Genomic DNA, 288,358 nt, shown 5'->3' with positions numbered 1-288,358 from the left:
AAAGAAGTCCAGACGCTTTTCTTTGCAAGCTCCTTTGACCACGATGACCTGGATGACTGAGAACCTTCACAGACACTTAAAATAGCAAGATGAGGAAAGTATTGAGCGTGTCTTTAAAGAGACACAACAAAATCTTGATTTGGTTAAAACTGTTTTAAATTAGCTATAAAATCTTGACTGGAGTATAACAATATTCATTAGACTCTTACCATCTTGATCAGGCGATACACACAACAGTTCAAAACGTACATCAACCCAACCAGCCGCGACAGATGGCTGCCCCTCCCTGAGCCTGGTTCTGTCGGAGGTTTCTTCCTATTAAAAGGGAGTTTTTCCTTCCCACCGTCGCCAAAGTGCTTGCTCACAGGGGATTGTTAAACCCTTTTTGGGTTTATCTCTCAAATACTGCAGGGTCCTTCCCTTACAGTACACAGAGATTTGGGATGACTGTTGTGATTTATGGGTGGATGACTGGATGTGTTCAGCGCTTTGGGGTCCTTAGGGACTAATAAAGCGCTATACAAATACAGGCCATTTACCATTTTTTACCATTTATTGCCTTACAAATAAACTTTAATTGTAAATAAAAATGTCAAATTTAAAAAGTAATGGTTTGTGTGTACTTTTAAGTGATGTATGTCAAAGTCAGCGCAACAAGTCAGTGTTTCTTGATATTTATTTATAATCACCTCTGCTAATTCTTGATATTTATTATTGAGTGAGCTGTATATATATATATATATATATATATATATATATATATATATATATATAGGGAGCTTCAAATGAAAACTCAGAAATCCTGCCTCTTTCTTTTTATATTTTTTATTGTCAATCAATCAATTAATTATTTAAAAGAATCCTTTCACGAGACATTTAAGAGAGAAACATTGCTGTGTAATTTTAGAGTTGTTTGTTTTAGATTGAGTGGTGATCCAGTTCAGTTCAGTTCTGTTCAAGTCCTTCAAAACCTGCAACTAAACACTGAAATGATCAAATTTCCCCCATATTTTCTATTATTCTGATGCCAAAAACGACAACAGACAAATGAGTGTTAGTGCTTTGCAACAGAAAAGATGATTTTGAAAAAGCTGAACAATACACATTACATTTCATCTATGAAATTTCACTTTTATTCACTCACTAAAAAGTGTTTCATCTAATTTTCAGCCATTTCCTTTTAATATTCAATCATTGTTATCCAGTTATATATAATATTATTTATAAAGTGAAATAAGACTTTATGAACCCAGTGTTTTCTGGCTCCCACAGGTTGGCTGTGTGTCCATATGGCATACATATTACAAACAATCGATTACAGATACTCATATGCTTAACTCCTTATGTGTGTAAAGCACACTTGATCTCTAACAGGCTGCGTATACTGAAGAAACACCCCAGTCTATCTAAAGCAGGGGGAAATCGTCATCACGCAGCTAAATGTTCAGCTTTTTCTCGATCCTCGCTTTAATATATCTGCTAATACATCACTTACAAAATGTGCTTAAAAGAGCGGTGACTCTTGTTTCCCCACAGACTGCATGCATTTGTGGCTGAAACTGGAGTCCTGGAATCCCAGTAATGTACCAGGTTGCGCGTAAAAAGTTAATTTTATGCACGTCTCATGCACGAGACTCGGACCTTTAAAACACCAACTTCGTCAAATAATAAATTCCTCTAGTTTTGGTGACAAAACGTCCACTCTGAGTCAAAAGTCCTGATGGACTGTGTCCATGATGCTGATAGAAGCCTTCAACATTTGGCGTATAATATTGCTGTAGCGAAATATTAACATGCGATAATCCTTTATGACTACGCCGCATGATACAATCTGTACATTAATATATGTGATTTTCTATATATGATACAGTGATTTTTAAAGACAACACCCATATTTTTGTGCATCAACTGAAGCACTAACTGAGAAATAAGCAGCTTCAATGTAAAGACAATAAAAAATGAAGACTGTTGCCATGGTAGCAGGAATGTTACCGTAACACAGAAGCTAAAACTATGACATCACCTTGACGTCATGGCTGTTCCTTTGATCGTTTTTTTTAACTGTCAGTTGCTTTGATCTGTTTCCCTTAAATACAAGTTATCCCGCTTACACGCAGCACCTTGACAATACGTCGGACAAACTTCTTTTTTGCAGGATTAGTAAAACTAAACGAAGGATCGTACTAGACAGTTTCTGTAATCTCCACTGAACTACCTTTATAGCAAGCATGCCTCTCTTGCTTTTGACTCATGTGATTCCTTGGGCTTTTAAAACGGCTCGACAGCTCGTGAATTCTGCTCTGGCACAACCTCAGGCAGAGTGTTGTCCACCTAATACTGAGACAGGCTTGGAGTGCCTGAGTGAAAATCAGCAGAACACAGCTGAACAGCACACGTCTGTCATCAGCAGAGATAATTTACTCAACAATACTTGTTCTACACATGTGGATACACCATGTGATGAATCCTGTGAGCAACTTCACAGAGGTTCAGAAGGATCTCGTCTATCCATAGTTCCAAAAGCTCTTCTTTGCATACCCAGAGCTGCTGTTCTTATCACAAAGCCCATAATTAACTTCACTAAAGCAACCGTGACAACTTTTCTCAACATGACGGTACATGGCCTTTCGAAAATCAGACGAATGCTTCGAATTTTATTCCCTTTGACGGAAGAAGATTTTGATTATTCTAACAAAGTCGCCATTGAAATAGGGTCAATAGGAGGACCACTTATAATTATCACCTGTTTCTTCACTCTAATTTGTCTCGTTTTCTTTAGATTTTTGGGAAACTGTGTGTTTAGACTCAAGAAAAAAGTTTCACAAGCTTTGAGCTGGGTCCAGAAGAAAGCTTTCGGCTCGAAGTGCCAGAGTGAAACTCAGCAGTACTCATATGAAGAGTTCGGGTTTTTGATTGGCAGAGATATTTTACTCAACAATACTTGTTCTACAGATGTGGATAAACCATGTGATGAATCCTGTGAGCAACTTCACATCGATTCACAAGGTTACATTTTTCTTGATTTGGACTGAAATTCATGAATCTCAGTCACATCTTAGAGAAGAAAGCATCAGTGAGACTGACAGGACAGGAATCTGTCAGACAGACTGATTCCTTAAAATAGCAAGATGAGGAAAGTATTGAGCGTGTCTTTAAAGAGACACAACAAAATCTTGATTTGGTTAAAACTGTTTTAAATTGGCTATAAAATCTTGACTGGAGTATAACAATATTCATTAGACTCTTACCATCTTGATCAGGCGATACACACAACAGTTCAAAACGTTCATCAACCCAACCAGCCGCGACAGATGGCTGCCCCTCCCTGAGCCTGGTTCTGTCGGAGGTTTCTTCCTATTAAAAGGGAGTTTTTCCTTCCCACCGTCGCCAAAGTGCTTGCTCACAGGGGATTGTTAAACCCTTTTTGGGTTTATCTCTCAAATACTGCAGGGTCCTTCCCTTACAGTACACAGAGATTTGGGATGACTGTTGTGATTTATGGGTGGATGACTGGATGTGTAAAGCGCTTTGGGGTCCTTAGGGACTAATAAAGCGCTATACAAATACAGGCCATTTACCATTGTTTACCATTTATTGCCTTACAAATAAACTTTAATTGTAAATAAAAATGTCAAATTTAAAAAGTAATGGTTTGTGTGTACTTTTAAGTGATGTATGTCAAAGTCAACGCAACAAGTCAGTGTTTCTTGATATTTATTTATAATCACCTCTGCTAATTCTTGATATTTATTATTGAGTGAGCTGTGTATATATATATATATATATATATATATATATATATATATATATATATATATATATATATATATATATATATATATATATATATATATATATATATAGTGGGAGCTTCAAATGAAAACTCAGAAATCCTGCCTCTTTCTTTTTATATTTTTTATTGTCAATCAATTAATTAATTATTTAAAAGAATCCTTTCACGAGACATTTAAGAGAGAAACATTGCTGTGTAATTTTAGAGTTGTTTGTTTTAGATTGAGTGGTGATCCAGTTCAGTTCAGTTCTGTTCAAGTCCTTCAAAACCTGCAACTAAACACTGAAATGATCAAATTTCCCCCATATTTTCTATTATTCTGATGCCAAAAACGACAACAGACAAATGAGTGTTAGTGCTTTGCAACAGAAAAGATGATTTTGAAAAAGCTGAACAATACACATTACATTTCATCTATGAAATTTCACTTTTATTCACTCACTAAAAAGTGTTTCATCTAATTTTCAGCCATTTCCTTTTAATATTCAATCATTGTTATCCAGTTATATATAATATTATTTATAAAGTGAAATAAGACTTTATGAACCCAGTGTTTTCTGGCTCCCACAGGTTGGCTGTGTGTCCATATGGCATACATATTACAAACAATCGATTACAGATACTCATATGCTTAACTCCTTATGTGTGTAAAGCACACTTGATCTCTAACAGGCTGCGTATACTGAAGAAACACCCCAGTCTATCTAAAGCAGGGGGAAAATCGTCATCACGCAGCTAAATGTTCAGCTTTTTCTCGATCCTCGCTTTAATATATCTGTTAGAACTAATACATCACGTACAAAATGTGCTTAAAAGAGCGGTGACTCTCGTTTCCCCACAGACTGCATGCATTTGTGGCTGAAACTGGAGTCCTGGAATCCCAGTAATGTACCAAGTTGCGCGTAAAAAGTTAATTTTATGCACGTCTCATGCACGAGACTCGGACCTTTAAAACACCAACTTCGTCAAATAATAAATTCCTCTAGTTTTGGTGACAAAACGTCCACTCTGAGTCAAAAGTCCTGATGGACTGTGTCCATGATGCTGATAGAAGCCTTCAACATTTGACGTATAATATTGCTGTAGCGAAATATTAACATGCGATAATCCTTTATGACTACGCCGCATGATTCAATCTGTACATTAATATATGTGATTTTCTATATATGATACAGTGATTTTTAAAGACAACACCCATATTTTTGTGCATCAACTGAAGCACTAACTGAGAAATAAGCAGCTTCAATGTAAAGACAATAAAAAATGAAGACTGTTGCCATGGTAGCAGGAATGTTACCGTAACACAGAAGCTAAAACTATGACATCACCTTGACGTCATGGCTGTTCCTTTGATCGTTTTTTTTAACTGTCAGTTGCTTTGATCTGTTTCCCTTAAATACAAGTTATCCCGCTTACACGCAGCACCTCGACAATACGTCGGACAAACTTCTGTTTTGCAGGATTATAAAACTAAACGAAGGATCGTACTAGACAGTTTCTGTAATCTCCACTGAACTACCTTTATAGCAAGCATGCCTCTCTTGCTTTTGACTCATCATGTGATTCCTTGGGCTTTTAAAACGGCTCGACAGCTCGTGAGATCTGCTCTGGCACAACCTCAGGCAGAGTGTTGTCCACCTAATACTGAGACAGGCTTGGAGTGCCTGAGTGAAAATCAGCAGAACACAGCTGAACAGCACACGTCTGTCATCAGCAGAGATAATTTACTCAACAATACTTGTTCTACACATGTGGATACACCATGTGATGAATCCTGTGAGCAACTTCACAGAGGTTCAGAAGGATCTCGTCTATCCATAGTTCCAAAAGCTCTTCTTTGCATACCCAGAGCTGCTGTTCTTATCACAAAGCCCATAATTAACTTCACTAAAGCAACCGTGACAACTTTTCTCAACATGACGGTACATGGCCTTTCGAAAATCAGACGAATGCTTCGAATTTTATTCCCTTTGACGGCAAAAGATTTTGATTATTCTAACAAAGTCGCCATTGAAATAGGGTCAATAGGAGGACCACTTATAGTTATCACCTGTTTCTTCACTCTAATTTGTCTCGTTTTCTTTAGATTTTTGGGAAACTGTGTGTTTAGACTCAAGAAAAAAGTTTCACAAGCTTTGAGCTGGGTCCAGAAGAAAGCTTTCGGCTCGAAGTGCCAGAGTGAAACTCAGCAGTACTCATATGAAGAGTTCGGGTTTTGATTGGCAGAGATATTTTACTCAACAATACTTGTTCTACAGATGTGGATAAACCATGTGATGAATCCTGTGAGCAACTTCACATCGATTCACAAGGTTACATTTTTCTTGATTTGGACTGAAATTCATGAATCTCAGTCACATCTTAGAGAAGAAAGCATCAGTGAGACTGACAGGACAGGAATCTGTCAGACAGACTGATTCCTTAAAATAGCAAGATGAGGAAAGTATTGAGCGTGTCTTTAAAGAGGCACAACAAAATCTTGATTTGGTTAAAACTGTTTTAAATTAGCTATAAAATCTTGACTGGAGTATAACAATATTCATTAGACTCTTACCATCTTGATCAGGCGATACACACAACAGTTCAAAACGTTCATCAACCCAACCAGCCGCGACAGATGGCTGCCCCTCCCTGAGCCTGGTTCTGTCGGAGGTTTCTTCCTATTAAAAGGGAGTTTTTCCTTCCCACCGTCGCCAAAGTGCTTGCTCACAGGGGATTGTTAAACCCTTTTTGGGTTTATCTCTCAAATACTGCAGGGTCCTTCCCTTACAGTACACAGAGATTTGGGATGACTGTTGTGATTTATGGGTGGATGACTGGATGTGTTCAGCGCTTTGGGGTCCTTAGGGACTAATAAAGCGCTATACAAATACAGGCCATTTACCATTGTTTACCATTTATTGCCTTACAAATAAACTTTAATTGTAAATAAAAATGTCAAATTTAAAAAGTAATGGTTTGTGTGTACTTTTAAGTGATGTATGTCAAAGTCAACGCAACAAGTCAGTGTTTCTTGATATTTATTTATAATCACCTCTGCTAATTCTTGATATTTATTATTGAGTGAGCTGTATATATATATATATATATATATATATATATATATATATATATATATATATATATATATATATATAGTGGGAGCTTCAAATGAAAACTCAGAAATCCTGCCTCTTTCTTTTTATATTTTTTATTGTCAATCAATTAATTTATTATTTAAAAGAATCCTTTCACGAGACATTTATGAGAGAAACATTGCTGTGTAATTTTAGAGTTGTTTGTTTTAGATTGAGTGGTGATCCAGTTCAGTTCAGTTCTGTTCAAGTCCTTAAAAACCTGCAACTAAACACTGAAATGATCAAATTTCCCCCATATTTTCTATTATTCTGATGCCAAAAACGACAACAGACAAATGAGTGTTAGTGCTTTGCAACAGAAAAGATGATTTTGAAAAAGCTGAACAATACACATTACATTTCATCTATGAAATTTCACTTTTATTCACTCACTAAAAAGTGTTTCATCTAATTTTCAGCCATTTCCTTTTAATATTCAATCATTGTTATCCAGTTATATATAATATTATTTATAAAGTGAAATAAGACTTTATGAACCCAGTGTTTTCTGGCTCCCACAGGTTGGCTGTGTGTCCATATGGCATACATATTACAAACAATCGATTACAGATACTCCTATGCTTAACTCCTTATGTGTGTAAAGCACACTTGATCTCCACAGGCTGCGTATACTGAAGAAACACCCCAGTCTATCTAAAGCAGGGGGAAAATCGTCATCACGCAGCTAAATGTTCAGCTTTTTCTAGCTCGATCCTCGCTTTAATATATCTGTAACTAATACATCACGTACAAAATGTGCTTAAAAGAGCGGTGACTCTTGTTTCCCCACAGACTGCATGCATTTGTGGCTGAAACTGGAGTCCTGGAATCCCAGTAATGTACCAAGGTTGCGCGTAAAAAGTTAATTTTATGCACGTCTCATGCACGAGACTCGGACCTTTAAAACACCAACTTCGTCAAATAATAAATTCCTCTAGTTTTGGTGACAAAACGTCCACTCTGAGTCAAAAGTCCTGATGGACTGTGTCCATGATGCTGATAGAAGCCTTCAACATTTGACGTATAATATTGCTGTAGCGAAATATTAACATGCGATAATCCTTTATGACTACGCCGCATGATACAATCTGTACATTAATATATGTGATTTTCTATATATGATACAGTGATTTTTAAAGACAACACCCATATTTTTGTGCATCAACTGAAGCACTAACTGAGAAATAAGCAGCTTCAATGTAAAGACAATAAAAAATGAGGACTGTTGCCATGGTAGCAGGAATGTTACCGTAACACAGAAGCTAAAACTATGACATCACATTGACGTCATGGCTGTTCCTTTGATCGTTTTTTTTAACTGTCAGTTGCTTTGATCTGTTTCCCTTAAATACAAGTTATCCCGCTTACACGCAGCACCTTGACAATACGTCGGACAAACTTCTGTTTTGCAGGATTATAAAACTAAACGAAGGATCGTACTAGACAGTTTCTGTAATCTCCACTGAACTACCTTTATAGCAAGCATGCCTCTCTTGCTTTTGACTCATCATGTGATTCCTTGGGCTTTTAAAACGGCTCGACAGCTCGTGAGATCTGCTCTGGCACAACCTCAGGCAGAGTGTTGTCCACCTAATACTGAGACAGGCTTGGAGTGCCTGAGTGAAAATCAGCAGAACACAGCTGAACAGCACACGTCTGTCATCAGCAGAGATAATTTACTCAACAATACTTGTTCTACACATGTGGATACACCATGTGATGAATCCTGTGAGCAACTTCACAGAGGTTCAGAAGGATCTCGTCTATCCATAGTTCCAAAAGCTCTTCTTTGCATACCCAGAGCTGCTGTTCTTATCACAAAGCCCATAATTAACTTCACTAAAGCAACCGTGACAACTTTTCTCAACATGACGGTACATGGCCTTTCGAAAATCAGACGAATGCTTCGAATTTTATTCCCTTTGACGGAAGAAGATTTTGATTATTCTAACAAAGTCGCCATTGAAATAGGGTCAATAGGAGGACCACTTATAGTTATCACCTGTTTCTTCACTCTAATTTGTCTCGTTTTCTTTAGATTTTTGGGAAACTGTGTGTTTAGACTCAAGAAAAAAGTTTCACAAGCTTTGAGCTGGGTCCAGAAGAAAGCTTTCGGCTCGAAGTGCCAGAGTGAAACTCAGCAGTACTCATATGAAGAGTTCGGGTTTTTGATTGGCAGAGATATTTTACTCAACAATACTTGTTCTACAGATGTGGATAAACCATGTGATGAATCCTGTGAGCAACTTCACATCGATTCACAAGGTTACATTTTTCTTGATTTGGACTGAAATTCATGAATCTCAGTCACATCTTAGAGAAGAAACCATCAGTGAGACTGACAGGACAGGAATCTGTCAGACAGACTGATTCCTTAAAATAGCAAGATGAGGAAAGTATTGAGCGTGTCTTTAAAGAGACACAACAAAATCTTGATTTGGTTAAAACTGTTTTAAATTGGCTATAAAATCTTGACTGGAGTATAACAATATTCATTAGACTCTTACCATCTTGATCAGGCGATACACACAACAGTTCAAAACGTTCATCAACCCAACCAGCCGCGACAGATGGCTGCCCCTCCCTGAGCCTGGTTCTGTCGGAGGTTTCTTCCTATTAAAAGGGAGTTTTTCCTTCCCACCGTCGCCAAAGTGCTTGCTCACAGGGGATTGTTAAACCCTTTTTGGGTTTATCTCTCAAATACTGCAGGGTCCTTCCCTTACAGTACACAGAGATTTGGGATGACTGTTGTGATTTATGGGTGGATGACTGGATGTGTAAAGCGCTTTGGGGTCCTTAGGGACTAATAAAGCGCTATACAAATACAGGCCATTTACCATTGTTTACCATTTATTGCCTTACAAATAAACTTTAATTGTAAATAAAAATGTCAAATTTAAAAAGTAATGGTTTGTGTGTACTTTTAAGTGATGTATGTCAAAGTCAACGCAACAAGTCAGTGTTTCTTGATATTTATTTATAATCACCTCTGCTAATTCTTGATATTTATTATTGAGTGAGCTGTGTATATATATATATATATATATATATATATATATATATATATATATATATATATATATATATATAGGGAGCTTCAAATGAAAACTCAGAAATCCTGCCTCTTTCTTTTTATATTTTTTATTGTCAATCAATTAATTAATTATTTAAAAGAATCCTTTCACGAGACATTTAAGAGAGAAACATTGCTGTGTAATTTTAGAGTTGTTTGTTTTAGATTGAGTGGTGATCCAGTTCAGTTCAGTTCTGTTCAAGTCCTTCAAAACCTGCAACTAAACACTGAAATGATCAAATTTCCCCCATATTTTCTATTATTCTGATGCCAAAAACGACAACAGACAAATGAGTGTTAGTGCTTTGCAACAGAAAAGATGATTTTGAAAAAGCTGAACAATACACATTACATTTCATCTATGAAATTTCACTTTTATTCACTCACTAAAAAGTGTTTCATCTAATTTTCAGCCATTTCCTTTTAATATTCAATCATTGTTATCCAGTTATATATAATATTATTTATAAAGTGAAATAAGACTTTATGAACCCAGTGTTTTCTGGCTCCCACAGGTTGGCTGTGTGTCCATATGGCATACATATTACAAACAATCGATTACAGATACTCCTATGCTTAACTCCTTATGTGTGTAAAGCACACTTGATCTCTAACAGGCTGCGTATACTGAAGAAACACCCCAGTCTATCTAAAGCAGGGGGAAATCGTCATCACGCAGCTAAATGTTCAGCTTTTTCTCGATCCTCGCTTTAATATATCTGTTAGAACTAATACATCACGTACAAAATGTGCTTAAAAAAGCGGTGACTCTTGTTTCCCCACAGACTGCATGCATTTGTGGCTGAAACTGGAGTCCTGGAATCTCAGTAATGTGCCAAGTTGCGCGTAAAAAGTTAATTTTATGCACGTCTCATGCACGAGACTCGGACCTTTAAAACACCAACTTCGTCAAATAATAAATTCCTCTAGTTTTGGTGACAAAACGTCCACTCTGAGTCAAAAGTCCTGATGGACTGTGTCCATGATGCTGATAGAAGCCTTCAACATTTGACGTATAATATTGCTGTAGCGAAATATTAACATGCGATAATCCTTTATGACTACGCCGCATGATACAATCTGTACATTAATATATGTGATTTTCTATATATGATACAGTGATTTTTAAAGACAACACCCATATTTTTGTGCATCAACTGAAGCACTAACTGAGAAATAAGCAGCTTCAATGTAAAGACAATAAAAAATGAAGACTGTTGCCATGGTAGCAGGAATGTTACCGTAACACAGAAGCTAAAACTATGACATCACCTTGACGTCATGGCTGTTCCTTTGATCGTTTTTTTTAACTGTCAGTTGCTTTGATCTGTTTCCCTTAAATACAAGTTATCCCGCTTACACGCAGCACCTTGACAATACGTCGGACAAACTTCTGTTTTGCAGGATTATAAAACTAAACGAAGGATCGTACTAGACAGTTTCTGTAATCTCCACTGAACTACCTTTATAGCAAGCATGCCTCTCTTGCTTTTGACTCATGTGATTCCTTGGGCTTTTAAAACGGCTCGACAGCTCGTGAATTCTGCTCTGGCACAACCTCAGGCAGAGTGTTGTCCACCTAATACTGAGACAGGCTTGGAGTGCCTGAGTGAAAATCAGCAGAACACAGCTGAACAGCACACGTCTGTCATCAGCAGAGATAATTTACTCAACAATACTTGTTCTACACATGTGGATACACCATGTGATGAATCCTGTGAGCAACTTCACAGAGGTTCAGAAGGATCTCGTCTATCCATAGTTCCAAAAGCTCTTCTTTGCATACCCAGAGCTGCTGTTCTTATCACAAAGCCCATAATTAACTTCACTAAAGCAACCGTGACAACTTTTCTCAACATGACGGTAGATGGCCTTTCGAAAATCAGACAAATGCTTCGAATTTTATTCCCTTTGACGGCAAAAGATTTTGATTATTCTACCAAAGTCGCCATCGAGATAGGGCCAATAGGAGGACTACTTATAGTTATCACCTGTTTCTTCACTGTAATTTGTCTCATTTTCTTTAGATTTTTGGGAAACTGTCTGTTTAGACTCAAGAAAAAAGTTACACAAGCTTTGAGCTGGGTCCAGAAGAAAGCTTTCGGCTCGAAGTGCCGGCGTGAAACTCAGCAGTACTCATATGAAGAGTTCATGTTTTTGATTGGCAGAGATATTTTACTCAACAATACTTCTTCTACATATGTGGATAAACCATGTGATGAATCCTGTGAGCAACTTCACATCGATTCACAAGGTTACATTTTTCTCTGAGATGTGACTGAAATTCATGAATCTCAGTCACATCTTAGAGAAGAAAGCATCAGTGAGACTGACAGGACAGGAATCTGTCAGACAGACTGATTCCTTAAAATAGCAAGATGAGGAAAGTATTGAGCGTGTCTTTAAAGAGACACAACAAAATCTTGATTTGGTTAAAACTGTTTTAAATTAGCTATAAAATCTTGACTGGAGTATAACAATATTCATTAGACTCTTACCATCTTGATCAGGCGATACACACAACAGTTCAAAACGTTCATCAACCCAACCAGCCGCGACAGATGGCTGCCCCTCCCTGAGCCTGGTTCTGTCGGAGGTTTCTTCCTATTAAAAGGGAGTTTTTCCTTCCCACCGTCGCCAAAGTGCTTGCTCACAGGGGATTGTGTAAACCCTTTTTGGGTTTATCTCTCAAATACTGCAGGGTCCTTCCCTTACAGTACACAGAGATTTGGGATGACTGTTGTGATTTATGGGTGGATGACTGGATGTGTTCAGCGCTTTGGGGTCCTTAGGGACTAATAAAGCGCTATACAAATACAGGCCATTTACCATTGTTTACCATTTATTGCCTTACAAATAAACTTTAATTGTAAATAAAAATGTCAAATTTAAAAAGTAATGGTTTGTGTGTACTTTTAAGTGATGTATGTCAAAGTCAACGCAACAAGTCAGTGTTTCTTGATATTTATTTATAATCACCTCTGCTAATTCTTGATATTTATTATTGAGTGAGCTGTATATATATATATATATATATATATATATATATATATATATATATATAGTGGGAGCTTCAAATGAAAACTCAGAAATCCTGCCTCTTTCTTTTTATATTTTTTATTGTCAATCAATTAATTTATTATTTAAAAGAATCCTTTCACGAGACATTTATGAGAGAAACATTGCTGTGTAATTTTAGAGTTGTTTGTTTTAGATTGAGTGGTGATCCAGTTCAGTTCAGTTCTGTTCAAGTCCTTAAAAACCTGCAACTAAACACTGAAATGATCAAATTTCCCCCATATTTTCGATTATTCTGATGCCAAAAACAACAACAGACAAATGAGTGTTAGTGCTTTGCAACAGAAAAGATGATTTTGAAAAAGCTGAACAATACACATTACATTTCATCTATGAAATTTCACTTTTATTCACTCACTAAAAAGTGTTTCATCTAATTTTCAGCCATTTCCTTTTAATATTCAATCATTGTTATCCAGTTATATATAATATTATTTATAAAGTTAAATAAGACTTTATGAACCCAGTGTTTTCTGGCTCCCACAGGTTGGCTGTGTGTCCATATGGCATACATATTACAAACAATCGATTACAGATACTCCTATGCTTAACTCCTTATGTGTGTAAAGCACACTTGATCTCCCACAGGCTGCGTATACTGAAGAAACACCCCAGTCTATCTAAAGCAGGGGGAAAATCGTCATCACGCAGCTAAATGTTCAGCTTTTTCTAGGAGGCTCGATCCTCGCTTTAATATATCTGCTAATACATCACTTACAAAATGTGCTTAAAAGAGCGGTGACTCTTGTTTCCCCACAGACTGCATGCATTTGTGGCTGAAACTGGAGTCCTGGAATCCCAGTAATGTACCAGGTTGCGCGTAAAAAGTTAATTTTATGCACGTCTCATGCACGAGACTCGGACCTTTAAAACACCAACTTCGTCAAATAATAAATTCCTCTAGTTTTGGTGACAAAACGTCCACTCTGAGTCAAAAGTCCTGATGGACTGTGTCCATGATGCTGATAGAAGCTTTCAACATTTGACGTATAATATTGCTGTAGCGAAATATTAACATGCGATAATCCTTTATGACTACGCCGCATGATACAATCTGTACATTAATATATGTGATTTTCTATATATGATACAGTGATTTTTAAAGACAACACCCATATTTTTGTGCATCAACTGAAGCACTAACTGAGAAATAAGCAGCTTCAATGTAAAGACAATAAAAAATGAGGACTGTTGCCATGGTAGCAGGAATGTTACCGTAACACAGAAGCTAAAACTATGACATCACATTGACGTCATGGCTGTTCCTTTGATCGTTTTTTTTAACTGTCAGTTGCTTTGATCTGTTTCCCTTAAATACAAGTCATCCCGCTTACACGCAGCACCTCGACAATACGTCGGACAAACTTCTGTTTTGCAGGATTATAAAACTAAACGAAGGATCGTACTAGACAGTTTCTGTAATCTCCACTGAACTACCTTTATAGCAAGCATGCCTCTCTTGCTTTTGACTCATGTGATTCCTTGGGCTTTTAAAACGGCTCGACAGCTCGTGAAATCTGCTCTGGCACAACCTCAGGCAGAGTGTTGTCCACCTAATACTGAGACAGGCTTGGAGTGCCTGAGTGAAAATCAGCAGAACACAGCTGAACAGCACACGTCTGTCATCAGCAGAGATAATTTACTCAACAATACTTGTTCTACACATGTGGATACACCATGTGATGAATCCTGTGAGCAACTTCACAGAGGTTCAGAAGGATCTCGTCTATCCATAGTTCCAAAAGCTCTTCTTTGCATACCCAGAGCTGCTGTTCTTATCACAAAGCCCATAATTAACTTCACTAAAGCAACCGTGACAACTTTTCTCAACATGACGGTACATGGCCTTTCGAAAATCAGACGAATGCTTCGAATTTTATTCCCTTTGACGGAAGAAGATTTTGATTATTCTAACAAAGTCGCCATTGAGATAGGGCCAATAGGAGGACCACTTATAATTATCACCTGTTTCTTCACTCTAATTTGTCTCGTTTTCTTTAGATTTTTGGGAAACTGTGTGTTTAGACTCAAGAAAAAAGTTTCACAAGCTTTGAGCTGGGTCCAGAAGAAAGCTTTCGGCTCGAAGTGCCAGAGTGAAACTCAGCAGTACTCATATGAAGAGTTCGGGTTTTTGATTGGCAGAGATATTTTACTCAACAATACTTGTTCTACAGATGTGGATAAACCATGTGATGAATCCTGTGAGCAACTTCACATCGATTCACAAGGTTACATTTTTCTTGATTTGGACTGAAATTCATGAATCTCAGTCACATCTTAGAGAAGAAAGCATCAGTGAGACTGACAGGACAGGAATCTGTCAGACAGACTGATTCCTTAAAATAGCAAGATGAGGAAAGTATTGAGCGTGTCTTTAAAGAGACACAACAAAATCTTGATTTGGTTAAAACTGTTTTAAATTGGCTATAAAATCTTGACTGGAGTATAACAATATTCATTAGACTCTTACCATCTTGATCAGGCAATACACACAACAGTTCAAAACGTTCATCAACCCAACCAGCCGCGACAGATGGCTGCCCCTCCCTGAGCCTGGTTCTGTCGGAGGTTTCTTCCTATTAAAAGGGAGTTTTTCCTTCCCACCGTCGCCAAAGTGCTTGCTCACAGGGGATTGTTAAACCCTTTTTGGGTTTATCTCTCAAATACTGCAGGGTCCTTCCCTTACAGTACACAGAGATTTGGGATGACTGTTGTGATTTATGGGTGGATGACTGGATGTGTTAAGCGCTTTGGGGTCCTCAGGGACTAATAAAGTGCTATACAAATACAGACCATTTACCATTTATTGCCTTATAAATAAACTTTAATTGTAAATAAAAATGTCAAATTTAAAAAGTAATGGTTTGTGTGTACTTTTAAGTGATGTATGTCAGAGTCAGCGCAACAAGTCAGTGTTTCTTGATATTTATTTATAATCACCTCTGCTAATTCTTGATATTAATTATTGAGTGAGCTGTATATATTAGTGCTATTTCTTAAATGTGTCAAATCTGTAACATATTGTATTGTTGAAATTGTTTAGTCTGTTACTGTTACTGTCTTGGAGCAGCAGTAACCCACATCATTCCCTTAGGGATTAATAAAGTATTCTGATTCTGATATGTGTAGTATTTAATGATTCAGTAATGAATGAAGCTTGACCTTCTGGGAAAGCCTTTCGCTTCATGGGAAAAGCAGTGTTGTGTTAAGCTGCCTTGTTGGCCAAAACAGTTTACAGATAAAGCATGTCCTCTCTTGTCCTGTGCCTTTCATTCTCATTCCCTCTGCTTTACTGCTTCCATGATGTTAAGCTGATTTAAATACTGATCTGATTCTTCCTGGAGGTTTTTATTGAAGAAAAACTCTTTCTGATGAAACATCAGCTGAACTTCTGCTGAAAGGAAAAGGTATAACATCTTTTCTGACATGCAGTGGAGCCCCGAATGTCTGAGACCAAGAGTGAGAATCCTCCGCTTGCTTGTGAATTTAGTTTTGACAAAGTTTATTCTGAAATGATAATATTGACTTAAAAATGCGATGGAAAAATGTAATCTATTTTTTTTTCTCAAAGATTTATTTATTGCTTTTCCCCAACAACATTTTAACCAACAGGAAGAGAGAGTTCAAATAAAATAAAGGAGAAAATTAATTAAAAAATTTAAAAAATAATTTGAGTGTATAATAGTAATGTATGTACATTATATATGAATAGTGTTAGGGGAACATATAGATATAGTTATTCATACTCTCCCATGTAGATCAGTCAGATATTATTACAGGAAGAAAAAAAAAATATATATATATATATATATATATATATATATATATATCTATACACACACACATATACACACACACACATATATATATATATACATATGCACACATATATATGTACATGCATACAGATAAATAGAACAAAACAAAACAAACCTCCCCCCCTCAAAAAAAAAAACAAAAAACACAAACAACAACAACAAAAAAACAAACAAACAAACAAACAAACAAAAAAACACAAGGGTTAACAGATAGTGCTCCAGAAAAGTATAAAACAAGTATAACATAGTGAGACATAGGTTTAAGTGCATTATTCCAGGACTTCAGGCTGAAGTTTAGTCCAAGGGTGTCAAATTAATTAGAGAGGCATCTCAACTAACGGTTGCAGTGATAAACTGTGTCCTCTTCAGTTCCAGTCCATTTAATTTCACTTCTCTTCTCCTGTCCTATTGAGCAGTCCAGCACTCGCAGGCCCCCCAGGTTCTCTTTAACAGCTGCAACACTACTTCTCCCATACAGGTTGAATGGATATAGTCATTTCTATTCACTATCGATCGTCTCCTCACTTTCCAAAAATAACAAAAAATTTCCCCACATTTTTTTAAAGGAAGCATGTTTACCCTTTATCATAGACGTAAGTTTCTCCAAAGCAAGGGATTTTGACAGTGTCGACAACCAAGTTCTCAAGTGTGGTCTACTAATGGATCTCCATGATTTGGCTATGCTATATCTCGCCTGTAACAGGCAGAAGATTGTGGTTTTTTGGTTAACCTTACTCAGCTGGATTTCAGCGGGGAAAATTCCTAGAATGCATAGTTTAGGACACAGTTTCAGCTTGACACTTGTAATATGCGCAATTACATCTAAAACTTCTTTCCAAAACTTTTGGATTTTTGAGCATTCCCATAGGCAATGCATCAGTGTGCCTTTTCCCCCACATTTAACACATATGTCTGGGGTTTTGGGGTTAAATTTGTTTAATAATGTTGGGGTGATATATGTTCTCATTAACCATTTATACTGAATTAGTTTAAATTGGGTGTTTATAGATTGTGTTTGGGCTTTCAAGCAGGCTTTTTGCCATTCCTCTGTAGTTATTCTACACTCTAAGTCTTGACACCATGCAAGTCTTTCTTTTTCTGAGGATGTTTGAGAGCCGTCTCTGAGGTTGCTGTAAAAACGGGATATTAAACCCTTCTTCAACTGATGGTTTATTGCTATGTCCTCTAATGAGTTTAGAGTGGGCAATGTTAGGGATTTTTGAGTTTTTGAAATGAAGCTTCTGTTTTAGTTGTGTTTAGTGTTTAGTTGGAATGCCAAATTTCTCTGTCAAGCCATGAAAACATAGTAGGGTGTCCTTGTCAAATAGGTCTGCAACTTTGCACAGGCCTCTGACGGCCCACATTTTAAAGCCCAAATCTTTCCAGCCGGGTTTAAAGGCCCTATTGCCCCAGATAGGTGAGAATTGGGATAGTGCTGGCGTTTCATCTTTAAACTTGAGTGCGTCGAACCAGACACGGATAGTATTTTTAACAAAGAGGTTTGGTGTATCTTTCATCAGATCTTTATACTTTGCGGAGTACAAGTAAGTGCTGAGCGGTAAGGGGGTAGTGCTTGTCCTTTCTAGATTTACCCAGGGTAAGGTTGTTGTTGAAAACCAGCATGAGGCCACACAAAGCTGGGCAGCCCAGTAGTACCATTTGAGGTTTGGAACACACAGACCTCCCCTGTCATACGGGAGATATAGTAGCGAGAAGCGCAGTCTGGCTCGTCTGTTATTCCAAATGAATTTAATGAATATTGTTTTTGCCTTTGTGAAGAAGTCATCTGGAAGGCTGAGAGGAATGACTTGGAAGAGATATAGAAATTTTGGAAGAACGTTCATCTTGAGAATATTTACACGTCCAATCAAAGAGATTGGCAGCATAGACCATCTATTGATTAAGTCAACAACAGAGTTGATAGTAGGAATGTAATTTGCATGTACCAAATCGTTAATTTTTGGTGTGATTTTTATACCTAGATAGGTAAGACTGTCTCTGGCAACTTGAAACATTGTTTGAATAGGTGGTTTAATTCTTTCAGAATGTTTAAAGAAGAGGATGGCCGACTTAGATTCATTAATCTATTAATTGGCTTTTCTGTGTTAAAGACAACCCCTCTGCATGGATGTGTGTTTACATACTGCTTTGCTTTTATTCAGTTATTATTAAATTCTCTCTTCCACAGACTTCCACACACTTCCCACTTTTGTCCTCTCTCCCTCCCCTCACCCTCATAGATGTCTGTCTCTCCCTGAATTTGGTTCTGTTTGAGGTTTTTCTCTGTTAAAGAGGGATTTTCCTTTCACCTTTTGCCCATTACTTGCTCATAGGAGTTTATCTGATTGTGGTGGTTTTCTCTGTGCAACTGTAGGATCTTTACAATTTAATAATCCAGATGTTGGTACTTGGTACCCCAGGTGATGTTTATGCAACGTTTCATCGAGATTTGTTTACTTGTCTAAAACAGGCCGTTCGTGCTATTAAGAAAAGAAAAAAACCCTCAAATGTTGCTGATTTAAAATAGTTCAACAGAGAAGATTGAGCCAAAATGTCTCCACAGAAATTTGAAAGATTGCCATTCAGTTTTAGATCTTCATGCAAAGATAAATGTATTCCCACAGAGGAGTTTACTTGTAAAGGCTAAAAACAACATTACAAAAACTGAAGAGTGTCAGTACTGCCCATCTTGTCCACACTGCTGAATACATGCATATGCATATTTTCCATTAAATATGTTTTACTTCTCACAGTTGGGCTTCATTTGGAATTCCCTTTGGAAGTACGAGTGCTTTAGAAAGATTGGAAAGTGAGAAGTGTGCATGGATCACATCACGGTCTTCCTCACCTCTCAGTCAAAGGTCCTGATGAACTCTGTTGCTCTGTCCATGGTGCTGATGTAAGCATGTATATGACAACACATGTTCAGTGGATTTTTAACAAAACACCCACATTTCTGTTTTGTACCCGAGATCCAAGCAGCTTTAATTTGAAAAAACAAACACAAACAAACCACTAAAGGCTGTTGCTAAGGTAACTAGAATGTTACCACTGCTTAACATTTACGTCGTACCTCGTGACTTCCCTAGAACAGCCGTAAAACAATTGTCGCGTTGATGCTCGAATTCTTTCATATTTATCCCTGTAAAGTAAGGAGACCGTAACCCTTTATTCGATTTATTTAATTAAACCCTTTATTAATATTCTGGCGCGTGCGGCTCCCGTTACAAGTTTGAAAGACACGTGCAGATGAGAGGCGTCATCAGCTCCTGTGAGACAAATTTGACAAAGATCTGTGACAAAAATGAGCGATAAAGTAATAAATTGGAGGTGTAAAAACATATTTTTTTACTGTTCTTTGAGGTAAATCCCAACATTTATGATTTTCTGCAGCCTGTAGCTGCCATTCATGAGGATTATTTCTGCAGAAAAAGAATCACATGACGGATTAAATGCCCCCTTTCATGTGCTCGAGCACAAAGCTTGACGCAGAAGTTAACTACCGATGTGATAGCCATCTCTGTCATAGCCATCTCTGACGGAGGTTTTAGAAACCCCTAATGGAAAAAAAAACCCAGTCTGTGCTGATCTTCCTATATATGCAAAAACTTTATTCTGAGTATGTTTCACAGTAAGAGTAAACAGTTGACTCTTCATAAGAAGTTTACGGTCTATAGACACGTTTGTGTTTATTTGTGTGTAAATGAATAAAAGTGTGTAAATACATAAAGTGTTAAATACCGTTTTCACCGCTCCATTTTGACAGAAAAGAGTTCGGTAAGGGGATCCCACTCTAAATCAGCAATGAAAGTGTGAAAGTGCGCATATGCTCCACATCCAGCCACAAGCAGCTTGAGCTTTTGTTCTGTTTTATATCATCTACACGGGATTTCATTTTATTTCACATTTTAGTCTGAATTATTAAAATGCGATGTTTGATTTCTTGTATAATGATTCTCAAAAGAAACTTTGATATGCGTAAAATCCATGGTTTTACGCGCGACTCCTCACATCGCCATGTATGGTTACATGATCACAACAAAATAACAGCTTGTTTTGGACCCGTGTGACGACCTCTCACGTGTGTGAGGTATCAGGTTTAACAAGTAATAAAGCGAAGATTGAGCCTGCTGCTCCGCGACCGCACGACCAGAGAGAAGAGCTGAAGCACACGCTCCCACTTAAGCAACATTTGTCTGCACGCTGCCGTGTGTTTAGAGGGACAAACGCAGGTCTACTAAACTTCGTTTATTTATTATGACGGTGTTTGGAAAACGCGGTAACATTTGCTTTAAAAATGTCGAAATCTTTAAAGACTTTAAGCTCAACTTTGATATATAAGCAGATCCTTCTGCAACCGTGAGAAAAGCACGCAGATTTGACTAAAATTACATTTAATACGCCGTGAAACATTGCTTCTTCACACAGAATTCGTCGCAAATAAATAAATACAGTCTAAATAAATGAATACAAATAAATAAATCCAAATTTGATGAAAACATATTTTAAATGAGAAATAGTGGACTATTTCTGTGAGGAACACAAAACTCCGATTCTATTAAGAATAAAAGCCTGAAAGCACCCATTTGTTTCTACTTTGTGATTCAGCAGGTATTACTCTTTCATTTCTGTGGGGTTGTCATGATCCAAGCAGCCAGGAACACACAGGCACAAATGTAATCTTTAAAAAAAAAGGGTTTTATTATACCCCCAAAAACGACAAGATGATTACAAAAATTCAAAATAACAAAAATAACGTTTTTAAGAACCAAGTGGGCCCATAAAAGAGGTTAACTTAACAGAACGCTACTCAAAAGTCACTTAACAAAAACATAACTCAACAAACTGACCTGACCAAATGAGAAACAGCTCCAGTTATATAGCAAATGAGTAAACCATTATATACACCAAAGGTGAAAACTAAAGAGATAACATTCCCCCTGCATGATCACAATAGATGGTCCAGTCCACTTTATTGGCTTCTGCATTTAAACCAGCTCCACCCTCAGCCTCCTCTTTCAGCAAAACCAAGAAGGACTGGAGCAGAGGTCAGGTAACTCAGAAAGAGCAGAAATATAATCAATATAACATATACCTATATAAAATAACAAACAATGCAAAGCAAAGTCTATGCCACCATTTGGGCTATAGCTTAGTGCTGTCATGCATTACAGGTAAACTCAAAATATCAAATTAGTTAACTTATGATCACAGAAGCTTTAGAGCATAACGTAAACATAAGACAAAAGACCAAATGAATATTTGGTATCTCAATTGTGTGGTTGCATGCAGCCATCACAGGGGTTAAATTATTTTTTGTGTGGTGCAGGATTGATCAAAATCGCTGTCTCCTCCATTATATACTTTTTTGTCAAACAAAATAACAATTACAGCACTTATTTTACATATCAACAAAAAGTTATATACAGATATAAGTAGTTAAGAACAAAGCAGTCGTCGAACAAAGAACATTTAAAGAACAGTGTAGGTCAGAGATACCATAAAACAGCATACAAGCAGTGTTGGGAAGGTTACTTTTAAAATGTATTCCATTACAGATTACAGAATACATGCCCCAAAATGTATTGAGTAACGTATTCTGAATACTTTGGATTACTTAATATATTATCATGCTGTTTACAACTACATGAATGTACTATTGCTGTGATTTATTACTGTACCGCCGTGTAATCCATTTATTTCAACAAAGTAACTGTATTGTAAATACCACCTTTTAAAACTGTAACTGTAACGGAATACAGTTACTCATATTTTGTATTTTAAATACTTAACGGCGGTACATGTATTCCGTTACTCCCCAACACTGCATACAAGTACAGTAAGGTGACCTATCATATAAAAGTAAAAACAAAAAACAAAAGTACGCACATGCAATCTAGCTACATCAATTGAAAAGCTGCATCAAAAATTCAAGTAAGGTGTGAGCTAAGTTACACTTATCCAATGAAGCCTTCCACAGCAGGACTTCATTTTTAAAGCCAGCAAAACACGGAGTAATTTTCAAGAAGAGCCATTTGTGAATGAAAAATTTGGCAACTATAAATAAGTTGTTAATCCCAAAGTCTACTTTTTTTATTTTCTGTTTGTAGGCCAAATCTAATTACTTGAAAGGTTAGAGAAGGGCAGTCAACATTTTTAGAGGTTAAAAAGTACTGATAATCATCCCAAAAACATCTGGAACTAAAAAATATGCTCTGTAGTTTCAACATCAGTACTGCAGAAAGTGCATGGGTCGTATCTATATTGAATTTCTTGTGAAGATAATCATTGGACGGATATATGGCATTTAAACTTTTAAAGTGATTTTCTTTTCCTCCCTTATATACTTTGTGAAGAAATTGCGCTTCTCACAACCGGATGTTGCTACAGCTTGTCACAAACCAGGAAAAGAACCCGCAGATTCTATTGGTGAAACTCGGTCAGGAGGCGGGGCTTGTGTAGGATACAGGAACAGGTATTTTTTGTCTTGTAGCGGGTGTGAATGTTAAAAACACAAACTTTTTCCATGTAAGTTGAAGTATTAGCATATAAGACAAATGCACCGTTGTTACACAAACTGCGTCGTGACTGTGCGCAGTAACGTGAGCGTTCATGTTAGGAGTGAAGAGGCTGGAGAAACGGTTCGTGTGGGGACGCTATTTTAAAGCCTAGGCAATAACTAACTTTTAGACTTCACTGGTTTGAGCGTGTTATTGAAAGAGCCAGCTGCTGTTTCCTAACCTGTTCCCCGTTTCAGAGCTTCGAATTTAAATCAGCAAGTCGTAAAACAACGCGAGAGAAAGCGAGCGAGCTTTATTTCCGCGTTTAGCGTCAACTGAATGTAACGCCATAGTTTGTCTGTATACGAGCTATCATTCAGTCTTTCTGCAGCAGGTTTTTGTTCATAAAATGACAATTTTAAAGGCGTTTTAACATTTTAATATTCTTAAAAGTTATTTAGTAGCAGGCTGCTGAAATATGAGGTGGTTTGAAATTAATCTAAACAATTTAAAAGTCGTTCGGTAGGGGATGTAGGGTGTCTGCTGTCGCCTCATTATTGCTTATCGTGATTTCATTACAGTGTAACTCTGTCCATAGCCTTTTTGATAGTTTGAATAACCTTTAATTAAATTCACAACATGTGAAAAACTCTACCCTTCCCCCCCTTAATCTCACACATAGTTTGATCATGAAGTTAAAAATCTTAAATAACTGAAGCAAAGTATGAATCCAAACATTTTATCTGTAGATTCTTCCTCCTGCAGTGGTTTGTATATTCCACCTTTTCTCCTTTTATACTTTTCTTTTAAATACTCAGGCTAGATCTCTGCATTCGTGATTATGGTGCTCTGTCAAAGGCTCCTCCCTTTTCCAGATCTATTTCAGCAATTGAGACATTGTTCAGTATAGCAAAAAATGAACTGCAAATTAGAGAAATGAGAGGATGATTAGTCAGTGTGCAAAAATCATGGAATTTTTAATGCAAACAGGTTTCGTCTGTGTGGAAATGACACTTCAGGAGACTCAGATTTAAGTTTTATCACTTGGCTTACTTGATAGGAGAGGACAGCTAAGGAATGAAATAGAGACTGATGTTTGAGTGTGTTTTATTAACTCTCACGAAGCATCCTGACCTAAATAGCTTCATTTGCACTGTACTTTGTAGTTTGTCCACTTAAATCCTCTGTGTTTCAAGACAAGAAGCTTCCAGAAGCTCTGAGATCGAGGGTTGTGCAACTATGACGGTACTTTCATACATTCACTCACGTTTCTTTCATAAATTTTTTAAATATGTATTTGTTCATATATGTGGTGTTACACAATGTAAAATCTGCGCTTATTTAATTGATTGTCTTCTGCAGCAGCATTCCAGCAACTGGACTAAACTTGAGCCTGAGGTGAACACTACAGATGCAGACAAGGCTCCAACTTACAGGTGAATTACAGGAAATCAACAGTTATTCAGATTTGGGTTTTTTTGCCAGAAGAAGACCCAGTTTTGCAAAATGTTAATTCTGCATTTGACATAAAATGAAGTGTTAAAAATGACGCTGATGCGTTCCTTTTTTATTTTTTCACTTTAGCCTTCAGTCTGAAGCGGGAGACTTTGAATGCAGCGTCTCTGGCTTGCGCTGGGTTTGTAAGGAAAAGATCAGCATTCAGTACCACTTTTGCTCTTGGGGAGGACACATGGAGAGAGTGGAAAGCACACAGTACATGCCTGCAGGTCCTGTAATTGATGTTGCAGTCACTGCTGGGCAGTTAAGTGAAATGCACCTGCCACACTGGGTTTGTATAGGTAAGAGGACATGAAGAAGTTGCTAATATATTAAAAACCTTTTGCATTTCTGATCCAAACTTTCTTCTTCCTCTTTGTGCTTTCTGTGCATTTTTGTGCAGATGACATCGCCGACAAGTTTGCAGTCCTGCATCTAGATGACTGTGGAGATTTTGTAGAAGAAGCGCGTGAGGTCACAGCATCACATGTCAAGTTAAACGAGTTAACTTACTTTCCGAAAGCAGTCGTGATGAAGATGGGCTCCCCTGTTAAAATCAGCTGTAACGTGTTGCTATACTACAAACCCAACACCCCATTCCTCAAACTCCACGTCTTTGTGATTCCAAATGATCCTGCTCTACAACAGGTAACTGAATCTGTATTTGTCACAGAAAAAATAACAGACTCAGACTGACCCCAATAGAGTATTAGACATATGCTGTAGTTGAATGATGGCTTTAACTTGCAGGGCTGAAAAGTGGAGCCAATGCTGAATATGCATTCTTTCTAATTACTAGAAAGGGAAGACTCCTCTGGTCTACTCTAGGGAAATTGCGATTGTGGTTCAGGGACTTCACAAACTATGAAAGGTGGCAATCCTACTTATATGGTCCGTTTCATTAGAAGATAGATGTTCAAATTTGGAGAATAGTATTTCATAAGAAAAGTTATTTTAAGATTATTTTAAAAAAAATTAAGGGATAAAAGTGAATATTATGGGAAGGAGGTCATTTTACTTTAAGATATAATGTAGACATTTGTAAAAAATATTTCAGTTTTGTTTTTATAAGCTGGCTGTAAACACTTGTTTTGGTAACCCATGGATTAATGATGTGAATGCAGATGCAGTGACAACAGAAAACGGTTCATCTTCATGTACGAGTCAAGAGATCTGTCTGTCAGATAATGTTACATTATACCGACTTAAGTAAAATATAATCTCACTGATTTATAGCCACAGCAGATAATAACATTATAAAATTGATAATGAAAAGATGTATATAAATTATATATAAGATATAAACCTAGAGTTCTGGAAACAAACAGGATACAAAAGTAGAGTGTTATAAATATTATTTTAATTTTTTATTCTCGCGACAGCACTTTTTCTTCAAATGTATTTACACTAATTTAGAGTAAACTCAGTACATTGTTTTTAAACTGTATTTAAAGACAACAGATGAAAATGCTGAGGCAATCCTGAAGGACTTTTGGACTTGACGTATATTTTTTTAGGGTCTTTACCTCACAACAGAAAGCACCTTGAGGCACCTGGTGTTGTGATTGGATAATACTGAGATGAATATTTTCTTTTTTCCTCACAGAAAGTGGACAAGCAAGAATTGTGTTATGGATATGAAAAAATTACCAAGCCACGCCCAGATGAGTACCTCAAAATGCATCATGGTTTCTCCCTCATAGCCGACACCGACTCGGCAGAAATTCAACCAAACGTACGCTTTTTAAACTCTGTCAACAACTGTGGTGCTTTAGGATCAGAGCATTTTTACGAGGGGTTGTAAATAGTGTGACCAGTATGGGTGGGAATCACAGAGGAATCTGCAGTAAGATATTGTCACATTTCTTCACGACTCTATGAATAGATAAATGCATTTGAATATACTGACCTGTGAGCAAGAGTCAGGAAGATTTCTGGTTTCCATTTGTAGTCCACTAATAGTTCTTTCAATCGGTTACTTAGAGGTTTTGCATTTGCTGGAATGCAATCTGGAAACCATCGGCTGTCACCCAAAGATGGTTTAGCTTTTTATTTACCTCGTTAAACATCTCTGTTCCTCAATAAAGAACGTGTGGACATAATTGAAACACTGGCCTGAGAATCCACTGTGTGGGCCAGAAACACTGAAAAATTGGTGACTTTCACCAGAAGCTTTGTCATCAGACTTGCTGATAGATTTCCAGGTTTCCATATTCAGTTGACTCTTTCCAGTCTTTTATTTTTAATCCTGAAATTTCTTTGTTTTTGCTTCTGATGGAACTGGACTAACTCCTCTCCCTTCTGTTATATTTTTAACTAGAAAATAACCCTCAGATATGATGGCCATGACCCAAACTTCTACGAAGTGTACATTGAAAATCCCAAAGGATGCTTCAATCTAAAACTTCAGTATGCTTTGTCAAAAAAATATGAACCGGTGTTTGAACCTGTCTGGACCTGTAAACTCCAAAAAGGTCAGTAATTGAAATTAAACAGATCAAATTTGTATTTCCTAATGCACACCCAAAGGGTTAGATACTGTTATTTTTAATATACTATTGTCAGAAAACATGATATTCTCAAAGAATGTTTTTAATATATTTTTACTTAAAGATGGAGATCATAGCTTTGATATATAGATATATAGATAGAGATATCTCTATCTATCTATATATCTCTCTATCTATATATCTCTCTATCTATATATCTCTCTATCTATATATCTATCTCTATCTATATATCTATCTCTATATCTATCTCTATCTCTATATCTCTCTCTATCTCTATATCTCTCTCTATCTCTATATCTCTCTATCTCTATATCTCTCTATCTCTATATCTCTCTATCTCTCTCGAGATATATACATCTCCCAACCCACTGACCAAAGCTTTCAGGGTCCTTTTTATTTGGCTGGAGCCATTTAAATTTTGCTCACTTGTCGATTATTATTTCAAAGACATTGGAATATATCACATTTAACTATTAAATATAATACTCCAGATAGCACGTAGCTTTTTGTATAAAATCTTTATGGTGACTGTAAAATAACATTTACTGTTTAGAGTTTTATTTGCTTTGTATTTTATTTCAGACGATCATCCGAAGTCTGGTTATGGGGAAGGTGAGATCCAAACAGCTTTTGCTGATCTATCAAGTAGAAAAGTGTTCAGTGTTGTGTTCTTGTTATTAATCTTTTGCATCTAGAAGAATGCATGTTGTGCAGTTTCACTTATAAACGCTTCATGTTAGAAACACATCTGAAGTGATAAATGTAGACTTTCAGGCAATCAGTGATTCAAAGGTAGAAAGGTTGTGAGGGCATAAGGGGGAGACAGTTCAGGACAAATTCGAAAAAAGAATACATTTCAGACATTTTGGGGACAAAGCGGTTAGATTATTTAGTGCCAGTGACTTATAACAAGTGTGAAGTCATTTTAATATTTTCTGTACAGGTCCAAGATCCTCGAGGGGACCAACTGGTGTCACTACTGTTGGTAAGTTCACAAATATTAACTCTGCTCTCTTCTCAGTAAATGATTTTCACATTTCTGGACTAAAATTACTCAGCACCTCACTGCAAACACATCTAAGACTATAAGACAAGTTTAAAACTGAACTGAACTTTTAATCAAGGATGGAAACCGGGGAAAATAAACTAATACCAATATCCTAGAAGAAAACAACAAACAGGAGGAGGGTGAAGGACTTTGAATGAGGGGAGAACAGATTCAAGAACCATGACGGGGGGCAGGTGAACTCAGTTGAGCCAAAAAAAACACTGGTTTGGGGTTGGCATCAAAGGCTACAGAGGGTATTAATTAAACAAAACTTTCCACTCTTTATACCCAGTAATACTCGTTCTGCTTCATCCACACTTACTGTGTACTCGGTGAAACAATAATTGTTGACCGTCACAACGCTTAAAGCCAGGAAATATTCGGATAAAGTTTTTGTGGCTCTAATCTGGATTCGAGTCGTTTGATAGTGAATATCTGTTGATGCAGAGTCTGATTCATATATTGACATGCAGTATCAGCATGTGATGTGAATATTTGCTGTAAAAAATATTCGTGCAGACAACCTCGAGACAAATATTTCCATCCCTCCCTCCCTTTATCCGGGGCCGGGTCGCGGGGGCAGCAGCCTAAGCAGAGAAGCCCACACCTCCCTCTCCCCAGCCACCTCCTCTAGCTTATCCGGGGGAACACCAAGGCGTTCCCAGGCCAGCTGAGAGATATAATCTCTCCAGCCTGTCCTGGGTCTGCCCCGGGGCCTCCTCCCGGTGGGACATGCCCGGAACACTTCACCCAGGAGGCATCCTTGTCAGATGCCGAACCACCTCAGCTGGCTGATTTCGATGTGGAGGAGCAGCGGCTCTACTCTGAGCCCCTCACGGATGACTGAACTTCTCACCCTATCTCTAAGGGAGAGGCCAGCCACCCTTTGGGCGAAGGTCATTTCTGCCGCTTGTATCCGCGATCTCGTTCTTTCGGTCACTACCCACAGCTCGTTCCCATAGGTGAGGGTAGGGACGTAGATCGACCAGTAAATTGAGAGCTTCACTTTTACGCTAAGCTCCCTCTTCACCACGACAGACCGGTGCAGCAGCCGCAGCACCAATCCGTCTGTCGATCTCCGGCTCCCATCACTCGCGAACAAGACCCCGAGATACTTGAACTCCTCCACTTGGGGCAGGAACTCATCCCCGACCCGGAGTGGGCACTCCACCCTTTTCCGGCTGAGAACCATGGTCTCAGATTTGGAGGTGCTGATCCTCATTCCCGCTGCTTCACACTCTGCTACAAACCATTCCAGTGCGAGCTGGAGGCCCTCACCTGATGAAGCCAACAGAACCACATCAAAATATTTCTTCATTAGGTTTTATTCTTAATTTATGATGCATAAATGATTTAATACTGACAGTAAAGATAACAGAAAACCTGCAAGTTTAATTCTTACAACCTGCAGCAGTGATTTTTATTATTTTAATTATTAATTTGTTATTAATAATTCCTTTTGTATTCTAAATATTTATAAAATACTTATGAAAGCATCCTGTAATTTATCATTTTCCTCCTCCTAGACAAACACTGTGAATAAGCTGCCTGCAGTGATGCAGAAAGTAAGTAACATCAGTTTACTCTGACTTCATGCTGCAAATCTTAATTTGATAGGATGCAAGTTAATGATTTATAGTTTTAAAATTGTGTTAATAAGCTTGTGATTGAACTGGATGTGCAGCTTGTCATCAGTTATCCGCCAGTTAAGTTATGGTCAAGTATACCCCTTTGTTTGTTTGACTTGACTTCATCAGGGACCAACGGCAGCATCAGATGGAGAGAGGCTTTAGGAGGGAGAAGCTCAATGAATTTAAGGAAACATCGTTACTGAACTTTCTCACATCCCAGATGACAAACTGGAGAACAGACCAGTCAGGCCTGTTCGATCTCTTGCGTAGACTTACACTTAGCAGTCTGTGGACGTGACCAAAGATTTTTTTCAAGAAATGTAAAAACCAAGACCTGGTATATATGCCATCAGACATCATGATCCAAAGTTTCTTTTAAAAACTCACTGTTTATCTAATAAAATGTTTTGCCTTTTGATTGCACAGAATGTGGTCCATCCATCCATCCTTTATTTATTTATTGTCACTTGTTTGGAAGCAGGTAGTGGGGAAATGTCTTCACAGACATTCAGGAAGAATCCTTATCAGATGCACATGAGTCAAATAACAGGGGTTGGTGTTATATATACATGTACATTATATATAATATACAAGTATAATGGTGCTGACTGAGCCATAAAGCAGTAAAACTCTGTCAAGAAGTTACTACAGTTATTTTCTTCAGAAGAATGAAATTAATGGAGAAAAGGTTTTGTCGGGGGAAGTTGCCGATAACGAGCTGCAGGGCCGGAAGTGATGAGGCATTCAGGGTCCATAAATCGCACTTCATATAAAATGTGTATGAGAACTATAAGGATCAACACGTTCTCACTCCCAAAGCGTAACATTTTACGCTAGGTGACAAATCGTCAACATATTACGTTTTCGGCTACCCACCACGTTCCTAAATGACGACCTCAGAAAAATGAGGAAGTATGAGAACCGCATGGACTCAATCTACACATGTTCGCTCTTTTTCTTCAAATCGCTTAGAAACACGCTATTTAACATAATTAAAGTCTTGGTTAAGGTCAGGAAAAAGGTTATGGTTAGGGCTAGGGATAAGGTTAGGTTTAGGGCTGGAATACAGGGCTGGAACATCTATTACCGCGGGAGCGTCATTGCACTGGATTTCGCCCATAACCCGCCGCGTACCATAAGAACGCCGAAGGTCTCCTTTCGCGTTCCTCAGGAACGCCGCGGGACGTGACAAAACGTCGGCATGTTACGCCTCGGGAGTGAGAACGGGCTCTAAGGATTCAAGGAGCTTTATTTGTCATTCGCATCACATGTTTGCATGAGGTGGAACGAAATTATGTACACACAGTCCGGGAGCGAAAAGAAACAGAATAATGAAGAAAACGAATTTTAGAAAACAGAATTTAAAAAGTATTAAATAAATAGTTTGGGGTTTTTTGTTTTTTTTACAAAATAGAATAACAAGTAATAAAATAATACAATAAATAGAGTACCAACCTGAGTACAAGTATGGTGTATGCATATAGAATATAGGTATAAATACTTTAGCAGCAAAAGGGCATTGAGACGGTGTCACTTTATCAATGCTGGTGTCACATAAAGCCTACGTTTCAAACTAACGGTGACGATAGGGGGAGGGGAGGGGGGGGGGGAAATGCCACTGATTCTTACGGGGTTAAGACACGTTTTGCTCCCTGGGACCTGACACCACACACGTGTGGAAAACAAATGACCTCTGAGCAGCTGGGGGCGATGCTGGTGACAGGATAGACGCTGAATACAAAGGAAACAAACGCAGACGTGAGCTGTGTGTTAATTATGTGGAATGATCTTGACTTTAATGGATCCTGCTATTCTAAATGTTTAAAGGCAAATGTGAGAAATGAAACTGGATGATGCAGAAAAAAGTGGATGTAGTTATTAATATTATTATTATTGAGTTATCTTAAATTATCTGAACTATATTAACTAATCTTAATCCAAAAGTCTTTCAGTGCCAGTAAATAAAGCGCGACAATGGCTATCTGTGATGTCTTTGAAGTGAGAGCTGCTGCTGAGCTCTTTCATTTCATGACCAGACTTCACACCTGGAGGATGTAACTCTGCAGGAGGTCGAGCTTCACACCTCTGCCTCGGACTAAAAAGAGCTGAAAGGGTAAAAGGCCTCCGGGTTTCCTTTAATCTTGAGACAATCATGTGACATGTTTTTAAAGATTTATTTGGTTGTTTTATCTTTGAAGAGTACAGCTCGCCATAGGGAGAAATTCAGAATAAATTATTGTGCAAAAACCGACCAGAAATATCTTCAGATTGAATACATGTGATGTTGTACACAGAGACACAGATGTCGCTCGTTCCAGCAGAGAGGTGAATATGAAGGTCTGCGTGGGTCTCCCAGCCTCGAAAACCCTGAGCTTCCACACCTGGAAATGTGATGGATGGACACTCAGTCATAAATCCACTACCGCAGCATGCTCTTTAATCATGACGGCACATTTTAGTAGTGCATCAAAGAGGACAAAATCTCCTCGGCTTCGTGAAACTCACCTCTTCACTCGCTCTTCAGCGCAGCAATCCCAGCTGGACCGCTCGGCTGATCCAGCTCACCTGTGTCGCAGCCTGAGAGAGTCCCCGTTCCCCTGAGCCACTTACATGGCTGACTGAGCTCATTGAAAAGTATTTAAAACAGTGAATCAACCATATTACACATACAGATCCAGTCATACTCGGGTATTTACAATATTTACAGGACCTGAAGTTATGCGTCTTCATAAGACTACAGTTTTTAAAAAGAAGTTGTGTGTTTTTGCTGAATAGTTTATAGTCATTGGTAGCTCTGATGTCACTGCCTGGTGATCAGGGCCAAGGTCTCCACAAAGTGTGGCTGGACGGGGAGCTCTGGGCTGAGCTCTGTTTGGTCGCTCCTCTCTCCGCTCTGATCTCGGACTCTCTTTGTTTCTGAGGCTGTTTGGGGACTCTGGGAAACCTTTGTTGGAGTGGGAGTGGGTAAGGTCGGATCAAACGTTTCTCCCCTGAGGCACGTGCCGGGAGTCTGAGCTTGGACTTCTGCCTCAGCACCCGCAGAATAAACTTTGCGTGCGGCAAAAAGTTTCTGCTTTGGAGACCTTCGGGCTGTGAGTGTGAACGGGCCAAACGAGCGGCAAAAGCTGCATCCAGCGCCGATCCGAGCTCCGACCCTTTCCTCTCGGAGCCCAGAAACCCCGCAGCTGTCTGCAGGCAAGTGGAGAAACCGTCCTGGAAGGAGCGTTTCTGGTCCCCACGTCCACCTGTAGTCTTGTCTCCTTTGGCAGTGTTCTGGAGGAAGAGGACTGTGTGCTCCAGTATCTCAGCTTTTTCCACTCGGTGCTGAGTGGACCCCTGCATGAGAGCAGCAAGTTAACCTTCATGTTTCATAATAATAAATTAATAAAAACCACAAGTATGAACCACATCGATTTATTTCTATAAAATTCATAGATAATTAAAAACTTCTTACTTCTTGTGGCTCCCGCAGCAACATGGTCCTCAGACACTCCAAACTGCGGTTCATCCTCTCCCTCCGACGTTTCTCCACCTGAGATTTTATTAACTATTGCAAAAAAAGAAAACCAAAGTCTAAAAGTGGTTTCCTGATTTTGTTTAATTATACACCGCGTAAAAAGAAAAACTACCAAAGAAAAGCAAAAAAAAGGAGCAAATGGAAATGACTAAATGATTAGAAGGAATTCAGCTCACTAAATTATACAAAATATTTCATATCTCCAAATTACTGAAATTTTGACAAAGCTGATGCTTTAATCCTCAATGAATCTGATTGTTATTGTGATAATAACAGAGAATCTCTATATGAAATGAAATCACGTCACTTGACAGGTATCTGGACTTTACCTTTCTGTTATTTGTTGCTTCCTCCGCTTCATGTAACAGCTTCCTACCAACCGATGGTCCCATGTTCTGCTCTGGTCTACTGGTAACAGCTTCCTTTGCAGTCTGTTACTGATCTGGAAATGAGGCTCTGGTTTCCTGCCACTTATTTTTACTGTGGTCCTGACAGTAAAAATCTCTCAGACTCCTCCTACTTCCCTACCCCTCCTCCAGGTCCCTTGGTCTCACCGTTTGGTAACACTGCAAATGAAAAAATCCCAGATTTGTTTTTATTTTTGAACTTGTCTAATCTCGATCTGATGTCAAGAGTATAAAACAAGAAAATGAATCGTATGCGCAGCCGCGTGCGTAAAGTTAAAAAAAAGTCTTGCGTCAAAACGTTTGAAAATTTAACTTAAAATAAACATAATTTTACTCCAGATGCTGTTCTGTTTTTTCCTGCTCTTGTGCTTCATTTGAAAAAGCTGGTAACCAATTTTGCTTTGGGAGGGGGGGGGGGGGGGGGGCTATTCGCGCATGCAAAGCTGACACGTGCCTTAATCAAGGAAAGCTTGCTTTTTAGGAGCGACGGTGTGATCCTATTACCACTTTTCATTTCAGGACTATTTTAAGTTGAATAGAAAACAATCACTTATAGGAGGAGAAAGATTTTCAGATTTTTCGCCGAGCCAATAGACTTAATTCAGAATTGTTTTTAATTTGTACAGAGAAAGCAGCATCGAAATGATCGAGATATTTCTCGTGGGAAAGGAGGAATTAGCGCTGCATTTACAGCTACCTGTTAAAATTGACACAACTCTGAAAACGAGAGGCGACACTTCCCACGTTCGCACGCGTATTTTCCACTTTTTACAGTCCAGACGCTTTTCTTTCCAAGTTCCTTAGAATTCCCAGCGACATTCATGCAAATAAGATACAGACAGAAATAATTCTTCCAAGATATGAACAGATCTTTAAATTAATGCAGTTAAATGCCAGAGAACAACTAAAAAACGGTCTTCATGTAGTCAAAGTTGATTCGTCAGTTTTAAATCTATAGATACAAACATTTAGTCACTAAAACAGCAACACATAAATGCCAGCTCGTTTATCACAGACTCACTGTCACTTTGAAAATAGACCTTTTGTCGCACAGTATCATGCAAATAATTATTCCTGACCACCGATAAAGGTTATGTGAGGTTTGTGAATCACCTCAGGGTGACTTCGATATTCGCCTTCAGAGTGTGGCAACATGAGGCAACAGACACGTGCCAAAATACAACGACTATTCAGTAGATCTTTATTATTATTCACGTAAGTATGATAGATTATTAGTAATGACAAATACGCCGTGATTAGAATTAATTGTTAAAAGTTTTTCAGAAGCTCACTAAAACCTACTACAGGTAGGATTACATCAATAAATGTGACTTTTAAATTCATCCCTCCACAACTGGTCGCTGATATAAGATGTAACAAATATAAACATGTATGCATATATTTAATTATTTATTAAGGCATCGAATTCCCTTTAAACGTTTTACTTTTAATACATTTGTAGTAATTTTGGAGATACATGCAGACTGAATGGCGCGTCGCTTGGAGTTTTCCCTAATCCTCTGGCGCGTGCAGCTCCCATACAATTGGGGAGGCACGAGCCTTTGAAATGTGTTATCAGCCCGTCTGAGACTTTCCTTGCATATGCGACAAAAGAGCCGCCCACACAGCGTGAAGCTCAGGTAAATCACTCCGACCTTTTAGGCCATTATCGTGCACAGAGAAATGAGATGTGTCCTTATAAAACAGGCTCTGGGGTAAAATGGTTATGGAGACAAAGCCGAGGCATCTTTCAAGTGTCGAAGTTTTTAGCAGTGAGCAAAAATCTGCAGTCTCATGTTGTTCCTATATTTTTTTCATTAACATTTCTATATTCCTTTCTGTGGATATTTGTCTTTTAATCATGACTGTATAACAACAACTTTGTGCACAACATGTTTCGCCGACTAAGAGTCAGGAAAGTGTATTCTGAATTTGAGGGAGTGCGTAAATTTTTTTTTAGGTGCATCCTTGAAAACGTGTGAAAAAGGGGACTGATATCAAAAGGTAACAGTAGCCTGTTTGTGTGTTTAATGTAAATATGTAATTTTCTTGTTTTCCGTCTCCTCTCCCAAAGACTTCTTTAGGATGTATCACTTCTAACACGTAATAAAGTGAGAAACTCTTCTACAGTTCGATTCCCATGAGAGAGAGTTTGGTGAGGTATCCCACAGTAAACGATGGCGATAAAAGTGTGAATATCCATTACATATTCAGCCAAACTCAATCAACATCAGCTTTTATCTGTTGTTAGATAATCTAAAAGGGATTTAATGTTTATACAACTTTTCAGTCTGGATTTATGAATCGTTATGAGAGGTCTGCAAAGGGATCTTCAAAAGAAACCGTGACGCTAAATTCCATATTTTTACGCGGGACTCTTTAAATGGTTAAGTTTGGTTAAATGATCACAAAAATGAGAACCTATTTGGGGATCTTGTGACAAGGTCTAACGTGTGCTGTGCGTGGGAATCCAAGAGTCACCTTTCCTCCAAGCACACTTTGTAAATGAAGTATCAGTTTTAACAGGTAATAAAGTGAAGATTGAGCCTGCTGCTCCACATTCCCACGGCCAGAAAGAGCTGCAAGAAGCAGTTTCCCACTGTCACACTTTTCCAACATTTGTCTGCTTAGTGCTGTGTGCCACGACAAATGTGCATCCACCAAATTAAAAGCATGTTTTGTCACATGGTTTGGAAAACACCGGAACACTTGCTTTACGCACCTCTAAGTCTCACCATTGATATGTAATCAGTTGCAAATAAAACACATTAGTACTAAATACATCCAAAGTAAAAAATATTTTTTATATACACTGGCATTAGTAATAGGGTGTATGAGTATATTTGCTAGTAGTAGATGAGCTACCTGCTTCCGGTAGACAGCTTTTCGGGATGACCAGATATATCTGAGTTCTGATGACACAAAGAAATACACAAAGAAATTTAAATAAATCCAAAAATTTTCTTTCACAGCAATAAAACAATAAACTTAAATAAATTTACCTAAATATACAAATTTATGTTGTGACTGTCATGTAACTTAGTGCAGAAATAATACCACATTTTGTGGTGTGCGTAAAAGTGCTTTAACGCTCACTGATTACATTTAATTCCACCTGTTTACAGACCTGCCTTCGCCACGATTCTTTTATCATGCAAGTCATTTACACCTCTGCAGCTGGCAAATGCGCCTGGGAACCCAAATGCAGACGTGTAAGTGGCGTGCACACCTTGTGCTATTTTTCGGGATGTATCAATTTTAACACTTAGCTGTCAGCGCAACTCTGATTCAGTCTTCCCACAAATACGCTCCTTCATCTGAAGAAAGACATTTATAAAAAAAAAAAAAAAAAAAGAAGAAGAAGAGGAAAACAAACTTGATTTAATTAAAACAACTTTTAAAACAACAACTTGATTTGAATTAAACTGATTTAATTCAAATAGTAGAAAAAAGTCAAGAATGAAAATGACGATTTTTGTCTTTTTGTCAGTAGAAATTTTCCAGTTGTAGCCAGACAACGGAAACGGAGAATTTCGAGTATAACAACAATAATTAATAAATAAATGGAATCTGTGCTGAGAACCATTCATCTGATAATTATTTAACTTAAAATAAAACTTAAAATAATGAGACCAGAATATCTGCAGGACGTTTCCTCGGAGCAGTAGCTGCTGGCCTTGGACGTCACCAGAAAGAGGCCAGTGTTTTACGCATCACTGCCTGAGTGCAAAAGTGAAAAGCTCGCACATCTCATCATAACTCATTTCTGCAGTCCCAAAAGCAGAATCTGACTGTTAATAAAAACGTGCGTCATCAAAGGCGATTCAGTTTTTATGGTATAGTGATCCTGGGAGCGGGGGAGGGGGAGGGGGGCGATGGAGGTTTTAAAATATTATTTTGGAACAAAATCGGCAAACATTTTAAGCAGTTTTAATCTCATTTTTATTGCTGACTCTATGCACGAAGTTTCATTTAATTAAAGTTATTTTAGATTTCAGTTTTTAAGTCCCCGGGTAAGTACCAAGAGTTGTTTGAGTGCTGCTGCACAGTTGCAGGACTTGCTTCTACAAAGACTTTGGTTTTATCATTAATTCTTGATGATCGTGAGTTGAAAAAATACGATAGATAAAGAACTTATGATAACTTAAGAATGCGCAGACTGTGGATGTAAATTAACGAGAAAAAAATCCACAACATGTCAACAAAAAGTCACTTTATTGCATGCCTCCCTGACATCTCTGTGCAGCTACGCATGTGTCATTCATTTATTTTTCCTTGAACATTTCTTCAATGAATACCATCTGTTGCATATTTGAGTAGAATTCATCTGAGACGTTCAATTTTATTATTTACAAAATCTGAACATGCCATATAAGAGAACATTTACAACAGTATCCCTCAATCTTAACAAAACAAGAAAACAATTATTTACATGAGGCTGATTAAAAAAAATAATTAAAAAAGAGGTAATAAGGGAAGGAATATCTCTCTATGCTGTTGTGTACTAGTCTGACACCAATCCACTTAAGAAGCAAAGAAACGCTGGATACAAACAATTAAAGTCCAGCTTAGGGCTTTGCACCGAATGACAAACTAAAACTGGGTGTCTCTAAAGGAAGCTGAATTTCCTCTCCTTTCCTACAGGGCTGTTTGTGTGGAGTCAGTCATGTTGTTTAACCTCTCACTTCTGGACTTCTGCTCCGAGTTTGTTGAACTCCGTGCTGCTTGCTCTACTCTAATAACACTGTCTCCGTTTGCAGCTGGCTGGTGTTCTGGTGGGGTGGCAGCATCGGTGGGAGGGGAAACAACTACTCTCTCTATGGGCTCATTGGGTGCTCTGTCTGACACTATAAGGTAATTGGGTTCTGGCTGGTGGGCGCTAGAGCGGCGCTGCAGTGCGTGCTGGGTGCAGGAAAAGGAACGCTGCCGAGGGGCAGGCTGGGGGGACAGGAAGTAAGGCGTGGCAGCTCTGGGGACTTCCTGATGCCTGTCACGGTCCTCGTCTTCTGATGTTACCTCTTGTAAGGTGCTGATTGGCCGAGGGGAGCGGCCCATGACCCGTGGAGGAACGAGAGCTGTTGCTGACTGGTTGAGCTGGGGTCGCCAGTTCTGAGGAGGAGGGTACTGCACTCGGCCCATGGACCAATCACTGGCAAGACAAGAAGGTCATCATAACATTAGACAGCATAAAAACAAACAAAAAAAACCTAAAGAGGTCTTTGGGAGTGAATCCTTAAAACTGGAAATAACTGGTATTTTTGCAGTTCTGGGTATGGACATCAAAGACTTCACGTTTTTGGTGTAAAAGCCTGAAATAAGGTCTTGGTTAACACAAGCTTATGTCCAAATGAATGTCTAGATCTTCATTTTTTCTTCTGCAAATTCATAAATTACATAAAATAATGTCCCACTCATTAAATTTGAAGCTTTTACATTAATAAAATATTAATTTAAATATTAATGTGCCAGTTTCGGCAACTGAAACAGCAATATATTATCTCTATTTTACTCAGTGCTAATTTCTAGGTGTCTCTGTTGGTGCAAAGAACTTATACATACACATGCAGCCACGGATGCACCTGGCTAAACCAAGCTAGCAGGTGTTAGCTGATAACTTAGCATTTCACCCATGTTGTCATTTCTTACCCCAAGAAAACAAAGATGGCAACAGCCAAAACATTCACACTGACGCACAGTGGCCATATTTTATGTACAGTCTATGTTAACAATATCTTGGATGAAAAATCAGCTAAAAACTTTAATTTTGTGACTTCAGCGTATCATCGAAAGAAGTTCAACTATAACTATAGGAGATATTCACATTTGTTTTTATTTTCTTTGTTTTTTATGTGTTAAAATCATTATCTTTTTTATTTTATGACATATTATCTCACATTACCAGGCCCTTACTATGCACATGTGGGAATATTTGCTAAAAGGTAGGTTTTATTCCCACTGCCGTCAAGTGCTTGCTCAAATGGGGTCGTTTGATTGTTGGTGTTTTGTATTATTATAGGGTCTCTACTAGAGATGGACCAATCCGATATTATGTATCAGTATCGGTCTGATACTGACCTAAATTACTGGATCGGATATCGGAGAAAAATAAAAAATGTAATCGATCCATTAAATATCACGAAAGCACCTCACAAAACTTGCGACATGGTGTAACTCAGCTCATAACCGTAGCACGTCGGAGCAGTGTGCTCACGTGATAGAGCGGCTGTGGCGTGTGAGACCTGTCGGTGGTCTGGTTGAGTATTTGGAGCCTCGCTACCAAACCGGCATTTCATCTCCGAGAAATTGATCCCAGAGAGAAGTAAAGCAAGTGTGTAAGTTCATCTCTGAATGTTTGTAAAGCTTTCCCACGTTAAGCTTAACAACCAATACCTGGAGCGACTGCCTCTCCTGTTGCTACTTCACCCATGAAACTGATCAATGATCAGCTGATCGGCTTTTCTGTCGCGAGTCCGTCTCTCTTGTTAGTTTATCGCCCACTTTGCACCAGAAAGAGAAAACCAGCGGCTGAACAACAGCAGCACGTTTAACCTTGATAGGCTGTTGTTAGAATTTATTTAATATTACTTTCTACACCAGGATCTTTTTCTACGTAGCTGACGGCTGGTAACTGTGCAGGGGCGGATCTAGCAAAGTTTAGCCAGGGGGGCCGATAGGGCATTAACAGGGAAAAGGGGACACAAAGACATACTTTTCTTTCTTATTCTCATTTAAAATGTCTAACTTTTAATAAATAATTATCTGAATCTTACACCCAAAGTTTTAATGATGTAAAATGTATAGAAGTCCAGTAACTGTGTATATAGTAACTGTTAAGTCTAATATACCCTAGTAAGCTATACTACTTTTTCCTTTGGGAAGGTACCATCTGTGCAGTCTTCAATTCTTTTGAAGAAAGATGTTGAATCTATTTAATTATTGTGGAAAAATAAAAAATTTAATGTGAATTTTCTTTACACATACATTAAATTAAAGTTGATTGCGTCGATTAAGCATCATGAGGCAGAGGGGGGTGGTTCCCTATTTTTTTCTGCTGTTAGTTGACAACCCTATTAGTTAACCTGCTTAATATTTCCGCTAAGCACTCTTTAAAACACCAGAATAGGGAGGATGGAGTAGGTTTACGTTTATTAGATTGATCAGTATTGCTGAACTACAGCGTCCTGTAATCGGTGGCCGCGTTACAGGACGCACTCGACGACGCAGACTGGGACATGTTCAGAAACAGCTCCGACGATGATGTCAACGTGTTTACGGAAGCGGTTGTGGGATTCATCGGGAAACTAGCGGATGATACCGTGGAGACAAAGACTATCACAACGTTTCCCAACCAGAAGCCGTGGGTGGATAAAACCATCCGCGACGCTCCGAGATCCCGCACCGCTGCCTACAACACGGGACTCACGACGGGGGACATGGACCCGTACAAAGCCGCGTCATATAACGTGCGGAAGGCGGTGAAAGAGGCGAAGTAGCGCTACGGGAGGAAACTAGAGTCACAACTCCAACAGAGTGACTCTAGGAGCCTGTGGCGGGGACTAAGGACAATAACGGATTATAAAGCACCAACAACCGGTATGACGAACACGGCCGTGACTCTGGCAGATGAGCTGAACACTTTCTATGCTCGCTTCGAGGCTGCAGCTAAGGACTCCAACGATGCTAGTGCTAGCGGCGCTAACGGCTGCAGACAGGAAGATACTGCCAGCACCGGAAACGTGCTCGTCATCTCCGAGCATGAAGTAAGGAGAGCCTTCAAGAGAGTGAACACCAGGAAAGCAGCAGGACCAGACGGCATCCCAGGTCGTATCCTCAGAGACTGCGCATACCAGCTAGCTCCTGTGTTCACTGAGATATTCAACATCTCTTTATCTCAGTCGGTGATCCCCACATGCTTCAAAGAGTCCATCATTGTTCCTGTCCCAAAGAAACCCCACCCTGCTTCTCTCAATGACTATCGCCCTGTAGCCCTCACCTCAGTAGTGATGAAGTGCTTTGAACGCCTGGTCAGAGACTTCATCATTTCTTCACTACCAGACACACTGGACCCACTACAGTTCGCTTACCGTCCAAATCGTTCCACAGACGATGCCATCTCTCATCTCCTCCACACATCACTTACTCACTTGGACACTAGAAGGGGGAATTATGTTAAAATGCTCTTCATAGACTACAGCTCTGCATTTAATACCATAATTCCCTCCACACTCACCACCAAGCTGGAGCATCTGGGACTCAGCTCATCTATGTGTCAGTGGATCTCCAACTTCCTAACTGGCAGACCACAGGCAGTAAGGATGGGCGGACATGTCTCAGCCTCCACCACTCTCAGCACTGGAGCCCCCCAGGGGTGTGTTCTGAGCCCTCTGCTGTACTCCCTGTACACATATGACTGTGTGGCCACTACCAGCTCCACCACCATCATCAAGTTTGCTGACGACACCGTCGTGGTGGGCCTGATCTCTGACAACAACGAGACGCCCTACCTGAAGGAGATTAGGAATCTGGAGAACTGGTGCCAGAGGAACAACCTCCTTCTAAACGTCAGTAAGACAAAGGAGTTGATAGTGGACTTCAGCACTAAGCAGGAGAGGAACTACCAGACCCCCGTCATCAACAAGTGCCCAGTGGAGAGAGTGGACAGCTTCAAATACCTTGGAGTTCACATCACACAGGACCTGTCATGGTCCTGTCACATCAACACCGTGGTGAAAAAGGCCTGTCAGCGTCTCTACCACCTCAGACGCTTGAGAGACTTCCAACTGCCCCCCAAGGTGCTCAGGAACTTTTACTCCTGCACCATAGAGAGCATCCTGACGGGAAACATCTTAACCTGGTTCGGGAACAGCACCATGCAGGACAGACGAGCTCTACAGAGGGTTGTGCGTTCAGCTGAGCGCACCATCCGCTCAGAGCTCCCTGACCTGCACTCAATCTACAGCAGGCAGTGCTGGACCAAGGCCAGGAAGATCGTGAAGGACCTCAGCCATCCCAACAACGGACTGTTCTCTCTGCTGAGGTCAGGAAAGCGATTCCGCTCCCTGAAGACCAACACAGAGAGACTGAGGAGGAGCTTCTTCCCGCAGGCGATACGGTCTCTCAATCACACCACCACATAGTACTGACCCACACATATAGTTCTTACACACACACTGGACATTCTGGACATTGTTTTCACTTCATCACTTTAAGCATATTTGCACTGCACAAGACACTATATAATGTGGATTGCACAACACTGGACATTATATTCCTCATTTCCAGTTAATACTTGTACAGCTGCTGTTATTGTGTGTATATATATATTTATATTTATATTTCTTCATACATTCTTATATATTTCTATACTGTGTATTTTGTTGTACAGTTATTTTATTTTCAACTTTAATTTATATATTTTATCTTATTCTTTCCCAGTTAAATTTACCCTTCATTCTAATTTGTGTTGTACAGTTATCTCATTCTTAACATAATTTTTATATTTTATTTTATTTTTTTCCTTCCTGGTTAAATTTACCCTTTTTAATTTTCATATTTATTTCCTATCTTATTCATAGCCTTTTCTTTTTTTCTTTAGCAGTTGTCTAAGCATTTCACTGCATATCGTACTGTGTATGACTGTGTATGTGACAAATAAAAAATTTGAATTTGAATTTGAACTATGAAATATCTTGGGTGCAGTGTATTTTTTGCATACAAATATAACAGAATAGCTTTAGTGTTTTTGTTTTTTAACTTTAGTATGAACTTATACAAAATGCAGCGAGATATTTAAAAAAAAGTTTTATTGATTAAAAAATACACTATATCGGATTCATATCGGTATCGACAGATATCCAAATTTATGATATTGGTATCGGACATAAAAAAGTGGTATCGTGCCATCTCTAGTCTCTACCTTGGAGTATAAAGCGCCCTGAGGCGACTGCTGTTATGGTTTGGTGTATATGAATAAAACTGACTCGAATACGTTACCCTGTTGCCATAACACAAAAATTTCCCCTTTAGAGCCAATAGAGTATCGATCCATCCATCCATCTATCTAGCTAAACCTGTTGATTTAGCTATAAGGATCGGCCTTATAATTCCAAAATCTTACTTTTGTACTGGTGGGGTCATATCCCGATGCCCTATGATACCAGAGAAGGAGGCACTTCTTCCAGGCAGGCCTTGTGAGCCCACCCACGGTGAGTACATCAGAGTGCGCTCCTCCCACATCATGTCGCTTCCCGTGTCCACAGGGATGGGTCCTCTCTGGATCTCATGAGCCAACAGGAGTTCCAGCACTTGGTGACGCATTCCCTCTCTGGCCACGTCAATAGGCCGGCGTCCCCTCCGGTCATGCAGCTCAAGATTGGCACCATGAAGAAGAAGAAGTCTGGCAGTGTCATAGCAGCCATGGAGGGCAGAGAGGAAGAGTGCTGTTTCGCCCTAGCAAAGAAATAATCAGGAATGCCACACATTACTTATATTTACGAACACTTAATGCTTCAGAAATTCAAACATAAATGTTACTTCTGTTTGCAATTCAAAACTCTAAACAACAGAAGTGATGCTAAATAAATGTCAGGATTAAAAGTCTTCACTTAAAACTAGAGAAAATCCATCAGAGCTTACCTTATTGTCTTGTAGGTCCACAGCAGCACCGTAGCGAATGAGGGTCCTTGCTAGTGAGAGGTGGTTTACTGAGCATGCCCAGTGCAGGGCTGATCTCCCTGAGAGAGACAGTGTGAGTGGAGGGGGAGGTTGACAGGGGAAGAAGGGAGGGAGTAAGTCAGCCAGTGAACAACTATTACACAACGAGCCCAGAGGATGAGGAGAGGGAGGATGAAGGCAGGGGATGACCTGCCTCAGCCAAACTGGAAAAGAGATGATGGGATATACAGGTGGAAGATTAAGAGCTGCAGAAGGAGATAGATAGAGACACAGAGGCACAAAGGAAAGTAAAAGTAAAAAAAAAGGAAGCATGAACACCAAAGCTAATATCTCCATCGACTTGAGTTTAAGTACTAGAGCACATTAACTTTGTTCTGAGTCAGAGGAGGGCAGCAGGGGAGCTGGAGAAGGAGAGAGAGGAAGTGATGGAGGTCACAGACAGCAGAGGACAGGACAGGAGGGACACAAAAAGAGGACGTGAGAGAGATGGGGTAAGTTACAAGTTACTCAACCCCTCCGTGTACAGGTGTCAGAAAAAAATGACTTACTCATGAGCTGTACATGTTTGGGTTCAGGAGGCAGACATCCTCTCTCTTAGTTATTCTGCTACAGGCTCAGACTGCTCATACTCCACATTCCTCTCTTTCAGCCACTGTGCATCGATACACCACTACTGCATGTCTTGTGTATCTCTCTGTACCTTTCTTCCATCTATCTCTGGGTCAGAGATTTTGGTCTGTAACTGCTGCCTCACCACTGGGCAGGTGTTTAAGATTTGCATTGTGTGTTATTTGTGTGCTGTTGCACCCCAGCTATGTCAGGGGAGATTGGCTCTGCTTCTGTCATTGGCTTAATCCTGTTAAAAGGTAGTTTTAGGTACTAGGTTTGTTTTTTGTAACAGATATCAGAACATTTACTTTGCCAAGTGCCTAAAGATAACATGTTTGACTATATCTCTGAGGAAGGTTCTGTCAGAGGTCTCTTCCTGTTGAACAGAAGTTCTGACTGTCTGGTCATTGAGGGTCTCTCTCTGTTTTGAACTGGTGCTATATAAACTAAATTTAAACTTCAATCCACTCTCGTCTAAACAGATATTGCATTTAGACGTGTTCTTTTTTTAAATTTTAGTGGCATCACCCTGTACTGCACACTGTGAGGTGTGGGGCCACTGCATGGTAGGGGTGGGGGAAAAAATCAATACTGTGTAGTATGGTGATATTTTGTTTGCTAATAATGTATCGATACAGGGACAGCAGAAATCGATATTTTGTTACAAAAAAGGTTTTTGTGCTCTAACTTCAGAGCATGTTGATCCTTTTTCTGAGCAAGAATCCTGACATTCCTTCACTGTCTTTTTTTTTGGCAGCAATAAACATGACAGTTTACTTATTTTAATTTAAGACATGTTTTATTTTAATTAAGTTTAAAACGTTTTTTATTTAATGTAAAATTATATTTTGTTTTAATTTACTTTCAAATTCTTCAGTTGCTGAAGGGGCTGCATAGTTTTCATAAACTGCATAGTTCAGAATAGCTATAATTGTACCAGATGGTTGATTCAGTTAAGTTGGACTAGACTGTAATACAAACCGTTCAGTTTGTCAACAATAAAACTGAAATGAGAGAAAGACTGAGTGTGAGACTTTGATATTAGATAAAATGAATATTGATAAAGTTTACCTTTATGTACAGAATCTGAATATCGCAAAATATTTTAAAAATTGCAATAATATCGTATCGTGGGATGTATGGTTATTCCCACCTCTACTGCATGGGTGCATAGACAACCAGGTAAAAACTGTGAAATGAAACTAATGTGAAGAATTGTTTGTGTTGTTTACTGAACAAACAAAAGTTTGCTGATGCCACTGTGCCGACGATGTGCACGTTTAGTTAAGTAAAAATTAATATGGGTTGTGGGGAATGAACTTTGGCCTCTAAAGTGAGGCATGGCAGGAATTTAAGAAGCACTGCTCTAAACAATGTAAGTTGGTGGTCCAACTCTGAAGAGTTGTTTGAAATATACAAACGTTGGTGATGACGTGAACCAACAGACAGTCAACAGTTCTGGTTTGGAGAGACATCACAAAAGGTATCGGCTGTGACGCCATTAAATTTCAAAGAGAGACCTTTTGAGGAACCGTTGTCTACCGGGTACCTTTTAATCTTTCCATCGTTTTTGTTTCTAAACATATAGTTAAAGAACTTTAGACTCATTAGCTTTAATATTTGTCATTTTGACCATGTTGTGTGTGTGTGCTGGAATGGCTTGGATTTTGTTCATTGTTACAACTTTTTCTTAAACCAAAAGATTAAAGAAATAAACATTTAGATTGAAATTCTATTTTAGGTTTATTAGGTTTGGTGTTGAGCCATGTTTTTGTGATAGTAACTGGGACCAGGAAGCATTACCAGTATGATCTGTATTGTTGACTGGCACTCCTGCTCGCAGAAGCTCCAAGACCACTCTGTCCAGCCCACTACGCACTGCTCGGATCAGAACCACAGACCCATCTGGGCCGCACCACTCTGCAGACTGCCAACACAACCAAACCACAATGATGAGACACATAATCAATACAAACTCTGTCATAATGCCCTTTTTTAATTTATTTTAAAGAAAAGTTTAAACCATTATACATTAGGGAAGCCAGGGGGAAATTTATTCAATACAAAATTCTCAACAGATATTATTATACTCCTTCAGGGCTGTATAGAATGGGGATTGGTAGAGATGACTTGTGTTGGAAATGCCAACAAGCCAAAGGTACTCTGATACATGCCCTCTGGGAATGCCCGCTGGTTTTCCCAGTTTGGAACACTGTACTGAATTATTTGCAGGGGTGGACACGTAACCTACCCAGATCACGTAAATTATGTCTATTAGGAGACAAAGGAGAGGTGCCGCAATTAAATAAACACCAGTTTAGAGTGTTAAGTACGGCATTGGTAACATGTCCCGTATCATTTTGGAACACTGGACGGACTCCCATATTCCAACGCTTAAAATGTGGAAAGACAGAATGATTGGGAATGTTGCGTGCAAAAAGATGCTGGGAAAGATACATCATGTGACGGAAGCTGCGGTGGAACAGTGGGACAATTTTTGCACCTACATGTCTACCTGACTTGGACTTTTGAGCTTAATACAACATATGTTAAAACCTCACTGTTTTTGTTTTGTTTTGTTTGTTTGTTTTTTTTTGTTTGTTTTTTTAGCTTTTTTTTGTTTTGTTTTTGTTTTGTTTTTTTTGTTTGTTTGCTTCTTGCTTTTGGTTGCTGCATCTTTGTATTTGCTGTTATAAAATGAAAAATCTAATAAATGCTTGAATTATAAAAAAAAAAAGAAAAAAAAAGAAAAGTTTAAACCTCTTTTTCTAAAATCTTGTTCTAAAGTCAAAACATATAAAAATCTTCTTATGTAAAACATGAAACTAAATACACCATCAGAATCTCTCTGCAGTCACAGGGCAAAAACTGTTTAAATTCCTGGCATATAATGGCTTCTCAAAACATCGACATAATGAAACTGACCTGCTGAGGAGGACTGAGCAGAGGAGGAGGCATGGCATTCCTCTCCCAACCTCTAGGTGGAGCTGAGGGAAAGCAAGCAACATTTCAGGGTTAAGGACATTATAAAAACAGGAAATGTATAGCTGAACATTTTATGTCCCAAAATGCAATTTCGTGCTGCAAAGTGTGTTTGTATGAATCCTGCTTTACTATAAACTTTATTACTTTACTTTATTAATCACTTTATTCACTTTACAACAATAGTCTGTGAGTTTAGCTGTGAGATACCAAAGATACTAAATAGAGTGATTCTGGGTCTGACAGTGAATACAGTTTGAATTTCAGCTTTGTATGTGTGACATCTGTGGTGAGCCTATAGGTGCAACAAATTATTATCTTTAATAATCATCTGGATAAAAATAGCTTAAAGCTCCCAAGTTTACTTTAATATTTTACTTTGAGCAACTACCAAAGCAATCAAATGCAAAAATATCAAATAAAAAACATTTTGGAGAAACTGGAAACACAGATTTGCTCTTTGAACCATAACAGTGATATTTTCTGCTGCTGGGGCCAATCAGAAACCAGCATTTTGTGACTACAGTTGAATAATGACAGATTTGATTACAATACCTGCCATACTCTTTACAGCAATAGAATTTGTGGTATATAGAGATTACTAAGCCAGATAGTCAAGCAACTGAGACAAAATACTGATGTTTCCTTACACTGTATAGCTCTGCGGGGCTGAGCGGCTCCAGCACGGTAGTGTTTCTGCTCCTGGGTCCTGTGGTCACAGATGGAGGCATCGTCCTGACGTCTGGAGCATCTCACACTGAGGTCCTCCATTGAACTCTGGGTAAAGTCTGTGTCACTTCCTATATCCTGGTCCCTCTTAAGAGGCCTGAAAACCAAAGCACAGTTTTGATACGGCACACTGAAAACTGCAGTGATTTTCATGTGGGCACATTGTGTTTTCATGTCCTTTGCTTTACTTTCTTATTTTTCAGCACAGTTAAGAACAATAATATATTATGTAAAGATCGGCTGATATGAAACAAAGGTACTCATGCAGAAATGAAGAGGATATCACTGGGATGTCTGTTCCTGTTTTCACCATAAGCCCAGTACTATATCTTAACTATGGGTACAGTTATTGATTATATGCTGTTTCACCTAAGCTTTTGATTATATTTTGAGGTTAATCAAGACTTAAGTAGAAAATATATAAGTTAAAACATATTTAAAAATGCCCTCTATAATTTTCTACATCAAATACAATGTTTAACTTGACTAAAAACCAGAAATTGATTTTATTGATTTGATTTTATTGATTAGCATTCAACTATCTCAGTGAAGACAGAATAAAGATTACCACAATGCAAGAAAGCATGAGACAAGGCTAATCAAAAGGTATTGGCTGAAGCATTTGCTTATTACGCCAACCCTTTTAACAAAAGATCTTTTTGCATGCAGATCCTGTACACAGGGCTTGAAGCAAAGAATAAAACAAAGCAAAAACAAAACAAACAAACAAGCAAACAAACAAACAAACAAAAAAACTTTCCACCTTAGATAAGTAACTACATCAAAGCAAAAGAATCAAGAGGTTTTTTTTGGGGTTTTTTGCTCTTTTCATTCTTGATATATATATTTTTCTAATACTCTATTTTTAAACATATTTTTAAACAAGGAAAATGAACTACACCTTTTTAAATCACTGTCATAACTATTCCACAGGTTAACTCCAACAGAAACACATCTCTGCTTTATATTTGTCCTTATCTTGTTTTTTTTAAAGAAATCTGTTCCCCTTAAGTCACATTGACTCTCTCTGACTTTGAACAGCTTCTGAGTACTGGGGCAAAGCAAGTTATTTTGTGCTTTATACATTATCTGTGCCGTTTTATATTCAACTAAATCATAAAATTTCAGGGTATTCAGATTAATAAACAGAATCCTCAAACTAGCTAATACAGAATGATAATATTTATATATATATGTATGTTACGTGCCTGTGTTGGTGGGTTATCTGTTTCCTAACGTATGTATGCTAATTCACCTGTGCAGGGGCTCGGCTGTGATTGGTGGACCTAAGGAACGGCCTGATGTAACTGGTTCCTGCTGTGGACACGGACTATAAAAGGGCGACCGAACAGCTGCGGTGGAGGGGTGTGGCAGACTTCCCGTGCACTTGCCTCAGGTCCAGACGGAGCAGCCGTAGAAATAGTTATTTGGTTATATGGTCGGGCGTGTGTGTAAAGTGCGGAGCAAGTAGGGGTGAGCTGCCGATTATTTTGGGAAGCCTTCTTTTCTCCTGTGTTTTTAGACCAGGGAGGTCAGACTGTGTCATTCCTTTCTTTTCTTTTTCGTGAACAGGTCAGAGGAGAACCGAAGCCTAGGTTGTGTTTTGTTTGTTGTGTTGGCCTTAGCTCACCCCGAAATCATTCACTCCCACTACCGTGAGTGCCGTTTCTGTCAATAAATCATTGTTAAAAGTCCGATGCTGTGGCTGTGTCTGCTTGGGCGTGGGAAGTCACGGGACACCCCGCTCTTGTTACGGTCATCTCGAGCCGGGTCGTAACAATGTATATAAAGCCCACTGTTACGCAGATGATACATGTTCACAGCTGAATTATAATTAGTCATAGATGGGAATCATTTAAGCGTTGATGTTCACCACTATTATGTAATGAAGGTAAAATCACTGCGGTCATGGACAAAATTTGTTTTCTGCAAGGAACAAAGTTCTTTGTAAAACTTTGTCACTTGTGCATGCATAAATGCATAAATAACTGGTGTGTCTGCGTGTGTGTGTGTGTGCCTAGGATGTTTTTTAACTTTATGTATGTTTTACTGTTTATCAAATATTTCCGTACCTCACCTAACAAAGTATTTCCTTTTTTTGCCTGCTATTTTGATCCAAAACGTAGTAAGCATCTAAATCGGCTTTTTATCTGTTGTACAGGAAAAAAAATGTTAATTCACAAAGGGGAAAATCAAAATATCATAAATAATAAAATTAAAAAAGCAGTTGTCTGATTCTATGAATTCTTTTCTATATTTAGAAAAAAACATCTTAAACACTTGTTATTTACATATCAGACACACACAGACAATTTTTTAAATTAAATCTTGTAAACAGTTACCGAAACTTAACTGGCAGCTCTTTTCAAAACTCCTGACTCCTTTAGCAGCTCTTTTATTAAAAATTCTGCTTGCTGCAATCCTACAGCAATTCCTGTAAGAACAACATGGTCTAGTTTTACTCTTCACCAACCACTGGTTACCTGCCTTTAAGAAACTGGGAATTGTGTTTCAGGGCAGGATTAGATGAAGTGAAGTGACATTCAGCCTTTGTAATAATTATACAGGATGAGCTCTCTCTTGTTACTGAATGCAATGACATCATTCCGGAGATTGGCAGACAAAACATCCTCTCAAATGAGCTCCACTCACCGCATTCGCATGGCATCCTCCCCTAGCGGTTCCCTCCTTCTCTTTTTTTCTGCTTCCTTGGCCTTTTTCTTTTTCTTCAAGCTGATCTTATCCTTCTCTCTGCTGGTTCTGACCCGTTGCTCTTGGTGTGTAGCATGCTGTATCCAGGCCTTGGCTTTGCTGTCACTGTCGGTGACTTTAGACCGGTGCTGCACCCTGTCAGTACTGTTCCTCTTTGCCCGCTGCTGCCTCACCCTCCTCACCACCAGGATTACCACGAGAGGCAGCAGCAGCAGAAGCCCAATAGCTATGGCAACTACGGCCCAAAGCCATGCGGGAGTCGGCTCTTTAAATGAAAAAATTCAAACAATAAAAGAAGGCACAAAGACAAAAATAAACTTGAAAAAGATTCATTTTTATCTTTTTGCTTGTATCTATTTATATCTGAAATATGAAACACATCAACAAAACTGAAAATCTGCACAAAATGTACACACTGGAAACACAAAGGTGTTTTATAGTGTTTTGTTTGGATGAAATTCAAAGCTGGAAATGTGCGTGTGTGGGAGACAGGACATGTGAGCCTACCTTCAACTTCCTTTTCCTCCTCTCTGCTTCCTATTTCCTCTCGGACACCTCTAATGCTGATGACGGCATCCAGCTCTGAGAGGTTGGGGAAAGAGGTAGGTTTTAGTTCCTTTACAGCACGCAGGAAATTTGCGGCCTCGGTTGCATAAGGGAAACAGGTAGAGGGTGAACGGGAGCATGGCCTGTTGTCCACTTGGAGGAAAAGGAGGGAGCTAGGAAAAAGAGAGTAAGAAATGATTGGAAAAAACATGTATGTCATCTTTGAGCATTGTTTTATATGTATTTTCACTTGGGTAAAATTACCTTTGCAAAAAGTTATACTCTTTTAACAAAATAAATTAAAGAAAGAAAACAAAACAGAAAGATAATTTCAAAACAAATAAAGCTACAAAGCTCAATTATGACTGGCTTATTGTAATTAATGGAGTTCCCCAAGGTTTGATGTGTGGCCCACTTTTTTTTGGTCTTAATTGTGTTAAAGCACAATGATCCAAAACTTTTATGGAGAATATGGAATTTCACATTTCTGTGAATCTTCTTTCCCAGTTATTTTATTTGCCTTAAATATGTTCAAGTCTTAACTATACAGATTAAGGGCCAGATTTACTAACACACTATACCCCAAAACCTGGGCATTTACAAAGAAAGTGTAGTGACAAGATTGCATCTAAGAAGTGGGAACACAGACTTACTCTGTTGTATATATATTTTTAGGAGTTAACATTTAGGGAGGAGAATATTTAAACCAAGCATGTGAACGGATTTACTAACTACTCCAATATTTAAAGCAGAAAACAAGCATGTCTTATTTTTTGCACTTGATACTGAAATGAATTAACCGTGCCTGTGTTTAGAAAACAGTATAACTGTAAATCACCTAAAAGACTAACCACAGCTATTTGGGGAATGGGATATGCTATTTTGTCCTATTTAGCTAAGACCTAACACTTTATTTTTTGAATGCAAACAAATTTAAAGTTACAGATTTTTCTACATCTCTAACACATAGCCTAATCTCTAACTGAAACCAAATGGATAATTCATTAATTCTACTCTAAACTCTAAGCTCATTTGTATATTTTTGTATTTTTACACAGATATTCCTAAATAATTGTACTTGTAATCTTATTTTACACAAATAAGGTTATGTGAAATCACAAGAGGAAAAATAGCCTCAATTTCTTCAGCTTCAGGCTCTTGGCTGGTCTACAGGACAAATTTAAACAGAGTGATATCTATGGCAAAGGTAAGAGTGAGAAAAATATAATATTGCTTTCTTTTATAATACAGTTATCGATACTCTGGTGCCAAATATCAACATTTTAATTAGAACAGGACTTGACAGGGACACTTACTCCTTGTGGTGGTGCTGATTTGCATATTTTTAGAGTTATTATTGTGTTGCTTTGTCTTACATTTTTTATGTTGCCAGGCCAAAATGCCTCTTGTACGGAAGAGGATTAGGGACACTGGGAAAAAAAAAGAATTCTGACTTTAATCTCAGAATTCTGAGATTAAAGTCAGAATTCTAAGGAAAAAAGTCAGAATTCTGACTTTAATCTCAGAATTCTGACTTTAATCTCAGAATTCTAATTTTTTTCTCAGAATTCTGACTTTAATCTCAGAATTCTAACTTTAATCTCAGAATTCTGACTTTTTTCTCAGAATTCTGACTTTAATCTCAGAATTCTGACTTTAATCTCAGAATTCTGACTTTTTTCTCTGAATTCTGACTTTAATCTCAGAATTCTAACTTTAATCTCAGAATTCTGACTTTTTTCTCAGAATTATGACTTTAATCTCAGAATTATGACTTTAATCTCAGAATTATGACTTTAATCTCAGAATTATGACTTTTTTTCTCAGAATTCTGACTTTAATCTCAGAATTCTGACTTTAATCTCAGAATTCTGAGATTAAAGTCAGAATTCTTTTTTTCTTCTTCCAGTGTCCCTAATCCTCTTCTGTACTCTTGTTACATAAAGGTTAAACAAAGAACATGCACTGTTTTTGAAACTCCTAATCACAATGCCAGAAACATTTGTCTCAGTACCCACCCATCTGAGTCTGCTGGTGACGCCTGCGCCAGCATGTTAGCAAGCTCCTGAGCATTAAAGTCAAACAAATTCCTGGTGGTGGCGAGGGGCACGGAGTCTCTCAGCTTGAGCGGTGACAGGAGGAGGACGCTGAGTGCCCAGAGCACGGAGCTGTTGAAGGAGGCGCCACGCTGATGTGGGATTCGAGTGTGTAGGATCAGGGTGCCTTTAGCCCACAGGGGGCTCTGGTGTTTGAAGCATTCGCTGCTGTCCCATCCACAGGCCGCGCTATCACACCCCTGATCACAGAGGGAGTTGGCAAAATGATCACGGCAGTAGTGAATGTGGCCCGGGCTGAGAGTCACGATGAGAGCGGAGAAAAACAAAACAAAAAAAGAATAGGTGATCTAAGAAATAATCTCAACTCCAGGTATACTGAACAGTACCAGATAACAGACTACTTGTACTAAGGTTACTTAATGTTTTCATTTATTCTACTTTTATAGACACTCTTTAGTTTTGTAGTTTGTATTAGTGGTTTTTTATAGTTTCATTTTTTTTAAAGACTGAACACTAAACTTCCATAAATGATTATAAAAGTAATAATCAACAGGTTTTACTCTTAGATTACATTGATTGTTTGTATTTCTTGGCCCAGTTTCTTTTCCATAAGGTTTTCTTTAACATAAAAATAAAAGGTAACGTATTACCGCAATAAAATGAGGAAAAGATGAAGAAGAACAGGTGATATTACCTCAGTTTAAAAAGCAGAGCCACAAACTACATCTTAGTTGATCAAATATTTATAAGAAGCATTAGAATACAGTGCATAAATAAGCTGTTATGACTGTTTAGTGCGTCACTATCTTATTACCTTTTTGTTTCATGATATATGGTTAATCTATCTGTTCCTACACCCAAACATTTTGAAAAAAATTATATTTATATATATGTCAAAGTTGTTTTGAATTTATCACTAAGTTAAAAAATATTCGTAAGGGCTCTGAAAGTCGGAGGGCTGTAATGAAAAGAAGAACAAAAGTATTTTACTTGCAGGGAACCCTGTCCTTCAGGCAGTCAAAGCCGTCTCTAAGACACTCGGGGTCCGTGCACTCTCTGTTACACGACCCATCTGCGAACTTTTCCTTACATTTTCGGTTCACTGGGCAGTGGCCCCATGGATCACCAGATGCAGCTGTGGAGACAGATGCATGTTAGACGTTAGAAACAAACAAACAAACAACAACAACAACAAGAAACTGCACTACACCACACAGCGTGAATATAGTATTCCTCACTAAGTTAAAGAGTATTTGCAGATGTAGTATCTGTAGATCTACTTTTTAATTAATATTTTGTCCTCGAATGAAGCACACATGGGTATTTTAAATGGCTTTTATCAGCAGTGAGATATGTCACAGGTAAATAAACTTCCACAGCTCTCCAGTTTACTATTTTCTGGTACAGCAAAATAGATCCGAGGTCCTTAATTTCAGCTTATCTAACCAGACATTATGCACAGCTGCAGAAAATAAAACGACTGTACAAGCAGTTTTCTCTAACTGTTTTTATCTCCAGACACAAATTCAATCCACTCATTGTTTCAGACCCATTAGCAGCTTTTCATAACAATGCAGGTCAAGCCATAAAAGGTGGCTCCTGATTCGTACCGTTAAAGGGAACAGGAAATGAGCCTGACACAAACAGGAAGTTTCCAGGAGAAACGAATAGAAACAGGAAATGGAGTGGGTCGGGAACTTGATAAAGGTCGAAGGTTGTTACTCTGGCAATGAAGAATGCGATGGAGTTGGACAATGGGTTTGGCAGGTGTGTGCGGGACCATAAAGTCATGGTAGAAAAAAAAAAGGATAGACAATAGAGCTGTAATTAGACACGTTCACTCGGCCAGCAAAGGGAGTCTTTTGGATACGAGTAATTTTACAAAACTGAGCCAGGAAAGATTAAAAAATATGTATATATACTGCTGACATAAAAAAAATAAAACTTTTCATTTTGTCTTTAACAAAACAGAAGAAATAACTGTGAACTACATTTTGACACAAGTGTGTTTGTAAACCATGTAAACTTATAAATATTTTACACATTGAAAGAAATATAAATATGTTTGTAACTGAATGCATTTTAAGCCACTCTTCTTTCAGAGTGAACTTTCTGATCATGACATATAGCCACAGGGTTGAGTTTGGACACTCACTGAGCAGGTGGTGTTTCATGTAGGTTCAAAAGAAAAAGGAATTCTTTGAATGGGGAAGGGGGGTAACTCACCTTGACATGTCAAGCTCAGCGCCAGAAGAACAAACGTCCTCAGAGCTATCATCTTCAGGCCGTCCCGGTCACCAGGTGCTGGCCCCTTCTTCTCAAAAAGCCGTCCTCCAGTCCAGCTGTGCGGTATTACTCCACTACAAACTGCTTCTGATGTGCCAAAGCTCAGCTCTATTTCACGTACTGAAAAGACGCTGTAGCTCTTCCGTAGCTGCAGCCCGGCTGCTCAGAATGAATAGTTAACTGTGAGTGAAGTCACCAAATCCCCATCACCGCTGCCACCGACACCTTCCAACTCCACCACCCAGCCCACTTTGTTCACTCGCTCTTTTTTTCAGAGGGCCCTGCGGATATCTGGACAACTTCCTGCCACTGTGTGGAGAAGAAAAGGAAGGGCGATAACCATGTGTGCATGTATTTGTGTGTATGCGTGTGTTTGTAATTCTTACTGTGACTCAGGGAGCTGCTGGGAGAGCCGTTACTTCATCTTGTGTAAAAAGCAGCAGGGCGTGACGAGACGGATTGGTTTGAATTTGATGATTTCACACATACACACATCTGCGGACTGTGACTGCTCTGCCTTTGAAAGAATTCTGTAAATACTTCTGGTAGCTGTTAATATTTAATTCACAAGGGAAAATATCAACTTTGACACTTGAGTTGACTTTGACCTTTTATATCACACATATCGAAACGATAAAATAGCAGTTTTGTTGTGCTCTAACAAAATGATGCTCCAAATAACACCAACCACTCGGAGGCCTCAAAATGAACGTAGTGCTTAAAGTGTTTCAGCTACATCGAGACAACTACACTGCTTCAAGAAGTGCAAATATAAAAGAAGGATCCACCATCAAGTCTCAAACAAACGGTGTGTAATACAAAGTTGGTATTAACATGGCAACAAACACCAACATTGGTCTACGCCGTAGACCAATGTTGGTGTTCTGGACATGCTGACGTTGTTGACGGGCGCATTATTTCGGTGACTTTAACGAGGCCGTGTTTTATGAGGTCTCCATCTGAAAAAGGCTTGCCATGTCTTGCGATGAGTTGGGCGACCTCATAGCTGGCTATTGTAGCCTTTTCCTGGACCTTTTGAGCACGAAAAAATTACTGTTGCTGACCCCGCAGGAGAGCTACCCTTTGCTTTAATTTCTGCTCTCGCTCAGCACCAGTTTATGATGCATAGGCCTGATGTTTGGTTTCATAATGACGTCGGTCATTATACTCTTTCATAACTGCCATAATTTCAGTGCAGATCAAACAGACACACTTCCCCTTGAATTCTTTGAAGAAATATTCACTCTCCCACCATGTCTGAAATTTTCTGCATTCACTTTCTACCTTTCGCTTCTTTGGTTCTGCCATGTTTAGTAACTTGGGCTAAATTTCTTCTGTGATTGTCCTTTTTGGTGGAGCAACTGCCTTGATCGACAGTAGCTCCCCCTGGTGTTAAAACTAAGAAGTGCAATACACTCAAGCAAAAGTTGAAGTGCGGGCCATATTCGATTCTATTTGTAAAATTACTTCGGGCCAATTAAAAATGGACCGCGGGCTGCAGTTGGCCCGCGGGCCGGAGTTTGGACACCCCTGGTCTACGGGTCACCGACTCTCTCAGGTTGTTGCCCTGGAGCTCCTCTTTCCAAGCAGTATTCCTCCCAAAGCTCATTAAACAAGTTTCCAGTTCCACCAAAAGAACAACACTGGTCCTTTTTGGAGTCGCACAATCTTAAATTCATTTTTTTAAACACAGCACAGAAAACCTGGCGTGAAAGCGGCGCCGTCTTCTGATCTACGCAGTGGCTGTAGTAGCACCTGTAGACCTCGGACATGTTTGAGAAGACTGGCTCCAGACAGAGCTTAGAGATGGACGTTCCACCACAGGAAGATGACACTTTTGGTAAACGCTCTAGAAACTCCTTCAGGACTATATGCTCGGAAGCTTTACGGGATTTCCTCTGCATTTGCTTCTTACTGTTCTCCTCCGAATCGTCTAGCTGGGAGCCATTCTGGGCCCAGTTAAGCACTGACCACTCTCCAATCCCCAAAGTGGAGAGGAACATTTTTTTGCAAACTTGTTTTTTATCGCCATCTGCTATCAAATGATATCTCATTGAGACTGATCTTCTAGACTGAGTCCACGGTGCACGAGTTCTTTCCACCGGATCACAGTCCACAAGCTCGGCCACATAGACCTTCCTCTGAGTCCAGTTCATACACTGCCAGAAAGCAGTGAACAGCCCACTCCGCGTTTCGTCACTAAAGTCAGCACAAAAGCGGTTCGATGCCCTTTTGCAGGCACCGGATGTGCATCTTGGCCCCATTGACCTTTGAGCTTTAGTAATAGCGGCGCCATCTTTTTTTCTCTTGCTGGTGTACGGTTTTCCCTCCATCCTGAGTTGCTTCTGACGATTTTGCTTCCATGTTAGTGGTTTAGCAACTCTGGATTTCTTCCGGATTGCCCCCTCTTTTTCTGGTGGCCTGTTTTTATCTTTGTCAGTTGTGTTCATGTGTTCTGTAAAAACACGGGAACTTTATTAACATGCACGTATCATTATTGAGATATACCTCATTGCTTCTGCCGAAACTTGTGTAAATCAGGTCTACGAGTTTATAAAGTAACTGATAAACAGTCAAAGAAAAAACACTCACCTTGAGTAGCTACTGCAGTGTTGCTGTCTACAGGAGGGGCAGTCACAACTGGCTTTTTTTCTGACTTGCTCTTGTTTGATTCAGTCTTTTCTGTTGCCCAGTTGAGCACAGACCACTCTCCAATCCCAAGCGTGGACAGGAACATGTTCTTACATACTTGTGTCCGTTTTCCATCCACCATCAAATGATAACGAAGTGACACCGATCTCCTTGAAGGCAACCCCGCAGCCCGAGATCTTTCCACAGGGTCACGGTCGACTTGTCCTGCTACATAGAGCTTTCTCTGAGCCCAGTTCATGTGCTGCCAAAATTCATTGAACACCTTCTTCCTTGTTTCTTCAGTAATTTCACTACATAACCGATTTGTCGCTTTTTTGCATGCATCCGAGGTGCATCTTGGTCCTATGGCTCTTGGGTGTTTGGTTACAATCTCACCATCTTTCTTGCGTTTGCTTACATATGATTTTCCCTCCATCCTCAGCTGTTTCTGCTTGTTTTGCTTCCACTTTAATGGATCTGCAACTTTGGCTTTGGTGATTTTTCTGACAGCGCCTGCTTTATCCAAATTGGTGTTTCCATTTTGGGCAACCGTATGTGCTGTACAAACAGATCAAAAAACAGAAAAACATTTTTGTTGTTATTTTTCATTGCTAGCACTGGAGGTCTGGGATTTTTCAGACTTCCAAAAAAATATTTCAGCAGTGTTTAAATATCAGCATTTTACAGCTTTTTAAAAATGTCTGCAGAAAAATAACAAAAATGCACTTGAACATATTTAAGGACATTTAGTAACAGTATAAAATCTATAAAATATCTTATCTCCAAATTACAATCATTCAAGTTTAAACCCTCAAAATCTTTTCTCAGAAATATTGGGGATGTTTATTGGTCTTATTATTATTCTGAAAGCACTCAAGCATTTCAGTTGAATGTTCACGGCAAAGAGACCAATTCTGAATACATTAAGAGAGGGAGACGGAGGGCAATGTACTCATCCCTAGTGAAAATTGGGTAAAAATGTGTCAACTGCAGCGGACCACAACAGTCTCCAATACATGACGAGAGTTTGGATGCAGAAACTTAGTGAGATATTTTATTACACCAATTCAAAAAAGGCACAGAGGAGGTGGCGACTCATGTTGGAGGCTTTGTGGGACCTCTGGAGCTAATCATTATATCTTCATCATATCTTCTGGGGATGTAATGTAATTTTGGTCCTGTAAGTGTAATCATATAAATTATGTTTATGGAGCTAAAATCCCCTGTTCATTTCTGTGTATATATTTGGGAGATGTAAACACGCAAAATTGGAAGAAGTCTGATATGAGACTGTTGGCAATTCTATTGATTGCTAGCAAAAAAGCCATTACAAGGAAATGGTTAAAGGTTGAACCACCGTCACAGGAGGACTGGATCAATATAGTCAACGAAATCTACATTATGGAAAAACTATCATTCACTTTCAGGATTCACAGCGACAAGTTCTATGAGCAACGGTCAAAATGGACCGAATATGTTAAACCAATAAGATCTGACTTTTTGTAAGGTTCTGGAAGTACGAGTGGATGGATTTCAGGGGGACCGAAAAGCAGCTGACTTTTCTGTTGACCCAAATTAATTTAACTATATACGTAAAAGTATATATATTAAATAATAATTGATAAATGGATAATAATAATAATAACATGAATAATTATAAAAATATTATTATAATAAATAATTCATCCTGTAAAGTGGCAAATAAGGATCCTCGGAAGAGTCTGGCAGCTCAGCGTTGCTGAAAAACTGTACTCAAGTGCAGTTGTCTAAATCTGGGGTACACCTGGGGACTTCCAGATCCGGTCTTTTTTGGACCCATGACATACTCATATATGCCATATTTACCCTATTCTTTTATTCTCCCCCTCCTTTCTGGAACTCTTCCCATATATGTGGCCTTTTTTTTTCTCTTGTGTGTGTCTGTTTGTTTGTTTGTTTCTTTACGCTGCACCGGTGTTACTGAAAATTAAAAAAAATATATATAAAAATATCAATTGAATGTTCACAAAAGTAACTTTTTATAATACTTGCATGCACACTTATACATCCAAGTAAAGGTGGATGTACATTAACTCTTATCTGTACTTACTAGTGTCAGCACCCACAGGTGCTTGGTGATGTACAGGAAATTGGGAGATCATCTGCTGCTCAGATATTGTCATTGAGTGGGACCGTTTTTTACCCACTCCATCTTTGTCCATGTCAGATTTCCTGCTTGCATCACCGACATGCAGGTGGTCTGTGTAGAGAAGCATACATTGTAACAAGCAGCAATGAGTTGACTGTCCAGAATTCTGTCAGCAGTAACTCTCCCCATAGTCTCCACGTGTAATTGTGCACACATCAACAGCCTATTTTACATTGTTGTAGCCCACATTCATGTTCAGTAAATATGTCTGTTTGCATGAAGCTTTGTTTTGTTCTGTTTGCTTGTATCGATGGCTCTGTGGATTATTGAGTCATTTATAGGCTCAAACTCAGGAGGCAGGAATTGAACTCAAAATGAGCTTTAATGTTGATTTCCCAGGTGATAAACAGTCCAGAATCCACAAGACAAGTTACAGAAAATAGGACATCTATACATCTACACAGTCAATACAAGAGCTACAAAGACAAGGAACAGGTAGCTGGAGGGACGAATCAATAAAGGATAAAAACACAAGACTATACAGAAATAACCCTAAAAAAATCAAATAATCAAATAGACACTGACATTGACCCTTAAATGAATAAAAATAATCATTTAAAAGTGTAAAACATGCAAACACGTTTTTTTGTGCCTTACCTTGTGTATTTGTGTGCTCTGTGACTGGTAAATAGTCACTCGTGCCCCACAGGAATATTTGAATATGAAATATTGATATCATGTTGGTAACACAAACTGTGTACTAAAGATAATTCTTCTCTTTGTATGGCTTTGGCATACTTGGCATACAAACCCTTTTCACTTCCCAGCACTCACATTTGAAATGTAACATCCTTGCTAAACAAAAATATACCACTAACACTATACTTCTTATTTGAAGTTGCTTTAAACGTTCCAGTAATATCATTAAAGTCTTTAGCAGTGACCAGAGTGGCCTGGGATTAAACATTGCATGAGCTCATATACCCACCTGGTGGGATGTGATGCTGCCCAAAAGTCTCAGGGACTGTGGGTCTGTGGACTGGAGTTTCGGGGGTGGGTTTGGGAAGAAGACCAATATCCTCCATTGCTGCAATAGCTAAAACATGAAAAAGAAAATTAATAATTATTATTGTATTTTACGATTGATTTTAAAATCGCATCAGCTATCTTTCTTTCCCCTCGTAAGTCATCACTAAAAGCAGCCCGAAACCCCGTCAGTGCAGCTGTTTACTGTGCACAACAAAGCCATGTGGCCAAATCCAGATGTTTTAGCTTACGTAGAAGTAGGCGTTGCTGGGCCTGAGAGTCACGGAAAAACTGCAGATCGAGAAGCTGTTCGTAACGCGGTATATCTGGCTAAGCTCTTAACCCTTCATGCAGGCTGAACCCTTTAAAACGACACATTTCTGGCGTTCGTGTTTGCTTACACAGCGTTATACATTTGAAAACGTCTCGTAAACCCGTCGCTTCCATCCAGACCAGCTGACAAATGTCCCCGCTGCCAACTGTTTACTCCATCGTGGCTCTGGCAGCGAAACTCCGCAGCAGTCAAATCAGTTAACTCGACTTTTATTTGGCTAAATGTTCATAACTGTATGCTCTGAGGGGCTTCTCACAGGCAGCTGCCATGTCTGAGCATGCGCATCCAGGCTTTCCAGGGTACATATACAAGTGACTTTGGTGTGACAGTTTATAACAGAGATGGGAGCTCAGTTTCACAAATGTATGAATCACATATGTGTAAAGTTACGCCTTAATTTCAGCCAAAGGGAAACAAAAACGAATATTATTGTAGCAAATCCCATAAGGTCTTCTGACAGTATTCTGATGCAGGCCATCTATGCAAGTCTGACTGCAAGAATTATTTATATAATTCAATTCTGTGGTTACAAAGAGATTAATTGCTTTAGTTTGCACTAGAAGAACAATAACAACAAAGTGCCTTACTACTTAAATGATTATTACTTTTTCAATTTTTAAATGTGGTGTCCCGTATTAATTTTTAAATTAAAACTCAACCCACTGGCAGATATGTATAACGTTCCTGTTTTCAGTGCTCACAATGTATTTGTTTGTGCATTGAATTTAAAATGAGTGAAATCTAACAACATGTAAATATGCTTTTATATACTGAAAACTGCTATGAAAAAAGGCATCATTCTCCATAATAATAGGGCTAATGGGTCAACATAAGGGTTCAAATTAGAATTATTCAATGGCTGCTCTCAGTTCAATATTTACCATACTAGCCTATTTTATTTACCAGCTGTGGTTTGCACCATTGCCTCACAGCAAGAAAACCCTTTGTTCAAATCCATCACAAGGCTGGAGCTTTCCTGCATGGACTTTGCATGTTCACAACCCTAAATTGGATAAAGAGAAGAAAATGAATTGATGGACTTTGCTTGATTTTTTTCATTTAGTAAAGCATTCTACTTTTGAACAGATTACTGTGGATTTAATTAACAGTTATGATTACTAGGTACTAAAAACGCTTAATTTTCTCCAAAGTTAACCTCAGTGAACTACAGTATAAACATGCTGCATACATTTTAAAGAAATTATTATCCCAAAAGTATGTTTTATACTGCTGCAGTAGAAATTTCAAAAAATATTTCCCAACATAGAAACTAGAATACAGTAAAAACACAAAAAGGGATATTGTATTGGCTGAATCCAGTTTGAATTAGTTTAAAATTCTACATTTTAAACTCAGTTTTTTTTTTTAAATGCAATAAAGGACTATAAATCTGTTGTTTTTTAAGTGCTGAAGTGTAAGAAATTGACCAAAGATGTATTTTATTGCTTTTTTTTTTTTTTCAAAATAAACAGCAAAGCAAACACATGCTTTGTGATTTACAGGGGTTTACAAAGAGGGTTCCTAAAATAGTAGGAACACTTTTAGCTTTGCTTTTTCCAGCCATCAAACCGGAAAGAAGGGAAAGGAAGGAAACTGTCAGGGAGTTCAAAGATTCTGTTGGGGATTTCAGTGTCCAAGACCAGGCAAGAGTCAACATGTGACTGTCAGCCAGGCAAATCAGGCAACAAATATGGAGCCGCAAGGCAGGATGAAAAGAGGAATACCTCAAGGGAGGTTCATGTGGCTATTTTGGGTGGGTTTACACTCAATGTGAACCAATAAAGATAATTAAACAATATATATCAAAACTACACCACAAAACAATATACATAGCTATTTAGTCTACTATTGCTTCTGGGACCAGAATGCATGGATGAATGAATAAATGAAGAAATATATGAAAGTATAAAAATATATATCCAAGCGATTTATGTAATTACTGTGATTCTAGCTGTTGTTCATTTAAAACGCTAGAGTAAAAAGCTCATGCAATTGTACCTCCTCGCCACACGGGGTCGCTGTTGGACTGATTTTCATATCAGGCACATCCTATCAACTTTGCAGTGTTGGTGGCAGCAGGCACTCCACACACTGAAGTTATTCTCCAAAAACAAGTTTTCTGAGTAATAATGTTGGAATAAAAACGTGACGGTTTAAATAAAGGTAAGTTTTGTTTGTCGCTGGTCTTCGGTAGGAGGACGTATGTGGGACTTTCCATTCCAAAAGCTCTATAAATAGTTAGTTTCGGTTTCAGTTTACCAGTCAGTGGTTGTCGGTTCGTGACTGAACAGGCTGCCGGTTTGTAGATATTAAATTAACGTTATTTACTTGGTCTGAGGTTATATTCGAGTTTTTCAAAGGTTTGGGACGTTCGTCGAAGCAAACAGGTCGTGTCAAGGAAACCGAGTAAGTAGGTTGGATTTGAGGGTAATTATAACAGTTACTATCCCCTGTAAACTCATGTAGTATACGCTATCAATGCTGTTTATGATAGTAGGTGTCAACATTTGCCATAATTGTTTGTGTTTGTGTGTGATGTTTGGTTTATTCACGGAGCCATTTCAAAGAAATCATCAGGGCAGCAGAAAATGAAAGTAAACGCAATCGGCAACAAAGTGAAAGTAAATAGGGACCATTGTCCTTATAGTGCATTCAAAATGTAGGCCTGGTGTTTGATGTTTGATCATGTTTGATCCGTCAGTCCCATCCACCCAACACTTATAGACGTAATGTCACTCTTCCAGGGGGAAAAGGAAATACTCTAGTGTACAAAGACTAGTGCATGGTGCGTTATAACGTTAATATGAGTATAAGTTGAAAAAGTTTGCCCACTGGTGACACATAGATCATGCTTATTTTATGTTTTTGCATGTTTGCATATTGTGCTGATATTAATACTCAGCCGTCTCTGTCATTTGTTTTTGCAGAGTGTGTGCGTAATGCAGAAGATGAGCTACTTTTTCCCGGTGCTTTGCGTGTGCCTGGATGTGTGTGTGGTGCACACCATCCGCCTGGCCCAACTCTCGCCTCTCCTACTCTCTCATCCGTTCGTCACCCTATGGGTAGGAGCCCTGACCAGAGCCTCCCTCCTTGCCTTCCTGGCCTTCACCTACCCTGGAAGCCTACCATGGACTAAAAGCTTCGAGGGGATCCAGAGCTTAGGGGTCCTTTGCTTCCACTTCCCAGTGTACGCTAGTCTTCTCTGGGCGCTGGGGCAGTCCACCATGGAGGAACTGTGGGGGTGGCACTCCTGGGAGAGGGTGAGTGTATGTGTTTTGTTGTCTACCACGCTACAATATGTGCAACCTTGGTGAGCAGCAAGAAGGAAAATATGAATTCATTACCTAATGCACTTTGAGGGGACATATCTCAATAAGAAATGTGCTTTTCTTTACGTGCAATAGCTATCTGTGAACTGCAGGATTCTTACCAGCTACTTTGAAGTGTAAAATGCATCACACAAATCTTATGATAAGAGTTGAAGTTTATTGTTCTATATCAGTAACTTCTCCTGCAGCAGAAAGTTGTCAAAGTGCCAGTTAAAACTGCAGTATCAGTAAGAACAATCAAATATATTAGATAATGAAAATATCAGGAGCATTTAGCTGAAATAAGAAGTATGAATACAAGTATTTGTTAATGTATCTATAATCTACATTTTCTATGCTTTTTTACTTGGAATCTTTTTAAATTGTGTTACTGCCACCCTGGAGGTCTTCAGTTCTTCTTCTTTTGTTTCATGACAGAAACCACTTAACAACTTTGTGATTGCTGCCAGCATGGATGGGATACATAAATTGTTGCTTTCATGTCTTAAGTCTGATCAGCAGACAAAACACACATTTACACATTAATATAATGAAAAAGTGAATAATGTTTTTCTCTATATGTGTTTATTAGATTTCTAGTAGTAGATCTCTCAGATAATTGAACAGTTTCCAGTGTAATTGAACTTTTTTTGAGCAGAAAATAAAAATAATGCATAAAAGATACTCAGCCTGGAACAAGATCTGAAACCAAAACCAATTTATTTCATCTAAGCTAACTAAACACACGTGCAATGGTTATATTAAACCTGTCCTTTGTCCTGCAGGTGTTACAGGGTTATATCGTGACACTAGTGGCCTGGCTCTACTGGAGTCGGTATGTGTCATCTCTTTTGATCTCCTGGGGCCAGTACATTTCATCTTTTATTAAGAGGACACCATCTCAGAAGCCAAAAGAGGAGACCGGGGCCTCTCTGAAGAGACTGATGGGATACATGCAGCCCTTTTTCTGGCGCTTTGTTGCTGTGCTGATACTTGTCTTTCTCTCGTCTTATGGTATGTGAAATAACACCTTTGAAGTGGGGTCTGTTGCGCATGTTTCTTTCATTCCATCGTATTTATAGTATTACAATTGTGTATTCTCATATTAAACATCATCAGAGTGGCAAATAATGAGGTTAGCATACGTGAAAGTAAACCCTGTGTGCAGAATGTCATGCTTCAGACTCGGTTTCAGATAGTTTTTTAAAGAGAGGGGGAAGGGTGATAAATGTGCCCGTTCCAGACTAGAGGTGGGAATCACCATACATCCCACGATACGATATTATCACAATACTTAACGCACGATACGATATTATTGCAATTTTTAAAAATATTTTGCAATATTCAGATTCTGTACATAAAGGTAAACTTTATCAATATTCATTTTATCTAATATCAAAGTCTCACACTCAGTCTTTCTCTCATTTCAGTTTTATTGTTGACAAACTGAACGGTTTGTATTACAGTCTAGTCCAACTTAACTGAATCAACCATCTGGTACAATTATAGCTATTCTGAACTATGCAGTTTATGAAAACTATGCAGCCCCTTCAGCAACTGAAGAATTTGACAGTAAATTAAAACAAAATATAATTTTACATTAAATAAAAAAGTTTTAAACTTAATTAAAATAAAACATGTCTTAAATTAAAATAAGTAAACTGTCATGTTTATTGCTGCCAAAAACAAGTTAAACACATTTGGACAGTGAAGGAATGTCAGGATTCTTGCTCAGAAAAAGGATCAACATGCTCTGAAGTCAGAGCACAAAAACCTTTTTTGTAACAAAATATCAATTTCTGCTGTCCCTGTATCGATACATTATTAGCAAACAAAATATCACCATACTACACAGTATCGATTTTTCCCCCCACCCCTATTCCAGACAGTGAATTACCTAGAGGGTTGCATTAAGGCCCAGTATAAGATAAATAAGGATTATTTTGAACTTTGAATCATGTGTGGAGCTCCTTTAGTTTAAGCTCCTTTTCGTTTAAATTAAAGCGTGCATGTCCTTCTTGCCACTACAGTGTTTTGAAATTATATCCTGTAGTTATCATTGTGTTCATGTCATTGTCCTCATGCTGTTAATTTAAGTATAGGAAGAAAGGTCTTGTTTTCTGCAGCACTAGCTGCATATCTGTAAACTGTAATTGTAGGCAAATAAGGAAATGTAATCACAGTCCACTGACGCTGCTGAATGTAAACGTTAACCTGGCAGTTGGGCTTTGCCAAAGATCAGTATGGTGATAATGTTAACACCTGCTTTCAGGTGAGATGGCTATTCCTCAGTACACTGGACGCATGGCTGACTGGATCATGAACGAAGAAGCACCTGACGCCTTCACAGAGGCCATTACAATCATGACACTAATGACCATTGCCAGGTAATACAACCTTTGTCTTCTTTGGTTATTAAAGTTGGTTTTTGAAGGTTCTCTCCGTTTACTAACGCAGAACGATTTAATTAGAATAAATAAAAAACATGTGACCTGTTTGCTAAAAATTTCAGGGATTTTTTTAAATACTCAGAAATGAACTGAAAGAGTGTTGTGAGGATGGTCAGCATTAACCTAGGATGCTTTTTACACCCGAGCTCCTGCTCCAACCCATGTAGTGTCGTTTCAGTCACTTCTGAGGATATGTGTACAACAGAAGCTTAACAAAAGCTTAAAGATATGGCTGTAATAATATTTTATGTACTTTTAGTGTAACTCTTCCTCTGCTTTATGTCTCAGTGCTGTGCTCGAGTTTATATGTGACCTCACGTACAATATCACCATGAGCCGCATACACACCTCGGTGCAGGGAGTCGTCTTCCAGGCCGTGCTGAAACAGGAGATCGCTTTCTTTGATGCCACTTCAACAGGTAAATTATGTACAAACCGTATACAAGATTAATGTTTCGTTAATTAATAACTAAAACCCTAAAGGCCAATCTCAGTTTCCTCTTAAAAAGTTTTGTGAACTTGTTACAAATAATCCAGAAAAATGAAGTATATATATACACTTAAAATGCGATCCCTTTAAGACGACTCCTGCTGTACTGTTAGGTGAACTGGTGTCACGGATTACCACTGATACCAACAGCGTGAGTGAAGCTCTGAGCGAGGAGCTGAGTCTTCTGATGTGGTACACGGCTCGTTTCGGCTTCCTCTTGTTCTACATGGTGAGCCAGTCATGGAAAATGACGCTGCTCACATGCATGGGGCTGCCCATCATCTGGGTCATACCCAAGCTCACCGGACGCTTCCACCAGGTGATGTGAAAAATTTAGCTTTAATTACTTGTTGATCAGTTACAATAGTGACGAATCAATAAAATATGTCTTGTTTTACTGAATCAAACTGTGTAGTTTAATTTTTCATTATATTTCAGACTATTGCTGTGCAAGTTCAAGAGTCACTGGCAAAGGCTAACCAGGTGGCCACAGAGACCTTCTCAAACATGAAGACAGTGAGGAGTTTTGCCAATGAGGACGGTGAGACAGAGAAGTACAGACTGCGCCTGGAGGACACTTACGCCCTTAATAAAAAGGAGGCAGCTGCCTATGCGGCTTCTACCTGGGCTAACAGTGTGAGTTGAACACTGATCTCTGCTACAGAGTATTTGCCGTTTTTGTTTAGCCTGACTAGTGCGAATATGTGGCAGTGGGAGTGTCTAAAGGCAGCTAACGAGACATTTAAACACCTTTTATTTGTTGTTTTTATAGCTAGAAATTGTAACTGAGATAAATACACAAGGTGAAATCTGATTATAAATTTCAAAGAGGATCTGTTGTGCTTTTCGGTGCATGCGAAAACATAAATGCAATCAGATCTGACCTTTAACCTGCCGACTCCTGCTGTTGTGCTGTAAGTTCAGACCTCTGGTGGTGTCTTTGTTGACAGAGGATGTTAAGCAGTGCATTTCTTGCACCTATGAATATATATAGGCCTTGTTATTAAGAGGCCAAACCCATCATTATATCACACAATAAGCAGTTAAGGAGTGTAGCAGATACCAAACATTTGTCCAGCTGCAATCTTTGGTGCTTATTATATTCTCTTGTTTCAAAGTGAAGTGCATAAAGGGCTCGTTTTAACTTTAAATCACACAAAGCAATTTTCAATGAATCTAAAAGAGGGTACACCGAGGTGGTACACTGTAAATGTAGACTTCAGCATCACGGTCAATTACTCATTAATACTTAATGTAACTCATTTTACAGTTGATCACTCTGTAAGCTGTTGTTCTTGTTTCTCCAGATGACTACCCTAGCTTTGAAGGTATGCATTCTGTACTACGGGGGCACACTTGTGACCAGGGGGGCCGTCAGCAGTGGAGATCTTGTGTCGTTTGTCCTTTATGAGCTGCAGTTTGCTTCTGCTGTTGAGGTGAGCCATCGGCCAAGAAGAAGCATAAATGGATGCTCACTTTTTCCTCTTATTCATGACTACTTCTCTTTCAGGCTGTCATGCGATATTACCCACAAGTGAAGAAAGCAATTGGAGCCTCTGAGAAGATCTTTGAATATTTGGATAGAAAACCTCAAGTACCCCCAGATGGTACTTTGGCCCCTGAAAATCTTCAGGGACACATTCAATTCAAAAACGTTACATTTTCATATAATGGAAAACTAAATGAAGAAAATCTCGTCCTTAAGGTATGTACTAATTTGTCCTGTGTAGAGCAGGGCGATATGACCAAAAATATTTATCACGATATACATTTGAAATTTTGCGATAACGATATAATTGACACTAGACAAAATGCTTTACAACTCCACAACTTTATTAGTGCAAAAAACCCCATCAATGTATTTTCAATTAAACAAGCAGCTGTTTTTTATGTGCATTAAAGTTATATAAAAATGTAACAGTGCAAATTCTTTGCTGACAGTTTAACCAAAATGCATTTCCAGTGGAAATTGGCCGACATATCCTCAGCATAATCATGTATAATATCCACAACACTTAAAAAGAGGTTATACACACACAATACGGTAATATTATGTTGAAGCACAGTACGTATCCCTCCGCGGGGCGCCTAACTACGACAGCCGTAATGCTCCGACAATCCATCAAGCGGTGCGGCTTCGTAGCTTAGCAAAGTCGTACTAAAACATTTGACAGATTTTCCAGCGCCGTGTACATAAAATCGTTTCGAGGTCAGTAAACACAACCAGAATTCATACATAAGGCACACGGGATTATAAGGGGCTCTGTCAATTTTCAGTAAAATTAAAGGATTGATTTTAAGTGTGCCGTATTTTCCAAACAACACGGTAATAACAACGGCCCGCTAGCATGCGCTACCAAAAATAGTGCTTTGTTGTGTATCTGACGGACGAAAGCTAAACCAGTTCCACACCACTGAAGTTGCAGCATTTTTACAAATCAATTCTGGTTCATTCGTTTCATTTAACGATCCACTTTCGCTCTTCTCATTCTGCGTCGCCGCCATGTGCGTATGTAAACATAGGCATTGCGCATGCGCGTTTTACCCATATTCTATCGCGATATTTCATTTTCCTATCGTTGCCCAAAATTACACCGGTATTACTGTGAACGGTATGATATAGCCCAGCCCTAGTCCTGTGCATGTTTTACTTCAAGTTAAAGCATTCCTTAAAATATACCTCTTTCACCAGAATATATCTCTGGAGGTCAAGCCAGGCCGAATCACTGCCCTCGTGGGTCTTAATAGATCAGGGAAGTCCACCTGCGTGAAGCTGCTGGAGAGGTTTTACCAGCCTATAGAAGGGGAGATTCTCCTGGATGGCAAACCGCTGAAAAGCTACAAAGACCAGTACCTACATGACAAGGTTTGTGAATATCAGATATTTAATTCCATTTATCTTTGTATTTATAATCTTTGTGCTTAACGGTGCCATGGGAAACACTCAACGCAAACATTTCTTTGGTTTGTTTACAAGAAAATTCCAGAGTGCACCTTTAAAGCTGCATTAAGTGGGGTCTTTTTTTGGCCACTGGGGGAAAACAGCTTATAAGCTGTTAAGCTGTTGCTCTAAAATGATTAAGTGTGATGCAAGTTCTGCATGCAGTATTTTCAAAAGATCGATTGAATGCCTAAACATTTCTTCTTTAAAAAGATGAAAGGTCAATAACATCGTATTTTAGCTTTAAAGGACCTGATCACAGTGGAAGAACAACAGTAAACACTTTTAGCCTGTTGGGACCCACTGATGATAGTTTTCAGGCCTTATTTTTCTGTATATTATTATCTTTTATGTTTTTTACTGGGATCAAATTTTACTATATCTTTTTTAGAAGAAATAAATGCAGAGGTGTTATTGTTTTGCATTTTCTAACTAGTATTTTTCTTCATGTTATTTTTTTCAATTTAGTTTAATCTCATTTAAAGACAGATTTACTCATACGTTGTGCCAATTGATTTAAAATAAAGTACTGTTGGTATTTACAAAGCGACTGCGAGTAAGAGGTAAGAAGTGAGAGATGTTTGTGACTGACCCTGTTCTGTATGTCTTTCTGGGAGTCCCCTACTGAAGGAACAAAACATAGGGAGAAGAAATTTTTAATCAAGCACGTAAAGTTATCTTTTTTTTTGTGCTTGATATTTAAATGAACTGACTGCATCCAAATTTAGAAATCAACGCAACTTTTGTACATCGCTCAGAAAAAGTAACTACTCCTACGAATACTGTTTTACTATTTGGGGACTGCGTTCACACGCTATTTTGCCCAGTTTAGTAAATCTGGCCCTTAGTTCCCAGAGTGGATTTTTAATATAAATATAATTACAATTAAAGTTGATCAGTTTCATTGCTAGGTTTTTGTTATTTTGAAAGTGACTCGCAGTCACCGGGACACCAACCATCCCAGTAACTGTTAGAGGTGGGAATCACCATACATCCCACGATACGATATTATCACAATACTTAACTCACGATACGATATTATTGCAATTTTTTTAAATATTTTGCGATATTCAAATTCTGTACATAAAGGTAAACTTTATCAATATTCGTTTTATCTAATATCAAAGTCTCGCACTCAGTCTTTCTCTCATTTCAGTTTTATTGTTGACAAACTGAACGGTTTGTATTACAGTCTAGTCCAACTTAACTGAACGCAACCATCTGGTACAATTATAGCTATTCTGAATTATGAAATTTATAAAAACTATGCAGCCCCTTCAGCAACTGAAGAATTCGAAAGTAAATTAAAACAAAATAAGTAAACTGTCATGTTTATTGCTGCCAAAAAAAAGTTAAACACATTTGGACAGTGAAGGAATGTCAGGATTGTTGCTCAGAAAAAGGATCAACATGCTCTGAAGTCAGAGCAAAAAACCTTTTTTGTAACAAAATATCGATTTCTGCTGTCCCTGTATCGATTATTAGCAAACAAAATATCACGATACTACATAGTATCGTTTTTTTCCCCCACCCCTAGTAACTGTATGCATCAAACCCTCATCAGACTCACTGTTAGGACAAGTTTGACCAAAGGCTAAAACAAAATACATTTTGTGTATATTTTCCTTTTTTTTCAAGTGTCTAATATTATTTCAGTTCTTTCATTTTTATATAAGTGTATATATATATTTTTTTTTAAATTTTAGCTAAGTATTTTCTTTTTTTTAGCTAAGTATTTTCTACACCTAGTTTTAGTTTAGTTTTAGCTAACAGTAAACTTCAGCTGGGAACAAAGACCTCATCAACATCAACCTCTGTGGCTATTCACACCTAGGGGTTTATCAAGTCCTCATGACACAAATTTAACTGCTAAACTGAAGTTAAAGATACTAAATAAATCCTGTGAATTCTGTATAAAATGGAAATGGAATGAAATTATCCCCTGAGCTTCAGCTAATGATGACAGGGAAGCATTTTCACAGTTTACTAAACGTTTTTCCTCCAAATTCCTGTTTAAATTCACTCCTTTGTCACCTGTCTTATCTTGTTATAAGGATACTTATTTGTGCTTTTTCTTAGCTTTAATCTGCAGCTGATTTCTTTGAAGGCCCTGCTTAGAGTCTGCTGTGAATATTACACAGTCACTAATATCCTGTCTTCGTTCTGTTTGCTCATAGATTGCTGTGGTGAGCCAGGAATGTGTGCTGTTTGCTCGCTCTGTTCGAGAGAACATCAAATATGGCTACGAGCATGTCTCTGATGACGAAATGTATAAGGCTGCAAATCTGGCCAGCGCCCACAAATTCATCATGGAACTGCCGAATAAATATGACACAGGTTCGACCCAGAATCTCAGCGTTTAACGGCACCACAACATTTCATATTTTCTAAGGCTCTACCTAAGCAAAATTTTGTTGGTACGTCCCTCTGTTTCATAGATGCCGGGGAGAAGGGTGGCCAGGTGTCTGGAGGCCAAAAGCAGCGTATTGCTATTGCTCGAGCTTTAATCAGACGTCCTAAAGTCCTGATTCTGGACAATGCCACAAGTGATTTGGACACAGAGAACGAATATCAAGTAGGAAATTCTTCATCTTTAGTGATTTTGCATATTTCTTAAAGCTGTTTTTCCTTTAAAACCATAATGATTGTGCTCTACAGGTCCACCAGGCGTTGATGGATCAAGAAAAAGACTGCTCCGTGCTGTTGATATCCAACAAGATGAGTGTTGTTAAGAAGGCCAGTCACATAATTGTCATCGATAGAGGGATGGTGAAGGAAGAGGGCCACCACGAGGAGCTGATGAATAACAAAGGCCTTTATGCTAGCCTGGTGGAAAAGCAAAATAATAGCCGTTTCCGAAATGAGGAAGAATTGAATTGAGATGCAGTGAGAAGTGTGAGCAGCACTCCAGGAACAGACTTGCTGGTTTTAAGACTTAGATCTGATTTATGCTTCAGCGGGAAATCTACACCTTAACCTGCGATGTAGCCACAAACCCCTGCTAACCCTGCAACCTAACCTGACATGCACCTCCCAAATGTAACTACACATTGGGTGGATGCAACCCGAAGTTACTGTGATCGGCTTGTTCAGCATCATCGATTCCTCATGTATATTTTGAGTGCTAGTTTTTTGCAGCAGTTTTTAAAGTTACGAGTGAAGGAATAACAGTGGTCACTTCAGTATAAGGAATAATAATCATAGCATCAATGTAAGGATTCACAAATGTCAGTAAACTCCTGGAGTGCTGAAACTGTCAGAATAGACATGAGAGAAAGAGTACAAAGAAGTGAAAAACTAGAAGGACAAATATGTCTGACTGCGAAAAAAACTGACCGAAAAAAGTCCCCAAATTACATTTTTTTCTATCAGCTGGCACCATATGAAACATCAGGACTTGACCACACAGTAATTAACACATAATGCACCAGCAAAGGCATAAATGCCGGCAATGACGTCGGCCACTTACGCAGGTTACATGTGGGCTCTACAAAGATTCCCGCAGAAGTCTAAACCAGGCCTAAAAGAGGCAAAACTCAGGCTACATTTATATTGTAAATATTTTTTTGCTGTGAGACCACCCCTCGTATTACAAAGGTTTGCTGGAGTTTACCCAGTAAGACTGTTGCACCTTAAAGTCATTGAAGCTGTTATCTACCTACTCAGCAGTCCCTGAGAGTTGCATCCTGTCCCAAAGATGCAACCAGCAGACCGGTCCAGATAAAAATCCTCCGTCATAATAAAATAATGCATTTTCAATTAGGAAATATAAATGAGTAAAGCAACTATAAACAATAATGTCTAGTTTTGGTTAAAAAAAACAAACATCAAATTTTCAAAAAAGAAAATCTGTATTATAAACCTTCAAGCCATGATTGATTTGCAGCTTTCCCTCCAATGCTGTAATACATCCAGACATACAGTTTTAAAAGAAAAGGCACAGTACCATAAGCAGTTTAGCAAAATCAGTGGTAGTGGGTAGATGAATGTTTCTTTATTATTGTCACATCACCCAAACCCACATCCCTCTGGTGAGCTTTTATATGCCTTTGGGTGTGATTGCGAGAGCTCATGGTCACTCTTTTGCTTCATACACTGTAGATGTAGAGATCAAGCAGCTAGATTCACTTTACTTTATATTGCACTATTTAAAACTGTGTTTCTAAATGTGCTGGATGGGTTTATGTGTGTTTGTTTTATTTTTCTGTACTTTTCCCTTTATGGATGATTCTTTACAACTCAATGTTCAAACTTGTTTGCTTCCGCAGAAAAATATTTACACAAATCATGACTTGCTGCATTGTTTTTAATATTCAACTTTTCATTAGTAAATCTTTTAAACAGAGCTGCTCTGTGGTGCGTGTGATTTATTAATGTAAAAAAAACATTTTCTCATAAAGGTGTTTTCTTTGTAATAGCGTTAAGTTGTTGCGGAAGGTTCTGAGTGCTTATGCTTTCCGCTTTTGTTGTATAGTAATACATCACAATAAATTATTACTGTTAAATAACATGTGGATTCAGTAGTAAGTGTTAATAAAGCAAAAGTAGGTTTTGCATTTTAATTCAATTCAATTCAATTTTATTTATATAGCGCCAAATCACAACAAATGTCGCCTCAAGGCGCTTCATAGATACAGAGAAAAGCCCAACAATCATATGACCCCCTATGAGCAAGCACTTTGGCGACAGTGGGAAGGAAAAACTCCCTTTTAACAGGAAGAAACCTCCGGCAGAACCAGGCTCAGGGAGGGGCGGCCATCTGCTGCGACCGGTTGGGGTGAGAGAAGGAAGACAGGATAAAAGACATGCTGTGGAAGAGAGACAGAGGTTAATAACAGATACGATTCAATACAGAGAGGTCTGTTAACACATAGTGAGTGAGAAAGGTGACTGGAAAGGAAAAACTCAATGCATCATGGGAATCCCCCGGCAGCCTACATCTATTGCAGCATAACTAAGGGAGGATTCAGGGTCACCTGGTCCAGCCCTAACTATATGCTTTAGCAAAAAGGAAAGTTTTAAGCCTAATCTTAAAAGTAGAGATAGTGTCTGTCTCCCGAATCCAAACTGGAAGCTGGTTCCACAGAAGAGGGGCCTGAAAACTGAAGGCTCTCCCTCCCATTCTACTTTTAAATACTCTAGGAACAACAAGTAGGCCTGCAGAGCGAGAGCGAAGTGCTCTAATAGGGTGATATGGTACTACAAGGTCATTAAGATAAGATGGGGCCTGATTATTTAAGACCTTGTATGTGAGGAGCAGGATTTTGAATTCAATTCTGGATTTTAAATTCCTCGAAGTTGCCACCTCTTGCTTTGTTAACAGCTTTACATACTCTTTCTGTATACAGCATTCTTAACACTCTTGTAGAAGTTCCCTCATAAACCGAGCACAACTTGTTGGCTGCTTTTCAACTATTCCCAAATTAACTCAACTGGATTTAAGTCGTGACTGTGGTCTTAATGTCCCCTGTGCCTCACAGTGAGGGCCACACATGGAAATCCAATCTCTTTTCCTTTATTTTACAAAGATAATGTGTCTGGTACCAAAAATAGCACAGTTAAACTCATGAGGCTGAAGTCTGGATTCACATTGGTCAGTTGTCAAGTCATATTTTTCCAGGCTGAAGCAGTTCTCTTCTTCATACTGGTCTCCTTCAGTACTGGCTCCACCTTCGAGGCCTGATTCACTCAGTCTCCCTCCAACAGCTGATGAAATGTGTCTGCTATTTGAACTTCTGGAGGCTTTGATGTGGGCTCTAATCTGAGGCGCTGTTAATGGACGAGGATGGTAAAGCAGACGGAACTTCTCTGTAACTGGGAATTTCTAGTTTTTCTTTTTTTTGGTTTGACCTACATGAGAGCCAATTTCATCAAGTGGAATAGACTTGGAGATGATTTAACACTTTTTGCACTTTTTTAGTTACTTGGAGGCAAACTTTTATTTATTCAACTTACGTCTGTCTGCTGATCAGCCATGCCACATTAAGATGAATACTTATGGTGTCTTAATTTGAATTTAAGAAGTCAGATGCCCTCGGCTTCCATAGGACGACAGGTTGGGTACATGCTGGACAGGTTGCCAGCCTGTTGCACGGCCAAACTAAGTTGTTATGTGTAGCTAAAACACTGGCTCATGCCTTAGGTACATCTTTTATGCTAAGATGGCTTTACAAAGAAACAAGAAAATATTCCTCTGAAAATGATCAGGTAGGTCTGGACTGAAAAAGCAGCCAGTGTCCAAAGAAAACTTTGAAACTCCACCAGAAAGCCTGAAGAACTATTGCTTAAGGCCACTTTAGAAAAATTTAAAGAATGTCTGACTCCTTGAAAGCAAAGAAGAAATGAGTTGTGACCTGAGACTTTTGCACAGTACTGTAGTTATTGGGTTGTTTTTTTTTTCTTAGATTTTTATCTCACTGTGGTGAAGCTGAACAGCAACGTGTGTTTTGATCAGCAGGACTCTCTTTGTTTTTAATAGGAAAATATATGAGGGTGGTCTTCTTCTTTAAGGCAACAGGGGTGAAAATCAGCTGGCCATTTTAAGATGAAAACTTCAAATCCAACAACAGATCTGGTTAATTTGATACTTTTGTTTATCACCAGCCTCCTATGAACAGTTAATTATGAAAAAATACAATAAATCCAGGGGTATACAGCCTGTGTGTGTGACTGTGAATGCATCGTGCCACATTTCACTTCAACGGTGCAAAGTGAGTCCAAATTAGAATTTCCATCAAATATCTGCCCTTGTTTTGTGTTTTAGCCATCACAGCATACTACACTGTGTAACATTAACAAGTACAGGATAAAATAAAGTGTAGGTTTCCACCATATCATTCAACTGAACAGAACTTCAAGCAGCTAGACACAGTAAGGTTAACTTGTAGGTACATTTGGACTGATTTTATATAAAATGCTGCGATTGTAGAACAAAATGCAGCTGATGAAACAATGCTATTATCAAGTTGTTTCAATAAATACCGAAGTGATCAAATTGTTAAAGGTCTAACAGCTGATCGGTGATTCACAGCTGAACTCACAGCTGAACTGTACAAGACATTTACAGCTGATAGCTGGTTTGTTTTGCACCCTTTGCATAACGACGTTTACTTTCTTTCTGCTGGATGGAAGTTTCTGGCCTCAGAGTGCAGAGCAATAAGGTTTAAAAACAGCTTTGTTTCACCAACTATTAGTCAGATGAACAAATCATAGCTTTGTAATGATGCTATGCGAATTTTAATGGTTGACATACTGCAAACCAAGTCTATCCAGTTACAAATAACATAACCCTGCATATGTTAAAACTCTCCAGGTTAGGGAAACAGTCGATCCTTTTTACTCCAAAGGTTTTGAAAATTTAGCTCGAGGCAACAAAAATGGCAAAATAGCTTAAATATTATAGAATATAAATGTCATTATTTTGGCTTATATACAACATGGCAAAACAAATATTATTATTACGTAATAATAACAATATGTTAAAGAAAAATATCTCAATTTAAAATATATGTTAAATATCTATTTAACACAGCAAAAATAAAACTTAATTTAAAATACTTACTAATGAATACGTTTACGTAAAAACTTTACAGTGTATATTGTAATGAAAGTCGTGAGCACAGTACAGAAATAAACTGTTGAAGCACAGATGATTCATCGCTATACAGATGTGTTGCATTGTAGAGATACTGCACGAGGCATAAAAGATTTATTGTATCTGTCCTTGTGGTATTGAATCAGTCTGCTGGAGAATGTGCTCTATGGTGCAGCAGTGACGAAAAAACCTGTTGCCACTGCTTGTCAACAATCCCAGCCTCCTCTTATTTTATTTTTATTTTTTGGGAAACTGCACATGTATCTGTCTTTCTATCTATCTAGACTGCAGGATACTGTTAAATATAGCTTCTTTAAAGCGGTTAGTCACGGAGTTGGGAAAAAAGATATCCAATTATCTGAGGGCATCAATCACAAAGCAGCTAGGGAGGGTTTATTTCATGAATGTGCCGCTTTAAATGGAAACATCTCACCGAAAAAAAAAAAAAAAAAATACAGTTGCTACCCAGGTATTCCGCAGTGGGTTTAATAAAACGGAGATCACCTGCATGACAATCCAAACTCTCTTGAGGACAAAACATACTAATCCTTATAGACAGAGAGGCGTTAGCCTGAAAATTACAGCAATTATTAACGCAGTGCGACGCCAGATAGCTAATTACTGTATAAAAATCTGAAACATGCAATATTTTTAGAGTACAAGATGTACAGACGGTGCTGTTTGACTGACACCTGCTTACAGCCAATTACAGCGCAGAATCATCGTCCACGTGACAGGAACGACGCGGCACTGCCACGAGAGGGGTTTATATAGGGTCAAGCGGAAGCGCTTAGTCGCCATTTCATTGCGGAGTTGGTCGCTGAGCGTTTAGTGGAAGTGCAGCGTCAACAGCGGCGAAAAATTGGATTGTAACAACACTCCGCCCTCATCCCAATGGAAGCCGCCGTCAACCCACCTCACGACAGGTAATGTCCGCAGTGTTTCGGGTCAAGCTGAGGACATTTGCTGGGCTTTGTAGTCCGCGTGAGAATGGGAATTATATAATAAAAACCACATTGTTGCTACGGTGACGTTACCGTTAGCCTCCGAGTAGCAAAACAGCGCTACCTCGTCAGCCAGTCTTATGATACAGCCCGATTACGCTAGCTTACACAGGAGACTGTCAACTCTGCACATATTTCTGAAGTCCTCTGAATCTTAATATTTGCACACTGGTTTTGTGGAGCCTATATTTCCGTTTTCTTTAGCGTTTAGCTTCTAATTAGCAGGCAAATGACAGCTGCATCTCCATCGGCTAGGTCAGCCGGGTGCTCCCCGCCGGCTGTCTGTCTGTCGTGTCATTCATTGCTCATGCAACCTGCTTTCGCTAATGTAAAACAATATCACATAATAAAATTAGTTATAAATAACCCGTCCACTGTTCCCCTCTTCACCCCCACACACAACATCTGCTTAACTGCAACTTGGCAGTCCCAGGTGTATTGTTATATTTATAAAGCGCTGTTGCAGTCTGTCGCCGCTAGCTCGCAAGCTTAGCTTCCAGCTCGCAGCTTCTGTGCTGGTGAACAAACGGCCTGAGACTGTGGCAAAATGGCTGAAATTGCCTGATGGCCCGAGGGTTTTATCAAATTTTTAAAATTTCTTTTCCGAGCAGTGCTCTTTAATAAATGTGGCGTTTGTGTCTTTTTGGACCCCTTATGCTCGTCAGATATTGGCTTCTGTCGTTGTGAAGTGGTGTTTACAAACAGCGAGGGCGGGGCGTCCAACCACGCGATCAGCAGCTGGTGGACTGAGAGTCTTTGATCGGTTTGACTAAATAATAACGACGGGTTGTTTAACCTCTGTTTAGTAAAAACAGAAGCTGGTTAAATGCAGGTTCAAACACTAAAGCCATAATAGTCACATGGAGCCAAGTTGATAATTAAACGGTGTTTGCGTTTTTGCGACTTTAGTTATATTTTCTTTCACATAGTCTTGTGTTCAGAACTAATTTGTAGAAAAGCACGTTAAGTTTTAAAATGCTTTCAGTAAAACAGGCATTCTGAATGTTTTTGTTCTGTGTGTGTTATTGGATGTATATTTGGATGTTTCCCCCCCCCCCCCCCCCCCCCCCCATTTAATTGTTAAATGCTTCAAACCACTAAAGTAAGTAGAGCTTAAAAACATTTGCCTGGAAATAGTTGTTATGTTTACTACTCTGCATATTCCTCTTTTTTTCGGCACCCTTAATGCTGTTTAGTAGTTATTTGTGCTGCTTGTATTCTGTTTGATGTAGAAAACCGGCTCATAGGCTTAGCCATTGTTTGTGTGTCAGTAGGGCATGTGTGTATTAAGCTGTGGTGCTCAGATGGAGGTGAGAAAGGACCGACTTTCTGTGTCCTTTAACAACATGAACTAGGCGACCTCTGTCATCGCATGGTGCATTGAAAAGTGCTCTTTGTGGAACATGGTGTTGTTGGACTACATCCAAACTGGAGATCATAACTTGCAGAGATGCTGATATCTCCAAAAGATTGCTTTCTTTTTAATTAACTCTCTTAAGGCCCATGGGGCCCTGTTTATTATGGTGCATCTCCAGGGGAGACCACAGTAATTGTGTAAGGCATTGATTGGCGTATCCTCCATTTATTCTTTTGTGTGTGGGGAAAACCAGAGGAAACATTTTATCTGGAAAAGATAATCATGTTTATAAGTACTTATCTAGTGTGTCACTGTTGTTTGACTTTGAGGCTATTGTTTATAAGATTTATCTAGCTAAGTACAACTCTATACTTTTTAGTAGATTCTCTGTCACAACTTGATAATGTGCAACAGTGAAACGGTCAAAACAGTGTTCAAAGAAACTGAACCCAAACTTCTGAAGATTATCCAGACTGCCTGTATGTTTCTTGCTGAATTGCATATCACATGACATTGACTTTATTGCCTTATCAGCAGCATTCTTATAGGACAGTGTTGGCTGGAGATGAGATGAGCCATGCAGTCATGGCTCCCATGACAGTGCTAAAAGTTGCAACCTATTGATGAAATCCTGGTTTCCTAGATAACCATTTGGGGGGGGTCTTTTCTTATTTTTTCCTCCTTTTTTTTTTTTTTTTTCTTCTTTATCCTCTCCCACCTTAAAAGTTTATTTACAGCCAGCCAGCTTTTTCCACATGACGTATTAAGGTAGCATTTCTTTCCTTCTTTTCCTAGTAATGTGAATGCAGGGTCTTTTTTTATTTTTTATTTTTATTTAAATCATTGTCATTAATTCTTCTCCTGTGCTTTTACATCTTCCTCACTCCAGCTCTCTGGTTGGGTTGTCCGGTGGTATGATGGACCAACACACAAGCTCGGGCAAACGCATTCGTAAGCCCTCCCTGCTGTACGAGGACTTTGAGAGCCCCTCCCTACCCCACACAATGCCCCAGGGTCCCCCTGCCCCTCCACAGCCCCCAGTGAAGGATCCCACCCGACCAGGCCGCATGACAAACCAGCTGCAGTACCTCCAGAAGACCCTGATGAAGTCTCTTTGGAGGCACCACTTTGCCTGGCCTTTTCAGGAGCCCGTGGATGCCTACAAGCTTAACCTGCCGGTGGGTGAAATCCAAGTGCTTTGATAAACCTCTCGGAGTTTGAATGTGTCTACTTCCAGATGCTGTGATAAATATCCAATATTCTGTATTATTTTTTTGGCTATTATAAATGATCCTTTCTGGTTTGTTAATAGATGATTGAATCTCAGGTTTTTTGGTTTTTTTAAAAACATATTTTTAACATCTTGGGACCATTATGGAAAAGGTGTCCACACTTTAAACAGTAAACAAGTAGGATTGGTATTTCTGTAGAGCCATAAATTAAAAAGTTATTAATTTAAAAAAAATCATTTTTTTTTCCCCAAGGATTACCATAAAATTATCAAACAACCCATGGACATGGGGACCATTAAGAAACGCTTGGAAAATAACTTCTACCGTAGTGCAAGTGAGTGCATACAGGACTTCAACACAATGTTCACCAACTGCTACATCTACAACAAGGTAGGTCAAAAGGTAAAAAACACATTTTTATCCATGCTATTTATTCCATTTTAATTGATATTTGTTCCTTTCTCTCAAGCTAGCATTCCCTTTGGATTGCATTTAGCAACACACTGATCTTACACTGAGCAGGCGTAGAACTGTGTTTTGTCAGCTCAGAGTGAAAAAATAAGTGTTAAAGTACAGTGTTTAATGATTTCTAGCAAACCAGTGGGGAAATCTAGCAAGATTTGCGGTTTGTTTTTTTTAAATGACTTGACCAAAGTTGTGTGTATTTTTGTTAATGATCCAAGCAGAGGGACAGAAATTTTAGAGGCAATTTTTTTTAAACCCTTCACCATTTCCCTTAACTTTACACAAAATGCCCTGTGATTTCTCTGCTATCCTTCATAGCAAGAGAACATGTACTACATGTGCTCCTCAGCATAACGTAAGGGAAGCAAGGGAAAATTTTAAAGTGAAAGACAAAAGGCCTAATGACTGCAGAAATGTGCTACATGTAAATAATTTTGCAAAGCAGACTCAACTCAACCTAGATATGTAAATTAAGCAATGTGTGTAACAGATTATTTCAGTGCTTATACAAACTTACATTTTATGTGGGAAAACAGTGGTTTAGTTTATATTATTATTTATGAAATGTAAGCACTAATCTTAGGAAATTCAAAAGGGATGTTTTTAAAATTGTATGAATGTTCCTGTCAGTCTGTTAACAAATATACAAAAAATACAAAACCTTTATTGTTAAACTGAAATGACATTTATGCAAAAATTAGTACTTCTTATATTTTATTTGTGCTCATGTGTTGCTTTTTTATTTATTTGGTTAGCCAACAGATGACATTGTGCTGATGGCCCAATCCCTAGAGAAGATTTTTCTTCAGAAGGTGGCCCAGATGCCCGAAGAGGAAGTTGAACTTCCTCCTCCAGCTCCTCGGAACAAAAACAGCAGGGGAAGAGGTCGTAAATCTTCTGGTAAGTAGGGATGGAAGTCGAGAACCGGTTCTATCAAGAACTGGTTCCTGGTAGTCGGATTCTTCAGAATAGTTAGTCTGCTTGCTTATCGGTTCTTCTACTTGCGCTACAATTAGCTGATTTCAGTTGTCGGAGGTGGAGAATAGCTGGGCAGTTTACTGGAAATATGCTGGTGTGAGTGACTGTAGCCTCAGGTTTATATTGTTCAAGGGTAATTATGAGACGGTGCGTTTAGGGTCATTTTACAGAGTAGGATGAAAGTAATGTTATGAGTAGCATAATGAATTATTTTCTCTGTGAGTAATTTAGGTAACAAATTCTTATCCAAAATTCCCATTTCTGCCTGTAAGTGTGAAAATCATGATACAGGCTTCTAGAGTTTCATATTGTCTTTATTCCAATTTACTGCTAAAAACTGGAGCATTTTGTTTTAGATATGCAAATTTGTTTGAGCCATATTTTGGCAATTAAAGATGTTAAGATGTATTTATTTACAAGCAGGAAGGCATTATGAAAGCAACATTTATGATTGAGGTGGTGTTGCTGTGTAGCTGAATTGCAACTCTTAAATTTAATCTTTATCTACCAGCATCAAGGGCTCAGCAGGTGCCAGCAGTGTCCCAGTCAGCCTACTCCCCCTCATCCTCAGACACGGGGGATTCCATGCTGGCCAACTCTCCCCAGACTGTGCTAACTAAAAGCCTGCCACCAGCTAACATTATGGGTTTGCCTCCTACACAGCCCACAACCAAGGTATGTAAGACAGAATGCTGATTAGAATAATTTGCATATCTAGAATTTAGCATGCAAAATCGATGTTGAAACACTTAAGTTCCTTTTTAACAGTACTAAATGTGAAAATAAACTGTCCTTTGTTAAAGATTTAGTATTTCAGTTGTTCAGTTGTGAGGATTATAAGCCGTGTAACAAAGCCATAATAAAGTGATCACAACAATTTCCAACTTTTTCTTTCTATAGAAGAAAGGTGTAAAACGCAAAGCAGATACCACCACACCCTCTACCATGGGCTTCACTACTGTGGGCATGTCAGGAACGCCGCACATGGTGGGCTTGGGGAAAGGGGGACACGGGGGTCAAATCCATGACACGTCCATGCACACGGTCTCCTCAATGGGAAGCATAAGCTTGGAGACCCCACCTGGGATTGGGCTCGTCAGGAGTCCTGGAGGCCCTGTTCTGCTCCAGCCGATGATGGCTGGCACTGGACGCAGAGTTGGCAGCGGACGCCCCATCAAACCCCCCAAGAAGGACTTGCCCGATTCTGTTCAACCTCAGCCCTCAAGGAAGGGAAAACTCAGCCCGCAGCTGAGGTACTGCAGTGGGCTGCTGAAGGACATGTTATCAAAGAAACATGCTGCGTACGCATGGCCTTTCTACACACCTGTGGATGCAGCTGCACTCGGACTCCATGACTATCACGATATCATCAAGTGTCCTATGGACCTCAGCACCATCAAGGTGACTTTGAATGCGTGAAAGTGTGCTCGCAGTACTATAATAGTAATATTTATTTTTACTAAACATACCATGTTGAAATGATAAAACACAGAAGGGAGAATGGGGAAGGATTTTAAATGTGAATGTAAAATGCAGTGGGGGAAAAAAAATCTATTAAAATCGAATAAAAATGTCCATTTCCTGTTTTTTACAATCAGAGGAAGATGGACTGTCGTGAGTACAGAGATGCTCAACAGTTTGCCAGTGATGTAAGACTGATGTTCTCCAACTGCTACAAGTACAATCCACCTGATCACGATGTTGTGGGGATGGCACGGAAGCTACAGGTGAGCAGCAGTTACATGGACCAGGCGCCCTCACACAGGCTTCTTCAGTTATATTTGCTACTTTATTACTCACCTTCCTCCTTTCTTACCATTTAACTTTTTATTTATTTTTTTCCCCCCATGCCTCAGGATGTCTTTGAGTTCCGTTTCGCCAAGATGCCAGATGAACCACACATGGAGCACACAGCCATGTCCATGAGTGGGCATCAGACATCCTCTTCATCATCTTCCTCCTCCTCATCCTCCTCATCTTCCTCCACCTCTGAGAGTGAGCCTAGCAGCGAGAGTGAGGAGAGTGAGAGCAGCCCAAGCTCAGACAGCGAGGAGGAGCGAGCACATCGCTTGGCTGAATTACAGGACCAGGTGTGCACACAAGTAAGATATTGAGTAGCTACTATTGAGGTATTGGAGGGTGTTTGTTGCATCGAACTAAACGTGGAAACAAAAACGGCTTTAATTTGTATATTTTTCTCAGCTCCGAGCCGTGCACGAGCAGCTAGCTGCTCTCTCCCAAGGCCCCATCGTCAAGCCCAAGAAGAAAAAGGAGAAAAAAGACAAAAAGGAGAAGAAGAAAAAGAAAAAGCTGGAGAAGCGAAATCGAGGAGTCCGAAGCAGAGCAGGCTCTGAGGAATGGAAGATGCCCAGCAAGTTGAAGAGCAAATCTGCCAAAGCAGGTGGCTCCCAGGCCAAGAAAAGCCAGGGGAAGAAGAGTAACAAGAACAGCAAGTTAGTATAAATGAACCACCACACCAGTTTTTTCTTTTTTCTGTTTTTTTTTAACTTGATCTCATCTTCATCATCCTTCCTTTTTGGGGTTTAGTGGAACAAATAATTATACTGTTCAACCAGTTAAATGTTTTGAATGCAAAACAGCTGATAGCTGTGCTCTTCTTCTGTTATTTCAGGACTTCAAAGAAGCCTTTCTACCCTCCACTTGCCACTTCCATGTTACCACACTATGACTCGGAGGAAGAGGAAGAGATCGTGCCCATGTCATACGACGAGAAGCGCCAGCTAAGCCTCGACATCAACAAGTTACCAGGCGAGAAGCTGGGTCGTGTGGTCCACATCATACAGTCCAGGGAGCCCTCACTGAGGGACACCAACCCTGAGGAGATTGAGATTGACTTTGAAACACTCAAACCATCCACACTGAAAGAGCTCGAGCGCTACGTGATGACATGTCTGAGGAAGAAGCCCCGTAAGCCGTATGCTGAACAAGGTAGATAAAATGACCACCAAGACAACGCCAGCATATTCCTGTTTAGCAATATCTTGGATGTTTTTGTAATTGACAAGTTCTTGAGTGTCAGAACATACAGTACCTAACATGTGGCATATGTTAAAGTCTGTAATGGCTAAGTACATCTTAGCATGTAGGAAAAAATACTGTTAAACTTGGAGAGTAAAGTTGATGCTGAAGAAAGAATCTGTAGTTTTGACTCATGCAGCCACACACGGAGGGCAATTATATATTCTTGTTAAGGGCTGATAGCCACGTCTGCGTCCAAATGCCCCTTCAGTTCCCAAAGTCAAACAACCTGATCCAGTGTTGAGGTTAAATGGCACAAATGCTTTTGATTCCTGAAAGTTAACAGTATCGTTGCTCTCACAGTTGATATAATCAAATTCTTGGAAAGAGGCTTTACAAGGCTGAGTGGATACTTTCTGCCTCTGCATTTCTAAACCCAGTATGTAACTAAACAAGTTTGCAATTAGTATTACATTTATTTGACATCAAAAACAAGAACCTAGTAGTTTTCTCTCCCTTATTTATACAGATAAATCTCATTAATGGTAAATGGCTTGTATTTATATAGCGCTTTACCAGTCCCTAAGGACCCCAAAGCGCTTTACATATCCAGTCATCCACCCATTCACACACACACACTCACACATTGGTGATGGCAAGCTACATTGTAGCCACAGCCACCCTGGGGCGCACTGACAGAGGCGAGGCTGCCGGACACTGGCGCCACCGGGCCCTCTGACCAATCAATAGGACACATCATTAGGACATCATTAAGACACGGGGTCTCATTTTCAAGAGTGGCCTGTTTTTAAATATCCGTTCAACACTACAGCACATTAAAGTTATTACACACTATAGTCATTACACTTGATATAACCAATTAACTGTTAAAATACAACTTAAAAAAACAACAACAACAGTAGCAATAAAACATAAGAACAGGAGCAGCCATGATGGTTTCTCCATTATCCTTGGAATTTGTTTAAAACCCCTCAGTTCAGTTAAGTTGCACAGCTTCAGATCGTGTTGTAATTTGTTCCAAGTATAAGGATCATTTTAAGAAAATGCCTTTTTCCCAACGTCTGTGCGTACTGAAGGAATAGTGAATGTAATAAAAGCTTGTGAGCGGAGGCTCTAGATTCTGTTCAGGTGACACATAGTAAGTTAGATACACTTGTAGTAAACAAATTACTGATTTATGACTGAAAATGTACTAATGCAACAGTCTGTGGGTGGACAGTGAACGCCAGTTAACCAAAGAGTATGAAGTACAATGGTTGGTAAGAGTTTTACATCCTGTGATGAATCTCAGTGCTCCATGAACAGCATCCAACATCTGTAAAGAGCTAACAGGAATGTTCATAGTGGTTTGTGCTTAACAACAAATGATACATAAGTAGATATATAGAAAAATTATGTATATTAAAAAAAATTAAGAACCTTAATCAGTGCCATCTAAGTTTGGACTTGGAAACAATGGTACACTAGTTTTAATGCAGTAAAAATAACAGTTTTCCTGCACAAAAATATCTGGTTTTCATGACAATAGTGTGTAATATTTCCCTGACTAGACTGACAAGAGAAATAAAACTGTAGCAGAGGATTACGCCTATCTGACAGGCATGTAGTTTAGTTTAACCACATCACCTTGGTGCTGCACTCAAATCTTTCTATCTAGCGCCCTCCTTCATGTCTGTCAGTGACAGAGAGGCTAGGTTTCCTCTTGACATTAAGTTCTGAGTTGATGTGTATTTGATTAGCTCTTTGGCTACACAGAATGAAAACCTGACGGGTAAAGGCCAGAGTCTATGGAGACAGACTTGAGACTGCAAGTCTTAATTTCACTACAAATCATTTCTTTGTATGTTATAACTTCTCTCTGCAGCAGATGCTAAGCTAAAGCACCAACAAAGTGAATAGAAGTAGCTAAAGTTGATGGTTTCTTCAAATATTTGACGCTGCCCCCTGGTGACTGGTCACAACTACAGCATGTAGATATGACTGCAGAGCTCAGCGTAGCACTGACTCATTACCAGAGCACTGCTAAGCTGCTACTTAAAATTAGTAAAGAGAGCAATAAATTTAATCTCTGTATTTAACTTGATACTACTCAGTACTGATTTATTAATGGTGTGACACAGTACACTTGCCACTGTATTTCTGTATGGTCCCCAGCTCTGTAACAACCTTTTTATCATCTTATATTGCAGCAGCGAAGAAAGGCAGCATTGGCAAGTCTAAAGAGGAGCTGACCTTGGAGAAGAGGAGGGAGCTAGAGAGGAGGCTGCAAGATGTCAGCGGACAACTCAATTCAGTCAAGAAACCCACGAAACCTAAAGGTAAGCTCTCACGTCATCACATTTCTGTGTGGATGCAAACATGTCTTGTTTTCAGAGCAACTTACAGTTTGTCTAAGTTACTCAAATACTGTGCACTTCAATAATTCAGCGAAGATGGCACAGCGTTTCAAGTGTAGAGTTTGCTCCCTGTGCGAGTTCCTCAAGTACTCCAGACATGCATGTTCGGTTAAATAGTGATTCTAAATTGGGAGAGACAGAACGGTTGGACTATAGTTTGTATAGTCGGGAAAGACAGTCTATTCATATAATGCTATATGTTGTGGCCATTTTTGTTGAATGTTTATAAAACGCAATTTGTATTCATTTTTGTTTTTTCTTTAAAGTTGTAAGAATATGCTGACCTAGTTTTGTTATGTAAATTTGTAATTCATTTTATTGGAAAAGGTTTTGGAAGGTGATTGGTTTATTGGCTTATGGACCCTCCTATTAATCACGGGATTAAGAGCACCCTGGAGGGGTGTGGTAAGGAGGGTTTTTTGTTTGCCAAATGTCTAATGGGAAGACGGGAGGGTTAGAAAATGATTTTATTTTATTTTTTTATCACTTTTGAAGTTGTTAAAGCAAATTAAGTTAACTTTCGTTTAATTTTAAGTTGTAAGAAGTTATTTGGTTGATTTTTGTTTATGATTTTGCACGAAATAAACACCATATGATTTTTAAACAATGGAGTCAGAAGTGTGTTCCAAAAACAAACCTCCTGTTGCCACCCACGGCCTTTTCTTGGACTTTTTTGGTGTTTGTAACATAAAAGGCCGTGACACTATACTTAGTAACAAACTACCTTAAAAATCCCTCTGAGATGTGTTTTGGTTGTGTAAATCTACAGTAAGCCATCATAATAATATGGAATGCCTCATGTGTGTGAAGGTGTCTGAGACTTTTGCTGATCATTAGAAAACCAGTTTGTTTATTTCTTTAAAGTGTGGACGGGGCTTTTGTTTCGCTTATCTGCATACCATAATGGGCTTTTATTTGAGAAACACTCGTAGGGGTTTTCTTTGTATTATTTTAGGGTCTTAACCTTACAATAACAGGCAACTGTTTTTGTAATTTGGCGCTATATAAATACAATTGAATTGGAAAATAGAATTTCATTAAAGTATCTTCTTCTCTCCTGCTGCTTAAAGATTGTACGAAGAGTAAGAACATTCATCGTCCTGCAAATGCATTAGTAGCAGGGATGGATTAAACCGGGAGCGTAGATCAGAATGAGCGAGAAAAATGGCAAAGTATTTAAACACCATGATTGTGTGCTGAAGCGGGATGCATAGTATTAGACATGTGTGCGCCTGTACCCCCACACAAGCAGGAATTTAGAAAGTGTTGAGCTAAAACATACCTTTTTAAACCGCGTGCACACACTTTCTAGAGCGATTCAAGCCTGTCATGGTGACGTTTAGACTATATTTAAGGCTGTACATCTTAAGGTTTTTCCTCTTTTGATTTGCAAAAGAAGACTATGTGTACAGCTGGCTTTAGATGGAAAGAAGATACTATTTCTGTGTTTACACAGATTAAGTTGTGAATCGAGAGTTTTATGCATCAGGCCCCTGGAGTTTATCCGTCTTTCTACCCTGTGTGTATTTGAGTTACAGCTTTAACTTCTGTTTACATGTTTCCCCTGGCCATTATATCACATCTGGCTATAAATGAGCTATTCTTTTGTTTTAGGAAACTTTGGTTCCAGTGGTTCGCACTCTCCATCACTAGACTGTTTGTAGAAGCAGAATTGTCTGTAAAAACCAGATGAAATGTGAGGTTTTGCACGTATGGGCTGTTTTGGCAAAGAAGCTGAGAGAAACACTTCAGTGCTTTCTTCCTTTTCGTACGGGTGCATCCATTAAACATTGTTCTCTTTGCTATTTTCTCCTCAGTGGAAAAGCCGAGTGCAGTGGAGACTCACGCCCAGCCATCACGCCTCAGCGGAAGCAGCTCCAGCTCAGACTCGTCCTCCTCCTCCTCGTCATCCTCTTCCTCAGACAGCAGTGATTCAGACTCGAGTTGAGATTGTTAGCAAAAAACGAAGAAGTCAAACGCTAATGTCTCAGGGACTTGGGCTGGCCCAGGACACATCACGCCCTGAAGCGATAGTTGGCTGAGATTGAACACTACAACAAAAACACTCCAAATGGACTCCTGTAATCCTGTAATGTTTTGAATGTTGGACTGAGGGATGTGGAACAATGTCTTTGTGGATTATTGTAGAACCCAAACACTAAATGCCTTGTTCTCCCCTTCCTTCCCTTTGTAAATACTTGTACAAATTTATGTTTCTTTTATAAAGAAGATTTTTATGGGGATCCCTGAAGAGGGAGGTGGAGTAATAATTTAAAAAATTGATGTGGAAAGACGGGCCTGACTGAAAAATCTGTTTGGCTGGCCTTACACTGTCTCCTTTTTGGTGAAAGAATGGAAGAGCGTCATATTTTATTTGTTTTCTCCTCCCACCCACATTTCCTCAGATGTTACTGGAATTGAAACCAGCAACCTTTTGGTCTCAAGCCTTGCTTTTCTAACAATTTTAGATGAACCCCTAGACTCAGCCTTAATGATTGTTCATAACGGTTACAATATTTGGAGAAATCCAGTACTTTTGACAGATCTGGCAGCCTCTGAGCTGCGTTTCAAAGCATGCTTATGGGATCTTCCATATTCAGGTCAGAATTTAAAGTTTGAGATTTAGATTTCTCTGTTATGTTTACATAAGTTCTCAGTTTAACAATAACATTTATGCTGCAGTCTGTTTTAGTACAGTATAGAGTAACAGTTTAATGTACTATAAATACAAAGTTTAGCAGCTAAGATAGATATTCATTCAATTTGTACAGAGTTTTGTGGCTGCACTGTTCTCCTAAAAAGCCACCAGCTATTTTAAGACCGACAAGTCTTATAAACACGTCTCAAGCTGAACTCATTTCTTACAACTTACTTTGACGTTTTCATCCTTCATTACATCAAACAGTAACTCGAGTGTCCGTCTATTTCTGAGCTGAAAGCAAGCTGCTGAATGTTATCATGTTACAGTTTCTAATTTCCATATTAATTTCCCGAACATCTGAAGTATTGCATTACCATTTCTTGCAGACCTCTGTAGCACTTGAAAACACTGGCTGCTCAGCGCTGACTGGAACAAATAGCGACGACTGATTAAACTCAAGCTGAAAACAACACGTTTCCTGTAAACCGATAGGAGAGCCCTCATTGTACATGCATAGTTGAAGCTGTTGATGAATGTTCAGTAAAGATATGCTTGTATATAATTCAGCTGTATTTGCTGTTGCACAAACTAATGTATTTCTGCTGTTTGGTCTCCTTTTTTTCCCCCCTTCCAGTTACCCTTTTTGCTTTTTTTTATTTTTAAGAAAATAACATGTTATCTCTCATTCCAGTTAGTTGTCTTGGTTGTTTTCTGAAGAGGATTCACATGCTGCCTCTCAGAAGCAAACCTTTCATTTGACAGGTGTTTATTAAAAATAACTTCTGTAGAACAAATGTGAGATGTGGGAGTTTTGCTTTGAAGCTTGTTAGCTGCGCAGCTGCAATAACTGCATATGGATGAAGTTGATCAGACAAACCAAAAAACTTTGGGAAAGCTTTATTTTTTATTATTTATTATATTGTATTAATTTTTATTAATAATATAAATATTAATTTATTAATCATAATAAATATTTTATTATTTATTTTGTTAAGCGATGCGACAATCAGCGAGCAGCAGTGTGGCTTCATGTTTTGAGAGCATTGGTTTGGGTGATGAACAGGTTAAGAGCATATTTGTGTGACAACATAACAGGATTAATGGCCCCATGTGGGCTATGAACTATAAAGTTAGATAGCGGTTTGCCTTTTATCCCCTTTCTACTAATATATTCTGACATTTAGAAGCTCAGCATTAATAACAAGGAAATTGCTCCAGCAGGTGGCAGCAGTTATTCATATTAAAATCTCAGTGAAAACCAACAACTGGTTCATGTTAAGACGGTCATCTCCGAATCCACTGGTACCCAGTTTGATATTAGGGAGGGACGACCTTGAAAAGGTGAAACCTGCTCTGTTGGTTATTTTGAAGCTCAAAAATACCAGAAGGTGTTTAATGTGTTGCCAGTGATGCTGATTAACTGCCACCCATAACGGTGCTGCAGCAACTTTTTATATCAGAAACCTTTAAAAAAAAAAAAGAAGAAGAAGCAAAAACAACACAGTCGTGTTTTTGCTGAAATGGAGTATGCTGTAAAAAAGTGAATACATCCTGTGATCAGTTAAAATTTACCAGCAGGGGCATTTGCATCAGTATTATAACTAGTGTTCAAGAGACTTTTTGAATGCCTCTTGTTCTAAAATGTTACTATTTTTATCCATTTGAATATTTTTCCAGCCAGGCTACATCTGAACAACAGAAAGCATCATGGTTGGTTACCTGCCAGTGTCTAATGGAGCCAAAAAGCATGGCTGCTAACACTTTTTGGAGCAGCTTGGCTGGTGTTAATAAGTAATGCTCCACATTATTTGAATTCTCAGCCCATATTTAGCTCATGCACAGACACTGTATTGCTCACAAAAGCTGCTTTAAACGGCTCGACTGCACACAAAAATATGTAATATTATCATGTAATATCGTAGGTGGTGGTTAGCACTGTCACCTCACAGCAAGGAGGTCCTCGGTTGGAGTCCAGTGATCAGTTATTTTATGTTGATCCTACCACCTGTAGGAAGTTGTATGTCCTGAAACCTTGCAAGGCAATGGATGTGTCACTGCAGACTGGCAAAGACTCATATGTGAGGAGAGAAAAGACTTCATTTGGCATCTTCACTCATCTCTTTTCACTCTCTGTGTGTTTATAGATCAGTTTGCATTTAATCTTTAATAATTAGTTATTATTAATCTCTGTCTCTCTTTCATAGTGCTTGTCTAATCTTCCTGTCTGCCTCCCCTAACCCCCCAAACAGTCACGGCAGATGGCCACCCCACCCCGAGCCTGGTTATCTGGAGGTTTCTTCATGGGATGTTTTTTCCTTCGTATTGTCGCCAAGTGCTTGCTCAAAGAGAGTCACTTAATTGTTGTGTGTTTCTCTGTGCCTTTTTCCAGTCACTTCAAGCACCTTGAAGTGACTGATCAAATAATTTAACTTTTAAATAGAGATTTTGTTTTTCTTTGGCAAAAATAAAATAAAAAATAAAAAAATGTTGAATGAAGCAACAGAAAATGTACTATAGGCATCAAAAGTAGAGGTGTTCCACCTTTATAATAATGGCATATTCTGTGTTATCATATTGTTGTGAGTAAACAATGATTCTAATGTCTAGACAATTGTTGGAAATGGGCCACTATTAATTTAAAAAATCAGTTTTCTACCAAATTAAAGTGTAGCAGTATGAAGGGAGCAAAAGAGTGCAGTGTTGTTATTGAAAGGATTGATTAAGGAGCATTCTGATGTTTGATAGAAAAGCAGGTATGAGCAAAAATCCCCAAGCTGCAGGTAATCCTCCTGTAATCGTACTTATATTATGAGTGCAAGTTAAAGTGAAACCCACTGTTTTGAATTATCTTGCATGCTTCTTTTGGTGTGAACACAGATTAAACTAAAATCATTATGCTTAAAAATCTATGTGTCGACTCTTTTGCCTATTGACTCTTAAAATATTTATATATTCTGTGTTTTCAAAGAAGTATGAAATCCTGGCATTAATTGATCTTCTTCATTTTAACTTATAGCGCAGAGAGCAGTACAAGCACAGATACTCAAACCTCACCCAGGAGACGTCCAGGAGGCATCCTAGTCAGATGCTGAGACAACGTCAACTGGCCAGGGGAGATCACTGTCATGTATGTGCTCCGGCAAATCTACAGCAACTGTGACTCTATCATGTCAATGTGGGCCCAAATCTCTGATACTCAACAATCTGTTTCCAGCACCTTGTTGGTACTACCAAACTGTAACTAATGAAGTGACCAGTGTTGGTCAAGTTACTTGAAAAAAGTAATCAGTAACTAATTACTGATTACTTCCCCCCAAAAAGTAATCCCGTTACTTTACTGATTACTTATTTTCAAAAGTAATTAATTACTTAGTTACTTAGTTACTTTTTAAAAACACGATTTACAACCTGAATAGGTGATAAAGCGATAGATCTTTCAGCCCAATTCTACTTTTTCTGCATAATCCATCATACAAAATGTAATCAAATGGAAAAGTCTCTTTTTAAAACTTGTTTTATTAGTTTTAATCTTTTAACTTTATGCATCAAGCAAAAATTAAATTATATGTAACATTCTCTGACTTGAAGAAATTAGTTTAACATTTAAACCTATTTTCTGCACATTCCAGCACATAAAATAAAATATTTTTTGTGTTTACACTCAGTCTTTCAAATAGATGCAAGTAAAACACAGCAGAAAATAAATAAAGTCAAAGACTAGCGGTCCTGTTGCTCTATTTTCACCTGTAAAGCAGGAGTAGAGTAGGCGGAGGTTTACCCTGGTGCAGGTGTGCAGCGGTCACTGGAAGAATCCGCGAGTTTCTCTGTGAGTTTCCCATTACGTCGTAGCTACTCGGTGCTTGCTCGGAAGTTTAGGGTTTTTTCGCTGTAAAAAGAAGTTTTCTTCCCACGCACAACGGACACTAATGTTTTTGTCACTTTTTATGGAATCAAACTCAAAGTAAGGTCAGTACTTCCACGCTTTAAACGCTGCACGCTCATACTCTCTCCTGCACTCGATATATGATCCATTGTTGATCTGCACACAGCTGTTGTCACGAACGTTGCACTTACGTCACTGTCATGAGACATTCTCGCAAAAAAAATCACGGTTTTAGTAACGCAGTAACGCAGCGTTCCTTCGAGAAAGGAACGGTAATCTAATTACCGTTTTTGCAATAGTAATCCCTTACTTTATTTGTTACTTGAAAAAAGTAATCAGATTACTGCCCATCTCTGCCAGTGACCCTTCAATATCACTGCTAATTACAAAGCAGTAGTTCTGAATAAATGAACTGTGAAATATTAGACTGTCAGTTGTTTATAATAAATCAGTTTTAGAGATGAATGTTGTCACTATTAGGAGGAATCAGGCTCACACTTTCAAAGTCAATATAGAACTATAATAGTAATATCAAACTTCTTGTCGTTACTTTAATTACTGTTTCAGACTGAAAGCGCCAATGATGCAGACACTTTAACGCGTGTTCTTCCACTTTGCGGCACAATGTGTTTATTTATCTAATAAAATATAAGCAAATGCGTGCTTTGGCGTATTGTGCTGTAATGCATTTAAAGTTATTGCGTTTGTCATGAACTCATGGCACACATGAAGGGAAGTGGAAAATGTTATTCCTTTATTCTGCACTGCAAGCGAAACACATTGAAACGAAAGAGGACAATTGTATTACAGAGTCTCGTGTGTATTAACCCTTCATCACAACAGTCTGTGATCACTGGCACATTCACGTAGTCGCCATCAATTATCACAAGCTTTTGGGCAGATCTCTGCTCCTGCAGTCGCCGCCTGACACAAATGATCAGTAAATAATGTTTGTCGTGTCTGCTTGCTTGTGTTTTAACACCGGCGCAGAATGGCAATGCTCCAAACTGCCTCTGTCTCTGTTGGATTTATTTGGCTCAGGCCTGAATCTAATTATTTTCACAGTGATGGATGAGATAGCTGCCACATTTTAATATGGGAGCGTGTGCAGCTTCTGAGGAATGAATTTCTGTGTGTAAACCCCTCCAAAAATCTAAATTCAGCAGCTTTGATTTTGCATTAACAGAACATATATATTCAAAGGGCTAAAGTCTTTCATACCTTGGGCTTTGTAAAACAAGATCAATATTTCAATTGGACTCCACTGATGCAGCAGACAGAACAAATGCTGAACAGCAGATTGGTGTCTGGAAGTAGCAGTGCTGAGTACCGCAATCATGGCAATTATGTTACATGGGAAAGAATCAAAGTAGACTGACGACTTTTCTGTTTGCTCATTTACATGTAAGTGCTGCTATTAAGTATTTTTAGGCATGACAACAAAAACACAGCTGTGCAAAACCAAAGCACTTGTTCACTGCAGCATGGCCCTTGCATATCCGCCGGTTTATTTATTTTGCGAGAACAGGATGGAGTTTAGTTCTAGAGCACAAGAGGGTTCAGGAATGTGATTGTATCTATAGGATTTTGCAGGAGTGATGAGGTGGTGTTGTTTTTTCCATGTATTCCTGGTTAGAGTATTAGATAGTTTGATGAAATTACAGCCATATTTTAAAATGCTGAACTGTAAAAGTGATTTTCTCACAATTGTGACAAACCACTGGGAAGGTGACCCAAATGTAGGACACACAAGGCAGAGAGAGTTGATCTATATTCTTTATCAATGCCAAGGTCGCACACAGGAAGCAAAGCAAGGCTCACCGGGGGCGGGCAAAAGGCAAAAATCCAACAAAAGTCTCAAAATGCATGCACAAGCAAATCAATTGCAAACTGAAGGAAAACAAGAGAAAATCCCTGAAAAGTTTGGGGAAAAAGAGGACAAGTAGGCAAATGAAAGACAGGAGGCATGTGCAGTGGCTTGCAAAAGTATTCGGCCCCCTTGAACTTTTCCACATTTTGTCACATTACACAAACATGAATCAATTTTATTGGAATTCCACGTGAAAGACCAAAACAAAGTGGTGTACACGTGAGAAGTGGAACGGAAATCATACATGATTCCAAACATTATTTACAAATAAATAACTGCAAAGCCCTCTTTGGTCTGAGTGCAGTCAGCTGCCCATAGACATTGCCTGATGAGTGCTAATGACTAAATAGAGTGCACCTGTGTGTAATCTAATGTCAGTACAAATACAGCTGCTCTGTGACGGCCTCAGAGGTTGTCTAAGAGAATATTGGGAGCAACAACACCATGACGTCCAAAGAACACACCAGACAGGTCAGGGATAAAGTTATTGAGAAATTTAAAGCAGGCTTAGGCTACAAAAAGATTTCCCAAGCCTTGAACATCCCACGGAGCTCTGTTCAAGCCATCATTCAGAAATGGAAGGAGTATGGCACAACTGTAAACCTACCAAGACAAGGCCGTCCACCTAAACTCACAGGCCGAACAAGGAGAGCGCTGATCAGAAATGCAGCCAAGAGGCCCATGGTGACTCTGGACGAGCTGCAGAGATCTACAGCTCAGGTGGGGGAATCTGTCCATAGGACAACTATTAGTCGTGCACTGCACAAAGTTGGCCTTTATGGAAGAGTGGCAAGAAGAAAGCCATTGTTAACAGAAAACCATAAGAAGTCCTGTTTGCAGTTTGCCACAAGCCATGTGGGGGACACAGCAAACATGTGGAAGAACGTGCTCTGGCCAGATGAGACCAAAATGGAACTTTTTGGCCAAAATGCAAAACGCTATGTGTGGCGGAAAACTAACACTGCACATCACTCTGAACACACCATCCCCACTATCAAATATGGTGGTGGCAGCATCATGCTCTGGGGGTGCTTCTCTTCAGCAGGGACAGGGAAGCTGGTCAGAGTTGATGGGAAGATGGATGGAGCCAAATAGAGGGCAATCTTGGAAGAAAACCTCTTGGAGTCTAAACATAAAGACAGGGCAACAATGGGATGGTTTAAAACAAAACATATCCTTGTGTTAGAACGGCCCAGTCAAAGTCCAGATCTAAATCCAATCGAGAATCTGTGGCAAGATCTGAAAACTGCTGTTCACAAACGCTGTCCATCTAATCCGACTGAGCTGGAGCTGTTTTGCAAAGAAGAATGGGCAAGAATTTCAGTCTCTGTGCAAAGCTGCTAGAGACAGACCCTAAAAGACTGGCAGCTGTAATTGCAGCAAAAGGTGGTTCTACAAAGTATTGACTCAGGGGGCTGAATAATTACGCACACCCCACTTTGCAGTTATTTATTTGTAAAAAATGTTTGGAATCATGTATGATTTCCGTTCCACTTCTCACGTGTTCACCACTTTGTGTTGGTCTTTCACGTGGAATTCCAATAAAATTGATTCATGTGGAAAAGTTCAAGAGGGCCGAATACTTTACTAAGCCACTGTAGGTTGAGGTGACCTGCTGTTTAACTGACCACAGGTGAGCCTAATGATGGCAGAGCAACCACACAGGAGGGAAAGCCGACGAAGCCACAAACAAAAACTGAGAACAATGTAAAGAAACAAAGAATTCCAACTTAATACTGGAGATGAAAAGAATCACAAGCAGTCATAACTTATATTTATGTTTTACATTTGAAATTATAAACCATTCTTTTGATTTATTGATGTAATATGCATCTTTGCTTGCAATATTTCTGACATATGTCATCATGACTTTTAGAGATCACACAATTTATCAGCATGGTATCTACAGTTTTATATTTTCTCATAATTTTTCTTTTGTTTTTAATTTCACTTTGTTTCCAGAGTGGTGTCGTATTTTGGGCCCTGGTCCAGCTCCTCGGTTCATCCTCTCTGTGAAACAAGCTCTTTTTATTCCTTTTTTAACTAAGCCAGCTGTCTTCTGATTGGCTGACATTCACACACAGAGGGTTTGAACAGGAGGTGGCTGGGGCTTATGACATGATATTTTGGCTCTTGTTTACATTATACATCTCCAAGAGTAGAATCAGCTGTGCAAAATCAAGTATTTTAAGCAGTACTTGCACTGACCTCATTATTTGAAACTTCAAGTATGCTTGATGAAGTAACGAGTGGCTTCCTTTAAACACCTAACCTACCACTATTCCTTTTGTCTTATTGGCAGATTCTCTTTTGTTTTGTTCATTTCCTGTGACATGCATCGACACAAGATGTTTAACGTTCACCAACATGACAATGAAAGTGTGGATTTAAAAAAAGAAAAATGTTTTATTTGTTTTGCCAAATGCTTCCTCTTGGCAGCAGAACAAGGGCCTGCATTTGTTTAGCAGATGTGCAATAAAACATGATGGATCATAGCGTCTGAGTTGTTTGTACTAAGCGATTTTCTCACTGTTACAGGTGGCTGTGTGTACCAGGTGATATATGACTATGAGAATGGTGACAGCATCACAGACGCTGTCTTCATTGTGGAAACAAACAAACAAAAACACAACATAAAAAGTATATATGAGACTCAGACTGTAGCTTGTCATGAGAACCGGGTCAGGAAAGTAGTGGAGACTCATTCCAGTATCAAAGGAAACACTGTATAGATGCAGTGTTGGGGAGTAACGGAATACATGTACCGCCGTTACATATTTAAAATACAAAATATGAGTAACTGTATTCCGTTACAGTTACCATTTAAAAAGGTGGTATTTAGAATACAGTTACTTTGTTGAAATAAATGGATTACACGGCGGTACTTCCCTGTTTCATATTGTGGCGGGTCAGGACTGTTTGGGTTTTGTTTGACAGCTACGTTCTGTTGTTCCAGGTGGCAGCGTTACGGTTGCCATGGTTACAGGGTGACTCTCTCTCTGCGTGTTTCCTGGGTGAGAGAGCGCCTGTTGTTGTTGTTGTGCTAAGCTAATAGGCAGAATGCTACAGGTATAGCTCTAAAGAATGTAGCATCATAGGCAGTGTAGTCCGTGCTGCAGGGAGAATGGACTGCCATACACGTTATGTGTCTGTGAGCGAGGGAGGGAGAAAAAGGAAAAGTACGAGCTGTCATCGAGCAGAAACGGGAGCTGGAAGCATGTAAATATAATAATAACCACTGCAGCCAAGAAGAGAGCCTGACGAGCCCAGTTGTAAGTAAGCTATTAAGACTCGACTGTACACCGTGTTCGTGTTTTCCTCCAAAAACAATAAGTTCCATTGGAGCAGCCTTTCAACGCCTCTCTCTGTCTCTCGCTAGCAAAGTGACCCAGACAACAAAGTAAAGCTAGTTTTCAGCTACGAGCCCGACACAGAACCCACCGTATTAGCCAGAGGTCCCTTTACTACGGTTCGGAGCCGCGGACCTTCAGTAACAGTAATAAATCACAGCAATAGTACATTTATGTAGTTGTAAACAGCATGATAATATATTCAGTAATCCAAAGTATTCAGAATACGTTACTCTCATTGAGTAACGTAACGGAATACGTTACAGAATACATTTTGGGGCATGTATTCTGTAATCTGTAATGGAATACATTTTAAAAGTAACCTTCCCAACACTGTATAGATGCAGGTGTTTCAGCATTTTCTTTCCTCCTAAAAATTAAACCCTTGTTTCAACTGATTTCTACCTCAAAAAATAAAATAAAATAAAATAAATCCCCAAATTTAGTCAGTAAGAGCTGCAAAACAGTAATGAAAGCCTAAATGAGCAACCCTGAGCTCTACGGATGAGACGCACATTAAACCTCCTTTTGCAATGCATCAGTGACACTGACTCATCGTTTTACGGTTGATGAGACTGAACCTGCTCTAAAAATTTTCAGCTTCACCTCTGACAAGTAGAAATAAACCACAACCTGCCCTACATCTGTTTTAGTCTTAGGTCTTGTAGCTGGCCTCTTCAGTGAATGATCATGCTTGACAACCACTGAAAAAAAACTGCCAAATATATATTTTAAATAAATACATCCTGGACACAGAACACAAGGCTCTACATGCCTGCCGGTGCCTCTTCATCTGTATGATTTCTTTATTAAAAAAGGAAGCAGTCCTCCCGTTCCGTCCATTTCTTTCATTAAATTGCTCGAAGAAAATCATTTAACCCATAATTCTCTGTCCTGACTCACTCTGCCTCGAAACACACTATCCAGCAGCTAATTTAGCCTATTTTTGCTCTAATCCTTTTTATACCCCAGTGCCTCCAAAATGTTGAGGTCCATCTGACCAAGTTGGCTTGATTACAGCTCTTTTGGATTTTCTCCTCAAAAGGTGAAGTGAGCTGGCTGAGAGGTGGCGGTCCTCATCTATGAGCTGTCTGCTCTCATTTGTTTCTCAGCCAACTGGACTCAAGACTTTAATCATACCTGGAGCTGCCACCCAAGACAGGCGAATACTTTCCAGAGTGAAAAAGGCTGACTGAGAAAGAACTTTATTCAGAGAGATTAAATTCCCAAATTTAAGTAGACTTACACGTGTCTTTTTTTTTAAACTCAAGTGTGCTTTAATTGAAAATTCAGTGATAATAGATTCATTGAAAATGAATAACAGTACTCGCAAACCTGAGTTAAGTGTAGGCAATTAAACTCAGGATCATAATTCCAGGAGACCGGACAGCGTCTGTGATCTGCTCTCTGTGTCGAGTCTGCTGGTGCACATCATGGATATAGCTTTATTGCATTCATTTTTATCTGACTATTCAAGAAGCTCTTATGATTGTATGATTAAAAATACTAAAATTGGCAGCATATCGATTGAGATTACAGTACTTTACACTGAATAGTGGACTTGGCTGGCATTTCAGGATCATTAGGTTTCAAATTGCACATTTAAAAGAGTCATTAGACCTCCGCTGACATGAATGCCATCCATGGGAAATTCATAATTATAGTAACTCAGTGCTGATCTTAACATGGCAGTCATGAGCTTCTCAAAAGGGCCGCAGTTCACGTTTTCTCCAGGAGTGGTCCCTGTTGTGTTGCCATGCTTCCACACCTACCAGCTCCATCTTCTCCCAGCCAGTTTGTCTATGTGGTCTGAAATTGAAATTCTATGTCAGCAGCTGTTGTTGTATACCTGCCAACCTTTCACTGCCTCCAGCATGGATTGTGCATGTCTACGTGGTTTCTTTTTTAAATTTGTTTTCCCCACACATTTATTATGTACTCAGCCTAAGATGTAGTTGTCTTGGATATCTTTGTAGTATTTCTGCATCTCTGTGTAAGTAATGCTTGCTGATCTTAATAATATAACATTTCTGTCTGAAAAGGCACTGGATCAGAAAATCACACGCTCATTCTGTGACTACACTGAGATTTCAGCAGTAAATACATGAAGAAGGCAGTTTGTTTTGGATCTGCTTTACTGCAGCTGCCAATCTCATGAAATACTGCAGTTACGTTATAAATGCTAATATCAGAGAGATGCAAAAAGATTGTCCTTTGTATTTGGTGTTGCATTATGCAGCTTGTCATAAATGGACATTTCAGGTCACATTCTTGCTGCATTTGTTGACTTTATGCAACCCGACCCAAATCCTAACAGTGGTTTATTGCTGTAAAGCTCTTACTTTGAAGGAAAACCTGTTTTTCTGAAATTTAACCAAACATCAAGTGGAAGCAAAAATGAAATGTGAAACCCTCCAAATGCTACAAGCAGTCCTGGCGTCCTGACAGCTCAGTGTAACCAGTTATGTAATACATTCTGGTAACTTTGTGTCTCAGATAACAGGGCACAGTTTAAGTTTTATAAACTTCTCTGAGATGAATGGCTAAGGAAGCATTGCAGTTACATAGTAACTATGTAACTACCTATGTAACTATGTAGTAGTGCCTTAGACCTCTGTTTGATGCACATGAAAAGTGAGCAGTGCAGTATTATATATATGCAGTTGAGTTGCCTGACCTACACAGTAAAGATAAATGGCACTGTGGGAAGGTGACATGCTGTTTCTGCTGTTTCTTTTTCTGTGTAATTCACCTTGTGACATGGCAGGGCTCCTCTTTGATCATTTCTGCCAAGGACTCGACTGACACATTATCCTTCAAAAAAAATGAACCACATTGAATAATAGCCAGAACCAGAGTTGGCTTTGTGTTATAATCATTTTATAAGAATAAAGTGTCAGACCTGTCACAATACTTTCCCCCTTAGCATAAGATTTCTGTCTTCACACTTGTGTATTAAATAAAGTTGATATCATTAAAAAACAAGAACATTTCAAAGTCAAACTTTGACAGCAGTCTAATTTTAAATATACAGCGGTAGTGTCTGATAATATGTGTACTGGTAAGCTCAGCTACAGCTGGAAATTGATTCCCTCCTACATATGTAAAAAGTTTTAACTTGGTACCAAATAATCAAGTCACAGTTAATCACAAAATAATAACAATAGCAATAATGTATTGTTGTTATTTAGCTGCTCCTCTAACAGTGATGCTGTTGGAAAGCTTCTCTGTTCCATTTTAACCTTAAATAGATTTTAAACAATTGAATATTACACAGTATGTTAGTACAGAGAGTTATCACCAGACTGCAGTTCACCTTCAGCTTTATGAAGAGGGTGTCGGAGTGAAGGTGAGAGAACACAAGACAAGACACAAGACATGAAAACTAAATGAGGGAATGAATGAATGAAGGACTTGATAAATAAATATCAGGGTGAAACAAAAATGGCAACCCAAAGAGAGATGAGTCGAAAACACATTGAAGCACATGAAGCAGAAATAAACCCACACAGTAGGGAACAATCAAACTAATGAGGACCGAGGCCGAGCAATTACAAAGAAGGGAAAGGAACCAACAGCAGGAAGTGAAACCAAAACAAACAAGACACAAGACCCACAAGACAACTAAAGACAAATAAGACTCAGACATCAAGATCAACAGTAATCATAAAAACTAGAAACACAACAAAACCCCAAAAATATAACTGCAAGCAGAACTCAACAAAAAATCAGGACTATGACAGTTTCATCCACACAGTATATGACAGTATGGACACAACACGCAGTTATTTAAAAAAAAGATCAACAAAAATGATCATAAATTCATATGTGAAATAATGTAATAACTAGCTGTAAATTGTAACTACTGAAATCACGCATCCTTTTTTATGCTTGAAGTCATGCTTGGTTTCTTGAAAGAACTCAGTATTTCTGTGAGAAGTTATTAAAGACCAAGAACGTCTAAAGAAAAGTGAACACTGGCCAGAAAAGCTACTCCAAATGCATGTTAATGTTGCTCTATTACTTCTTGAAATGTAATTAGGCCCCAAAAACGAATTAGCTCGACTAATTCAAAGTCACATAATTGGAGCAAAACTCCTCTCCAGGCTGTGTAATTAACACCAATCTGTGGATATGACCTTTTCTATTAGTAACAACAGCTCTATGTGTATGAACAGGTGTAGTATGATTATATATATATATGCACAGGTAGGGATGGGTACCGGTATCCGGTGCCATGATGGCACCGGTTCTGACATAAACGGTAGTAACCAGACCGAAAAGCAGCGCACATTTCGGTGCTTTATTTCGGTGCTTTTTTTTCCTGAGCTGTGATACACTTTCTTCTTCCTTACATTTGTATTGGCGGTTGGCAAACAACTGAAAGGTGCATTACCGCCACCAACTGGTATGGAATGATACACTTTAGATTCTAGCCAATCATTTTACGTTTCCGAGGATAGTAGGCGGGTCCAGGTACGTACGTTCTTTTAGAGCAGAGCTACAGATTAAAAATGTCCAAGGTGAAGCGGTCAAAAGTCTGGCTGTACTTCACAGCAAAAGATGCAAACTCAGCAGCTGCAACAAGTGCTTTAAGCTGATACTGTGATACTGTCAAAGGAGGTAACACCTCAAATCTGATGAAACACCTGGCGATGCATAGCGGGTTTTTTTTAAAGCCGAGAAATGCGCTGTATTTGATAGCCACACCACATCTACTGCGGGTGTGGTGCCTGTTATCGGACCGGAGTTTGCAACATCCCCCAAAAACCCGAAGAGGAGAGTCCTGGCCCCTAGCCCTGCCAGTGTAGCAGAAATGATGAGGATGATGATGCAGCAGCAGCCGTTCTTCTCTGGGTCAGTAGCTTAATGTTGTTCCTGTGTAATTTACGTTGAGTAGGCTAACCACGTCATCACATTTATGCATGTAAGGTGAACTAGCAAACATCATCATAGCTACATGCGGCTGTCTTCTTGTTTGATGGCAGATGCTCCCTTCACCCTGGCCAAAAATGACCAAAGAAAAAGTGGAAAACAGTTAAACATGAGAGGTTTTTGGACAAAGTTTGTGTTTTTTCCATTGTTTAAGCACTGCTTCCAGCCCAGAGTGATACCATATATGCCCTATAGCTGCAGAAAAGGCTAACAATGTTATCTTTTTACAAAAAAACAGCTGAACATGAGAGGTTTTTGGACCAATTTTGTGTTCTCCATTCTTTAAGCACCGGTTTGGGCACCGTTTAAGCACCGGCACCGTTTCAAAAGTACCGGATAAAACCTAAACGATACCCATCCCTATGCACAGGTATATACAATTCTTCAAATTCAAATTAGGATCCATCTCTGTCTTTTCTTATCCTGCTCCACTGAAAATCAGCTACCAATTATCTGTGCACGAAGGGACTTTAAGATATTTGGTGTAAAAATATGAGCATCAGTGTGCGAGGATAAATGTATGAATGTGTGAATGCATTAAAACTTTATCGCTGACAGTCTGTTTCATAAGATAAGGCCGTTCTCCTTAATTCGAGAAAAATGGGTTTGTTGGGTTTTATCTGAAAACAGCAATAAGGTTGGATGTCTGAGCACATCCAGACAAGACAAACAATCTGTTTAAAATATTCCTCGTGATCTCTTACAGTCATGTGAAGCTGTTGGATTGTTAGATTTTTCCCCCCCTTGATATATGTAGACAAGTGAAATTGATTGTTTTTTAAACAGCATCTAAGGATAAAGATGGGATACAGAATCCCACAGAATCCCAAAGAAAACAAGGTTTTCCATGATTTATTCTATAAAAACAAGAACAAAAAGCCTTGGCATCAGAGCCTTGTATTTCTCCCTTTAGCAGAAATGCCCTCTTGTAGGCGTTATGCATAACCGTGAACAATGAACACTCTTCCATGTAAAATTATTTTGGCTGTGAGATGTTTTAAGGTTTTGCATGTGTTACATTTTCCAAATTGATCACAAGATTTAAATTGATTCAGATCCTCGCGTCTACTAGCTCATCCCATCACTCCATTTCTTCTTTTTGCACCATTTTTTGTTTATACTGTATATTAAAGGTCAGTGTGCTGTTTAACCCCCAGCCCTCATTCCTCTGACTGGGATGAGGGTTAAAAAAATATGTAGAACCCAGAGGTAGATTTTAGTCATATTTTAGTTGTTTCTTGTCCCTGTGCAACCACAGAGAGCCTTTGGTTTGCAAATGATGCTCATTCCTGGTCGTGTAATTTTTATAGACAATATTGTGAGGCACAGCCAAGGGTTGGAGGGTTTCAGATTGTGTGGGCTCAAGATTTCATCTCTGCTTTTTGTAGATAATGTGGTTCTCTCAGCTTCCTCCTGCACACTGGGTGGTGTGCGACTGAGTGTGAATCATTTGAGATAAGAATCAGCACCTCCGAGTCTGAGGCCGTGGTTGTAGGCCAGAAAAGAATGGAGTTTCCATTCAAATCTAGGCAGTTCCTGAGTTGCTTCCCAGAGTAGAGGAGTTTAAGTCTTGGGATCGTGTTCATGAGTGAAGGGAGAGTGGAGTGGGAGATTGACAGACAGATTGGCTCAGGTGTGGTACGAGTCTGTTGCGGTGAAGAGAGAGCTGAGTGTGAAAGCAAAACTATTGATTTAAAGCCTGATCTATGTTCCTACCCTCACCTGTGGTCATGGGCTGTGGGCAGTGACTGAAGAATGAGACTGCGGAAACAAACAGCAAAGATGAGTTTCCTCTGAAGGTTGTCTGGGCTCAGTCTCAGAGATAAGGTGGAGCTCGGTCATTCGTGAATGTCTCAGAGTGGAGCCGAGTCACCTCGTCATTGAAAGGAGCCAGCTGAGGTGCATGACCTGCTGGGAGGAGGCCCCGGGGAGACCAGGACACACCCGAGAGATGTCTGGACCTCAAATTTCAAGTATTTCTTGTTGAGGTCAGAATTGCATCGATTGGTTTCATCTTATAAATCCAACACAAATCATGTTTACTTGAGATTTCTGAAAAATAAATGATGTCAGAGTCAGAGGATGGTAAACAAGCTTTTAGGTAATTGCAGTTTTGGTAAAATGGTCATTTCTAATTTGCATATTAATTATATATTTTTTGTAATAATACTATTCTCCCTTGGATGACATTAAGGATGTTCTGAAAAGAAATAAGGTTTATTCTTAATTTATTCTTGGAGGACCTCAATCAGTAGTCTGTGTATATTAAATATGTCAGCAGGATGAGGGTTAATGTTCCACTCTGTGTTCAGCTTTCAGGATGCGCTCAGATTATCTTCATGCTCTTTTTACTTGAATTGAATCAATGACTGGATGTAAAATGTGTTACATCCTCTGATCTTTTGTCCTTTTGTTGGAACAGAGCTGCTGGCCCTCTCGTTGTCTTTCTTCGTGTGTTCCAGGTCTGAATGTGACAAGCAAACATCGCTCTGTTCTTTAGTCAATATCTAGATCCAGCAGCAGGTGGGCTTTGCCTTTTGGCTGCTGGGCTCTGTGCTGGGTGGTGGTTAGGTTTGGATTTTGTTGAGCATAGCTTGAAATGTGCTTTTGGAAAGTGACTTGTGTGGCAAACTTGTAAAACCCCTTTTCTTTTGTGTTTGTTTATATCTGCCTATAATGCAGTTGGCAATTTATCTTTAACAACCTTTTTGCCTGTTTTGTGGTTTCTAGAAAGAGTGGGAGTGGTTATGTTCATTGTTATTGGCTTGGAGATCCCAAAGTGGATGTGCTTCTGTTTTCATTTACATTTTGTGTTTTTACTTATTGTTACTTTGTAAATAAAGTTACTCCAGTGGAGCTTTTCTTTATGTACTTTGCACAGCCCTGCATTTAAAGGAACGGTGATAACATGACTGATGTAGTTTCTGGGAATGAAACCAGACAAGATGCCATAAACTTCTTTCTAGGGTCAACAGGGAGCGACTGGTCTGTTTTGAAAAAGAAGCCAGATTGTGTAGAAATCTATGTGAAAACATGGATTATGTCATGCTATATTAATTAATACAGGATGATTTTTCTTTTAAATGAGCACCACTACTTTCAGACTAATAAACCACTACTGCCAGCCCGTTCTCACTCCCGAGGCGTAACATGCCGACGTTTTGTCACGTCCCGCAGCGTTCCTGAGGAACGCGAAAGGAGACCTTCGGCGTTCTTATGGTACGCGGTGGGTTATGGCCGAAATCCAGTGCAATGACGCTCCCGCGGTAATAGACGTTCCAGCCCTGTATTCCAGCCCTAAACCTAACCTTATCCCTAGCCCTAACCATAACCTTTTTCCTGAGCTTAACCAGGACTTTAATGATGTTAAATAGCGTGTTTCTAAGCGATCTGAAGAAAAAGAGCGAACATGTGTAGATTGAGTCCATACGGTTCTCATTTTTCCTCATTTTTCCGAGGTCGTCATTTAGGAACGTGGTGGGTAGCCGAAAACGTAATATGTTGACGATTTGTCACCTAGCCTAAAATGTGACGCTTTGGGAGTGAGAACGTGTTGCTACTGCATGTGTGTGCGCTGACCTCAGTTTTTCAGTCAGCTCAACCTTTAATGAAAAAAAAAAAGTGATGGACAAAATGCTCAATTCATGGTTTTCAACAGTAGTCCACAAACCAGTGAATGATGTCGTGGTGGTTAGGTCCATCTTTTATAAACAGCCGGTGCCCTGAGGCAACAAAGCAACCCCAAACTACAACACGTCTCCCGCCGTGGCTCACAGCTGGTCTGAGGTTGTTCTGAAATGTGCCTACTGTTACTGAAGCCAAACAGCTCTATCTCTGAGTCATCTGTACACTGCAGATTTTTCCCTAAAGAGTTGCCTGTCGGTTCACTCACTAACTCCAGTTATCCTTTAATGTTCTTTCTGAAAAGAATGACTTTCTCCTGGCACACCCTGGCCCAGTTAAATTTGTGAAATCTGTAGTTTGGGGATGTTTAAAAGCCCTTTCCAAACTGAAATGCATCAGCAATAGTTCTAATGTATAAAGTAAGAAATAAATTGCTTCCAAAAGAAATCTGTAAATTGTTCATAGAAAGAGAAGGTGGGTATAACTTAAGAGGGAAATGGAATTTAAAAATACAAAGTGCTAGAACAACTTTAAGAACTATGTCTATCTCAATTGCAGGAGTTAAATTAACAGTCTAACATGGAACAGTCTAACAGAAGAAATAAAAGACAGTAAAAACATAAAACAGTTTAAAGTAAGATATAAAAACCTAATTTTAAATAAGTATAAGAATGAAGAAAACGGGGTTAACCCAGGACGGTAATGTTGCTGGTAATGGTGTTGTGGTTCTTTTTTGGGTTTTTTTGTTTTGTTTTGGTTTGTTTGTTTTTCCATAACTTGTGTATCTGCAAATATATACCTTCTGTATTTTTCATATGAAAGAAACTATACTGTGGTGGGGCTTGCTAATTTCTTGTTTTTGATTTATGTATGTTTTGTTTTGCTTTGCTTTACTTTTGTTTCATATGTTGTTTGTTTAATTTAAGACTAAAAAAAAAAAAAAAAAAAAAAATTAAATGAATGAGAGGTAAAACTTGAGGGGGTAGGGACAAATAAGTAAATACTTCTGCCTACTCCTTTTCAAACAAATAATGGAATGATATTTTGTAATGATTGTGAAGGCTCATGTTTGAAATGTTTGAAATAAAAATGAACTGAACTGAACTGAACTAAGAAAGAGTCTAATTATGGGAACCTGGTTATTATTTTAGTGGATTTGATGGTGTTGTGTCAGCCTTGTACAAAATGAACAGCAGCGTATGTCAACAACACTGTTTCTGCTCAGTTGTAGCAGACAAACTCTGCAGTCTATATTTGTTGGGAATAGTATTTAACAGTTCTAATCCTTGCAAGATCAACTTCAAGAATTTATAAGTGCAAAGGTTTGATTATGCAGAAATATGTCCTTATAGAGTTTCTGTTCCATGCATTTTGTGAAGTAAAAGATGAGTGGTCTGAAAGCCGAAAAACAGAGCCTTCATCTCTCCAAACGTCACTAAAATCAAAATCTTTTCTCGTTCCAACACCAGCTGTTTATTCCCACATCACTCTGTAACGTTCCTCTGTAAATGATTCATCCCGCTACAAGTGGTGCATTTCAGAATCAACAGGGAAGCTATAAGAGCTTTGAGCCCGAGGCCCCTTTCACTTGTTAGTTGGCCTTTCAGATTGAAACACTGACTCACTGCTGTCAATATGACAAGTCTGCTCGCCGTTGTGGCCGTGCTGGCCGTGCTGTCCGCTGGGTTCTGTGAGGAGCAGAAGAAATTCTTGCAGCGAGCTGGAATGGCTTTCAACAGCAGGGAGTATAAATCTCTGCTTACTGTGAGCAACGGAGAGCAGTTTGGAACCTGGACGTGGCCAGAGATGTGCCCAGAGAGCTTCTTTGCTGTTGGATTCAGTGTCAGGGTAAAACAACGCCTCTCAAAAATGCTATAAACGTTACTTTGATTAAAAATGCGTCTACTGCTGCTGATATGACAAACGAACGCCTTATCTGATGGTTTTACACTTCCAGCAATTTCACATTTCACTTATTTTTCCAACCCAGTAAAACTGAATATTAAATAAAAATACACAAAACCAAAAACACCCTGAAAAAAAAACCTCTTCAAAAAACTTCTCATGAAGATCAAGATATTGTAGCCATTATTATACTTTTGGTACATGCTGTTGTTTACAGTTTTTTTGTTTTTGTCTCATCATTTTAACAGGAATTGAGGAATTGATTTTACTTCCATGCTTCAATTTATGATACTTTATTTATTTTAGATGTTTGTGTTCTAGGTTATTGCTCATCTTTCTTGTTGTTCCTCTTTCTGGTTAATTCCAGCCGGTTCTCACTCCCGAGGCGTAACATGCCGACGTTTTGTCACGTCCCAGGGCGTTCCTGAGGAACGCGAAAGGAGACCTTCGGCGTTCTTATGGTACGCGGTGGGTTATGGCCGAAATCCAGTGCAATGACGCTCCCGCGGTAATAGACGTTCCAGCCCTGTATTCCAGCCCTAAACCTAACCTTATCCCTAGCCCTAACCATAACCTTTTTCCTGACCTTAACCATGACTTTAATGATGTTAAATAGCGTGTTTCTAAGCAATTTAAAGATAAAGAGCGAACATGTGTAGATTGAGTCCATACGGTTCTCATATTTCCTCATTTTTCCGAGGTCGTCATTTAGGAACGTGGTGGGTAGCCGAAAACGTAATATGTTGACGATTTGTCACCTAGCGTAAAATGTTACGCTTTGGGAGTGAGAACGTGTTGCTACTGCATGTGTTTGCTTGATCGACTTTCGATGAGCCTTTAGTTTATTGTCTTTATTTTATCAGAAGAAATGAAAAAATGATCTTATTTTGAGGATAAGAGGAGAACTGTTTTCAGAACTTATAAAATAAATAAATAAACTTGAATCAGTTTGTAATTGAAACTAAAATTTTGGTTCCCAGATCATATTAACCATAAACTTAATTGTTCATTCTCTCCATACTGGCCTGATGATTTCTTCATCGCATGATTCTAGTAAAGAAGATGAAAGCCGAAATCTTTTTTGTGCATTAAACAGCATGAAGTTTCTCTCGTTGCCTCAGATACTCTGCAAAGATGAAAGTGGAACCTGAAAGTGTTGTGTAACCTGACGTGAACTTTTCTCCTCAATGTATCAGCTGCTTTACCGAGAAGCAGATAACAAACTGGGCTGATGAAAATCTGCTTCTGGGAACTGTCCTCTGTTTTCTCAGGTGGAGTCTAACCAGTACGGGAGTGATGACACTGCTCTGAATGGGATCCGCCTTGTCTGCGCAAAAGATGGAAACCGCAACTTCCTGTACACTGTTGAGTCCCACACTGGCTAGTAAGCAGTCATGAAGTACACTAATCTCCATCCAGTTTTAATATTTGCCTGAACTGTTTATTCGTGCATTAAATCTCAGTTATAAGCCATGAACTACAATTTGGGTTGCCAGATCATGAAATTTGGAGGTGTTTTAGTCCAGGTTAGGTGTAACATATGTAAAAGCAATTTTTAAAAGAAATACCGTTGTGTACCTGGTATACAAGTTTATTTATATATTAACCTAAATTTTCTTGATACAAAGTGCTACATATTTCAAATCAGGTCTCAAATAATAAAAATACTTCAAAATAAAGAAATATGCAATACAATACACAATAAAGATTAAATGTGCAAAATAAATAGACACAAATTAAATTACAAAGGTAGAATATATTTGAAGATTTTACAAAAGAAAAATACAGTGAAATGAAATAAATTTGTATTGTAATGTATTAAAAACAACAACATTTTTTAGATTATTTTTATGAATAATGGTTATGGTATTTTTGAAGCATCACAGAAAAACAAAACCCTCCACAAACTCTCTACAAACAGATGGGCAACAAAACAACATATTAAACACAAAATGTGACTTATGAGATAATAGTAATAATCATAACAACAATAATAAACATGACATTGTAGTCTTTAGCGAGAATAGGGAACAGGTGTTACAGTGAAGAACAAGAAGTAGATACAGAGTTTAAATACCCTGAGTCATCCATCCAAAGCAACAGGCAATGCACAAGAGAGGTGAAGAAGAGAGTGTGGGCAGGGTGGAGAGGGTGGAGACGACTGTCAGGGCTGATTTGTGACAGAAGGAGAGCAGCAAGAGTGAAACAGAAGGTTTAAAGATGGCAGTGAGACCTGCTGTGATCTATGGTTTGGAGATGGTGACACTAACAGAAGTGGCATAGTTGAAGATGTTAAGATTTCTACTCGGAGAGGTCAGGATGGACAAGATTATAAGTGAGAACATCAGCGAGACAGCTCAGATCAAGTAGTTTGGAGACAGATTTAGAAAGGTGATGCTGAGATGGTTTGGACTCGTGATGAAGAGGGATAGTGGATATATTTGGCAAAACGTGATGAATTTGGAGCTGCCGGGCAGGAGGAAAAGACGAAGGTCTCAGAGAAGATGGATGCACTGAGAGAGCACATGCAGAAATGGTTGGTGTAGCAGTGGATGATTCTAGGGTGAGATAGAGGCATATATATCTCTAACTTGAGGACACACTGAATGTCTTTCCATGTGAAAGTGTCAGGAAACCAGTTTTACCAAAGTTAATGCATATGTGGAATATCTGTTGAACCAGACTGAAATGAGAGATGAAATACAAGGTAGTTTGAAAGCTTCAGAAGCAGATCTCCATTAATAAATAATATGAAAGGGCTCTTTCTTCTTAAGTGTAGGCGAGTCTTTCCAAACTTTGAATACAGATAATAATGAGCAGTAGATGTGAAAAGTTGTGATGCACTGTGTTAGACAAGGGTTCACTGCTGTGCAGTATTCAGGGAGAAGTGTGAGTATTTTCATAATCTGAGCCAGAGAGGCAGATTTATGGGTGAAACATTACAGACAGCCTTCAGTTTTATCTAACTAGGATGTTTTTCATGTATTTTTTATGTTCTGGTCCCTGTTATATTTTTTATTTTGTTGTCTTTCTTTGTCTTTTTAGTTTCTCAGGAGTGTATGCTACTCATTCCTTTCATTTCCTTGTCCATTTACAATTTTTGCCTTCTGCATTTAGTTTTTTCCCTGAACTTCCGGAATGAGGCACACATGGATACAATTGTGTGATCAGCAAAAACAAGCATAAAAATGATATTTAAGTATTCCATAGTAGTATGTAGAAAACCCACAGTAGATCAAGCATAAATCCCTGTGGTCATATTTCTGATGGCATTGATTGTTTGTGCCGCCCACATTAGCAGTTTGGATTCTCTCTGTTGTGAAGATCTCATTTACCTGTTCACAACAGATTTATTACCATTATCAGGTAGGTACGGCTAAAAAATACTTTGTGTCTCATTTGTACAAGTTTTATTTCAGGAGGTAAAATCAGCAGGATGCTGGAGGCTAATAGTTTTGTGCTACGTTCAGAGAGGAAATGAAAGCATTGCTTTTGCCACAATCATAAATATGTTTTGGATGTTTAAATGTCAAGCTTATTTTCCTCCCCTTCATTTCCCCTTATTTAATCTGCTCCTGCAGCTTCGGTGACTGGTCCGAGCCTCAGTACTGCCCGAGCGGAGTGCTAACCTCTTTCCAGATTAGTGTGGAACCCCATCAGGGTCTGTTTGGCGACGACACGGCCGTCAACAACATCAGGTTCCGCTGCAGCAGTAACCCAACGCTGGAGGGGCCCGGCATGGAATGGGGAGAGTATGGCCACTGGAGTGAGGAATGCTCCGATGGAGGCATCTGTGGCATCGAGACCAAGATGGAAGAATACCAGTATGGCCTGGATGACTCCACCCTGAATGATGTGCGTTTCCACTGCTGTGCATCTCAGCAGGTAAGATGAAGGTTAAATTGTTAGACTACAAATATTTGGTGAAGCACACATTGTGAAGATTTACATGAATGTGTGTGTGAAGGGCTATATTTGAGATGATCTGTGATCTACCAAACCAAAATGGTAACATTGACTCTAACCTACAGACATAATATCAGCTCAATGAAATCTGGAGCAACTAAATCGCAAAAAGCTGCAAAAAAAGCTATTTTTACATGATGCCTTTGCACATATATGCATCAACAAACAGAAAACATGTCTGTATCCCAGAACACTACACATGTGGTATTTTGAGTGTTTTTAAAATCACAGCCAGCTGAGTGACTCTGCCTCAGGATTTCTAATTAGCTTAAGAGCTTTTGATGATCGTATGAAATTTTCTCCAGATGTTTCTGTATGATGTTGATGGAGGTTTGACTACTTGAGGAACTTTACCGCCAGATGTTCACATGTTTGGAAACATTCCGATATATTTCACAAGTCAGCATTAGTGAGAAAAAAATGTAACACGCAGCAATGCTTCAGAATATTTTCTTGCTTACATTGCTAACTTGCCACTGTTACGCGCTGAAATCTACGTGGTTTTAGCCATTCTTTGTACCGTATGTTCTGAAAGACAATAGAGGTGAATTATTCAGTAGAGGTTGGCTGAAATTTCATCTGGTTTTATCGATGGTGATTCGAGTTTAGCCTTTTTGTTTGGCTTAAACCAGCTGGTCATGGCTGGTTCTGTTGGAGGAATCTTCCTGTTAAAAGGTAGTTTTTTCTCTCCATTGTCTCCAAGTACTTGCTCATAATGAAACTTTAAATTTCTCCGTATGTACAAAGTCCTTCACAACTGAATACTCAAATTAGTTATTGCTACAAAAGTTGTCAGAGATTTAGAGCAAAGTAATGAAGCTAGAAGTGAAACATTTATCACATAACTGGTCGTGTATACAAAATGTTGCTGTTGCTTTATAAATGTATGATTTTGTGTTTTTTTTCCACAGTGACTGCCAGCTAAGAAGCTCAGTCCAACATCTAAACCTCAAAGAAGACGAATAATAAAAAAGCTCATCTGAAATGTGACGTTCCCTGTGATGTTTTTTTCAGGACCTGCGATGTCTCATGTTTTTTTCATTTGTCAAAAACATAGCCGAGTGTCACCTTCAACATCAAAAACAAAACGATTAAGGAGCTCTGCCTCAGATCGAGCCCTCATTTGAAGATCCACCATGTCATCCCCTCATCAGCATGAGAGCGGCATGTTTTCATATCCTGTCAAGTGAACCAATGAGTTCACAGTAAAGTCATAACAAGCATCAGCCGCTGACACAGCCGTTTCCTAGAATTCCTACTGGAACTAAGGTAATTAGGAAACGACAAGAGAGGGGGTATTAATTAATTTACAGTTTAAGGCCTGACAAAGGTTGATAAGACACCGATTGGCACACACAGAGGTAATTTTGCTAATTAATCGGTGAGCAGTTAATCTGCTAACACAGAGTGCGTACGGAGGGTTGGGGAGGGAAGTGGAGGACGTTATCAAACTCCGAGGTAATGGTTTTCAGAACATTTTGCAAGTCAAGGAAAAGCGATTACAGCCTCTCACGTAGGCTTCAACTACATAGGGTTTGGTTGTGATAATTAATACAGCAGTGCTGACCTCATATCTAAGTTCAAAGTGTACTTACTGGTGCTGATGCTCAAGTGCACTTGTTGGCATCCTCAGAAAAACAGAGATGCTGACTTCGAAGGAGGAGGGGTCACATGGCATATAATTGTGTTTAAAGTAAAAATACTTCTCATCCATCATTTGCATTTTCCCTTAAATGTCTAAAAAGTAAAGGGAAATGATATATATGAGCACAGATGGCCTAAGGTGCAAAAAACGTATTTTCTGTCTATAACATCTTTCTTGTGAAAGTCATTATAAACTCGGCTATATGCAGCCAAACTCAGTTAAAAAACAATAAAGTGATAGAGTTAATGGAGTAGACTAGAGATATGAATATTCTAAGGGCACCAGCAACAACACAAGGTGGATTTTTAGAGAAATGAGTGCAATAATCCTAAGTCACTGTTTGGATAAAGCTTCAAAGCTGCTTCTACATTTACAATAGGTGCTCCAGCCTGAGCAATCACTGAGTCATCACACTGAACATAAAACTAAAGACGGTACAAAAGATAAACCCTGAATATGATCTTGGAAGTTAGCATTTTGGTCTTTTGTAGCAAGAAGCTACTATAAAAGGGATACGTTATCAGCTACACAGACACACATATTGGCAGTGTTGGGGAGTAACGGAATACATGTACCGCCGTTACGTATTTAGAATACAAAATATGAGTAACTGTATTCCATTACAGTTACCGTTTAAAAAGGTGGTATTTAGAATACAGTTACTTTGTTGAAATAAATGGATTACACGGCGGTACTTCCCTGTTTCGTATTGTGGCGGGTCAGGACTGTTTGGGTTTTGTTTGACAGCTACGTTCTGTAGTTCCAGGCGGCAGCGTTACGGTTGCCATGGTTACAGGGTGACGCTCTCTCTCTGCGTTTCCTGGGTGAGAGAGGCCTTTTTGTTGTCGTTGTGCTAAGCTAATAGGCAGAATGCTACAGGTATAGCTCTAAAGAATGTAGCATCATAGGCAGTGTAGTACGTGCTGCAGGGAGAATGGACTGCCATACCCGTTATGTGTCTGTGAGCGAGGGAGGGAGAAAAAGGAAAAGTACGAGCTGTCATCGAGCAAAAACGGGAGCTGGAAGCATGTAAATATAATAATAACCACTGCAGCCACGAAGAGAGCCTGACGAGCCCAGCTGTAAGTAAGCTATTAAGACTCGACTGTACACCGTGTTCGTGTTTTCCTCCAAAAACAATAAGTTCCGTTGGAGCAGCCTTTCAACGCCTCTCTCTGTCTCTCGCAAGCAAAGTTGACCCAGACAACAAAGTAAAGCTAGTTTTCAGCTACGAGCCCGACACAGAACCCACCGTATTAGCCAGAGGTCCCTTTACTACGGTTCGGAGCCGCGGACCTTCAGTAACAGTAATAAATCACAGCAATAGTACATTCATGTAGTTGTAAACAGCATGATAATATATTAAGTAATCCAAAGTATTCAGAATACGTTACTCTTATTGAGTAAACGGAATACGTTACAGAATACATTTTGGGGCATGTATTCTGTATTCTGTAATGGAATACATTTTAAAAGTAACCTTCCCAACACTGCATATTGGCCACTGACTAGAATTTTACTCAGCAAAAATAAAGCATAAACGTCTTAGATGGTCTGTGCAACATTGAGTTGATGATCCATTAAAAATGCTTCAAAAAGCACTAACACAGTGGAGATGTTCTGTGTACTGGCTTGAAGTAGTTCTAAAAACCATTTACTCTCCTCAGAGTTATTCTGAAGGAGTAAATGATCCATAGAGGCTCAAAGTGTTTTTTATTTTCTATTTTTGTGTGTGTGTGTAAAAATGTTTTTAAAGCACTAAAGTTGAACATTTTAACATAGGAGTCAGTCTCAAATGCCTCCTGGAGGACCTGCAGTTGTTGGCAATCACAGGTCGGCTTTTATGGCTGCGGGTGTTGCCGCTTGGGCAAAACATCACAGGTAGGTTTGAGGAAAGATTTCAGTTTGGGTTGAAGGAGTCGACCTTCATTGTTATTGTTACGAAAATAAATATTCAAATAAAGTTAAAAGGAAAAAAGAAACCGCCTTTAATTCGGTGAGAATATTGTCCACAGTTGTCCTCTCTCACGTGTAGTGGAAATACTGAGTATTTTTCATATAAGCGTGCTGCATGGATAGAGTCTGCAGAAGGCAGCACGACTGCTCTATTTCTCACATGGCTGCAACTGGACACCACACAGACTTTGTAGCAGGGAGCTGACAGGTTAAAGACAACAATGTCCATTCTCACTCAATCAGGTGTTCACAGTTTGACATGAACCTCTGCTGGGTAATCTCTGCTTCTCTAAAAAAAACCAAAAGTCCAGGGTTGCAGTGTGTGAAAATGGCTTTGGTTATATATGAGACCGTTAGACATATTTAGACATATTTAAAGTTAAAGTCTGGACATTATGTTTCTGTAGAACCGAAAGATTCTTTCTTTGTAATAATTTCATATTATGAAATTTAATGTATTACAGCAGTGCTGCCAACACTCTTAGACTTTTTCTCTCTCTTTGATGAACACTGGATTTAAGTGAATTGGATTTGACTCTACTAATCACAGAATAGACGTCAGACAGTGGATTTTTTCAATCAAATAAATATTAACTGACTAATCATTTCAGCACCAATACTAACAAAACCATTAGGAGTTCAGTCTTTTGAAAATAATTTCTCTTTGCATTAGGCCTCAGTTAGCCACTAGATGGCAGTGCTGCACTGAAAGGGACTTTAACCAACATCTCACCTGTAACAGTGAGTTTTATGGCAAGATGCTGGCAACATAAACATTATACTCTCATTTTATTCACTGAGCGCTGTGAGTTCTAGATGTATCACGCCATAGCTGAAAACACTGCAGCGCTGTAGGCTCCCCTCCAGAGACCCTTTGGGGACAGCATTGGAACAGCGTCAACCCCTGCCTGAACACTGTTACAGTGCATATGCATGAAAACAACATTTTTTGAAGCCACAGAGAAACCTCATTATTCAAAAACGTGCTTCCCTCAGCAAACTGTTTTATGTCATTACCTGTGGGCCCTGGAGTGGAACCTTGTGGATGTAGCACCCTGAGGTCACAAGTTTAATATACAAACCACAGGATCACTGTGTTTCTTACCATTTTAGTGGCTCTCCAGTGGGTCCCCAATCTGCCTCAAGAGCCATTAATGCCTCCTGCAGTGAGGAGAATGGATATGGTGTTTTGGTTGAAGGCAAAGCCTTCCAAGTAATGACCTTACTCTCCCCTGGGCTCTCAGCTCATGACTTATAGATCACACCGGCTGTGTTGAATCAACTGTAAATATAGTTCAGCTCAGAAGCACCATAGGGTCATTAGAACGCGTGTCGGTCAGAGATTTTATGTGATACTGTGATGCATAAGGGACAGTTTTCAGCTTGAATTGGGTTGTTTTGATATAAGAACAAGAGAACAAAAGTGGTATTTTTGTGGTGTTAGTGTGTAATAACTATCACGTTGATCTATTCTAAGGTTCACACAGTAATGAAGGTAATAACCAGATGGAGCAGAACTTTAAAAATGATCCTTTCACAGAGAGAAAATCTTAATATGAGGCTATAATTCTCAGCTGCATTATGCTTCTTTCAACATTTTCTCTGCGTTCAGTGGCCTGAAGTTGTCATTTCATCTTTCTGTAGCCCTCCAAGGATACACTGTCCTTGTGCAGAGCGAGAACTGAATAACTTCTCTTCTGGGTTCTGACACAGAGCACTTTATGAAGGACAGCCATTGTGTTTCATGATTCTGCAGGGTGTGCGTAGATGGCTGGAAGGCTCAAATTCTTTTCTGCTGCTAGTACCCTTTAAAAGCCATTTACAAGATCTTATGTCTATATGCCACAGTGTGACTTGTGCTGTGTATGAATATCCTCGTGTTTGAGGTGTCATTTGAAATATTAAACTTCCATTTCTAACATTTACAGAAGAGGAAACTTACGTTGTTACATTGAATAACTAAATTGGTTTAGGAGACATTATAAGAGATAGAGGTGGCACTCAAGAAGAATTTAGTCACAGTGTGCAGTGGTTAGGAGAGTTGCCTCGCAGGAAAAACTGTGTAACATTTCCATTTTCTCCCTGTGCCTTCCTGCAGTCCAAAGATATGCTTCTTAATTTAACTGGTTATTCTAAAAAGACCCAAAGGTGTGAATATGAGTGTGGATGACTCTTTCTCTCTGTATTAGTCCTGTGACAGACTGGCAACCCGAATCAGGGTGCACTCTGCTACTTTGGCCTGTGACAGTTGGGACAAGCGCCAGCTGCAACCCTGAATTGAACAAGAGGTTGAGTGGTTGATGAATAGAAGGATTCACTTTTGCTTTCCTCCCATCGATGAGCAAATCACCAGGAACTGAAACAGGAAAGCTCCCACTCCCTGGACTTCTAAAGTCAAAGGAGAGCCTGCTTGCAAGAATTTCTTGCATGAGCTGTTGACCAAATCTGAGCATTTTGTGGGGAGTTTTTTTTATTATTATTATTTAGGAAAGTTGCTCAAGACAGTTTATACAGTGAGCTACATTGCACCATCTGCCATTTTGATTTTCTAACCAACTGACAGCAGTCACTGTTGACCACCACACCTTCCTGCTTCTTACACACAGCTGTGCATGCATTAGCATGCTTTAGCAAAAAACCTAGTCTTTTTGGGCCACTATTAGCGCCTTGTCTTTTTTTTTTATTACAAAAAACCCATCCATCCATTCGTTTCCGCTTATCCTTTTCAGGGCACTGGAGCCTATCTCAGCTGTCATAGGGCGAGAGGCGGTGTACACCCTGGACAGGTTGCCAGTCTGTCGCAGGGCCAACACACAGAGACAACCATTCGCACTCACTTTCACTCGCACATTCACACCTAGTGGCAATTTGGATTATCCAATTAACCTATCCCCACAAGTTGCATGTGTTTGGACAGTGGGAGGAAGCCAGAGTACCCGGAGGGAACCCACGCAAACACGGGGAGAACATGCAAACTCCACACAGAAAGACCCCGACCTGATGATGGAATTGAACTCAGGACCTTCTTGCTGTGCGGCAACAGTGCTAACCACCGTGCCACCATGCTGCTACAAAAAAAAACAAACAAACAAAAAAAACAAACAAAAAAATAAAAAATAAAAAAAAAAACAAAAAGAGAGTTTTTTTTAAAATTATTATTTAGGAAAGTTGCTCAAGGCAGTTTATACAGTGAGCTGTTGACCACCACACCTTCCTGCTTCTTCTTTTTGAACGGAACCTTCTGCTACTGAATTTAGCCAAAATTCTTGATTATTTAAATGTTTTAATTTAATCGCTTGAAATTTCAAATTATTTTCTCAGATGTTTGAATTAAATGTTGAGATAATAACCCAAGATTTTGACTCCTGGATGGTAAAAAAACCAAAAAAAAGTATGAAAAACAAGCTTTCAAACCTTGTTTGGAAACTGGTGTAAATATTATTTTAGCTATTTAACTCTGTTCATGACTTTCCATTTTGCACTTTGTCATGAGTGTCCCTCGCTGAGTTCTGGCTAAATTGCAGTCAATGTCTATACAATGGGATTAATAGGAAGTGTGTAATGGCTCTCTGTAGGTCTTTCCCCAAGCTCACAGCTGAGGTTCAGGGCAGTATCAGCAGTGTGGTGACAAATAGATCTACTTGTTACAGGAGGCCAGATGGAGGCAAGTGTACTTATGTTTTAATGTATTTGCAACCTGAATCTTCATTAGCTTCAAATTTTAATGAAGAGCTCTGACTGTCGGCCTACAGGAGTCATAGCAAAGCCATAATGACACGAAATGCTGTACAAACATAGAAGTGAAAGTTTTGGAGAAGAGGGCGTTTTAAATCTAATGTCGGGGCAAAAACACCATTTAAGCTTTTTTCCTCCTTTCACTATTTTATTTCAATGAATATATAAGTCATACTCATAAATAAAGTATAATATATGAAAACGCTTTAGCACGTTTGCCCCTTAGCTACTTTTTATTTGCAGCTGTCTCACTAAGCAAGGCTCCTTTAAAACGTTCACATAAAAGAAGCACGGACACGTGTACACATTAAATATAAATCATTTTATAATATACAAATTGTACAGATGTCATGAACAATAGGAATGTTGACACACTCAGGATAGCAAAGATAAAGAATACTTTTTTTCTTCCGCGATAGCAATGCAAAAGACAACGGCACATGATCAAAGATACTCAACATTCAAGATGGCAGCTGAGGTGATAAAAAAAACTCACATCAGAGACAAAAATCTAAGAATACATTTTGCAGAGGCTGTGAGCAAGCTAAAGTGACAACACAGAAAAAAACAAATAAATGACGGCATCCTATTAAATCATGTTCTGCCTTTTCTGCTCCACCATAGTAGCACACAGGAAATGAACCATTTTTTTTCCTTTTTACAGCATTACCAAGAATGATTGCACCAGCGCCACTATTGAGGCTCAGAGACAATTATGCTGATATAAGACAGTTTGTTACCTTTCCTTACAAGAAAGGGGAGAGGGCCGTATATTTAATACTAACGTTAGATCTCCTTCTTTTCACAGACGGCTAAGTTAACACGGTTCAACATCATTTAACTGATGAAGTGTCAGATCCTATCTCACTTTTCTCTCCCTGTCTCTGTTTTTTTTCCCGTTTTGTTTTTGTAGACCGCAAAAAATCACAATTACCCAGAGTCTCTGGAGTGTACTCGTGTCAGAGGTTAGACTGCACAGCAACCAATCAGCTCATATCAGGGGGAGACGGAGCCCCCTAAGGCCACGGCCCCACGCCGGATGGACGGATACAGGGCTGGCTGTAACTTTTTGTCAAGGTTATGATCATCCATATTTGCGGATGAACAACAGGAATGCAGCGGGAGTCGCAAAGCACTCGTGTCAGCTGAGATCATCTCATCGTTTTCCAAACTCTGTTCCCATAGATAAAGACGGATCTGAGCTACGTGTTTTCACAGGATGCCAAAGGGGAATATATGTCACAGTTTTTAGATTAAAAATGTGCAGACATGCAAAAAAGGCAAAAGAAAGGAACGCCAAAATAAATTCATATTCATAAAACAGATGGATGACAGTTAAAATGTTTAGCGTGACACTGGGGAGAAAGAAAAAAATGATTCAATCTGAGGAAACAAGCTGACCAGGATTTAACGGGGGAATTTCTCAAATATTCATAAAGATCTCGTCTGCTATCAAAAGATGCCTTTTGGTATTGCCTTTCATAATTTATATTTATCGTATTCCGACTAAAACCGTGAAAGTGACAGCTGAGTCCTATTTGCTCGTCAGCTTCTCTGAAGAGGCGGCATTAAATATTTCTCGCTTATGATTATGCTTATTAAAGTTCAAACAGTCAAAAGCAGCTGAGTCGATGACGTTTAAGGAGAAGGAAAGAAAATAAAAGAGAATACTATAATGTGACTATAATATGACTTCATATCTTCATTCAATATCGGAGTGGTTATTTGTCACGTGCTCGTGCAAACTCCTGTGTACAGCTGTGGAAAATCCATTCTGGCTCAAACGTGACCCTTGACCTCATCTGCCATTAGCGATGACCTCACGCTCACAGTTCTGGTCTCCGTCATAGTGGAGGGCGAGAGGACAAGGAGCATATGCTTCAGGGGGGGTCACGCATGCAGCGACCCCTCAGTTCAAAACCCACAACGGCCCTCGGGAGGTAGCTGGAAGCGTCAGTCAGCGATACATTTTTGCAAGCTTTAGCAGAGGCAACACAAAGCCCACGATAAAAATGTCCAAAAACAGAACATTCACAATAAAAAAACACATGTTAAGAAAGATCCAAAATATAATACCTTCATATAGACACGCACATCTTTATCCTGTCGTTCTGAATCCCAGCAATAAAACATGTAACAACATCTTCAAAATACCAACACCGACTGTAGCAACGTTCCCGTTTGACTATAACGAACACTTAAATCACCATGGTGCCTCTAAAAGACATTTCTAATAGCAGACTGTGGGCCATTTACAGTATAGTGATAAGGCTAAACTGGTCACAGTTTTATATTCTACTCTACACAAAAACATCTGCCATTTTACATTGAAAAATCTCAGCGGCGGGTGGATTAATCTCCCGAAAGGAGAGCACTTATTCAGCATAATCGATCTTACTTGTGTGTAATTGAAGAGTTTCTTCTCCAGGAAGGATCCATTTTTCTTGACCGAGCTATCATTTATTCTCATGAAACAAAATATCCAAATTGTGACAAATGATACTATGTATAAAGCCGGACAGAAGGTAGTTTAAGTTCTTTATAAATCAAATGCTAACGCTTTAATAAATAGGCTTTCTGACATCTTTGTGATGAGATGTAAGTTCTTTGCAAAAATGCAACACTTTTTTTTTTAACACAAACTCTTCCTCCTCAGTGCAAATGATTCCCCGTGACATCACTGTTAATATGAAGGCTATTTGCTTCACATTGAGGTGTTTTGCTGTCAATACCTCCTCCCAATAAGTGACCCCCCATTATAAATGCATGATTACTGACAGATACCCCACTGACAAAATCCATTAGTGAGCTAATGAGAGCTCCGCACCGTGAACGTTGCCACTTCCCTCCCCTCCTGTTCCACCTTTTAAAATGGAAAGCTACACGATGCCATGAAACAGCACATTAGGACTTGGTTATTGTCAGAAATGATGTCTGGTAAGAGGTGCTTAAGGAGCTGGAGGTAAAATAATGAAGGAAATCTCAACAGGGAATGTGGGACACAAACGGCTGTTACTTTAAATGAGCCTATTCATTTCTTTTATTTGACTCTCTTATGCTCTGTGGTCTTTCTCTTTTACTGCAGCCTTCTTCTTTATTTCAATTTCTACCTCTCAAATCTGGTCTCGGTAAACAACGAGGCTACGACATGTTCTGACCACACAGCTTAACCTCGTTTCCAGCGACCGACTGGAATGTAATTAAAAATGCAACTTTGCACAGGAATAGATCTCCTGTATGTAAAAGCTAACTCTGAATATGAGTTCGGCCCTCGAGGTGCAAACATTCAGCTGAATTTCACATCCTTATCTAGCTTGGCTTTGAATATGGAACATTCTGTATGCAAGGTGAGCACACCAAAGAGTGATTATCGGCTCTGTTTGAAGCACTTGATGGCTTAGAGCTCAGCGTAAACAATTATCTGTTCGGCCTACTTTGGATTGCCTGTCGCAACAAATGCCTTTCCCATCACCTCTATGAGCTTTCTCATCCCTTCACATTCGAACTCACACGAGAGCAGGGTTTAGGACGATTCAGGATGTTTTTCTAAGCCTACTTGCCCTTTACATTGTCAGATGGGTTAAAGAGGCAGCCAAGACCCTACCTCTTTTTTTCCTGTTTTCACAGCTTCATAAAGCAGTAAGTATGGAGCCCCGCAGGGGACATGGGAGAAAAAAAAATTAAGACGGACTTTTGCGAGATCTCGCAAAACAAACTCGGGATCTCGCAAAACTTTTGCGAGATCTCGCAAAACAAACTCGGGATCTCGCAAAACAAACTTGGGATCTCGCAAAACTTTTGCGAGATCTCGCAAAACAGATAACAGATCGAACAGATAATTAATTTTAGCCGCATTCTTCGGACGCTGGCTCGAAGCCGACCGGGCGGTCGAGGCACGATGTGCCGGGAAAGCGGTGTTCTGTAGTAGGTCTTGACCTCCCATTAGCTAACGGGAGGTTAGCTAACGACCTCCCGTTAGCTAACAGGAGTTTTGCGAGATCCCGAGTTTGTTTTGCGAGATCCCGAGTTAGTTTTGCGAGATCTCGCAAAAGTCCGTCTTAATTTTTTTTTTCTCCCATGTCCCCTGCGGGGCTCCGTAAGTAAGAGCTGGTCCAACAGGTAACTTTATCGCTGACATGCTCTGTTTTCTCTCTGTTAGGACTTATTTTTATATGTATTTGTGTTTGTGTAAAACAACATCATTTAGGCTAGCTATTTAACCCTATTTGAAAAGTTGCAAGTGGGCTGCAACAAGAATAATAATGCAAAGCCCCTGGCCTTGTCAAAGGCCTGGGAACACCAGCAAGTAACACAAAAAAGTGAATCTATTCATTATTGAATACCTGATTTTAGAAGATTAGCAACATGCAGTAGCAGCAGTTCTTGTTGAGAAGCTGCTAGATTGTTAGCTAAATGCATTAGTTAAGTCACATTAACTAAATCAGCTTCTTTCATTTTGTCTTTCATCTTTAATATCACATCGTCTGGGCTGTCTGCTCCCTGTTGTTTTGCTGTCAGCATTTTAAACCATCACTGGGAGCGTAAAAAAAGCTCTTAAGCTAGCAGCCATTCTAAATATAACTTAGGTTGGCTGTCAATAAGAAACAAGTTCATTTAGTTTTTTCAACAGGTGCATTTGCATTATAAACTGCTTCACTAAAACTGTCAACAAACCATTCAATTTATCAGGAGCAGGTTACAGTCTGATAGATGAGGCTAAATTCATGTAAATTTAGACGGATAGCTACCAATTAGCTTCTTTGGGGAACGCCTGTAGCAGTGAGTCCAAGTGTTTGATCTTACTCTTAGCAATTTGGTCAACAGCAACACTCCTCGCAAACAATAAATCCAGTAATCAAAATGAATCCACATTAGAAAACATTTTAAATGCTGCGTGACCAGGCCTTTAAACGTTAGCTTCGTTCTGCACATGCTCTGATTTTGGCATCCTCCTCAGTGCTCTGGTCGTCCTCATCCAGCGACGCCACCCTGACTATCCCGCGACGCCACCCTGACTATCCCGCATCAGCATTTCCTGTTTTAGATAGTATATACATTCAGTATGTGTGGTTTTAAATGAAGTTCTTTCCAAGCTACACTGAGTTAGGATGTGAGGGGTATCGTCAATGAGCAATGGGAGGTTTGGAGAATGCTGCAGCGATGGGGACCAAAGCCCCGTTAATTTGGATTAGGGACAACACTGGGAACCAGTTCTTAGGAATGGGGACTTTGAGAGGTAGGGTGGGGAATGAATCTTAACTTTAACAACTGGGGCTACTCTTGAGTCTCCTCTGGGCTTTGACACGTGGCCTGTGGATCAACCACAATCTCCTTGGCAATGATTTCCGTGTGTACTGATTCTTCCGTTTTGCATCTGACTGCATTATCTCCACCTTCATCTTTCTCCTCATCTGTCTCTACCCCGTTTTCTATCACAACTTCAACTTCCGCTCTGCCCTCGTCCTCCTTTTCTTTGGTCTTGCTCTCGACAGTTGCAACGGTTTTCATCACTTCCTTGAACTTGCTGTTTTCAGAAGGCTCTCCGTTCACTTTTGATCCTTCTCCATCCAGTGCTTCTTCTTCAGTGCCATTTTCCGCTTCTTTGTCTCTTGTCGATGCTCCTCCATCTTTCTTTGTGATACTGATTTCAATACCATCATCATTTTTTCTATCCTCTCTCTCTGTCATTGTCTCACTTTCTCTTGCTGTCTCTCCCTCTGCCGTGTTCGCCTTTTCATCCCTACTCTTATCTTCTTCCTTTTCGACCTTCTCTCTGTCATCAAGAGGCTTGGGATCTTCTGTTTCCTTCTCAACCTTTGTTTTCTTTTTCTTCTTATTTTTTGCATCTTTGATGCAGTTCTTGTTGGACTTGCTTCGGGGCTTGAAGATTAATTTCTGAAACATTTACATCAGTATGTTAGTGGAATGCATTGTAACTCTGCAAATATGCTTTTGGCCACAAAGCAGTGTAGGCAGACTTAATTAAGAATGGATCACTGTAGATCTAATATAGCGCTGGGATAACTAGCTAATTCAGACGAGTCTCATTGATGCAGAGAAGGAAATTGAGGCTATTGTGAGGGGAATTATTGGTGGCCTTGAGGCTTTCGGACTGACCAAACAAACTGGCAAAAATTGAATGCAATATGTCCTCAATTACTTTAAGGGTTCACACACACTGCAGGGATAGTGATAAACTGCACAGAAAAAGCAAAAAAAGCAAAATCTTGTTAACGATAGCAAATCCCTGACTCTGTTAAATTTGCTGCTGTGGTGCCAGTTTAAATTCGGGTCACAGAAAGCATCAGCATACATTCATTCCACTGCAGACAAAGGTTAGCTTTAAAGGTTATCACTGTTATTTAGGCTAGCCAAGAAAGAATTATAAGCCTCATTCCCCAAAACAACACACTTGTCTGTTGCTAGAGAACGCCTTATATCTAAAACAAAGAGGTGCAGGTTCACATTTATCCAGTGCTGTGTGTTGGCCAGCTAAAACAAAAATTGTGGAACTGGAGGTAGCAAAAGGTGATGTTGACCTTGGATGTATGGAGAGCAGGTGACAGAACGACTAGTGGGAGATCCCATGATATCCAAGAGGTACAAAGAGGAATGTGAGGTCACGTACCTTTGATTCCCTCCTCTTTCGGCCTAAAACGGGCCTCTGCAGGAAAACAATCTGTTTGGTGGACAGACTTCCATCACTAAAGGACACGGGGTCAAAAAGAGAAAGGGAAAAAGAACAGACCATCAGCTGAAATTGTTGGATCTTCAGACATGATTTTTTTAAAAACCATTTTACTTATCAACGTTTAAACATTTAGAAATTCTGCAATGCACAGACAGATTTTTCTTCTTCCTGAGTGCTTGAAAAAGTGCTTTCTTAATCCAAGATAAATATGCACAACTGATTGGAGTAAAATGCCGAGATAACACACGCTCTTTTTGACCATTCATCAAGTCAAATTAACTGCCGGCCACTGCTCACGCTTCACACTCTTATCTGACATTTAAGGATATAGGCACACATTTGTAGCCCGACCTCTTCCCTGCTGTCATCTGTAAGTGTCATTTCTCCACTTTGCCTTTGAAAGACGCAGAAAAGCAGCTCACGTGTAAGCAGACAGCCTGCCTTTTTGCAACTTATGAACATGTTCTGCTGCTCTAAACACGCATTTCTTCTCTATTTCTACATTCCCCCGACATAATCCTTCTTCCCATGCACATGTCTCACTCCTGTGTTCTGAGAAGGATAATCTGCAGAAGTACTCGCACAGTACTGACAGATTAATTGTGGCAGGAAATGCAGATTTGTTTCTGAGTGGGCTTCCTGTCTCGCACATTCACTCTCCGGTCTGCTCATATTTTGTCATGTGCAGCCCTTTTCTCAGCCCATTGTGCTCTCAGTAAATAGCTCCCGCTCAGTTCTAACTCTTATCTCATGTGACAGCCTGTTTTGTGACAGTTTTATTGTTTGTTTCTGCGTTATTCGATCCATTTTCTCTTGCTATGATTGGATCTGGCTTAAAAGGAGATATGTCCCGTGATAGGATCCGCCACAGGTTCAATAACACATGCACATAAAAGTCGGATGCTTTCTAAACTTAAGCCGCCTGCTCAACTTTGCGCTTGAAGAAAGACGGCAGGTTTATGATCACTGCAGAACCTTAGGAGCCTGCTACAAATCTCCCCCTTCCCAACATCAAATAGACTTGAGACTCCTTTAGCAGAAGGCTTACTATCTAAACCATCCAAAGCCTACCACAACCTCTTTTTTTTTTCCATTACCTCTTTCCTTCCACCATTTATACATAAGCTATTTTCTAAGCTGTCAAGAATGCTGAATGGCTTACTGGTGAATCAAAGCTGAAAACTAGCTGGAGTTTCCAGCAAAAAGCCCCAGCCCATTAAGTTAGAAAGGAGTGGATGGCTTAGAAAATCACAGGCCTTTACTGAACCTACTTTTGGCTGTCAGTGTCAGCTGCACCATTATAACCTGAAGCTATACAGAACAGCAATAGCCTGTGCCTTTTTTTCTGTGTAAATGTACCTGCTGGTGGCTTCATCTGTACGGGGGAAAAGCCCGCTACAGAACTCAGCTGGAAATTGCCTCTTGAAATAAAAAAAGAACAAAAAAAAAAAACCTGACACATGCAATCAAACACCAGTGGTGCAAAACTAATATACTGTGTAAAACACACACACTATTCCTGATATTAAGCTTTTAATACGTTTGGATACCTGCAACAACGAACAAGTTCGTCTGAATCTTCTTTGTCTCCCTTGTTGTTGTCCCCCCAGTTAATGTAGAGAAATTTGCAGTCACTGTAGTTAATGGCTTTAAAATGTAATTACCATCTCCATTAATTGAATGTGGAGAACATGAACGCATGCTCTGAGACAACTACATGAATTAATGTTGTGTGGAGAAGCCGCTGAGCACCAGTTAGCATTAATTTCAGACGCTGCTGAGATCAGTGACACTTATCTGAACCCTCCAGATGAAGTGCGGCCTGGAAACCCTCGCGCTATGCAAAGCATGCATTTGCAAATTTTGCGTTTAAAAATGGAGGAGTCGACAGCACAAAAACAAGTGTAATGACTGCTGCTAATCTGAAATAGATCATCAACCATTAATTTGGAGCGCAAAATGTTTTTCAGGCAGGGAGAGAAACGAGCGCTGTCTTGTACTGTATCTAGGCCGACTCTGATTAATTAGCCATGTTGTGCTGTTGTGTTGTGGCATTTTGAAAGAGGGGAGAGAGGGGGCCGTAGGAAAAAAAAAACACAGGATGAAAAAATAGAGGTAATTAATCAGCGATGCAGTGTAACAACAGCAAACATGAGCAGCTGAGGTGGGGGCAGAGCAAACAATCGGTAACTGCACTCATAGAATTACTGCATGCATCAAAGTACCCTATATTACGAAAGGACAGCTTCACATTATTCAAAGCTGATCTTAAAACGATGCTTCGTGTCTGTATACACATTAAAAGAATTACTGTCAGCTGACGTCATCCCTCAAGCCCGTACTGAACCTCGTACTGGGTGCAGAGAGATTATTCTTAAGCGATTCTTCTGTAAGTTATCTGCAGCTCTTGCTCTGCATTAAATTGCTTTCTAAATTTAAATGGGAGCATAAAGTAGATGCCAGCAGTCAAAGTTTGACAAATCAAGATGGCGTGATCTGGAGTCTTTTTCGTATTTCTTCCACTTCTTTTCGCTGCTGAGGGGCATGACAGAAAGAGAGAGTCTGGACTAAAACTTTTTACCCACGATGGAGCCCTTACTTGAATGAAAATTCATCAGCTGGGAAGCATCTAAATGCAGTGAGATCCCTACCTGACACTATGTGACACGTTGTGTCCTGTCCCTGCATCTGGACATGGCTCATGATTCAAAAAGATTACTTTAGCGGATGTGTGTTATTGTAGCACCGCAGAGACATTGTGCTGAGGTTTGTTGCACATGTTGCATGTGATCTGCAAGCATTTGAAGCTTTTTGTACATCAAAAATAACAAAGCATAGGGACACTGCTGAGCTCATCACACAAACTGACATGTAAAAATAAGAAATATCAGTTGTGACCACATGGGACTAACTCATACACACTTTTGTAATATCAGGAGACTCGTGCACCTTCTATTCCTTTGGTTGGGTTTTTTCAGCTGGTTCCTTTATGGTTCACCAGAGTGGATCATCTGCCTCCATCTCACTCTACACTAGGGCTGCCACGATTAGTCGACTAGTCACGACTACGTCGACTATCAAAATCGTCGACGACTGATACAATAGTCCACGCATCATTTGAAGCTTTGTAAGATGGGCTAACTCATTTCTCTGTCACTGTTGCAGCATTGCTTACTAAATGTGTTCATCACAAGTCCTATAAGTTTACGGATGCAAAGTAATATCATTACCTCTTTAATCTAATAGGTATTCAATCAATCAATACAAAACTTCATATAAAGATGAATCAAAATCCCCAACCTCACATTAATAAGTAGTAGGATTTAAGAGTGTAATAACGGACTGAAACAGAAGATGGCAGCACTGCATGTACAAGGATGCCAGCTGCCGTTAAACCCCGAAGAAGAAGAAGCTCTGTCCCAGAATTCATAGCGCAGCCCAGCTCAGTTTCCAACAATGGCGGCAGCTAGTTAGTTTTAATATTACTCTTATTATTCTTTCTGGGTCACAAAATAAACGTTTAACATATTTTCAGGCGAGAATGTAGCTGTGTAAACCTCAAATATCTGCTCAGTTTATCAAGACACCACATATTTTCAAAAGCGCTCCGACGTTTTCGGAGACGTCTGTTACCCACTAGCTCGATAGCTAGCCGGGGGCTAGGCTCACTAGCGGCAAATCGTTTTCAAACCCACCGCTGTCTTTCGCTACTCAGGTTAAACATATAAAAGTCACTTAGATAACTTAAAAATATTATTGTTTGGCCTTTTTTTTTAGTATTTTATTTGTTCCTGAGTAAATCGGTTTGGCTCAGATTAAAGTTACAGTTTTTACACAGCTGAATAAACGTCAAGCAGACAGCTGATTATCAGAAGTGTGAGATGCTCAAGAATATACAACGGTGTCCTGTTATATTTTAGATAGCAAGGAGTTTATTAAACTTCACCGAAACAATCTGCAAATTTCATTAAAATTTAATAAACTATCATCTTGTCTTTATTTTTAGTTAGCACATACCTTAAACACTTAAAGCTGTAAGCTAATGATAGTTATATAAGAGCAGATGCTGCTGGTGCAATAAGCTGTACGTTTTACGTCCAATGGATGATGATCTGATTAGTCGACTAATCACAAAAATAATCGGTGACTAGTCGACTATCAAAATAATCGTTTGTGGCAGCCCTACTCTACACCTAGGCTCATTTTCTGTCACACCAACCCTCTGCACGTCCTTTTTCACTACATCCATGAATCTTCTCTGTGGTCCTCCTCTTTTCTTGCCGGCCTGCCAGATTAGTCTAATATATCCACTATCCCTCCTCTGAGCCTCACCTCTCTAACTTTGTCTTCAAATCACTCAACCTGAGCTGTCTCTCTGATCTTTTCATTGCTAATCCTGTCCATTCTGGTCTCTCGCAATGAAAATGTTAAAATGTTCAGCTCTGCCTCCTGTCTTCTTGTAAGTGCCATTATCTCTAAACCACATATATATTATAGCAGGCCTCAAGACCAGATTGTGCCCCAACCGTGTCCCACTTGCAGCTGCCCTGCTCACACCTATCTACTCTCTTTTTCACTTCATTGCTTCGGATTGTTGACCCAGACATTTAAACTCGTCTACCATCACTACATCTGTCCCTTGCATCTTCACTGTTACACCTGTCTCCATCTGTCTTACTTCTACCGACTTCTATCCAGAGCATACCTCCACCTCTCCAGGCTCTCTTCCACCTGTTCCCTACTCTCACTATTGATCCCAAAGTTGCTTGTGAACATCAGAGTCCACAGAGACTCCTGCCTGGCCTCATCTGTCAGCCTGTCCATCACCACTGCAAAGAAGAAGATTCCCGATGGCTCCGAGTCCCTGTCCTCATGTATGTCGTGCACCGTCCTCACATACGTTTCTGCTACTGTTGCAAAGTTCCTCTCTTGGGGCACCCTGTCACATGCTTTCTCTAGCGCTACAAACCACAGTGGGAGATATAAATAATCAGGTAATGCTAAGAAAATGTCTAAATTAGGAGGCTGAGAATTCTTGTCTTTCACATCAGAGGTTAACACACAAACAATGCCTGTTATTGGTAGCTCGTTAAATAAAATGCAATCAAATGATTGGAACAGGTAGATAATTTACAGGAAGTTATATAGGCTTCATGTCTTCACAATGTTATGTGTGAACTGAGTCATCTTTAACATCTGTTGCAGAAAAATTGTGTTACAATAATGTTAAAAATATACACGACTAAAACATTCAGGAGTTGGAGGACGCAAACGGCACAAATCATCCTCTGCGTGTTGTGGAACAAACTCTGTTTTGAAGCGAAGCCTTCAGCGTGACTGAGAGCATGCGAGGCCTTTGACCATAAGCGGATGTACACTCATACAGCAGCGATGAGTGATGAGTCAGCACAGGCTTAGATGAGGAACCGTTACATTTCTGTGAAGAGATTTTCCATCAACAGTCAGAGCTGCAGCTGCTGCGCTGCTCAAAGCTCAGCCTACATTAGCAGAGATTTAGGTCAATTTCTGCCAGAACTGTCATATTTCTTTGTACAATAACTTGCGCATATTATATTTCGCACCATGTGCCAGCTTTCACAGGAATGCAGCATATAACTACAAGTTTATAACCTTAGATGTGAATTTTACACAAGACCCAGATTTCCATTTGATGTTTCTTTTGTTACACGTGAGATATTATGTTACTACTTTTGCTACCTACTGAAATTAATCGAGTTATTCATGCAAAAGTTATGATCAGCTTCACCTCAATGAAGCAAAAAGAGCAAAAATGCTGCTTGATTCTTAATAATGAATAATAATTCAATAGTATTCAAATAGATAAATGCAAGAAACCATTCGAAATGAGCCTTTCTGTATGATTTATATTTTGAATTATCATACTGAGGTATACATTTCCAGAAATTTCGGTCGTTTCCCATAAATAAATTATTAAAATGGACTTTTACTGTAACTTTTACTTGTTTTGTATACACCTTCAACATAAGCCTGCACTCTTTTAATGAGTGTGTCGTTTAACCCTTTAAGACCTACCATAGAACCAAGTCCGCCAGAGCTTATATTATATTTTTACATGCTGTGGAGCCATTTTTGGGAGCATTTCAAGTTGCTATACATCAATACAACCATTATAGCCCAGATTTTAATAATATGTCTGCATTAAGTGCATAGTAATTACATAAATTGCAAAAAAGTGCAATAAACTACAAAAAAATTGAAAATCGTTTTTGGTTTTTTTAACATATATTTCTAGTTAGAGAAATTTAAGAGGCTTATCTCTCAAAACTGTAAATACAAAAAAGTTGCACAAAATAGTTTCCCACCACAGGAAATTTATTTTGAGTGTCTTCATAGTTTTATTTTTGAAATACACCAATTTTTATATACTGCAGGAAAAACGAAAATAAATATTATACTGCAAATTTGCAAAAAAGCAGCATATGCATCAAAATAAACTATTTCCAGCAGTGCAATATGAGTCCTAAGCATCCCAGAAACGACACAGAAAGTCATAAAGTCAAAGATAACTTTTAAAAACACCAGTATAGGCTCATTGAGGCCCGGATGGTAAAAAACTACATTTCCGCGAAAATGACGTCACTTCCGGTTTCGGGCAGGTCATGGCGGACATGCGATAGTTCGCGCTGACGTCTATTCCAACATAGGAAGTGTTATGAACAGCTGATCGGATCGGCAAAGCTGTTTCTGGAATATTATGTTTTTGTTGCTGCAAGTGCTTTTTATGCAGTTTTTGCAAAGCTATATGTGGAAGGAAACTGTGACCGAGGACAAGCTGATGGCATAAGATGTAAGTACAACTCCTCAGGTTTCATATGCAAAAAAATTTATTGCGCTAGCTCACGTGGTTGCAGTGCTACCAAAATTTAAAAATAGTTACGCAAAACAGAGCGTGCCGCTCTGACTGGTTTTAAAGGGTTAAGGGAGACAACCTGTTGCTAGATGTATCCCTATGGCAGGGATATTAAACTTTATTAGTAGGAAAAGTTATAAAACAGTTAAAATACAGTTAAAAGTTCAAAATCAATCCCCTCTTTCCTATTTTCTAAAGCTGTCCAGTGGGCCAGGTTGGAGTCCTGTTCCATGGGATTTATGCACACATATGGGGTGAAATAAAGCGTTTTTAGGTTGTACAAGTACATTAGGGAAATGGGATTCAGTATTCATATACATACATATAGTTGTAAGTATTAACCTCTTGGAACACACTGAAATCCTGCAGCTCTAGTTCACACTTGTAAATGGACTTAAAGCAATATTCATCATTAGAGTTGCTGCAGTTCCTCCTGGCTGCCAACAGAGGTCATTAGATGTCACAGATTACTTGATCCCCCGTTAATAGACAATGGGATTACCTGTTAGTCTTGATTACAGGAGTTGGTAGCACACAAGTAAGCCTCCATCCATATGTGGCCAGAGACTGAAGCAGAGGAACATAATCAGCCTTGACCTGCAAACCCTGTGGAGAAAATAAGATGCCCATTACAACTTACAATCAACTCAAACAGCCCTAAAAATGCACATAATCCTGATCTTTTATCCCTTAAACGCCACATAAGCGAGCATATTATATTCCAGAGTGCAACTGTGATTACAGCCGTGAAGCATCAAGCTATGAAATGCAATCAAGAGCTGTCAGCTTTGCTTAGAACTCAAGTCTCATTTAGAAAAACTGCCTCCCTCTCAGATATGATGGCTTTCATACCATGTATGTCTGAAAGGTGGTTTTTGACCGCAGCGGACACAGGAAAGAATAAAACCGAAACATAAATCAAGCGCTACAGAAACTCCCCGGCTGCCATGACTCAACATTGCAACCATCTCTATTCCCAACAGGTATTTGTCAGCACTGTAAGTCCTTGAGCAAACACACTACTCATGTGACACTGCTCACTTTGTGAAAACATTTTAATACCATTTGAGCTATTAAAATACAATTAAATGAACCATATCCATGTTGTCTGAGTGATGGATCTAAATCAAACACAGGAGCTTATTTAGGCTCGGGGTGGGGGGGCACATTACTCAACGTTAACGTTCTCAGCGGTACGTTGAAAACACACGCACCTACACACATGGACACACGCTTTTGTGAGAGGAAGTGTGTGTGGTTTGCCATCGTGCCGTGTTAGACGTCTCTAAAAATGAAAAACCGCAACGCGTGTCAGACAGATTTTTTACACCTTCAACAACAAATGCATTTGCACGCGCACACATGCAAAACACACACACACACCAACAGATTTACTTATTTAAACACCTCAAAGAAAGACTCCATCTCCACCAGGACTCCTAGAAATTAGGGGCGATGTATAATTAAGATCACTTGAAAGGCAAAAATAAAACAAAAGAGCATTCGAGCCGTTACAGTTCATCATTTCCAGACTGTTAAGCTCAGTGGTGCAGTGTGAGGTCTGATATGAGTCAAGAAGGCAGCGAACATGAATAAACTACACCACAGAACTCCACAGGGTCTATTCATAGTGCAGCGATCATCTGTACAAGAGACCTGAGAATATTTCACACCTACACATGCTGCATTAGACGTCATGGTAATGAGAAAGATGAGGCTCTTCTCTATTTAAAGCTGCACCAGCAAAAATTTTCTTCAGCCTCCGTCACAGAGATGTTGTGCCAGACGAGTGTCCCTTTTTTCACTGAACGAGCTTCACGGTGAAACCAAACCAGAGGCAGACCAGCTGTTTTTTAAAAACTCTTCCTTTGTTTGGTAATAGTACAAAAACAAATCAGTGAGCTATGATAATCATGCTATTTTCTGAAGGCAGTCTATTTTAATTACCCCTGCTTTGTAGCAGGGATTGTATATAGTTGTCTACTGCAATGTTGCTGGTGATAGCGTTTGTCTGGTGATGAATTATTTTTTATGATAATAGATCGAGTTGGCAATCTAGAGGCCACACACAAAACTGTAATTTCTTATTTGAATTCTCACAGACGTCTGCATGTAACATAAATATAAAAACGTAGTCTTGGAACTAAACTTTTACCGTCCTTATTTAGTATTTTTTGTTGTATGGCATGAGAGAGTTGAGAGGCTTTAAAAAAAAACAGAGATTAGAGCCATAAACTGTACATAAAAGATGGAAATGGCCACCGTAATATGAAGTCCCAAAGTGAGGAGTAGAGCTTATTGAGAAACTGAGGTAGACACAGACAAGGGAGCCGTAAGGTTGTTTACTTCACAGACCTCTATATAATCCGTTTTTTTAAACCAGAGGATTTCCCCCCTGATGGCCTTTAACCTCCTAAGACCCGAACTCTTACACTGCATGCATCTTTAATTTCTCTTTGATATTTGGGCTGATTGGGGCCCGATGAATGTAAAAACAAAGAATTACCAGATTTTTTTTTTACCTTCTTTTTGTTTTTAAGAAAAATGAGAGCCACATATGAGGATGTTCATTTAAAATTTTGATAGAACAGTAAATGGCCTGTATTTGTATAGCGTTTTTACTAGTCCCACCTGGGGACCCCAAAGCGCTTTACACACCTAGGCTACGTTATCACTGCAGGTCTTAATGCTCAATTCCGATTTTTTGATCAAATCCGATTTTTTTGTCTGCTCGTTCACACTACAAATAAAATGCGACAGCAAACGCGCTCTAGTGTGAACGCTCAAAGCGGCCGCATGCGCAAAAGAAGACGTCACACACAACGTGCTCTGTTTAGACCCAGAGCAACAGTATTGTTTGACTGATGGCCTTAATATAAAGACTTCGGACTTCACGTTTCCCAATTTTTGCTTTAAGTTATTTTGTTATTTACATAATAATGTAAATAACCTAATAATGATCCTTATTGCTGTTTTAGAGGAGCGGTGCTTCAAAGGATAGTTGCAGATTTCTGTCAGAATCTGCGGATTATACAGTACAAATAAAATGTTCACGTTTCTCCAACGTTGTCTTCCCAACAGTTTCACTGGATGGCCAGGAAGCGTTCGCAATGTCTTCTCCGGCGCTGATAATTGGCGTCTGTCTTGTGTCGGTGACGTAAAAGACGGATTTAATGCGACTTGACCATCAAACAGCAGCTTTCTAAAACATCGGATATGTATCGGATTCAGTACCACATACGAAAGTGACCCAGATCGGATTTGAAAATATCAGATTTGTGCCGTTCACACTGTCACACCATGATCGGATATGGGTCGCATAGGGTCAAAAAAATTGGATTTGATGCGCTTTCGCCTGCAGTGTGAACGTAGCCCTAGTCATCCACCCATTCACACACTGCTGGAGGCAGCTACAGTTGTAGCCACAGCTGCCCTGGGGTAGACTGACAGAAGCGAGGCTGCCATATCGTGCATTCGGCCCTTCTGGCCATCACCAGTAGGCGGTAGGTGAAGTGTCCCAAGGACACAGCGACCGAGACTGTCCGAGCCGGGGCTCGAACCGGCAACCTTCTGATTACAAGGCAAACTCCCAACTCTTGAGCCACGGTCGCCCGTTACACAGTAGCAGTATAGTGTCTTTTTAAGTGGATATCAGGCCCTTGTTGAGCAAAATTGACTATTTTGGTCTAAATAACCCAAAATGTGATGTCCACATATGTGGACGCAGGTCCTAGGAGGTTAAATGATGGATGTTTAAGACATTTATGTTGTATAATGAATATTTATGTTGTATAATGGGTTTTTAGGCTGTGTAGATATGATTGCATTTTTCTGTATTCACAAAATAACTGTGATGTAAGTAATCGCAACAGTCACACTTGTAGTGAATGAGAGGACTAATATTAGTTCTTCTGCTCTTATCAGTTGTCTACTTCATGTGTAATTGTCCTGATTTGCTGTTATGTTGTTCATTTACGTCTATTTGCTTGTTATCATGAATTGACTCACATGTCATTTCAGGCCTGACACTCCTACCTTCCACACTTTCCCACCTTTCTGTTCACCTGCATGCCTTCCCTCATTAGTCCCTGCATATACACCGGCAACATTTCCCTCCTTTGTTAGATTGTATTTATGCACTTTCCCTCAGCATGGCAATTTTTTTCCTCATCTGTTTGTTTTTTTTTTTTACTTTTTCTGCTCATATTGCCTCTTTTTTCTTGGCTGCCAGCTTGCTTTTCACCCTGTAAGAGACTTTTACCTGCCGTACTTGACTTTATTTTTATCCTGCCTGTTTTCTGTTCTGCTTTTGGGTCTATTTCTCTGAGCGGTGGCATACAATGGTTACATTATATAATGATGTAACACACATGTATACACAGTAAAAAGTGACCACTGTGCAGAAGACATTATCGTCAAGGCATATTTACTGTAAGAATTTGATTTTGTTTTGTAGCATTCATATTTTGGGAAATAACGCTTAAATGTGACCTACTGAGCTTTCGAATTTTCTTTCCTTTTTTTTATATTTTATTTTTTAATAAACAACCTATAAGCACAAATAAATCAAAATAAACAAAAATAAACAAACGGGTGTACCATCTAGTGTGTATACACACACACACACACATACACATACAGACCCATATACTTGGACATACATACATATGTATTCGCCTATACACTCATACATACTGACATGTACATATATACACATAACAATTCAGAAATATGGCATACATAATTACAGAGATTCAAACAAAATCGGGTCTCCTTGACAAAATGTAGTGTTTCCATTTATCCCAAATATCACTAAATATGTCATATTGGAGTCTATTAATAAAGGTAATTCTTTCCATTTTAAACATCCCATAAACAATCTCATACCAGTCATTTAGTGATGGTATTTTCACACTAAGCCATTTCTTGGTAATAGTCTTACGGGCAGCCAGACTCAGAATACCATACAACAGCTTGGACGTTTTATCTACACTCACTGAGTATAAATATCCAAACAAAAGTTCATCCCAATTAAAGGGAAGTTGCATACTAAAAATGATCTGTAACTCGAATTTTCTTTCCAATGTTTAATGTGGATACTCACATTAAACATAGCCAGGTTATTCAATAATGACGTCAGAGTAAGTAAAAGTAATCCCCTTGAGCCAAAAGTACAGGCTGGTTTCAAGTAACAGGTCAGCTTTTAAGGGATCCCAATGCTAACACGCCATGAAACACTAACTTATTGTGCGATAATCGCACACAAATATGAATAAAAGAAACAACCGTGAGAATGATAAATGGACTGGCACTTACTTGCTGCTTCGCTATCCTAAACACTCAAAGTGCTTTTTCGTATAAGCCACGTTCACCCGTTTAGACAGACATTCATGCAGCACTTTCTAACTTTCACACGCTCACACTAACACACCAGTGGATACAACAGGAGCAATTTGGGATTCAGTGTCTTTCTCAAGGGCAGCCAGGCATCAAACTACCAACTTTGAGATTACTAGATAACCAATTCTGCTGTGCCACATCCCCTAAATGTGAACAACCACTATTACATACAGCTGCTACAGCTGAAATGCTATTATTTGACTTGCTTTTATGGCCAGCATTTGTTGCTTTAATGCACACTGTGTATAACTAAAAATACTCAGCTCAAGTGTTTCGATAGTTTATTACTTTGATACTTTTAACCCTTTAAGACCTACCATAGAACCAAGTCCGCCAGAGCTTATATTATATTTTTACATGCTGTGGAGCCATTTTTGGGAGCATTTCAAGTTGCTGTACATCAATGCAACCATTATAGCCCAGATTTTAATAATATGTCTGCATTAAGTGCATAGTAATTACATAAATTGCAAAAAAGTGCAATAAACTACAAAAAAATTGAAAATCGATTTTTGCTTTTTTAACATATATTTCTAGTTAGAGAAATTTAAGAGGCTTATCCCTCAAAACTGTAAATACAAAAAAGTTGCACAAAATAGTTTCCCACCACAGGAAATTTATTTTGAGTGTCTTCATAGTTTTATTTTTGAAATACACCAATTTTTATACACTGCAGGAAAAACGAAAAATAAATATTATACTGCAAATTTGCAAAAAAGCAGCATATGCATCAAAATAAACTATTTCCAGCAGTGCAATATGAGTCCTAAGCATCCCAGAAACCACACAGAAAGTCATAAAGTCAAAGATAACTTTTAAAAACACCAGTATATGCTCATGAGGCTATATGGTAAAAAAAAACTACATTTCCGCAAAATGACGTCACTTCCAGTTTCGGGCAGGTCATGGCGGACATGCGATAGTTCGCGCTGACGTCTATTCCAACGTAGGAAGTGTTATGAACAGCTGATCGGATCGGCAAAGCGTGTTTCTGGAATATTATGTTTTTGTTGCTGCAAGTGCTTTTTATGCAGTTTTTGCAAAGCTATATGTGGAAGGAAACTGTGACCGAGGACAAGCTGATGGCATAAGATGTAAGTACAACTCCTCCGGTTTCATATGCAAAAAAGATTATTGCGCTAGCTCACGTGGTTGCAGAGCTACCGGGATTTAAAAATAGTTAAGCAAAACAGAGCGTGCCCGCTCTGACCGGTTTTAAAGGGTTAATGCCTCTACAACTACCTCGACTAATACAATCTGTGTATATAACTTCAGCTGATTAATTATAATTCCACATCTAGAAACTTGGATAATTTACACAACTATTCCAGCTGCTGTGACTATATCACTACTACCGTCTGCTGACTGCGACTGGCTTTCATGGCAATCATACAGAAGAATGAGCACATCACTGACAAAAAGACTGATCAGCACACAATGCTCATTGTTCTCTATGAGACAGACTTCAAGCAAAAACACTTAAACCCATCCCATTATGCAACTCTGCATTTTTCTTCCAGAGAATCTTATTGATCAGAGTGAAGCAACATGCACAAACAGACCTAAAGCAGCCACACATCAAGCTGTAGGTTATAAAGAGCTAATCGTTCGGATACAAGACACAGCTCCAGACATTATTTACACAAGCATTACTTTCTAAGTTCCTACAGGGAGCGGTGCATCTACGTTTTTCGGTGGTTTATGTTGGAACCACTCCCAGAAACAGGCTCTCTTTCAAAGCCTGCCCAGAAAGTAAATTGAGAAATAATTTTTCTGTAATGGCTTGCTGTTCTTTGGAGTGGGTGAAAGTTAATCACAGTCCCTGGAGTGTGGCTCTTGCTCTCCCTGACTTATTATGCAGGGCCACCTCGCTGCATCAGCACTCCGGCACCAACCTGTGAGGCTGAAAAACAAAGCAATCACACCGCCATCTTTGCCTTCGATGTTATCTGAGTGGGACTATAAAGGAGGGCCACACAGTCAAAGGACAGAGAAGAAGTATTTTAACCGCCATGGTCAAAGCTAGTTAAAATTAAATCCATTTTTTTCTAAAAACATTTACGCCTTATCCTGTAATAGGGTAGCTGGGCTATCTTAGCAGGAATGAAGACTCTGTCCTTCTCTTTCTCAGCCTTTAAAAGCTGGTTTCTTGCTGATTAACCTCCCCTCTACCACTCTCAGACAAGGCACGGGGATATACTACCCAGTTTTTGTGAACATAGACCTTTAGACAAAGTTTTTTTCGGGCCTGCAGCAGACGAGGGTTCACATCAGCTCGATGTTTAACGTGCACTCTGTGAATCAGTGGTACGAAAACACAGCTCGGCTGTTTTTTCTTTAAACCCTTGACTCTGAGCAACATAACAGCCCATAATTCTGTTTTTCACCGTCTCTGACTATATTTGAAGGCAATCGAGGTCAAAAGGCTTGCAGTCTCAGTCCAGTAATAATGAAGCGAATACCATTTAATAAAAAGACATTCAGATTCTGCAGCTCCTGATAGGTTCGTTCAACCCGGTGTGTTGTCACAGCAACAGAAGATTCAGCATCCACTTTTTTAAAGCCCTGCAACAACCTTTTCTGAGTGTCAGCAGCCTTCATCGCAAACGTAAAATATTCAATATTTTAGCTGATTTTTAAAGGTATTATCTTCAGTGTTAAAACACTGAATAGCAGCGTATTGAGTGCTGGTCTTAGATGCTTTTCATGTCAGCTTGCTAATGGAAAAGCTACCATGCAACCATGCTCCTCCAGTAGAGGCAAGAGGTCCTTAAAGACTCCAAAAAATTCAAATCATAAAAACGCATTGCGACATTAGAAAGTGTACGTCAACAGACAGACCCATTGGTGCTAATAAAACAGGCACATTGTGTCCACTTTGTTATGTTTGAGCCTACACAAAGTGCAATTATTAAGGCGCGTCACATGTCCGCTGTGTTTTCAGGCACCACATAATGCTGTTTTGTTAGATGTATTTCACCTTTACAAACAGGGTGTTTTGGGGCATTGGTGACGCCAGCTGGGGCAACATTGATGGCTGAGAGATAATGACCCATTTTCAAGACCTACAAAGGCAACCTAATGACGTTAGGGGTGTGGTATAAGATGCAGTTTGAACAGACAGAAAATCATGTTTCACGTTCACTTTTACACTAATGTTCAACTTTTAATGTTTCCTGAGGTTAAAGCCTCAGTTTTGATACATTTATGAAAGAATATAATCAGTAGATTTAGTACTACTTGTGACTGTGCAACACAGTCTTTAACAATACTATCTGTCATTGGTAAACAAGATATTTTTAATATTACCTAATTGATTTTATTTGCCATTACTCTACCGTTATCATTTATGTGCATTTACTTTTATAATTGTATTTCTTCCCTTCCTCCCTTGTCCCTCGGGGAACCTTTCCTGAGCTTAAAACTGGATTACTGCAACAATAATAAAGCTTACAGAGTGCATTCAATCTTTGGCTTTTACAAGGCATTAGCCTACTTTTGAGTCAAGACTAGGCCATGTAACCTGATAACACATGATGAGGTGGTTGGGCAAACAAAGGATCAGCTGGTGCAGATGTTAGTGTTCATCATATGTCAGTGAGGGCTTTTATTATGCACTTTAGAAGACATAGGAAATATGGCCATTTGATGGTTGGAGCCGACAATTAAAAATCAGTCTAAGATCAGAAAAGCCATCAGCTTTAAAAGAAGCAGATTCAATTATTTTATGTTATAAAAAGAGAGGTCAAGAGAACAACTGTGATAGGGAAGGCTGTTTTTCTCTTTGCATCGCTGTTTTTCTCTTCAGTCAGAGAACTGGAGAGGAAAGGAACAAACGGTGAAGGTTTAGACTTAACTCAGACACGTACAAACACATCAGAAGGGATTAACTTCAGATACTTCAGACACTTTGAACTTGACACCTATTTTCCTATAATGCTTTTTTCTATTCTCATCACCCCTTCATGGTACAATACATTGGCAGAGGTGAGAGACAAATCTGTTATTACAAGGAAAATCCCACAATTAAAAATGTGAAAGTGAAATTATTTGTTATCAGTGAAATTTACTGAAAGTTACAGAAGCGTAGAGCTGCCACCCAGGCAAAACATAAACAGAGCTATATCACGTTATAACATGAAAAGTTTATTGTTCTAAAAATATACTTTTCATGTTTGTACAACATAATATCATTATTATTACAATATACATAATTATCACGTTATAACAAAAAACCTTTCATGTTCGTACAATATAAATATTATATTGTACGAACATGATAATTATGTATATTGTAATAACGTGATATTATGTTGTACACAAATTAAAACAGTAAACTTTTCACGTTATAATGTGATATAGCTCTATTTTTAATGCCTGGTGGCAGCTCTATGCTTGAAAGTATTTAAAATGTATTTGATATTTAACTAATTATTATTTATGATATCACAGTTGGGAAGATTAAATGAAGGAGTGCTGTTGTGCACCTTGAGGCGACTGTTGTTGTGATTCGGTGCTGTATAAATAAAACTGAACTGAATACAGGTTATTGAGCTAATTGGTAAATCTGAAACAGGGCATCTCTTCTCCTCCTATTGCTTTTGTGCGTGGTTCCCCAAAAGAAAGAAATAACTGACTGAACCAAATTTGTACGGCCTGAATATATAATCAATGAGAAGCTTTCGCTGCTATGGCTGGTTGATGTGGAGCCACTTTTTATGAAGTTGTAGTTAAGTTAAGAACAGTACAGGCAACAGATTTCTATCTGCATTATTTGGCAGCATTTTCAGCTCTAGGACCTCCCTTTCACACAGGAGCACATCTACCTGCCGTACCGAAATAGACCCACAGTAAAGAACAGTACAGTACAGTCAGCAGGCATCAGTAGAAACAGGTATGACATGAATCGAAACTACACTAAAATGTAGTAGCTGGGGTTGACATGTGTTGCAAAGTGGCTTGCACATGCACTGCGACTCTCAACAGGCTTAAATAGTGTCTCTAAAGCTGACAGAAAAACTTGTTTACAGCTCATCTGAATGCTGCAGCTAGAATTTCAACAAGCTTCTAAAAGATCGAGCACTTTGCTCCATTTCCCAAATCTCTGGATCGATGTCCCGTCTCTCAAAAGACAGATTTTAAAAATAAGTCTGCACTAAATGGGCTTGCACCTAATTACATTTCTATATATTCCAAGAATTAGACCAAAACAAGGTGAAGTGCCTTTTAGTTTTTATGGAAACAAACACCTGAAAGCTACACTGTTATTTAATTTAAATCTGGGCTTAAAATGTGTTATTTGAAGTTGCTGATCAATGAACCAACTTCCTCTGCAACTTAATCCTCGATTTGTTTTCATGTCTAGTGGATGGTTCCCCGTGTTCACATATGGTCTGAAGATTTAGTCATTACAAGGCAGAGTATAACAGCTGTCCCAGGGACACAACACAGAGGACGGGGTTCTCCCACAGTTTAATCACCACTTTGACATTGCTTATTTAAAGGGTGCAGCAGAAACAACCTGGGCTACAGCAGACGTTAGCGCACCAGATATATATAACTAGCCATCTGTGAGCATGAGAAGCAACTTTAGTCTTGTTTTTTTTACTTTTAATTGTTGTTTTTCTATCATGATTGTGCACGGTTTATTTTCAAAATTCAAGATTCAAGAGCTTTATTGTCAATACAAGAGTATACACAGTATACAACGTACCGAACCAGTGTGCTGTTATATAGATATAAAAGATGTATCTCCAAGAGATATAAAACTAGGAATTACAAATAAATAACATGCTAAATTTTGGTAAAATGAAGGGATCAAAACGTACTAATTACTAATTATACAATACTATAATAATAACTATGCAATACTAACTGTACAATAAACAAAGAGGACACAGACAATACAAAGTGGATTGTGCAGTAGCCATTAAATACCAGGTTCAAGTTATTGTCAGGAGATTGTACATGAGACAGGACGAAGACATGTGCAAGATGCAAAATGTTAGGGGTGGGGGAAAAAATGGATACTGTGTAGTATGGTGATATTTTGTTTGCTAATAATGTATCGATACAGGGACAGCAGAAATCGATATTTTGTTACAAAAAAGGTTTTTGTGCTCTGACTTCAGAGCATGTTGATCCTTTTTCTGAGCAAGAATCCTGACATTCCTTCACTGTCCAAATGTGTTTAACTTTTTTTATGGCAGCAATAAACATGACAGTTTACTTATTTTAATTTAAGACATGTTTTATTTTAATTAAGTTTAAAACTTTTTTATTTAATGTAAAATTATATTTTGTTTTAATTTACTTTCAAATTCTTCAGTTGCTGAAGGGGCTGCATAGTTTTCATAAACTGCATAGTTCAGAATAGCTATAATTGTACCAGATGGTTGCGTTCAGTTAAGTTGGACTAGACTGTAATACAAACCGTTCAGTTTGTCAACAATAAAACTGAAATGAGAGAACGACTGAGTGTGAGACTTTGATATTAGAGAAAATGAATATTGATAAAGTTTACCTTTATGTACAGAATCTGAATATCACAAAATATTTTAAAAAATTGCAATGATATCGTATCGTGCGTTAAGTATTGTTATAATATCGTATCGTGGGATGTATGGTGATTCCCATCTCTACAAAATGTGCAAATATAGTATAATTTAGATGTATGTTCAGTAACTATGTGACTGAGTGTGCAAATAAGCATTTTGTTCCCAGGTCCAGTTTGTAGTGGATTTGTGAAAGTTTTTGTTGTCTTTGAGTCTTTTGGTGAGTATTGTAACGTGTTTATAGAGGTGTATGTGTACATCAGGCCTTTGGTGGTAGAGAGTTGAGGGCTCTGACTGCGGGGGAAGAAGCTCTTGCAGTGCATGTGACATGTGACATATCGTGACATGCATAGATGTTTTAAATGTCTCTTTGTTTTCCACTTCATCTCTCTGGAAGGTAGACTGGATTATCTGGATAGCGCTGTACAAATAAATGTGTCTTGACTTGACTACAGAGAAGTATAGACTGGGTGTGTAGAAGGGTATAAACTGAGCCTTCAGCTGATGTGGGCTGTCACTGAGATGAGTAAATCTGCTGGGATTGTGGCTAAGCTGACCTGAACAAAATGTGTTTGATTTTAGTTTCATCGTGCATCGATGAAACTAATTGCTAGATTTAAGTTTTCCATAACCCTTCAATGTGACAGAGACCATTAATTGGTAAGTAAAAAAGAAAAAATTCTACAACTGAGTCCTTCATTTTGGGGGCTTACAGAGATACGAAATGTATTTGAAGGAAACCATCCGAGAAATTTAAAGGGAGAGAGGTGTTTCATGGAAGCAAGGAGATCATTGGTTAGTCTCCAGGCAACACAAACAGTGAAGTAAAAAACAAAGATGTTGAAATAGTACTTGGTGCATTTAGTAATGCTATCATTTCGTTACATGGTACATGTTACTGTTTGTATACCTTATAGAAGCTGCACCCTATAAGCCCAAACCTCTCCCTCTGTCCTGCAGCTATCAGCATCATCGACACATTGCCTGACGGCGCGGGTGCGACCTCTCACTTGCAGGAACAGTGCAAATTACTCTCCTTCTATGTAGGTCAGCTCTTCTCTCACCTCAGTCTGAGGAAATAGAGATATCATGGAGAGGTGATTCACATTAACGATCGCCTCTCTGGAGTACGTGTACACATCCAGGCCACAGCTCTCGCAGAACATAAACCAAATCAGATGTTTTTAATATGGAATTTTATAATTCAAATCTGTATCTTTTGTTTCTAGGGCCATCGAAATAACATCCATGACCACGAGCGGAACAAATAAAATGTGAAACGTAAACTACTGAACTCGGTGGAGATGGATTTTGTGTGCACCTGATTGCCAGACGATAAGAGTGACTGAGCACAGACACAATAGGTGTGTGTTTGTGTGTTTCTGAGATGTGTTAAAACCATTTCTTCAAAGATTCCTTGCTGCCATACTGATGCTGTGATGTGGGGCCCTAATCCCATTTTAGACATCATTTAGTTTCTGGAGTCTGTGAAGCGCTGCTCTTCAAAGCCAGGGATGCAAGTGAATTCTTGGAATGAGTGACAACAATGTTGGGCGCTCTTAAGCTCCTTTTCGCTTCCTTTGACTTTGGACTGCCATTCCTAGAATCTGAACTTCACTGATATTAACTTTTAATGTTTTTTTCTGTAGGAGGAGACACTTTCTCTAAAGTCCGCCTGCAGATTTTCTGGTTTGTCTTTTGGGTTAGGAGTTGTTGGGATCAAGGCATGAGCGAGCAGGTGATATCAGTGTTTGAAGTGGCGAAGAGAACATTTTACTCAGTGGTGCCATGATATCCATAGTTTTCAAAAGGAATAACAAAAATTGTTTACAAATGGTATGTGCTCGAGATTGCTTTATTTTTCTTGAAAAAATAAAACAAAACCCATCTTTTAAAAATCTGTCTTTTGATCCTTTTAAAATCTTAAGTCATACACAGAAGATGGTAAAAACGCTGCACAAATATAGCGCTTTTAAACCTGCAGTGGGAAGTGGCTCAAGGTTCATCGGTTTGCCCAAGGGCAATCAGGCAGGCAGGAGGGGGGGGGGGGGGGGGGGGGGGGGATTAAACCGCCACCCCTGTAATTAATGGACAAATCAATCAAACAAAAATAAAGCTTCTTACTATACTGTTGGTGGTACAGCCTGTCACTCTATGGCACTGCCATTTGTACTCTAATTCGTACCTTACAAAGACTAGTTTTGAATATCTGGTCAGAGATGTTACATTATACCTTAATATAGCGGTAAACAGTGTTGGTCAAGTTACTAGAAAAAAGTAATCAGTAACTAATTACTGATTACTTCCCCCCAAAAAGTAATCCCGTTACTTTACTGATTACTTATTTTCAAAAGTAATTAATTACTTAGTTACTTAGTTACTTTTAAAAAACATGATTTACAACCTGAATAGGTGATAAAGCGATAGATCTTTCAGCCCAATTCTACTTTTTCTACATAATCCATCATACAAAATGTAATCAAATGGAAAAGTCTCTTTTTAAAACTTGTTTTGTTAGTTTTAATCTTTTAACTTTATGCATCAAGCAAAAATTTAATTATATGCAACATTCTCTGACTGGAAGAAATTAGTTTAACATTTAAACTATTTTCTGCACATTCCAGCACATAAAATAAAATATTTTTTGTGTTTACACTCAGTCTTTCAAATAGATGCAAGTAAAACACAGCAGAAAATAAATAAAGTCAAAGACTAGCGGTCCTGTTGCTCTATTTTCACCTGTAAAGCAGGAGTGGGGCAGGCGGAGGTTTACCCTGGTGCAGGTGTGCAGCGGTCAGTGGAAGAATCCGCGAGTTTCTCTGTGAGTTTCCCATTACGTCGTAGCTACTCGGAGCTTGTTTAGGGTTTTTTTTCGGTGTAAAAAGAAGTTTTCTTCCCACGCACAACGGACACTAATGTTTTTGTCACTTTTTATGGAATCAAACTCAAAGTAAGGTCAGTACTTCCACGCTTTAAACGCTGCACGCTCATACTCTCTCTGCACTCGATATATGATCCATGTTGTTGATCTGCACACAGCTGTTGTCACGAACGTCGCACTCGCTTACGTCACTGTCATGAGACATTCTCGTAAAAGAATCACAGTTTTAGTAACGCAGTAACGCAGCGTTCCTACGGGAAAGTAACGGTAATCTAATTACCATTTTTGCAATAGTAATCCCTTACTTTACTCGTTACTTTAAAAAAGTAATCAGATTACAGTAACGCATTACAAGTAACGCATTACTGCCCATCTCTGGCGGTAAACAATCATCTTTTAAAAGGGTGCTTGTACAGCATAATCTGGTTGTAAGGACAACTAGCAGCTTTATCCACCTCACATCTGGATCTACAGCCAACCTAGACTCACCAATTAACTTAACAAGCACGCGTTTGGACTGCGAGACAGAATTACCTGAAGGAAACAGAGCAGTGCTAATGTCTGCAGCACCATGTGGTCCATAAAAAAGAAAGACAGAGAATAAAACTTGTTTTTCATTCGACTTAGATTTTACAGGCTTACTGAACACATCTTCTGTTTTACACCTCAAAATGGAAGAAATTGTCTAAACATGTAGAAATTACTAACTGGGCATAGATCAAATAATTACCAATAAATACCTGCAGGAAGATACATATAGTTAGAGTTTTATATACAACTATTTCTGTGAAAAACGAGTTCTTTCAGCTTCAAATTATTTAGCGAAGCCACTGAACACAGTTGTGTTTTATCTTCTTGCAGTACTAATAATATCCATAAAGAAGGCAGTTTCTCATGGTAACCAGAGAGCCTCTTATCATTTTTCTAAGTTATGTATGAAACGCTGAAAACCCCTGCACAGAAGTAATAATTCCTTCGAAAGGTTTATTTATTTGTTTGGCTGTGATTATAGGTGGAGTAGCAGAGCCATTCTGCATCTCTGCTGCACCTAATTAGAGCAGCAAACATCCGTGCCAATGTTATTGCTCTGCTAAGAGGTATTTCAAAGGGTCAGCAGCAAAAACAAATTTTCTCTTATAGCTCCAGTGTACTGTATGTGACCATGAAGTGTAATTTCAATTTTCTATGTTGATAGTTGGACCTTTGGAGAAATTGTACTGTTCAAATTCCTTTGCCTTCATTGAATTGGACCACATACTAGCAAAGCATATAAAACCAACATTATGTGCATGATTGGATACCAGTGAAAAAGGTCAATGTGTTCTTTTGGGATCTGGGTAAACTGACCCTTTAAGAATGACCCTTTCAAGACGAATGTCCGTTATTGTGGCTTCATATTGATTTCAGACCTTTCAAGTCGTAGTTTTCCTTTTAAAGAGGTGGAAATAATTTTCTGTGCTTTTGTAGAACCACAAAAAACCTGCACATTTGGGTCATGTGACTGCGCGTTGGGCAATAATCACATAACTGCAAACTGCTGGACCTGAATTTAAAAAAAGGTAGGGAGGATATAAGGGAAAAAATGCAGCTGCATCACATGTCCCATTTCTGTTTCCCCACTTTAGTTTCCATATTTAATATAAATACGATATGTAAAGGCTTAACCTCTGGGCTAGATAGAACATTTTTGCATGTACTATCTAACAAATATTTCCCCCATAGCATCTTAGAGCTATCTATAAAATCTCTGTACCATGTTCAGAATTTAAAATATCACCTGTTGCACAACATGCATGAATCGTAATAGACCTACCACTGTGTCCAGCTAAGCTGAAGTGGATAATGGGGCTATTTAAAAAAAACATTTTAAGAGGTATGAAAGGTTTTCAGCAACATCACACTCCGCTTACACACACACACACACGTGCACAGGTGTTTTTGCAGCTCTGGTTCTCTTTGCCTGCTTTATCTATATACAGAAAGACTGAAGCACAACACTGTCCTGCTAATGCACTTTGTTCCTCTTGATAAATAAATTCTCCTGCAGTGACTCATGGCGAGCAAACATATTAAGACCAACCTTGACTGAAGTGTGCAGATGCACATGTTTTCTTTGCTTATTGCTCCTGTGAAAGCTCAGTGAAAGAAAGGAGGGCTTTCACTACATTAGTTTCGAGGCAGTGTCTGTATTGATTTTCCCACAGGACATGAGAGATGAGAAACTGGTCCTAATTGGAGTTTCATACAAGAGACTCTTGATAAGTTATTCATTTTCAGACACTTCACAATCCATATGTTTCACGTTTGATCTTTTTTTTTTTTTGCTCATATTGAAACAAGTATGCATCAGACACCTGACCAAAATCTGTTTGCTAAAGGAAATGTCTGCAGGAGCTTTTTAGCACTGATGGCATTTTTATGCACATCTACATGCTTCGCCCACTTTACGCATGCTTTCAATTTATTTCTCTTGATTGTCACTGGATGCATTTTGTTGTTTTTTGTGCCGTTTCCCTCAAGGCGCTGCTCTGCTGTCATTTAACAGAAACTGTTCCCATAGCACTTACGTCTTAGCTTGTCAGTTTGACATTTATTGTTCTTGGTTGTTTTCTTCTCTTTCCTTTAATTTGCTTTGAAGTCAGAATATTTTGCCCTATGAATATTTGTTTGTCTCTCACAGCTGTTTTTGTCAAATAATTTCTTATTAAAACTGCATTAAACTAAACGAATGTCCTCATAAGACAAACTTTTTTTTGTCATTTAATTGGTAGCCTCTTAGTGTCATTGTTCCGGCTATTTTAACAACATAATAAAATCTAATTAAAAACAAATAACTAAAAATAAAAGAGGTAAGTTCCAATAGGCAGTTAGGCCCCATAGTTTTTGAATAGATTGCCTAATTCCCTATTGTGGCATTTTTGATCCCTGTCACTTTGCAGTCTCCACTGCGGGTTGCCTGCACCTGCATATGGATGGGGGAACCAAGAGACACAGGCAGCAGCATCATGGGAGGCCTGTACAGTAGCCACGGGGTGAGCACTGAAGAGTCAAAGCTGATAACCAACTATGACCTCCGTCACACACAGCTGGGTGAGAGACCCTCGGAGACATCTGCAGGCATCTGTTAATGATCCTTCAGCAAGTCCACCGACTGAAACCTTCTATGACTTTTGCTTCTCTTTTATAGATCCTGTTGGCCAAATGCGCTCTTTCTAGCATCTTTGCTCCAGCTGAACTAAACAGTGAGTTTGAGCTTTCAGGGAGAACAAAACTGGGTGTGTAACAAATGACCAGTGTTGGGAAGGTTACTTTTAAAATGTATTCCATTACAGAATACAGAATACATGTCCCAAAATGTATTCTGTAACGTATTCCGTTACGTTACTCAATGAGAGTAACGTATTCTGATTACTTTGGATTACTTAATATATTATCATGCTGTTTACAACTACGTGAATGTACTATTGCTGTGATTTATTACTGTTACTGAAGGTCCGCGGCTCCGAACCGTAGTAAAGGGACCTCTGGCTAATACGGTGGGTTCTGTGTCGGCTCGTAGCCGAAAACTAGCTTTACTTTGTTGTCTGGGTCAACTTTGCTAGCAGAGACAGAGAGAGGCGTTGAAAGGCTGCTCCAACAGAACTTATTGTTTTTGGAGGAAAACACGAACACGGTGTACAGTCGAGTCTTAATAGCTTACTTACAACTGGGCTCGTCAGGCTCTCTTCTTGGCTGCAGTGGTTATTATTATATTTACATGCTTCCAGCTCCCGTTTCTGCTCGATGACAGCTCGTACTTTTCCTTTTTCTCCCTCCCTCGCTCACAGACACATAACGTGTATGGCAGTCCATTCTCCCTGCAGCACGGACTACACTGCCCATGATGCTACATTCTTTAGAGCTATACCTGTAGCATTCTGCCTATTAGCTTAGCACAACAACAACAAAAAGGCCTCTCTCACCCAGGAAACTCGCAGAGAGAGAGCGTCACCCTGTAACCATAGCAACCATAACGCTGCCGCCTGGAACTACAGAACGTAGCTGTCAAACAAAACCCAAACAGTCCTGACCCGCCACAATATGAAACAGGGAAGTACCGCCGTGTAATCCATTTATTTCAACAAAGTAACTGTATTCTAAATATCACCTTTTTAAACGGTAACTGTAACGGAATACAGTTACTCATATTTTGTATTTTAAATACGTAATGGCGGTACATGTATTCCGTTACTCCCCAACACTGCAAATGACTGAATATTTCATTTTTATTATTACTTTTTTAAAAAAAAATTTAATAAATTCTGGATGCCAAAATTAACATTTTATCAATCACCCTGGCTCACAAAAATCCATCTTTCCATCCTCTTAATGAGCACTTTTCCACACTCGATGTCCAACGCTGCTGCCCGGTGAGCGAGCCACAATGCCAAAGAAAATCTTGTGGGTAACATCTCTGGAACATCTGACAGTGGCTGTATTTGATGCTTTTGAATGAGAAAATGCTGAAAATATGTTCCCCAATTTTTTAAAAAGTGCATGACTTTTGTTATTATTACATTTACAATAGTAGACTTGTTTTTCTACTTTTAATGATGTAGAAAAAAGGGTCTACTATAGCACTGTTTTGCACTTTGGATGAGATATAGCATTAAAAGCACTTTTCACATCCAACTCACATCCAGATTCAGCTCGTTCATAAGTGAAACTAAAGACATTTTTATCCCTTCACTGATGAGCACTGACATTCCTGAGACGATACACTCCTACTTAATGACAATATAAATGGTCACATGCCCTCACTGAAGTGATTTGTTTTATCACTCTTTTTCTCTGAGCTTCATAAATCCTACAACCTGTCAGTATTTTGGATAAATAAGTATGTTAAGCACTGAGGGGAAAAGAAATTGACGTATATAAAGAAGAAGAAAAACACCTTCAATCAACATTCAGCCTTTTTTTTCTCCACTTTAATTATCCTGGCACCGAAACAATAATGAGCTGTGAGGATACTTTGCATATCAATTTTCGGCAGTTATCACAAATAATGGGGATGATGTGCAGCCCTGATTGCCCTGACGGAGTGTGTTGTCAATCTGATTTGGCATGGTGCAGATCGGTGGGGTGAAACGGTTTTTGATAAAGTCCCAGTGGAGGAGCTGATTGGATCTCCTGGAAAACTGGGCGTTAGTTTGGCATCATTCTCGGTTAATGTGTCTGAGGAAGTCTTGAAAGCCATTAAGCTGTAACAGTATTACCATTCGCCCAGACGAGGGGAGGCTGTACTGCTCCTGCCAGATGACTGCAGGAGTCTTTTTAGTGGCGCATATGGCCATCGGTGCTGGGCTGGTCAATCAGAGAGCCACATTTGGGGGACAAAAGTCTCCTTTCACACTTGGACAGCTACCGGCTGCAAAAAGTCTAAATTCAATTACAGAGATAGCATCTGAAAACACAGACACACAAAACCGAGCTCGTCCGCACTCAGCTGCATGTGCAAGCATGTATACATGCAGACACACACATACATACAGATGAAAGGCAACGAAATGGCCACAAATCCTTCAACTCCAGACAGAAATGAATTTCCAGCTCGGAACTTGTTGAGGAGAGACACTAATCATCACGTAGATAAAGGCTTGTTTGCTCCTGATAAGGGGAGCGACTGCGACACATGTCCCATAAATTGAGATTTGTCCGATTTGCCTTTGGGTTGTAAGGAAACGGTTGGCTGAAGGGCCACGATATCTAAGCGATAACTGACTTCATCGCTAAAGGACTATACTCTTAGAGAGGGGGGCACAGACTGGACTCTGGCTTTCGATGTGTGACTGTACATCCTTTAAAATATCAAAATCTGCAATTCCAAAACAGTCACATGTATGAAATGTACAAGAGCATAAATTCCCCTCTACTACTGACAGACAGAACATAACCCGTGACTAGGACAAAGCAAAAATCCCTCCACTCACATCGATGACGGTCCACTGCTCCACAACGATGGCATCGTACGCCGGGGTGGCCGCGTTCGGCTCACCTTCGCTCGCCTCCTGGAAGATGAAGACACTTTCCACTGACTTAGGCAGCAAATCTAAAGAGAAGGAGAAAAAAGTAAAGCCATGAAAAAAAGAGTATTTACTGGATGGAGCGTGTCTGTCTTGTCTCTTCTCCGTCGGGGCCTCCAGGCCAGCGGAAATGGAATGATATCAGCCAGACACATTCACACACAACCCTTTATTACATAGCCAGTGGTCCTAGCCATTTGTATGAGCATTAGGCACTTATGCATTATGCAAGGAGACAGCGCTGAAGAAAGGAGCAGGTATTCCCCTTCTGGGACGTTAAAAAAGAAGATGAAACGTTACGAGGATCCAGAGCCTGCTGGTCTTAATGCTTGACGGTTAAACAGAGGCTAATTATAGCTAAAATAGGATTAAAAACTAGATGTACTTGGTGTCCAGAGGACTGAGAAACGCTGCTTTAACCCTTTAAGACCTACCATAGAACCAAGTCTGCCAGAGCTTATATTATATTTTTACATGCTGTGGAGCCATTTTTGGGAACATTTCAAGTTGCTATACATCAATACAACCATTACAGCCCAGATTTTAATAATATGTATGAATTAAGTGCATAGTAATTACATAAATTGCAAAAAAGTGCAATAAACTACAAAAAAATAGAAAATCGTTTTTGTTTTTTTAACATATATTTCTAGTTAGAGAAATTTAAGAGGCTTATCCCTCAAAACTGTAAATACAAAAAAGTTGCACAAAATAGTTTCCCACCACAGGAAATTTATTTTGAGTGTCTTCATAGTTTTATTTTTGAAATACACCAATTTTTATATACTGCAGGAAAAACTAAAATAGATATTACAATGCAAATTTGCAAAAAAGCAGCATCTGCATCAAAATAAATTATTTCCAGCAGTGCAATATGAGTCCTAAGCATCCCAGAAACCACACAGAAAGTCATAAAGTCAAAGATAACTTTTAAAAACACCAGTATAGGCTCATTGAGGCCCGGACGGTAAAAAACTACATTTCCACGAAAATGACGTCACTTCCGGTTTCGGGCAGGTCATGGCGGACATGCAAAAGTTCGCGCTGACGTCTATTCCAACGTAGGAAGTGTTATGAACAGCTGATCGGATCAGCAAAGCGTGTTTCTGGAATATTATGTTTTTGTTGCTGCAAGTGCTTTTTATGCAGTTTTTGCAAAACTATATGTGGAAGGAAACTGTGACCGAGGACAAGCTGATGGCTTAAGATGTAAGTACAACTCCTCCGGTTTCATATGCAAAAAAAATTATTGCGCTAGCTTACGTGGTTGCAGAGCTACTGGGATTTAAAAATAGTTACGCAAAACAGAGCGTGCTGCTCAGACCCGCTTTAAAGGGTTAAGAAAGGTGGACAGATTTTAGCGATGGCAAAATGTAGCAACCAATTTAATGAAGCCGGGCGTTAAGGCACAAAGCATAAATCCTTTTGCTAAGCCAGCATTATTCACCTTAAAAAGACTTAAACTGAACGAATCACATAGAGACACTGACATTGATGCTTTAGGCCACTTTTCAGATTGTGTGCTCCTGACCGAATAGATTCTCCAAGCTTCTCTTCTGTTGGAGGCTAACAATTGCAGGATTGGCATCTGAGAAAGAAACACCACTCTGGCCCCCATGAGCCAGGACCCCTCTCCACCCAACGTCTCTTGTTATTCACTTGATGCACATGCACATTACATCCCGGCGCACATACACACACAGACAAAACACGAGCCTCGTGGTCCAGTCTTCCCAGCAGGCCTGAGAGCTTTCTCATTACTCTCACACCATTTACACACTAATACAGTTTGCTGGGGCCCAGGCACCAATACGAGACACTCCACATTTCATTACTGGGCCCTAATAATAGGGGGATGAGAGGTGGCTGGAGAGCCTGTGGAGAAAGGCGGGGACAGGGAGATAGAAAAAGAAGAAGGAAGTAAGCAAGACACGGGGAGAGATAGAGTGGAGAATGACATTCTCTTTTATTTCCACCACCCTCAAAACCCATTCTGGACCCATGCATGCACAATTGAAGACATCTTTCAAATGCAGACGTGGTCAGTGTTAACCCCCTCCTGCCACTTTGCCTTTGCTCTTCCTCTGTTCCCTCCATCATCCCCCTTCTTTCCCCATTCCTGCACTTTATTTAATTCTTTTCTCCTGCTTGGCATATTACCACAAAGAAACCTTTCTGGAAGGTGTAACGCACTACGGACTGATGTCGGTTCTCTGCAAATGCAACAGGGATCATTCAGGTGAGATCGACAGGGTTTCTGTCTCGTTGCTCTACAGGGAGCAGCCTGTCTCTGGTGATAATGCAAACAGACTCTTGGCAGAGGAGAGAAAGAGAGCGAGAACCAGGGAAGTGGAAGAGAAGGAGCTGGTTGCTGGGGGCGTTGAGTCCGTCAGGGGAATGCGCTGGTTGCGTGCACGAATAAACATTATCTCGTGCCTATTGACTGAGAGCTGAGCTGAGCAGCCAGCGGGCCGACTGAGAATAAGTTGTTTACACTTGCAAAAAAAACCACCGTGCGGCCTCAGTAAAACTGTTCTCCATCCCCTTGTGACTCACACACTCAAGGTCGTGGGGCGAGACATGCAAATACAGCTGCACTAAAAACGGAGTGACAGTGTCGGGGCTAAAAGACAAAGAAGCAAATGGCAGGGGAGAGTCAGATAGCTGGAGTGGCAAGGTGACAGCGAGTGAAACGCACCAGCCGATACCGGCATCCAAATGATACAGGAGAGGATCAACAGCAGGCACCTAGTGGGTGTAGACAGTGCTGACACGCACAGACTGAAACTTAAAGTGCTGAGTGTTTAGTGTTTGCCGTGCAGGTGTTTGTATGTAGATGCGAGGTCCTCGCCCGCATCGAGTCACTTCGGAAGCTGCTTGTTGCTAATATTCATCGGCATGTACACAAACCTGCTCTTGTGGATTGATTTCAGACACACGGTGCTTAAATCGAGCAAACAGTGGAACAGAAAGCAGAAAAACACTCTGATGTTTTTCCAATAAACTCATGTGCATCACTGCTGCAAACACAAACATGAGTTACTATCTAGAAAACAACAGGGTGAGACGTATACGGTCATAACCTGAAATTAACAGACTCATTAAAGGTTTTGTTTGTTATATTAAAAGAAAATGTTCTAATCCTACGTTCCATTTATCATTTGTTTCCATACAATTCAATATGCAAACTAAGCAGCAGACTAGAAATAGGCCTGAGTTTCTTCTATCACATCTGTTAGACATCAGATTTTATTTCTCTTTGGCAGAAGGCCTTCTTTTGTTTCATGTGCAAGCCGTTTTAACCGTTGTGGTTCACTGGGACTCTGAGAGGAGCGGAGCCATAGTTGACTCCACCTCTATGTCCCCTTTGGACAAATCCACATGTTTGTCCACGCCAACGTATCCTAACGTCTACATTTTTCAACTGATAATGGATACACTTTAAAAAAAAAGAAAATTAATTAATATTTGTGTATTTTTGTATCAGCCTATCAAGACATAGTTGGTTAAATTAGTAGTTAAACATATTAGTAATATAAAGTCAGTTTTCACTGTGGTAGCAGAGCAATGTAACTTGTGTCCATTTTTCAGGTGGAAAACAATAAAAAATGGAAAACATTTTACATCAGTGTGTTGATGATTGTTACGACTGTTGTCGTAATTATATGTAAATTTGAGTGTGCAGGTGCTCCTCCGTGATTGGTGCATCCAGGGTGGATGGCTCGCACCGATTGGCTTATTATTATTATGGTTATTCGTGTCAGCTGTGGTCTCAGTGTGTTCTCGGTTTTCTTATTTGTAGCTGTGTCGTAATTCAGGGGAAGGATGCTCTGATCCTCCGTATTTGGAGGAAATAAAGTCACAGCGACGCGACAAAGGCTGTTTGAATTCAAAGAGTCCTTCAAATGTGTCGACAAATGCGTCCTACTTCTCCCCAAGTTTTAAGGATGGGTCCGATGTATCCTTTATGTCCTACCATATCCCAGGATTCATTGCGGGTCATACAGGAGATTACAGGAGGTTAAGCGGGAGAGGAAAACACTTCCAAATCTAAGTATATAAATATTAAAAAAGTTAAATTGTCATAGCGGTTGTGTTGTTAAGCTACAGTGGCTTGCAAAAGGACCGGGAGGCAGCGGATAAGAAGAGACCGCCAGGGACTGCCATGTCATTCATCCTCGGCCCAACCCATCCGGCAGACCGTTCACCGTGTCACTATGTTGGTTAATGTAAGAGCATGTAGGGGTGAACCACCTTTTCGTTTGATCAGGTTTCTCCTGTTTTTGTTAGGCAGGGAGGATAGTGATTGTCGTTTGAGTTAGTTCTTTTGAGTAGGTAAGTTGTGTTTATTCCTGAGATAGGCTACCTTTTGTTTGTTGTGTTGGCCTTGGGTTCACCCTGAAGTTATGATATGCTCCCTTCCTTTGTTTAACTGCACTCATTGTAAATAAACCACTGTCACAAAGTATTAAGTGTGTGACGTGCTGCTTGGGGTTGGACGGGGATGGACCACCTTTTATGTTGTGGTCTGGCCGCGCCTAGATGGGCCATAACAATGATATTCAATCTGTTTGCTTGCTGCTTCTGATCAATTAGTGTACAGTGAATTTTCAGAGGCACAAACCAATGATGTGGTTCTGAGAGCCTCTGTAGCCTTGACTGATTTTTTTTGTTTTGCTCCTACATATAGCTATTCCTTATGATGAACAAGTTTAATGCAACTCCTTTAAAAATCGACTCTTCGATCAAACCAGTCTGTGTGATAGTGAATCCTTGTGTGAAGCATGAGCCATCTGAGTGCATTCGTATTTGGTCTCATGCCCAAAGACACTGAAGTGCTTCCAAATGTGTGAATCCGTTTCCTCGCTGGAACTCTGAGATTTTCTGTCAAAACCTACATACAGTTAAATGAAACTGTATTGAAATGCATGCATGCATCCTGTGCCAACACACCCACAAACACCAATTCTTTTTCTTTTCTGAGTTTCTTTCACAGTTTGATTAAAAAAAGAAACTTATTGGAATTTCATCTTCACTGCCTCTCACTTTCTCTGTCTCTCTCCCTTTTTTCTGCCTCTGTTGACTGCTTTTTCCCCCCCGCCCCTACAGATAGCTATTCCTAGATGTGGTGTTTCTTAGCTGACTCAATTATAAACTGTAAACAGCTAAAATGTTGCATAATTTATGATCTGTTGGCAACGAGGCAACTATTTGGAACAGGTCGAACAAGTGAATCAATAGCTGAGATGTTAATTGAGCTGTAGGAGTTGTCTAAGACATGTTGGTGGACATGTTTGTAGTTTACAATGGTGGCTGTAGCTCAGGAGGTAGCGCAGGTCATCTACTAATTAGGCTGGTTGTTCGATCCCTGACTGCTCCACTCCAGCATGCCCAGACGCTGAACTCCAAGCCTCTGATGTGTTCGTGTGAATGTTAGATAGAAAAGCACTTAGGAGTAGAACAATGCTTGTGTGTATTGTGGAACCAGCCCGTTTACAAACAGCTGGATTGTATCTCTGACTCCAAATGTATTTATTAATACATTTAATCTAGTTGCTATTATTACATTAAAAATTCATACTGTGAATATTTAACCTTTCTCAGCGCTATTAGCCAAACCAGTGAATGTGAGCGAGCCCACTTTACTGCTGGCGAGCTGGAAAGTGACCATGCCCCAGGTCATGTCTGCTGACATGATTTAAACATGCATGCCAGGTGCCGCCTCAGAGAGCTGGAGACAAACCGCTGACAGGTTATCCATATTTCAAACAGGACGAGTGGACATTCACAGCGAGGGACGACTGGAGAAAGGGATTTCAGTGTCTAATGCGTGCGGATTGGATGTGGCGCTTCCCCATAGAGCCAGATGCATGACAGCTGGCAGGTCTGCACCTTTGGGTTACCAGGCAGACTTCAGCTGGTGAGGAGGGAACAGAGGGTGGGCAGCTTAGTGACCGGAATGCCATAGAGTGTCGGGTACATGGGTCACAACTACATATGGGTAAGAATACAACAACTTTATTTATACAATAATATGTATTTTATATGAAATATGAATTTGTGATCGGTAATATCATCCCTTCATTTCCATCTTTAGCTATTATTCAGAGACTCTGTAAATGCTCTTTTGGACCCAGCTAAAGAGAAATTCTGAGAGTGGCCATTTTTCTTTTCTGACAGCTGTGGAATGGATTGATTCTTCATCCTTTTGGGAATTACATGCGTGAAAACAGGCAATTATGCAACTACATTTATGTGACTAAAGCTGATGTGGGAGACAGCATTTCTAAACATCAGCAACATTTGTGCTTCCTCACTACTGTCAGACTATTTGTTACCTGCGTGCCCGCTGTGATATCGACACATACAAAAAGATAATCCAATCAAGTCATTTTAGACACTTACAGGTCACGATGAACAAGTTTAATGCAACTCCTTTAAAAATCGACTCTTCAGTCAAACCAGCCTGTGTGATAGTGAATCCTTGTGTGAAGCATGAGCCATCTGAGTGCATTCGTATTTGGTCTCATGCCCAAAGACACTGAAGTGCTCCCAAATGTGTGAATCCGTTTCCTCGCTGGAACTCTGAGATTCTCTGTCAAAACCTACATACAGTTAAATGAAACTGTATTGAAATACATGCATGCATCCTGTGCCAACACACCCACAAACACCAATTCTTTTTCTGAGTTTCTTTCACAGTTTGATTAAAAAAAGAAACTTATTGGAATTTCATCTTCACTGCCTCTCACTTTCTCTGTCTCTCTCCCTTTTTTCTGCCTCCGTTGGCTTTGCCCAAATTTAGAAAGCAGTAAAGGTTGACTGTCATGCATATGAATAGCTCAATGTCTCACAACCGGGTGACAAATCCTCATTGTGGCTCTAGAGATAGCTTAAGCTATACAAGTAACAAAAGCAAACTCCTCGTCAACACCATTACTGTCATTTCTTTAGTAAACAAACTCAGCCCCCCCCCCACCTTGGTTCCAGCTGGGAGGTAGTGCAAATTTGTACGCTGTGTTTATGCATGCGTTTGTGCGGATATAGGCTTATGTGTGCTTCTGTTTGCAGCAAGCTCCCCAGTGTGAATGAATCTTTAATGCACGTCATAAGATTGGAGCTGTATGCAGCTTAGAATCTGTCAATTTAATACAGCTATAATATATCCGACCTTGTGATCAGGCGAGGTCTCCACAAACACTGCTGCCACACCGGCGATTCATTGATGCACACACATACACATGCGTATGCAAACAATGCCACTTAATGCTTTCTCATCCAGCTTCACCATGGAAACCCTTCTTTAGAAGTAGCGTGGGGACACAGTGCGCATCCCTTTGGACCGACCTGACTGTCAAGGTAACATAGCTCTTAGAACAAAAGGCCTGAAGAAACATGAACAGCGATTTATTTGCTAAAAACAAAGGCTGGCAATTTATAAAGTCCAGCTCAACAATCAGTGAAACAGGTTGGTTAACATGCTAAACTTCAAACCTGTACTTTTATAAGTATACGCGAGTTTATTGCTTCATGCAAAAAGCAGAAGGTCTTTGAACTACAAAACAGAGAAACCACATTAATGGTACCGATTAATTGTTAAACTTGTCTAAATATGAGAATGGTGAATGCATGAAGATCAGTGAATTGGAACTATACATATAGGTAAACAGTTCAGTGATATGAAAGTTTTATTAATGCTATGTACTAAGATATTTTATCAATATTCTGTGGTTTGAAAATGTATTAAATCATTAGTTATCCAACCATACAACCACACAATCAAACTAGTGCATCACAAAATAATCATGAGCTACTTCTACCACAATATGAAAGTGTCAGCATTTTAAAAAGATCACAAACATTATAAGAGCGATAGATGATAAAATCATAGATAAAAATCTACAAGACACACACGGCGGTCGTCCAACCTTTTTATGACCTCTGCTTGGATGAATGTCAGGTGACTGAGCATATACTAGGAAAAGTAATTTCAAACCTTTTTTGGGGCAAAGTCAACAACAGTCTACTCTGTACTTGTGGTTTCACGTCCCAGTAACTCTTGGAATTTAAGTTACGGATCTCCTTGCTTCAAAATAATCCACAAGGACTCTTTTGTTACTAAGACATGTATCTTGCCCCATTTCACTATATTTTTAGTGCATACACGTGTTCACGTTTACTACATGAAATATACAAAAAGTACCACAAAGCACCCAAAGAGCCAATCAAAAGCCAATGATATTTCCTCACCCATGTATAATAATACATTTTATTTGAAAGCGCCTTTCAAAACACTCAAGGTCGCTGTACACAGTAGAATAAAAGCAACATAAAAGCAAGAAGTTTACAGAATCATAAAAGCATAAGACATAAACAGATAAAATAGGAGAGTGGAAAGGTTATGTGGGATAAGCTATTTTGTACAAGTGGGTTTTGAGTTTGGACTTAAAGAGAGAGAAGGAAGAGATGTTTCTTAAATCGGGAGGTAGGGAATTCCAGAGTCGTGGAGCAGAGCAGCTGAAAGCCCGGCTCCCCATGGTTGCAAGACGGGGGGAAGGGACGGAGAGTGAAAGGGAAGAAGAAGATCTGAGACAATGAGATGGGGCGGTGATCTTAACCAGGTCAGAGAGATATGGAGGAGAGAGATGATGAATAGCCTTAAATTTATACAAGAGTATTTTGAAATTGATGCGATATTTGACCAGGAGCCAATGAAGCTGCTGCAGGACAGGAGTGATGTGATGGACAGAAGGGGTCCTGGTGATGATACGGGCAGCAGAGTTCTGGACGCGTTGGAGCTTGTGGGTGGATTTTTGAGTAAGACCAAAAAGAAGTGAATTACAATAATCAATCCGGAAAGTAACAAGGCTATGGACAAGAATGGCAGCGGCATGTGGGGTGAGAAAAGGACGGAGACGATTAATGTTGCGCAATTGAAAATATGCAGACCGAGTAATATTATTAATGTGTGAATTGAAAGATAGAGTACTGTCGAGGATGACACCCAAACTTTTCACAGAGGAAGAAACGAAGACCGGTGAGTTATCGATAGCAATAGAGAAACTGTTGGTTCTGGATAATGTTGATTTAGTGCCGACCAAGAGGAGCTCGGATTTATTACTATTGAGTTTGAGAAAATTAGAAGAGAACCATGAATTTAGTTCAGCTGAGCAGAGGGTGAGGGAGGATGGGGGAAGAGCAGAATCAGGCTTAGTGGACAGATAAAGCTGGGTGTCATCGGCATAACAATGAGATGTATGGGTGACAAAAAGATGAGGGTCATTTTTTTGGCATTACTTGGTCTATATGTATGCTGTCAATACAAAGTAGTTAAAGTGTACTAATAGAAGTATAGAACTGGAACACAGTGACAGACAAAAATGAGAAATACTGGGATTTTCTATGATTACTGGTTACTGACCAGTAATCTGACCTGATTGCTGGTTTTCCACCAGCGTTTGACAGATGGTTTCATCTGTGCCAGGCTTCCTAAACAATCATTTAATATATAATCTGATAAACACTCTGGAAACCTTTGTATAATGTTGACTCCTGGCCAGTCTCATTGTCCATAACTCTTTATTTCACCATAATTTAGTTTTGCTCTTTTGGGAGCTGGTGATAAATACTTGTTATGTACGGTTTTCTTGGTATGGGTCATTACTCCAAGCACAGCTGTGTTTTACTGAAAAAAATATCAGAAAGAAATTCACGTTGTACTCTCAAAAATGTCAACTTGTCATTTATAATCTGCTGTAGATTACACAGCATTACCACTGCTCTGAAGTTTCCAATCAGGCACATTTGTGAGATTTTAAGCTGATGCTCTGAGCATTTTTCCCCCAGGGGAAAAAATGCCATGCTCTTCCTGCCTTCGGGCTATTTGCCTGTAAGCACGGCAGATGCTCTTCAGTTGCCAGAGCTTGACTTTGTAACTTTGTAACAAACCCAATCTCATTTTATTCAGGTTATTTTGTAAGGAGCTGTCTGAGTTTTATATTCACATAGATTTTCTGAAAGAAAGGACTTATCTGTCTAACACAAACAGACTTTGGAACTAATTTGGGAATATCCAATTTGAATGATGTATTTTTATATTGTGGTGGCATAAAGACCTCACAAAATATAACTGCACACTGTATGTGAATTATTAGGGACTTGCTCTCCCCACACGCGTAAAGCAGGGGTCAAAAGCTCCCTGTAAATTAATATACACATCACAAGGGGAACAAAAATAAAATAACCTAAGTATAATGAACCCGTGGCTGTTTAAAGCCTTTTTCTGGCAGTGCTTATAAATAAGGGTTCTGTGTCAAATGTTAATGGACATGCATAATCACACAGCTGCTGAAAAAATCCTGGGGGGAAAACTTTGTCATTAGCAGGTCATTTTTCTGTTGGCTGCAAATCAATTCATGTTATGAATAATAACAAACAGGTAGAGAGAATGAAAACAAGGCATCTTGTGAAGAAACTTTCCAGAATGATAGCTGTGGGATTACTCTGTTTTCTTAATTGAATCAATGAATTTACTTCAAATGCAAACGCAACTGGCAGCAGCTTTGATTAACAAATGATTTATATTAATATGTAGATTAATTACAGGATCACTTCCTGAATAACAGTAGGTTAGCGTTTGACTTCATGCTAAAACCACAAATTTACTAGAACATATTACGAACCCTACTTGGTTGAAACAGATAAAGGCTATAAGCTTTCACTACAACGTCTCTCAAAGCCAGTGTTGGGACTAACGCGTTATTAAGTAACGCGTTACAGTAACTACGTTACTATTGTGGTAACGAGCACGGTAACTAGTTATTATGCCAAAATCAGGAACGCGTTAGTTGTTACTAGGATTTAGATAGGGTCGTTACTCGTTACTTCGTGTGGTGGCTATCACGGAGCTTCCACAGATTCTGTAACATTAGCAAGTGGTGGAGGCAGCAGGTGGATGAGGGAAAGGGGACGTAGAAGGAAAAGAGACCCGAGGCGGCCGCCGGTCCAAGTGTGAACTTCAGGTAAGAAGTTATGACCTGCAGTCTATCTGGGTCAGATATAAACCAAGTTTAGGTGGAGTTTATTTTCGTTGTGCTGACTTTTTCCGTACTGCGTACTAGCTAGCATGACGGAGTTTCTATACAGCTGGGTGGGTGCTATGAAGTTAATGATGTTGAACTTTATTTTGTTCATAAGTTATTAGAGTTGCCAATCGTCCCGTCTGGTATTCAGAGAAAATATTACGCGTTTCTTATTGAGGTGAAAAGAAACAGTTTGTCCCGTAATTCAGCTACAATGAAAAAGACACAAAGCTGGAGTTATTCTGTGTCTTTGCTGCACAGCTGCCTCTTCTTCTTTCATTCTCCCCCCTCCCTCTCCCGTTTCTACTTCAATCATGAAAACTGATCAATGATCAGCTGATCGGCTCTCTTGTTTGTTTATCGCCCACTTTGCGCCAGAAAGAAGAAACCAGCGGATGTTGCGCTAAACAACAGCAGCACGTATAAGCTTGATCAGCTGTTGTTAGAATTTATTTAATATTAATTTCTAGTATCAGCTGATGTTTGCTGGAGCCACAGCTGCAAAAAAGCTGCTGGTCATGATATTGGTTTGGTTATCTGGTGAGAGGGAAACATAAAGATGAAATCAGGAGATGTCCTTACTGAATCATCCGACCTGAACAGGTGATGGAGATACAGGTTTACCTTTTAGGTGACATGAATGAGTTGAAGGGAAGTTATGAACTGTTTCTGAGAGACAGATAACCCCAGGATCCTTTTTAGGTAGCTGACAGCTGGTAATTGTGCAGGTGCGGATCTAGCAAAGTTTTGCCAGGGGGGCCAGGTAGGGCATTAACAGGGAGAGGTGGGCACAAAGAAATACTTTTCTTTCTTATTCTAATTTAAAGTGTCTAGCTTTTAAAAAATAATTATCTGAATCTTGCGAACAAACGATTCATAGATTGATGCAAATACACCATCAAAACAGTGTACATCACTGTCACAACAGTGTTTGTTTTCATTCAAAGGCTTTATGATTTTTCCTATAATGGTGGGCCAGTCTCTAGTCAAAATGCCCGAGCCGATTTTTTGTCCCAGTCCAGCCCTGTATGCAGCTCATCTGCAGTCTGGTGTTACCTACATCTTCCTATTCAGAAGGCAGAATTTCCGAGTTCTGAGTACAATCAAAAGCACCACGACTGCAGTTTTTGTGTTGGATGTAAAAGGCGCACATGATGCTGTGACGTAGGCTAGAATCATGGCAGCAGTCAATGATGGTCCAGGCGTGGGATTTCTCTCGTGGAAATATGCACATTATCTTTTCCTTTCTATTGGTAGGTGGCACAGTGCACTTGTGGCAAGTAAGCAAGCTAGAAGACTGGCAAAGTTATGGAAGCAACACATTAACAAGAGAATTCTGAGTAAAACCAAAGTTACTTTCCCTAGTAACTAGTTACTTTGAAAGTAACGAGTAACTTGAAGTAACTGAGTTACTTTTGATAGAAGTAACTAGTAATGTAACTAAGTTACTATTTTAAAGTAACTTACCCAACACTGCTCAAAGCTAACTTGAAAATATTGTAAGACCTTTATGCATGCTAGCTGCTCTTCATGCAGTTGGCACAACTGCATGCTAACATCAGTATGCTAACATGCTCAGTGTCACTATTCTAAAGCCCCGTCAACAAGTGAGACCCATTGCACATGTGCACATCACTTTGCAGCCGACAGCTGGTTACTAGATATGTCAGGTTCTGGCTGCATGGATAACTCGCTATGTATTTAGCAATATTCTTCATTTCTATTGCTCCTTTCAATCACACGCCTTAAAGTTTAGGTGAGTTTAACCCAGTGCTTGCCCACTTATCACTAACGGTCACTTATGTCACTGCTGCATGACGTTTCCCTGATATTTTAAGGCCTCTGGCAGTTACAGCACTACTAGCTTCAGTTCTGTGTGAACAAACTACAGCTGAGTAGTTTTCAGTATTTATAACATTACCAAGTGAAGTTAAAAATGTCACAAGTCTAGCTTATATGTTGCCTTAATAGTGCTAAAAAAACAAGTAAAAACATCCACCAATCCAGGTGAGACATTACTATAAAAATAAGACTTCAACATCAAGAAAAACACAGGGCATAAACAAATCATCAGGATTCTAACTATAAACTCTATATACAATATGCCCACAACTAGCTTGACACTGCCACTGGACATTTTTTAAGCCTAAAGCAGAGCTAGGGAGTTGTCAGCTACTACTAGCTCTGCTTAGCTTGGTTACTCTGGTATGTGATGTGAATTTTGAGTTAAAAAAATACTGACTTAAAATAAAATGTGTGTACAAGAAAAACTCATCAACTGCTTTGAGTATGTTTCAGAATAAATGAACCCTGAACAAGTTATGAAAACATCCACATGTCACTCAAATGATCTCCCTCCATATATATAATTTATATATCCAGGTAGAAGTCTCATTGAGACCCAAAATCGCTTTTTCAAGAGAGACCTGACCAAGAGGGCTGCAGCTTTACTTATGCATGGCTTCCTCCACCACCTGTGCAGCAACCAAAGCCTGACTTTGTGCACCTTGCTCTTCATTTCTGCTGTAAAGGTGAGTATATTAACATGTGAGTCTATTGGGGATCCCTTGCAATAGATGCAGCCTCAAATGACCATTAGAGACCCATGTGGGACTCAGTGTCTCATTTACAAGAGAGATCAACTGTACAAATAAAGGTTAAGTAAAAAGAATAAAATGAAATAAAAAACTTGATTCCATATTTCAACCCTGGATGTCGTTTCCTGATTCAGTGAGACATTTTATAATGAAGCTAATACAAACTAAGCCAGCTCAGCATTATTAAAGTAATAAAAGATGTAGAATTCAAAGGCACAACAAAATTAAACTGAAAAAAAAAAAACAGGGCAAAAGGTCAGTCTTAAAAAAATAGAATAATTATACTCATTAGACACACATGACAACCATGCCGCTCTGTCTCGAGGCTGTAAATAAGGCTGTCACTGTCACTATCCTCCCATCCAACCACATATCTGTCAGTCCGTCTCCTTTATTGTATTGCTGTCAAACATTTACACGTTTGTTAATGAGGTTGAGATGGTCCCCTGCAACACGTAGACTGTCTCGTTCTGAATTCAGAAACTCTTTTCAAAGAAGTTGCTAAATATGGAGACGGCAGGAATGGATACCAATTCTAAAGCCCTAAGCTGCGCGGCTGTTTGATGTAATTAGCTGCTAACAACAAACGGGGTGCTGCTTTGATGTCATACTGCCAGCTGCTCTCGAGAGACCAAAATCCAAAAAGTACAGCGTTCACCTCTATAAAGTTGTCTGTTTTCCAAAGTGGTTGAGCGTAAGCTGTGAGGCAGTGAAGGTAGAGCGCGCAGCTGATATGCTTTCTATCCTAACGAGTAAATTCACTGTTCAAGAGATGCATATCTTAGCAGCACGAGAAAAAACGCAGAAATATGTTAGAGGACCCTAACAGGCAGAAAACATTGAATCATAATAATCCACTTCATTACTCCATTCTCAGGACATAAAATATGCAAGGAGGCACTAATTTGTTATCAGGTTAATTATCTGCGTTTCAGAGTTACTGAGGCGTTCACTTTCCCAAATTAATGAATTATGACTCTTATTTACTCTGGCTGGCTTTTTTCTCCAGTGTCAGAGTCAAGCACAGAGCCACTGGGGTCTGATGGAAGAGGGAAACCCAAACAGGAAATAGTTTAAAAGAGGATACCAGCTTCGTGACTTACATCTTCCAAATGTATGAAGATTATGTCAGAGACAGCACACTGATGGAACTGCAGTGATGCAGTGTCTTAATTTACTTCAAGGCCTCTAGCATTTCACAGTGCTGACCAGCAGCTAATGTTAGCCATGTGATGTATCTCATCTTCATTCATGTGTAGAAAAAGTCTTTCAAAGAGTTCAATGTGTGCTACGATGTGATGCAGAGTTTAAACGTTGAGATTTTTTCTAATATTATAATATTAATTTCGGCTAGTTTTCTGATTTAGTCTTTGGGCGAAGGATCTGTTACCAAAACTCTGGTCACTTAAAAGCAGATTCTACAAAATCATGTCGAATGCTTACAATGCCAGTGTTAAACACGTATAATCAGGCTCAACATCCTAGTGTGTTTGCTAGTGTTTCACACAGCTACCGTTTCCCTGTGTTTTATAGATAATCTCAACTGTCCGGATCATGCTAGCATGTTTCACCAGAGAAGTGAAAAACTCTGGAGACTTTAAATATCTTCATAAAATTTTAAATAAATATAATAAATATAGTAGACTGACCTACTGCCAGACTCAAGTCATACGACTAGCACAGGTTCCATGGCTTGAGATACTGAAATTGGATAAAGTATTTTTCTCCACTGGGGGAATTAATTAATTTAACTCATTATTCAAGTCAATTTTTCTGCAAAAACTCTTGCCAACTACTTGTTGAGTAGTAGTTATGTGGCTATGGAGAACAACTGCTAGCATCTGCAGCAGTCTGCTAGCAACCAAAGCAACCCTAGGGCAAACCAACCATGTGGGGGGCTTTAGAGCAGTGGTCTCCAACCTTTTTGCACCATGGACCGGTTTATGCCCGCAATATTTCACGGACCGGCCCTTAAGGTGTCGCAGATAAATACAAAATAAAACTATAGTACCGGTACCGAAGAAAAAGAAAATTTATTCATAACACACGTGAAAAGAGCCAGGAAAACCGAGTAAACAATAAAAACGATAACAAAATAACGCTGAAAACCGATAAAAACCCTGAAAACTATACATTTCACACCTGAGCCTCAAATCTCGCGGCCCGGTACCAAACGACTCACGGACCGGTACCGGTCCAAGGCCCGGGGGTTGGGGACCGCTGTTTTAGAGCAACACCCTCTTTTCAACCAATTTCACCTAGCAACCAGCCAGCAACCTCCAGCAACCACTTGACAAATGGTTGGGGAATGCACAGTTTTCCCTACTGGTTATCTTACTGGTTTCTTAAGATATAATTTCTAATGTGATTAAGAGCACAACTTTTTTTCTGATAATCCAAATTGTTTGGGTCATAAGTCAATAGTTCTTTGTTTTGTCGTACCATTCACTCATATACTTTTTACAATACAGTATATCATTGTGCAGTACACTGAGCTAACTTGGTGGAAGGTGACTGGAATAATAAGACTGGCAAAGACAGTTGTGTTGCTTGTGTCATCGAGAGGACAGAAAAATGGCATAAAATAAGTCAAAGCTGTGCAAAAAGACTCATTATGAGTACAGCCAGTGATCTTTTATCAAACGTTTATAAAAAATTATAATAATCCTTAATTGGGGTCAGAATTTCAAACACAATAGTGATTTCTTCTGCAGTTGTCACATAGCGTCTATGTGAAGTTTCCATCCTACAGGATTGCACCACTTCTTGACACAGAAGGAGAAAAAGTACAAGAGCAATTTACAAGTGTTAATCAAATATAATTTCATTGCTTTCTGGAAGAAAATAAATGTTAGCTAATGCATAATTAATGCCATACAGGGCAAGGTGCATCATTACCTGTCACAGTCTTTTCATTTTATAGAGGTTGAAGTGAACTGAGCTTCTGTCTGACATTCACATTTTTACTGGCAATACAGTGAAAGGAAAAGGGGTAATTTGGGAAACTTTTTTATATTTAATAACTGTAATAGCTTTGAGCATGCTAGTGGAAGAATTATTCTGCTGAAGCCAAGAAGCCAAGCAATGATAAAGACTCTTTTGATATTTAAGGGAATATGAATGCATTATTCAAGTGTTTTTACATTTCAAACCTATCATTCTGCTTTTGTGTATGTGGAGTTTACCCAAAATCACAGTGTGTGGAACAAAAAAAAAAAACACACTGAATATTTTCTCCAAAAATCATTTTTCTTAGAAAACCTGTATATGCTGCAGGAACAGCGAGTCAAGCCTGCTCACCATTCATGTTGCCCAGGTGGAAATATCCATCGACCAGCGAGGCTCCGTTGTTGAAGTGCTGGGTCATGTGATCCAACCAGTTGGCCTCCACCCCTTTGACCCCTTCGTCACAATTTTGAACTCGCAGAGGCACCTTGACAGTGTAGTACTTCACCTGGCCCTCTCGGACCGGTGGGTGGTTGTACAGCGCCAGCAGATCGACCCCTGTTTAGGCGAGACATAAAACAAAACCAGTCACAGTTTTATTGGTTTTAACTCACAAAGGTTTATGACAATACAGATGTAGCCTTTATGGAAGCCCCAGAATTTACTGTATTATTACTGAATCAATGCTGTACATTGGCTGCAATCCAAAATGTAGTTTGGCACTGTCTGTAGGAGGACTTTCCTTCTCTTCAGCTGCCAGAAGTTATACGAAATATCGGCGTAAATGGCTGCCTGAGAGACAGCCCTGCTTTGTTGCTGTAAAGCAAAGGACTGTCTGCTGTATTCAGCTATAAAAGGATGTAGAAATAAAGCATTTCTTCTCAATCTTTAATGACTACTTTGGTAAATTTCTATTTCCTGAGACTTTTCAAAACTAAAAAATAAACATAGTTAAAATAAATTGGAAGTACATTTATTTCCTATGAGAACAACTACCAAGAAAACTCTGCCAATGCGTGGACAGTCAACAAGCTTCTTGGCCAAGAAAAGCTGGCTCCAGCGTTCATGGTCACCAGCCATCAACAGCAAATAACAATTTGTGTGCTTTCATGTTTTTCAGCAAGTTTATTTTCATTTCCTGGGAAGAAATGTGCCACTGAAAAGATGAAACTTCTCCACGTGAAGCTGTCTATTACTAGATAAACAATAAAGTAGAGGGGAGGGTTTGCGTTGGTCTTTAAAAAGATAAAATACAAAAGCTGAGCTCAAAAAAATGAGCCAGCACTGATGTGTCACATTGAATCAAAAAGACTTTTCAATAAACATCACCCTGAATTGTCAACAATTAAATTTGTAAGGCCTTTTTTTGGCGCTACTTTTGTTTCAACAAGCCAAGATTATGACCGTAAGCAACAACAAAACTGGAGTGCACATAAAAGTAAAAATTAAAGTTACATTCATTTTGTGGTGGTCAAGAAGATTTTAAGAATCTGATACTTGTGTGAAAATAGTATTTTTCAGGAAAATGTGCATGTTTCACTGTGGTAAAAAATGTAAACATTACCATTTCTGGAACAAAGGTTCCACCTGACAGGTGCGAAATAGACGAGAAATGAGAAAGTAATACAAGCAGAGATTTATGATGCCCCAAGCTGGACTCACAAATACGCTGGAAATCTTTTCCAAGGATGCTGCTTCTCCAAAAACAAACGTGAGTTGAATCAAAAGCATTTTAAAGCTACAATTTATCCTCCTCTTCTTTTTCATGTTTTCCAAAAGTGATGTAACTCTGCTGATGCAGAACTTAAAAGGGAGCGTTTCATTGTAACCAAGTTAATTCATAGTATAACCTTGAATAATGCATTAAAAGCGCTGCAGCTAGCTGTTGTTTACATCAAGCAGAAATATGCATAATGCAGTGGGCCTCTGGAGAGAGAAACAGGCTTGGAAATTTGCCCACAGTACGTATGTCACTGCTCCTTGCTCATATCATACTAAATCAAAGTGTAAAGAGCCTTATTTGTTGTGATGTGTGTGAGTGAAATATTTGCTCTGCTTAGCTTTGAAAAAAACACAGAACATGAGATGTGAGCGGGGGTTCGAATCGGGCCGAAAGCATTTCAAATCTAGCCTGGTAACATTTTCCCCTTTCTTTCCAATGCAAATATCACGCTGTCATTCCCCAAGTGAACCAGATGGATGAGCAGAATGTGCGGCAGTGCCACCCACCCAGCCACACACGCACTTGGAGTGGGATGATGGCGGTAGAGGGGGGGGGAGTCATGGCTCAGTTGCTTTGGTTCTTCTGTCTGTCCATCCGTCCGACAGACACCCAGGAAGAATGAATAATTTATAACCATTTCTTGTCTGGCTCCTCTGACTGATCTGACAGCTGGCCACCAAATTCTCTAAATCTTGTCATTTGTCACTCCTGAGAAAAGTCAAATCAGCAGCAGTGCACTCACACACCCTCCCCTCATGCTACCCGTGCTACAACGGGGACAATATGGCAAAGAAATCTTGGACAACATGTGACCACAAAGTGACTTCCCATTCAGCACACCTCTGATTTGCCAAAACAACACAATTTCTTAGTGTGAATGGTTTTGTGGAGGGCTGCGTGGGATTAACTGCTTTACAGTTTATGTGCACGAGCCTGAGATGGCGCATCGCTGTAGTTTGACCCGTCAATTCTTTCTGTATCTCTGTGAGCTTCAGGCAGGCCATGAAGATTTGAAAAATTGAATGAATGAAAAATTCTGTCATATAACTTAGTGATTTAAAATCGCTTTGGGTTACTGCTCTAAATTTTTGTAACCGCAGCATAATTAGATAACTAACATTAAAACCATATTCAACACAGATTACTTCATTTCTGTTGATGGCAGTGTTGTAGAAAGTAGTTACATGTGTCATTTATAACAGCTTGACATAATATAAGAGCCAGTAGCAAGAAACATGCCATATGGCCTCTGTCTGTCTCACAGTATTAGTCATTTTCTGTGTAATAACTATTTTTTTTTAATGCATTATAGTTTATTACTGTCTAAGTATGCTACAATTATGGCTTCAAGGCTACCATAATTCAGGCAGAACGGTAGGCACCTCATTTTCTGAGCCACTGAGAGTCTTTTAAAGCAGTGCTTCTGTATGGAAATACACAAAAACCACACAGAATTAAGAGCCTTGCCTATTTAGCAGGACACGGCAGGGAATAATGTACCAGAATATAACATACGAACACTGACTTCAGATGTCCATCATGGTGGATAACAGTAGCTCAAACTGGAATCAAGGCTTTCATCTGGGATTCTTGAGTTTTTCAGAAACAGTTATGTGGAGACACGTGGCAGTTACACCCATGACGAAGCATTCAAAGCATCATTGTTGCACGAGTCTTTTACTTTTAGTTATAGTTATAGTTAGTTATATTGCTACAGTGTATCATAAAGATTGTGAATATGGCTGATTTTTGGACCAGCCGGATTGCACTAGGCAAATTTTATTTTAAATGCCAGTCAGAAATGTATAATTTCTGACTGGAAAACCAAGGAGTTGGTGGTGGATTTCCAGAGACGCAGACCAACCACACTGACACCGGTGAACATCCAGGGAGTGGACATTGAGATAGTGGACTCGTATAGGTACCTGGGTGTTCACCTGAATAATAAGCTAGACCGGAGCCACAACACAGATGCTCTTTACAGGAAGGGTCAGAGCAGACTCTACCTGCTGAGGCGACTCAGGTCATTTGGAGTCCAGGGAGTGCTTTTAAAGACCTTTTTGACTCTGTGGTGGCATCTGTCATTTTTTTACAGTGTGGTATGTTGGAGCAGCAGTTTATCGGCAGCTGAGAGGAAAAGGTTGGATAAACTCATCAGGAAGGCCAGCTCTGTTCTGGGATGCACCCTGGACCCAGTGCATGGTGGTGGGAGACAGAAGGACTCTGGCCAAAATAACATCTCTGGTGGACAGAGTCTCCCACCCCATGCATGTAAATGTTGCTGAACTGCAGAGCTCCTTCAGTGACAGACTGCTGCATCCTCGATGCATGAAGGAGCGTTTCCGCAGGTCCTTCCTCCCTGCAGCTGTCAGACTGTACAATCAAAACTGCTCCCAACAAACATAGATGTTTAAATCAGCACTGTAACTTGCACTATTTTATCAACCGATTCACACTATAACCAGGGTTTGCCTCTTATCTGTATTTAATTTTATTTAATTTAATAACGGTACAGTACTTTTTTTTTTTAGTTTTTGGTAACCATTGTCCTTGATGTAAATATGTAAAATTGTGTATGTTTCTGTTCTTGCTTTTGTGGTAGTTACATTGACATACCAGTTACACGACAAGGAAAATGATACACTACACGCACACACACACTTTGTAATCCTCCTTGTGTAAACTGCATGGGAGCAGTTACTTTCTGAAGGAAGAACACACGGTTAAGCAATCTTTCAAGAAACTAACCAACATCAATCTCTAAAACACATCTCCTGCCAACTTCCTCCTGAAGCCAGCAGGACCGAGCACTTGTGCTCAGTGGCCTGTAAATGACACACAATAATAAACAATAACAGGATTATCGTTTGCTTTTTGGATTCAGGCCGAGAACAAGACTTTAAAGCCAGAAAAGTCACCTTATGAGCAAATAAATGCACCTAGTCCATAATTTTTCTTAATGTTCCAGATACTTCCTGTGTCACTTTTTTCTGCTGCTGGGCAGTAAAAATGTAATTAATCCCCTAATAAACGATCTCTGAAACACACAGATACAGAGAGCATGACTAAGTCCTTTGAACCTAATCACATGAACGCATTGCATCAACAGGCAACAACTAGGCCTTTCAGAATAAAGTTCGTGCAGCTAACTCGGCTGTTTTTGTTGCAGCTGACGGGGCCAGCTAACAAGAAAACAAGCGCATGAATGCGGTTGGGAGTTTGAAAGCATGCTGCTTCAAAGGCTCATCTCATGGCAGCTCTACTGTTCAAATAACGAGGTCGGTGGCAGCGGCACTGGCGTGATCTTCGCAGCGCAGCGTTCCAACTCAGCATGTCATCATTAAATCTGAAAAGCTGGACACTGATCCCATCAGAGCAGAGATAATACTGATCTCAGCGATGAAAACCGAGCAGCTGAAAGACTCCTTCTGTACGCATTATGAAGATTTCAGACTTGTATGTGTCAGAATTAGAGTTTCATGTACACATTTGTAGTTTTATTTAACTTAAGATATCTCAGGCATTTAAACAGCTGACAGCAGATTCCATCGATCAGGGTAAATTTCAGTAAAAAAAAAATGACATCCATGTGTTGCTCTCCTATTTTATCTGAAACACAATCACTGTCGGTTTTACAGCATTTATAGGTATTGTCTTTTTTACAACCAGAAAAGTCAGTGGGGGAAGGACATCGAGACTGACTTTGAGCTAAGGCGTGCAGATCTCTGATGATCTCTCCTGGACTGCAAATACCACAGCGGTGGTAAAAAAAGGCCCAGCAGCGTCTCCATTTTTTGAGAGTGCTCAGGAGGAACAACCTGGAGGAGAGGCTGCTGGTGACATTCTATAGAGCCACCATAGAGAGCATCCTAACGTACGGCATAACAACATGGTATGCAGGGTGCTCAGTTGCAGACAGGAAAGTACTGCAGAGGGTCATCAACACAGCCCAGAAGATCACTGGCTGCTCTCGGCCCAGTCTGGAGGCCATTGCAAACTCCCGATACCTCAGCAGAGCTGGCAATATCATTAAGGACTACTCTCACCCCAGTAATCAACTGTTTGAACTATTACCGTCAGGCCGATGATACAGGTCACATAAAACCAGGACAAACAGATTCAGGGATAGCTTCTTTCCCAGAGCTATCACCGTAGTAAATAAGCACAAAACAATTGAACCTGCTTAACTATACCATACTTGCCATTGTCATTACATTATGCTGCTATCCTGTATATATCGTACTTATTATTGTCTGAGTACTTCGGTTGTTTTATTGTACTTTTTATATTTTACATTTATATTTATTATTGCATTTTGCACCAAGGGAGTGGCACTCCAATTTCGTTGTACTTTGTACAATGACAATAAAGGCTATTCTATTCTATTCTATTCTATTCTATTCTAAAAAGTCATTTTCCTTAAATACTGAAGAACATCCATCCATCCATCCATCTTCATCTGCTTTATCCGAGGCCGGGTCGTGGGGGCAGCAGCCTAAGCAGAGAGGCCCAGACCTCCCTCTCCCCAGCCACCTCCTCCAGCTTATCCGGGGGAACACCAAGGCGTTCCCAGGCCAGCCGAGAGATATAATCTCTCCAGCGTCTCTCCTCCCGGTGGGACATGCCTGGAACACCTCACCCAGGAGGCGTCCAGGAGGCATCCTTGTCAGATGCCCAAACCACCTCAGCTGGCTCCTTTCGATGTGGAGCAGCAGCGGCTCTACTCTGAGCCCCTCCCGGATGGCCGAACTTCTCACCCTATCTCTAAGGGAAAGGCCAGCCACCCTTCGGAGGAAGCTCATTTCCGCCGCTTGTATTCGCGATCTCGTTCTTTCGGTCACTACCCACAGCTCGTGGCCATAGGTGAGGGTAGGGACGTAGATCGACCGGTAAATTGAGAGCTTCGCTTTTACACTCAGCTCCCTCTTCACCACGACGGACCGGTGCAGCGTCTGCATTACTGCAGCTGCAGCCCCAATCCGTCTGTCGATCTCCGGCTCCCTTCTCCCATCACTCGCGAACAAGACCCCGAGATATTTGAACTCCTCCACTTGGGGCAGGAACTCATCCCCAACCCGGAGTGGGCACTCCACCCTTTTCCGGCTGAGAACCATGGCCTCAGATTTGGAGGTGCTGATCCTCATTCCCGCTGCTTCACACTCAGCTGCGAACCGCTCCAGTGCGAGCTGGAGGCCTTCACCCGATGAAGCCAACAGAACCACATCATCTGAAAAAATCTGAGATGAGATTCTGAGGCCACCAAAGCGAAAGCCCTCCGCCACTTGGCTGCGCCTAGAAATCCTGTCCATAAAAATTATGAACAGAACCGGTGACAAAGGGCAGCCCTGGCGGAGCCCATCACCCACCAGGAACGAGTCCGACTTATTGCCGGCAATGCGAACCAAGCTCTTGCAACGGTTGTATAGGGATCGAATGGCCAGAACAATAAATACTTAACATTCACGTTTTGTCACCATTGAATTTTAAAGTATGTAAACAAAGCCATCTTCTTTACCCATCAATGTAAATAAGGCTGCAATTATACTCCAGTGTTGATGTGAATATGGACAGCTACAATTTCTAATCAGTTTGACGTCTGCTTGAAGGACTAATGCACATTTGTTGCCCTGGGAGTTTTGCTTTTATAGATGAGGGAAACTGGAGAGACACAGATGTTAGCACTGAGCTTTTTGTTCACCTTCTATAACAACTAAATTTATATCACTCAGACCCCAGCAGACATGCATCTACTAGCAGATTGCGTTAAGTGCTTTCAAATGCCCAAACATAAACATATCGTACTTTATTGACCAGGATTAATTAGTGCAGGAAATGATAACTGTTGAATTCAAAAGTCACTTTCAGAAGCCACAGTTGTCATTCAGCTGTTGCCATCATGATACGCTTTCCATTTGCTCTTCCACTAAACCATTTCAGTCTTCAAACTTACAGGCTCAGTTTCTATCCAGAGCTTTGGTCTGAGGGAGGGTGTTCCTCTTTCAATCATAATCCACAGACGTTTGCCATCTTCACTGCCAACACTTGCACGGCGTTCACCCCGAGATCTGAGGATTAGCATGGACAAGCCAGCAGAAGCAGAGACTCTTGGGCCTCCTCAGCAGGCTGGGCATTAGTAAAGAGCGACAAGGGAGCTTGGCAGGCTCCCCTAACACCCCGGCTGGCTGCTACGCCGGCGCTGCTGGCGTTGCCGCAGAGATTCAGGGCGATGGAGGTGGGGATGGAGAGAGCTGTGAAGCTGAGGGAGGTAGAGGACGAGGCAGTGGGGGATTATCTCACTGCAAAATGCACTACATGGAGGCCCAGATGGACCAGTGGGCTGTGGTTTGCTGCGATGCCAAGTGTGTGTTACCGCAAACACATATAGATAAAAATACATGCAGACAAAAGCAAAATCTTCCATATCAATGAGTGCATTTATTATTCAACACCTCTTATTAGGTGCTTTGAACCTAAACATGCTGCATACTGTGCATACTGAAATGCAGTATATGCATAAACACTCCCACTGGGACGTGTGTCTAATGCACAGTTTGCACATTGCGCCGACACATATCACAAATAGGTCCTGTGGAGGGATGAGAGACTGTAGGGGGTGATAGCGGTGGGTGTCTCCATCTGTTAATCTGAAATGCTCAAATAAAGCCGAAACTATAAATGTCTGTGCTGATTTCAACATACAGGAAAGGGGGAGCTCATAGGTGTAGCTGTGCTTTGCTCACTTTCTGGAACGACATCAGTCGAGTCGTGAAATGTGCACCTCCCAGAACTTCAGAACTCCACTTCATCGGTTAAGCATGAGTGTGAATTCGTAAATAAGACGACTCCTTTTTGTGTAACAGATAGAGAGGATTGCATCCCAAGGCAGCGCACTGTTGTGTAACATTGAGGCAATCACAAGAAATGACACCTCCGCTGTTGCCAAGTGTTTCAGGAGGGACGTACGACACAATGCGATTCTTCAGTTAAACAGCCAAAAGGTAGATAAAATCAAAACATGAAGCCATACAGACGTGTAGACAGATAACAGCCTAAGATTAGAAACTGTGTGACAAAAGAAGCTTCGGTTTAGTCGGTCCCAGTGACAGCAGGATTTAGCCCCTAACTAATGTGGCAGAGCTGCTTATCGATTATAGTTTGATTAAAGGAGACCTACTATGCTTTCATGTGTTTTCTGTCATTTACATACTGTTATAGGGGTGGATGCTCATATTAAACAAGATCAAAGATGCAATTGAGTCTCAAATGTGTTTGAAAGCAGCAGCTGTCCAGAGGAAGGCTGGCTTAAAGAGAGGGGCAAGGGAACTTAAATGGCTTGTTTCAGAGAGAGCATGAGCCATTTACTCAAGTGACTTTACATTTTGAGTGTCTTCAATTGTCAATAAGAATGTTTTTTTTAATCACTTGTCTAGTTAAATGCTTAAAACAAAAAACTAGAGAATTTGAATTGAGGACAACAATAATGTAGATTATTTTGAAACGTTAATCATGCACAGCTACTCTAGTAAATTCCCAAGTATATAGGGCCAGAAATTAGAAGTGAACAGGAATAAACACGAACCTGCAAAGTACGTGTTTTTAGCCAATTACTGGGAAGTGATAAACGCTTCAATATCATTCATCCAGCATTTGCAATATGAAATGAGTCATAGTGAAGTAGCCCGGGTTACATCAACATAGTAGCAGCTACGGCGTTTCACAGTTTGAGGTTTTGACCTTTAATTATCTTAATTATCATTCCCTCATTAGGCTTTTCTGTGTAATTTGTAGGGATAGCCGTGCGGTGGGTCTCGTGTTATTTGGACTTAAGAGTCTTGTCAAGTGTGAAAGCTTTGTGAAGTTTTGAAATTTTGACCTTTAATTATTGTTCCCCCGGTGGACCAATTAGTCCTATTTAGTTAAAGGGGTGTATTCACACAAATAACAAAACTGTTTATTTATTCAACTGACTAAAATGATGTGCAGCCGTGCTGAAGCTTTTTGTTTTATATGCCAGGACTTTGTGAGTATTACATTTTTAAAAATGCCCATCACCTCTTTTTAGAAAAGATAGTTGTATCCTCATTACTCAAGAAAACTCTTGAAACTTTATGTGTGATTTTTGGATATAAAGTTGTTGTTACAGATATATTTTGTTTAAAATAGGGCTACTGATTTGCCGGTAACATTTTAATCATGATCACATGTTAATCTGAGCTGTGTCAGTGCTGTTGGGCTTGAAGATAACATGTTGACCTCCTGATGGAGGAGAACCTTTAGTACTGCTTCTAATCAATAGGTCTTTTGTGTTCTCCTTGATGATTGAGTGCAATGATGCTACTTCCATGCAGTGGTACTCATGTGTCCCTGCTTTCCCAAAGTGTTCTCATCATGTAGTGATATATATCGCCAGTTTGTCAGAACCAATTCACTACTTGAAAAAAACGACTATCTTTGCATCTCTGTGGAAAAATAAAAAAAAGGTTTCAGGTCTTATCATCACATTTCTGCGCTCTTTCCCCAGATTCATTTATTTTTCACAGCTCTGAAGTCATTTACATGATTTTTCCTTAACACATCTTTTCCCTCTTAGCTTCAGCGCATGACGGTAACCATGGAGAACACTTACCGTCACCTCTCCGCAGCCGGTATCTCGGCCTCTCCTTTGTGTCCGTGCTGCTGCCTTTGTTATTATTATGAGATGCTGAATCCTCCTCTGTCAGTGCCTCACTTTGTTCCGACACAGGAGATGCTGCAGGTGAGACCTCCTCCACCCCTGGCCCTGATTCATTCCCAGTGTTCTCACTTTGATTTTTCTCCCCACTTGGTTCTTCTTCCCCAGCCTTGCCAGAGGCTTCGTCACTCCCTTCCTTCTCCACCACATCAGCTCCAGCTTGAGGTTCTGCATGATTGGTGGGGCTTGAGGGGTTTGAGGGGCTACAGCTTCCCAGGGAGTCAAGCACAGAGCAGGGGCTGGAGTGCAGAGACAGAGAGGGGGTGTCGGGTTCTCTGATCCTGGTACACGGAGCTCCGTATGGTTCCTGGACAAATCCTACAAACATCACCCCTTGGTCAGCGGCATCCTGTATCTGCTGTTGGGAGCAAGGACAATGAAGAAAAAATATTAAAAGCCAGAATGATGACAACAAATGATTTACAGTGCCTTATTTTTGGTTAAATCCAAGTAAAAACAATCAGTGGTTTGACAGAAAATAATTCAGATGCTGATTTATATCAGTATTATTAAGGCAACAACATGTAATCATAACAAAACATTATCTTTTTGAGCTTCTGGAACCCTGGTGGTACCAAATCTGAAGTTCTCTCTATATTTGTGATCACAGGACATAATTTTTGGTTACATCTCATCACAGAAACTGTTTTATCAGACTTTTATTTTTAGTTATGACTCAAAATGAAACCTTGAAAAATGCCAGAGGCTAAGTCAGCAGGCTAATTATTCTAATGTTTAACATGCAAGATGAAGATGTCCACTCGTAATTTTATTGACATTTTGGAAGCTACGACACGAGTCAGCTGATCAATTAAGTTATCTGCAGACTAATTAGTGGCAAAAATAGTTGTTTTAGCCCTTAAAATGTCTTGAACAGTATCCAGTGATCAGGATTCAGATTAAGAACAAGGAGACCCCCAAACAAATCTTTCCCAAGAGAGCTGAAACTAAACTTCAGGAGTTGGTTTGAAATCAGATAACTTGAATTGATGGTTTTTTTCTTTCCACGGCTTCATGGAGTTGTTTGCATCTGTTAAATTTTTGTTTTTCCTTCACTTCTCTTCATTCCTTTCCGGCAGCTTCTCCAATCACAGTTTTGATTAGATTGGAACAGCCACAACCCTGTACTCAGACCTGGGCCACATCCCAGATTCAGCGCTCTATTGTTTTCTCTGTCTTTTTCTGGCCTTTTATGTCAATATTGGGGTTCTGCAACAGAGCGAGATTGAAACGTTAACTGTCAGGGAATGTTAATGATGCCATTCTCCATTTCTCCCCCGGTCCACCAACCAACCCCCTCTCCAAGCCAAGGCGGCGCCCGTCTCTATCTCGAGTAACATTGAGGGAAGAAAATAAAAATCAAATTGCAGGTTATTCACTATGAAATTAAATTGGAAAACAGTCACATTGTTTCCAGCCATATTGTTTAATATCAGCTGAATGCTCTCTGTGTGCTTCCACATCATATTCCCCATACCAATATGTTGAAATGGAATTGCTGAGATAAAAGAGAGCAACTGGTGTATCTCATTTAATGGTAATGCAGGCAGTCAAAGAGAGAAATGAATGGCTCTGACTGTATAATGTCGGTGCAGTTGATAGAACAGTAGATTCAAACAGCAGGCTGTAATGATTGAATTTATTTTTGGTGCCATTATTATTGTTATCATCATCATTTCATTAAACCCCTTGCTTGACAATGTAGAACCATTCAGATTAGATTTCTTTCTCAAGAGACATCTTGACAATAGACCACCAGCATCGGGACTTTTGTTAAGACTGCAGATAACCACAAAGATAAATGACAAAATGAGAGTCGCAAACAGTGCGTTCACACGACAACAGCAGAGCCAAAGCAACGCATGCACGAATAATGTCAAAAAGAGTGAAAAAAAAGAGTCGTTTCCATTCACTAGAAAATCAAAACTGCAAACATTTGCTTGCATTGCATTCTTATATCAATTATTTGTCTTTTTTCCTCCTTTGTGTTGCTCTTTATTTCTGCTCCTCATGTGCATATACAATCTTTGTCTTTTTCTAACAACACAAGTGCTTTGAACACAAATGTTACCATGCTACCACCACTTTTAAGGTGTATACAGTGTTGCTGGGGTTAGCACCAAATCACAACAGCAGTCACCTCAGGGCTAATTTATATTGTGAGGTAAAGACCCTACAGTAAGACAACATACCACAAATACTGATTTTATTTTAGCTTTTGGCTCCTGTTTGGTTTCACTATTATTCCAAGTATACCGCGAGTCCTTGGTTCTTTGCTCTATTGTGATTGTTCTCATCATTAGTTTCAGTTTTTGTGTTTCCTTGTGTCATCGCTTTTGTTTGTCTTACATTTTATTTCCTCCTGATTGTTTTGATTGTCTGCACCTGTGTCTTATTTCTCTCACCTGTCTCTTGTCTATTAAGTCCTCTGTGTATCGACTTGCCCCTATATTGCTGTGCTTTTATGTTTCTCTGTGTGCTCTATGATCTCTTGTGGGTTTTGGGTATTTTGTTAGTTTATCATTCTGTTTACAGTTTGAATAAATGCTTCATTTTTGTTTGAATGCCTTCAGTGTCCTGTGCTGCACATTCTGACACAATAAAACAAAAACTGACAATGTAAACAGATGCAAAGTCAGAAGATCACAGGTTACATCTCATCATTTGAAATACTTAAACAAACAAACAAACAAAAAAACAGTCAACCTCACATTATTACTAGAGAATTACTCAGGTCATTAGGGGTAGGTCTAACACTGTTTCCCTAGAGTTTCCCTACTCTCGGTACCTCAGCAGAGCTGGCAATATCATTAAGGACTACTCTCACCCCAGTAAGCAACTGTTTAAACTATTACCGTCAGGCCGATGGTACAGGTCACATAAAACCAGGACAAACAGATTCAGGGATAGCTTCTTTCCCAGAGCTATCGCCGTAGTAAATAAGCACAAAACAATTGAGCCTGCTTAACTATACCATACTTGCCATTGTCACTACATTATGCTGCTATTCATACTATCATTACATTATGCTGCTATCCTGTATATATCGTACTTATTATTGTCTGAGTACTTCGGTTGTTTTATTGTACTTTTTATATTTTACATTTATATTTATTATTGCATTTTGCACCAAGGGAGTGGCACTCCAATTTCGTTGTACTTTGTACAATGACAATAAAGGCTATTCTATTCTATTCTAGAGCCAAACAAATGATACACCAGCCAACCAACCGGAATACTGAATTACCATTATTTTCCTAACGTGGGAAACACATTGTTAACCTGGACTAAAACTACATTTTGAGTTTCAAAAATGCCTTCAAACTTGTGGGGACCAAAAGCCCGGTCCCCACAAGTATAGTAAACTTCCAATTTTTGGTCCCCACAAATACATGAATACACACACACACACACACACGCACACACACACGCACACACACACAAGCCCGTTCAGCCATCTTAGTGAGGACCTTCATTGACATAATGCTTTCCCTAGCCCCTTACTCTAACCATTAAAAATGCCTAACCTAAGCAGAAAAGCTTAACAGGAGCCTGTCACGTTCCTGGGTCTTTTGACCCAGTGTTTTGAGCTCTAGTTCATTTTTGATGTTTATGGTTTATGTTTAAGTTCTTTAGGTCAGCAAAGTTCTTTTGGTTATTAGATTCCTCTTGTATTTTCTTCCCCTGTATTTAAGTTTCCCTCACTCTTTGTCTGTGAGGCTCTTTTGACTGCGTGTCTTATGTTATCAAGTTTGTATTGTCATGTCTGCGTCGCATGTTTCCTGTTTTATTTTGAAGGTCTGTGTCAGTGTAGTCAGCTTTGCTTCCTTTGTCTCGTTCTGTCAGACTAGTGTCAGCTGTTTCCCCATGTGTCTCCACTTCCCCTAATCACCCTTGTGTGTTTTTAGTCTGTGTGTTCTGGTCATTCTTTGTCAGGTTGTCTGTTGTTCACACCAAGGTTTCCATGTCACGTTTCCAAGTTTCATGTCTAGGTTTTTCTTGTTGTTTATTTAGTTCTCCCAGTTTGCCTTGCCCTTTCTTTGTACCTTTTTTACCAGCCTTATTAAACTGCTCGCTTTTTGTTAATACTCAAGCTTTCGTCCAAGTTCCTTTGTGTCTGCATTTTGGGTCCACTCTTCACAATTAATACAGTCTGCCACCGCCAGACTGTGACAGAGCCTTAAAGGAGAGTCTGGATGATCCAGCGGCCCCTAGGACCGTTTTCATTTCATTTCAATTCATTTATTTATTTATTTCACACTTGGTACAACAATTCAAACAAACCAACTGCACTTTCTATCAAAAAAACCACTACAACCATGTGTGAAAAGGAGCAGGAAGAAGAAAATATTCTTATTAAACCCTACCCCCTATCTACAATCCAATTTATATTACAAGTGGGCACCAAAAATCAGGGAACAAACTAACATTAACATTTATCTCCGGTCCTAACCCAAACCAAACAACAAATTTACAATCAGAATATACCACATAGTAACAAGGAGAAAAATAAAATTAAAATAAATAAAACAAAAAATTATAATGGATCCTTTTTCAATGAACTCCAATTTCATTCACATTCTTCATATTGAGTTATCGTTTTAAGCATGTAACACTTTTTAAAACAATGTAAATTTATACAATTCTTTAAATTATAATGAAGTGAGTTCCACAGTCGTATACCACTAACCATTGGACTCATTAATCTTTGTGTAGTCCTAGCTAACTGATGCTTAAAATAAAATTTCCTTCTGCCATCTTCTCCCCCTGAACACAATAAAAATACTCTTTGTAACTTAAAGGGCAAAATATTATTTTTAGCCTTAAACATAATTAATAGTGTCCGTAATTTCGCTAAATTTCCTAATTTTAATAATTTCAATTTTATAAATAATTTATTTGTATGTTCTCTATATTTAACATTATGAATCATTCGTATCACTTTCTTCTGTAATAAGTTTAGAGGTTTTATAGTATTCTCATATGTATTCCCCCAGACTTCAATACAGTAACTAAAATATGAGAAAAACAATGAAAAATATAAAATGCGCATTGTTTTGTAGTCTAATAAATCTCTTACATTTCCCAAAATATAAATGTTTTTAACCATCTTCTTTCTAATATACTCAATATGTGATTTCCACGTCAAATTTTCATCTACTATTACACCCAAAAAACGAAATTCAGTAACTCTATCAATCAATCATTATATGACCCCTAGTCATTATGTCCATCAATGGACATAATGACTAGGGGTGCAACGATACACAAAATTCACGGTTCGGTTCGATACTTTGGTGTCACGGTTCGATATTTTTTCGATACAAAAAAATGTTCATCCCTTTTTAATTTGTCATTTATTAAAATTATAAATATATATTTTAACTCAAAAGTACAGTTTTTAAATTTAATGTTGCTGAAACAAAAAAAGTAATAAAAAATAAATAAATCTATCTGATTGAGGAATCACTCATCTTTGGAAAAGAGAGTTTATTACAGAGAAATGGCTCTTTCCAAAATAAAAGCTATACTATACGCTTCTTCTGGGCTATATTCTCAGCAGCATATTAAACATATCAGGTCCCCATAAGGAGAATCATGTGCTAACGGCTGTCTAAATGACTCGGCTAAAGTTTGTAGCATGCGTGCTTGTTGTTTTTGTCTGCTTCCACTTGTCTTTGCACTAGGATGATGTCGGAGTAAATGTGCAGTCATATTTGTTGTGTTCCCACTAGTGCTGTCAGCATTAATCTGAAATGACGTTAACGCCACAACACGGCAAATCTCCTTAACGAGCTACCGCGGATCGCCGTGCGTGGGACTGGACGGCCAACACGTTAACGAGCTAACTGTGCTAACACACTAGTTCCCACCAATGTAATTGAGGATTGCGTGGCACATCCAACATACTGTTTTACTTTAGTCCATGACACGCTTACCTTCAGGGTCATACGTCACATGAAGACCAAAATAGTTCCAAACGCCAGAGCTCAATGAGGGTGGGGGAGGTTCAATTTGCCATGTTGCAAGGAGAGCTTAGCTTCTGTCTCGCTAGCTTGCCCTGCGCTCAGTGATTCTGCGTTCGACTACTCCGCCTAGGCTTCACTGTCGAGCGCAGATCCACTGAGCACTCAACACAGACAGCACGGTCAGAAGGAAAGTTGATAAAATAAATTAAAAATTTTGTATTGTTCGATACATATGCGTACCGAACCGAAAGCACTGTATCGAACGGTTCAATATCGATACCAGTATTGTTGCACCCCTAATAATGGCTTCATTCTCCTTTACATGATTGCCAAATATCATGAATTTCGTTTTTGTCAGATTCAAAGATAATTTATTTACATCAACCATATTTTAATCTTAACATCTCAGAAGTCATAAGATTTAACCTACATCTTTCAAATTCTCTCCAGAGCAATAAAAATGTGTGTCATCCGCAAATAAAATAGAATTTAACCTTTTTGATACGTCACAGATATCATTAATATATAAATTAAAAAGTTTAGGTCCCAAAATAGAACCTTGAGGAACGCCACATACAATCTTCAATCTTTCAGAGGTGTTACTGAGATAATGTACATATTGCAACCTATTTTCTAAATAACTCCTGAACCAGTTCAATGCCACTCCTCTCACACCATAATTATACAATTTAGAAATCAAAATAGAATGTTGTACGTATCAAAAGCTTTTTTAAATCAACAAATACCCCAACTGTAGATTTATTATTATTGGTTGCCAGATGAAATATCGTCAATGAACGTCAACAATGCTAATGCCTTGATCTATTTTTACGAAATCCAAATTGATTTTCATTTATTAGTTGATATTTTTCAAATAAAACTATCAAGTCTTTGCGCAAAAAGTTTTTCGAGCACTTTGAAAACTGTGACAAAGAGATACTGGCCTATAATTATTAAACTATGCTTACCTCCTGATTTATATAAGGGTATCACTTTTGCCACTTTCATTCGATCAGGAAATACTCCTGATTGTAACCGAGAGATTAAAAATATAGCAAGAGGAATACTTATTACAATCTAAAGTCTTTTAATTACAACCATGTCTATACCATCACAGTCAGTAGATTTTTTATTTTTACAATTTTCTACAATTGCTACCATTTCTTTTATAGTAGTATCAGCCAAGAATATAGAATTAACCATTCTATTTTCTCCTTTCCAGGCTTCCTCATATTCTGGGTCGTCATTTTTTCTAATTAAATTAATTTGCTAAAGTGGGTCCAACATTTACAAAAAGGACTGTGCATTAAAGATTTAGTGAAAGAGAACTGAACTAAACTTTCTCTATACCTGACCCATAACCTAACATAACCCTGACACTAAACCACATTTGAGCCTCAAATGCATTTAAATTTGTGAGGACCGGTTTGTGTGTCCTCACAAGTGACTGTTGGTTCTCACAAGCATAGTAGAATGCAGATTTCGTCCTCACAAAGATAGCTAGACAGGAACACACACACACACACACACACACACACACACACACACACACAGCAGAAATGAAAGTGTTTCACTGGCAAGAAATGTAAACAAAAAGATTCACAAGAAAATACAACTGTTTACATGGTGACAGCTTTGTACACTATTTTCAATGTTTTGAGCAGCTTAATAATAACTTGGAATGACTTTAATAAATAAACTAACATTATTCTTGCTTTCTTAATGTGTTTGAGATCATCAGCTGTGCTGTATTGAAGTTATGTTAACTACAGCAGCAATCCAGTAACAATGGAAAGAACTTGGATGAGTAGAGAAACAACAGTGCATCATTAGTTTATGACATGAAGGTCAGTCCAGCGAGTTACCAGCATCACAAATTGCCAAGTAACAATGTCTCAGATTAGAGTCAATTCTTCATAAGATCACGCAGGAGGAACTCATCATCAGCACCAGCTGCTGGGAGGAGTCTGTGTGAATCAGGCCTTTAAGGCTCAACTCCTTCAAAGGAGCCACTACTGAGGAAGACCTACATGCACCTTAAGGCTCTGTAAGAGATGTTTAACTGAGAAGGACAGTGATGGGCTGCTTCATCAGATGTTCCGACCTCGACAGTTACCCAACTTCAGCGCAGCTTCAACTGTTCTGGCATGAGATGAACTAAAGAGTGTTGAAAGTTTGGAAACTCTTTTAAAACTTTTGAAAAAACTCCAGGTGAGCCTAAAGTGTTCAAAGTCATTAATGGTTTCTTTGGAGAATCTATTTTGACACCTTTCTGCAGCTTCCACAAACCTATTTGTATCTTCAGCAATGATCTACAATGCAAAATGTGATGAAAACCCCTTAAAATGTCTCCCAACATTTGACTGTTACTGTATGTTTTTATGTTAATAATGGTGAAAATGTGTTTCTGTCACACACTGTCCTGTCAAGTGTTAGTTTTTCTTTGTTTAGAAAACAAATGAGCTTTAACGTCATAATTGTGAATAGTTACTTTGTAATTAGACTTTACATTTACGTAAACACAAAGAAAGAAATTTGACAGCTTAAACCTAACAACTGAACTTTAATGCCTGTGTTGTCTTTGTTGTCTTTGTTTTACTCAGTTTCAATGCATTTCATAAGAAAACTGAACTTATTGGAATAGCACTGTCTACTAATGAGAGTAGTTTGATTTTTTTAGATAAAAAAAGAAGTGGTTCGAGAGTTACTGCAACTACAAGACTGCTTGTTTGGCCACATCAAAGAAGGGTTAATGCTATTTCTGAAAATGAGAACAATTGCTAATCCAGGAGTCATGTGCTGCATATACTGCTGGGGATAAAAGAGTAAATGGAGAATAAAATTAAAAATCAGCATTCCTCTGAACTTCTCGTTTTAAATGAACACACAAGTCACTCCGGCCCAGATGGAGCCACCTCAGGTCAAGAAAATGAGGATTTGAGGTCGAAATCACATCATTTCTCTTCATTAGCAGAAATGATGCTGAGCACAAACTTGATGAAAAAATATTCAGGAAGTAGCTTCCCTGATACTGCCACCAGAATATCAACAGCCTGTAGTGAAAATCCCATTTCAATTTTGACTTGAGACCACATTTTCTATTTCCCCCCGTAAGTTATTAAAGTGGCACCAGGAGGAGGTGTCTGAAGGTCAAGATGAAAACCCCGGAGAGAGAGATAGAGAGCGCAGACAGAGTGAGGGTAGAAATGACAGAGGCTAAAGGGATAATGACAGAGACCGAGACAGAACGGAAGAAAAAGGACTGAATATGAAAGTTTAAGAAAGGAAAATGGAGGCAGCAATAGAATCCAAGAGAGTATCTCAAGAAAACTGCCCTCTTTGCTCCTTTCTCTACCACTCATCCATGTCCACTCTCCTTTTAATAGATTTGTAGCATGGCCTCCTGCTCCTACTTCAGCAGGCGTGTAGCCGCTGAGTAGATTAAAATGATAACCAACAGTAATGAGGTCCTACAGGACTGCAGTTGCATGACTAATCGAAGGGCAAAATGCAGAGAAAGGTTCAGAAGCAGGACTCAAAAGGCCGGCATGGGGGCTGGTAATATATAGATTAGGCAGGAGAGTTGAATCATGATGACGCAGCATTACCAGCCTGCAAAAGAGGAGGGTGTGTCGTGTATATCATCTGAAGTGCCATTTCAAGCAGGCTTTCAGCAGCAATGTATTCACAACAGTGACATATGATACACAGCCAATTCATTATTAAATCAGTGATTTCAAATCTCTGGCTCCTGTTTGCTGCTTTCATCTTCTCTATATTAAATACATCTATGCAAGCTGCTTGGTTTGCTAATTAACATTAGACGTGAACCATGAGGGAAACACGGCTTTTATCAAAGATTGATATGTGCAGCTTCACTGAGACACGAGGGCAATATTCTGTATTTTAAAGTTATCGTAACATTTATTCTGCTTCATATCTCGACATGATGACCAGCAGAGGATTATCAATATCACAAATCATACACACCAAAACCCACTGAAGTGCTAGCTTGTTTGCAACTAGCTCGTGGACAAGCTAGCAGCTACAGAACCAATGGAGAGCAAAAGACAACTGTAAATAGAGTGGATTTTTGACTAAGATTCAAAGAATGAGACCACAGTTTGATACCAAGTTCTTATTAAAAAAACATCACGTTCACTAAATAAATAAATGAATAAAAAGAACTTTTTATGTACAACTCTGGTTTTAATAATTTGGGTTTGCTCCTTTATTACCGTAAGAAAATAATTTATGAGACAGCAGGTGTTTACGCCAGGTGTCACATAAAGTTATACCAGAATATTTCAATGAAATTTCTGATAACAAGTTCATTTCATTGATGCTTACTGACAGCAGCTTTTCTAAGTGTAAGTAAATAAAGAGTATTTTCCACTGAACTCAGTGGAAATGACGCTCTTTCAAGTTTGAAGTGTGAAACTACTGAAACAAAGTGGCAGCAGCAGCTTTAGAGTGCAACAGTGACACAGCGTAAGCACAAATGTATTTGAAGTCACTTTAAGTATAAAATAACTCATTAACATTTTAGTTTAACAGAAACGAGACTAAGAGAACCTTGTAACTAATCAGGAGCTGCACTCTATTGTCACATAATAAAGCTGAAAAATATTCTCGACCAGGGACATGTATGTTGGGTTAAGCTTTTTAACCAGCTGCTTAAACCCCCTCCTTTTCCACCCTGTAACCCATCAATAAAGTCCATTCACCATTCATTTTGAACAAAAATGAACAAAGTGCAGCTAGCAAGTGCACCAGTGGTGCTCTGTTCAATTATTTGCTTACATTTACTGCATGTGTCTTCTCCTTCATCGCCTTGTTGGTCTTAACAGTTTTTGCTTGAAGTGGTGAAAAATAGTTTTATATAGGAAGTGAGCTTAATACAACTCCAACAACAATGTAACAATGATTTTAAACTGACATTAATACAAAAAACTAAAAAACAAACAAACAAATCTCACAATTATGGTTATGTGGTGCAATTATCCAACTAATTAAGACAGCTGCCGATTACTCTGTTACTATTTTAATACATCAGTTGTTTAACACTGAATCGGTCCAGCTACTCTGTATTTTATACCAAACGATGTAAAACAAAATTAGCAAGCAGGAGAAGCATCTGTTCTTCTGAGGTGAGATGGAGGTGCAGGTAAAATGACTCTATTGCTGCTCATTATTTGCTAATTGTTGGTGGTCTGTGAGTATTTGGGTCAGCTAATCTCATTTTGGATGGGATCTAATTATGTGGGTCGAGGCTGGAGATGCTCGGGTAACCTTTGATCAGATCCCTCTTTTATAAAATAATTATCTTGGGTTTAGGTAGTTTTTTTTTTTTTTACCAGTCTTTAATCTGACTAATGCTCATACTGGACTTAATTACTTACTGTAGGTCTGGTGCCCTCTCTACGTGTCACAGCTTTTAGTTAATAATCCTAAACTATAATATTTTGCAAAGACTGGGGATCTTGTACTATTTAGTCACCATTTGCAGAACAACTGCAAAAATTGTTGAACATCAGAGCAGAAATGTGATTTTTTCAGACAGGATTGCAGAATGTGGATGTGATGTTGAGAGTATAGAACGAGCACCTACTGGCTGCTAAAAAAGAGCAACACATAGCAAACATCAGGGAAATCTGTTTGTGTGAAACTCCCCTCATCAAAAACAAAATATCAGCCCATTTATCTCACATTTAAATCACCAAACACACCTATATCCATTTGGCTCTACTGTATTTTACCAATAACAATTCAACACTGCAGATATGACTGAATGAAAGAATGAAAGTTGTAATGATGCTATTAATTTGTGGAATATGTCTGCGTTTTATCAAGGTGTAAAGTTGCAATTATGTTAAAAATAAATAAATCAAACTTCGTCACTCCTCTTCATTGGCAACTTTGCTCCAAACATTCGGCGACAAGGTGTTATTAAAAGATTACAACATGATTGCTTGCTGGCAGAGCTGTAGGCATTTAAGTGTTGTGTTCTCCGGCTCTTCAGGCAAGGTGACATGCTGAATAAAGCAATTTAAGGTTTGGTAGCAGAAATAATGACGTCTAGAGAAACCACCAACTACATTCATCTGCTTGGAGTAAAAGCCACTGCAATTTCTCTGCAATCATCCCTCCCTATCTCTTGCTATCCTCTTTCCAGCTGGGCACAACCTAACAAGACATTCAGCTTGGCATTTGTAAGACCTACCTTCTTGACGTAGCCCTGGATGAGCTCTGGGGTGGGCACCTGCTCGGCAGACAGGCACTCTTCCAGCTGTAGTTTGCACGGTGGGCTGACTGGCTGGCTCCTTTCCACCCTGCATGCAACACAGTTGGGGTGACAATGAATTTCAGCCTTCCAGTGAAGCGGCCTGTTGAGCAAATGCTCAGAATACATAAAGCCACCGATGGAAACCCACCTTCACAGCCACCTTAAAATGATAAAATTACAGTCACAAACAGGGTGCTATTGACAGACCCAGGAATCAAATACAAAGAACCCTCTATCAACAAATTATGCTGCATCAAGAAGCTTTGTTAATGCTATTGTTGCCCAGTGGGAGGTGAAAGAAAAATACAATAACACTTAAGTGAGGCAAAGATCCACATGGATGAAAGAAAACACACACAGTAGGCAGAAATTTCAATGCAAATCTCATCTGCCCCCCATCCCCCCTGCAGCCCTCCCCTTTGAAGCCATATCAGTATTTTGAGCGCAGAGAATCTATTTATATGATATTGTATTTTCCTACTTTGTCCTCTGCAGGAAATCCCAGAGCCAGCCCCAAAGAGACTAATGCCCCAGCTTCTATCTCCCAGCTTCTCATCCTGTTGACAAGGCGAAGAAGCCCCACACACAGTTTTGCTCAGGGTGCACATACAGTACGTGTTTGCGTGCACGGGCTGTACGTCTGTGCTCTGCGTGAGCTCTGGCTTTACACGGACACCTGATGTGCAGGAGGGTAAAAGATGCATGCATGCAAGCTGCTGTGTGTATTAGGGGCTGTCCTTGCAACTTCTCAGTTCAGGCTCTGAGTGAGCGTACGTGTCTCATCCTCTTTGTGTGTCGCTGTGTGATCCTTGTGCTTTATCGCAGTGATTTTCCTGTCACGGCCCCACTGGATGTATCAAAAGGAGTCGTTTTTGGTGAGATGTGCTAAGAAACACGTCAGAATATATTCTCAATGCAAACAGACCACGAATAGTTGTTTTCTTCAGGTAATTTAATAAATGTGAATTTGTATTAAGATATGTTTGTTGGTGGATTATTTTATGCTCCCTGCACTTTCCCCTGGTGAACTAGCCATCACCTGGCTCTTCAGCTCACAGATGAGTGGCATAGATAGTTTTATTTAACCCTAAGCAAAAACAGAAAATAAACCCATTTACAAAATGTCAAAATACTTCTTTAATGTTTGGCTGGCTGGAGCCTATCCCAGTTGCTATGGGGTGAGAGTCAGGGTACACTCTGCACTAGGGATGGGTACCGGTATCCGGTGCCGTGATGGCACCGGTTCTGTCATAAACGGTAGTAACCAGACCGAAAAGCAGTGCACATTTCGGTGCTTTATTTCGGTGCTTTTTTTTCCTGAGATGTCATACGCTTTAGATTCTAGCCAATCATTTTACGTTTCCGAGGATAGTAGGCGGGTCCAGGTACGTACGTTCTTTTAGAGCAGAGCTACAGATTAAAAACGCCCAAGGCGAAGCGGTCAAAGTCTGGCTGTACTTCACAGCAAAATATGCAAACTCAGCAGCTGCAACAAGTGCTTTAAGCTGATACTGTGATACTGTCAAAGGAGGTAACACCTCGAATCTGATGAAACACCTGGCGACACATAACGTTTTTTTTAAAAGCCGAGAAATGCGCCATATTTGATAGCTTGCTGCGAGACCTCACACGCAGCGCATCTACTGCGGGTGTGGTGCCTGTTATTGGACCCGGAGTTTGCAACATCCCCCAAAAACCCGAAGAGGAGAGTCCTGGCCCCTAGCCCTGCCAGTGTAGCAGAAATGATGAGGATGATGATGGCAGCAGCAGCCGTTCTTCTCTGCGTGAGTAGCTTAATGTTGTTCGTGTGTAATTTACGTTGAGTAGGCTAACCACGTTATTAAATTAATGCATGTAAGGTGAACTAACTAGCAAACATCATCATAGCTACATTCAGCTGTCTTCTTGTTTGATGGCAGATACTCCCTTCACCCTGGCCAAAAAAGGCTAAAATGACCAAAGAAAAAGTGGAAAACAGCTAAACATGAGAGGTTTTTGGACCAAGTTTGTGTTTTTTCCATTGTTTAAGCACTGCTTCCAGCCCAGAGTGATACCATATATGCCCCATAGCTGCAGAAAAGGCTAACATTGTTATCTTTTTACAAAAAAAAACAGCTGAACATGAGAGGTTTTTGGACCAATTTTGTGTTCTCCATTCTTTAAGCACCGATTTGAGCATCGTTTAAGCACCGGCACCGTTTCAAAAGTACCGGTTTGGCACCGGTATCGGATAAAACCTAAACGATACCCATCCCTACTCTGCACAGGTCGCCAGTTTGTCTCGGGGTCATACTTACATGAAAATTACAACTGACAACTGCAGTCTCTGAACAAATGACATCTATAGAGCTTTGTCAAACATCTTCCTTCTGCCAAGCTGACATTATTGCAAATTTCCTTATTTTTCTGAAATTTCCAAAACAAGTTGGTGGGAATTTCAGGATTGAACAGGGAACTGCTAACTTTGTCTGAGATAGCAGAAGCGAACTTTAAGTGCACATAGGCTTAAAGGGACAGAAGCTGAGACTGTTTCAGCCAGAACGTGTACTGAGATTCTGCATAAATGGCCAGTAAAAAATGAAAAGCGCACTTATTTTTGAGCTGTGAATCATGAAAGGTTTCACCAGTAGAGCCCCAGAATAAAATACGGTGCTGAAAATGAACATAATAGCACCCCTTTAAAGTCCAAACTGTCAGATTTTTTAGGCATAAAAGACTTTTATAGTCACAGGGAAACCAAGAGCTCATTTATATATTTTTTTTTCATTTCACTCTCATTTTCAAGCTATTTTTTTCTTCCTTGTCAAAAACATCGAGCATGTAAAGTAAAATATTGTATTGCATTTTCACTTTAAATCCAGGCCTATTTGCATATTAGACCTCAGAGTATGAGGGATTACTGAGTCATTTTACTTGATCGATTGAAAAAAAAAAAAAAAACAAGCAGGGAACGCACATACTCGACTGTCACTGACACCCATCGCTCAGTGTATACTGCTGCTGCAGCATACAGCAGAGCAGAAACTGGGCCGGCTGACTTGTTAAGCAAAAATCTCACACACTCTGTGAAACATTCATTACGACGAGCTGGGAGCTTCTTCTTCTTCTTCTTCTTTTTTTGCAGCGTCACAACAATCAAAGGCACAACGGCAAAAGCCTGGTGGCACTGCCAGAAAAGGTACATGTATCCCCTGTTGGTTGCGACATAAATCTGAACCAACCAGCTCGGCTGGGCTTCAGGCACTTCTTCAGGAAACAAAACAGAGAAATGGAGACAGAGATGCTGTCAGCTAGTAGAGTTTACACGGTGCAGCAGAGAGAGAAGCATTTGTTCTGTTACAGTCTCAGTTTTTAAAATCTGATTTCACATTTTCGACCTTATGAAACACGCTTTGAGAAAACACACAGAGGTTTTTTGTGCAGTTTTGTGACGGAAGTTTCAAAGGATGAAACAAAGTGTCCTTCACTTTATTGGATGTTGAAGAAAAATTAAAACAACAGCTGATCATTTGCCATTCAAACAAAAGTGATTCAGTCCTAAAAGACTTTTAAATAAATAAATCACTCTGAAGCGCAATCATTTCCTTTACTTTTGTGCTATTAAATGTTTTCTATGGAGGAGGTTTGGAAAACGAATATTCATGGAAGAGACTTCTGCAAGCAGAGAGAAGGAAAGAGCAGGGGAAAACAATTCAAACTGAGCTCTCAGTCCTGGAGGGAGGCCTTGGGTTAAAAATAGCAGCTGCATCACCTGCAGTCCATCTTCACTGTGTGAAACGGTGACTTTTCATGCAGCTTGCAGCACCGCCTGTCAACCCCTAAAGCCTCGTGTGGTTAGACGGGTGTCAAATGCCTGCCCACCTATGTGGAGCTCCCCTCCTGTGCGAGCACACCTGCTCCACTCCATCCTCTCTCGTCTCTCGCCACAGACGGGTCACATGCTTTGTTTCTCCGTGGAACATCTTTTGTTAGACTAATCTCTCCCACTGGAGCTGAACATTCACATGGAAACTAATTGCATATTACCTGTTAATGGCTTGCTTTGGGATTTGTTTTAGCATTGTAGTGGCAACATCGTCTGTAAATCTGTGGTTTCCAATTACACTTTGTTCACTGAAGTATGAAAAGTGATTCTGTTGATACATTATTGTTTTCCAGTGGACACCAAACTGGAAAAATGTCCAAAACAAGTTTAGTTGTTGTCTATTATTCAAAATATTATTCTCAGAACAACACTCTGAAGAGAACTTTTGGCGACTCAGAGCTCGAACCAAGATATTTGGTTAGCGATTGGTAATAACCGCTTACTTCTTTGGTAATAGCTGAGATCATAGCGGTCTCCATAAACCAAAAACAGACTATTTACCCCTGAATGTTGCTCAATAAAGAGTTAGGTATTGAAACATCCAGTCTGAGAGCCCACTGGCCATCATCTGATGACTTAACCACTTGGGACAACAGGCTAATTTTTAGTGTAGCAGGAGGCCTTTCACTTGTCATTGTTTATAAATACTGACACATCCATCCACCCATCCATTTTCCTCCACTTATCCAATTTAAAGATGCATTTGGGAAGGAGCCTATCTCAGATGTCATAGGGCAAGAGGAAAGGTACACCAAAGACAGGTCTGCTGCAGGGGTATCACAGGGAGAGGATACAATTTGGCCATTTCACCTAACATGCATGTCTTTGGATTGTGGGAGGAAGCTGGAGTATCCAGACATGTGGAGAGCGTGCAAACTTCACCCAGAAACGCCCCAGCAAGCTGGTGGATCCAAAGCCAGGACCTTCTCGCTGTGAGATGACACTGCTAACCACAGCAGCCCCAAGCTGCACTAAATATGGATGCATTTTAAAACAAAGCAAATGATAAATCATCACCAGGTGTTAATCAGTGTTTTCAAGGTTTCACTTTGGCAAATGTTGTATATTTTCTGCTCTGCACAAGGACTCTTTATTCCCAACAAAAGCCTCGAGTGACTACAAAGACCAACCAGAAAGGTTCCAGTACCAAACATCTTGTGCCCTCCTCACAGATGCTGACACCCAAAATATACATTTTACAATAAAGGTAGATGGACTGCTTCTTACAGAGCACTCTTCTAAATCTAAATCTAATGTAATGACTGCTCAAAGTGCTTTTTGCTGCAAACCACACAAGCCACATTGACCTATTCGCACATTATTTGTGGGTTCAATATCTTGCTCAGTGGCACTGAGGGAGCTGCAGACTGAACGACTGGTTAGTATATGACCAGTTCTACCTCATGAGCCACAGCGGGACACTTAACAACTCAGTTGTTTTGTTAAGGGGGAGCTGTGGCTTCACTGTTGACCAAAGTGGTGGACATACTAACCGCGAGAGCTGTCACTCTCGTTACCCTGTTGCTTATATCAACAGCGTTGGATTGATATTCTTCAACTTGTGGGCCAAACTTGCCTCCAGCAACCTGAAAACCTCTTTTACTTGCCCACAAAAACTGATACCATTGCTGAAATCATAACCTCTCACCTCCTGTAGTATATTTCATAGAAATATATGGCTAAAACATACTTTCACTTACACTAAGTAAGGATGTGTGCATTCAGTAAAATGCTTTAAGTCATTTCTTTAATATCACCCAATTGAGGAAATGGCTTGAGAATAGTTAAACTGCACTCTCTGGATGCAAAAAAAGCTGAAAGGAAGTCAAGGGTGCATAAAAGCATTCCACAAAGTCAGCGAATGACTCAAAATATGAATTTCCTTCTGGCCTTTTTGCATCAGAAACAAAGTCGTGTCGGTCCTCTCCCACCCCAGCTCATCTATTGCTATGACGACACAGTCAGGGTGCATCTGAACCCATGTTTAGCACGCTGCCACTATGGTGCTTTAATAATACAGCACAACTCCTCTAATGTCACATTTTCACAGGTTCGTGAATAATTTCGCCAGAGCGAATCCCCCCGTAATGGTTTTCAGACCGTACCTCTTTATTTTCCTCCTTCTCCATCCCTCTTGTACACTCTCCATCCTTATCCTCCCTCTCAACCCATCTCTCGCTTTCATCTCTCACTTTCCCTGCAAGCACACAGGAGCTCTTTGCAATTACCCAATAATGATGAATATATCCCATCAGACATTGCCTGCTGAACTGTAACCCTATTCCATCGTGACCAAATTGAACACTGGAAAATTTGACAGTTGACATTTTAAATTTTCAAACGGTGCAATCCATTTTGTATGCATTTCTTCTTCTTTCCCATTGCAGGATGTAATGGGCTTGAACACCACCAGGGACAAATTAAAATATAGGGTTTTTAAAGTTTTACCCCCCCCCAACAAGATGTCAGTCAGGTGACTGCATCTGAACACGTGTAGATGACATAACGGTGAATGTACACAAGCTCTTTGTTAAATTCCCACAGCATCACCCCGTCCATTTGAATTGCCTTGTTGACTGAGCCTTTCACACTGAGGTTAATACTGTAGAGACTTAACTGGGATTGAGTCTGCAGACATACTGTGCATGTCAAATATAAATATAGCTGCTGTACACCAGTCAGCTCCTCTATTTTGACTTTCGCTTTGTTTTCTGTATAGTCACAAAAAGCTGTTCATTTTGGAGCGATGGATGAATGGCTGCCTGCTGACATGTTTTCATTGTAACCCTCCACATCCCTCCAACCCCTCCACCCCTCCGCACCTTCTTCTTCTTCTTTTGATCCCTGGGCCTGACAGGGAAAGGGAACAGCAGAGGAGATGTTCTCCTTTCTGGTTTTGCTGACTTCTCTTCCCTGATCCCCTGGTGGAGTTTTGGATTCCCTTGGGCTGGTGCTGATGTGAGCAGCTGTCTCCACGGTGACAGACACTGCAGATAAAGCCTTGCATTCGGTTGAGGCCATCAAAGGATGGTAGACTTCCCTGCCCTTTTCACTCAATCTCTGTCTCTCCTTTTTTTTTTTTTTAAACAGCATTCAGCCTCCTTCTGTCTTTTTCTTTCTATCCAGCTGTGATTCTCTTTCATTCCTCTTCCCCCTTATGGTGTCCCTTCTCACAGGAGCAAGGCAAGCGTGTCTTTAAGAGAAAAATACAAGAAATGCAGTCTATTCAGCTGCTGCCCTTTCACTCAATGAGTCAATATTTTTGCTGTCCAGTTTTTCAGAGCAAAGGGGAGCAGAGACCATGTGCACAAATATCTGTGCATGCCAAAAGTGAGCCTGAAGTGTTCTATACAACAGCATCGGAGGTGATTACTAATGGACAGAAGGAAGGGAAGATAAGGTGCCATGCATTCTAACTACACCCAAAACCCTTGCAGGTGGATGTCCTGGGGAAAAAAGGACTTAAAGTAATTTGAATAAATATGATTTTTGACAAATCTGCAGATGCTACCGTGTTGACCTTTATTTCAATAAAATTCAACTTGTTTCACAGCATCATATAGGGGTATTTCATGAATTTTCTTTAATGTGTAATTGTAATATAATCCGTGCATTTGGTGTTAGCAGAGTAAAAGTCAGCTTTATTTTCTGCATCTCTAATCATCAGGTTAAAATGAATAACTCAGTTCTATTGTGCAATCCTTTTGATAGGAAGGATCTTTATTATGAGATACAAATGTCATATGTAATGCACTTCAGTATAAGCCTAATATACATGGTTATCACTGTGGTTTTAACAAGTGCTAAACAATGATGCAGAAAAATGACGCCAAATGGACGTGCCAAAATCTGCAGTTCCTGAAGCAGCCACTTGGGATCCATTCCAAATTAAAATCAATAAATTAGTCAGTAAAATCAATTCCTGTAGATTTCCATGTTGAAATCTCCAATTTTCCATTCTCTTCCATTCACTTCAGTTAGAACTCGAGTTAACAAATAATTAAAGCATTTCATTCAGTCACTCTCTCACCTGCACCTTTAACACAGATGTGACACATCAGAAAGTATGTCATTGTTTTGGTAATCGTTATAGAAACGAGTTTGTTTGACAGGCTCTGACGAGCATCCTGCTGTAAACGCTCTCTCGACCTCTCCATTCATTTATTTCCTGAGCAAGCATGCCTCAGACGACCGTACAGCAACTAAGTCTTTTAAAAATCTTTTTCCCTTTTTCTGGCAGAGACGTCACCGTCTCCCAGCGGCTGTCAGGTGAGTGACAGTAAGCAGGGCATATCGTAACGACCCGCACCGCTCAACTCTGCCAAAATTACTGTAAATAAAGATAAAACAGAAAGTCTGACAAACCCAAATTAAGTTGTCACGCTTGCTGTGATGAATTATCCCACACTGTGGAGGCTGTTTCTCATACTGTACAACAAGAAAAATCAGTAGAGGGTTTTTCTTTTTTGTTTTGTTTTGTTTTTTGCTGAAGGGAGAAAAACACGCCTGATATCTGCAGCAAACACTAGCGGGGATGAGGAAAAAGAAAGAGGTATCTTAAGACTGGCTGACTCCTCCGATGAATTTAAATTATCATCAGCATACAATTGCACAAATTAATTTGTTTACTTCTCATTTGTGACTTTTTTTGAGCTGCATTATTTATCTTTTGTTCTGTTTTTGTGCAATGCTTAGTTTGCTTGTTTGTTTTCTTTCTGTTTTATTTTCCATCAGGATAAACAAAGTTTCATTTCATGTTGCTTTATTGAAACTTTGTCACCTTCCTGGTTGCATGCCTGTTTCTTTTTCAAATATTTATTTCTTTGAACATCAATAATAAATTCCTGTCAGAGTAAGCCTCCCTTTACTTTTATAGTTTTTCTTACATGATCACTCTGCGGTTGTGGAACAACTGTTGGGGCACGGCAGCTCTTATTATTACACTCCTTACTCTTGGTTGCTTGTAATATTGGGTATTGGTTTTCTGCAGTTATTGCATTGTCGCTGTGGGTGAAAGAGTTGCTAAATGACTGAAATGTCACTGTAGATTAGTGACTGTGGTGTTGCATTTTTGCTCAGCAACTAAAGATCTGCAGGAACAGTTTGTCAGTATTTAGGAACAGCTCACTCCAAATTTAGCTAATTTTTTTCTCTGAACTTTGGTGCTTTTTATATATTTACATTGTTTCATGTGACACAGGAATTAAAAACAATGTGACAACTAGATTATATCTCAAATGCCTCCAACTGTCTTTTCTGCTCCATCTGTGTGAGATCCAGGTCTGCAATGACAACTGTGACTCACAAGCAGCCACAGGAGACACAGTGGAGCTCTTTAGTGGCACCATCATGCAGGGATGAGCTGAAGTGTTTATGAGGGATTTAGAGTGTAACTGCTTTAAAACAAACAGGAAATAATAAATGATCTGAACATGATAGCTTTTTTAGCAACAACTTCTTCAGCTTCTCAGATTGATTTGCACAGTGGTTAGCATTGTTGCCTCACAGGAAGAAGGTCCTGTGTTTGAAATCCACCAATTTCTGTGTTATTCAATGTAAGGTTTAAACATGGCAAATATGTTTATTTTCAATTCAATTCAATTCAATTTTATTTATATAGCGCCAAATCACAACAAAAGTTGCCTCAAGGCGCTTAATTTTGATGGCTGCAATCTATTTATGTGTGTTATGGAACTTCTATGCAACACATTGTCAATAAAATCTGCACTGTTAGGAATAAAAACTGGTAATACTGTAGTTTAAAGTCCACACTTTCAACACGAGGTAAAATGGAGACAAGAATCAGATCATATTAAATTGGTTTCTTGATGATGGGTTGACTGTACTTCACCTCCACAGTCACCAGATATCAATGCAGTAGGACCTTTGAGGTGTGATGGACCAGTAGATTTGCAGCCTGGAGGTGCAGCCAGGGGCGTAATTTCCAGGGGGGTTAGTAGGGGTGGGGGAAAAATCGATACTGTGTAGCGTGGTGATATTTTGTTTGCTAATAATGTATCGATACAGGGACAGCAGAAATCGATATTTTGTTACAAAAAAGGTTTTTGTGCTCTGACTTCATGTTGATCCTTTTTCTGAGCAAGAATCCTGACATTCCTTCACTGTCCAAATGTGTTTAACTTGTTTTTTGGCAGCAATAAACATGACAGTTTACTTATTTTAATTTAAGACATGTTTTATTTTAATTAAGTTTAAAACTTTTTTATTTAATGTAAAATTATATTTTGTTTTAATTTACTTTCAAATCAGTTGCTGAAGGGGCTGCATAGTTTTCATATTGCATAGTTCAGAATAGCTATAATTGTACCAGATGGTAAGTTGGACTAGTCTGTAATACAAACCGTTCAGTTTGTCAACAATAAAACTGAAATGAGAGAAAGACTGAGTGTGAGACTTTGATATTAGATAAAATGAATATTGATAAAGTTTACCTTTATGTACAGAATCTGAATATCGCAAAATATTTTTAAAAATTGCAATAATATCGTATCGTGCGTTAAGTATCATGATAATATCGTATCGTGGGATGTATGGTGATTCCCACCTCTAGGGGTTAGGGGGGGTTATGACTGAGATCTTGACCCCTCCCCCCCTCAATGTTCAGCACAAAGTTACGCTGATGGATGCAGCCAACAGATATGCAGCAGCCGTGTGTTGCTATCATGTGAATTTGGACCAAAATGTCAGAGGAATCCTTCTAGCACCTTATTGAATCTATGCCACAAAGAAATAAGGCAGGCCTGAAGGCAAAGGGGGTCCAACCCCGTACTTGCAAGATGTGCGCAGCTCTATTGCATTCCTGGGAAAAGCAGACACTTCTACAACCTGGATAACTCATATCCAAATAATCAAGATAAATAGTACTGCAGGAGGTAAACTGCATAATTAGATTTTGGATGTAATGTTCCTTTAAGCTGTGAGGAATTAGATTTTTCTGAATTTGATGCAGCTCAGGTAGATCAGAGTCATCTTTATCCCGAGTGTCATCCACATACATTTATATCAAGCCACTTTAGTAGAGGCGCAAATGTAAAGATAGCAAGTCAACGAGGCTCAACAAACAATCCAAAAAAAACAGGTGAAAGGTTTAAGTGCTGTCTGTCAACCCGTACACACTCACACACGTCCATGCCCTGCAGCCAGTGGACAGTTTTTGGTAAACAGGCCTGAATTCTTAGCTGGGCTTCAGAGCCAGACACAGCAGCCACTGGGGCTTCAACCTGTCTGCATGTCACTGCTGCCAGAAAAAGGAAAAAAACATTCTCTTCATAGATTTTGTCTCTTGGATTGTCATGTTTTTATTTTAACTGACTTCACAGTTTGTGGTCCTGAATAAACTGATCACATTTCATGACCCTTGGGGCCATCAAATCCAGTCAAAACTCAGTGTTCTTCTATTTACAGGAAAAGCGATATTAAGAAGAAATCGGACCGGTCCGAAAGTAACCATCACCCCACTGCCCCTTTATGTCCTTCAACCACCATTGGACCAGCTCCCTGGCGTCCTGCCTCAACTGAAATGAAAAAAAAAAACGTCGGGGCTCAGACACGAGGCTGGAGGGCAGATGTAGGGGGCAGTGGTGACTTTGGGCCATGCAGCCAGTTTTGGCTGTGACAGCTTGCAGAGCCGCAAACAGATGTTGTGATGCAGTGGTGTCAATATAGCAACACTGGAAGGTTGTACAATGAATAGGAGCCTCCACAGTGTGTTTTCAATGATTACAATGATGATTAATTTTACTATTATGCATTCCAAAAACAAGAAGTAATTTCTGAACTATAACACAATAGCCGTAAACATAACCATTATGTAGACCCTGATGTCTGCCACCAACCAGCCAAGCTACCATTTTTGCAGAAGATGAAGCAAAACCTGATTCCCACTAAGTGTTTTTCTGCATAATGACACCAATTAAGGTACATTAGTAATCTTAACAGGCTTTCTTAAGTGACTATAATGGCTTCATCATTTTGTGCAAACAAAGGTCTTATTCCCACAAGTGTGGCTAAGATGTCTAAGGCCCATGGAAGATGATTGCTTTGGGGCCAGACCCCAGTCTTTGTTTGGTAAAATACTTTTAATAAGAGCCCTCAGTTTAGTGGTGAGGCCGATTCTTGTCCAAAAAACGCCCCCAAAACCTTTTTTTCAGTATTTTTTTTACTTCAGAAAACTTTAAAGTAGTAAACATTAAAATACTGAAATATTTTTACTTTTTTATATCCTCTTTCAAATATCTGTATGCAATTTTAACAGAAACACATCTTTTCGGGACATGAAGAAAACTGTATGTTGGGTTTTTTTTCATAAATTTCACAATGACTAATTTATCTGGAGAGGAAGCAGCTTAGCTAAGATTGAGTAGGAATTAATATTTGAACTCTCTCCTATGTAACAATAGTCTTAGCTCAGTCAGTTACACATTTAAACGACTCTCTTACCCGTCATTTAATCGGACCAGTATGGCCCTGTAGAGCTGGTACTGTGGGCTGTTAGACTCTGGACCACAGGGGTGGATGAATGGATGAACAGCAGCCAGAATGAAACCCTGCTGGTAAAGCTCCTGCAGCTGACCTGGCAGCTCTCGCACTGATGAGAGGCGCAGAGTGGAGGTCCCACCTGAGAAAAGAAGTGGGGGAAGAAATGTGTTAGAGAAACATGTTTGCATGTGGAACAGGTTTAATGTGAGAGCTTACAGCTTAGTGATGGCTGCAGAAAAGTTCTCATGAAGGTTAAGTGTCATTTGTTTGTCAAACAAAGCAACCAGGACTATTTTTATTTGTGTTTATTTAAGTTTTCTGTGTTTTCCTGTCAGCCACCACTGCCTATGTTCATAATTCAGCCATTCTTCTGTTTACTCTGAACAAATTACAGACTCTCCAAAGCAATCACGGCTGTTGCAAGAGTGGGTTTTTCTCCTGGCAAAAACGACAAAGATGGACTAAATTTCCTCTAGTGTGAAGTAAATTAAATTTACTTATTTGTTCACAAATCATTTTAGTGCACATTTTCACACAGGAATTTACACAAAATGTAATTTGAAGCCATCTAAATTACACAAAATCAGATTTCCCTCATCGACTGATCGTAACACAAGGTATGTGTACATTTTTGAGGCAATAATTAATTTTAAGCGATTAACAAAAAGACTTTTAGCTTGCAATAGCAACTTTTTGACACTGACTGTCACAGTGACAGATGCTTTTAGGGATGCAACGATACCAATTTTTTCAAACCGATACGATACCAATACTTGGATCTGAGTACTTGCCGATACAGAGTACAAAAACCGATACTTCTACCACACGCACACACACAAATGCAATGAATTGGAAGATAAAAATCCCTGTCGATAAAAAATAAAATCTTAATAAAAATGACCACAAAAAAATTTCAAGTGAAAAATAAGCACTCTGTTAAATTATTGCAGAGTCTCCACATTGTAATTTTACAAAATATCACTGAACTATTGGCACTGTCTCGAGCTTTCAGAATAATAAATAAACACTTCTGTTTGGAATAAAATAAATACAAATTAGGTTTGCGAATAAATTAAAATTTTAAATTATTGCAGAGTGTCCATATTGTAAACAAACAAACAAAATAATCACTATATATTAAATAATAAATAAAATAATAATTGGCCCCCTAGTGGCCAATCTAAAAAAACTACAACAGAAATGACCAGCCACCCTCTGATTAATGAAATAAGTTGGTATCGGTTAACTTTTACGAGTATGAGTACACACACTTTTTACAGTATCGGCCCCGATACCCGATACCAGTATCGGTATCGGTGCATCCCTAGATGCTTTCCTTTTCCCCCATTTAGTCTCTTGGCCTTTTTCAACCTTTCCATATTTGGCTCTTCTCTACCTTTCTACTCAATGTCCTCAGACTTTCCTCCATTATGAATCACCTGCTCTTGCTCTTCCTTTCGTCACACTCACCCATCGCTGACTCACTGTTGCACACCTGTTTATTTTTCTGGATACAAAGTATGGCAGCATGTTTTAACCTCACCCATTCTGCCTGTGCCTTCATTTAGGTCCATTTTCTTCACTCCAACATCAACTATGACATGCACACTTGTAACACTTATTCTAGCCTTCATGCAGCTCGGTGTGTAGAACACAAAGAAATGTCTGAGGTCACAAGGGACTTTACCCCTTAATGCCGGGGCTATCATATTTAATACATACAGTTTTTTGAGGTATTGGGACTTCTACTTCATCTACTTTTTTCTCTTGAAAAATCTAAATAAATTTCACAATACACTTTTGAACAATTAAACAATCTGTAACAAATTGAAAGTCAAGCATAGTAATTAAAATGTAATTAATTTATTAAAGAAATTTGTCAGACGCTACAATAAACTTTCCATTTTTTGCATTTTTATGGCAATTATTTTACAGTTGAGGCTTTAAGGGGTTAAAAAATATACTAATGGAAGTACTGAGAAATATTTCTCACTGCAGTTCTTGGAGTTTGAACCATTTCTATCAAACAACCTAATGACAGAAATTACCATCCTTTGTCACGGCTGTTAGCTCCTTTTGATTCACCCTTTTTTCTCTCACTTGAGCTCTTCGTCACTGTACAAAGTTTCTAGTCCAGTTAGACCTGCCTACAGTTACAAATCTATTGACAATCATACCAGAAAGCATAACAGATATTGTCTTCAGATACTGATTTAAGAGTCATTTCCATTTTCTTGGCAGTTAGCTTTTTGCTGCAGCTCCACAATCTGTGAGTTAAGCAAAATCCAGTCAGAGCTGATTGCTGTGGCTCTGTATCACAGCAGCCCTCTATGTTCTGACACTCGGAGTTGCTCTCAGCTCAACTTAACTGTCCAAGAAGAGAGGATGGAGCCCCGACATTAATGAGCAGCAATCACTGAGCTTCTAAAAAAAGAAAGTTAAGGCCGGTGCTGCTGCTAAAAGCTCCTTCTCAGCATTATTTTCTTCCAGCAAGGACCCCGGACATACACTCGAGGGACAAAAACCTGCAGCAGACAGCAGCTGTCAATGGTTTCACTCAGGGAGCAACCAGCTGTAATACAACAAGCCACACACAGCTTCTGTCAGACAACATTGCCAATTTGGATGTATGGTAATGAGTGTGGGAAGAGCGAGTGGTTTAGTTCAGGAATGAAAGTAATTGCATTAGAAAATAGAGCTTAATATCTGGAGGAAGAAGAGGAATGGTGGAGAAAGAGTCACAGCAGCAGTGACCACATAACAAGAAAGTCATAAAGGCGTAAAGATGGGGCCTGGATGGATGATGGCTCAGATCACAGCAGTACGCTGTATGTGGCAACATTTACTGCAGGCTAAACAGCTGGGGTGAGTGTGAGTGAGCCAAGATAAAGAGCTGGGTGCAGAACGAGAGACCGCGGAGGACAGAGACGAAAAAAGGAGGATGAGGAGGTCTGGTTGTCTTTACAAGCTGTCACAAGACATGGGAAATGTCACTTTGGCTAATTAGAGTCAATGAAACTACACAGAACGAAAGGTTCAGATCCATGGGAAAAGTCAGTCTGCTAAAGTTCAATGGGAGGTCAGAGCGAGGGCGAGTGTGGGTTCACCCGACTGACGATGCCAGCAGTGTTGGTTTTTTGTGTTTGGTCTCAGGTAGAGTCAGCAATGCTAACAAGCCTTTCAAATGATCCCAGTACAGTCCATGAAAAGAATGAATCATCTTTAGAGAGGTAATCAACCTGCCTTTTTGCTTAACTTATCAAGTAAAGTTTGATTGCACAGTGTAGCGGCTATGAAATAATGGCATAATCAGCATTGAGACTGGCTCCCTGCAAGCCTTGCTTTCATTATGCGGTTCTGTCTGCCACCGTGTGCGAAATCTCTCAGGAAAATTAAGGCTTGACTGCACTACCAAAACAGGAAAAGGATAGCGCTTTTGTTTTCCCCGGTAGCTATAGGTAACTTGCCCATGTAGCTGAAGTGGCAGATGGTAGAGTAACTGTGGAAACTTTAACAACAAGAAAGGTTATCAGAGGAGGCAAAGAAGGTGTAAAGAAGAGTGATAAATCAGGGTTCTACTACTAAACAGGGTTTTAATAGTTTTGCAATTTTCATTAGTTTTTATTTTTATTTAGTTCTGACTTCAGATTTTCAATTTTATATCAGTTTTAATTCGTTTTTACCAATTGTTTGCTAGTTTAGTTTAGTTTTTATTTTTTTTGAAAATCCTTAGTTTCAGTTTAGTTTTGATTAGTTTCAGTTATAGTTTTAGTTGTGTTTGCAATAATTAAGTGTAACAAAATTCCAGTTTCATCATATCAGTCATTCTGCTCATCCTTGGGTATGTTGCTATTCCAGCTACCATACTGCACCCTGGACAGGTCGCCTGTCTGTCGCAGGGCTAACACGCAGAGACAGACAACTCACATTCCCACCTATGGGTTCTTTAAATAAATAAATAAAGGCAGATGAACAACCATTGATACCAGGCAACTATAAAATGTATAACTTGGCCCCAATGAGACTAATAACTCTCGCAGCACCGGGTGTTCGTAATTTTGGTTTAAGTGAATTGATAAACTTTTTGAAGGTAATTGACTCACACAGTTGTGTAGATATCCCCGTCCTGTTGTCTCGGGATGCATCACGCTGTCTTGCCTGGGGTTAGCTTCTGTTTTCTGGGGATGAGGGTTGAGTGTGCTCCCTTACCTTCTCAAGGTAAGCTAGGTTAGCCTTCTTGTGTGAGCTTTTCAAGTGCACTTTAAGGTTTGTGGGATTTTTTTCCCTTTAGAAATGTCCCTCATAATTTGTCTCTTTCCACTACAAGACACTTGCTTTATCCAAAACACAGTCATATTCAAAGTAATCCCAAATTGGACTCTGGCTCCCGACTTTTCCTGACATGATTCTGCGCGTGGACGGAGCAGCGACACAGACGACTCGACTAACGTACTGCCCCCTGCTGGCATAATGAGACACAGCAAGAAAAAAATCTGTAAACTAAACTTCATTTTCACCCTTGACTATTGTATGACACGCACACATCAATGAAAACTAAACACATTTTTGCTATAAATTCAGTTAATTTTAGTTAGTTTTGTGAACACTCATTATAGTTTTAGTTAGTTTTCCTTTTTTTTGGTTTTATTTTTATTTCCGTTAACGAAAATGTTTTTTCACTTCTAGTTTTCGTTAACAATAATAACCTTGCTACTAAATCAGCAAATTATTAAACTTGCCTATTCATTAGCCTTTTGCTAACACTTTGTTTTTAATTTTATTATTATTTTTTTTCATTTTAAAGTTATCTGGTCCATGCTACAGGAACGCTGGGGGCGAGACTGGCTGTCACTTTCACTGAAAACATCAGAAAACCCCAAACTATACAATGCACATTCTATTATTGATTGTAATCATGCGGCTCTGAGCTTTTTAAGACATCACTAGACGAACGTGCACGTGAGAACATGCCCATCACAGTTGAGTCTGACATAGCCAGTCTTTAATCTGCCAGCCCCCTACTTGCAGTGAGTGACCGTCACGTCCTGCCTCCAGCACGCTCTAAACTACACACAGAATATCCTCTGAGTGAACGACTTCCTGCTCCGCGCTGCATGAAAGACTCGACAACAATTGAAAATATCCTGACCTGATTATCTCGTTGTTGTCCAAAGTTCATGTGTAGAAATTGCTCTGATGTTCCTGAACATCAAAGGAGCAAAGGCTAAAAAAATCCACAAACACTAATAGTCTATTCAATACTCCAGCCTCTCTGTGTATTGAATTCCTTGTGCTCAAGATGCAGGGATTTCTTTTTCTTATTTATTCCCACAGTTCAACACAAGGACACAAGGAGCCAGATTAGGGTGAGTCAGTCAGTCACAGCACATTTAAACTCGTGACACTCACACTGTCATATACAGTCAGTGTTGTTATTGTGTGAATGCTTGTGAAGCAGTGAATTATGACATACCTCCTGCATGTATGTGAATAAAAAAATAGATTTCGTTATCACAATAACAAAAGCAATCAGAGCCGGTGCTGCTGGATGACATCACCCCTTCAAACGTTTAATGTGATTTCTGTATTTATTTGTACTTTTGGATATTACACACACAACACAACACAATGCCTGCTTATTCAGCATTTATTTCACCGACCCAAACACTTTTATAACACCAGCACTGTGGTACATATATGCAATATTTCAGGATGTGCTTTTTGTGAGCTTACAGTATGAAATCATTATGCGATCTTATTTGTGTAGCTATAATCTAATTATATGCTCAAATGTATTCTGGGATCATTGTATTTTCTTAATAATTTTATAATGTAATCCCAATTACATGCGATCCATTACTGCCCTCTCTCTGCACTTTGCAGACAAAGTCATCTAAAGCTCACACATGTGACACTTCGTGCTATAACAACAATGACGTGTTGTGCTTTAAGCTGGCTACGCTATATCATCAGGTTTGCGACAGAGGCACAAGGGATTTGTGGAACAACCCTGCTCGTGCCAATCAGACAGCAGCTCCTGTGATGTAGATACAGAGCTGATTCAGTCCAAACCGCAACTCTTCCTTCTGGGTACAAATCCAGAGATTCATTGTGGAACGACTAAAGTAGAAGAAGAAGAAGACGATGAAGAAAAAGACGAGGAAGGGGAGAAAAAAATCACATGCTGTTCCTCCAGGGAAAAAGAATGCTTCGGCTAAAAATACTCCTCCAAATTTCTCAATCACGCTCTGTCCTACTGTGCCACAATGCAGGAGCTTTAGAAGTTAAAAGGCGTGGAGGAATTAACACAAAGAAATAGGCCGCCATTGCAAATGGGCGAAACGTCTTTTCCCCTCCTCCTCTCTCGCTGCTTTCCTCCACTGCCGACTGCCTTCAGAAATGGAATTAATCCTTCTGTGATCTGTGATTTTGCTTTTTCATTCCTTCCCTTTTCATTTTGGTGCAACACGAACACCCTGTCCTTTCCCCCGGAGGGATGCTACTGCGTGTGCACGTGGTTCATGAGGTGCTAGATATGTGGAAAATGAAAGCAACTTTGCTTGCTCTCTGATCCCCTTATTTGAGAAGAGTAAATAAGGAATGGTTTCAATTAGGCAGTGTGAACACTGCCGCTGGCAACTTCTTAAGTTGGCTTTAATCACTGTGTGAGCTGCTAATAATCTCAACCAGAGGCCTTTAAATACAGAGACTCTACATTTATTTATCAGACCAAATTTTATTTATCATGCTGTCCCCAAAGCAATATGACGCCCAGTGCTGAGTTTCTCTGAATCTCTTTCTGTTGTAAGGATGTTTACTCTGCCCTAAAATCATGTTAGCCAAGGAGAATTGCTTTGTTTGCGTAGATGAGAGTAAATTAGCCGCCTTATAACTCCTCTATGCAAGTGTCGGTGTTGTTTTTGTACTGCAAATATTCCGGCCTTTTTGAAGGAGTCTGTGGTCGATCAGACAACGAATCTGGTAAACCTTACATGCAAACTGGCAGCCAATTACTTCACTCCATCTTTTTGTTTACCCTGGAAGAAAATTCTTGCACATATCAACAGAGAAGAGCCCTAAACTAACAGGAACAAATCGCTTTGTGACAAATAATGAGAAAAAAAGAGCTTCTGGCTGACAACCAACAAATTGGTTTTCTGGAAAATTGTGTAAGCACAAAGCTGTCAGATAGAGACTGCCATTAAACACAGAGAAGGAGACAAAGGAAAGGCGTGAATGTATGTATGGATGTATGGATGGGGAATGATGGCTGTGTCCTCTGGATAACAGGAAGATGCAAAATCATTTACTCACCATTTGCTGTGCGTGACAGATCATGGTTAAGAATAACTTAGTGCTGCATGAGTATGACTACTTATTAATATCAGAGTTTTACAGTGATCCTCTGAGTATTACAGGCAGATGAGGGAAAAACTGAAGCCATTTAAAATTAAAAACTGTGGAAAAGGCCCATAAAATGAATCGAGCCAGGGTGTATTTCTTACTTATTAAACATTCTGACTGAAGTTAAAAGTTCACGATGTTGGAAGTTTTCCAACATAACCACGAGGCAGCCTCCAGGGCTGGTACATGAAGTCCATACACAAGTGTCACAAACTGCAGTTCCTGCAGTGGCCACTTGGGGGTGTCACCAAAAGTAACTCAATCCCCATAGACTCCCATGTTAAAATGTTTCACTTTACAGCAGAAATAAACATGTTTGAAGCAAAATTTTAATTCAAAAAGGTGAAGTGTTGAAATGTTTTATTTTTATTTCTATTTTGTATTTATTTATTTTATTTATTCCAGTGGACTGGTGCTTTTTTGGAGCATTTTGATGGAATCATCTGGCAAATATTATGACCTAATGTGAGGTGTGTGCTTCAATTTTGTTGTATTACATTTTTGTATTTTATTTATATTGTGATTACTGCTTACAAGCGTTAACGTAGCACTATATCCTCTCATCTAAATATCATCACTTTGAGCTATATTCAGTGTTGGGAAGGTTACTTTTAAAATGTATTCCATTACAGAATACAGAATACATGCCCCAAAATGTATTCTGTAACGTATTCCGTTTACTCAATGAGAGTAACGTATTCTGAATATTTTGGATTACTTAATATATTATCATGCTGTTTACAACTACATGAATGTACTATTGCTGTGATTTATTACTGTTACTGAAGGTCCGCGGCTCCAAACCGTAGTAAAGGGACCTCTGGCTAATACAGTGGGTTCTGTGTTGGGCTTGTAGCCGAAAACTAGCTTTACTTTGTTGTCTGGGTCAACTTTGCTAGCAGAGACAGAGAGAGGCGTTGAAAGGCTGCTCCAACAGAACTTATTGTTTTTGGAGGAAAACACGAACACGGTGTACAGTCGAGTCTTAATAGCTTACTTACAGCTGGGCTCGTCAGGCTCTCTTCTTGGCTGCAGTGGTTATTATTATATTTACATGCTTCCAGCTCCCGTTTTTGTTCGATGACAGCTCGTACTTTTCCTTTTTCTCCCTCCCTCGCTCACAGACACATAACGTGTATGGCAGTCCATTCTCCCTGCAGCACGGACTACACTGCCTATGATGCTACATTCTTTAGAGCTATACCGGTAGCATTCTGCCTATTAGCTTAGCACAACAACAACAAAAAGGCCTCTCTCACCCAGGAAACACGCAGAGAGAGAGCGGCACCCTGTAACCATGGCAACCGTAATGCTGCCGCCTGGAACAACAGAACGTAGCTGTCAAACAAAACCCAAACAGTCCTGACCCGCCACAATATGAAACAGTAAAGTACCGCGGTGTAATCCATTTATTTCAACAAAGTAACTGTATTCTAAATACCACCTTTTTAAACGGTAACTGTAACGGAATACAGTTACTCATATTTTGTATTTTAAATACGTAACGGCGGTACATGTATTCCGTTACTCCCCAACACTGGCTATATTTAGTATATTTTTTGTAAAGTCCAGAAAACCGGTGGGTAATGTCGCCTAGATCCATATTTTATATGTAGTTTGTGGATAATTATTTTAATAACTGCTAGATTATAGCGTAAATCTTTACAAAAACCACTTAATGAAGCTTATAGAATTCCTTTTCTGCTGCTGCTGCAAGTTCAATAGATTTGGCCATTTGCTCACTACAGTGCAAAATGATGTAAAAATGTTAAACTTTTAAACTTTAAACTGTTCACACTCTCTATTCCCCACATCATGATGAGGACCCTTAAGTGTGAGATTAATGCACAGGGTCTCCCTTTAGTTAAATTTTGCCTTGCCGTCTGATATACTTCACGAGGTCCCTAAATGTCTGTGATAGACAGGATGAGACTGCAGGCAAATGTGTGCTGCTGGTGTAGTTGCTGTCAAGGGACACTTCACTGCTGCAGGAACATTTCAGAGAGGTTTGCAGCAATGGGAGAAGTCTGAACTGCACAGTTTTCTTAACATTATGAATGGGTATATTTTAATCACAAATAATATATTATGCTGAACCTAATCAAATAGTTTTGTAGCCTAAAGCCAAGAAAAGAGCGAGAGAAGAAGATATGTCAAAAGCCAAAGTTAATTGAACATGTAAAAATAGCTCTCCCAGACAGAACTCAAACATCTGCCTTCTGGTCGGGCGGCATGTGATTATATTGCCACCACTTCGCTGACCTCTTAAAATGCATTGCATATTGCTTGTCATTTATCCTCATAGTGCACTATACATATCAAAAAAATTATTCTGTAGGCATTCAAATTAAATGGAGAAAGAGGTCCTGAGCGAGCAATAGCATGTAATGAGTAAGGCGTAGGAATGGACTGAAGCCTCAGAATGACAAACTCACAGATGAATAAGAATATCAGTTATAAAGAAAATGCAATTAACACAAGTAATAAGGAAGAAACAATTGGAACTAACTGTGATAGACTCTGTGTGTGTGTGTGTGTGTGTGTGTGTGTGTGTGTGTGTGTGTGTGTGTGTGTGTGTGAGTGAGTTCAGCAGAGTTCATAGTGAAGATATAAACAGTTTGAATATGCGTAAATGAGAGAGTTCAGCAGAGGAACAGAGTAAATAATAAACACCCGTTCCACTTACAGTGTTCCTGTGATGCTGACCTTCCACACTTGGCCACGCATATTTAACTGACTCATCACTTGGAACTGGCAGAAGCCCCCATTTCACATGTTCCAATGTCTGGAAAAGATCCAGGCATGGCTTAAAAGACTTATATTTACACCAACAAATCTGATCGCATCTGTCTGTGTTTTCCTGTCCTGCAAATCCACAGACCCATAAAAGAGTTCAGCCCATGTGTTAGAGTGACTGAAGCTGTTTGCCAGTCACACAAAAAATGACAGCCTGGATGACGAACAGGAAAAGGGCTCCGAAGGAGATCTAAGCAACACGAACCGTGATGTTCAGCGTTTGCCAAGATCATCACAACGTGCAACACCTCACGGACGGGGATGCAGGAATGCTGGAGCCGCTCTCTGTCGCATCTTTTAAAAGTTAATACATATGCAAATTTCAATTTGATTATTTAAATGCTATTATCACAGTGTCAATAACCTGGAAGTAGCAACCTCTGCATCCCACTTACTGAGATGCATTCAATTACCTTTTAAGTATGCATCATACACCTCCTTAGCATCTACTTAAGGTAGTTTGGGCGATTGGATGGTAATGCCTTCCAATTTTTCTCAGCAACATTCATTGTGCATTCAGACTAAATATTTGCTCGTAGCAGTGCAAGAGGCTATGACAAGAAAAGATTAATGTGTCCTTTCCCTGAATATGACCCAGATGACCTACTGGGACTGGTGTTTTTATAGCATTTTTCTAGTGTTGCTCGCCCTTCAAAATGCTGGCATCAGTGGCAATTTGGGTTTCAATATCATTACCCCTTTGACATGCTGACTGGAAGAGCTGGTGGAATCAAAACACCAACCTTCTGATTTACTAGATCTGCTCAACATCATCAACCACAGTTGTTTATATACTGCTGTTATCACCCTGAGGTTGGTTAAAATACAGTGGTGCCTTAAAAGTGAACTTTCCAACATGTATTTAACTTTGTAAAACCATCATATTTTCCTAATCAGCTCCTTTTAGTGTCTAACCTTAACCAAACAGAGAGTGAAACAATTGCCATCCAATAAACATTAAAAATAGTTCAACGTATGAGTCAAACCCCAGTGTTTGTGCCATAACTACCTCACCTCACCTACCACCTCAGGCAGACCTTTTACTATTGCGGTGGAAACACTCCTGTGTAATTTTAGAAAAGCCCATGATAAGCACAAATAGCCAATATAACGATGTGGTTGGACGGCTTGTTGGAAAATGCAATCCAGGATTAGAGACAGAGGCATGAGTCTGAAAGCATGTGGCATGGCAAGACAGGTTTCTACAACTCTGGACACACAGACAGATTTATTTATTTATTTATCCATTTTTACCTTTTGTAGTAACAGTTTTGACTCCAACAACAAAACACAGTATTCACATTACAAACCACCTAAAAGCGACCTCACACATATTTGATTGTCCCAGAAAGCAATGTTACCATCTGTGTAAGATATACAAAGTCATAGCAGACTTTATGTAGTGAATATGCATCTTCTTAAACACATATCTAAACATTTACAGCTTTCAATTGGATTAGTAACCTACAAAGAAATCTACTTTCTACTCATTGTGATTACAACACAATGACTGTAGAAAGCACAGTCATTGTTACAACCCAATATGATCATAGACTGTGTGTCAAATGTATTTGTAGTGCGACATCCCCCATTTGTTTTTGGACTGCATGTTTTGAAACTTTATCGTTAGCATCGCGTTCAATATGTGCAATTATTTTTGGACCCATAAATGACCATTTTTAGCCGAGACAACAGAGTGCTAACATTTCAGCTGATGCTAATGAGCAGTTAGCAGGTTGCTTAAACGGCATAGGTGAAACTTACAGATCCGTACATTTGCTAATTAGTGCTAAGTAGTCCCAGAGAGTTGAGTCCGTTCATCTTGATGTAGCATTTTCAGGAACGTGCATGTTTTGAGCATGCATCAAGATATAGTGCTAACTAGCACATTATGTCTGTCGGGAGACAGACACTATCTCTACTTTTAAGATTAGGCTTAAAACTTTCCTTTTTGCTAAAGCATATAGTTAGGGCTGGACCAGGTGACCCTGAATCCTCCCTTAGTTATGCTGCAATAGACGTAGGCTGCCGGGGGATTCCCATGATGCATTGAGTTTTTCCTTTCCAGTCACTTTTCTCACTCACTTTGTATTAACAGACCTCTCTGCATTGAATCATATCTGTTATTAACCTCCGTCTCTCTTCCACAGCATGTCTTTTATCCTGTCTTCCTTCTCTCACCCCAACCGGTCGCAGCAGATGGCCCCGCCCCTCCCTGAGCCTGGTTCTGCCGGAGGTTTCTTCCTGTTAAAAGGGAGTTTTTCCTTCCCACTGTCGCCAAAGTGCTTGCTCATAGGGGGTCATATGATTGTTGGGTTTTTCTCTGTATCTATGAAGCGCCTTGAGGCGACTTTTGTTGTGATTTGGCGCTATATAAATAAAATTGAATTGAATTGAATTGAATTATGGAAGTAAAATATGGGACTTTCACTGACCAAAAACTAGAGCACATACTTTTTGGACAGTCTAGACCTCACAGGAAGCCATGAAGTCATGCTGTACTATCAAATAACTCTGTCAAAAATCCACCAAAAGGTACCAACAGCACAAACGGCCCACTTTGATGACGCAGACTTAGCAGAGATCAAGTTTAGCAAGCAGCTATCAGCTACAGCAGCCTGTCAGCATTTCCAATGTGTGTTTGTATGTGTTAGTCCCCATAGGGAACTTACTCCTCTGTATTTAACCCATTCACCCAGTGAAGCAGTGGGCAGCCACCAGTGCAGCGCCCGGGGAGCAGTGTGTAGGCACGATACCTTGCTCAGGGGTACCTCAGAGTAGCCGTTCGGTAGATTCAAACCCCCGACCTTCCGATCACAGGCAACCACTTTATCTACTGAGCTACCTCTGCCCCCACTTCCATCAGTTAAAGCAGCCACATTCCTAATTCTAGGCTTTAACAATATCCAAACGGATGAATTTTAGGGGGAAAAAAAATCAGAAGAAAATGATTCATCCCCACATAGCTCTCATGAAAGAAAATTAGCTATGGGGACTAAACTCAGATTTGGTACCAACATGTAAACATGCTATTTTAAAAGGTGAAGTCATTTTAACCAATTACGGGAATTGACTCACGATGTTGCCCACTGAAGTTTTTGGCAGTTTTGCACAAACCAAATTAAACAGGTCGCTTCAGTTCAATAAGAAATGTGTTTGCCTCTAAAACTCTTTGGTTTGAACACTTTTCAGCTTCTTGTTTACCATCTTGTAAACCTTGCATTTCACGCTCGCTGCTATCCTCCTTAAACAAGTCACCGCGGACACTCCTCTCCACCAACTCCACCCTGCATATACTCAGCTGTCCGCCTCTCTCGTGCACCGTCTGTTGTTTCGGATGGTTGACCGCATATTTAAACTCTGTTGTGTTCTGTTCACGGTTTATCCAGGATACATGTAGGTAAGGCTTTGTTTGCTTGTGCACAATTAGAAACACTTTCCTCTACCTCCAAGATTTTGTCAGTATGCTCTTGAGCAGGGCACTAAATCCTAGACTGGCACAGCACAACATGTATCCTTACTCTACTTTCCATGGATAAATGTGACTTTCTGGGAATAATCAAAGTTAAAAAATGAAAAAATAAATCTGTTAACTTTGAATTGAATCCCTGCCTCTGACACTGGCTCACTTCCCCTTATAAACCCATCTGCCATGTAAGCACCTCTGAGCTGGAGCCTGCCGCATTTCCATCACTCACCGCATTTAAAAATAAATGAGTAAATATGAAATTAATAAGCTGAAAGATTGGAGCGCCGAGGCTGTGCGCTCACACACGTCACGCACCGCCTCTGGGAGAAATGGTTCAACCGCATTTGCATGGGGGAGAAAATAACCCAGCATATATTATCCACCCACTGCAACTGATTTTTGATCCGGCTGCTCCTATCTGTCACATCTCTCATTCGGTGATATTGACTCATATCATCATGATTAGAGAATTGTTTGTTTCTGCTAATACTAACAGCTCAATTAGTGGCTGATGTGTTCATACTGGTGGATAGAATTGCAGAGGACAGAGTGTTTTTATTTTCTTTCCAATGAAAAGAAGTCATTGAAAATGCCGCTGTGCCACTGGGGAGGGGGGGCATATATTCCTGGTTTGACATCAGCGTTGCTTAGTACCCGTTAACACAGACAGGGAACAAGTAGACTTAGTTCACACCTGGTGATTCTCAGCGTTGTTTCATGTAATGAATATTTTCATAGCAACAATGAAGTTGACTGTTTGGGTTTTTCAGCCCAGAAATTTAAAATTGGTTTTAGCTTCATTTTTATCGCAGCTGCAATTAAAATATTGGGATCTACTTTCTCAGACCTAAAGACAAAGACCGATAAAGTTTTTCCAAAATTGCATCAATAACAAGGCGTCTCAGGGGGTTACTGGTCACCCAGCTTTACACCCCTGTCCTACATTCTTCTTCGGTCATGGATCTCAGTCCTTCAGTTACTACTGTCTACTCTAAAGTTCAATTTGCATCAGATGAGTCTTTTATAATAACTACAGAGTGATAACTGTGAACTTAGTCTTGCACAAGTCTGCCATATCTGTAACTTGTAAAGTAAAAATCACACCACAAACAACTAGGGGTGGGGAAAAAAATCGATACTGTGTAGTATGGTGATATTTTGTTTGCTAATAATGTATCGATACAGGGACAGCAGAAATCGATATTTTGTTACAAAAAAGGTTTTTGTGCTCTGACTTCAGAGCATGTTGATCCTTTTTCTGAGCAAGAATCCTGACATTCCTTCACTGTCCAAATGTGTTTAACTTCATTTAGTTTCAGTTTACTTATTTTAATTTAAGACATGTTTTATTTTAATTAAGTTTAAAACTTTTTTATTTAATGTAAAATTATATTTTGTTTTAATTTACTTTCAAATTCTTCAGTTGCTGAAGGGGCTGCATAGTTTTCATAAACTGCATAGTTCAGAATAGCTATAATTGTACCAGATGGTTGCGTTCAGTTAAGTTGGACTAGACTGTAATACAAACCGTTCAGTTTGTCAACAATAAAACTGAAATGAGAGAACGACTGAGTGTGAGACTTTGATATTAGATAAAATGAATATTGATAAAGTTTACCTTTATGTACAGAATCTGAATATCGCAAAATATTTTTAAAAATTGCAATAATATCGTATCGTGGGATGTATGGTGATTCCCACCTCTACAAACAACATACTATATTTTGCCAACTGGGACTTTTGGAAGTTTGTGTGTCCTCTACACATGTTTCTGCCTCTTTCCTGAATGAGAGTTAAGGAGTCTGCATTAACAAGTCTAAATGAAAGTTAGGACAACATTTCCAGCACAAATTCATGAAGGACTCTTGTTATATCATGGAGGCACATTCGTTGAAAAAGCAAGGCCTAATCAGAGGCGTAAACTCTCAGCGGGTGATTAGATGGATAATAAAACGTGAATAATCTTAAAAATTAGTTTGCTTGTTTTTTCCAAAGTCCTTTGTTATGTTGTCCTCTTTGGGACACCTGGAGTACTGCAGTAATGTTGCCTCACAGCAACAAGGTCCTGGGCTTGAATCCAGCATCTGGCCAGGACCTTTCTGTGTGTAGTTTGCATGTTCTCCCGTGTGTGGGGGGGTTTTCTCTGGCTTCCTCCCACAGTCCACTGAAATGCATTTAATGGGTTAGGTTAGTTGGTGAGTCTAAATTGCCCACAGGTGTGGATATGAATGTGAATGATCATCTGTTGCTCTGTTAGCCCTGCAACAGCAGACTGCCGACCTGTTCAGGGTACACCCTGCCTCCCACCCTGTGGAAGCTGAGACAGCCCCGCCCCCCGTCCAAAAACCCCCCCAAAACGTATATATATATATATATATATATACCGGATAATGCAGATTTAAAACTTTGTGCTTTTTAAAGCATAACTAATAGTTTTTCAATCAAGAAAACAATCTCACATATGACTGACATTTAACAAATTCTTTTCTGAACACAGCTGCAAAATAAAAATCTCCAGAAATCCTTGTTTTTGGCTACCCAGCTATAACTCCAGAGGTGACTGTGTGGCTCTTTTTATCTATGCATATATGGCTTTGTGTACATTCGACAACACAGCAGGGAGACACTTTGTTTTTAGGAGCGTTATTTCGTTATTTTCTGTTCCAAAGAAACCACCACGTAGTGCTGCAACATGTGTTTCCCAAGCAGAATTATAAGCTCTCACAAGTCTGTGCTCTCTCATAAAGTCTTAATAAAAGCTAAGCAACATGAATATACTGTAATTGGCCTTTTGGAACTGAAGGCACCACCCTGCTATTCTCTCTGTGAAGTAGTCATATCGTTATTCAGTGTCCAATTAAAATGGCCTTAGTCTCCTCAGGAGCGCTCCAGTCCTGTGAGGACCACCTGCAGCCCCCTCTCTCAGCCTCAGCAGTCCGCCTTGAGTCATTAGCCTTCATACGAGCTCAAAATGGAAATGCCAGCAACTCCTCTGTCCGTCGCCTCTTTTATTTTTCCCTGCTCTCCCCCTGCTCTGCTTTCTCTCATCCCTCTCCCACAGGAGGGGGAAGTTTTCTCTGCTTGCGTCCTCCGTACATTTAGCCCATTTTTCTGCCTCTGCTCTCGCCAGGGAATCTACCCCACTACCATCCACTCTCCTTCGCTCTCTCTATCTCGCTTTTACCACCACTGCTCTCTGCTGCTTCCCCTCCTGCAGAAAAACCCGCCATCCATTCCCTACTGCGTTAAGAAGAGCGAAATCTTTGAAGGGTCTCTTCTGCTCTTAACCTCTTTCTCTGCCTCTACAATTGAGAGTCTATATTCTGTATTTTCCTCTCATTTCTTGTCCTTAATGTCCAGATAGTGGTTCAAGGCAGGAGAAGGTATCAGCAGTGTGATAGTGAAATGAAAAAAAACTGCGAGCGATATGACCTCAACTTGGCCAGCATGGCCAAAACCAATATTTGCTGTTCATTGTAAGTCACAAGTTGTGCACAGTCCAAAAAGCCTATGGAATTAAAGCATTTTCAAGGAGAATATAAAATACGAAATCACACTGCGGACCGGCCTGTGTGGCATAATTATCAAACTTAAATCTCTAGTGCAGAACTTCTATGGCCCCTTATAAGCCTCAAACGAGGAAAAGCTCCAATAGCAATAATCCAGGTTTGTCGTCGTACTGGATCAATTTCTTTTGTTCAGATGGTAATCATCTACTGAATGCTAACATCCTTTTATTTATCCTCCTCCTTTTCTTTCCAGTCTTTACTTCATTGCTTGCAGTGTGTCTGTCACTGTGGTTGAGCCCCTTTTGAGTGTCAATAAACCAGTAATTGGTACGCCCATCCCATAAGCAGTGTTGGGAAGGTTACTTTTAAAATGTATTCCATTACAGAATACAGATTACATGCCCCGAAATGTATTTTGTAACGTATTCCGTTACGTTACTCAATGAGAGTAACGTATTCTGAATACTTTGGATTACTTAATATATTATCATGCTGTTTACAACTACATGAATGTACTATTGCTGTGATTTATTACTGTTACTGAAGGTCTGCGGCTCCGAACCGTAGTAAAGGGACCTCTGGCTAATACGGTGGGTTCTGTGTCGGGCTCGTAGCCGAAAAATAGCTTTACTTTGTTGTCTGGGTCACTTTGCTAGTGAGAGACAGAGAGAGGCGTTGAAAGGCTGCTCCAACAGAACTTATTGTTTTTGGAGGAAAACAGGAACACGGTGTACAGTCGAGTCTTAATAGCTTACTTACAACTGGGCTCGTCAGGCACTCTTCTTGGCTGCAGTGGTTATTATTATATTTACATGCTTCCAGCTCCCGTTTTTGCTCGATGACAGCTCTACTTTTCCTTTTTCTCCCTCCCTCGCTCACAGACACATAACGTGTATGGCAGTCCATTCTCCCTGCAGCACGGACTACACTGCCTATGATGCTACATTCTTTAGAGCTATACCTGTAGCATTCTGCCTATTAGCTTAGCACAACAACAACAAAAAGGCCTCTCTCACCCAGGAAACACGCAGAGAGAGAGCGTCACCCTGTAACCACGGCAACCGTAACGCTGCCACCTGGAACAACAGAACGTAGCTGTCAAACAAAACCCAAACAGTCCTGACCCGCGACAATACGAAACAGGGAAGTACCACCGTGTAATCCATTTATTTCAACAAAGTAACTGTATTCTAAATACCACCTTTTTAAACGGTAACTGTAACAGAATACAGTTACTCATATTTTGTATTTTAAATACGTAACGGCGGTACATGTATTCCGTTACTTCCCAACACTGCCCATAAGGTTGACCATTTTATGTGAGACTGTGCAGAAATTTTAATTTTTGTAGCCTGTTAACAGCATCCCTCCAACTCCACTTTTAGGATTAGACATTTTTGCTAAAACTCATATTTATGGCTGGATAAGGTGACTCTGAAACATCTGAAGCCTTTCAAACCAGACTTCTAGGTAACCTCTGCTGCATGTCTCCTTCACTCCTGTCTTTTCATTCCTTCGGCGTTTTCAGTCAGGGCACATGTCTGCTCCTCGCTAATGCTGGATCTGCTGGAGGTCTCTTCCTGTTAAAATGGATTTCTTCCTCCCTGCTGTCACTGTGTTTGCTCACGGGGGATTATCCGATCATTGAGGCTCTCTCTCAAACACTGATACAAAGCTCCTTCAGATTACTGTTGTTGTTGTGAACTGGCACTATAAAAAAAATTGAAGCGAATTGCAGGAAACACTTAAAGCCTTAAAGTCTAGCTCCAAACTATTTCTGTGAAGAAAGCAGCGAAGGCTGTCATTATGGGTCGACTGCAGGTTAATCTGTCACCCTTTTCTGCCGCCTGTGCTGCACCCATTGGGAAAATTGTAAGTAAGTCACAAGCTATGCATATTTAAGAGGAATATGATGAAACTACTACAAATAAAATAAAAACACAGCTAAAAGAAACACTAGGAAACCAGTTTATCACTAGATGAGGGTGGTTTTTCTCACTTATTTTTGAATTTTGTGACACAGTACAAAAAGATTGTGCTGATGTTTGGTAAGCTTCTTGGATATTCAGCTTTCAAGCTTAAACATCACAGTTAACAGGTTAAGCAGTTATTGTAATAGTCTTTGCAAGACCTACCTTCAGTTTCCCAACACTAAAGAGTTGGAGAAGTCACTTAAATTAAAATATCACAGGATGTAATCATAAATCTTTAATCTTTTTAGGTCGTTTTTAATATTTAAGCTCGATCACAGTTCAACACTGTGACTAGAAGGCAGAAACATTGCCTTACGTTGGTTAGTATCTGACCACCATCGCACCCACACAGGGTTTAAAATTCTGGTGTAGTAAGAAAAACAAAGAAGTCGGTGGGCATAGTCAATATTTTATAAACTTCTCTGGCAAGGCAGACAGTTTGGAGTTTATTAGAGTTTACTGCTTTGTAAGATAAAAATAAAAAGGTCATCAGTCATGGATCATTAATAACCTGTATGAATCAGAGAAATTCAGACAGAAGTAAACAAAAAGTCCCCACAAAGATATTTTATTGACTATTTTTTTCTGTGACTGACATAAAGCTGAGTTCAACTTGATCAAAGTACAGTGGCTGAGGGTGCACTGATAGGCAGAAGGGATACTTCTGTCAGCTGTTTGAGGAGATGTGCTTTAAGCAGAGCCAACCTGACACCATTATTATGCACAGACACACAGAACGGTGCATGAAGCAGCTCCTGAGCTGCGATGCATAAAAACACTGCACAGATGTCCAGACTGATTGTGTTACGCTCATTAATGACATTAAAAAAATTAGCTGCACTGAAAGGGACAAAGTGGCATAGACACATTTAACATTGCATGAAAATCTGATCCTGATATTTTGTTGATACTTTATTAATTGAACATATTGATTGTCTTGAAAGCTCTCCAACTTGACATTCAGTTGCTTTTAGGGAAAACTCAGCTCTCTCGAGGGGTGTGCTCTTCCCCGACTCCCCCGTAATTCCAGCAATGTCTCAGGCTCGTTCTTTCCAGATGTTTAGCAGATACGTTCACTGAGTGAACCATCACTGATTTACATCTGGTAATTAGCACTAAACATGATAAAGAAATTAACAAAGCCATCCTTAAAAATGTAGATCTTATACATTTTCAGCTTTAAAGATCCGTGTTACATTTCATCGTGTGGCCTCCAAAGGAGAGTAAACTGTACATTATTGTGTAAACGAAAAGAGACAGAGTTAAGTTGGATTTACTGTCCATTACATCCCTGCAGGGTGTGAACACTATCGACCCCTCTGCCTTTTCACCCCTCTGTCTGTGAGGATGTAAGGAGCAGCCAGGGCTCCTGCTGTGTGGACTAATCCATGTTTCTCTCTCCATCTTATGTCTCTCTCTCTCGCTCTCTTTCTCGCCCAGGACGCCGTCATTAGCAGTCTCAGCTCAGAGTGCAGCTCGGTGAGGCCCTGGGGCCAAAGCTTTGTGCCTTAATTACCTACCTAATGAGTCACTGGGAAAGTCACTGGGCCTGCTGGTGCCTCCCTCTCTCCCCCTCGTTCTTTTCTCTCTCTCTCTCTCTCTCTCTCACACACACGCACAGACACACACAGACACAAACTTACAGTATTTACTTCATTCCCCTTTGACTTATATCCCTACTCACTTATGGTGCGCACACATCTCACACTTGCTCTTGCTCCTTCCACCTAATGACTGCAGTTTAACTCACTCACTTTCTTGCCTTCTCACTGGTTTGCATGTGGATGGTTGACAAATTAAAGGAAAAATCTGAACTTTTGACCCCTGTAGCGAGCAGACCGGGTTGTAGTGATGGGATTTCCGGCTCTTTTTAGAGATCCGGCTCTTTCGGTTCGGCTCACTAAAAAGAGCCGGCTCTTTCGGCTCCGAACCGGCTCTTCAGGTTGTTTTGTTGCTTTAATTAATTTATTATTAACAATAATATAAAATTATGCACAAAAGGAATTACTAACGTAAAAAAAAAGTGGTTTTATTTATAAATGTTTATATATAAATATATGCGGTGGCCCCTAGTAGTGATGGGTCGTTCGCGAACGAAATAGCTCTTAGAGCCGGATCTTTGAAGTGAACGACACGAGCCGGCTCCTTATTGGGAGCCGTGAGGTTTTTGTTTTTTTTTTCCTTTCTCTCACCTTTTCTCTCGCCCTTTTTTCCGCTATACTCCGCACGCGCGGCCTGTACTTTGCGCTGGGCAGAGGGGGGAGGGGTGTTACTTACACTCGCAGTAGCACAGGAACAGAGCCAGAGAAAAAGAGAGCGAGGGACAACAACGTCACATTAGAAAGGTATAGTAATCATCCACTATTTTCAGTTGCAGATGATAAAGGATTCAGAAATCATGCAGGCCCATATGACAGAGAATGTGCATCTTCTTTTTGTTTTAATATTTTAATTTATATTTAATTGTGTTGTGGTTTGCAAATTTGTTTAAAAGGAAAAAGCTGAAAATTTAAATAGTTAAAAAATTAAAATGTAAATAGTTGTTTTTTGTATTATATGATTTATTTATTACATTTTATGTGGAGTGAATAAATAAAGTATATATATGGTGGCCCTTAGAGACAAAGCATGTACAAACTCCAAAACACGTACAAACTCAGAATCACGTACAAAAGACAACAGAAGTGCTCCAGGATGCTAGGGCGCAGTGTTGAGCTTTTGTTTCGGCTACACAAGCCAGGAAGTATCAACAACCGGATTTGGTGTGTGGTAGTAACAGGTAAATGAACTTTTTTTTTTTTAATTATTTGAATAAATATGAGTGCTTGTCTATAAATACACAAACAATACACACATGCTTTCAATTGTGTAATTTAAGTGATCTGGGTAGCTCTGTTTTGGAAGTTCAGTAAACACTAGAAATGTGTTTTGGAGTTTGTACGTGCTTTTTGGAGTTTGTATATGCTTTAGAGTTTGTACGTGCTTTGTCTCTAGGGGCCATATATAAACATATATAAATAAAACCACTTTTTTAACATTAGTAATTCCTTTTCTGTATAATTTTATATTATTGTTAATGATTAAATAATTAAAGCAACAAAACAACCTGAAGAGCTGGTTCGGAGCCGAAAGAGCCGGCTCTTTTTAGTGAGCCGAGGCGAAAGAGCCGGATCTCTAAAAAGAGCCGGAAATCCCATCACTAGCCCCTAGAGACAAAACACGTACAAACTCCAAAACACATTTCTAGCATGAACTGTACTTCCAAAGCAGAGCTACTAGATCACTTAAATTACACAATTGAAAGCATGTGTGTATTGTTTGTGTATTTATAGAAAGGCACTCATATATATTCAAATAATTTAAAAAAAAAGTTAATTTACCTGTTACTACCACACACCAAATCCAGTCGTTGATACTTGCTGGCTTGTGTAGCCACTAGGTAACAAAAGCTCAACACTGCGCCCAGCATCCTGGAGCACTTCTGTTGTCTTTTGTACGTGTTTTGAGTTTTTACGTGCTTCGGAGTTTTTACGTGCTTCGGAGTTTTTACGTGCTTCGGAGTTTTTACGTGCTTCGGAGTTTTTACGTGTTTTGGAGTTTGTATGTGCTTTGTCTCTAGGGGCCACCGTAAATATACTTTTATTTATTCACTCCACATAAAATGTAATAAATAAATCATATAATACAAAAATCAACTATTCACATTTCAAATTTTAACTATTTAAATTTTCATTTTTTTCCTTTTACAAATTTAAAGTGAAACAACACCAAACACTGCAAACCACAACACAATTAAATATAAATTAAAATATGAAAACAAAAAGAACATGCATATTCTCTGTCATATGGGCCCGCATGAATAAACTTTCTGAAAGCCGGCTCTAAGAGCCATTTCGTTCGCGAACGACCCATCACTACCGGGTTGGTGTGTTTTGCTAGCATGGTTTGGATCGTCTGCATCGTCCATGTAGTTGCTGCTCCACCTTTCTTCCACAGTCCAAAGACACGCGTGGTGGCTTAATTGGTGATTCTGAATTGGCTGCTGGTGGAAGACATGTGCAGGGTGTGCCATCGCTTGCGCAAAATGAGCTGGGATAGACTCCAGTCCCCTCGCCATACTAACTGGCACTTAAGTAAATGGATGGATGGGTTTGCAGGGTCAGTGCAAATCGATACAGAGTTGTTGTGAGTGATCGCCTTCATTCAATGATGATGAAAAATTTCTATCCTGATGAGGGTGGTCTCTTCTACAATCGCAATTTCCTCATCCATAGGCCACAAGGAGCTCAATAAATGGGATGATGTTAGATATCACTCTCCACTAACATCAATATGTCAAATGAGGGAATAACTTTTGCAAAATTAGTGTCATTCCTCCAGTAGAGTTCCAGAAACAAAGGAAAGCCCAACATGATCTGTCTTTGTATGGTGCTGAACAACTTAAAACCTGCTGGTTCTGTCAGCATTCCTGCAGCAACAGCATTCCTGCAGCAACAGCATTCCTGTTTTCAGTTACTTGTTTGGACTCTTGGACTGTGTTCTACATAACCGGCCACATCTGAAACTACTAAAAAGACCACCTGTCCTCACTTAAACACCTAAACAGTTCTTGGTAAATCTCCTTTATCCTCTTTAATTTGACAAACAACAATACGGCACATCACAGGCAACATATGGCAGCGTGATGGATTCGTACAGCCCAGTTACTCTGCTGACTCTGAATAAACCTCTGTTCTCTTTGTGTTTAAATACAGAGGACTCATTGTGTAGCTGTTTTCACGAACATCTTTCTGTTCATGCCAAAAGACATAAAACTGCAGCTCACATAACTTGGTAAACAGCAGTTCCAGGACTTGCTGCTGACATACAGAAATCCACAAATGCAAGTAAATAACAGCACCTATCTCCAGTGATAAACTATATTGACTATATAACGGATGATTACAATAAAAGGTTCATTATCGTCGTAACTTTTTTTACCACATAGACACAGAGCATGCTGGGTTTATTGCTAAGGCTCAATTAATTTTCTTACTAAAATGTTACGCCTGCATTTCCAGAAGCTTCCACTCTGCAGACTTTGGTGAAAAAGTGTTGCTGTAGTGCAGCTGGAGGCCAAAACCTGAGAAACAGTGTGGTAGGTTTAGATCGTCTGTCTGTCTGTGGTTGCAGACAGATTTATTTATTCAGTGAATCCTGCACTGAATTGGTAAAGAAGCCAAAAAAAGAGCAGTAACAATTTGTAGAATCCCTCCTCGCAGCATTATAAACCACCGTGTTGCATTTTGTCATCTGAAAAGTCTTCAAAGCCAGTCGCACTCTGTGGATTCGCTACCTGAGGCAACACTGCCCGGCAGCACAGTTCCTCGTTTGAATCACTACTTACGCTCGCTTGTTCATTCTTTCTTACCTGCTTTGTATTGCTATTAGCCCCTTAACCGCTCACTTAATCACTGAGCTGCTTCTGCTCACGTGCGCAGAAAAATCAATCGGAAGCGCCTAATCAGCAGACCACATACCGAACGTCGGAGCGCAGTTATTCTAATAAAATCACATTATATTACAGAGAATTTCTAGACTCCAGACGCACTCCCTGTCTGTGCTTTCGCACCTCCTGCGCTCTCCCGCCTCACACTCTCACAGTAACACAACTGATGGGATCACACCTGCATGCAGAACAGAATAGTTCGCTTCCTAGATGCTGCGAGTGGACATAGCTGCGCTAATAATGTGAGACTGAACTACTTCTATGGGCTGAATCCCAAAGCCATGAAGCTCTTTATTAAACCAGTTCAAGCATAACGATTACACTGAAAACAAACAGGAGTTAATCATGTTCTCAGGGAGCTATTGATTTTTCACATCACTCATATCAGTCTGGCATTATTCGAGAAATGAGTTCCTGCTCTAATTAAATCATTCCCGGAATGAAAATCAAGTTGTTTTCCTTTGACCTTTGCTTTTAATTAACACACTTGTTCATTATGACAAATTTGGATTATATACTGTTAATCATGAGAGTGAATGCAAAATAAAATTAAAAAATAGCTGAAATTTCAAACACTGGCAAAAACTCTCCTGCACTTTTCTTCCTTCAAATCGTGACTCCTGCGGTTTGTGGTGCTCGAAAATCAAACCACGCAGAATAAACAGGAGGAAAATGGTAAATGAAAAATTGCTGGAGCATCTGCCCTGGGGAAAAATTCAAAGTCTTGGCCGGAGGAGCGAGGAAAATCTCAAAGTAGAAAACAAACTAGACATGCTTTTTTTCTGTTAAGATGCCCTTGAGCAAGGTTCTTAACGGCCAGCTTCCCTGGTAGTTTTGCTGACTGGCACCAGACTAAGGTTGTTCTGGACCAATCCTGGGTCTTAATGTCCGTAACGAAGTGAGTGTGAAGGGCGCTGCTGGATAAGAGCACACAGCAGAGGTTTCTGGGTAAATAAACATAAAAACAAATAGCCTGGATGGCCAGCTACATGCTAATGCAATTGCTTTTTCTTTGTCTAGACACAGCATTTAAGGCTATTTGGGCGAATGTCTAAATACGTAAGCCTTTCTCTGTATCCAGAGCGCCAGGAGAAGCTTTTACTGGAGATGGGGGTAAAACCAAGTGAAATTCATCTACTGTTCCCTTCGCTAAATGACTTGAACGCTGTACGGCTTAATGAGAAAGCATGGAATCTCTTGATGGGAGGAAAACTACCTGTAATTTGTTCTGCCAGTAATAAGGTTTCTATATAGAAAAGGAAAAAGGTCTGCATGTTTTCGCTCTCTTTCATTCTCCGTCTCTCGCTCCCTTTCTCTGAGGAACTCAAGTGTGCCTCCATCACCAATCCTCTGGCTGACAGGAGGCCTCCAGAGTGCGTTTTGTCCGCGCGACGCCACCTCCTCCGCTGACAGCCCTCAGTTGCCTGGAGACGTTGCTTGAGAGACAAGCTGCGGTAAATGAGCAGGTTGTTGATCAAAGTCCACGACGGCTCCACTGCTGCGTTCTCAACAGCGCGCCACTCAGGCGCCACACACCACTCTCGCTTCCTGTTCTCTGCTAACTACAAGTTGTGGGCTTTTTCCCGTACAGTACACCCTGACATTAGCCTCCTGTCAAATTGCATTTGAAGCATTTTCTGCCAAGACGTCCCGGCTTGATTGGGGGTGGGGGGGGGGGTTCTTCCATTAGCAATGCAAAATATTGCAAATTTGAATTTTAAAACATGAGGTTCTGCAATGATTAAGCTCTCTGACAGGCTTGGGATGTTTTGGTGGCACCGTGGGTCTGCCATTAGATGCTTTGAGCTGCTGATTGTGGTGCATAATTTGCTCTGAAGGCTGCAACCAGGGCGAACAATTGTTGTTATTGCTGTTGTCACCTGTCAGCCAAAAAAAAAAACAAATTCACTGCTGGTAAGGAGAAAATCAGCTCCTTATTGTCTTGTATGATAAAATGCTCCTGAGGATTTTTCACCGTTATGCCTGTAAGAGTCTGGTCGGTGTTTATGCTGCCAGTGGGAAAGCAAACATTCAAACATCTACAAGTAAAAGTAAGCAATGCATCTACACTTGGAACTGCATCTGCTGTATTTAAAATGGGCAACAGCAAGGTGGAGTGATGTCCCTCCAGCTAACAACTACCATAAGTTCTACCACAAGCCACTACTACCCTACTCAGCACCTGACCTAATGGTCTACAATAGAGAAAACAATGTGCACTATGACACTTGAATTGCAGCTTGCACCAGAAAAAACTGCCATTTGGCTTAGGCCAGGTAGTTAACCTATTATGCTCAGTTCAGCTTCTCGGTTTAGCCATTAAGCCAGCTGTCTACTGCTCGGCACCGTCCCTGAACTAAAACGTTTATTGAAAAAACTGACATCTGAGCTTTTGGTTCACAGGGACAACCCTGACCTTATTATTTGAAAGTTTAATCAGGTTTAACATAAAAATAAAAATTACCAAAAGAAATAAAAAGCATAAAATGTCTACTACAAAGTTGCAATTTGCTTCTCCGATGTTTTTCAATTCACATGAAGAGGTGCATGTTGCTCAGGTAAAACTTATCAAAGTCGCGCAGCTTATAATCAGAAGTGCGCAGTCGCAAAAGTTGCAGCTGCATCTTAAAAGCAACATCAGCATTATGTCTCAGCACACAGAACAGCTCAATGACTAATTGTAGGGTTACCCCCAGATTCCTCAGGCCAGTAAGCAACAGTATGCTTGAAAATCTCACCATGTGCTTGTGAGTCAAAGGTTTTTGAATGTAATCATTAACACTCTACCAAGCAGTGTCCAAATATTCAGTGTTGGGAAGGTTACTTTTAAAATGTATTCCATTACAGATTACAGAATACATGCCTCAAAATGTATTTTGTAACGTATTCCATTACGTTACTCAATGAGAGTAACGTATTCTGAATACTTTGGATTACTTAATATATTATCATGCTGTTTACAACTACATGAATGTACTATTGCTGTGATTTATTACTGTTACTGAAGGTCCGCGGCTCCGAACCGTAGTAAAGGGACCTCTGGCTAATACGGTGGGTTCTGTGTCGGCTCGTAGCTGAAAACTAGCTTTACTTTGTTGTCTGGGTCAACTTTGCTAGCAGAGACAGAGAGAGGCGTTGAAAGGCTGCTCCAACGGAACTTATTGTTTTTGGAGGAAAACACGAACACGGTGTACAGTCGAGTCTTAATAGCTTACTTACAACTGGGCTCGTCAGGCTCTCTTCTTGGCTGCAGTGGTTATTATTATATTTACATGCTTCCAGCTCCCGTTTTTGCTCGATGACAGCTCGTACTTTTCCTTTTTCTCCCTCCCTCGCTCACAGACACATAACGTGTATGGCAGTCCATTCTCCCTGCAGCACGGACTACACTGCCTATGATGCTACATTCTTTAGAGCTACACCGGTAGCATTCTGCCTATTAGCTTAGCACGACAACAACAAAAAGGCCTCTCTCACCCAGGAAAACACGCAGAGAGAGAGCATCACCCCGTAACCATGGCAACTGTAACGCTGCCGCCTGGAACTACAGAACGTAGCTGTCAAACAAAACCCAAACAGTCCTGACCCGCCACAATATGAAACAGGGAAGTACCGCCGTGTAATCCATTTATTTCAACAAAGTAACTGTATTCTAAATACCACCTTTTTAAACGGTAACTGTAACGGAATACAGTTACTCATATTTTGTATTTTAAATACGTAACGGCGATACATGTATTCCGTTACTCCCCAACACTGTAAATATTACAACAATCAGTGTTTTTCCATCGCGCAATAGTTTTAAAAACCTCACATTCTGCTCTTTCTTTGTATGTAAATTCCTAAAATAAAAATACTTAGGGGAGGTCTTGAATGACTAGTGAATCCGAATCACTGGTAAGTTTGGACTAAAGGATGAATCAAGGTTCAAAGATCAAGAAGGAAAAAGAAAAGAAAGACGTTGTTTTGGCCGTGTAGTAATTACGACCAAAATGTTACATTTTTTATAGAAAAAATTCTGAAACCATTAAAAAAAATTCACACCCAATATGAGCAATGGACATAGCCGCTGTGTTGTCAACCACTGATTTGTGAGGTTCCACTTTTGCAGTTACAATCTTGGTGTTTTAAACCTGAGGGATGTAGTACACTCACACTGCAGCCCCGTTCGGAAGCACATCCTGCCTTATCCTCCATTTTTACTCTAATGAGGCCCAAAGATTGTAAAATGAACATCACGCTACATGCAATAAGATTGCAGTCTGGTCACTCAGACCACAAACTCATCAGAAAAACGTTTATTAAGGCCACAGATAATTAGAGTGTAGCATTGTTGTCTCATAGATTTTTATATACAGATATAAGCTTACATATATACGTAAACATCTTTTTTTAATGAGAGAAGTTGCTGATTTAAAGTGTTCCTCCATTAATTTTACAGTTCAGTCTTTTATATTCTAATATACATCTATTAGATCACTCAAACTCATAACTCATAAACAAAAGGGGACATGCCACCAGAGCAAAATGGTGACGCTAATCTTTGGTTACTACCTATAATGTTATACGAGTCAGGATTGACATTAATGTAAAGTGCTACTTGACTGGTTGGCAGATGCGTGCAACCACAGTGCAGTAATTCTAGTCTTTTAGCTCTTAGGGACATTTAATCTTTGTCCTTAAATATACTCTAGGGATGTGCAAGCGGACAATTTACCATTTCTTTTCATATACTGGCGGCTGACGTGACCCCTGCTGTCCCCCTGTGGTAATTTCTTGAATTAAAAGGCAAATTGTAAAGAGCTTTGAATAAAAGCCCTATATGGAAATGCAGTCCATTTACCGTTCCATATAAAATGCATAAGTAGTCATTATGCACACACACCGCCCCTTGTTTTTCCTGCTGCTTGTCTAAAAGTCTGTCAGTGGCAACTGTCAGATAATCCTCTCAGCCTCTCTGGTCAGCAGGTAGAGGGGCTGTGAACTACTCCCTGAGTGCAAGATAAACACAGAGAAGTGGCATTTAGAGGTGGAACAAACTTCCAGAGGACATTTGCCGCATTCCCATCATGGCCATCTTTTAATTCCAGGTTGAAACTTGACCTTTACTACCCATTTTGGCTTCTTCTTCTCTTAAGTTTATGTCGCCCTTTCTGGACTGGAAAGATTTTGATTGGTTAATCTTTTCACTTTATTGCTGCTTCTGTTAGTGTATTATTTAACCCTTTAAGACCTACCATAGAACCAAGTCCGCCAGAGCTTATATTATATTTTTACATGCTGTGGAGCCATTTTTGGGAGCATTTCAAGTTGCTATACATCAATACAACCATTATAGCCCAGATTTTAATAATATGTCTGCATTAAGTGCATAGTAATTACATAAATTGCAAAAAAGTGCAATAAACTACAAAAAAATTGAAAATCGTTTTTGTTTTTTAACATATATTTCTAGTTAGAGAAATTTAAGAGGCTTATCCCTCAAAACTGTAAATACAAAAAAGTTGCACAAAATAGTTTCCCACCACAGGAAATTTATTTTGAGTGTCTTCATAGTTTTATTTTTGAAATACACCAATTTTTAGATACTGCAGGAAAAACGAAAATAAATATTATAATGCAAATTTGCAAAAAAGCAGCATATGCATCAAAATAAACTATTTCCAGCAGTGCAATATGAGTCCTAAGCATCCCAGAAACGACACAGAAAGTCATAAAGTCAAACATAACTTTTAAAAACACCAGTATAGGCTCATGAGGCCCTGATGGTAAAAAAAACTACATTTCCGCGAAAATGACGTCACTTCCGGTTTCGGGCAGGTCATGGAGGACATGCAAAAGTTCGCGCTGACGTCTATTCCAACCTAGGAAGTGTTATGAACAGCTGATCGGATCAGCAAAGCGTGTTTCTGGAATATTATGTTTTTGTTGCTGCAAGTGCTTTTTATGCAGTTTTTGCAAAGCTATATGTGGAAGGAAACTGTGACCGAGGACAAGCTGATGGCATAAGATGTAAGTACAACTCCTCCGGTTTCATATGCAAAAAAAATTATTGCGCTAGCTCACGTGGTTGAAGAGCTACCGGGATTTAAAAATAGTTACGCAAAACAGAGCGTGCCCGCTCTGACCGGCTTTAAAGGGTTAAAGTATTCTGAGCTGCCTCTGTGTCCAAAATACACTGTTCTCATGATAATATATCTTATAGCAGCTTTTCATGTGTTAACTTTTTACTATTTTATATTTTGTTCGCACAATTAAAGCTGTCACATACCGTAATTTATATGTGGAGAACAGGTCTTAAATCTTACCTATGAACTAACTACAGCTGATAAATAGTAGTAACGTTGCTGATGTAACACCATAACACAGGAGTAAAGATGGGCACTGGGGAAAAAATGAAGCACTTGGTGCACACACACACTAAAAAACACTCTTACAGCAAGCCCCAAGCCCTTGACATTCCTCCAGCTCAACCATTGAAATGTCTGCAGCAAGAGCTGTTTTTGCCTCCTCAATTACTGCTGAGGCCCTGACGGGAGAAGAAGCCGACATGTCACTTCAGATACTCTGCTAGGAGAAAGCCTGTCCAAACTACCTGGCTAGGAGAGGTTCAGTGTCAATGTAGAGCTGCGACAGGTACCGCAGGTATGAGTGGGAGTGTCAAAGGTAGCTTTAGGGACATCACAATTTGATGCTGGATGTGCTGTGATCTTGATCCGGGGAAACATCTGGGAATTTGCACCTGTAGAAACGCACTTGTCACATTTTCCTCTCACCTCTGACATCTCTGCTACAGCTCATGGGTTAGTAACTACAACTCAAATCATTTCCTGTTGGAGTGGAGAGTGCAAACACTGGTCAATGTAAATACACCTGAAATGGACACAAAGAACCACTAAAAAACATCAGTGGAACATAAAAACAGGCTCCGCCAACCGTTAGTCTGTTCCACACTTACAAGTCGCGGAGTCTAAAAATAACAACAAAGTGTGAAATGGTTTCAGGCTTGCATATTGCTCTTGACTGTGAAACTGTACAGGGGCTCTGGTGACCTGCTTGCTGCAGAACAGAGCAGTTTAAAGTTGCATCCGAGCTTTTTTCTGTCCGAGTCTCGAAACACTCAACCGACTTTCGACCTGAGACGCCCGTCTTCTTCCTGTTATTCGTAATCTGCCTTCAGACCGTACATTAATGTTTAATAATCCAACCGAAATACAAAGATGAAGTGGTTCTGGTTAAAAGCCAAGTGATTTACATTATAGAAAGACGCAGGTCAGGTAACCCTCTCAAAGTAAATTGAGTTGTAAAGTTGGCACGATAAACCTGCAGCACCAAGCAAGTCAAATTGCTGTTTGACTGCCAAGCTGGACTTTCCTTAATTTTCTTTTCTCTTTGTCACAACAGTTACTTATTCTTCAAATGTTACATGATTTGCTTATACTGACTAAAAATTCAGTAAATTTAATTTCCTGTCAGGGAGAAAACATCCATTTATTAAGCTTGAATGCCATCACTGCTCAATATCAAACCTTTAACGACTAATGAGATACTTGATGCATCTTCAGCGGCTCAGAGAGGTGCTGTACTTAGAAAACGATCATTTTCTATAGAGCTAAATGCTAACATTCACACAGCTAACATAGTAACAGTGACTGTGCACTATCCTGCCATGCTCACTGTAGATTTGAATATTAAAAAGCTGGCACTTGCTAATTAGCACAAGCACAGTTGAGGCTGATAGGAACACCATAGTTTGCAGGCATTTAATGAGATGAATTTATTTTCATATGGTAAAAATGAAACATGCTAAACACTTATTCTATACTTATATATGATAAGACAAATGGTTTACTGTCTGCACTGAAACAGCACCTTTGCTATTCTACAAAGCATTCACACAGCAGTCCGTTCAAATCCTCACAGCATCAAATACAAATTCTGTCAAAGCCACTAAAGTCTCAGAGAGATAAAGTGATGCCCACTGGCTGATGTGCTGTGATGCACCGGCCACAGTGAGACCGATGTCTCACTCCCCTTTTGTCATGAATGGATGACTGTGATGATGTCTTTTGGACCAAATTTAAAGGCACAGTAAAGCATCAATTTTAAGTGTATAGCTCTAATGTAAGGGGCGCCGTTTAAAACAAAGTATAAATGGGGCACGAACCGCAGTCTGCTGACTGACAAACATGAGCTCCGTATTCCAAATGCAAACGTTGCCGCTCTTTAAAAGAGCAACATTGTCTGTCAGCACCCATATTATTAAGACACCACTGACAAAGACCCCTTGTCCACATCTCTGCAACACCAACAGGACCTGACAGAACAGCATTATCTGATGCTCTGAGTGGAGAAGACTTGAGGTTCACTGAACACTACAACGCTGGCATGTGGCGGAGCTGGGATTGAACATCAAAGCCCAGACATTTATGCCCAACCTGAGGGGTAGACTATGAAATAAAAGCAATGGGTTAGTGAGGTATGCTGTCCCTCAACACATAACCCAGTTTTATTTAGACTTTCAGTTTTACACGTAACATTAGGAAAGAACTGCAGCACCGAGACTCCATTGAAACGTACAATACATACATCAAGAATTAAGAATGTTTTTTGCTGTGATCCGCTCTTGCATGTATTACAGTTTAACATAATATTGTTTTCATTTTCCTCATAACTCTCCATGACCTATTAGTCTGTATTTAGCAGCACTTGATTGATCAATTATGCGTGACAGAAGAGGTGCATCAGATTCGTGCTTTATGTGAGCGTGCACCAAATTGAAGAGCATTTTACAAAGAAACTTTATAGCCAGTATCTGAGGTTGCAGAGCAAACTTGCTTCTTAGTACACCCCTCTGCTCTGCCACCTGAGCCACAGCCATCTATCTTATCTGAATCATGCTTTGCTTCTGCTATCATCATTCAGTGCTGGCACCTCACAGCCTGGCAAAATAAACTTGGAGGAGAACAACACGAGGCAAGGAGAAACAAAGACAGTTCAAATCTGTTGGATGTTTATGGAGAAGCTTCGATTCAAGGCTACCTGGAAGGCACTTCATCCTGCACATGCATGTTAGTGCAGCTGTGTCAAAAGAGCTTATGATTTAACTGTCTCACAAATTACATTATTGTAGTATTCATTGATGCATGCGGCACACATTTTAGCAGCTAGGACTGCAGCTAAATGCAGCTCAACAACACCGAATGTATCTGTGAGCTTTGAGGATTTTAATATGGCTGAAGTTGTTGTAATTCATCTTGTGACGGCCAAGAATGTCTGTACCAATTTATTCAAGAGTTCTTGAGACATTTCAGTTCAAATCAAAGCTTCACTACAGGCCAAAGAAAGGTAATTCCAGCCTTATATAACAACTAGACAATATATCGTTTAATCCTCGTTCAGACTTTGAGGTGGAGGTATATGGATGGATGGTTTTAGACAATTGGGATTTTCACTGGGCTGCACTGGAGGGCCATTGGGAACCAGGGACCAGGCGTATGCTAATAGGAACACAGTGCTAATCCATCACCCAGTCTCTACAGAAATAATTAAGTCAAATTACAGACAACCCCCGCAACCGCACCTTAATCTCCCTCCAGATGGGGGCCCTGCCGTACAACAGGTGGCCTCTCCTCATATGAACCTGCATCCCACCGCTGTCATTTGAATCCCTGCAAACAATGGTGGACCAGAGGAGCCAGACATCCACGAAATATGAGACGCGTGCATAATTATGATGGAGCGAGCATACACGTGTGATATCTATTTCATAATTAACCACCTACTGTGACTCTGACACCTGTCTGTGTCTTTTGTCTGTGTTTCTAACAATGGGCTGAAAAAGGGGATGCAAAAAGCCAGTGTGTTCAAATGGCAGCCTTACATTGTCATAGTCCAGAAAGATGGAGTCGTCGTGCTCTGTTTTTAGGAGTCAAAAGAAGCAAACGCAGTGCCTGCACTCAACATACTTAGTACTTTATTTGATTTTTCTAGTTTTTTTATAAATTTTGCGGCTTGATGGGAACATAATGAGACATATTTTCACAGCTGTGGTGCATGTGGACATAAAACCTGGACAAAATGGTTTTAAAATCGAGGTTTAATTTTAAAAAATACAGAATATTATCATAAAATGTTCAACTGACATTCAGCTGTAAACCTACTGCAGGTAAAACTGCACAAAGGTGGCGAGCGCAACCTTCATTCCCCTGCCCGTGATAGTGTCTGCACAGCATGTTTACACATATCATCATACAGTAAACTCTACCTAATCAGTGTGCTTTTGCCCTCAGTCACAGAAGAACAGAGAATTATACATCCATGTTGCAGCTGGGGATGATGAACTCTGATTGCTTTCCCCTCGTCCCTCTCCCGTGACTGCAAATTCATCACACCGACAAATCGCTCCCTGCATCCCACGTGGGTGTGAGCGCAATCAAACTGTAACGTGCACACAAGTCGACCCCAATCAGCACCCTGTTTTCGAATGCCACCCATTGATGTGATGGGTTGCAAACATAAGCAGGTCTGAAGCATCTCAATTCCTATTTGACGGTGGCTTCGGGCAAATTGTTACTCTGTGCCGGCAAGAGTGAAATCACATTAAAGGCCTGCGAGCGCACCGCGCCCGCAGATAGGTAACTCACGGCACAGTCTCTCATCAGCTTTGCAAAGATTCAATTCAGCTTTGCTCCGCAAACATTTTCCCTGAAGTTCTCGCCCCGTTTGTCAAATACACTTAAATAAAGCAGCTGCTTTTTTCACTTATTGATGTCATGAGTAGTGAAGGCCTTACTGGAGAACTGATTTCAGAGTAAACTGTCTCGCAGAGGGGCGGTGCTGCAGAAACATGCAGTGCTTCTGCCAATTCTTTCTAACGAGTAAAAACTTCAAACAAGCTTTTGAAAAACGTTTGCTTTCCAAATCCTAACACGTCCGCTGGGAAGGGTCAAGACGACTTCAGAAGATATGGAAGTTTTAGCTGAAGTTGGTTAATGGGAGTGGGAAAACATCTGGCAGAAGGAGACAGACTTCCACAACCATTTACAGTGGAACTGTCAGGATATGTCAAAATCATTGTCTTACATCCATGCGGGTGATTCAGCACTCGCACAAACCAAGCCCAGAAGATGGATAGAGGGGACGAGTATTGTGCTACGTCCAGCAGACAGTCGTTAAATACATTAATGAATGTCTGTTTCTATGGAGGGCCACAACTACCAGTGTTGGGAAGGTTACTTTTAAAATGTATTCCATTACAGATTACAGAATACATGCCCCAAAATGTATTCTGTAACGTATTCCGTTACGTTACTCAATGAGAGTAACGTATTCTGAATACTTTGGATTACTTAATATATTATCATGCTGTTTACAACTACATGAATGTACTATTGCTGTGATTTATTACTGTTACTGAAGGTCCGCGGCTCCAAACCGTAGTAAAGGGACCTCTGGCTAATACGGTGGGTTCTGTGTCGGGCTCGTAGCCGAAAACTAGCTTTACTTTGTTGTCTGGGTCAACTTTGCTAGCGAGAGACAGAGAGAGGCATTGAAAGGCTGCTCCAACGGAACGTATTGTTTTTGGAGGAAAACACGAACACGGTGTACAGTCGAGTCTTAATAGCTTACTTACAACTGGGCTCGTCAGGCGCTCTTCTTGGCTGCAGTGGTTATTATTATATTTACATGCTTCCAGCTCCCGTTTTTGCTCGATGACAGCTCGTACTTTTCCTTTTTCTCCCTCCCTCGCTCACAGACACATAACGTGTATGGCAGTCCATTCTCCCTGCAGCACGGACTACACTGCCCATGATGCTACATTCTTTAGAGCTATACCTGTAGCATTCTGCCTATTAGCTTAGCACAACAACAACAAAAAGACGCTCTCTCACCCAGGAAACACGCAGAGAGAGAGCGTCACCCTGTAACCATGGCAACCGTAACGCTGCCGCCTGGAACAACAGAACGTAGCTGTCAAACAAAACCCAAACAGTCCTGACCCGCCACAATATGAAACAGGGAAGTACCGCCGTGTAATCCATTTATTTCAACAAAGTAACTGTATTCTAAATACCACCTTTTTAAACGGTAACTGTAACGGAATACAGTTACTCATATTTTGTATTTTAAATACGTAACGGCGGTACATATATTCCGTTACTCCCCAACACTGACAACTACCAAAATGAAAAATACATTTAGAAATAAATATATTCATTATTACATAAAACTACTGTGCCAATAAATGCAAAAATATGAAAATAAATGCTTATTTATGATTTCTTTTCTTTGTATTACTCTTTTTTAGTCGTATAATTTCCCTCTTTATTTCTTGTTTTCTGTTTTTAATGACATATGCCTTTAGAGTCATTGGTTTATTTACCTTTATTTGGCCGTTTTGAGTCTCCGTACTCTTGAAGACATCAAGAAGTGATTGATTCTTAATTGTAATTTTATCTTGATGCCAAAGCCAACACCAGACATGCGCTGTGCTGTGTTGCTATCTCCAGTTTTGATGGAAAAGCTCCAGCACATGCACTACACCTCATCTAAGAAGGAAAAAAACAACCTTTGTTTTCCTGTCAGTGTCTATTATCACAAAACTGAAGACTTTCATTTCATTTTCAGATAAGTGCTACCAGAAAATGACACCTTTTCTAATACAGTGATTGATGGCAGTGAAAAACAGGCTGGCTCACGTCAATGTCACAAGTAATTTTTGTTTCAAAATCGGAATTTCTGTTAGCTGCTTGTTTTCCGAAATAAATTCGTGGCATTAAACAGAAAATAACAAATGTTCAACACTTTATTTAAAGCTGAAGCCATTCCAAGCTGATGTGAAGGACACAGTGTTGTACTAAAAGCAAGTTTGGAACCGTTTCTACGTCAGCTGGAAGAAAGCTGAGATTTTCAATATAAAGCTGAAAAATCATCGTGATTCAGTGTTTGCAGCATTTTCACTTTCCTAAGAAAAAGAACAGAAATGGTGAGACCGTGATTTGTAATGTCACTGAGCAAATACTCGCTGCTGGAAGAAAAATCATCACTCAGATTTTGATGATTGTTTGTTTTCACGTGACTCCTTCATGAGCTGAGAAAATTGTCCGACCTCTTGAGCTCATTAAATCATCTCGCAGCCGCTGGAGAAATGCAAAAGCATTCCTTAAGATAAAATCAACCTTTTTTATTTCAGATCATTAGTGCCAATATCTTTACTTTTTCACAATGATAATTTGCATTTATACAATACCTATCATCTGAGATCTGAGAGAATAACAACATGTTTGGCCTGGGCAACGCTCTGTTGTTGCCAGTAGGCAGGAAGTGAGGTCAAGGCTAAGGTCACTTCCTGTACATTCTGCTTGTGTGGCTTCAAAGGCTCCTCACTGTCTAACAATAGCTGTGGCTGCATGAAAGAGCCTCTTTTTTATTTTTTTTCACACACATAAATACATTTGTTCCTCTTCGGGAGGTGCTACCAGGGCCAGGCCAGAGACCAGTGGAGGTGTTTTGTTAAATTTAGATTGTTTGCTCCTCTGCTGTGGAGACCCTGATTGCATTTCAACACAATCAATACTGGCATATTGGATCTGAGAGAGAGGGCAATAAGAGCCAATAAAGCTTTGAGGGGGCGCTCGGGCGTATTGTCTGTCAGGCAGGCAGGAAAACAGCAGAGGCCGCGTTAGAAGAAGCAATAAACAGGAAGGCTCGACGAAACAGTGCCGCGTGCAAACACAGCTGAACGCGAGACAACCCGACGTGGACCGAGACACAGAGGCTGAACAGATATGTCACCCAACAACATGTGTACATGTACAAAAACATACATCTAGGAGCCTCAAACACCACCCACAGTCCCTATCTCAGATTCTATCTCTTCCCCTCATTTCCTCTCTTTTCAAGACGCTCGCAGTCACTTGCTCATCTGATGACGCACACAGGTTCCCCACCCACATGCAGAATTAATATCTCAAAAATAAAACCCAAAGAGCCCCAGGATATGTTATTTTGCCATAGCACTGGGACAAGTCTTGATAACAAGCCTTTTAGAAAGCGCAGTTATGACTGGAATCTCATAAATCTTCTGGGATTTTTAGATTAAAAAAAAAACAACCCAGATGCCTCTGCAGCTTTTTTAAACTTTAAAATGCCTCTCTAAATCTCACTTGCCACGGTACACCTGCTTCCATTTAGTTTTTTCTGTTATTCTCTGGCCCTCTGACCTCACATTTTATTCCCTACCCTCCCATCTCCCACAATAAGAACTGTCAGCTGAGAAACCTGTAACACACTCAGTGAGCAGGCTCGAAAAATCTGATTCAAAACAGGTGCAGAATATTTTGGAGTGGGATGTTATATATAAATATATATATATAATGTGTGTGTGTGCAGAGGGAGAGAAATAAAAGACACACACATCATGTACCTGAAGCTGATCTGGGTTAACTACAACAAAGCCTTCAAACACACGTAGCAGCCTGCAGTGAGTATGCAGCATTACCAGAAAAGCTAATCTTAAACATACTGCTGAGCAGGGAGGGAGTGCGAGGGGGTGGGGGAAGAAAGAGGAAGGAACCAGGCAGAAATCTGCGTTTCCTGTTGCTGAAAACTTTGTCAGCAGTTGCAGCCGTTTGAAGCTTAACGAATGGAACCTGCTGAGCTCCGGCTCTGTCACACGCGCCTAAAATGCTGCTCTGACATCTTTGTCTCAGCAAACGATGGCTTGGCATTTTGCTGCCTGAGTGGCTCGAAACGATACAAGCGGCACCCGCTAAGTGTGCCACTTACTATGGATGGAGGAAGAGAGAAGACGCTGTGACACAAGCCTGAATTTGCACTGCTGGTTTGGCCGGCGGTTCGTGGAAGATTCCACGATTTTCCACTAATCACGCTGAATACCTTCATCAGGAGCTCTCAGTGTGAGAGACGAACTGTTCTTAAGGAGGTCCAGATTATAAATTCACTATTTTCCTAACGTAATCACCACTTGCCCCTTTTGATTTCTCAGACCATCAGAAATACATTTCCGATTCAATTCACTTTGGGCTGCATCTAATTTCAGCTGTACAGCCACACTCTAAGCACTGGGAATATAATGGAAATATAATGTAAAAACCAGATGACCGTGAATTCTGTCTTCAATGTCATTCTCCCCTCCAATAGCTGCGATTCAATTCCACCTCTCAAGCTGGGGAGCCAGGGGATAAATCCAGGCTCCCCCGCCATCCAAGGACTAATCTCCCCTCGGAAAGCCACTCCGGCATGCAGCGTTCCTGCTGACCTCTCCCACAGCTCTGTCTTATATCTGAGTGGAGTGACGGAGGGAGCTACTCCTGTGTGTCACTCACCTGCCGCCACAGCTACAGCTCATATTAACAAGGGGACTCAGGGCTCAGGGGTTTTGCATATAAATGATGTGTCTCATTCCCGAGATGATATCAAACGATGTGTCTAGTCCTTTGTGTGTGTGTGTGTGTGTGTGTGTGTGCGTGTTATGGTCTTATGCCTATTCACCAGTTTTGATTTCAAGGACGACATATTTATTTCTCCGGTATTTCCCAACCACATGCCACGAAGCTGCAACGTATTGAGCATGTTTTCAATCTTTCATTCCTCCTGATGTTTTTAACATTTCAAAAATCGCATTTTGGGAAATAAGATTCGTGCCACGCATCCCTGAGTGTGTTCGCTTGTATTCACAGTCAAATGGCTTCTTTCCACGCCATCTAACGCGAGCTTTTCTCTCAGTTCCCCGTGGGGTCATGATCTCAATATCAAACAGACTCTCTGTTTTGTTTTTTTCGCCAGGTCTTTCAGAGGCGATTGAATGCTATTAGCAGAGTGACCGTGAAGCTGAATGCATGCTTTAAAATGATAAAGAAACATGAGGCAGCAGCAGCAACTCATCACGCTCATGTTTAGTGCTGAGCTTTTATTACATAGAGCTTTCCACTGATTTACTCTTTCTTTCATCACCGTTTTTCTGCAGTACAAGGTGTTATTTTCATACATTTGGTAGCCGGTTAGTAGCCTGAGGGGCCATTGGGGCGGGAGTTGCAGAAAACTATGATCTAACACCGTGGCAAGCAATTACTATAAACATTATTCACAGTGCAGTAGTCATAGTAATGCAAACTCAACATCATGAGGGCCTTACTCGAGAAGAGAGAAGTTAAAGTAAAACCGACACAGAGGCCGATGTCTTTGCCACATTTATTCCACAAGAAAGGTTTTGTCTTATGTCCGATTTGTTCACGCAGACAGTGATAACTGTTTCTGAATCACCACACCACACTTTTTTATGCTCAGTTGCAATATCCAGATGAAATACATAATCATGCTACACGATTCTCAACTAATCACAATTTAGTAACTCCTCGAGTTAAAAGTAACTTTTTGAAAAACTCTGTTATATTTAGAGCATCTTTTCAGTGGAATAAGTTGCCTTATGCCAGACGTTCCCAAAGTGTGGGGCCCGCCCCCTAGGGGGGGCGCAGAGCCATTGCAGGGGGGGCGCGGCATGAAAAGGGAAAAAAAAAACAACAACGCTTGGACACTGCTAGCACGGGCGCCCACGCAAACGCAAAGCAGGAGATGAAGCATCGCTGAATATGTTTCCAAACCAACTTCATTCTAAGCCAAAGACTAGAAAATATGGTGAAGCATATCTTCCCTTTGGTTTCACCTGCACAAGTGCCAAGGTAGGTCTCCCTTCAGGATTGGTTTTCCCTTTGTTGGGAGCAGCGCTGGGCTGTTTAAATCACGGACAAACAGTATCCCACATTCTTGATTTTTAGTTCACAAACACTTGTTGTAATGACTAACTACTCCTGACATTTTGGAGATGTTAGCTCTTTATACAGTAAAGTTACAGTGGGATACAAATATTTTCTTACTACCTGTAATTTATTGCAGATTACTTGTATTTGCTTAATTGTTTACTAAATGTTTGAGGTGTGAAATAAACCCAATGGAGCAAAATATGGGTGTGTGTGGTTGGAGGATGTGTTCGTGCGTGCGTGCGTGCGTGCGTGCGCGCGCGAGGGGGGGGGGCGCGAACATTTTTCTTGTAAAACAAGGGGGGCCCAGCAAAAAAGGTTTGGGAACCACTGCCTTATGCAATTAGAGAATTGGCTTCTATTCATAATTTTAAAAATCACCTAAAAGCCTATTTAAGCAGTTTTTAATTTATTTGTAAAATTGTAAGAGGGTAATGTCACACAGAATGTGTATTCTGTTTGAGTGGGGTTTTTTTTTTTTTTTTTTTTTATAATTTTTAATATTTACATGTTTACATTTTCAGAATTGTAAAACCTTATTGTGGATGTAAGAGCCAAATATTGTGGACATTTTGCATCCAACTCATTGTGTAACATTTTATTTGGTGGTATTTGATGGTTTGGGCCCCAGGAAGACTAGCAACCACTGTTGTGGAAGCTAATGGGGTTCCTTATAAATAAACAAAATAAACAAATAAACAAACCACTGGACTTTCACAGTGTTTTATAGTGCTCTCAACATCAACAAGCAAAATGTTATAACATGTGGTGGGTGATGCTTACACGCTAACAGCCAGAACTGTAGGATGACCATATTAAAGATATCTACTCTCAATGATGTCACTGAGCGCCAAGAGTAGAAAAAACTGTCTGAAACGGCTTTTAAGAGCAGCCTGAGGCCTGTGCTGCAGTTATAAGTGCACTGTTACAACGGTGGATGCTCAGTTTCTTCCCCTTGTCTCTGTATGTACACAGCCTGTGGGCACTGAACCACCGACTACCTACTATTCAAACATGTTGTTTATGAGGGGCAACCAATCAGAAGAAACGCGGCTCATATGAGGAGGAAACAAAGGTAAAACGACTTGTTTCAGACAGCTGTTTTAGTTCTAGTGGGTAAACAAGGTGCATGTTGTTAATGCAAAGCTACTCTAGTAGGATAAAATTGTAGAGCTGTGAAACACAATGATAGGCCATATTTAATGAAATCACACTACAGCTTTTATGTGAACTGTGACAGTAAAAGAACACCACAGCTGGAGATAAAGCAGATAAAGCAGATAAGCACAGGCCAGCACGATCTGAGTTTGACTCTGAGTTTAAAGTTTTGGCGTCCGACACCAAAAGATAACAAGAGGAACGCTCACATGGGGATCATTATAGGGTGCCACTTAAAAGTTACAGTAACACTGAGCTGAAAGAGGGGTAAAAATCGCCCGCTCTTCTCGGGATTCTCGATTCTGCTGCTTTAAAAACGATCACAGTAAGGCACTGCGACAAAGAAGGTGAACTGAGGTCAAACAGGAAATAATAAATGACTCCCGGTTAAACACGTTGGTGGTTGTTTTGTTCTATTTTGACAGAGCAGTGCAGCACAGTTGTGGCTTTAATCGCTTATGAGTTCAAGTGTTTTGGCCACTTGTAACACTGAAGTCAACGTTTATCTCTTTTGTTTGTGCGTGAGTATCCAGCAGATGCGGTGCACATTGATTGTAATGGTCTCACTCTTCTGCTGATTAACAAGTGGCAGTCACATGCTACCGAACGCCGGAACGAGACAACAAAACCATGGAAGAGAAACCGACAAGCCGGCGATCGTAGATTTAAACAAATGTTTAAAAGCGTTTCATGAAAAAAACATAATCAGTGCTTTTACTGCACAAAAGATACATTTGCAACACGAGATTGTTGTCTGTGTGTCTGTGGCTCAGGTGGAAGGTCGGGTTGTCCGCTAATTGGAGGGTTGACGGTTTGATCTCCAGATAGTCTGAGATGATGGATTGTTTTTTTCTTTTTAATTTGTTGCTGGCTTCACAAATCAATACATTCTTACAAACCAAGAATTATGGTCAGCGTAAGGAGTTACAGTAAAACAGTAAGTATGTGCAAAATGCAGACGAGGTAGTTGTCTGGAGAATTCATAGTGGGCCCAATGTGTCCCGCCCCTGCATGCTGTAGCCGCTGCCCAAAACAAACAGACTTTTTCCTTTCATACTATCTGCTCTTTAGCCGTGGTTTGAACATGTGAAAAAGACTACAGCATGCCTTGCAGGAGCGGCGGGGCTGGTGCATGCTTTGGTACAAAACTGGGTTGGAATGAAACGCACATCAGAAAACTCCACAGGGCACCTTTTAAGAGCAGTAAAAACAGTTAATTTTAAGAGTCGTAAGTAATTAATTAAGTATGTGTAATTACCTAAAGATGTAGTGTAACAAATGTTCTGTTGGCGCTGACAATGTAAGTATTATGTCCCTGCCCCACAGCTCTACCAGAGACTATTTTCATATTCATAATCTTTGACTCTGCCTTAAATATTTTACAGGTTTCCTGGAGAAAAGGCCAGACGCATGAATCATTGGCTACACTTACATACACGCTACAAGGTAATTACAGCCATGAGTAACACACTAACCCTTCAGCCTGAAAATCTGCTGATGCATGAAGTGATTCAGACACTCGACCATGCTCGCCGGATTATTTCTCAAACGCAATGTGTTCCTAGCTCAACTCGGCAGACACGCACATATATTTTAAGAGATGAACAAAGGCAGAAACATAGACAGAAGCGCACTGACAGTGACAGAGCGATAAGGCAAGACAAAACTGATTACAGTAAGTACCAACCCCCATCATTAAAGAGCATACTTCAAGATAATAATGTGGCCATGAACCACAAACGCACGCAGTTCAACAAAAGGGAGGCACCCATCCACCTCCCGCTACCCCTTCAAGCCCCGCCCTCGTGTCAGGTCCCATATGACGGAGGATAGAAAGCCTCCCTGCCCCCTGGACGCCCACATTCCCCGGCTCCTTCATCCATCCAGTCCAGTCTGCCTGACAAACTAATGGAGACTAATCAACTGCCAGGACGAACACGTTGCACACTACATCTCCCTGCTTCCCGTACCATCCCCCCGCCTCCACTGCAACAACCGCCACCCCCACCAAAACTCACCTCCCGCAATCATTTTAGCTATAACTGTCAGGGGCAGAAATAACAGAGTGATCGCTATATATAGCACCCTGACTCTCCGCTGGCCTAGTACGTACACATACACACAAACGCACAGCCTTGTCCCTGCGCACATTCATTCCCCATTAGCTCACCTTAACCTTTATGACCTCCATTATGCGTGTGACCTTATTCTAATCCTAATTCTAGATATAATGTTAAATTAACCTTCACCTGGAGTCAGCGTCTGTCTATTCAGTAGCTACAGGTCGGCAGATAAGTTTACACTTTGTAAATGAAGGTCTTTTTCCAGCAACACCAGTGAGCTCAGTGTGTTTACACAGAGTCTGACTGTTGGATTCTAATCATTGAAAGCGCAATACCCATTTGCTCATGTTTTATCTGTTTTTAAAAGTATCATCCAGGTTATGACTAATAGCCTAATAATAATGTGGGATTAGTCTTCTAAACGGCCCGAGGTGTGTGCATGCTTCAGTGCGGTTTCTTTGTTTTGATTCTGCGGGCAAGCTGCAAAATGTCATGGGAGTGAACTGGAAGCAAAGCTGAGTCTTTGAAAAATGAAAAGTACGCCTTGCAGTTGAAAAAGAGGAGGGAGCTCTGCTTTTGGGGGGCATTAGCAAAATTACTTTCCTGTAACAACAGCATGAAGGATAATGGTTACGTTAGCATGCTTTGATTAGTATTGCACACTTAATTAGGGCCAAAATCTTGTCCGTGTGCTTGCAGACTACTAATGCTGTCTCCTCAGATGACCATAACATATATATCGATATATGTATTTATATATGCATTGTGTGTGCGCATACGTGTTTGCACCAAGTACGCAAACAGAAGAACAAAGTGTGTAAAAATGAGTTTTTTAGCAGCCACCGTAACTACTATTTTCTTTATCTCGTGAGTCTGTGTGATTCATGCCAGCAAAATGCAGCTCAGGAGACACCTGCTGTAGTGGGAACTACCACAGAGGCAGTTTGGAGTGTAGTGGCATTGTGTCTATGTGTCCTTCTGTGGACAGATTCTGTTAACACACTTTAAAGACCGGTTTAGTCTGACCCCTGTGCCATCATTCCCTGCACTTTAGACTCCCTATAATGTTTATCTTTATCTGATTTAACTTAGGTTAAGTTAAACCAGATAGGTCAAAGATGGATGTGGTGTGAGTACTCTCGCCACAGCTGCAGCTGGTGTAATCGCATTGCTTAAAACTAGTTCAATTTAAATAGTCAAAGGAGCTTGCAAAGAAAAGCGTCTGGACTTCTTTAAGTTACTTGAAGACGTTTCACCTCTCATCCGAGAAGCTTCTTCAGTTCTAAGGTCAAATGGTGGAGAGTCCCAGATATAAACCTAGTGGGAGTTTCCCCCCACAGAGGGACAAAAGGACCCCCTGATGATCCTCTAATCGCCTGAGCCAAGGTGTGGAACTGGGTGTGGGTTCCAATCAGCCAGAGTTTCGGGTGAGTTCATTGTGAAACCTAACCCCACCCTATCATGTGATTTTGTGAGGTCAGATGTCCCAGGATGTGAGTGGGCGTTAAGGCGTCTGGGGAGGGAACTCAAAACTGGATTATAGATGGCAGAGAGTTGGTGTCGTAAACCACCGCCTCTGTTCAAAGATGGTCGCTCACAGTGGACATAGATGCTTCTTTCACTCCTCTTTCAAACCATCTGTCCTCTCTGTCCAAAATGTGAACATTGGCATCCTCGAAAGAGTGACCTTTATCCTTAAGATGCAGATGGAGACTCAGCTGTCCATCTGCAGGTTTATATCTGGGACTCTCCACCATTTGACCTTAGAACTGAAGAAGCTTCTCGGATGAGAGGTGAAACGTCTTCAAGCAACTTAAAGAAGTCCAGACGCTTTTCTTTGCAAGCTCCTTTGACTACAATGACCTGGATGACTGAGAACCTTCACAGACACTTCAATTTAAATACTGTATCTAGAATACTGTGCCGCTTACTTGAAATCCAAGCAGTTTTCACACAAATCATCTTATTAGTAGACGTTTTGTGCCATAACAAAAGTGAAGATGCGTGCTCCTCACATGCACTACAAAGCATACAATGTAATAGCCAAACCATGAAGTTTGGTCTCTGCATCTCAGGAAACAGCACCAACCTTCATTTAGGACAGGAAGTAGAGGCGGGGGGTTTTCTGCCTGACTCTATGTGAATATGTGGGCATCAGTATATGGATTCTACCCTGTAAAAACAAACGAATCATTTCCATATTTCTTTCCGTGGCTCAAGCAGTCTCAGTTTGACTTTAGGCATAATCTTCATCGTTAGCATGTCCACTTTCTTTCCAGCCCACCAGGCTGGAAGCTAGGCTTCTAAAATCACAGTAAAACTAGCTGAAGAGAAACAGCTTTGTGACCTTGAACAAAACAGTCCATCACCGCAGCAGGACACCTTTTACTTTGTTTGCATCCCCTGCTAGCAGCTTGGACCCTACCTCCCATAATTGATGGTCGCCAGCAGGAAGTTTGACATGGATTGGTCTGGAAAGTTCTATATCATTAGCATGACGTGAAAGCATGACTGACTAATTGTCAGAAAAGAAATTATAATGGATGTTGCTATACAGGGAACAAGCACTAATTAACACTCTGTCATTACAAGAAAATGCTGATGAAAATTACAGCTTTTATTCCACGAGTGATAGATTTCTTCTGTGCCTGAATATATTTTATTTATTACTGGTTGTTTGATATTGTACTGTTTTTAGAAGGGGACTAGACAGATTAATTGTACTGGAGGTAAAGAAAATCACACATAGAGCACAGAATGGTGTATTTTGTTGCAGGTAATCCCTTGGAAAACGCGTGAGGCGCGCTGATCCTTTACTATGCAGAGATATGATGCTGCAAAAGCCTTGAGCTAGTCATATAATTTCAGCTGTGCATGTGAAAGATTAGATTGTTATGGCCCAGCAGCACAAAAAACACATTAACATATCAGTTACAATACACTGATCAATAGCAGTGATTGTTGCACAGAGATTTGTGTACCTCAGTGGTAAATATTGTGGGTTGCACTCTAGCTGTGGTTTCTGAAATTAAAAGGATCGAAGATTTTGTTGAACACATTTAAAGGTTGTCCGTCTTACCGTCTTTGCCGATGAGGAAGTCCAGGTAGCGGTATGTGTAGGCCATGCCCACCTTGGTCTCCACCTGTGGTCTCTTCAGGGTGGAGTAAATCTTCCCTGGACTGTTCTCCTCTGAAACTGGTTTCATCTTGCGTAACCCGCAGCCCATGGCTCCACAGTTTTTAGGTCACTCTTTACAAAGACCCTGCAAAAACAAAGGACAACGTGCTTCTTTAGCTGAGCTAAAAAGTAGACATTGCATTGCAGAAAACAAAAACAATAAAAAGCATGATTTAAAATTGATTATAAAAAAAAAAAAAGAAGCTAGCAAAGACTTATTCAAATTTAAAGTGGAGCTCTTAACAGCTGACAGGCTCTTGTGATCACTGGGGAACAATTAGCATTCCATTGTGATGTTTCTGTCACTCACAAGTTCATAATAATTCAAAGACTTACTCAAAGTGAGTCAAATAACTCAAAGACTCAAAGACTTCTGAGATGTAAGTATTCTGTTTTCCATCGCGCTAACTGAGCTACAGTTGCAAGAGAGGTTTATCTTTTGTTTTGTGTTATGGAAACAGATTGAACGGGAACTACGGATGGATTTTAAACTGCAACTTATTGCTTATTTGAAAAATTATAATAGTAAATTATGTGAACTGTAAAACTAACTGTAACCCCCCCAAAAAAAGAAAAGAAAAGAAAACAACAACACCCGTGCACAGGATTTTGTGCACCAGTGGTCAAAAACACTAATATACAATAACAATATATAGCTACAAACCATAACTTGGCTTTCCAAGCTTTGCAAAAGGAAAAAGTACAATGTTGGCTCTTGCTACTATAATCAAAATGGGTATAATTTTGTTGTGTTCATATCTGCTGTGAGTTTCAATTGAGAGTTTTAATTCCTTGTTGACCACCCTATTAAAATAAGGTTGTTTCCATTGATTAATTTGCAGACGAGGTAACTGTTTTGATCCAATGAAATTAAAAAGTTTAGTTTATTAAAAACGTTTTAAAATTCCTCCAGATTTAAAAAATGTCAGCAGATAAAAATAAAGGATGTGTAATTTGGTCTTTTTTTACTGAATGAAACAGGAAGGTCGGGGTTAAGTGTCGTATGGTAGTCCAGTTATTGACCTTTTTTGCTACATTCGATAAATTTGTAGTACAAATTTGATTTACCGCTCATTTTATGATTGTTTTTGTTTCATGTGTTTAAATGATCACACATGTTTGAATGGCCAATGCCAAACAAATGCAGATGATTCACTGTGGTGGTCACCCAAAAGAATTTTAAGACGTCTACATCTGGGAAATTACCAAAAAGTTAAGATTTCACTGAGTACTACCATCTTCACAGTACAGAGGACAAAACCCCGGGTGCAGACCTACAGAAGTGAATAAAGCTGTCTAACAAACAAACAAATCTCCTAACCATATCAGTGCATATGTGATCACATTTTCCACTTTCACTCATTCTTTATTAGAAGTTTCTAATTATTTATCTCTAGCGAATGTCTGCCACATGGGAATTCCCTATTCTGTTTCTGTAAGGACAAGACGGTGCACGCGCGGCACAGAGTTGTGTATTTTCTCCTAGAAAGCTTGTGAGGCATTTCTTATTATGCTTTGATATAATGCAGCAAACGCATTTTATAATATTAGCTGTTCTTATAATTTCAGCTATGCATGTGAAAGGAGCATTCGTTTAGATTTTTATGACTTTAATGGATCTGTTACAGTGCACGGATCAATAGCAGTGATTGCTGCGCAGACGTTTGTGTATCTCATTGGTAAATATTGTGGATTACGTTGTGGATTTTTGGCAAACCTAAGCAAGTGGTCAGGTACAGTCTCACAGGTCCTCAACGAGCCAAGGTTTAAAATAAAGCTGTTTAAATGACAAATAGATTTTCTAACCATGTCAGTGTGAAGAATGTGTAGTTCTTGTGCATCACTGATTCTTTATTCTAATGTTAGGTGATAATTATTTATCTCTAGTGCATTGCATTTCTATATGATATAGCTTTACTATTTCATGAAATAGTCAAATGTCTCAGTTTCAACATTAAATTTTTTTTTTTGTGAATAACAAACAGTTTTATGAGATTTGCAAATCACTGCATTCAGTTTATATTAACATTTTACACAACTGTTAGAAACAGAAAATGGAAAACCTCCATTGTAGTACCTGATAGTGTACAAAGTGTTTAAATAACACACTTATTGATATCAGTGAGCATCCCTAAGCAAGGACCAGACATGCACATTGACATGTATACACAAGCGTAGGAAAGCAAAGATTCTTCAGAAGGAAAACTAATAAAGGGCAGCATGTTTGGTAAACCTCTGTACATTAACATGAATAAATAAATATTCTTATAACCTGATTCCTAGGGAGGCCAAATTAGCAACAACCAGGGAGTGAGAGGCCTTAAAGGGCCAGTACTACAGATGCCACCGTGTCCCAAATGCTTTGTGCCAGCACCACTGCCTCTCTCCAGTGGCTTCATCTGGGAATAGGTGACATTTCATTGTGTTCCACTGATTAAACTCAAGAACGGATGGATGGACAGATGGATAGATGGATGGCAGTGGCGCCCTCTTATTCCACCTTGCCTAATGAAGATCCCTCTCTATTACTCCATTATTCTCTGTACTAATTACAGCACGTTGAAGGGGTTTGGCAGAATCGGAGTTGACCGTTGCTTCAGAGACGACAGGACAGGAAGTGAGGAGGGGCACAGGGGGTTCCGACGTAGGAAGGAGTGGGAGGCAAAAAAAGGAACCAGCTGCAGACGGGGCTCTGTTAATGAGGTGAACGGCAAGAATGAAAAGGTGAGAATCAATCAAGGCAGAAAGAGGAAACAGGGGTGGCCAGGTTGGAGATTGTTCGCATAAAAGGGGTTTGGGTGGTGGGGGGGCAGCGGGTAATGCATGGCAAGTAGAGTCCGGAGGAAAAAAGAGAGCGTGCAATTAAAGTCGGCTGAATAGAAAAAGGATGATCAGCATACAAGATGGAAACAGGGAGAGAGAAAGAGTGAGATTCATCACGGCTGTCGTGCCAGTGTTTCCAGTGGCACCGACATGGACGTCTTTGTTGGGCTTTATAAATCTCAACGTGTATAACAGTCATATTTCTCCTTGTAATAGCGTTCAGAAATGGACCACAAGCTGATGGATTTATAGCTAACACCAGAACACAAGCACGCAGCTACCAACCCAGCAAAAACGCACTGCAAAGACGTAAGGATAACTTCACTGGATCCCTGAACGCCTACGTTTGCTTGAAAAGTGAAAGGACACTTTTTTTTCCTCGATACCTTTGCAAGCATGTCAGATGTCCAGCAGATTTAAACTGTCCAGCTCTAAAGAAATGGTGCTAACCAGCTAACCTAACATGCAAGAACAAAAGGTTGAGAAAAGATCCCCATGCAACACATAATGAGTACAAAATGTGTATGAAAGTAGATAAATAGCATGAACAGGTTTTTACTTGGGATGCAACGATACCAATTTTTTCAAACCGATACGATACCGATACTTGGATCTGAGTACTTGCCGATACAGAGTACAAAAACCGATACTTCTACCACACACACAAATACAATTAATTGGAAGACAGGTTTTATTATATTCCCTGCCGATAAAAAATAAAATCTTAATAAAAATGACCACAAAAATTTCAAGTGAAAAATAAGCACTTCTGTTAAATTATTGCAGAGTCTCCACATTGTAATTTTACAAAATATCACTGAACTATTGGCACTGTCTGGGCGGTTGGGAATTTCATATCGCGGCTCGAGTATGCTGAGAAGACGGTGCAATCCTATGTTTTCCACGGCCGGCATTGGCTGGTCATCCAGAGCGATAAAATGAGTCAGAGCCTCTGTTATTTAAACTGCCCGTGGATTTTCTCTTGACATTTTTCATCGCTTTTCCAAAACCTGAGTTAAAGTTGGCTGTTCCGGTCCACACTGCTGACATTTTGCTTAGCCTAGCTACAGCAGCCTCCAGTTTCTCTTTTTTATCTGGAGCCGCCAGTCTCACTCGCCTAACCCTGTGCCTGTTTAGCGCGGGATGTCCCCCTAGTGGCCAATCTAAAAAACTACAACAGAAATGACAAGCCACCCTCTGATTAATGAAATAAGTTGGTATCGGTTCATGGTATCGGTTAACTTTTACGAGTATGAGTACACACACATTTTACAGTATCGGCCCCAATACCCGATACCAGTATCGGTATCGGTGCATCCCTAGTTTTTACTTATACAAACTGCTGTGATAATGTTACTAATGTAGACATTTTTACACCTGTAATCAAGAGGAATGCACAGAGGGTGAATGAATGGTTGAAATTATACTGAATACTCTTTTAATATCCTGAAAATATTACATTTTACTTTTAACCAGATTTAGACATAAAGGTGAAATCTTTAGAAACTGGTCAATCAGCTTTAGCCCAGAAAACAGTATCCATGTTTGAGGGGGGGGTTGTCCTCTTGTTTTGTACAGTGAAAGCTTCAGAAGCCTTCTAAATAGTTGCAGCTTGTTTCTTATGTACTGAGGCATTATATGTTTCCCACTCAGCACGTGCCAAGCAGGACTAGTGTCTTGCTTCCGTTTCAAGAACACAAAAGCCAAGCACAATCTGCAGAAGATGGCACAGTCAAAGTCTCTAAAAGCCCTTCAGTCTCCCCTTAAATTGTCACTCAGGACTGCACTACACAGTGCTACAGTTCATCGCGCAGCATCACAAATGACTCTGCCATCAAAGAAAACAAAGTTTAAAAAAAAAGAAAAGATCTTTTTCCCGAGTGTTGGATTCCTACTGTTGCCTACAGTTACTTGTAAATAGCTTTTATCATTTCTCCTTCTACCCTGGAGAGAGAAGGAACAACAAGAGGGAAGGCGAGGCTCTGTCATGTAGTCTACACGAGATGGAGAAGAAGTAGTCAGAACAATGGGATGTGGAGGAAAGGGGATGGGTTGTGGGGGGTTGTGGGAGGGGTGTTAGAGGAAAACAAAGTAAAAACTGGAGGAACTCGTATTTGCATAGCTCCTTGAGCCCAGAGAGGAGGCAATGTGAGGTGAAGCCAAATGGGAGTATTTTTAGAGTTGAACCGATGGAGGAAATGTGACTTGTTTATAATTTTTGAGGCACTTTCTTGCCAGGAAACTCTCATCTGAGGTTGAAGCTCTGGCCAGTTGTAGCACTGAAATTGCCCCCCCCCTCTGAAACAGAGAGTTAGGTATGCTTTACAGGGCTGACAGATACTGGGTAGTTATGGGAAAGGAAAAAAAAGACAGGAAGAGGGCCATTGATTTCCCTTTTGCTGAATTAGCAACGATCCTTTTGCCATTTTGCTCCATCTTTTTTCTCTTGCTAATGGCATTTTGAGGTTTTATTTGATAAGAGGTTTTATTCGATAAGATTCCCCTCTCATAAGCCAAGATTGACATTCAGATGCTTTGTTGTGGCTGTGATGCACTTAGTTTTGGCCCTTACAACAAAAACATCCCATAGCACTTTGTATTGTGCTGAATGCGAAAAGACAACATAAGGAGAGACGTTTCCCTTGTCCTGCTGGGGTTTTTTTTCCTCATCTGTCAATCAACAACAATGATTCAGTCCAAAGGTCTGCCTTTCTTTCTGTGCTCACATTGATCCCTTGAGTTCATCGCCTGTTGTCTCTTAGGATTTGGCACATTATTAGACCTAAACAAATTGATTTTCAGACACTTAAGGGCTTGAAATCTCCAGAGATATATTATCACCTGGCACATATTATCATTTTTTATGACTGTAAATTTAGCATTCAAATATTGCACATTGTTATTATTATTATTATTATTATTATTAAAGTATTATTATTTACTTTGAAACAGTAAGGATTCTGAAAAGCTAAACATCTGGCCACCAAATGAAAGTCTACAGCCATGAACTTCACTGTTCTTTTAGCTTTGTTTTGGTCTCTCTCAAAAGTCAATTCTACTTGCTTACTGTTGTAGGGTAAGGACCCCACAGTATTAGAAGGAGAACCTACAGTAAGGCTACGTTCACACTGCAGGCGAAAGCGCATCAAATCCGATTTTTTTGACCCTATGCGACCCATATCCGATCATGGTCTGACAGTGTGAACGGCACAAATCCGATATTTTCAAATCCGATCTGGGTCACTTTCGTATGTGGTGCTGAATCCGATACATATCCGATGTTTCAGAAAGCGACTGCTGTTTGAACGGTCATGTCGCATTAAATCCGTCTTTTACGTCACTGACACAAGACAGATGCCAATTATCAGCGCTTGAGAAGCGCCTGATAAGACATCGCGAACGCTTCCTGGCCATCCAGTGAAACTATTGGGAAGACAACGTGAACATTTTATTTGTACTGTATAATCTGCAGATTCTGACAGAAATCTGCAACTATCCTTTGAAGCACCGCTCCTCTAAAACAGCAATAAGGATCATTATTTTGTTATTTACATTATTATGTAAATAACAAAATAACTTAAAGCAAAAATTGGGAAACGTGAAGTCTGAAGTCTTTATATTAACGGCCATCAGTCAAAAAATACTGTTGCTCTGGGTCTAAACAGAGCGCGTTGTGTGTGACGTCTTCTTTTGCGCATGCGGGCCGCTTTGAGCGTTCACACTAGAGCGCGTTTGCTGTCGCATTTTATTTGTAGTGTGAACGAGCAGACAAAAAAATCGGATTTGATCAAAAAATCGGAATTGAGCATTAAGACCTGCAGTGTGAACGTAGCCTAAATGACAAAGCACTGGGAAGAAAGCACTTGGTTGGCTGAAAGAGCATGGAATAAGAAACATAGAGAAGGCAGAAACACCAACAAACAGGCCAAACACAAAGCAAGAATACAACACAGACAAAAGTTAAACACATTAGAAGAGAGAGCAGAAAAGCAGCCTCAGTCTGTGGTAGCGAAATTCAGGAATGGATTATGGTGGCCTAATGTAGAGAGGATGTTTGTCTCCCAAACTGATAGTTGAGCCCAAAGAAGAGGCGCCTCACAGCTGAAGGCACAAGAAAGTTGCCATCCGAGAGCATTTAAGTATAATACGAGGTTTTTGAGATATGATGGGACCTGATCATTCAGAACTTCAACAGAAGGATTTTAAACTATAAACTGCATTTAAGAAGCATTCATTAAGGAGTAGCCCGTAGACTGGGTAAGTCTTTATTGGCGTACTCTCGCTGCAGAGTGGAGATCAAAATCTTTTACTTATGAAAACAGCCTCACTTTCTAACAAATTCTAATTGTTATCCTTGTATGTGTCTTGGATTTGGTACTCAGAACATTATGGAACAACTGAAAATCTCCTATCTGTAAAACCAAAACAATGAAATAGTCTAAAAGGTGCCCAGAAAGCCTCCTGAAATGACAATAAGTCTTTGTACATTTGTCAATACATCCAACAGCCTTCAGAATGTGTTATTAATCTTCTGTTAATGAAAATATTGGATTGAGAAGCTTCACATTCCAGTTTCATAATTAGGAAATTGCACATCAGTGTGGACGATGATCGCACAAAACCCCGTCTTCAGCTTACAGGCTTCACAATACCAAATGAGTTACTTAATGCTGTCTGACTGAGACCTTCCCCACATTACAGGACCGTGTTACAAGGCTTTGATAGTAACATTGCTGAGATCAAACCCAGAAGCATGGGAAGCTTCAGAGTGGATTAATGCAAGAAGACATTAATTAGGACACTGTGTTCGTGTGTTCTTCCCTGTGTAGTCTCCCTTTTAAGCCTACTCTCTTCTTTTCTCACTCGCTCTCTCGCTTTGTCTCCCTCACCCTCTTTGGCTTCTTCTGACTTTTGATCTTTTACAATCTGACAAGTAAAGGGGCGCTTGACTGTGTATGGTGATGGGTACTGCTGATCCAGTATCATCCACGGGTATTGTGAGGAGTGCTGTCAAGAGCTCTACAAGGCTGAGTGGTTAGAGAGACCGCCATGAAAATGAGCGGACAAGACCGGCCTCACATGAGGAAAAACAGCACTGGTTGTTGGCCGAAATGCATTGAGTGACTCATGTCTATGTTTTCTTGACAATCAACCCCTCGTAATGACTTATCTTGAGAAAAATGCATTTGCTTGTTGTCCAAAAAGTCCAAAAAACAGTGTTGGAACAAACCAATGTGGAAGTGCAGCCCCTTGAATGGCCGCTTAAGGCTGGTTCCAATCTCCTGTGACAAAATGCCCAACTTTACAAGAGAAATCAATACTTTGTTAGCCTGTTTCTGTGTCTTTCTGCCATACACTATGCTAACACCAGCAACTCTGATCCAATTAAATATTTACCGCTTTACCTGAACATGCTCAACTGTCAACTTTGTCTTCAGGCTGGAAATGAATAAGCTATATGATGTGTCTCTGTCTCTTATCCTCAGACAATCCCTATATCCAAGTTGTTGAGCCTAAAAACTAGTAACTTGTAGTTCTTGCTAACATTATCTTAACTTTGCACTGCACACTTTCATTAAAATATGGTTGCTTGCGGCTTTAAAAACATATTGTGATGGATATACTCTTAAACACTTAAATGGCGGTGACTCTGTTAGGTGAGTACAGCTCAGTGGGTGTGACATCTTTAAGCTAAACAAAGAGACTTTTGCTCAACTACCAACAACTGCTGTTGTCATAATTTCAGCGCGGTTTTGCACAAGTGGTTGACCTTTTTTTCTCTCTTTATAAAAAAACAAAGTTGTACGTTTGAAGTGACGATTAATTTCGTCCACTTTTTAGCTGAGACTGCACCTGGAACCCATTTATAATTATATCATCATGTATAAATAGTGAATACCATAGAATAATAACTGCTCTTAGACACTTACAAATGTGGCTTGCACAACACTGGACATTATATTCTTCATTTCCAGTTAATACTTGTACAGCTGCTGTTATTGTGTATATATATATTTATAATTCTTCATACATTCTTATATATTTCTATACTGTGTATTGTGTATTTTGTTGTACAGTTATTTTATTTTCAACTTTAATTTATATATTTTATCTTATTCTTTCCCAGTTAAATTTACCCTTCATTCTAATTTGTGTTGTACAGTTATTTCATTTTTAACTTTAATTTTTATATTTTATTTTATTTTATTCCTTCCAAGTTAAATTTACCCTTTTTAATTTTCATATTTATTTCCTATCTTATTCATAGCCTTTTCTTTTTTTTTCTTTAGGTCACGAGCAGTTGTCTAAGCATTTCACTGCATATCGTACTGTGTATGACTGTGTATGTGACAAATAAAATTTGAATTTGAATTTGCCGGATGGTTAAACTTCTCTCACCTTTAGTTGGTGATCTGTTAAAAAACTGATGACATACACTCTCAGCACACTGACTTAAGTCACTGCCAGTCTTTGGTATATTTGGGAAAACCCCTTTACCATATGCTGCCACGTGTACGCGTTACCATGGTTACCGCATTAACCATACTTCCGGGCTAGACTACATATTTGAATAATGATTTTGTAACAGCTCACCATCAGCAGTTTCACATTTACCATCATGCTATTGCTGAAAAATCTCACAATCCTGCAGTTTCTCTGCATTACTTTTATACAACAGTCTTATGTGACTCACGAGTTTACCTGCTAGGCCAAAACCCTTCCTGACCCTCTCTGACCCTAGTCTCCACTAGTGACTGGCTGGCATCGGTCTAAATGAACTAGTCAAAACTGGTAATATTGATTGAACTAAACAACTTAGTTGGGAAAGCACCAGTTGCCTAAATTTAACACGACTTTCACGAGTGTTTTTTTGGGAACAGAATCTTACAAAAAGCCTTGTTCATGGAGAGATCACCAGATTAGCAACTGATTTTTCCAATAACTCAGCCTCAAAAACGTCCTTCACTACCCCTCTGAGTTTCTGTCTCATTTCTGCTGCTTCGGGTGACAGCATGAGCTAAATGCCTGAGAAGGTTTGCACACTGGAGTTGGAAATCCCCTACTCGTCTCTTTCTTCCCTCTTTTGCCCTTGCCACGCTGAATCGTCAACTGTGGGAAAACAGAGAGGATGGAAAAGAAGAAAGAAAAAAGACAATGGACACTCAGGCAGGATGTTAATGCTGTGACCTTTTGTAATGACACGGTCCTTTCAAGAGAACGACCTACACTAAGTGCGTTTACATGCACTAAGTAACCAGGTTATTCAGAGAATCAGGTTTAAAGCGTTTACATCCCCTGTAGTATCGTGGTTATGGTAAATTTGTGTTCATTCTGTGCCTTAGAAACCAGATTGTGTGTTCAGTGAAAGTGTACAGTAACAGTAAATTTTGCTTCCCGTTTTTGTCTTTTTATCATGTTCCAGAGCCCACGTAAAGCACAGCAAGAGACAGACAGACAGGCTGAAAGCTAAAACTCAGCTCTGCTGAAATGTTCAGCTTTCAAAATACTTCCTTAGATGTATATAGAGCACTATACAAGGTGGACTTGCATGCATCACTTATTTTAAGCTGTGTTTCCTTTTCCATAGTATGTATATAAAAGCCGCACATAGCCACCATAGTGGCACAGATTCCTTGTTGACTCCACATACTAAAGCCTCGTTTCATTTCTGCCATGCTGGCTTGTTTTTATTATATTGACCAGAGAGAGCAGCGCTAAAGCTAGCAACTAGATCAATGAACTACATGCAGTGTTGGGAAGGTTACTTTTAAAATGTATTCCATTACAGAATACAGAATACATGCCCCAAAATGTATTCTGTAACGTATTCCGTTACGTTACTCAATGAGAGTAACGTATTCTGAATACTTTGGATTACTTAATATATTATCATGCTGTTTACAACTACATGAATGTACTATTGCTGTGATTTATTACTGTTACTGAAGGTCTGCGGCTCCGAACCGTAGTAAAGGGACCTCTGGCTAATACGGTGGGTTCTGTGTCGGGCTCGTAGCTGAAAACTAGCTTTACTTTGTTGTCTGGGTCAACTTTGCTTGCCAGAGACAGAGAGAGGCGTTGAAAGGCTGCTCCAACGGAACTTATTGTTTTTGGAGGAAAACACGAACACGGTGTACAGTCGAGTCTTAATAGCTTACTTACAACTGGGCTCGTCAGGCTCTCTTCTTGGCTGCAGTGGTTATTATTATATTTACATGCTTCCAGCTCCCGTTTTTGCTCGATGACAGCTCGTACTTTTCCTTTTTCTTTCTTCCTCCCTCGCTCACAGACACATAACGTGTATGGCAGTCCATTCTCCCTGCAGCACGGACTACACTGCCTATGATGCTACATTCTTTAGAGCTATACCTGTAGCATTCTGCCTATTAGCTTAGCACAACAACAACAGGCGCTCTCTCACCCAGGAAACACGCAGAGAGAGAGAGCGTCACCCTGTAACCATGGCAACCGTAACGCTGCCGCCTGGAACAACAGAACGTAGCTGTCAAACAAAACCCAAACAGTCCTGACCCGCCACAATATGAAACAGGGAAGTACCGCCGTGTAATCCATTTATTTCAACAAAGTAACTGTATTCTAAATACCACCTTTTTAAACGGTAACTGTAACGGAATACAGTTACTCATATTTTGTATTTTGTAACGGCGGTACATGTATTCCGTTACTCCCCAACACTGACTACACGTATACATTTCGACACTCACTGACACTGAAGCACTTTGGATGGGCGGCACCACACAGTAAGGCATAAAATGTAACCAATTATTTTTACTTAAATATGAACCAGAAGACACAAAAACGGTTGAGAGGTCAGGTTTAGCGATTTGAATTGGTGGATGATGAGGCCTAGCAGACAGCACTGAGCCACAGCCAACACACACAGTCTCAGCACACATCTCAGTCACCACAATCATGGCCCCTCCTACTTAAAAGCCGTTGCAAAATCCAAATGGGTGACATAAAAACATAAAAATATTAACCAATTATGAGGCAGAGGAGAAAATTCACATGGAAACCAAAGACGCGTTTCTGTAACAGGCTGTAAACGTGCTTTTCATGCTGTAAAGTTGGGCATTTTAAATGGTGGTCTATAGGGATTGACTCGCTTTTGGAGCAAGCCTCAAGTGGCTGATCGAGGAACTGCAGTTTTTGGGATTTTAGTATGACCACAAAAGTTGATACTTGCTCTTTCACTGTTTGCAAAGTCACAATGTCATTATTGGTATATTATGAAAGGTCTTAACATCATCCACCTTTAAAAGTGTTTTGGGAATCATGCATGAAAACAAGCAGAGAAAAACACAATCTGGCTCGCAAGCTAGCATCTCAGTGTCTTTCAGCCTATGTTAGTAGAAGCAGAGCTGGATCATAGCAAGCATAAAAATGAACAGTGAAAAGTTGGATCATAATGCACGAGTTGATATTTTTGCTGATCGTTGATATTTATGTTCACCATGATACTGGGTATCTGACTTTGAGATAAATGAGTATGTTTTAGTACTGATTATGTTCATTCTTTGGTCAATAATTCTTTTACTGTAGTTCTCTTAAAGCACCAACATCTTGGCTAGCATCTGAGTGAAATTCCTTTTTTTACTGCATTATGTAGCTACATTTCAGTTATGAAATGAATGAATGCTGTAGTTACATTTGAATGAGTTCAGATAACATTAAACTGGCACCCTATAGCGGACCTGCAATCTACAATATATATTGCATTCAGAGGAAAGTTCTGCTATATCTCCAGAAACTTCTGGGTTATTTTCCCATAAATTCTAAATTATTCTGGGTAACACTGCACAGCTTGACAGAGAAGGTGAGTTATACTATTGTACATTATTAAAAACAGTTTTAGGGAGCACTGGTGACTACTACTGATGTAGGTAATCACAAGTTACCATCATGAAGGTGCATTACATTTATTTGCAGCTGCATTTCTAATTAGTAACTGGTAAAAAACAGTGATGGAAATCGTCAGTACTGAACTAAGGAGATGCTGCAGAAGATAGAACAAACTGGTTTCAAATATTAAACTGATTAAAGTGATGAGTAACATTCAAAGAACACTGAATCTTACAAAAAAAGCTTCAAATTGGAAATGTTTCCGAATCAAACCTTTACTTACTCTCAAAAAGATGGCCATGGTTACTAAAAGAGACATTTTACTTCTTCCAACTCATTGAATTTATATTTCCTTTGAATGCCCAAGGACGATACATAATGGCAAGTGCGCGGCACAAAGTAAAAATGGAAGATAAAGAGTAACGGGTTTAGGCAGAGAAAATCGTCAAATAAGCAACGCGGTCTAGCCAAGAATTTCAGCCGTTTCAAGGCCCATAGCATCTATGTGGTTTACTACAGCCTTGGTCAACCTCTCCTTATGGTCTCAAGGCCCGGTTACAGTCCATCCACACACACACACATATCCCCACAAACACATTCATCGAGGGAGCTATTGCCATGGGAACCAAGCCCTCTATGACTATTCCCTTCCCAGGAGAAGAATAGGCACCAATCTGTCCCAACCTCTCGCTTTTTTTATTGTCAGATTCTCTCTTTCTTCTCTTGTTCCGGCTGCTATAAGCTCTCAGCCCACCTCATCACCTGGACTGATTCCCTGTTTCCTAGTCTCCTCTTTCCACCTGTTTCCCTCCTCTCCTCCCACATGTCTTTGACAGTCATGAGTTTGATTTGTCATGCATAATCTATCCACAGTGGGATTTGTACATTTCTCACAAGTGAAAAGCAAAACATTATTTCAAGTCAACCTGCACAAAAACCTGTCTTGGTTGTTTTTGCGCTGTAGCCAAAGAAACATGGTGAAAGAAAGCTTGTCATTTCAAGAAAAACGAGAGAAGAATATCCTGTTAAACAGAGAAAACTTGCTGGTTGCCCCCTTTTCTATTTTTTCCTTAAACACGGAGGGGTTTGAAGAGATTTCCCGTGAGTGACTCATTGCTTTCTGTGAACTTGCTCCAGGCAGGTCATTTTTTATTAAAGCCAGCCGGAGCTAAGTTCTGAGATTTTCAGACACCCTATTGACATGTCCGTGTTGGACATTAACCAATCAATACTGCTGCAATTTTCTTGACCACCCATTACAACAGAAGTCAATTTGCCTTATAGAAATATCAAGAGGGGTGTTGTTTTCTTTTTCTGTGCTTTGAGGGTAAGCTGCTACACAACTGGCTGAACACTGGCTCTCTGGTGTTTGCCGTCTTGCCTGGAGGATTTATCCTAATATGCTGTCTCAGGTCTAGAAAAAAGCCAGAGGCTTGAATAACTTTGTATCTTCAAAAGCACGATCACTGTCATATTGCAGCCGAGTGAGGAAAAATAATCTTTGCCCAAAATCTTGTAACCGAGCATTTCAGACAGAAAGGATATGAGTTCCAACAAAGGCTGTCAGGAGCAGTCAGGATGGCCAGCCTAGTCTCATTCCTGGTGCACTAGTTAGTGCCGTATTGCCAGAGCTGCCGGCCTTTGCTCATTTACAGAAAAAAGGAGTTCTTTGGTGTCAAAGCTTAATGCACCTGGTTAAGGCTTGAGTGAGGCAGTTCTGTCACTCTCAACTCATCATTTTAGTGCATTTTTCAGTGCACGGTGTGCTTTCCTAAATCTAACCAAGTAATTTAGTTCCAAATCCTAACTTAGCCTGGCGTAAAATTAAAAACAAAAAACCAGCATAAAGAAAAGCAGTACAAAACACTGAAATCCCTCACTGACAAACCTGCCACCACCATGCCTCTTCATCTCTTAGTGGCCAATATTATCGCTGCTGATGCATCAGGGCAATGAGGCCTAAGAACACCATTTGCATAATGCAGAGATGCGGGTAGTTTCTGTTTAAACAGTATTATATTGCAGCTGGGGATGAGACTACACTGGGATGACTTCCTGACCCTGTGAATACCCTGATAGAGAGTCGGTGACATCGTACCTCCAAAACAGTTTTGTCTGATAATCGCCTGCCTTCAAAGCACAAAGTGGGTGTTTCAGAAGTCAAGCATTTAGTCTGGATAGCGGTTGTTTTTTTATTTTTAATTTCAAAAACTGATCGGATTGTACCATTCCTCTGTCTGACTTCCTGCCCTCTTCATAAGCTCTATGCAGCATGACGAAGCTTCCATCAAAAATAACCTCGGTGCTTAGTATAAGTGATGCAGAGCAAAGAAGCGCTTGTGGGATGTTTCTGAAATGCGCTGCGGTGCAGCTAGTGGAATCACAGGCATTGGCTCAGTGGACGCAATTAGTTCCGGCGGTCGTGTCGTAGCCAAAACAGGACGCAGACACCTGCAGTGCGATTCAATCATGAGAACTTCAAAACCTCCTGCCTTATCTAGCAGCACGTGATGTTTACTGTTTAATCATTCAATTAAAATTGTGCCAATTATGAATTCTTGTTTAACAAATGACATCAGTTTGAGTCCTAAATACGTATTGTCATGAAAATATCTGCAATTATACATTAAATATCCCCAAATATCCATTTTCTCCTTCTGAATGTATATTATATTGATATTAAGGTTGTCAGTCACTGTCAAGCATAGCGAATATTTACTGTTTTTCATAATCCAAATCCAATTGTACAGATAGATAGATAGATAGATAGATAGTTCTGTCTGTGGTTGTTTGTCCATACATACTCAGTGCAGAGGACTGCACACATTATGGTTTGTACCAACCCACGTTTGCCAATTACCTTAATCAAATTTCACACCCCACAGGGGGATAGACTGTGCCCGGATCAGATAGCAAACATAAGTTGATTAAAACATGTTTGCTAAAAGACTGGAGCGAAAGAAAATCAACACAGCTTTAGGAAATACACAAACTGCTGGCTGAGAGAGAGGATGAAAAAACATCTGAAAAAAATATATAACTGCTACTGTGTGCTGTAGAAAACAGGTTTAAATGGTTCAGTGATGAACATTCAAGAATATCAGACTGATTCGTTCACCTGATTTTACCAAAAATAGTACAAAAACAACACGTCAAATGTTTGCTGAAGATATTTTTGAAGCTGCTACAGAGTCGTGCTTACAACTGCAACTCGTTTCTTTAAACAATACTTCATAAGCATTTGATGAATGGCAATACCAATTGTGCTAGTTTTGATGTAGTCTATTGTTGCAATGCTGCTGGAACACAAGAAGGATACATTGACTGGATTATATAATCTGTTGCTCCAAAACCTGTATATATCAATTAGCATTGATGCTGCAATAAGCATTAATCAAAAAACCTGATACTGAGGTTATAAATACTTGAGCACCAGTATCCCCAGTAATACTAAAAACTACTTTTTAGTATTACTGGGGATACTAATGGATTAGTTACTGATTTGCAGCTACTGTTCATGTGTTCAGCTGCTAGTGAGGGGAGGTACAGGCAGCCTTATAGCCCCTCCCCTCACTAGCAGCTAAACACGTAAACAGTAGTTGACATTCAAAACAACCAATGGACATTTTATGAGGAATTTCGTGAGCTCAGTAAAGCTTGTGTATGAGCAACACTTTTGAACAGTTGTCTGTTAAATTATTAACCTTTCCAGCAAACGTTACCATTAGCCTTTTAGCTTTAACAATCAATTGATTGTTAATAGCTGAGGCAAAGTGAGCTGTGCCCCAGAAAAGACTGCAGTCTTATTTATATATTTTCTCCTTGCATGGTGGATTTTTAACTGTAGTGTTTATTGACACTGGTTTCGGATGTGTTCCTAATCCAGTGTGGTCATTTCCACTATAGTTGTGCCTGCATTTAAAAGAAAATAGAGATATCTGCAATTCAGTATTGGTTTTAAGCATATAGATATTACAATCGATTCTCTGAACTGTGTAAATTACTTTATGTACTGCAGATGATGAAATTTCCAAATTCTTTGCAGTTTTATGTTGAGCAAAAACTTTCCTAAGCAATCATCCACAGAGTGGTGAATCCTTCCCATTTTCACTTCTCATCTTCACTGGGATGTTCCTTTATATTCCCACTTGAGTATAATTAGCCTCATTAGTTAGCAATGTTCCAACAGTGTTACAGGCATGAAAATTAGCATTGATTTTACAGTAGAAGAAAGACATAAAAATGGCTCTTATATTTTGTTATAAGTTTGAGTTTCATGTACAAAAGGTTTGCAATTTCTTCAGGTAATAATAATAAATCATAATAAAGTCATAAATCTGTCGTTATAAATGTTAGCAAGTCATCAATAAAGGTTAATGAATCTGCCATTTAAAAAAAAATCATTTCAGTAGAATAAATGTTGTCAAAGTCATTAATAAAGAGTCATTAGACACACTCTAATAAGCTGTCACCAAAGGTTAGCAAGTTATTTGCATTTCTAAATGTTAATAAATCATTTATAAAGGCTTTTTAAAAACAATAATCAATCATAGCTGCAGGTGTAAATGTTGAAGGAAGAGGTTTTATATGTATATATTTGCACATTATTAACAAACTAGACCTGCTGAAGCCTGATATTAAATTCAAATGAACTTTAGAAAGCATTTTTAACACAGAGTGGGGACATACGAGCAGGAGGAATGATTACATGTGCGCATGTGTGAATTGTACTAAGACAGAAAACAAAGGCACCGTAAATGTCATGCAAGAGGGTGAACACCAGCCAGAGGGATTTTTCATAGCCTGGCAAACCATACATTGTTTTATTACTGGCAACTAATCTATAAAGCTGGCTACTGTGGCAAAACTTCAGAAATCTTTGTGTTTTTTTCTAATGGTGTGAGGAATACAAATTAATATCTAATGTACAAAGACTAGATGCAGATATTTGTACAAATTAAACCAGAATTATCTGCATATACAGTTCCTATCACTAGCGGTAGAGAATGTTTCTTGTAATTTCAGTGAATTAACCATTTGGACATGTGGTTACTTCACCTTTTGCCCTAAGAAATTGTGCTATTTCCAATGTCATATTACAGCAGGGTGAATTCCAAACCACAAACGCTTCCACATTTCCAAAAACCAGGCCGCAGAATGGTCAACGTGAGGGAAAGCCATATGGGGTTTCTCAGGAGAACTTTTTTTCCTTCGTGTGTGTGTTTGTGTTAACAGTGTTCGCTGCACGTGTGTTCATATTCTCAAGTCATATGTATGTGTGCATGCTCACATGTGCAGCACAGCATGTGTTCAATGCATGTTAATACATTTACACTTTGATGTGCACAGTGTGATGACAGACCGCATGGCTGTTGCGTGGTTATAGTTTCCTTCTGTTTACATACTTTGTGATCTTTCTCAATAAATTATCATGGCTTAGACTTAAATGTCTTTAAGTCAGTGTTAACGTGTGTGTGTGTTTTGTGTGTAGGTGCACACATTTCTTTTAATATTTTACTGTAAAAGCATCAGAGGGGAATATTTTGGCAGGTCCTCAAATACTTAAAGGGCTGTTTGAGGGTGAAAGCTTTGCTTCAGGTTTCAGGGTAGAATTAGGTTTAAGCTAGCAGCAATGAGGGTCATCACGACAATAAAAGTGCTGTTTGTTTGTGTGTGTGTGCGTGTGAGACGGACAGCCTGAGACGGAGAGAACTCCTGACCCACCATCGCTGTAGCGTTAACACACCCTGACGTTCCGCAACTCACCAGCTGGAACTAATTAACAGCAGTTCACTCACTTTCTGTCTCTCTCTCTCTCTTACACACACACACACACACACACACACACACACACACACACACACACACACACACACACACACACACACACACAGCAATTTTTCCTCACCCCCCCATCTTTTCCTGTCTCTCATGCCCTCATCTTCCTTCACCCTGCCACCCTTCCCTCAACCCCCATCCTTCCTTTACCTCCTGCCATCCCTCAGCTTGTTTTTTCCCTTTAAACCGCCTCCTCTCATACGCATGCAGTGGATCACATGTAAACATCCACATGTGCTGACAGACATGGATTTACCAGCACGCATGCTGCACAACACAACGCATGGGAAAACCCACTCCCTTGACACAGTGCAGTACAGTAGCACACAAATCACGCACTTGCTTGAATTTCTCCTCACTATTATAGAAGGCACTGTCAGGGTTTGGTCTGTGATTGGATCCTGGTTGAGATAGTTGGCATTCCCAGCACAACTCTGTACCATCCATCACACATGCAGTGCAACTTGAAAACAGCATGACCTATCGATGTGAACGTTTAAATAAAGGGTTTATTAATAGAGTAATGAACAGGTGTGGGGATGCAATGTAACACATTCACATTACTTTTGTTGGCAAACTCATAATTCCTAAAATCAGTGACAATCAGTTGTGTCATTTGCATTATAGAAGTTTTTTAATTATCTAAAAAGAAAAAGATGAAGCATGCTTTTCATCTACATTTGCATAACAGTTGCTTGACCTCAGTCACTCTCGGGGATATGAGACAATAATTTCGGGGAAGTCTACGACTTCTGAGGGGGGAGATGTACATTTCTTACTAACCATGAGTGTAACCGTCAGGTCGGTGCAAACCGCATCTATGCATGACAGAAGGAGCTATGTACTTCTGTGAACAAAACATCAAATGCTTACAAGCAGCTGCAACAGGTAACGTGTTAACCTGAAGCGAGAACACTAGATCAACAGCGATTTTCAAGCTGATCATGTGCCGAACCCAACCGAGGAGCCAAAACTTGATTTTCAACAGGTAAAAAAAGCAGTGGTGAAGAGGTTTGTACCAGTGTACAAAGAAGAGGAAATGCTGCCTCTGCAGTAGAATCACTGTTAAAATTACATTTATCTGTGCTCTATTGGCTGATAACTTAGTAACCTTGTTAACAGCTTTGTGATATTACTTAAATATTTAAAGACAAGTTCTCTGATTGTGATAGGGAGTTGTGCTGATATCTGTCATGTACAGTTTAACATCATATTGCTAACTGCCAGATAAAGAAAAAGTAAAGCATGGTTTGCAAGACACGGTACTTTTTACAGAGTAGATACATTTTAAAAGCATTAGGTGATGTCTAGTACAGCACTTTTACCCGGCACTGAAAGTGAATGAATGCATTCAAATGAGTGCATGTGTGTTTGGCAGCAGTAAATTTATAGCTTGTTGCTTAACACACTGCTCAAAAGTCCGACTTGTGGCATGCGGCAACATCTAATGAATGAAATCTCAGCAGTAAACAGCTGCTACCATGCAGTCCGAGTTTACAGTGGCTGCTGTCCAGAGACACGGGCGTGTGTACAGTAACACATCTCCTCAGGAGCATGGAAACACAAAACAAACTTACCTCTTTCACAATCTCCTTGAAAAGTTCACTGCTTGGACACAAACGCAGCAACTGGACCAGTGCTTCCTGCAGAGAATCGCATTCTACTTCGGGGGGGGGGAGAAAAGCTCAAACGCAGGATGGGTTCAGGTCCTGTCCGACAAGCTGTCAAAGGCTGCCGCGGAGCTGGTTGGTTTAAAGGAACCACAATCCTCCGGGCGGGCAAGCAGGCAGGCAGGCAGCAGAGAAACAAGAGTGTTGATTCTGTGGGCTCAGCAGCAGCAGCTCCAGCGGTTTGCTTCGTCTTCCTCTTCACCACCTATTAGAGCTCAAACACACTTGCACGCTCACTGTGCTTAGGTCATGCTCAAAGTATGACTGTTGTATACCAATGTTTTGCAAGCACAGGGAAACCACATCCTGTCACATATTTACCTCCCTCTCCTGTCTCTCCTTTCCTTTTCAGCCTATCTGTCTATGTAGTGTTCTCTCTCTTTTCCTGGGTCTTTCTCTCGCTCCCCTGTGATTGTCTGAAGCAACTGAGCGCTCTGACCCAGCGTCTGTTCAGAGCAGCCTCTCTGCCTCAATGTCTGTCTCTCCGGCAGCCGCACCAGTTCCACACGACTGACTGAAGAATCCATCTGAGGAGAGGACGGGGGGAGAAGAGATGGGAGGGAGAGGAAAGGGAAAGAGGGAGGGGGAATGACAGAGGGGAAGCGGGGAGGGGGGGTCTTCATTGGGAAATACCAGAGTTAGAGAGAGGGGGGAGGAGTAGGGGGAGGGGGAGGAAGAAGGGTTGTGGGTGTTGTTTAGAAAGTAAAAGACTTAAGAGACGAGGGCGGACAGAAAAAGTGATCAATATTTTGTTGGGAGAGGGAAGTAGAAGGAAACCAGTCGAATGCTGTGCCACATAGTCGATATATTCAAACCTGCATGCTGTGGGAATGACTGAAGAGTTTTGGGAGCTGGTGATAAGTTTGACTGAAATAGGGCTGCAACGGTTGATTTGTTGAATATGGATGTGTGTGTGTTAGATTCTCAGCATTTCACTTGTCTGTAGTGGTTATGCATATTTTATACGTCTGGGTCAGAACCCGTTAGAGCTCTGTATTTCTTATTTAAGCTAGCTAGTATGTTGGACCCCTGTCTGGGAAACAGGAGCTCTTAGATACATAAACCATGATTTCCACAACAACAACACTGTTGATTCATGCTGGGACCGTCTGTCTGAGCATTGCCTCTGCAATGCAAAACATTTATTGACAGAAACAATCAGACAGATTTGATTGTTTCGGTTTGTCAGTAATTTAATATCTGTATTTTTCCAGGAAGTGTCATTCAGATCAAAATCTATTCTAAAACAGAGGCAAGTGTAGATTTTTATCGAGCCTTTTTGGATAATTGCTTTCATTGTCTGGACCGCAGTCTTAAAGTTCTGCTTCACTCTAATATCTGATATTCCTGTTTTAACAACTAAAATAACTCCGTGACCAAGTTAGCAGCCGCTGAGGAAGGGCGATTTTAGAAACAACTGTGGTGTTCAAATTGCGTAATTCTGTACTTGAACTTGCTATTTTTAGCACGCTGACACAGCGCTGCGTGCTGTTTACACAGCACTATTTAAACGTTTATAACTGGCAAAAAGCTGAATGTGAAATACTGTAAAAGCCTTACCGTCAGTGGTCATCATCTTGGCTTTGTAGCACAAGGGGAGAAACTACTAAACAGTTTTTATGCATTAAGAGGAAACATTATCAGCACTAATGAGGAAGTTATAACCTATCTAACAGTTCGATCAAGCCCTGAGGACAGATGTGAAGTGAAACTTGGGGTGGGGTGAAAGATTGTCATCTTCAAGTATAGAGTATCAGATAAAAGTCAAGTTGGAACCGTTAGCTAGGGTAAGAAAAAACATCTAATGTAGCAATCATCATTTCCTGTACGCACAAAACCTGCTGTGTTTAATTTAAGATAACACAATCTTGTTGAGTCAGGCACTACACCAGTACATTCATATCGCACTAACAGAAGTGTGCAAATTTAATGAGAGAACAATCAGATTAAATATAATGTCAGTTATATTTTTATTCATGTTAACATTCCTATTTGATATGTAGGCTTACAATAAGTATGATTATTGTCGCTTTATTTTCTTACCGTAACTAACTAATGCTGACAAAAACATGTTCACTGAAGTTATTGTCACTCACGAATGAGGACGAAACAGCGAGAGCGATTTTTTTCAATTTAGCGAAATACATTTGGTTGAATTCGAGAACAAGGTGTTGAGGTCACTGACTCAGAATACCTGCCGAATGAAGATTTTTTACACAGGCCACTAATTTAACTGAGTTTTGCATTTATTTCTCAAGGTTGTGGAGAAAGCTTTGGACAAAGAGAGCTGTTTCCACAGCAGCTCTCAGGTATTAGACAAAAAATATTATGCTGTTTGTAAGCCATGCTTGTCTCCTGTCTGTTAAATCACAGCTCAGGTTAAAAGTGGAATATTTTACCGGATGTTGGATGGATTCTGCACCACTGTTTACAATCCAAATAACTCTTTTACACCAGCTATGTAATAAATTTGTTTGAATAGACCAAGACAGCAAAAGTCATCATAAACACTGTTACTAACCTGTTAAACATCGAACATGTTAGCACCATCATGGTGAGCACACAGTTAGCATTTAGCTCACAACACCTGACAATAGTGCCTGACCAACACGTTCTCACTCCCAAAGTGTAACATTTTACACTAGGTGACAAATCGTCAACATATTACGTTTTCGGCTACCCACCACGTTCCTAAATGACGACCTCGGAAAAATGAGGAAATATGAGAACCGTATGGACTCAATCTACACATGTTCGCTCTTTTTCTTCAAATCGCTTAGAAACACGCTATTTAACATCATTAAAGTCCTGGTTAAGATCAGGAAAAAGGTTATGGTTAGGGCTAGGGATAAGGTTAGGTTTAGGGCTGGAATACAGGGCTGGAACGTCTATTACCGAGGGAGCGTCATTGCACTGGATTTCAGCCATAACCCGCCGCGTACCATAAGAACGCCGAAGGTCTCCTTTTGCGTTCCTCAGGAACGCCGCGGGACGTGACAAAACGTCGGCATGTTACGACTCGGGAGTGAGAACGGGCTGGCCTGACAGAAATGCTAACATGCTGCACACTTTAGTTTTATTAATCTGCATATACAGTGAGACTTTCATTAGAAAGAAAGCACCAATCAAAGTTTGCTGTCAAATAAATGTAAAAATTTATGACAACAGTAAGAAGTCATTTTTAGATATTCTGTAATGTATCTAACAAACTATGCTCACCAGTCCTATACAGTGCGGTCATGACATTGGGCTCTTGTCAATGTCACGTTTAGCCTGAGAGGCGATTTACTTGCTCATTTGTTAGGGAGCACTAATCATATTGCTAAGATGTTTCAAAGAAAATCAGCCTCCAGGCTGCAAATTAATGACACGTCTCTCTTAAAAATGGAGATGTCCTGCCTTTGTTTGCCCTTTAATCTCCCTTCTCGAAAGCACACAGACATACTGCCAACACCCATATCTTAATCTGGGAAATGGGAGTCTGATTTTGGAAGGGCATTTTTCACCTCCAGAGTAAAACGGTGTGAGAGGGTTGTTCTGGTAAATCATATCTTTCAAACACTGGGGAGAGGCTTAGAGCTGAAATCACAGCATAAAAGAAAGTTTAATTGTTAATTTTTTGGCATAAATTTGACTGGTTTTCCAGCTGTTTTAACTGAATGAAATCAAACAGATGCCAAAATGCTGGAGCCGCTCCGACTGGCACTGAGACTTGAATGGCACTAATGATCACCCACGGTGTAATTGTCAACATGATTTAACTTAGTGTAACAGCTAAAAAAACAGAAAGTAAAAAAACAACACAGAAGATGACATTTACATGATGCCATCTTCAGACCTTACACTTTAGTGGTTTTATTGTTTAGGTGTTTAGGTGGGAATCTTGACCCTAATGACTAAAACGAACACACAGGTCATGCTGCAGAATGGTTTTTTCCACTGGAGAACTGTGGGACGATGGAAATGGGACATACAAAGTGAAATGAGTTATAAAGGTGAGCAGCCAAGCATAGTGTTTATGCAAGCTGTGTTTGTGGAAGCATCAGTCTTACATGACTGGCTGAGGACTTAGACAGACAGCTGATTGGATGGGAAAATGAGTGGAGCGAAACACATCAATGAAGGAACATAAATAGGTCTCCTCATTTTGCAGTAAAATAATAGGAATGTTCAATCACTGGATGTATTGTTATTACTCAAGGTTTCATTCATTTGTGTTCTGTCTTTGGTCATCAACTGCCTTCCCATATCCTCTGTAAATAGAGATGTGACAGTGCCCCCTAGTGTTCGGTGTGTAAGATGGCATTGTGTTTAGTTGAATGGTAAAGAACATAAACGTGGCTTTTTATTGTGCCCTCTTCTTTTTCGTATATGTATAAAGACATTAAAAATATAGTTAGGCATAATTCGGCCCTGTATAGTGAATTTTTGTTATTTATTTATTTTTAACACTGCCATCTAAATTTCACTAGTCAAGTGCAGTGGTACAGAACACAGTTCCTCCAAGACCACGGTGCTACATATGACATATAACAGACAAACAACACAGGACAACATAAAGTGCAAGCGTGCAAAAATAGCAAAGAAACACAACAAAGACAGTGCAACACCAAACCGTACAGAACAATACAGACACAAGACAGTGCAGACACAACAGTGCAATAGAAATATGCAAAAGACAAAGACTGAGCATTGTGCAAAAAGTAACTTGGTGTCAGAAGGTATGTGTGTCAGTCACTGAGTGTTCAGGAATCAGAACTTGCCATTTAAATTTCACATTGAAAAGCCTGCATCCAAACAGAAACTCAGATTACAGTTATCTGACCTTAATAAATGTACCAGATCTGAAGAAGTAGGATCCTGTTTTGTTCTTTACGTTTTATTGCTGGCTGCAGAATTCCCTGTATGCTTCTGTCTCTGAGCTTGGAGATTTACTATATAAATTAACTTGACCTTCCACTGATTGAGTTTTAAATATAAAATACACTGCAAACCATGCAAACTTGAATACAGTACATAAGATGAACACATGAGCTTTAAAGTTAATAGTTGGTATGAACTCCTGTCTTCTTCAACACAGCCTGAAACAAGAAAGCTTACAAGAAAGCTTAGGCAAGGTCTAGGAATGTTTATTGCATGGTGATTAAAAATTTGATGTAAATTTTCTGCCATGATATGCTAAGTTATGGGCTAAAAGCTCCCAAATGTACTGAAAGTAGTAGTAGAAAGTAAAAATGAGCTCCTTAAAGGAATAAAATACCATCTATTTTTATGCAAAGGTAAATGAACCATGTGCTATATTCAAATACTGATAAAATTTGTAGATTATAAATGTTAATCAAATCTAAATTCAAATTCTAATGAATGTGTATATATATATATATTTTTTTTCTGTTATCTAAATTGTAGACAGACTTTACCAGGAAACAGGAAAATGAGTACAGTGAGGGGTGAAAGTGAGATCTGGTATGTGGGGGAACAGATTGTATGCTAGTGGCTCAGCATGAGGAACAGATTCACAACTCACAAATAGTTCTTTTTTTTTTTTTCTAATGTGACCTTCAGTTGATTTTCTTAGTGTACAGGCTGTGATCAGATGACCTGCTGCTCTTTGTGGCTCTACACAACTTAATTGAACAAGATGTCAGCAGTGTCAGGCGCTATCTTGGCTGATTTGCATTTGCTAAACTAACAGTATACTGTATATTGTCTTTATACTAGACTGTATACAGTTGGTATAAAGGTGGAATTTAGTGACTTAATCTAAGCATAAGCATCTTAAATGCAAATTAGTCTACACATGATGTAACTGAACACTGACCATAAGCACCACAGCCACTGTGCACCAGTCCAACATACAGCTTTACTATAAATTCACCACAGGACAGCAAGCTAACCTCTTTATCCCAAACAAACTACAGAGTAGTTTCATGCAACATTTAAATGACAGAAATTTAGTATACTTCGTTCTGCAGGATGTTTCACAATGAAAATACATAATTTATCAAAACACATCACACATTGATCCAATCTGTGATTAAAAAAACGCATTGCATGTACTCTTTAAATCTGCAGTATATCAAGTGTGTCTGAGCACTTACCTTTAAATATAATCTCTCTTCTTCCTCTCCTGTCCTGTCTTTCTTTTCTTTCTCCATCTCTGTTTGAATTTAGCTCTCGCTCCTTTCTCTCCCTGTGAAATGCACAGTGTTGGGAAGGTTACTTTTAAAATGTATTCCATTACAGATTACATGCCCCAAAATGTATTCTGTAACGTATTCCGTTATGTTACTCAATGAGAGTAACGTATTCTGAATACTTTGGATTACTTAATATATTATCATGCTGTTTACAACTACATGAATGTACTATTGCTGTGATTTATTACTGTTACTGAAGGTCCGCGGCTCCGAACCGTAGTAAAGGGACCTCTGGCTAATATGTCGGGTTCTGTGTCGGCTCGTAGCCGAAAACTAGCTTTACTTTGTTGTCTGGGTCAACTTTGCTAGCGAGAGACAGAGAGAGGCGTCGAAAGGCTGCTCCAACAAAACTTATTGTTTCGGAGGAAAACACGAACACAGTGTACAGTCGAGTCTTAATAGCTTACTTACAACTGGGCTTGTCAGGCTCTCTTCTTGGCTGCAGTGGTTATTATTATATTTACATGCTTCCAGCTCCCGTTTTTGCTCGATGACAGCTCGTACTTTTCCTTTTTCTCCCTCCCTCGCTCACAGACACATAACGTGTATGGCAGTCCATTCTCCCTGCAGCACGGACTACACTGCCTATGATGCTACATTCTTTAGAGCTATACCTGTAGCATTCTGCCTATTAGCTTAGCACAACAACAACAAAAACGGCGCTCTCTCACCCAGGAAACACGCAGAGAGAGAGCTGCACCCCATAACCATGGCAACCGTAACGCTGCCACCTGGAACAACAGAACGTAGCTGTCAAACAAAACCCAAACAGTCCTGACCCGCCACAATATGAAACAGGGAAGTACCGCCGTGTAATCCATTTATTTCAACAAAGTAACTGTATTCTAAATACCACCTTTTTAAACGGTAACTGTAACGGAATACGGTTACTCATATTTTGTATTTTAAATACGTAATGGCGGTACATGTATTCCGTTACTTCCCAACACTGGAAATGCAGCAGCTGAACCTTTAGCTAGCAACACACTGTGCGACAAATGCACACAAACATTGACGAGCTAATACAAATACTGCATTTGAAATTACTTGACAGCTAAAACAAAAAACAAAAAAATGTTACTTCCGTTATGCCCCCCGTAGCGTATGATAAAGTATAACTTAGGGACAGCTGCACTAGTTCTGCCTCACTTTAACCCTGAGAGTAAAGACTGTACCTGATACCATTAAACCAAAAGTAGCAAGCATGCAAATGTGAGGAGTAGGAAGTACAGATATTTGTGTAAAAAAGGGAGTAAAAGTAAAAAGTTATCATAAAAAAGTGCAGATGCCTGAAAACTTAATACAGTAATAAAGTAATTGTACTTCGTTACTTACCTCCTCTGACCGTCAGTCTGAGCGTGGGCTGGGTTTTTGTCTTGTTTTGTTTTTGTCATATCTGTATAAATGCACGTGTAACACAGTCAGTAGTATGGCCTTTGTTCTCACAATATTTTACATATGTTTGCCCCCAGAGTCAGAACAGTATTTTGGAGAAAGCCTGTAAATTATGCTGCCACTTTTTCCACAGAAGAACCTGAAATCATTAGAACTGCCTCCTGTGCAGACAGTTTCAGTCAGTTTTAAAGGCACAAAAATGCTCTCTCTGTCAGAACGATTGCTCTTAATGTGCATTTGTTCTTGATATATTACTGCACATGATCTGGGGGCTGTGTTCACCTGCTCGTACAGTGTGTCAGTTGTATTTCTGGCATTGTGTCTGTAGTCATTAAATATCTTCTGCCCCTTAGCTCAATAAACCTGTTAGCTCGAGAAGTAAAGGATTTTGTGTCAATAGTGTAATTGTTCTTTTTGTATGCTTTTACACAGCTATGTTTACAGACTGTTTTGCCATACACTTGACCTAATTTGTCAAAAAAGACAGCACACCAGCAACACACGCACAGACGAGCTTGACTCAAATTTGACCTTTTGTTTAATATAGATATGCAGATAACAATTTCATTTTCTTTGACTGCAAGACTCCTGAAGCCATATCATAAGACAAATGTACTAAATGACTACATTATAACATGGTTTATGTGCTAAAGTATTGAAATGCTTAAGATTAGTGAAAAGGCATTAGTACTCTCACCAGAGATCTTTTTCAAAAACAAACATATTCATGTACATGGATGAAGGCTGCAGTAAGATATTCAGTCAGTGCACGGTGGGCTGTTGTAAGATATGTAAAAAATGTACAAACGTACATGTTACAAATGTATAATGCAGAAATAATAATAATAATTATTATAATAATAATAATAATAATAATAATAAAAATAATAATGTATAATGCAGAAATAAAACTGATCATTGTATGTTTTTCTTTTTTTTCTTACATGTTGGCTGTACAGACTTTTCTGCAGAGTGAAAGCATCCAGTAGCCTTTTTTCTCCTTCTAAAATCAAGACAGACTTGAGCCTTTCCTGCACATTTCCACAGAGCCACACCTCATTAGGCTGTCAGTTTTCTGCCCAGGGTGTCCGTCTGCAGCTGCTTCTGTTCTGTAATGGCTACTATTACTTTAAATGGCGTGCTTTTATTCTTACTTCATGAGAAGACCTTATGTTTCAAGGATATATGCATTTCTGGATGTACACAATGCCAGTGGTACAGGAAGAACTACTCCCATTCAATCCATCATTGTATGAATACTTATCGCCACTGACAGCAGAGAGCAAACTGAGTGAAGTTTGTATTTCTGACTGAACAATTGCTTTACAGTTTGTATAACTGGGTATCCATACGTCACATATCTCACTCTTTAAAGATAGCTTACATCATTGTTTGAACTCGCAGCAAACTTGATTTCATTAAAGCGTAAAGCCACGTTGGTGTCACAGCTTTCAGAATGGCAGTACTGACTTTTAGTCAGTCCACCACTTTGGTTCACGCTGAAAAACATTAGAAACTATTAGATGTTAAATTAATTCACGCTTTATACATTTACATCAGGTGGATTATCACAAAATGTATAAAAACCCACGGGACCGTGAAGGTAAAGAAGAATGATTTTGCCTTTTCCTTTCGAATCACCATGGAGTTGACATTTGTATTTTTCAGTGAAAAATATGGGTAGCTATTATGGAATCCTATGAAATGTAGTAGGGACCATCATTATATTAAATTACATTCATCCGCAAGACCCATTTGTCAAAAGTGACTTCAATAAGTGCACTCAAACTCAAAAGAACAAGAACTACATGTAATTGAAAAGTTAGAGAGCTATGTTGCTATAAGTGTTTGTTTTTTTTTTTTTTAAACCCTTTGTCTTCCTGTCTGTGTGAAATGTGTGGACAACTCCTTAAGATGCTGCAGTGCCAGTGCCTCTTTACTGCTAATGCAGTGCCAGTGCCAGTGCAAGAACTAGTTCCACACGTCTCCACAGAAATAAAAAACTGGTGACTGTGTCGCTGCAAAACAACCGGGCTCAAAGGCAGTATTATACTGTGGGAGGCTCTACTTTTTTTTATCAAACAAAACGTCTGTTATATAAGGCTAACATTCAGTTTTCAAACCTGTCAAAATGACTTGTTTCTTAAAAGGTATCCAAAAGTTGGTACAAAATAAACAGTGATTTGAACTGATTATCTCAGGGCTCTAGCACCATCACCACACCAAACTGATGATTTACAGGACTGTAATCATGCTAAACACCCACATTTTCAGATTGTAGCATGTCAGCATTAAGTAACTAAAAATTTCATAAATGAGAGCAGCTTTTCTTGTGGAACACAAAAACACACCAGGACTTATCCTGAATTGGATAAGTAGTCACGAAAATCAGTGAATGATTGGCTTATTTGATGTATATGCACACATTTACATCCTCCTTCCTTTTATTTAACTTTTATTTATCATAAAGTAAACCTCATAAGATTAATTATTACTTTTGCATGAGGAAAACATGCACAGACACCAGGGGAAGCCAGATGGTTAGCAGTAAGCTGTCTCATGTACTCTATCTCATTGTCATACATCCATATTCTCTTACTCAACTTAGGGTTGCAGGTGGCTGGATTTTATTCCAGGTGACAATGGGGAAGGTTCGCTCAGGAGGTTAACTGCTGATTCTAAATGGCTGTAGGTGTGAATGTAAGTATGAATGACTGTCCATCCAGGGTGCACCTTGGACAGGCTATTGACTTTAATAACGATAGGTTGCTAAAGACTGAAATAAAATCAACTAGAAAAATACATCCTGCCTGTCTTAATTAATCCCCTTAGGATGCTAACATCAGCATTTATGATGATATTAAAAGTCAAAAGGCCATTTGTTCTACCATACAGGACCTTGAATTTGGTAGGTTTGTCTTCTACCCATGCAACAGCCACTTAGTTTTACCCAATTGTTTAAAAAGCCTATTTTCTCTTACGCATTACACTTCATTTTGAAAAGTGCTCCCAGTTTCAGTGATAAAAGTAACCAGTGTTACTGAGTCCAGCAATTCGTTGTTCTGCATAACAAAGAGAAAAGTAATGCATTAAGCATAAGGGTGATAGCAGCATAATGCTTTTTGTACAGTCAAACATGCAATGA

General features: G+C 39.7%; 8 protein-coding genes and 3 long non-coding RNA genes across 31 annotated transcripts in view; 5 read left to right on the top strand and 6 right to left on the bottom strand.

The window, feature by feature from the left end:
- LOC146509051 (uncharacterized) overlaps positions 1-605 on the top strand; it is a 3,216-nt gene extending 2,611 nt beyond the window's left edge. The window contains exon 2 of the long non-coding RNA XR_014877044.1: positions 1-605. This exon is cut by the window's left edge and continues 111 nt beyond it. This is a non-coding gene — a long non-coding RNA (uncharacterized LOC146509051).
- Positions 606-23,230: 22,625 nt separating this feature from the next.
- Positions 23,231-30,492, top strand: LOC146509050 (NACHT, LRR and PYD domains-containing protein 1 homolog). 9 transcript variants are annotated; one of them, XM_085178129.1, is made up of 11 exons: positions 23,231-23,353; positions 24,545-24,623; positions 24,744-24,814; positions 24,963-25,177; positions 25,279-25,523; positions 26,482-26,610; positions 27,196-27,349; positions 27,968-27,997; positions 28,329-28,370; positions 29,960-29,998; positions 30,191-30,492. In XM_085178129.1, exons 2-10 carry the CDS (start codon positions 24,618-24,620, stop codon positions 29,974-29,976), a joined length of 909 nt encoding a protein of 302 aa, XP_085034255.1. In that variant the 5' UTR covers positions 23,231-23,353; positions 24,545-24,617; the 3' UTR covers positions 29,977-29,998; positions 30,191-30,492. The 9 variants fall into 9 exon arrangements, with proteins under 9 accessions (XP_085034255.1, XP_085034250.1, XP_085034258.1 ...); XM_085178124.1 differs by having other exon boundaries at positions 23,232-23,353; positions 24,741-24,814; XM_085178132.1 differs by having other exon boundaries at positions 23,267-23,353; positions 24,575-24,623.
- A 1,718-nt stretch (positions 30,493-32,210) lies between these two features.
- On the bottom strand, positions 32,211-34,375 carry LOC146509049 (uncharacterized). Its single transcript, XM_085178133.1, has 4 exons — positions 33,911-34,375; positions 33,519-33,611; positions 32,570-33,400; positions 32,211-32,445 (listed from the first exon to the last, which is right to left on the bottom strand). Exons 1-3 carry the CDS (start codon positions 33,971-33,973, stop codon positions 32,879-32,881), a joined length of 678 nt encoding a protein of 225 aa, XP_085034259.1. The 5' UTR covers positions 33,974-34,375; the 3' UTR covers positions 32,211-32,445; positions 32,570-32,878.
- Positions 34,376-38,186: 3,811 nt separating this feature from the next.
- On the bottom strand, positions 38,187-58,121 carry notchl (notch receptor, like). Of its 2 annotated transcripts, XM_085178288.1 has the most exons (13): positions 58,051-58,121; positions 56,524-57,761; positions 55,908-56,020; positions 55,288-55,432; positions 54,259-54,591; positions 52,202-52,413; positions 51,635-51,959; positions 48,904-49,079; positions 48,197-48,258; positions 47,075-47,198; positions 44,624-44,721; positions 44,106-44,437; positions 38,187-39,137 (listed from the first exon to the last, which is right to left on the bottom strand). In XM_085178288.1, exons 2-13 carry the CDS (start codon positions 56,529-56,531, stop codon positions 38,627-38,629), a joined length of 2,439 nt encoding a protein of 812 aa, XP_085034414.1. In that variant the 5' UTR covers positions 56,532-57,761; positions 58,051-58,121; the 3' UTR covers positions 38,187-38,626. The 2 variants fall into 2 exon arrangements, with proteins under 2 accessions (XP_085034414.1, XP_085034415.1); XM_085178289.1 differs by lacking the exons at positions 55,908-56,020; positions 58,051-58,121 and having other exon boundaries at positions 56,524-58,042.
- Positions 58,117-63,002, bottom strand: LOC146509047 (uncharacterized). 2 transcript variants are annotated; one of them, XM_085178303.1, is made up of 5 exons: positions 62,620-63,002; positions 62,331-62,438; positions 61,304-61,453; positions 59,176-59,772; positions 58,117-59,038 (listed from the first exon to the last, which is right to left on the bottom strand). In XM_085178303.1, exons 2-5 carry the CDS (start codon positions 62,425-62,427, stop codon positions 58,119-58,121), a joined length of 1,764 nt encoding a protein of 587 aa, XP_085034429.1. In that variant the 5' UTR covers positions 62,428-62,438; positions 62,620-63,002; the 3' UTR covers positions 58,117-58,118. The 2 variants fall into 2 exon arrangements, with proteins under 2 accessions (XP_085034429.1, XP_085034428.1); XM_085178302.1 differs by having other exon boundaries at positions 62,770-63,002.
- A 1,729-nt stretch (positions 63,003-64,731) lies between these two features.
- On the top strand, positions 64,732-76,075 carry tap1 (transporter 1, ATP-binding cassette, sub-family B (MDR/TAP)). 2 transcript variants are annotated; one of them, XM_085177747.1, is made up of 13 exons: positions 64,732-64,865; positions 65,630-65,962; positions 66,796-67,024; positions 68,283-68,397; positions 68,749-68,879; positions 69,064-69,269; positions 69,389-69,586; positions 70,258-70,386; positions 70,461-70,655; positions 71,643-71,816; positions 74,069-74,228; positions 74,330-74,466; positions 74,550-76,075. In XM_085177747.1, the coding sequence occupies exons 2-13, from the start codon at positions 65,642-65,644 to the stop codon at positions 74,769-74,771; spliced, it is 2,217 nt and encodes a 738-aa protein (XP_085033873.1). In that variant the 5' UTR covers positions 64,732-64,865; positions 65,630-65,641; the 3' UTR covers positions 74,772-76,075. The 2 variants fall into 2 exon arrangements, with proteins under 2 accessions (XP_085033873.1, XP_085033874.1); XM_085177748.1 differs by lacking the exon at positions 64,732-64,865 and adding an exon at positions 64,915-65,108.
- Positions 76,076-80,270: 4,195 nt separating this feature from the next.
- brd2b (bromodomain containing 2b) lies at positions 80,271-93,069 on the top strand. 8 transcript variants are annotated; one of them, XM_085177743.1, is made up of 12 exons: positions 80,271-80,411; positions 82,736-83,024; positions 83,331-83,480; positions 84,299-84,443; positions 85,033-85,196; positions 85,422-85,922; positions 86,120-86,248; positions 86,378-86,611; positions 86,724-86,974; positions 87,154-87,470; positions 89,714-89,839; positions 91,735-93,069. In XM_085177743.1, the coding sequence occupies exons 1-12, from the start codon at positions 80,380-80,382 to the stop codon at positions 91,863-91,865; spliced, it is 2,469 nt and encodes an 822-aa protein (XP_085033869.1). In that variant the 5' UTR covers positions 80,271-80,379; the 3' UTR covers positions 91,866-93,069. The 8 variants fall into 8 exon arrangements, with proteins under 8 accessions (XP_085033869.1, XP_085033865.1, XP_085033871.1 ...); XM_085177739.1 differs by having other exon boundaries at positions 86,378-86,623; XM_085177745.1 differs by having other exon boundaries at positions 80,272-80,411; positions 83,331-83,468.
- Positions 93,070-111,791: 18,722 nt separating this feature from the next.
- Positions 111,792-117,076, top strand: LOC146509044 (vitelline membrane outer layer protein 1 homolog). The gene is made up of 4 exons (XM_085178321.1): positions 111,792-112,068; positions 113,397-113,509; positions 115,707-116,010; positions 117,003-117,076. The coding sequence occupies exons 1-4, from the start codon at positions 111,856-111,858 to the stop codon at positions 117,003-117,005; spliced, it is 633 nt and encodes a 210-aa protein (XP_085034447.1). The 5' UTR covers positions 111,792-111,855; the 3' UTR covers positions 117,006-117,076.
- A 6,658-nt stretch (positions 117,077-123,734) lies between these two features.
- On the bottom strand, positions 123,735-284,729 carry rftn1b (raftlin, lipid raft linker 1b). Of its 3 annotated transcripts, XM_085178300.1 has the most exons (12): positions 284,230-284,729; positions 283,720-283,811; positions 277,526-278,145; positions 257,325-257,508; positions 209,566-209,743; positions 197,178-197,286; positions 184,881-185,343; positions 174,886-175,089; positions 157,815-157,933; positions 137,513-137,616; positions 130,056-130,131; positions 123,735-129,322 (listed from the first exon to the last, which is right to left on the bottom strand). In XM_085178300.1, exons 4-12 carry the CDS (start codon positions 257,470-257,472, stop codon positions 128,702-128,704), a joined length of 2,022 nt encoding a protein of 673 aa, XP_085034426.1. In that variant the 5' UTR covers positions 257,473-257,508; positions 277,526-278,145; positions 283,720-283,811; positions 284,230-284,729; the 3' UTR covers positions 123,735-128,701. The 3 variants fall into 3 exon arrangements, with proteins under 3 accessions (XP_085034426.1, XP_085034425.1, XP_085034427.1); XM_085178299.1 differs by having other exon boundaries at positions 283,720-284,729; XM_085178301.1 differs by lacking the exons at positions 283,720-283,811; positions 284,230-284,729 and adding an exon at positions 279,179-279,531.
- Positions 162,786-173,505, bottom strand: LOC146509043 (uncharacterized). Its single transcript, XR_014876968.1, has 2 exons — positions 170,463-173,505; positions 162,786-168,636 (listed from the first exon to the last, which is right to left on the bottom strand). It is a non-coding gene; the product is annotated as an uncharacterized LOC146509043 (long non-coding RNA).
- Positions 186,047-191,352, bottom strand: LOC146509042 (uncharacterized). The gene is made up of 2 exons (XR_014876975.1): positions 189,676-191,352; positions 186,047-189,630 (listed from the first exon to the last, which is right to left on the bottom strand). It is a non-coding gene; the product is annotated as an uncharacterized LOC146509042 (long non-coding RNA).
- Positions 284,730-288,358: the final 3,629 nt, after the last annotated feature.

Source organism: Neolamprologus multifasciatus, chromosome 11, assembly GCF_963576455.1.
Source record: "Neolamprologus multifasciatus chromosome 11, fNeoMul1.2, whole genome shotgun sequence".
Classification (NCBI taxonomy): domain Eukaryota; kingdom Metazoa; phylum Chordata; class Actinopteri; order Cichliformes; family Cichlidae; genus Neolamprologus; species Neolamprologus multifasciatus.
Note: the sequence above shows the minus strand (reverse complement) of the source record. Positions and strands in the feature narration are given on the sequence as shown.

Bases quoted from the DNA above. Each gene is read 5' to 3' on its own strand.
- LOC146509050 (XM_085178123.1), top strand. From the start codon at position 23,491: ATGTTAGGAGTGAAGAGGCTGGAGAAACG. The intron at 24,815-24,962 runs GTGAATTACAGG...TTTTCACTTTAG, and splicing joins GACAAGGCTCCAACTTACAG to CCTTCAGTCTGAAGCGGGAG. The intron at 27,998-28,328 runs GTGAGATCCAAA...TTTTCTGTACAG, and splicing joins GAAGTCTGGTTATGGGGAAG to GTCCAAGATCCTCGAGGGGA.
- LOC146509049 (XM_085178133.1), bottom strand. From the start codon at position 33,973: ATGGGACCATCGGTTGGTAGGAAGCTGTTACATGAAGCGGAGGAAGCA. The intron at 33,612-33,910 runs GTAAAGTCCAGA...TTTTTGCAATAG, and splicing joins AAGCAACAAATAACAGAAAG to TTAATAAAATCTCAGGTGGA. The intron at 33,401-33,518 runs GTAAGAAGTTTT...GCTCTCATGCAG, and splicing joins TGCTGCGGGAGCCACAAGAA to GGGTCCACTCAGCACCGAGT.
- notchl (XM_085178288.1), bottom strand. The intron at 49,080-51,634 runs GTGAGTGGAGCT...TTTGGTTTTCAG, and splicing joins GAGGATGCCATGCGAATGCG to GCCTCTTAAGAGGGACCAGG. The intron at 39,138-44,105 runs GTAAGATTTTGG...TTGTCTTGCCAG, and splicing joins ATGACCCCACCAGTACAAAA to TGATTGGTCCATGGGCCGAG.
- LOC146509047 (XM_085178302.1), bottom strand. From the start codon at position 62,815: ATGGAAGCGACGGGTTTACGAGACGTTTTCAAATGTATAACGCTGT. The intron at 62,439-62,769 runs GTAAGCAAACAC...TTCATGTTTTAG, and splicing joins TTTCAAATGTATAACGCTGT to CTATTGCAGCAATGGAGGAT. The intron at 59,039-59,175 runs GTGAGTGTTTTT...GTGTTTTTACAG, and splicing joins CACTGCAGTAGCTACTCAAG to AACACATGAACACAACTGAC.
- tap1 (XM_085177747.1), top strand. From the start codon at position 65,642: ATGCAGAAGATGAGCTACTTTTTCCCGGTGCTTTGCGTGTGCCTGGAT. The intron at 69,270-69,388 runs GTGATGTGAAAA...ATTATATTTCAG, and splicing joins TCACCGGACGCTTCCACCAG to ACTATTGCTGTGCAAGTTCA. The intron at 70,387-70,460 runs GTGAGCCATCGG...CTTCTCTTTCAG, and splicing joins AGTTTGCTTCTGCTGTTGAG to GCTGTCATGCGATATTACCC.
- brd2b (XM_085177738.1), top strand. From the start codon at position 80,380: ATGGAAGCCGCCGTCAACCCACCTCACGACAG. The intron at 80,412-82,735 runs GTAATGTCCGCA...TCCTCACTCCAG, and splicing joins GTCAACCCACCTCACGACAG to CTCTCTGGTTGGGTTGTCCG. The intron at 89,840-91,734 runs GTAAGCTCTCAC...TTTTCTCCTCAG, and splicing joins GAAACCCACGAAACCTAAAG to TGGAAAAGCCGAGTGCAGTG.
- LOC146509044 (XM_085178321.1), top strand. From the start codon at position 111,856: ATGACAAGTCTGCTCGCCGTTGTGGCCGTGCTGGCCGTGCTGTCCGCT. The intron at 112,069-113,396 runs GTAAAACAACGC...CTGTTTTCTCAG, and splicing joins CTGTTGGATTCAGTGTCAGG to GTGGAGTCTAACCAGTACGG. The intron at 113,510-115,706 runs GTAAGCAGTCAT...CTGCTCCTGCAG, and splicing joins GTTGAGTCCCACACTGGCTA to CTTCGGTGACTGGTCCGAGC.
- rftn1b (XM_085178299.1), bottom strand. From the start codon at position 257,472: ATGGGCTGCGGGTTACGCAAGATGAAACCAGTTTCAGAGGAGAACAGT. The intron at 185,344-197,177 runs GTAGGTCTTACA...TGCTCCCAACAG, and splicing joins TCCAGGGCTACGTCAAGAAG to CAGATACAGGATGCCGCTGA. The intron at 130,132-137,512 runs GTAATCCCATTG...CGTGTCCTTTAG, and splicing joins CCTGTAATCAAGACTAACAG to TGATGGAAGTCTGTCCACCA.